General features: G+C 40.8%; 21 protein-coding genes and 8 long non-coding RNA genes across 63 annotated transcripts; 15 read left to right on the plus strand and 14 right to left on the minus strand.

Moving 5' to 3' along the window:
• Positions 1–16,887: 16,887 nt before the first annotated feature.
• On the plus strand, positions 16,888–19,874 carry LOC144093210 (uncharacterized). Of its 4 annotated transcripts, XR_013306231.1 has the most exons (7): positions 16,888–17,313; positions 17,508–17,593; positions 18,697–18,822; positions 18,882–18,905; positions 19,331–19,428; positions 19,491–19,608; positions 19,674–19,874. It is a non-coding gene; the product is annotated as an uncharacterized LOC144093210 (long non-coding RNA). The 4 variants fall into 4 exon arrangements; XR_013306230.1 differs by lacking the exon at positions 18,882–18,905 and having other exon boundaries at positions 16,889–17,313; positions 19,306–19,428; XR_013306233.1 differs by lacking the exon at positions 18,697–18,822 and having other exon boundaries at positions 16,899–17,313.
• LOC144092404 (uncharacterized) lies at positions 18,942–19,265 on the minus strand. Its single transcript, XR_013306015.1, has 3 exons — positions 19,207–19,265; positions 19,022–19,145; positions 18,942–18,959 (listed from the first exon to the last, which is right to left on the minus strand). It is a non-coding gene; the product is annotated as an uncharacterized LOC144092404 (long non-coding RNA).
• On the minus strand, positions 19,866–137,032 carry LOC144093212 (uncharacterized). 2 transcript variants are annotated; one of them, XR_013306235.1, is made up of 6 exons: positions 136,969–137,032; positions 129,389–129,607; positions 122,273–122,425; positions 21,022–21,095; positions 20,800–20,946; positions 19,866–19,966 (listed from the first exon to the last, which is right to left on the minus strand). It is a non-coding gene; the product is annotated as an uncharacterized LOC144093212 (long non-coding RNA). The 2 variants fall into 2 exon arrangements; XR_013306234.1 differs by lacking the exons at positions 122,273–122,425; positions 129,389–129,607; positions 136,969–137,032 and adding an exon at positions 22,453–22,598.
• LOC144093340 (carbohydrate sulfotransferase 3-like) lies at positions 25,078–30,849 on the minus strand. Its single transcript, XM_077626751.1, has 3 exons — positions 30,662–30,849; positions 28,141–28,362; positions 25,078–27,005 (listed from the first exon to the last, which is right to left on the minus strand). Exons 2-3 carry the CDS (start codon positions 28,218–28,220, stop codon positions 25,790–25,792), a joined length of 1,296 nt encoding a protein of 431 aa, XP_077482877.1. The 5' UTR covers positions 28,221–28,362; positions 30,662–30,849; the 3' UTR covers positions 25,078–25,789.
• dbf4b (DBF4B-CDC7 kinase regulatory subunit) lies at positions 31,416–36,691 on the plus strand. The gene is made up of 12 exons (XM_077625837.1): positions 31,416–31,540; positions 32,112–32,271; positions 32,350–32,526; positions 32,673–32,723; positions 32,795–32,864; positions 33,048–33,112; positions 33,289–33,328; positions 33,416–33,461; positions 34,308–34,436; positions 34,514–34,628; positions 34,701–34,834; positions 34,923–36,691. Exons 2-12 carry the CDS (start codon positions 32,119–32,121, stop codon positions 36,154–36,156), a joined length of 2,214 nt encoding a protein of 737 aa, XP_077481963.1. The 5' UTR covers positions 31,416–31,540; positions 32,112–32,118; the 3' UTR covers positions 36,157–36,691.
• LOC144092585 (disintegrin and metalloproteinase domain-containing protein 11-like) lies at positions 36,872–48,881 on the plus strand. Its single transcript, XM_077625523.1, has 26 exons — positions 36,872–37,265; positions 37,823–37,959; positions 38,146–38,222; positions 38,346–38,412; positions 40,395–40,477; positions 41,210–41,267; positions 41,716–41,773; positions 42,192–42,319; positions 42,448–42,522; positions 42,626–42,697; positions 43,270–43,436; positions 43,515–43,599; positions 43,669–43,759; positions 44,179–44,230; positions 44,301–44,400; positions 45,022–45,093; positions 45,163–45,255; positions 45,320–45,400; positions 45,528–45,578; positions 46,037–46,100; positions 46,169–46,274; positions 46,398–46,517; positions 46,986–47,154; positions 47,242–47,356; positions 47,473–47,563; positions 47,747–48,881. Exons 1-26 carry the CDS (start codon positions 37,208–37,210, stop codon positions 47,787–47,789), a joined length of 2,313 nt encoding a protein of 770 aa, XP_077481649.1. The 5' UTR covers positions 36,872–37,207; the 3' UTR covers positions 47,790–48,881.
• LOC144092720 (peptidyl-prolyl cis-trans isomerase FKBP10-like) lies at positions 49,272–53,504 on the plus strand. 3 transcript variants are annotated; one of them, XM_077625767.1, is made up of 11 exons: positions 49,272–49,348; positions 49,433–49,621; positions 49,788–49,933; positions 50,479–50,668; positions 50,853–50,998; positions 51,700–51,889; positions 52,021–52,166; positions 52,255–52,444; positions 52,509–52,651; positions 52,804–52,967; positions 53,033–53,504. In XM_077625767.1, exons 2-11 carry the CDS (start codon positions 49,437–49,439, stop codon positions 53,210–53,212), a joined length of 1,680 nt encoding a protein of 559 aa, XP_077481893.1. In that variant the 5' UTR covers positions 49,272–49,348; positions 49,433–49,436; the 3' UTR covers positions 53,213–53,504. The 3 variants fall into 3 exon arrangements, with proteins under 3 accessions (XP_077481893.1, XP_077481892.1, XP_077481894.1); XM_077625766.1 differs by having other exon boundaries at positions 49,294–49,621; XM_077625768.1 differs by lacking the exons at positions 49,272–49,348; positions 49,433–49,621; positions 49,788–49,933 and having other exon boundaries at positions 50,529–50,668; positions 50,801–50,998.
• On the plus strand, positions 53,760–71,175 carry ift140 (intraflagellar transport 140 homolog (Chlamydomonas)). Of its 2 annotated transcripts, XM_077626064.1 has the most exons (31): positions 53,760–54,086; positions 54,924–55,083; positions 55,154–55,375; positions 55,441–55,562; positions 55,641–55,771; positions 56,335–56,510; positions 56,580–56,671; positions 57,223–57,329; positions 57,406–57,548; positions 57,617–57,820; positions 58,078–58,150; positions 58,285–58,376; positions 58,459–58,586; positions 58,654–58,771; positions 58,870–58,991; positions 59,058–59,193; positions 59,277–59,408; positions 59,557–59,592; positions 60,207–60,421; positions 67,699–67,876; positions 67,961–68,151; positions 68,244–68,339; positions 68,433–68,565; positions 68,820–68,963; positions 69,044–69,172; positions 69,266–69,448; positions 69,527–69,730; positions 69,803–70,012; positions 70,138–70,301; positions 70,491–70,638; positions 70,718–71,175. In XM_077626064.1, the coding sequence occupies exons 2-31, from the start codon at positions 54,937–54,939 to the stop codon at positions 70,895–70,897; spliced, it is 4,356 nt and encodes a 1,451-aa protein (XP_077482190.1). In that variant the 5' UTR covers positions 53,760–54,086; positions 54,924–54,936; the 3' UTR covers positions 70,898–71,175. The 2 variants fall into 2 exon arrangements, with proteins under 2 accessions (XP_077482190.1, XP_077482191.1); XM_077626065.1 differs by lacking the exon at positions 59,557–59,592 and having other exon boundaries at positions 70,718–71,174.
• tmem204 (transmembrane protein 204) lies at positions 60,860–68,189 on the minus strand. The gene is made up of 3 exons (XM_077626069.1): positions 66,122–68,189; positions 65,251–65,406; positions 60,860–62,054 (listed from the first exon to the last, which is right to left on the minus strand). The coding sequence occupies exons 1-3, from the start codon at positions 66,369–66,371 to the stop codon at positions 61,810–61,812; spliced, it is 651 nt and encodes a 216-aa protein (XP_077482195.1). The 5' UTR covers positions 66,372–68,189; the 3' UTR covers positions 60,860–61,809.
• Positions 71,247–76,620, plus strand: ccdc78 (coiled-coil domain containing 78). 2 transcript variants are annotated; one of them, XM_077626066.1, is made up of 14 exons: positions 71,247–71,395; positions 71,469–71,594; positions 71,662–71,748; positions 71,827–72,162; positions 72,241–72,291; positions 72,869–72,957; positions 73,136–73,199; positions 73,481–73,606; positions 73,675–73,871; positions 73,981–74,116; positions 74,222–74,268; positions 74,343–74,424; positions 74,553–74,653; positions 74,725–76,620. In XM_077626066.1, exons 1-14 carry the CDS (start codon positions 71,333–71,335, stop codon positions 74,795–74,797), a joined length of 1,578 nt encoding a protein of 525 aa, XP_077482192.1. In that variant the 5' UTR covers positions 71,247–71,332; the 3' UTR covers positions 74,798–76,620. The 2 variants fall into 2 exon arrangements, with proteins under 2 accessions (XP_077482192.1, XP_077482194.1); XM_077626068.1 differs by having other exon boundaries at positions 73,678–73,871.
• metrn (meteorin, glial cell differentiation regulator) lies at positions 82,563–88,751 on the minus strand. 2 transcript variants are annotated; one of them, XM_077626445.1, is made up of 4 exons: positions 87,510–88,751; positions 85,447–85,883; positions 84,323–84,382; positions 82,563–84,017 (listed from the first exon to the last, which is right to left on the minus strand). In XM_077626445.1, exons 1-4 carry the CDS (start codon positions 87,578–87,580, stop codon positions 83,704–83,706), a joined length of 882 nt encoding a protein of 293 aa, XP_077482571.1. In that variant the 5' UTR covers positions 87,581–88,751; the 3' UTR covers positions 82,563–83,703. The 2 variants fall into 2 exon arrangements, with proteins under 2 accessions (XP_077482571.1, XP_077482570.1); XM_077626444.1 differs by lacking the exon at positions 87,510–88,751 and adding an exon at positions 86,786–87,224.
• On the plus strand, positions 95,313–99,496 carry LOC144093039 (uncharacterized). Its single transcript, XM_077626296.1, has 4 exons — positions 95,313–95,388; positions 97,206–97,331; positions 97,501–97,622; positions 99,014–99,496. The coding sequence occupies exons 1-4, from the start codon at positions 95,342–95,344 to the stop codon at positions 99,262–99,264; spliced, it is 546 nt and encodes a 181-aa protein (XP_077482422.1). The 5' UTR covers positions 95,313–95,341; the 3' UTR covers positions 99,265–99,496.
• On the plus strand, positions 100,323–105,390 carry stub1 (STIP1 homology and U-Box containing protein 1). The gene is made up of 8 exons (XM_077625456.1): positions 100,323–100,446; positions 100,992–101,223; positions 102,616–102,814; positions 102,885–103,050; positions 103,118–103,193; positions 103,262–103,318; positions 103,646–103,762; positions 104,002–105,390. The coding sequence occupies exons 2-8, from the start codon at positions 101,110–101,112 to the stop codon at positions 104,125–104,127; spliced, it is 855 nt and encodes a 284-aa protein (XP_077481582.1). The 5' UTR covers positions 100,323–100,446; positions 100,992–101,109; the 3' UTR covers positions 104,128–105,390.
• Positions 106,515–110,513, plus strand: LOC144092563 (C-reactive protein-like). 3 transcript variants are annotated; one of them, XM_077625458.1, is made up of 3 exons: positions 106,515–107,286; positions 107,387–107,402; positions 107,718–108,410. In XM_077625458.1, exons 1-3 carry the CDS (start codon positions 107,284–107,286, stop codon positions 108,326–108,328), a joined length of 630 nt encoding a protein of 209 aa, XP_077481584.1. In that variant the 5' UTR covers positions 106,515–107,283; the 3' UTR covers positions 108,329–108,410. The 3 variants fall into 3 exon arrangements, with proteins under 3 accessions (XP_077481584.1, XP_077481585.1, XP_077481583.1); XM_077625459.1 differs by adding an exon at positions 109,640–110,513 and having other exon boundaries at positions 107,267–107,402; positions 107,718–108,296; XM_077625457.1 differs by lacking the exons at positions 106,515–107,286; positions 107,387–107,402; positions 107,718–108,410 and adding exons at positions 108,841–108,930; positions 109,000–109,066; positions 109,640–110,513.
• LOC144093209 (uncharacterized) lies at positions 117,185–119,581 on the plus strand. Of its 2 annotated transcripts, none has more exons than XR_013306228.1 (4): positions 117,185–117,353; positions 117,548–117,633; positions 118,751–118,868; positions 119,385–119,581. It is a non-coding gene; the product is annotated as an uncharacterized LOC144093209 (long non-coding RNA). The 2 variants fall into 2 exon arrangements; XR_013306229.1 differs by lacking the exon at positions 119,385–119,581 and adding an exon at positions 118,930–118,946.
• Positions 119,590–122,265, minus strand: LOC144093213 (uncharacterized). The gene is made up of 3 exons (XR_013306236.1): positions 120,856–122,265; positions 120,618–120,764; positions 119,590–119,679 (listed from the first exon to the last, which is right to left on the minus strand). It is a non-coding gene; the product is annotated as an uncharacterized LOC144093213 (long non-coding RNA).
• prr35 (proline rich 35) lies at positions 132,594–139,054 on the plus strand. Its single transcript, XM_077626547.1, has 4 exons — positions 132,594–132,741; positions 133,644–133,699; positions 135,127–136,609; positions 137,395–139,054. The coding sequence occupies exons 3-4, from the start codon at positions 135,189–135,191 to the stop codon at positions 138,182–138,184; spliced, it is 2,211 nt and encodes a 736-aa protein (XP_077482673.1). The 5' UTR covers positions 132,594–132,741; positions 133,644–133,699; positions 135,127–135,188; the 3' UTR covers positions 138,185–139,054.
• Positions 137,073–174,125, minus strand: LOC144093206 (uncharacterized). 11 transcript variants are annotated; one of them, XR_013306226.1, is made up of 27 exons: positions 173,443–174,125; positions 170,498–170,575; positions 168,006–168,071; positions 159,266–159,417; positions 158,906–158,990; positions 158,226–158,279; positions 157,465–157,777; positions 156,446–156,968; positions 155,479–155,620; positions 155,282–155,401; positions 153,972–154,028; positions 153,806–153,874; positions 153,648–153,737; positions 151,628–151,737; positions 151,434–151,472; positions 149,881–150,619; positions 149,500–149,616; positions 144,777–148,475; positions 144,308–144,455; positions 144,091–144,196; positions 143,837–143,996; positions 143,664–143,771; positions 143,500–143,586; positions 143,262–143,424; positions 143,095–143,180; positions 140,705–140,785; positions 137,073–137,135 (listed from the first exon to the last, which is right to left on the minus strand). XR_013306226.1 is itself a non-coding variant. In XM_077626544.1 (27 exons), the coding sequence occupies exons 1-27, from the start codon at positions 173,560–173,562 to the stop codon at positions 142,427–142,429; spliced, it is 7,413 nt and encodes a 2,470-aa protein (XP_077482670.1). In that variant the 5' UTR covers positions 173,563–174,125; the 3' UTR covers positions 141,263–142,426. The 11 variants fall into 11 exon arrangements, 7 of the variants coding, with proteins under 7 accessions (XP_077482670.1, XP_077482669.1, XP_077482666.1 ...); XR_013306225.1 differs by lacking the exon at positions 137,073–137,135 and adding an exon at positions 139,819–140,372; XR_013306224.1 differs by lacking the exons at positions 137,073–137,135; positions 140,705–140,785 and adding exons at positions 141,263–142,492; positions 142,902–142,970.
• Positions 174,126–175,662: 1,537 nt separating this feature from the next.
• LOC144092465 (actin-binding LIM protein 1-like) lies at positions 175,663–188,269 on the minus strand. 7 transcript variants are annotated; one of them, XM_077625278.1, is made up of 20 exons: positions 187,900–188,269; positions 184,097–184,222; positions 182,550–182,733; positions 182,305–182,414; positions 181,747–181,873; positions 181,559–181,652; positions 181,406–181,493; positions 181,270–181,328; positions 180,394–180,471; positions 179,523–179,693; positions 179,372–179,401; positions 179,184–179,304; positions 178,972–179,043; positions 178,063–178,110; positions 177,620–177,678; positions 177,299–177,344; positions 177,218–177,225; positions 176,956–177,030; positions 176,579–176,659; positions 175,663–176,370 (listed from the first exon to the last, which is right to left on the minus strand). In XM_077625278.1, exons 1-20 carry the CDS (start codon positions 188,201–188,203, stop codon positions 176,257–176,259), a joined length of 1,995 nt encoding a protein of 664 aa, XP_077481404.1. In that variant the 5' UTR covers positions 188,204–188,269; the 3' UTR covers positions 175,663–176,256. The 7 variants fall into 7 exon arrangements, 1 of the variants encoding a protein (XP_077481404.1); XR_013306035.1 differs by adding an exon at positions 181,127–181,183 and having other exon boundaries at positions 176,294–176,370; positions 176,579–177,225; XR_013306040.1 differs by lacking the exon at positions 187,900–188,269 and adding exons at positions 181,127–181,183; positions 186,650–186,800 and having other exon boundaries at positions 176,294–176,370; positions 176,579–177,225.
• A 546-nt stretch (positions 188,270–188,815) lies between these two features.
• mfsd1l (major facilitator superfamily domain containing 1-like) lies at positions 188,816–192,995 on the minus strand. The gene is made up of 13 exons (XM_077625279.1): positions 192,726–192,995; positions 192,187–192,287; positions 191,986–192,095; positions 191,791–191,846; positions 191,077–191,220; positions 190,859–191,017; positions 190,671–190,786; positions 190,368–190,468; positions 190,184–190,295; positions 189,983–190,120; positions 189,600–189,739; positions 189,412–189,523; positions 188,816–189,322 (listed from the first exon to the last, which is right to left on the minus strand). The coding sequence occupies exons 1-13, from the start codon at positions 192,745–192,747 to the stop codon at positions 189,182–189,184; spliced, it is 1,452 nt and encodes a 483-aa protein (XP_077481405.1). The 5' UTR covers positions 192,748–192,995; the 3' UTR covers positions 188,816–189,181.
• A 20-nt stretch (positions 192,996–193,015) lies between these two features.
• On the plus strand, positions 193,016–195,294 carry eme2 (essential meiotic structure-specific endonuclease subunit 2). The gene is made up of 8 exons (XM_077625280.1): positions 193,016–193,588; positions 193,683–193,804; positions 193,921–194,016; positions 194,182–194,273; positions 194,359–194,428; positions 194,498–194,613; positions 194,681–194,870; positions 195,026–195,294. Exons 1-8 carry the CDS (start codon positions 193,216–193,218, stop codon positions 195,179–195,181), a joined length of 1,215 nt encoding a protein of 404 aa, XP_077481406.1. The 5' UTR covers positions 193,016–193,215; the 3' UTR covers positions 195,182–195,294.
• Positions 194,129–199,176, minus strand: spsb3b (splA/ryanodine receptor domain and SOCS box containing 3b). 2 transcript variants are annotated; one of them, XM_077625281.1, is made up of 9 exons: positions 199,006–199,174; positions 198,051–198,114; positions 197,773–197,920; positions 197,107–197,296; positions 196,802–196,989; positions 196,430–196,532; positions 196,215–196,340; positions 195,582–196,018; positions 194,129–194,882 (listed from the first exon to the last, which is right to left on the minus strand). In XM_077625281.1, exons 3-8 carry the CDS (start codon positions 197,911–197,913, stop codon positions 195,588–195,590), a joined length of 1,179 nt encoding a protein of 392 aa, XP_077481407.1. In that variant the 5' UTR covers positions 197,914–197,920; positions 198,051–198,114; positions 199,006–199,174; the 3' UTR covers positions 194,129–194,882; positions 195,582–195,587. The 2 variants fall into 2 exon arrangements, with proteins under 2 accessions (XP_077481407.1, XP_077481409.1); XM_077625283.1 differs by lacking the exon at positions 194,129–194,882 and having other exon boundaries at positions 195,297–196,018; positions 199,006–199,176.
• A 336-nt stretch (positions 199,177–199,512) lies between these two features.
• nubp2 (nucleotide binding protein 2 (MinD homolog, E. coli)) lies at positions 199,513–201,429 on the plus strand. Its single transcript, XM_077625892.1, has 7 exons — positions 199,513–199,660; positions 200,100–200,218; positions 200,332–200,530; positions 200,606–200,763; positions 200,850–200,960; positions 201,023–201,092; positions 201,183–201,429. Exons 1-7 carry the CDS (start codon positions 199,642–199,644, stop codon positions 201,338–201,340), a joined length of 834 nt encoding a protein of 277 aa, XP_077482018.1. The 5' UTR covers positions 199,513–199,641; the 3' UTR covers positions 201,341–201,429.
• Positions 201,430–201,510: 81 nt separating this feature from the next.
• Positions 201,511–206,400, minus strand: atp6v0cb (ATPase H+ transporting V0 subunit cb). Its single transcript, XM_077625893.1, has 3 exons — positions 206,100–206,400; positions 203,294–203,477; positions 201,511–203,009 (listed from the first exon to the last, which is right to left on the minus strand). Exons 1-3 carry the CDS (start codon positions 206,170–206,172, stop codon positions 202,805–202,807), a joined length of 462 nt encoding a protein of 153 aa, XP_077482019.1. The 5' UTR covers positions 206,173–206,400; the 3' UTR covers positions 201,511–202,804.
• A 2,294-nt stretch (positions 206,401–208,694) lies between these two features.
• tbc1d24 (TBC1 domain family, member 24) lies at positions 208,695–214,475 on the minus strand. Of its 2 annotated transcripts, none has more exons than XM_077626589.1 (7): positions 214,366–214,475; positions 211,998–213,080; positions 211,412–211,570; positions 211,257–211,320; positions 211,066–211,161; positions 210,114–210,360; positions 208,695–209,979 (listed from the first exon to the last, which is right to left on the minus strand). In XM_077626589.1, exons 2-7 carry the CDS (start codon positions 212,981–212,983, stop codon positions 209,825–209,827), a joined length of 1,707 nt encoding a protein of 568 aa, XP_077482715.1. In that variant the 5' UTR covers positions 212,984–213,080; positions 214,366–214,475; the 3' UTR covers positions 208,695–209,824. The 2 variants fall into 2 exon arrangements, with proteins under 2 accessions (XP_077482715.1, XP_077482718.1); XM_077626592.1 differs by lacking the exon at positions 214,366–214,475 and adding an exon at positions 214,198–214,357.
• A 2,224-nt stretch (positions 214,476–216,699) lies between these two features.
• LOC144093139 (alpha-1,6-mannosylglycoprotein 6-beta-N-acetylglucosaminyltransferase B-like) lies at positions 216,700–223,492 on the plus strand. The gene is made up of 17 exons (XM_077626456.1): positions 216,700–216,725; positions 217,198–217,316; positions 217,397–217,523; positions 217,598–217,737; positions 219,305–219,369; positions 219,496–219,669; positions 219,754–219,921; positions 220,026–220,195; positions 220,278–220,409; positions 220,724–220,857; positions 221,559–221,677; positions 221,766–221,921; positions 221,988–222,134; positions 222,202–222,318; positions 222,514–222,588; positions 222,904–223,064; positions 223,285–223,492. Exons 1-17 carry the CDS (start codon positions 216,700–216,702, stop codon positions 223,490–223,492), a joined length of 2,238 nt encoding a protein of 745 aa, XP_077482582.1.
• Positions 223,493–225,133: 1,641 nt separating this feature from the next.
• LOC144092830 (uncharacterized) lies at positions 225,134–228,184 on the plus strand. The gene is made up of 4 exons (XR_013306156.1): positions 225,134–225,179; positions 226,521–226,594; positions 226,691–226,837; positions 228,082–228,184. It is a non-coding gene; the product is annotated as an uncharacterized LOC144092830 (long non-coding RNA).
• Positions 228,180–230,705, minus strand: LOC144092829 (uncharacterized). 5 transcript variants are annotated; one of them, XR_013306152.1, is made up of 5 exons: positions 230,541–230,705; positions 230,261–230,346; positions 228,620–228,745; positions 228,440–228,557; positions 228,180–228,376 (listed from the first exon to the last, which is right to left on the minus strand). It is a non-coding gene; the product is annotated as an uncharacterized LOC144092829 (long non-coding RNA). The 5 variants fall into 5 exon arrangements; XR_013306153.1 differs by lacking the exon at positions 228,440–228,557; XR_013306154.1 differs by lacking the exons at positions 228,440–228,557; positions 228,620–228,745.
• A 2,309-nt stretch (positions 230,706–233,014) lies between these two features.
• Positions 233,015–238,688, minus strand: LOC144093198 (uncharacterized). The gene is made up of 3 exons (XR_013306222.1): positions 238,551–238,688; positions 238,390–238,464; positions 233,015–233,748 (listed from the first exon to the last, which is right to left on the minus strand). It is a non-coding gene; the product is annotated as an uncharacterized LOC144093198 (long non-coding RNA).
• Between the last annotated feature and the right edge of the window lie 12,020 nt (positions 238,689–250,708).

The following is a 250,708-nucleotide window of genomic DNA, read 5'->3' on the forward strand; positions in this document are numbered from 1 at the left end:
CTCATTTGCGCCACTTATTACCTGCTGTCGTAACGCCAGCCCGGATGCGGCGCAAAGATCCAGACTTGTCGTAAAAAGGTGGAGGATGGTGCCACTGAGAGGTCTTGTGTGCCTGTGTGAGTGTGTTTTTGTGCACGTTGCCTCGTATTTGTGTGTATGTGTGTGTGTGCAGACCGCTAATGGCATTTGCTCCCTTTAAACTTTAATCTTTCCTATTAATTCGCTGCAACTGGAGAATGTACGAGAGTTAATGTCCCATGAACGTGTTTCTCACTCCGCAATCTCTTCAAGCTAATTACCTTCAGGTGCTAAATGGTGGGAAATTGCCATCCATTTGGATGAGAAAAAATTTCAACCCCTGCTCCCTAGCGAAACATTTTTTCTTGCCGGGCACATTAAGGAGAAAGAAGTGCTAGACAGGGCAGACCTCCACCAAGGTAAACAGTCCTCGTAAAAGTAACTATTCCTGGGCTTTTTGTGGTGGGTCAGGGGGGTGTACTTTTCAGTTTACACACATTGGCCACCGGTGGAGGTCAGTCGGAGGTCGGCAGGTGCACCTCTTGATAAAGAACGCTGCAGAACAGATGTTTGATTGGCATGAATCATCTAAACAACCCATTAGGAAGTTATGATGTGAAAGGATGCCGCCCGCTACTGTGTGCCCAGGACACTTTTTCATTCTTGTGACTTGTGTGGCGATTAAACTCGCAAACTTTGCTGAAGTCTGACTTGAAAACTTTTAAAAAAATATCTCATTAGCTGACATTGAAGGCCATAGACTTCTCATCTGTTTGGATTGACGACAATCATTGGCTGCCAACCTTTCCTGTTGGTAAAAAAAATGAGTTTAAAGTAGCTGGTAGCCATGAAAATACTCCGGAGGGCCTTCACAAAAAGTATACCCTTTCGACTGATGTAATATGTTATGAAGCTTAACTTCACTTTTAAAGTTTTTCTCAAAAGGGTACACTATATTCACAACATTTTGGCATAAGATATTTTGATCTGAATATATACGTTTTAACCAGTAGGAGTGTAAACCACAATCAATCGATCGATGTGTATCATTATACACCTACTAATTAAGCTTTTTCTTGGATGAAGTGGAAATATGAAGTAATGCCATTATAAAAAAATAAAAATAATCTTGATCAGGTATAATGTTCCCTCTCGCCGATTTAATTTGATTTTTTAAATCTTTTTTTTTAATATAACTAACTACTTTTCTCTGAAAATTAAATCTAAACTAATCTATCGTGACTTGTTTACGTCTTCACGGTTCATTCGTGATTAGTTTGTTCCTTCTTTGATTGGATGTGTTGCTTAAATGCTATATGTAACACATTTGTTGAATGGCTTTTTCAGCTCTCTTTTTTTATAACAAATGTGATATTTTTCCCCTGAAATTCTTTCTGTGTACAATTAGAAACATGCATTGCACCTGTAATTTAAGGAAATCAGATTATTGTGACCAAACTATATGAAAAGCTACAGTATATTATTTCTTGTCTGTTCGTTCCAAGGGACTAATGATAACTAGAAAACAGCTAGAAAACATTGGATTTTTTTCCTCAGGGATTCTAACATTTTTAAATGAAGGAACTGTTTTAGAAAGTCGAGGAAAATTTTGAGAAAACATAAAACCTCCTTGTAGATCTCTTCCTACTAACATTCAAATCGTAATTGTCCCAATTGATGTCATAGGTCAAAGGTGAACGTATATTTGGCCCTTACATTGGGGCAGAGCATTTGTAAAAGCGTGTGTCACTCTGTAAAACAACTTTAAAAAAACTTTATTCCATTTTCCATCCAGTAATTTTCTACACCTCTTCTCATTGACCCGCAAGTCAAACGGATTGTGTCTCCATTCTTAAGAGTCTACATAAAATTAGTAGTAGTCATTTTAAGTTCGATTACCATAAACGCGGTCAAGTTGTTTGCTACTTTGGAGCTCCGGAGTCGCGGAAAGATGCATCATGGGAGGGGAGTAAAAAGGCCAGCTGGGATGGGTGGGCCGTGTTGTGATCACTCACCTTCATCCCTGATTTGTAGTCATTATAGCGACCAACGTTTGAAGATCAAAAACAAGGACAGGGAGAGTGATTGGGGATAGCGTGCAAGAGAGACAGAATGTTTAGGGGGCTGGGGAGGGACAAAGGGGGGCAAGAGGGGGGTGTCCCAGTCGCGGTAGGTGGCGGGTGGGCGAGTGGGTGGGGTCGGGAGGAGGGTGGATGAGGGTGATAGCGCCCTAAAACCAACCAAGCTGCAAAAGCAATGAATATTAAATCCCAGCCAGCCTAAATAGCTGCAGCGTCTACGTGAGGCATTACTGTATTATAATTTCAGATTTTGTCAACAGGGCGCGTCCGAGCGATAAAGTGATAATCCTGTCGTCAATGATGGGAGAGACCAAAATACGCCTTTTGCAATTGGACAAATGCAAATAAGTGTGTCTTTTATGGTGATAAGACGGTCCAAATGTAGAGTGTAAATGTTTGGAGGCCTAGCATAAATTAGTTGAAACCCTCACTGTGCCCAAATTCAACCCCGACTGTTTCGCTCCCCCCTTCTTCTTTTTTTTCTTTTTTTTAGATTTAATTATCTTTAGTTGTTCTTTTTATCTACCTTCAAGGATTGTCCTCGGTGGGGGGTTAAAGGAATGGGAAGTGGAAAAGGCGAGGGGGTGTCTTTGTTTTGGGTTTTTTTCCGAGTCCAACGCTAGCGACGACACAGCGGGAACTTTGATTCTGAAATGAATAGCGAGTGTTTAAATAAATAATGAAAAGCGGTAAAGGGTGGAAAAAAAACAACACTGGCGCCGTTCCAAATGAAGTGAAAGTCTTTAACGGCCCCGTTGAGAGAAAACGTCTCTTTAGTTCAGCTTAGTTGAGGTCGTTTTGGCTTCATTTAAACGCCCGTGTTTGATGATTTCTAATAAAATCCTCATTTCGAACCAGTTAGCCCGCAAATGTATGCAGACTCCAAGCGCCGTTGTTAAAACCAACACCGCCAAGACTTTTTAGCTTTGTTGCTGAGGGGGGAAACTACTTTGGAATAACACGAAATAACGACTTGAGGGGGCATTATGACGCTGCGCTCAATAAACTCAAGACTCCTTTGATTAACAGACTCCTACATTAAAAATACGGTGCTGTCTTGAGATGAGATTTGAAGCCATTCTATGATCATAACTTAAGGGGTCGTTTACACAACAACGGTAACGAGGGTGAAAACACAAACTTTTCTGGAGCACCCTATCGCATACCGTGTGCGGTCGATTGGTCGCCGGTCTTTTGGTCGCCCGGACCCAAACAACGGGCGACCAAAAGACCGGCGACCAAACGACCGAGTACCATCGCATACCTGTCAACTTAGACATTTTTCCCCATATTTTATACGTTTATTTGATCATTTCGAATTGTATACGTTCAAATTGTATAATAATAATAATAATAATCGGACATAGGCTTTGTCATCATCATTGACTCAACAAACAACAACAAAAGCCTAATTATCATCATACCCAGAAACTGCATATGACGAAGTTGGTAATCCTGGCGACTGTAGAATAACGAACGACACCAAACTGGAGAGCATAGAGCCACTGCGTCCGTGCGCGCCGCCATCTTGCAATTCGGGGCATAATTATAGATACTTAAGTTCATTAAAATTCCATGAACACCATACAAATCTTGCCAAAAAAGCCGCGTTGCCGTTTAATATACACGGTATATATACGGGTATATTAAACGGCAAGGGTATATTAAATGGCGCACAAACGGGAGGCTCAAAAAAACTAAGATCATTTAATATACATGGGTATATTAAACAGCATAATATGGTAGTTAGGTACAGGTGCGCCCAACTTTTGTACATGATTTTTTTAAGTAAGTTTTTTGTAAAACCGATCTTGTTTTACCCATTTCGGCTCTAATCCGGATTCTCACTGGTAGCAGATGAAAACGTCATCATCAAATGCTAATATTGTCATGCTTTAAACATGATACTCACTATATAAATATAGCGTGTCAGCAAGCAATGTACCCAGACAGTTAAGCTGTCAGCGTCAAATTTTAGACTTTCACGTGCACCCTATGTGAGTAAATATGTGCCGTGTTGTATTTGTACATTTTTTTTATCGCTTAGTAAGTGGAATTGGAATCATTAATAAGAGGAGCAATTGGCCAAGGTTGACAGTTATGCTATCATTTACAAGCTCGGTAAAAACTAATGTTTTTACTTTACCAATTTCTATAGTGCAGTTGTTATGTGAAAGCAACTAGTTGTCCCATTTTAAAGCACTAAGGCACCCCTAAAAAAAATCAAAAAGTTTTTGGAAAGAAAAGTGAACGTTTAAACACCACCAAAACTCGGCTGGCCGCGCTGCCAAACTCGTCACCATTTAAGCGCCGATAACGACGGCGGTAATTGCGTTTCCGGGAGAGCGGAAGCAGATGAAACATGCGGTGGGCAGATACCGCCACACGCTGCTCCCTTCTCTTGGAAAATTTCATTTTTCCACAAGGAAGCCATGAATGCTAAAACTGAATCCAAATCCCGTTTTTTTTCCCTTTTTCACTCTCTCCCCTTTGCACTTTATCAGTGTGTGGCCCACCAAGTGGGGAGATGGAGGTAATTCATTCAGCTGAGACTCACCACCCTAATCCAATTTCCAGCCTCCCCCAGCAAGAGATAATTACAAGTATTAAAGCTGTTAGGACTAGAGGGGGGCTTCGCTGGAACTCTGCTGCAGGCCTTGCGAGTATCCACAAGAAAAAAAAGGGAAACTAAGTGGTGGTTCAGATGGGAGACGCCAAGCTAAGGTATTGTTCAAAACTAAGAAAGTGTGTTAACTAATGAGGCAAAGGGGCTCTCGAGGTATGAAAGGACACCCGTAGCCTCATGTCATAACACACCGCAGGAACTCTTCTTCTTAAGCCTGCGCGGACAATCGCTCATTTCATGTGTAAAGACAAGCGGGCCTTCTTGCGCGCCCGCCATGCATATAAGAGTCTATGGAATGTCCAACTTGAACAAAGTAGGAACCTCCGCAGATGTGCTGCGCTTATAAAATATGCTAAACAGGGTCATTACAGGCCTTGATGCTTCGAAATCGAGGGATGTTTAGGAGATGTTTAATGTGGGTTGGAGATGGGAAAATGTTTTGCTGGTCACCACAGAAATTGAAAAAGCAGCAGTAGTGTTGTAACTGTCTGTGATAAAATTATTTAAAAAATGTCATTGTCTCATGATTTACATGAAAAAGCTGCTTGTAAACTGATTTTATTTTTTTAATAGGAAATATCTTCCCCAGAGCAAAACTATTTTTCCTGTATTTTTCCACAAAATTGACAGTGCGTCATAGTCTGAAAAATACGTTAAAAGGTAAACATGCACAGTTAACTGAGTGACCTGTAAGGGTAAATAAAAAACAATCTCATAATTCATTCATGTTGACTAAACTCCCCTGGCACGTAAAAGGAAGTCCAAAACATTCAAAAAGTCGTTATCCAGCATGCTTGATTCATAGGCAGCCATTGAGGGCGATAGATGTCCAATCTATTTGAAATGGGGGGGCTGACAGTAAGTGTTTCTCTTTGCAATCCTCCAACTTTGCCTTGTGTAGCTGAAATCCGCTGTAATTAACGGAAGCAGACGTGACTCCTGTTGATCCCCCATTCAGCACTTTCACAATAGGACGTACGGTCAAGCAGAACCGGGAACGGCAATATGGAAGGAATGAATGGAAAAAGGCACCCTAGTAAATAACTGTCTCTGCCTATTCATCCTTAACCAGAAAATGTTGGGGGGTTAAATAACATGCAAAAAGTTTAGGATCCTCTCAAACAAACAGTTTGGTAGGATTTAAAAGGAGCCACAATTAAGACAAAGTATATATTGAGGGTACTCTTTATTTATTCATGTTTAAAAATGAAATTTGATGGGAAAATGGCTGAATTCCAGTCATGTAAATAGAGTGCAAAATGACACATTTGCAATGAGAATAATTGTACAATGACATAAAAAGGAAAACAATTCTATACTTGAATTTGACATTAAAAAAAATGTCTAAGGAAACCATGTTATAATTTAAATGACATAAGTTGATGCTGACGAATGTTCTCCAAGAGTGAAAATAATCCATAAGGAAACAAAAAATAGTCCATATTTTTGTATACATAACCCCAAGGTTTTGGTGTCAACATATGTTCTTTGACCACTAAACGTAGTCCACCAAAAACAATAAGAGGGTGATTGCCTTGCGCCTTATTTTGTACTTCCATTACATCAAGGATAATGTTTCTCTATTATTCAGCCTAAAATGAAATAACCACATCAGCTTTACTGATTTTGCCATCAAGAATATCAAAATATCCCGACAAATGTCCCCCCTAAGCAGCAACTTTGAAGGGTCACATCTTCCGTTCAGCTTCATATATCTCTTTTTCCTTTCTCTCTCTCTCTTTTAGAGACTCTGCATCTACTTTTTATCCCCAAAACGGGCAGTTTCTCGCATGGCGGAAGGACGCTTCAATCCAAAAAGACCACGGTAAGCTCGTTTCAAAAACAATACAGAATTGACCAACTGTTACATGCGTTTACAATGGATTTTTGAAGGACCAAAAGTCCAGTGAGTGCTTGCGGTAGTATGGAAGGCAGGTGTAATATATCTTTTTCCGAAGGGAATTTACAATGTGGCCAACAACAGGAACTCTGCAATGATGTGCAGTCAATATATGAGTGGCGCCCTCCCCATAAAGGCCTCGGCCTTCTTTTCGCCTCCTGATTTATCGTGGAAGCTCAGCGGTCGTCCTCGTCAAGCCCTGGACGGTCCGATCCTGCCTTAGCGTTGCTATTAATGGTACTCGGTGTCCTTCTCGGCTTTAAGGTGTCTCAATTTTGTTTTAAAGATACACCTGTAATCTGTTCTTATAAAAAAAAATAACTTAAAGTAATGCAAAACTTTTTTTGTGTTACTTCTAGTTCAATTTATTTTATTTTTGTTTATTTCCCCAAATACCCTAGACTGATATTCTCTTTCGCTCAAATATAAGCAGTCAGAGGTTTGAATTGTCATCATAATGTGTAGCATAATAACTGCTAAATATCCTGCAAAAATGTTGTCAAAATTAGAGGATTTTTGGTCTTTGTTTGATTTCTTACTGCCCTAAAATCGTCCAATTGGCATGAAGCTTGGCTAGAAATAAGAATATTTCATGAACCTTTTAAGGGTAAATGGTAGTTTTTATTGCCGCCGTATAGGTGAAATGCTGGCTTTTTTTGCAACTTCAATCCATTTGACTTTTTCAGTGTGGCGTTAAATTTTGCGTGGGAAAGGAGGCCTGGCTGGACCGTCATTAAAATGTGCTGACAGCCATGGGAGGACTATGTAACTCCCCCCTCCATTTTCTTTTAAAGTAATGATGACAGAACAAAGCTCAGACCTCGCGTCATCCCGCTCGCCCACTTGAACGTTCATTCACCTTTGACGACGGTCTCTGGAGGATCCAAATTAATTAATTTTCACACAGAAAAAAACTAAATTCTTATGACTAAACTTTTGTAGAGGTTTTTTACAAATATAAATGTGTAATGTCACAGACAAAAAAAATCTGAACAAATTCAGAAGTACCTATCTTTTTTAATGTTATCAATTGTTACCAATCTCATCTCATTTTCTGAACCGCTTTATCCTCTTTAGGGTCGTGGGGGGGTGCTGGAGCCTATCCCAGCTGACTCCGGGCCAGAGGCGGGGGACACCCTGAATCGCTGTCCAGCCAATTGCAGGGCACAAGGAGACGGACAACCATGCACACTCACACCCATACCTAGGGGCAATTTAGAGTGTCCAATCAGCCTACCATGCATGTTTATGGAACATGGGAGGAAACCGGAGTACCCGGATGAAACTCACACAGGCAAGGGGGAGGGAGAATATGCAAACTCCACACAGGGGTACGAAACCTGGATTTGAACCCAGGACCCCAGAGCTGTGAGGCCGACGCGCTAACCACTAGCCCCACCGGGCCGCTGACTCTATTATATGTGGTAATTTTCAGCAGCCTTGGCCACCAATCCGTCTCTACTAGTCCTCTGCTGCACTCTCGCGTTTCATATTAGATTGCAAGAAGCACTGGCAGAGTCTCGAGTCTAGACTCTAAATTTCAGACTTTAGAGTCTCAAGTCTGACAATATTAAATCTAAAATGTAGAGCCTTCAATACTGAATTTGAGCAGCACATCTTGTCAGGTTGAGTATAGTAAAATTAGTTCCATTTGTGTTGTCCATATATATATATATATATATATATATATACATATATAGATATAGATGTATATAGATAGATAGATATAGATAGATATATATATATATATAGATATAGATAGATAGATAGATATAGATAGATAGATATAGATATATATAGATATATATATATATATAGATATATATATAGATATATATATAGATATATAGATATATATATATAGATATATATATATATATATATATATATATATATATATATATATATGTATATATGTATATGTATATATGTATATGTATATATATGTGTATATATGTGTATACATGTATATATGTGTATATATATGTATATAAATGTGTATGTATATGTATATAAATGTGTATGTGTATATATATGTATATGTATATATATGTGTATATATGTGTGTACATATACACATTTATACACATATATATACATATACACATATATACACATATACACATATATACACATATATACATATATATACACATACACATTTATATACATATACACATATATACAAATAGGATATATATATAATATGTATTTTGGCGAATTTGAATTAAATATTTGATTGCGTGTGCAAAAATAGTTTTTTTTTTATAAATTCACAAATTATCTTTTTCCTCAAATTTGACTCCATAGTCCTCTCATTGTAGAAACAGATTGTCAGTGATTTATTTGAGATGTGATCATTGCAACAGAAGAAGCATACTGAAAAAAAAACCTCGCTAACATTTGTTTCCTTTGTGTTACACAAGCTATTGCGCGCTCGCACGGACACGTGCACAAGTGCCCTCCAAGAGACACTTTCGCAGCGGCACTTGTCTACATTTTGTACTTGCTGCAGGAAAATAATTGCCTTATCTGCAACTGTCAAAATGATAAATGCCCCGGAGAGTGGCGGGAATTGACTGATGGAATTGGGGGAAGGTAGAAACAAGTGATGATGGGGGGAGGTCTAATCTCTGATCTGAACACTTTGTATAATACATGAAGTCCCCCTCCAGTGCATTTACGGGGGACTTGGGAAATGATTTGCGGAGAGGATCAATAAGCATGAGCCAGTCAAAAGGACATATTTGTTTTATGAGTTGAGTGAATGGCTAGTGATATTTCTACTGTATGAGAAGCCTGGTTGGGGGGAAAAATATGTAAATACCATTAGGGAACACTGAAGTAATGAAACCAGTACAACTTTTTGATTTCAAGATCCAATTCCATGCTTCTAATATTTCATGCAAATCGTTTTGAATTGAGTTGAATAGATTTTTTTAACTTAAGGTTTCCATTTGCCTAAATATTGTAATGAAATGAAAAGGAACTGTTCTGAAAAAAATATGAAGGAAATGTAGTATAGCCAAAAATTACTAAAAAAATACTGACTTGAGTACAATATCTTGTCAAACATTCAAGTAAATGTATTACAGCTTCTATAACAACAATTTATTCCAAAGTTCTCAATGTTATTATGGGAATAATGTTACCAAGTAAATGCCATATCAGTCCTATATTTTATAAGGTATTATCATTCCAAATATGTCATAAAATCCCATAAATTAATCAAATGTTTTATTTTTTGAATCAATATATTTAAAATGATTAGCGAAAACACCTGCATCAGGTAAATGACCTCCCATTTTCCGCATCATTTCACTATCATCAGAGACGCTGACTGCATCTAAATTATGAATTTAGTGATTAAAATTTAAGTATTTTGGCCTTCTCTGGGATCATTTTATTTAGCATAACAGTTTACATTAAAAGCAGTGTGGATAAAAACGACATAACTAACCAGACTAAGCCGTCGTTTGAAAAGTAATCTGTTTTGTTTTTGAAGAACTTTCTTAAGAACGGCAAATATTTGATAAATACACATGCCGCAGAGCCACAAGGATTTTGACCTTGGCTGACACTTGAATAATAAATCGTTCCAATAATTTGTTTACTCCAAATGAAAGCAGCTATTGGGGAGGAGAGCAGCATCAGCTCAACACCTGCGAATCAACAATTCATATTTATTCGCCCTCATTGGTAGAGTATCTAAATGTAAATGCTTGTATTTTGTTAAAGTGACATTTTTTATAAAAATAATTACTGTATTTAATATGAGTTTGGCACATGGACATTGCAATTTTATTTTAAGCCATTTTGTTGTACAACAGAGGGCGCTGATCACTCTTATAAACATTCTCTGGAAAACCTTTAAAAACAGTAATTTACCAGGTATTCAAATCATATTCTTTGTATGTGTTCTATATCTAAATTCTATTATGAGAAAATACACCAGGATAAAATTCGAAAAACAATATTAAACATAATGATTTTAAAAATAGGAAAAAGGAAAAAATAAAGGCAGAGTATAAAATATCAGTTATTCACTTTATGGTTATTTTAGTTAGGCTGTGTGTAAAAATAATAATAAAACCAAAATAAAAATAAAGACAACAATACAGATGAAAAGCTATCTGAACCCCCTTTAAGATGTTTGCTTGTTTTGGTTGTTCTGTTGTTGTTGTTTTTTACTTTGACTTATCTTTTTTTAATTGACTGCAATTGAACCATTGACTGGCATTGACAGCAATAGACCAATACAGTGGTACCTCAAGATACGAGCTTAATTCGTTCCGGGACTGAGCTCGTATGTCGATATTCTCGTAACTCGAACGAACATTTCCCATTGAAATGTACTAAAAACAAATTAATTCGTTCCAACCCTCTGAAAAAACACCAAAAACAGGATAGTAGATATCTGTTATACACGAAAGAGATGCGGCAAAAAAGACAGTGCGCTACAATGATAAACAGCCTTTCATGTCTTGGCCACCTGGCTTTCTCGTATCTCGAAATTTTTCTCGTATCTATAGATAATTATTTGCTCGAAATTATACTCATATCTCGAAATGCTCGTATGTCGGGGTGCTCATATGTCAAGGTACCACTGTACATCGCTGCCATCCTCCCCAGTCAAAAAGCATTGGACTGACAGGGGTCAAAGGTGAACTCCTATTACCTGGGACAAAAACGCCTCACACTGTAAAACAACATTTAAAAACTCTACTCCATTTTCCATCCAGTAATTTCCTATAGTTCTCATCCTCAATAACCAGCCGACTGCAAAAGTAAAAAATGTATATATGTATATATAGTTAACCGCCTAAACTTGTCCCACCAACAATCTCGTTTCCAAGCATGTGCATTCCGTGTCGAAAACACTAACGTGTTCTCCTAATTCAAGCAATGTTCTCTCCGCCCACTCTGTCAGCACCACAGGACGCATGTGCACTTCCTTTGAACATTCCAGCTGGGCACAAAGGCGTCTCCGAATCCTAATTGCCAGTGAAGGAAAAGGAAGGACGGGGGGGCGCCAAGAGTCCAGAAGAGTCACGGGTGCGCTCTCCCGCTACCGTCTGGCCCATCCGCCAGCATCCTTGCGAGTGTGTGTGTGAATGTGTGTGTGTGTGTGTGTGTGTGATTGCTTCCTTGAACGTCCAAAGCGAGGAATGAGGCCTTCAAAGAGACCCACTGGTGGTAATCCGCACTTAATGGCCCCGAAGAGCCACCTAAGAAAGCCCCCACCCACCCCCCACGACTCACATCCGGAAGGGGGCCCTCCCTTTGCAATGATAAAATATGCACACACACTTACAAATAAGGAGATTAGTGTTTCGTTTGGTTTTTTTGTCTTTGCAGATGAGTAAGAACAGAGCAGTCCCTTGTTTTGCAAGACTAGCTTGAGTCCAAAAATGGGGCCTCGTGGTAAAGTTACAAGGTGGTTGAAAAAAAGAAAAAAAAGTGTTGGTGGGTGTTTTTTACCCCCAGCTAAAGATCTGAGCATCCACATAGCTAAATGTATTGCATTGAAAAAACTATACAGTAATCCCTCGATTATCACGGTTAATGTAGACCAGACATGGCCGCGATAAATGTATTTGTTATTTATTGATTATTTATTTGTCTGTTTGTTGTTGTTATTTGTGCACTATGTGGTGAACGTTTTAGATCTCATTATACTTGTATAATGACAACAAAAGCATTCAATTCAAATACAAAAAGACTGAATGCAATTTTTTTTTTATGCTGCACTCTTCGAATAACAAACAAAAACTATTACTTAAACTAATAAAAACGCAACTTAAACTATCAATTTCAAGAAAGATGCTCACTTAAGAAAAAAAACTAAATCCTATCCTATGCTATTACAACTTTGGTCTAACAGCATTTTAAGTGGTTAAACTTTGGGAAATTAATAGATAAATAAACAACAACTGCAATTTTGGAATCCGAATGTCAATTTTAAGCTTTACAGATCTTGTTTGTCCCTCTGTGATATTCAGTCCTATCAGATGTATTTAACTTTTAATTTAGTTTGAAGTCAGTCACTTTGTAAATGCAGGTATCCCTTTAGTTATTTTTTTCAAGTGTTCTTTACGGTAAGCAGTAATTTCATCTCCCCTGAAATGCCAAGAATGCCTATACAGTACACGTTAAGTGCAGCGTACGCCTTACAGAACGTCTTTGACGCTCTACTTAATCATACACTGGAACGACTTTTGGGGGGGGCTTTTACTTAATCATACACTGGAACGACTCTTGGGGGGCGGGGTTAGATGAGAAGAAATGTTCACTTGTACACATTACATTAGCCATTCTATCACTTAAGCAGGAAAGGACAAATGTGGTGGATTGACAATTCTGGATTTTTCAGTTTTGCCTTGCAAACACAAGCTTCTGGACTCTGATGGGACAGGGGCCCCCACATACAGCTTCTGATTCCCCCTCAGGCAATTGCGTAAAAAAATTTTGGTGGATAGACTTCACCATCCAGTTCTCCTACGTGGTTATGAGTGTTGTAGTAGGCGTTGGCTTGCCTGTGTGTTTAGCTCGTGTGTATTTGTGTGTGCGTGCCAGATAGAGAACGTCTTTGTGTCAAGTCCAGAAGTATCAACATGTTCCCTTGCCTGAGCACCCCACCTTCATCTGGGGAGGAGGGAACACTGGGATGTAGTGTAAGTGATGAAGGAGAAACGGTATGAAAGGAGGACAGGGAAAGGGAATGAAAAGAGAAGGAAATATACATTTTTAATGGTGTCAAATGGTAGAAGAACAATCCATTTGGACTGGGAGCCCAAATGGATTGTACGTCAATGGGTGTATTTTAATATAAATTTTACTAACTACCACGACATATACTTTGTAAGTACTATACATCCTATCTGGGTTTGGCAGTGAATGAGTTTACCAACCAATCCTCTTCAAAATCACTTTACATGAGACAAATCTGGCGGTGAATTGATAGAAATGTTACTTTACTTATTACCATTAGATTATTACTTTAACACTGTCACTTCGTAAAGCATTTTTTAGTAACAAGAACTCTAACAAGTTGCAATTTTGAAACCAGTACTATGATTTGTTTCAGGCATTACTGACTGTTAATAAGAACTGAACTATACATCTAAAGCAGCAAATACAAAAAACAGACGTATTCATAAACATAGACAACTCAGACAACAGTCGAAGTTATAGATTTGCATACTTAAAATAGAAATGTCGCCACGATAATTATTCGAGTCAGCCTAAAAGCGCAAGTGGCAAAATGCTAAAGTTACTGTAAAAATATTATAATGACATTAAGTATTTAAAACAACTACCGTATTTTCTCGCATATTAGCCGCCTCCACGTATAAGCCGCACCCTTAAAATTGCCTTTAAAATCATTGAATTTTACAATTTCCCTCATATAAGACGCCCCCTTATTCACAATTTTCCACTCCATATTCATAGTTTTAATAGGGAGTACAAATGTGTTACTTTGAAGGGAAAGTTAAGAAAAATTATTGCACGTTTTTCTGAGATTCTGTATGAATCGAAAGGATCGTCTGCTGCATTGCACATTCCGAAAGGTTGTTGCCTCCACGTAGACAAATTCAAAATGGAAGTCATGTGAGCGGTACAACCAGCAAGTGTGTCCGCAGTGGTCTAATTTGTCATCCCCAGGTAAGATGGCACAAGTAATAAGTGGGCTTTTCACATTTATGACAATTTTCTTCCTTGAATTTCATTCATAGACGTCAAAATAAAGTTTGCTTAGCATTTTTTTCTGTTAATATTTTCTCTAGTTCGAAATAAATGGCGTTTCATCTGCCTTACAGTTGCGTGCATATCAAGCCTAATTTTTTTGCGACATACGGCGTACATATGCAAGAAAATACGGTAGATTACAACAGCAGTCACGACTTAAATGAGTAATTCATAATCACATCACTATATAAAAGTAACTGCGGCAAAACTGGTGTGTGTGTTGAGGCCCAGTGTATGTTATTTTAGCTGACACACACCACTAATACAACACTGCTCCTCTATTTTTACTCAGCCCTGTGATATAGATACAAAATTCCGTAACCACATGTGTCTAATGTAATCTCAATGACAAGTTCAAACCAGAAGCTGCCACAGCCATTCATTACTTTTCGTATTAAAATAAGCGCTGTCCCACCTTTGTTGAGAGCACTTTCTCACAGCAGAGCAATGAGAAAGGGCGGAATGGTCGCCGCACCATTGTTGTTTTTAGTGCTAATGTGTCGTCCAAGTGCCTCTTTGACATTCCACTTGGCGAACAGCCAGTACGGGACAAATGGCAAGCATCCATTCAGTGCGTCTAAATGTGTTTTTTTAGAATTCTTTTTGTCAGCACGCGCACAAAAGGGGGTATTGATGTGACTAAAGACTGAAGGTTTTTTTGTGCTCCTCCGCTGCATGAGAAATCCTCAAAATTAGCTTTTATGACTATTTTCGGCTCATTGTATTCGATGAAAATATAAAAAAAAAAAATCATGATGATTGAATTTATTTATTCCACAAGTTAGGTCAATAGTTGTTTGCTACTTCATCACGTTTTGTTTTGTTTTGTTTTTTACAACGCAACAATTTCATGTTATATTCTTGAATTTATAGTATAAAATGTGCAGTTTTTAATATTGATAAATACTAATCAAAAGAGTAATGGTGTCATCTACGCTGAATTTACTTCAATAATATACTGAGTATTTTTTGCTTTTTGTTTTGTTTTATGGCTTTTACAAAGTTTCTAATTTATGCGTTTGTGTTTCTATCTGGGGAGAAAAAAACAGTCTCTTTACACACTCAATCCCATCATTGTTTGTTTAAGCAGGGGAACTCCCACTCTTGGAGGTTATCTCAAGTGAATGAGGGCATATTCAATGAGTTCATAATCACCGTGATAAACATAAAAACGCTGATAAAAGGAGCCAGGATGACCAAACAGTAAAAATATTAGTGTGTGCTTTGTTTAAAGCCTTCTGGTAAAGGTCATGTGTCAGACACAGAATCTTAACATTTCTTTCCATTTTAAAGCCACTTCTGTGCGTAATGTAAGTGTGACGGCAGAAACAGGAAACAGTACAATCTTTGACATCTGTATGCAAACTCAGTGGTTTTCCGTGAATTTCCCAGCGACGCCTTCAGCTGTCGGAATCAAACCAACCCTCAAAAACTATTTTATGGCTATAAAACCTCTACTGCAGCTACAGCTGCGACACGTAAAAAATCATCAATAATAACTTCATACAATTGAAATATTATTTAAGAATATAGCCATATTTTACTCACCCCCCAATCCATCTTCCTTCTTTTCATGTGTCATTTTCCTGTGTCATTTTCCTGTCATTTTCCTGTGGCCAATTTGTGGCGTAGCGGTTCGTTCACCTGACTGTCATGTGGGAGGCTGTGGTTCGAATCCCAGTTGGGAAAAAATTTCCCTTAGTTGTTTTTATATATTTGTAGTCAAGACCTTCCAATAATGACAAAGTAGAGTGTGGCCAATTCGTGGCGTAGAGGTTCGTTCACCTAACTGCCATGTGGGCAACTGGGGTTCGAATCCTGCTCTCGTTTGACTGATCACTACACTATGTAGTTCACTAAATGGGTAATCCTTTTTTCATTAAAATAAAGACTTAGTCATTTTTTTCAGCAAAACAATTTATTTCCGGTCAGCTAAAGGCTGACTGGCGACACCAGGACGTGAACCCTCGCCTCCCACATGGCAGGCAGGTGACTGACCCACTACACTAGAGGTCTTCAAACTGGTCATGGAGGGCCGCTGTGGGTGCAGGTTTTTGTTCCAACCGATCCAACACAAACAGTTTAACCAATGAGGTTTTCTGCTGAAAAAAGAAGCACCTGACTGCAATCCACTGATTGCACTTCTAGGATACCAGATTGGTGGAAAGGTTTCCTCTTACTGGTTGGAACGAAAACCTGCACCCACTGCGGCCCTTTCTGGAATAGTTTGGGGACCACTGCACTACACCATGAGGTGGCCCACCTATACATGGTCATTTGGTGCTTTTATTTAAGGAAAGACTGAATGACTTAGTCAATTTTAATGGCAAAATGGTTCCTCATCCACCGAGATTCGAACCCTGCCTGCCCACACAGCAGTCAGGTGAACGAACCTCTGCGCCACAAATTGGCCACACTTTACCTTGTCATTATTGGAATTCTACAAATAAAAAACAAACACTAAAGTGCATGTCATCACAATGTTCATAATGTGCAATATTGTATTATATATTTACAATATTTACAGCTCCCCCCACTAACTAATGCACGTTATGATGAAAACAATGTGTTTTTTTAAAGTATGAATGCCCAATCAACACGTATTTACAGCCCCGCCCCCGCCCCACCCACTGATTAATGCATGTTATTATGAAAACAATGTATTTTTTTTAAGAATTAAAGTCCAACCAAAAAGCATTTACAGCCCTCCCCCCCACACACACTAATGCACGTTATTATGAAAACAATTGATATTATTTGTGTGTCTATTTTTAATGGGCGTGGCCGAGGTCAGAGTTCAAATAGTCGACGTCAAACGCCAAAATGGCTAATGCCAGGAGGCAGGAGGCAGGACGGGCGTGCACTGCAGAGCAGCTCAACAGTGACGATTTGCCGAAGAAAGCCTGACAAACTTCTCACAGGACGATGCAGCACATTCGGTACGTTGTCATTTGGGGATTTCGAAGCCCCGGTTCTCGTCTTAAGAGTGATAAGAGCATGATTCGTTGACGTGATGTAGCCCCATGTGTGTGCAGACAGCAAAATGTTTGCAAACAAATTGGCTACATTGCGTTACCGATCGCTCTTTGATCGCTCTCTGTTTAAAAGGAAATCATTCCATTGTGTGTTTCAGTCCCTCAACGAGCACAGACTGCTGGGAAACATCAAGAATGTGGACAAAACGACCAGAAAGGGGCATCTTGTCGACGCCATAACAAAGTGAGTCATTTTTAAATAGTTCTGATTTTCTCTATCCGTGTAATATTTAAACGTCAGCGTTCAGTATTCAAGGCTTTGCGCAATTGGCTCGTGTTTCATCATGATACATTAGACTTTTGAATGAAAATACCAACTAGCTTGGTGTTTTTTAATAGCAAAAACCTGTGGATAAGTCACCCACACAAATGCCATTAGTGGACGTGTAAGGAATAAACAGTAATCCCTCGATTATCGTGGTTAATGTAGACCAGACATGGCTGCGATAAATGAAAAACTGTAAAGTAGGGTCATCCTTATTGAATTTAAGTGGCAAGTGTAGGAGTAGCTTCCGCTTGTGAGTTTCACATCTTTCTGAACTTACATATAATAATCGAACATAGGCTTTCATCATCATTGACTTGACAAAAGCCTAATTGTCATCATACCCAGATAACTGTATGATGAAATTGGTAATTGGTACAAAAAATTCTGCCATGTAGTGGAACTGTGCACTCAAATAGATTATATACCTTTACCCCGTTAACTTTCTTAAAGACCTCAGGGCTTGGACCATTTCATTTTTAGTTTTAACAAAACCTAAGACATTTATTCAACAATAGTGCAGGTGTCATTTTTGACTCATTTAAACATTTTTTTCCTTGGCATAAGAAGAGAAAAACAGAAGCTTTTTGGATATTTATTTTTTTAAGAATGAATGGATTTGAAATAATTGACTGAAAAACTCAAGGCAGAAGTAGGATTTATTTTATTTATTATTTTCATGTAATTTGTACCTTGTGGGCCCCTGTCCAGTGTTTTCTATATTTCCCACCACATCAAGATCCTGATTATTTGTTTGTGGTGGAAAACATGAAAAATTGACTGGATAGGGGTGTTTAAAGACAGATCATTTTTTTAGTCTTTCTGCAGCAGACAAAAAGAAAACAGACCATCAGGAGTATGTCTGATATTGCCTGAATAATGGGTACCCTTTTATTGTTTTATAGAAAAAAAAGCTAAATGTAGGAGTTTTTTTTAGTTAAATTTGACTTAATTAGGCCCTAGTCTGTATTTCTTTTTTTGTAACTTAATCTATTGTGCCTTGACCCCATTTTGTTTTCCAGAGTTCCACCTGAGGGGGACAAGGTTTCCTGCCGATGTACAGAGGGGCTGAGCCCCCCCCCCCCCCCCTTCATTTCTCGGTGCTGGGTGTTATGTGAGAACCAGTCTGAGTTTTTTCAAAATAAAAGGTAAGACCTTGTGAATGTTTTTTACTTAACTTGATGTATTGACCCCTTTTGTTTTCCAGAATTCCACCCAAGGGGGGGACAAGGTTTCCTGCCTATGTACATAAGCAGGAAACCTTGTCCCCCCCTTGGGTGGAATTCTGGAAAACAAAAAAGGGGTCAATACATAAAGTTAAGTAGAAAACCATTCACAAGGTCTTACCTTTTATTTTGAAAAACGCATAGATTGGTTCTCGCATAACACCCAGCACCGAGAAATGAAGGGGGGTGCCTCAGCCTATCTGTACATAGGCAGGAAACCTTGTCCCCCCCCCTTGGGTGGAATTCTGGAAAACAAAAAAGGGGTCAATACATAAAGTTAAGTAAAAAACATTCGCAAGGTCTTACCTTTTATTTTGAAAAACGCATAGATTGGTTCTCGCATAACGCCTCAGCCTATGCGTTTTTCACTTAACTTTATGTATTGACCCCTTTTTTGTTTTCCAGAATTCCACCCAAGGGGGGGGACAAGGTTTCCTGCCTATGTACAGATAGGCTGAGGCACCCCCCTTCATTTCTCGGTGCTGGGTGTTATGCGAGAACCAATCTATGCGTTTTTCAAAATAAAAGGTAAGACCTTGTGAATGGTTTTCTACTTAACTTTATGTATTGACCCCTTTTTTGTTTTCCAGAATTCCACCCAAGGGGGGACAAGGTTTCCTGCCTATGTACAGATAGGCTGAGGCACCCTCATTTTTCGGTGCTGGGTGTCACGCGAGAACCAATCTATGCATTTTTTCAAAATAAAAGGTAAGACCTTGCGAATGGTTTTTTACTTAACTTTGTGTATTGACCCCCTTTTTTTTTATTTTCAGAAATTCACCTGGTGCGCAGGGGAGTGTCTTCGTCCATTTGAAAATGGATGAAGGCAAAACTGCATTTTTCAAAATGCTGGACGGCCTGCGCGAACCTATCAGTGGGTTTTTTCAAAATAAAAGAACTTGCAAAGTATATGGGTGTTTTGCCAGAACCTATCTCCAAACCCTTTCAAAATAAAAGATCTTGCAAAGTATACATGTCTTTTTATTAACAGTCAAACATTTTAACTCTTGCTCTTGAGTTGCCATCATATGGAAGTGTTGATTGGTTTGGCCAGTCTTTTCTCCACCTGCAGATGAAGACAACATGGTTATAGATTAAGAAAACATTTAGAAAAAATGGGGAGTAAACACTTAGAAGAAATTATTGGAAATAAAATTGGGGGGAATAAACACTTAGAAATAAAATTAGAAGAATAAACACTTAGGAAACAAAATTGGGGGAATAAACACTTGGAAAATAAAATTAGAAAGAAAGATTTGGGGGAAGAAAAAAATGGGGGAATAAACACTTAGAAATAAAAATTACATCTGGGGGAATAAACACTTATGAAATAAAATCTGGGGGAACAGACACAGAAAAAAAATGGGACATTTAGAAAATAAAAAATGGGGAATAAACACTTAGAAAATAATATTAGGAAAAAATGGGGTATATACACTTAGAACATAAAATTAGAAGAAAAAAATAAAAAATGGGGAATAAACACTTAGAAAAAAAGCTGGGGGTATATACACTTAGAAAATAATATTAGGAAAAAATGGGGTATAAACACTTAGAAAATATTAGGAAAAAATGGGGTATATACACTTAGAACATAAAATTAGAAGAAAAAAATAAAAAATGGGGAATAAACACTTAGAAAAAAAGCTGGGGAAATAAACACTTAGAAGAAAAAAAATAAAAACTGGTAGAAAATAAAATTGGGGTAAACACAGGGTATATACACTTGGAAAATAAAATTGGGGAAGAAAATAAAATTAGAAAAAACACGGGGTATATACACTTAGAAAATAAAATTTAAAAAAAATGGGGAATAAACAGAAAATAAAATTAGAAAAAAAAACTGGGCGAATAGATACTTAGAATTCCTGCTCTAACATTAACTGAGATCCTTCTTACCTTAAAGATTTAGCCAAAGAGCTGTGGAAATGAATGGCCAGTGAAACATCACCATGATGATTTAGGCTTTTATTTAATTTGGATTTTCAGAAGTACAGACACACCATATGATTCAAGTGGGCAACTTGCGAGGAAGATCTGTCAGGCCTGTTGCATGCAAAAAATAGCAAAAGTTAGAATATATAGAATAAAGATTCAACTTTTGGGGCGGTGTAGTTTTACCTTGATCTGACCCAGGCTCCTCTTCTATAACCTCAAGAGTGCTCTAGGCATGCTAGAAGAGCTGCATCTTGGTGCTAAACAGGGAAAATTTGCACACACAAAAAAGCATAAGTTAGCATATATAGAGCCTGGAGATTCAACAGATAGGCTTAGTTGTTTTTTTGGGGAAGTAGTTTTATCTTGATGCTATACAGGGAAAACTTGATTTAACCAAGGTATTTGGGGGTTGCCAAACAATTACGGGATAGAGAAATCTTACAAGAAATTTAATAAACGATCAAGATAAAGAATGAAAATTAGTTAGCGAGTGCCAAGTGCTATTTTTCCTTTTCCAGACAAGGCAATTAAATATACAGACTGACGTTAACAGCTAGGACAAGGGTGTCAAACTCGGGTTGGTTCGCGGATCGCAATAACGTCAACTCGATTTCACGTGGGCCGGACCCTTTTAGAAATAATATTTTGATATTTTTTTCTATTTAAATTGGATTTAAAAAAAAAAAAACTATCAAAAGCCCTAAATATTCAGTTTTTATAGATCTAAAAAAATGTTTGTTTGAGCTTTTTTTTTTTCTTCTTCATGAGGGATAATATCTTATAATAATTTGTTTTTCATTTCAAAAGGAAACAAAATATTTTTGGGAATATGTTCAATATTAGAATGGAAAACAGAATTTTTTAAATATATATATTTTTAGATTTTACTAAATGCTTTTTGAACAAAAAACACAAAAAGGAAACAAATGGATTAAAAACTACAATTATTGATTTAAAAAGGGGGAAATGAGGAAATATAATATACATGTATAATCTTCATTTGAATTTGATCCTAACAGAAAGTCGGCACTCGTGATTTACTTTCTCGGGCCGCACAAAATGACGCGGCGGGCCAGATTTGGCCCCCGGGCCGCCAATTTGACACCAGTGAGCTAGGAGAAAGTTGGCTTAGTAGTTTTGTATACGGTGATTAAATATACAGACTGACGGTAACAGCTATGAGAAAGTTGACAACAGTTTTGTATAAGTGATTTCTTTTGTAAAAACAGAACAATTACAAATCGGCAACGGGTGTTTAGCACTCGTAATGAAAACTATCATTACATCCAACAAACAGCAGGAACTAACACGTGCCTTTGGATGTCATTCTAGAGTGAGCATTTACCCAGCAAACTGTCGGTTGATGACTCGGCGTTGATTGATTAAATTTAAAGTCTTGCCACACGACTCAATAATGGAGAGAAAACGGACAACATACTTTTTAAGTCAAATCGTGACACTAACGCTAAGCGCAAACTTAAATTGTCGACGGTGTGCTAAACCTGGCATTAAACTAAGATATTTGTTGGCGTTTTGGGCTCAATTGATTGCTGAAAAATCTCCCGATAGCTTGATAAAAACGCATTTAGGCCAGTGAATTGTTGCTCTACTTACCTCGTTGGCGTGCTAGCCGACCGGCAGCGTGGGAGAAGTCTTCCAAACGGAAGTGGTTACTGCGCATGCGCTTAATAAACTCTGCTACGTCGACAATGGGCGTAACCACGCCCATATTGTAGAATAGCCGTGAGTTTTGTGGTCTTGATGCTAAAAAAAAACAGTACGTATTAGACCAGGGGTGGGGAACCTGTGGCTCGGGAGCCATATGTGGCTCTTTCCATGGGTGCACATTGCTCTCCACTAACCTGTGATATAAAATATGGAAATCACTGGTGAGATAGCTGAATCCTGAACGCACTAATAGGAATGTCATGTCATGTTGACACTACCTCTACCACCACTTTAATCATAATTTTGTTTGATATCATTGATACTGATTCATTAGAAACAGCATAACAATGTTGTCAAAATAATTCAGAGACTTTTTGTACTTTAAAAGTGGTGAAATGACAAAAAAACACATTTTCATGTATTTTTACCTTTCAATTCTGAAAATGGCTCTCAAGAAATAATATTAGAAAATATGAATTGTTTATGGCTCTCTCAGTCAAAAAGGTTCCCGACCCCTGTATTAGACTAATACGTACTGTTTTTTTAGCAGTTTGCAGCAAACTACAGATTGCAGTTTTGGTCACGGGCATGAGAAAGGGGACTTTAAAATGAATTAACTAAGTTAAATTTGAATGTAAACATCTGACTTTTAATCAAGTGTAAATAAGGTCCTTAGGAATATATTGGTATGATAGAAGTTTGAGTTTAAAATGTACCTTTTGAAAGATACGCAACATTAATAATTGGATTAAGATTATTTATTCAAAGCCGTTTTGTGGTGTAGAGGTTCACTCGCCTGACTTTGGTGTGGGTAGGCGCGGGCTCGATTCCGTGTGCCCTGCAACTGACAGGCGGCCAGTCTAGGGTGTAGTCTGCCTTTCGCCCCAAGACAGCTGGCTTACGCTCCAGCAACCCCCGCAACCCTTTCGAGGATGGGCGGTATGGAAGATGAATGAATGAATATTATTTATTCCTTCATCTTCTGTACCGTGCATCAAGCAGACTACGCCCAGACGACCATTTGCACTCACAATCATACTGCCACCAGTGGGAATCGAGCCCGCGGCTGCCCGCACTGAAGTCAGGCGGATGAACCACAACATCATCCGTTGGCCTGGATACACAACAACTGTTTTACTTTTACCATAGCCATGTAAAAGACAGTTATTCAAATGAATGATACAAATCTTTTAGCCTTTTTATATGGGCGAAAATAATGTTTAAACACTGCTTACAAGTGCAGACATTTTTTTTACCCCGCACATAGGCTCATTGACACTCAGACAGGTGCATAAGACAATAAATGGATAAAATAGTACCACATTCAGTGATACCGTCTCTTATTTAGGTTTTGTCTACTGTCACTCCACCCTCTATGTTCTCATGGAACCCTTTACCTTTGTACATTTATATTTTGTACAAGTAGCCTTTTCATCAGTTTAAAAAAACTCCTCATGCCTCATTGGCTTCATACAGCCTCCCCACAATGACTGTACCGTACAGTCACAGTGTTTTTGGTCGAACAGTCACGGTGGTTGATGTGGCAATGAGAAAGGAGCATTGGGTGAAACTAGTTAATGGTTTTATTTTAGATTTGTACAATCATATACAGTAAAGTGACACCTCCCTCACAGGTCTGTGTTCCAAATCTGTCGTTTCTCTACCATAGAAATACAATTTCACTTAATTTACACAGTGTTTAAAAAGAGGAACCAGAGAGTGATAGTTGAACTTTTGAAACAGCAGATGAAAGAACGAATAAAGGGCGTGAATAGAGTTGAAAAGGATAGTGAGCATGCGACAGGGTGGGTCAAAACGACTCCAGCCGACCACATGATATGTCAAGTTAGACTAATTGCAACCTTGAGTAACTGAAATAGCCGAGGTCTCGGCGGTAAACACACAGTGCGCCTCCAAAGCGTCCCTCGCTTGGCCGCACAAAGCACTCGGTGTGCAAAAAGAGACCACAGAATTTTTTGCAGATGGCGTAGGTTGGGTTTTCGACATGTGCGGCGGAAGGGTAGACCTACACAGGATGCTGTTTATTTCAGTAGACGAAGGAAGTTTTTAGTCAATTCTGGAACTCCACATTCCGGATGAGGGCAACAAGGATGGCACCGCCCTTCATCTTCTGCAAGAAGTCGTGTATCATCCAAGCAAATGATTACTGACATAACAAGAGATTGGTCTCGTCAGCTCTGATATCGACTTGTAACGTATATTTGATTGCTCTAACATTGCTGAAACAAGTGGGTGGTTTTTTTTTAAATCTTCGGCGTGTCTGGGTTTTGGTTTGACGGGCTTGCGAGGCTCCAAAGTAGAGAAGTTTTCATTTGAAGGGTTTGAGCACTCACTTCTTCGACTTTTCAAACAATTTCAACTTCAACTGAGGGTTCTCCTAAACATGCATCTGCATTTTTTTAAAGTGCTTGCTTATGCACTTCCTTTTACAACTTCACTATCCAATGATCACTGAAAGAGGTAAGCGTAACTGTTCCAAACAAGGACATAAACATACACAACAATGCGGTAGTAGTCAGTCTCGCTCAACACTGTAAGACGACTCACAAGTGGGTGTCAAAGCATGTTTATTGCCAATAAAAAGTATAAAGCAATCATCTGAATGGTTAGGTCATACTAAACACGGTATAAAGGCTTCCTTCCCACTTCAAGTTTATCAACGGCCAAGTTAGGTTGTGTCTGCAAACGTGAGACTCGCAAACAAATGTCGCACCAATCTGCAAACCAGCTGCAGGGTCCGGAATGTTTGAGTTTGGGCAGTCATGTAAACATCTGGTTTCACCAAATTGGTCCTTACAGTTGCTACCATAACTTCAAACAGATATGCGTGAACAACCTCTTGTAAAAGAGGACTGAACGGAATACTGATAAAAAATGTTTTTATGCTCTTTCAACAAAAATAAACTACCACTTCATTTGGAGTTTCTTTGGTTGCTGTAAACTGTTAGTGGAGGTTCCCAGAGCCAGCTTGTTATTGTTTGCTTCCTTCCATTAACTTTCTCTTCTAGGAATGCGTCTAATTGCTCAGAAATTTAACTCGCATGACAAGCCAGTTTGTGTTGGGAGCGGCAAAATGCTCCTGAGTGCAAATAGCGAGTTTTTCACAAGGCGTTTCTTGTTTAAAAATAAGCAATTTGTGTTCAACACTAAATTCCTATGGCTATTTTAAATAGTAAAACAATGTAAAAACCTGTTAAATATCGTAATTTCCAAAAAGTCTGTTTATGATCAATGGGGCTAATAAATAGATACTTGGGGGGGTCTACAAAACATCTTCAATCAAACTGATCGACTTGTCGGTTAGCATCTCTTCACTGGTCACAAATTTGTACCCAAAGAGTTTCAGTGTGGGCCCGCATACCTTCTGGACCACCTGGACTATCTTGAAGGGCAAACTGAAGCGCCACTTCTCCACATGCTTGGCAGAGTCCTTCCGCGTGGAGTAAACGCCGCCGGTCTCGTTGGAGGCCTGCGTGCTTTTCAAGATCCACGCTTGGACCTGCGGCGTGAACGGGATGCCGGCGAACTGATACATTTCGGCTGCTTTCCTCATGGGAAAGCGGGCCACGTCCTCGTAACGCACTAGCATATACCGCCCACTCAACCACGCGGGGCGCCTCAGGCCCATCTCCGCTGACATCCTGATGTTGTTGCAGTTGACCTTCAGCTTCTTCACCTCCTCGTCGTCCATGGGCACGTCGCTATTCACGGCCCACTTCTTCCAGTTGTTGTATTTAGGGGCGAAGGCAACCATGCGGGAGGCTAGTACCGCACGAGGATCCCGAACCAGCTGGATGAATTTCACGTCCAGTTGGGGGTCCTCGGCCAGGGGACGGAGGGTTTCCAGCTGGCGCACCCTTACCGACTTAATGGCTCTGTGTTCCTTCTGCAGGCAGGACTCGGATGCAGCGGTAAGGTTGAGGGGTCCACAGCGCCTGCTCCTGCAGTGGTAGCGCTCAAAGACCCCTTTGACAAAGGGGCTACAGATGGACTCTTCGCACAGGGAGCTGCTGGATTCCCTACGGAAGAGCGATGCGGTGATGTGGTCCACGGGGCGAGGCTCGATGAAGCTCTCCAACAGGGAAAAGTCGCACAGAAAAAGCTGCCGGAGCACGTCGCGGTACGCTTTGGCGGCGGCTGTGGCGTTGGTGCCACCCGACTCCAGCGTCAGTATCTTCTCCACGTGCCATAGCGGCTCAAAGAGGTAGAACATGTTGTCGCCCTGCTGGTTGAAAAACTCCCCCACAAAGGACGAGCCAGTCCTGGTCGTGGCCAGAAGAAGAATGTCTTTCCTGCCATTCACCGCCCCTTGCCGGTAGTCGCTGTAGTTCTCCAGACGCCGCTTCATCAGCATGAAGGGTGAGCTCAACTTGCCGGTAAGGATGAGAGAAACATTTGGCTTCGGCAGCACGTCTGCAAATCCACTAGGTTGTAACGGGGTCTGGGCGGTCTGTCTTGAGGCCAGTTTATCCGACACTCTAAAGCAGAATAGAATCACAGCAATATAGTTTCAGTTCTAAGTTCACCAGATTCTACGAAAGGGGTCAATCTGGGAGGGGAGTTCATGTTCCTGAGATGGAAATTTACTCAGAGCAGTTGTTTGTGACTTCATCGTCGAATACTCCGCCTCAATTTCCCAAAATCTTGTTGTGTCATTAGGCCAAGAACTGAACCCCTTATAGATAATACGCCTTTGCATGAATCGCTTATCTCCTCCCTTTGTGCTTAGGAAGTTTGATGTACAGTCATCCCTCGCCATTTTGCTATTCAATTTTTGCGGGTTCACTACATCGGATTATTTTTTCTGGGGAATCTTTTTTTTCTAAGTTCATAAAAATATGAAAATCCACGCTGAAACTATTTTTTTTAATAAAATAGGAGTGACCCGTGACACGTCATGGACATGTCCGGTCCACAGTAACCATGATATTCGAGGGATTACTGCAGACCTGGGCAATTAATTCCACAAAGGGCAGCAGTGGGTGCAGGTTTTCGTTCCAACCCACCAATCTGGTATCTTAGAAATGCAATCAGTGGATTGCAGTCAGGTGCTTTTTGTTTCAGCAGAAACCTTATTATAGTTAAACTGTCACTGCTGGATCGGTTGGAACAAAAACTTGCACCCACAGCAGCCCTCGAGGACCGGATTGCCCAGGTCTGGATTACTGTACCCAGACATGCCTTGACTGACTCTGTGTTCTTAAAACTCTCCTCTCTCTTTTATGCAATTAAATTCTGAATAAACTACAGAAAGAGTTTGTTTGTTGTTGTTTTTTTTTTTACTCTTTTGCTAAACTTTAGCCCAAAATATAAACATTCTCCTCATCTTGGCATGTTTTAAATTCAAGCTACCCCAGCCTTCTCCTACATTCCAAAATTCAAACTGTGCTCTTTGGTTTAGTTTGTTTCCATTTTTGTATGTGTTTTACAGTAAACTTGAAAACGGAATGACACTCATTTGGACTAATGTGCAAGTGAGGGTTCTTTCCATTTCCTGAAAGTAATGTCATACAATAGCCTAACAGCATTTCCTGACATTAAGTAAGTAACCAAGTAATATATAACCTTACAAGTTATTGGGAAATGCCAATTAAAGGGGTTTTCAGGACTCACCTTGAGATAATGTTGTTCTCCTTCTCGATGATAAGGAGCGCCACAAAGAAGACGATGGGTATGGTGTATTTAAACCTCATTCTCTTGGATGTGGCAATGCTTGGGTCTGCAACTTAATGGATTCTGCCAATCTCCAAATCCTCACTGCCAGGAATGCCTTAAAGAACCTGGTGGTTATCCGTATTCCCCTCACTTGCAGACTCATTCTTGCCATTTTTCAACCTGTGGATGAAACCAACATTAGTCTACCGGTTGCACGTTTGGCACATTTCACTTTTGCTTTCGCAATATAAACATTGAGGAAGTTGTTATGCAATGTCAGGGCCTGAAGAGGATGATAAGGCAATCTACCAAGATAAAAATAGAAAAACTAGATGTGGGTCTTGTCCACTTCCTTTTCTCTGTAAGTGTCTGTTATCTCGAGTGCAGCCGTGCATCTCAAAAAGTGCTCAGCCACCATGCCAGTCTGCTCCTAAACTGCAAACAGGAGTATGTGGGCACTTGTTAGCTTTGTGTGATAGACCACAATCCAACATGTAACTCTTCTCATGGAAGTAGTACTCGGAAACTGGCCATTTCCTTGCCCAAGGTCATGACCATCTTGACATGAGCTGTTGCTCCTTGTCAACCCCGGCAGATCTTTTCAACACGAGCTACTGATCCATACCTAGACCGTCTACTATGGTCCCGATGACTGTCCACGATTCTCTAAGAATCTGCTTTTATTCTTCAACAAGAGAGTTGTGGCTTGTCCAAATGGTACATTTGTGAGTCGTTGATGTTATACCTTTAAAAGTCTTTTTCCATCCTTTTCACCATATAAATAGAGCGCGCCAGCAAGCAATGTACCCAGACAGTCAAGCTGTCAGCGAGATACAGCGATATCTACAGAATCTTGAATTAAGTGCGTAAAAAAGGCGCAGTGACTGATTAGGCATGCCGTCCACTTAGGGGAAAATTTTAGACTTTTAAGTGCGCCCTATGTGACTAAATATGTGCCGCGTTGCATTTGTACAGTATTATCGCTTAATAAGGGGAATTGCAATCATTAATAAGGAGAGCAATTGGCTGAGGTTGACCCCCCTCATCCAAATAGCTGTTAAATAACCAATTAGTATCACATTGTTTGACCCTGCTTTGACTTTTTATTTTTAGAGGTCCAGTTGTTACCGCCTACATCATAGCAGCGTTTGTGTATGTGTGTATATGTGTGTGTGTGTGTGTTTAATGACTGCACACAGTCTAAGCACTCCGGATTTTTGGATACTGCTTGTGAAATTCTCCGGGAAATTGCAAGTCATTTAAATGGAAAGGTGCGTCATGAAAATTGCAGTGTAGATGAGTTTTTCCCCAACCTTTATTGAGTCAGAGCCCATGTTTTACATACAGTCTTCCCACAAACCAGTAAAAGAAAGATGGATACACAGATTATTTATGTACTGTACCTTCTGCCATCTAAGGGAAGAAATGTCTGGTGTAAACATTTGGTGGGGGTTATGTTTTAAGGTCCGTTTTGCACCACCCTGTCGGATGCCGGGACTACAAAGGGTCTCTTGACGCGGGAGTGACCCCGCATAACGTTGAACTCCGCGAGGTCACTCGCACGTCAAGACGCAACGAGACAGCAGACACACAAGAAGCCCCCGACATTCACTTCTGTCTTACATAGACAGCAAACACATCAGTGTCATTGGTTCGGTTTTGTCATTTTTAAACATTACATTCAAGCGCTATATCTTTTTTTTAAACTCATTGGCTGCCAATGGACGTCAATGCCATTGAAACATGAGTTTTAACAGCCAGTTTAAATAACTTGGACATCTGAGATTATCAATGGCAGGCAATGGGTTTATGAAGCCGACTCACTTTATTCGGTCAGTGATTATTCTTCCTATTGATTTTGATTTATAATTATCACAAACCAAATAAAATGCATTTTCTATTCAAAAAAATTTTTTTTTACATATTTTATAAGATACTATACTGTAACGAGTGCAACATTTTTTTTCACTCAGTTAATAGGAATATACATTTTCAATCATGGGATATTTTTAGGATAATATATTTTGAATCTAATGTTAAGTATAATACTTATACATGGTAAAGGCAATATATGTTTTGGAATGTCGTAAGCAATCAAGAAAATATGAATTGTATTTGTTTGATTTTACATTTTTAAGAAGCTTTCAAGGCAACGCACCTGTTTTACTCTATATAAATTTAAGACAATGTTGTACATTAGCGTTCTGGTAGTTAAACATATCTTTAGGATTTAAAAAAGTACTATTATACATATAGTACTAACTATTCTGCCGCACTTCACTATAGAAACAGGTAATGGATTAATAGTGATATTGCTGTAACAAAGACAAGGAAATTTGGTGTTCATGCTATCTCTAATAATGTTTGTTAAATTATAATTTACTTGATCTAAAAAAATGAGTTTTGCTTTTAGTGATACCGTTTTACGCACGTTGGCAATTAATGAAATCAAGTGTCTGTTAGTTTGTCGCGTACCCACCATGTGTCCACGCCGTTATATTGAGACCGTCCAGATAGGATTATTAATTCCATGATTTTCTCCCAATGAACAAAAAACAAAAAAAACAAAAAAATTAAAGATGAGTGCAAAAATCCACCTTGTGAGCGGCATTCAGACTGCGCGTTCAACAAAATGAAAAAGTTTGGTGGACTGCATCAACTCGTTGCTTTAGGATGGATGACGTCAAAGGTGAACTCCGCCCATCGAAATATGAATGATCTTCAAAAAATTAATAAACTGTACATTTGCATCCACCTAAGTGTCTGAAATGCAAATTGGAATAGCGTGATAGTTTTACGTACAATTGTTGTTTTATACCAGTTTAGTTGAGATTGTCACAACATAAAGAGATTGGTTCCCTCTAGTGGAAAAAAAAAGATGCAAAAATATATAACTACTATACTAACCAGTTTGATGTCATTTGTCAATGATTGTGGATGTTGTGATCTAATGCAGTATATAACATATTTGTAGTAAATTGGAGAAAGAATAATAAAGAGTCATTGCTGCTTGACATGTTGATCAGAGCTATTTGTAAAATAAAATAATAGGTTTAGGAGTTATAATTTCTTTCACAGTCTGAACATACATCCACAATATTTTTTTATTTCATTGTTTTAGCTTTAGTTTAGTTGTTTTAGTTTTAAGACGTTGTAATTAAGAATTATACCAGTTAGTGGCGGTAATGCGTCCCAAAAATGTCAACAAGAAGAAGAAGAAGCGAAGGAGGGAAGGAACATTGCACCGGAAGTCAGCCTTCCTCTGTCAGTGTTTTTAAAAATTCGGCGGTTGCTTGCCTGTCGCCTCCCATATAAGTCATTGTTAAGCTGGAACTCTTTAAACGAAAGCTTCAGGAACGTAAGTCACGCAGATTTAATTTATCATCGCGAAGGAACAAAAATAACTGGGTTACAAGCCAATGCATGCCACCGATGTAACAAGACAAGGCTCGATTAGTTGTAGGGCAGCTAATAGCATCATAGCCGCACGGTGAAGTGGCTTTCTGTGTCGCGTGTTATTGTTGTATTCTAGTTTTGGAATGTTAGATGAAAATCTAATGAAATATAATTGCATACACAGTTATTAGATCCCCTCGCACATTATAGTAATAACCAACGCACTAATATGCATCCAAAACTTACTACGATTATTTTAAATCTTTAATAGTAACATAAAATGTTTATCCGGCTTCACAAAAAATATTATCATTAAATCTGAATAATTATGCAATAATTAAGTGTACGATTTTTGTTTAGTTTGACATCATACTGCCTTTTTTACTCTTTTGTTATGCATGTTCTTCTGGCTTTGTCTCCCCCTTGTGGCTAACGAATGTAAACACGGCTGAGAAAACCATCCTCGACTTAGGTATCTCTTTATTTAAAGAAAGAATAGCACTCCTAACATTTCAATCTTATTCCTGCAACAGTAATATCATGCTGCAGCATCGGCAATGTGAAGAGCAGCCAGAACTTTTGGGAAAACTTTCTCCTGGAGAGAAGAAACTTGAGGGCAAGACCTTTTATCTGGACAATTTGAAGAAACGTCCTACAACCCTGCTTTTGGAAGCCATAGCTCTTCTTGGAGGAGTAAGTCAAAAGTCTTATTTTTTTAATTTTGCACATGGAAGGACTATTTATAAACTAAATTGCTTCTTTTTCAAAAAGGGGATCGAGAGCTTCCTCCACAGAGATGTAAGCTTTGTAGTTACGGGAAGTCACGAGAAACTGGAGGAAAAAAGGTTTGCAGGAAGTAAGCGCAGCGATGAGCTCCAGCGGCCTGTGAAAGGGCAAGAAAGTCTTCTTGACAGCTGCAAACCGCGACCAGGAACTTCTGGGCCAGTGGTACGTCACAGATCATTTATTAATGCCTTAAAAATAAATCAATAGGTTAGTGGTTCCTTCACGCTCTTTTTACTGTGCTGTATAGATTTTTCTAAATGCAAAATGATGTGAATTTCATCTAATTTTTCGTCGACTGTCTTCTCCAGGCATGCGGCAGCAGAGGAAAAGCGCTCCTTGAAAAAGCCATACGCAACAATGTAAATTGCCGAGCTGCAAACTTTAACACCTTTGCTGTAGTCCTCAAGTCAAATATTGTTTTATTTTGTAGGAGCGGCTGCAGGCGAGCAACGTGCTGTTCAATGCCCGTTCATGGGGAGTCCGCATTGTTCATGTGGATGGTATCCTTTTTTGGTTTAGTAAAAAAATATATATATATTTTAAGAGTTCCTGTTGTAGTGAATCTTTGCACACAGCAGATGGCGACTCTCGAGTTCTAATGCATGGGCACGCTACAGATTGATGCCTAAAAGTAGATTATTTATTCCAAATGGTTTACTGTTTGTTACTTAGCGCTGCCACAGATGTTCTTTGTTACTTGAAGAAACTGAACAGTGAACGTGTCATTGGGAAACCCAGCAGAGCTGAGGTAAGAGAAGGAAATCCTAACGTTAAGACTGTCACTCATGGCGATATATGTCCAATTCATTTTGACCGAGAGGGCTGGCAGAGATCATTCACTGTTTGCCTCTCCCAGTGAAAACGGTTTGGACATCTATTGTTGTCAGTGGATGGCCAGTGTGTTAAGATGTGTGTCTATTTCAGAGGACATCCACCAAGCAAAAGTCAAGCCATGTCGTCAAAGGTCAGTGAATACAAAGATGAAAATACTGCAACTGTAATGCTTTTGCATCTGGACTGGGTTAATATTTTGTCCTTTATATTTTTGCAGCCGTACCTCTAAGATCTCCTTACCTCAAAATTGAAGACTGTTGCAGGTGAGGGGGTGGTTTGTAGTGGACATAAAATGTTCATGCAGCACAGTTCTAATGACATTTTTTGAAATTTGCATATATAAAAGAGAGACAAATGTATTGCCAAATCAATATGGAAGCTTCTACCAACATGAATGGGACTTAGGCTCAGAAAGTGGAGGTTAATGTAAACCAGCAAAAAGTGCGCTCTTGTATTGCAAATTAATATCTGTCTGAAAATGTCCATCAATGCGTCAAAGCTTTTTATGTGATATTTGAGTTTACACGTGTTTCATTTCGAAATAGGTGTGTGGCTAATACTAAGGGTAATGGAAAGACAGCTACTGAAACCTGTGAAAGTTTACCTCGCACGGCTTTAGTTGAAAGGTTTCAACTTTCCTAATCACACCTTTTTTTAAAATGGCACCATGTAACATGACGAGCTTGCGGACCCCCTGGTGTCCACAACTACAACGGATAGCGTTTCTAGTTGTGCCCCTGCAGGGGATGTGAACACTAACTCCTCTTTTCATTTCTCCTCTCATTTGGCCTAATTGAATTGCTCTAAACAAAAGCATGGACATAACAGCAAATGAACTGAGACTATGGAAATTGTCAAACGTCTCAGCTGGTGTTGCTTTAATACTAGAGAAATAAATACAATTTGTAATACTAAATAATCTGTAATAAATGTGGGCAGATATTTTGCATTTATTTTAATTGACCAAGTCAGTATAACATAACAGGGTGGTCATTTTGGTGGGTTGCACTTTTAGTAGTTTAAATGCACTTCATTTGATGAGTCTTTTATTCTTGTTTGAATGGCAAATGGTCTCAAATATTAACGTTTTTATTTTTCTTTGTATCCAGGAAGTACAAACCTTTGCACATGCAGTCAATGAGCTTCCCTTCGCTTTATTATTCGGGTCGATTCAGTCCCTTTGAGTGTCCACCTCCTCCTCGTTTTGAGAAGACGGCACAAGAAGGAAAAAAATCAAGGTTGGTTCAAAGAATTCGGTCTCCTGCTTGGTGAATGGCACTTTTTCACTTTTGTTGTTGTTGTTCAAACCAAATAGCAAAGTCAAAAGCGGCAGTAAGGAAAAATCTCCAAGCCGGTCCCCATGGCAACCACACAAAAAGGGCAACTCTTACTGTGAATGTTGCCTTCAGCCCTTTACTAACCTGGAAGAGGTGAGATTCTTTTCATCTCCTGTGGCTTCTTCTGACCTGACTGTTTAATTTGTCTTCCTTTATCTTTTGCAGCACTTGCAGTCAGAACAGCATCGCTCCTTTGTGCTAGAAAGCTCCAATTTTAGCACCTTGGATTGTCTGATTGTTCAAATGCTGCCCGTTTTTGACCTAAATCCCTTTGAACAATCCGAAGGAGCCCTGAATAGGTCAGCTATAATTATTTTAATTAATTAATTTAGTCGGGACACATTTTCAGTCATCAATCATTGCTTTTAAACTTCTCTTTTTTTGTAGACTACAAGATTCTCTGGCAAACTCATTCAACTGTGAATTGGAGCCTTTGACCGATGCAGAAACTGAACAGGAAGTTCAGGCCTTCAAAAGACAGCCCTTCACCCGTCTACCAACTGAGGATTCTCCTCTTCAGACTGGAAACCCACCAGAAGAACAGATGCCTGTCCCGAATCCAGTCATAATATCTGGCATCCAGGAATCTGACAGCTTTGCCCAGCCTTCAGATGGGTCCATGCCAATATTGGACTTGGTGCCACAAGTCCATTTTTCTGCCACCCCCCAGCCTCATCCTCATCCCCTCTTGCCCTATCTTGCCACTGAAGATCTCTCATTTGACCCAAACTCCCTTCCTCCAGTCCTCAGCCCGCAAATCTTCACTTCCGATGATATTGAGCCCTGTTGTCTATACTCCGAACCTCCTGTCCTCAGTCCACAGACTTACTCCAACGAGGTTAATGAATGTGAAATGGAGATAACGGCAAGTGTGTCTGAATCTTTTCCCATCTCCATCGTCACCATTTCCTCTGTAGACCTTCCCAATACAAAAAAAAACAAGGGCTCACAACCAAAGGACATTTTAAAAGAGCCTTTGTCTCTTTTGAAGCAATCTCGCCCGGCAACAACAAACCTCAAAAAACGCCGTCGGAATTCCAGCTGCGTGCACGAGCGCAAGAAAAGGACGAAGACAGAGGACCTCACACGATCAGAAAGTCACATCATTACGGCGGATGAGTCATTTTGTATTTCGAGGGCAACTGTTGAAAAAGTACAGTCGGGAGCAAATGACTCTATTATCAGCAGAATTTACCCTCTCGAGGGAGCCGGACTACATTCTCCCCCCAACTTTTCAGGTCAAAACATTCACACAAGATGGTTGTCCGCTTCACAGATGACTTCACATCAACCCTGCCGAGACTCGCCACAGTCCACGGCGGTGTGCATCGACCCGGATCTCATCCCAGACGTAGCCTGGCTTAATCCGTCCTCGTCCGATTCGGACTGGGACTGCGAGCTGCTGTCTCGCTTGGACTCTACGCGCAACAGGCCACCGCCGGGTCGATGTGAACCCACACCAGACAAGATGGACCAAGACTTTCTCCACAGACCGTGTGCTTGGATGCGCGACACGAGCTACGAGTCACGGTTGCACACCGCCCTGCAACCGTCCACCCCTGCGGTAGAGCCCTCGACTTTCTCCAGAACTGTGGTTCAGATTGTTGAGGTTCTTCACTGACTGTCCTTGTGAGGAATTCCACAACCCCAAATTATTGTCCCTTAAAAGACAATGGAGTTATTTATACACTCACAATATGTAAGTATGAAGTGCTCCGAACCACTATAAACCACCTACAAGACATTCCTTTTTTGTTGACAAAATTTAAGCGTTTATGCCTGGCAGTGTTATTTAAAAGGGTTTGTTGGGAATTTTATTTTCCTTTTAAGGTTGTCTTATTCTGGACTTTGAACGCAAGCAGGATACAGAGTTTCAAGAAATTCTAATTTCACCGTTTTATCCCTTTTTGAAACATCAACCCAATTTTATTTTCAATATTGTGTCCCAACTTAAAAATGATCCATTAATTGCATAATTGATCAGCTTGTGCCACAATAATTTGTTTTGGGGAGGGTACAGCTGTATATTTGATTTAATATTTTGAAAGTGAGTATACATAACACTTTTTTTGGTTATTTGCAAAATTCCTGCCAGTGTTGTCATGCTTCAAAAACCTAGGTTGCAATCAATAAACAAAGGGACCTAAATGTTCTGAATTGCTACGTTCTTTATTTGTTTTAAATAAAAGTTTGTAAAATACTCTGCTTGGTACATAAATGAGTAATTCGACAAACAGGAAATATCAAGTGAGCATGTACGCGTCAAATGACACTAGATTGAACCAGGGCATACTCAAAACCGCCCCCCGCGAGGTCGCAGTGTAGAGACACCGTTCTCCTGCTTTCAGTGGGGTAAAGGGAAATTCCAGGGCTGCCGCGACCCCACGTCAGTCCCATCCATGTAACTTCCTCTGCTCACGTCCCCCCTCCTAAAAGCCACCAATCGCCACGTATGTAAAAACTAGACCAATAACCATTCGGATTTTCTTCCATGGACTCCACTTGAGCGTCGACGCGCAAGGATTTAAGAAGCGCTCCGAACGGTGTCCACTGGAGACCGCGTCACGGGGGACCGCGTTCATTCTGGCTTTTTCTCCGTCTGCTACGCTCCAGCTTGCCGATTCCAGCTCGCTCGCTCTCCAGGCGGACGCCAACGGGACTATGTGAGCACCATGCCGGCTGTGAGATGCCTGTTGTTCGCCGCGATTTTCCTATGGTGCTACGTGACGGGTGAGCGTGATTTTTAAATTGCCTTGGATTGGAATTATTAGGCGATTTGGCATTAGTTTCGAACCGGATCATTTCATTGAAAGCCGTGTGGTCCTTTTACCCAATTCTAAATTTATCTTATTAATAATGAAGTAAAATCCCAAACGACAAGGACACAATAAGAGTCCTGTCACCTTGATTTTACAATTTGACGCACGACACTTATTATTGGACTTTTTAAAACATTTTTGTAATTTTGAGGTGAAAGGATTGAAAACAAAACAATTGTTTTTTCCCCTATTAACGTTTCCTTTTCCCAAGTCATGACCATTAACTAACTGCGCGCCATTGATTAATGGATTGGTTTGGACGTCTAGCGCCATCAATGGCAGCAAATGCCTTGAAACCTGAGTAATTACTGCTTACCCTCCCAGCCAAAAAGGATTGGACATCTGGTGTCCTCAATGACAGTCTGAGTTAAAACAAACTCAAAGTGGACAGGTTTTTTTCACACCACAGGTTTGAATTCTCCATTTATTAAAATGTATTATTTTAAAAAAAATCCTACACACTTGCAGGTCTAAGGGAGGGCTGGCATCCCCCCATAAAAGACATTGTGCAGCCCAAGAGGCTCCTGCAGCAGATCCACTCCCAGGATGAAGTGCTCCACAGCCACCTGGACACCCGCGTCCAAAATTCCTCGACGGGGGCCAAGGTGGGTGCATTTAAAATTCTCCTGGCACAGCACATGAAAACTTATCATGTGTCTCACCTTGCACGTGCAACACTGTGACCGTCCTCTGTCAGAACCATCACTTCATTGACATTTAGAGATCAATACAAGGAGATACAAGCACTATAATAGAATTGCTCTTTCCCATTTCCATCCTACTCCCAACAGTCCGTCCATTTGGCCCACAGCAGCTTCCTGGTGGAGGCCTTTGGGCATTCATTTATCCTCGATCTGGAACTTAACCAGTAAGTAAATTCTGCAGTGTGTCCTTGTTGTGCAGTCATTGTAACGTATTGATGCTATTTGACATTAATGTGTGTTAAATTAAGAGACATCGACTCGTATTTTCATCTTTCTCTCAATTTCAGTCATCTCCTGTCGACAGACTACATTGAGAGACATTTCCAAGAGGATGGGCAACCATCGCAAATCAAGGTAACAAAGGATTTTAATCCCGAGGCTGCATTGACAGCGATAGACGTCCAATCTATTTGAACTGGGAGATGCAAGCGAACCTATTCTTAGTTGTATGAGAGAGCAGAGATAAACAATAGCTCGGTCATCTCATTATCTCTGCATTCGTGTTTCTCTGCCACTGTGCACCTGACCAATCCGTGGACGGTTGTCATGGTAATCGGCAGCAGCAAGCAACAGTGGGTGTACTTTGTGGCTGTGTGAGGGGAATTCAAATGGGCACTATTTTTTTCTAAACCATATGTTTCAGCACCTCGGCGCTTCGGTTGAAATTGGTGTAATGATAAAAGACGTTTATAATAAATAATAGCTGCCTGATGGTGTAGTTGTTCACTCGACTGACTCCGGTGCTTGAGCTCGATTCGTGCTTGTGGCGGTATGATTGTGTGTCGAAATGGTCGTCTGTCTCTCTGCGTGCCCTACGGCTGACTGGCGGTTAGTCTAGGGCACATGTGTCAAAGTGGCGGCCCGGGGGCCAAATCTGGCCCGCCGCATCATGTTGTGTGGCCCGGGAAAGTAAATCATGAGTGCCGACTTTCTGTTTTAGGATCAAATTATAATGAAGAGTATAGATGTATATTAAATTTCCTGATTTTCCCCCTTTTAAATCAATAATTGTAATTTTTGAATATTTTTTTCTGTCTTTTTAGTTCAAAAATCATTTTGTAAAATCTAAAAATATATTAAGAAAAAGCTAAAATAAACATTGATTTAGATCTATAAAAACTGAATATTCAGGGCTTTTAATCCAGTTCTTTTAATCCATTTATATAAAAAAATCTAAATATTATATCTAAAATGGTCCGGCCCACATGAAATCGAGTTGACGTTAACGCAGCCCGTTAGTCTGACACTCCTGGTCTAGGGTGTAGTCTGACTTCTCCCCAAAGTCAGCTGAGATAGGCTCCGGCACCCCCTGTGAGTGAGATAAATCAAAACAAAATTGATTTATTTTTTTTGAACAGGGTTTTCTTTAGGCCTTAAATTCACTGACCTGGATAGTCTCTTTAAAAAATTCTACCATGACTAAAATTTAAAATTGTGCTATATTGCATGTATTTTTGCCAGCTCACATTTCATAAATGAATACCACAGTATACAACACAACAACACGCAAACTCACTGACATTTCCAGGAACATTAAGTAAGACAGCTTTTGTCTTTCCTGCCATCACCCCATGATTTACCTCTGCTTAACCGACCTGCCAATAGAATTCCTCTTGGGTTTGCTTCCCCGCTTTTTCTTTATTGATCGCCAGCGACTTCCACTTTTCAAGCCCTCGCTTTCCCATTGACACACAAGTCCAGGGAATTGAATTAGAATTGATACACTGTCATGGGATAATGGAAACCACTTCCTTAAATGTGGTAAAGGCAGGTGGAATACCCTTTAATATATGAAAACAATGAAGGACATAGCATGTATACCTGATTTTTTTGCTCCTTGGACTGTGTACAGTTTATATACACAAGCCATCCATCCATTTACTACTCTCCAGCTTTTCCTCATTAACTTCTAATAAATGTCCTCTCCGCTGACAATGTGTTCTGACAGATTTATGAGAGCTTACTGTGCATCACAATGTAATGTATTTCTACCCTTGCCAGTGTCCATTATATGAAGTACATGCATCGCCTCCTTCACGTTCAGTGAGGAATGCTGTGTCAGGCAATTGGACGGCCGCCTTTTAGGCCATGTAATCCCACCACTTTATTTATTAGCTCTTCTTGGCTAAGTGCTTCAGCTCACCCCCCATTTGCAATTTGGGTGATGAAAATATTTTTGGGCTTCGATCAACAGAACTGGTGTGGAATTTGAATGAGAAATGATTTGCGTTAAGTGTTTTGTTGACCTTTTTCTTGCTGATTTCAGTTAAAAAGAAAAGTAGAGACTCTGTTTAGCTCAGTGACTGTTGTTTGTTTGTTTGTTTGTTTGTTTATAGGGAGGAGAGCATTGTTACTACCACGGACGTGTGCGAGGGATCCCACAATCTTGGGTGGCTGTGTCCACCTGCCACGGTCTTTGGTGAGAACACCGTCATTTATTTTTCTTTATTTGGCAAATACATTTTTATATACCTATAAAGATGAAAAAATGATTATTTAGGGTTTTCCCCATCTATACCTTTTTACTCTTTCACAATTTATTTCTCATTGTAAAAATGTGAATTAAAAAAACCCAAATATCTACTGTTTTTCCTTTAATTCCTTAACTCTACAATGGTAACCCTCTATTTCAGGGGTTACCTTTCACGCTTCTGAAATAGAGGGTTACCATGGTTACTGGGGCAAAAATGGGTACCCTTCATTGCACCGTCTTGCTTAGGACCCATTTTCCCCCCAATAACCATGGTAACCCTCTATTTCAGAAGGGTGAAAAGTGATCCCTGAAAAAGAGGGTTACCATTCTAGGGTTAAATAAAACTAGAAAAGATTAAAAAGAGAGATCTAATGTTTTTTTGTTTTCCCCCCAAAAATGTAAATGAATTACAAAACACAAGAAGAATATCCTAGTAAGAGACTAAAAAAGAGGATATGGATAAAGTTTAATATTAATGTCGACTATTAGAAAAACCATCAATACATTAGTTATTAATTATTGCAGACATAATAGCCCTGCCGAATAAAAGCTTAGCTACAACATGGCTCGGAATGTAAATGACTTTTTGTTACCCTTGCCTCAGCACATAAGCAACAAAATAATACACAAAATTATCACTTGAAGGGGACATCATAACAACTTTTTCCGTTATTCCAGGGGAATGTTCTCCGATGGCAACGTCTCATACGGGATCGAACCTATGGATAGCGCCGAAGTGAGTCTTAATTCAAAGTTTTTCCCAAACCCTTAGAATTGGAAATGCAGGTGTGGATTTTTAAAGAAATTTCCAGTACTTTGGCAAAATACCCGTGTGAAAAGTGAAGGAAAATAGCAGGAGAGGGTTGAAGAGCTCATTTTCCATTAGTAACGAAGCTCAATTACCCAGACGAGGAAGACAGATCAATAGCAGCCCTTCTTCGCAATCAGCCCCAACCTATTAGTTGTGTCCTTGGCTTTATATGTCAGATTTTCATAAAGTATTCATCCTTAGCTCCTGTGTTGCAAGTATTATGTGCCATTATGACCGCCTGCTGAGTGATTGATTGATTAATTATGTATTAGCTGAGCTCCCCTCACAGAAAAAAAAGCTTTTGAAAGACTCCTTTATAAGAGCCTTCAGACTGAATTTTATAGTTTTTCTTATGTTGTATTTTGCTGAGCAGGTGGACCATGTTGTGTATCGCATGCCGATCGTCGATATACTCTCGCCTCGGTGTCCAGGTAGGAAAACAATGCCTATTCCGATTGTAAAAAAAAAAAAAAATCCACTGAATTAACATGTTCTTAACACATTTACTGCCAATGACAACAATAGACGTCCAATCCATTTAGACTTGGATTGCTCAGCAGCCATTGTTCGTAAACGGCAGACAATAAGTAACAATTTATCAATAATTATACTTCTTTATGAATTTCCATTTTACAGTATTTTCTACGCTGCAATGACACGTCCGGTCTTCAGTTTCTACCTCATCCGGAAATGTCCTCATATTTCCATCCTTTCAATCCCCCTTCATTTATCTTTTCCATAGTCGTTGGACTATTGATTTCTCTCATAGACGAGCACCAAAAATACACGACTGATGACTAAGCCCTCTCTCTTTTCATTGTCTCCCGCCGTCTCGTTTGTATTTCCCAGCATGCAGCTTGAACGCTAGCAGGCCCGCAAGGCAGACGGGCAGCAGAGGAGATGAGACGAGGCGGCACGGAGACGACTGGTCTGCATTTGCGGCGAAGGAGACCATCTTGAGGCGATCAAAAAGACACGTCAGTTAGTCATTAATATCTATGGCTTATCAGTCATATCCAGAATTCCTTTTGAGGGCAGAGCAGCAAATACAAATTTCACACATGTAGTCATCTAAACAATTTATAGCGTGTCTTTTTCTTTGCAGGTGCGTCGGGGTCATCGGACAGTGCAGACTGAGACCAAATACATTGAACTGATGGTTGTAAATGACCATGAACTGGTGAGATGTAAAGATTCTCCAAAGAAAATGACTCCTTTTTCTTTCAAAAACAAAATTCAAATACATTGTCCAGTACCTTGAATGCATTTTTTCCTTTCTCTAGTTTGTCCAACAGCGTCGGATGACCTCTAAGGCGAAGAACTTTGCCAAAGCTGTGGTCAACATGGCAGACGCGGTGAGTTGTTTTGCATAATTGTTTCAAAAACGACACCAAATGTCAAACATTTAATATCCCTAACATTTTTAATGTTCTTTGCATAAAGCACAAAATTATTATTGAGTAGTAAAAATTGTATCGACTGTTTCAGATCCCATCCATTTTAAGCCTCCCAGCCAAAATGGGTATTAGTAGCCCAAAAATATTTGGAAATATGTCATCACCAATCAATGTCACAAGATTGCCCAAGAAAAAGGCCTCATCTGTTAGGGATTGGTTTTGTTATGATTTTGTTTCCCCCCGTGTGACCCGACAAACACACGGGGTTTAAATAGACAGACATGGGTTAATGAGACTATCAGAAAAAAACTGAATCACGAGAGGTATATAAACCAGGGGCGGGTAGACGACAGGTGAACTCATTGGGCAATCACATGTACAGGTCACACACAGGGGAAAAAAACATAACAAAAACAATCTCTAACATCATCTCACTTTAACATACTACTTCCTTGACAGCCGAATTTCTTTGCTTTGAGCTGAAAACAAAAGAACTAACGTAAATAACGACAGGCCATAATGACTCCCAGATCTTCAAGGAGCAGCTCAACACGCGCATTGTCCTGGTCGCCATAGAAACCTGGTCAGTGGACAACCGCGTCGCGGTGGGTGACGACGCCTTGCTCACCCTGCGCGATTTCATGAAATACCGGAAGGAGAGCATCCGCGAACGCTGCGACGCCGTCCACCTCCTCTCGTGGGTTCGCTACCCCCCGTCACCTCCTCCCTAACCCACTTCCCCCCCTCAATAATGTCTCCCTATGTCTCTTCGCAGCGGGAGGACGTTCTTGAGCAGCCGCAGCGAGGCCGCCTACGTCGGTGGCGTCTGCTCGCTCACCAGGGGTGGCGGAATCAACGAGGTGAGGGACCCTCACCAGCCAGAACTTTTTTCACACTCGTTCCTCAGCTAAGTTGTTTCCCGTGTTTAGTATGGTGCAGTGGGCTCCGTGGCCATCACTTTGTGCCAAACCCTGGGCCAGAACATCGGAATGTTGCGGAAAAAGGACCGACCTGCCGCAGGTAAGCTAAATCATTTTAGATGTATTTTTTGTCCAAATGGTAGCATGATTATACAGTAGCACAAAACAAAACAAAAAAACATTGTAGCCAAGTTTTTTTTTTGACAAGTTAATTACGTGTTACTACATGCACTCAAATATAATTACTAAACCAAATTCTTTTGTAAAAGCATAATCGTGTTACATAAAAATTGCAATCATACATGTTTTTTCATTGCATGTCAATATTTGAATAAAATATATATGTTAAGTGCAGTATTTTAGTTTACTAGAAGTACACCCAAACCCTAACAAAACAAAGTGAGATCAGTCTTTAATTCAGCACTCAAAATTTAGTTGAAAAAAAAAAACAGTTATCACACATTATACGAAAAAATGGGGTTCCTCAATGTTATATTCATTTGTAAATTTTAATGACAGCAGGCTGCATGTGTCCAGACCCGTGGTTGGGGTGTATCATGGAAGATACTGGGTAAGTACAAAAAAATAAGCATTATTTTGTTCATATAGTGAGCAATTTTAACAGTGATTTTATTTTTCAGCTACTATATGCCTAGGAAGTTCTCTCGCTGCAGTATCGATGAATATCTTCGCTTTCTGTTGCAAGGTGGTGGCAGCTGCTTGTTCAACAAACCCACTAAGGTAAAGGAGACCTTTGTTAAAAAAAGAATCTGATCCAATTACATTCCAATCCTGGAGATGAGGACAATATCATTGCAATGTCAAGTGATTTTGACCGCAAGATGACAGAGGTGCCACATTGTATTTTTTTTTACTGCAGCTTCAGTTATGTGTGATATTAAAAATATAATATTATATAAAGTCCTCTGGGATAAGCTCCAGCAACCCCCGCAACCTTTACCAGGATGCGCGGTAGATGAATGAATGAAATGTGTATACATTTTCATGTTTTAACAAAAAAAGAAATAGATTTGATATACGTATTAAACTGTCATTTTTTAAAATGTGACTATTTTCACATTAACACAATCTAAATTTCCCATTCTAAAATGATGAATGTATCATTTCATCACTTTAAGTGACAAATTCCACGGTTTACCTTGATATTCATATCTTCATTAAGAATTTCACATTACGTGTAATTATCCTATCAAGATTAAATAAAGGCATCAACAATGTAAGGCTAAAACAGCACTTTTATACTCGACATGACATTAACATGCCAAAAGAACCACCAGAATAAACCATTGAGATTTATTACCCCTGAAAAAAAATCTGTCCTGGCAAATTTAAATGTTGTAGCTTCTGGACGCGCCAGAGTGCGGCAACGGATACGTGGAAACGGGAGAGGAATGCGACTGCGGCACACTCGTGGTAACTACTCATCCATTGGACAGATTTGGCCACAAACCAATGGTAAAGTTCCCTCTCCGACCCTGATAGGACTGCACCCGCAGCGGCGGCGACTGTTGCAAGAAGTGCACGCTTACCCACAATGCAATGTGCAGCAACGGCCTTTGCTGCAGGGACTGCAAGGTGAGTCGCTTGCGTGAACGTAGTTTTAGGTCATTGTCAATTATTTATTTATTTTTATCCACAGTACGAGCTGAGAGGCGCCACGTGTCGTGAGGCTGTTAACGACTGTGATATCCCTGAATCTTGCTCGGGCGACTCCAGCCAGGTAATGACAACGAGTGATTGCTGCCACCCCTCCCGGTCAAAATGGATTAGACATTGACCCCAATCTATACTAAACAGTGAATGAATAATGGGCATTTTTTCCCTTTTAAATTCATTCTGTATTGCAGTGTCCTCACAATGTGCATAAACTGGATGGCTACACCTGCGAGACCGGCCAGGTAAGGCCCCCCTCCCTTCGATACTTGGTCGTTTGGTCGCCCGGAAGGTTATTGATAATTACCATTTAAATCGTTGCTCAAATTCCCTAAATACAAACTGTGAATTATTATGTCGTCATACTTAATGCCCTTGTAATTATTAGGCTAAAGAAAAGCTCCAAATTTCCCGTACTTTTATTGTGTTTTGTTGGAGAACTTGTTAAGACCCTGACTGACGTCCCTTCCTAAGGGGACAACTCATGTACATACAAACTCTTATACACTCACACGTCCGCTCAGTGAAACTGCTCAGGGCCATTGTTGGCTTTTATTGATGCGTAGACCGTGTTGTTTTACCTTGTTTTGTCGCCGGTCTTTTGGTCGCCCGTTGTTTGGGTCCGGGCGACCAAACGACCGCACACGCCTCCCTTCAATCCACCGCTTCTCTCCAGTTTGACCCTTGACCTCTGACTCCTTAGGGTCGCTGCTATGGCGGTCGCTGTAAGACTAGAGACCGCCAGTGCAGGAGCTTATGGGGCTTCAGTAAGGATTTTACAGGAATTCCATGACACTCAGGAGCCCTTTTTCATAACGCCCTTTTTTTCCTTTAGACGCCGCTGACAGGTTCTGCTACGAAAAGCTCAATTCCGAGGGCACGGAGAAAGGGAACTGCGGGCCCGAGCCTGGCGGTCAGGGATGGATGCATTGCAACAAGCAGTGAGTGAGCGTTTTCTATTTAATCGTTTTTTTGCTCTGTAAGATGACAAAATGTGGGAAATGTGAAGAACTGTCCTTTTCTTTCAGTTTATCTGTGACTTTTGTTGTTGTTGCTTTATTCAGGGACGTTCTGTGCGGTCTGCTGCTTTGCACCAACGTGACCGAAAAGCCCAGCTTTGGCGAATTACAAGGCAAACTCACGGGTTTGACTATTCATCATCAAAATAGATACTTGGACTGCAGGTGAGCATAATGGTCAGATATATGGGTACTTTCTATTGAGAAGGAATCCATTTTTAATCTAAAAACAGGATCTTATTTCCTGGTTTTGTTGCCAGGCAGATGTTGTGATGCCACTTATAACTCTTATTTCTTGTAAATTCAACTTAAAAGTAAAATGAAAAATCGACAATGGAGCTTAATTAAAATATACGTATAGTAAATGCATAATTATTTGACCAGACATACTGTACAGTGGCTGAATTTCATTTTGGTGAAATACACGAATACAGTTATTACTTTTTATCACCCAAAAAAGGATTTTCCCAAATTCTTGACACTTATACAATATATTTTTATCATTTTAAGTACTGTTGCATGATTTGCAGAAGGATCTGTAATAGTGGTGTGTCATTTCGCAGATTATTACTACAAACTAGAAGTTAAAATGAAAATTAAAAGGTATTTATTTCCTTTTTTCTTTAAAAAAAGGGGTGGTCATGCGGTTTTGGATGATGGCTCAGACCTGGGCTACGTGGAAGACGGAACACCTTGCGGGCCCAACATGATGTGTTTGGAACGTCGCTGCCTCCCAGTCAACACCTTCAACCTCACCATGTGTCCCGGCTCGCCCATTTCGCGCATCTGCTCCCATCATGGCGTGAGTGCGACGCACCCTCATTTCTAAGATTTTTCTTTGTCCTATTCGATGCCTAAATATGACTATATTTCACCTTTGAACTCCCAGACTTGCAGCAATGAGGTTAAATGCATCTGTGACCGGGACTACACCGGAAAGGACTGCAGCGTGTTTGACCCCATTCCAATTCCCACACCACCTGAAGGCCCGGAAAAGTATAAAGGTAACTTTTTTAAGACAATAATAGGCTGTCAATGATGGTTATATATGTCCAGTTCATTTAGACTGGAAGGTGCTGACAGAATGTGTAATAGTAGTGTGTATTGCCCAATTGTGCAGGTCCGAGTGGTACGAATATTATCATAGGCTCAGTGGCTGGGGCCATTTTGCTGGGGGCCATCGTCCTGGGCGGGACTGGATGGGGATTCAAGTAAGTATGTCTTCATTTGTTGTAATCTTAACACATGTATAATGTTTTTTTCAGAAAGGGGAGAAAAGCAGGGATTTTTGGGGGGTGAATAATGGAGGAAAGGCTTTAAAATGATCTAAAAAAAATCTTGACGTTGTCTTCTTTGTGTCCCCCACCCTGTTTCTTTCCTCATCGCGGTTCCAGAAACATTAGGAGAGGAAGGTACGACCCTGCATTTGAGTCCTAAAATGTCACGTGAACCTCACACGACCGCCATTTTTGCATGAGAGAAACATTGATAATAAAGTACAATTTTTCCAGTTTTCATTATCCTCTTTCCTCTTCTCTCCTTCCACTCTTTCTCTCTCTCTTCTTCATTTCTTCAGATCTTCTGGCGTTTGATCCTCATTCACAACCAATTTGTGCTGTGGAAGCCCTGTTCTGTCAAAATCGTTTCCCCTGTGGTACTTTTTTCTTCTTCCTTCCCATCTTTCAAGAGATGATGTCACTGGCATAAGGGACATGGCACAATTGCTGCGCCCATGCACATTTAATGGCAATATAAATATCTGCAAGAAGCGACCTGCTCTTATACGTACATTTGCATCCATGCCGAATGTATCTTTGGGTGTGGATCATCTGTATCTGCAGTCGTCACTCTGTAATCCATATAACGTACAATCACAAATTGAAAAAAAATGTTTAGAAGTGGGTGTTCATCTAATATTGTTTTTTCTTGTTTGCCCTTTTTTTGTTACTTTCACAAGGTGCATTTTCCAACTGCATGTTTAAATCCTCCCTTACAAAAAGACACGTTTAGAACATTCCATATTGCATAGATTCTTTTCCTTAAAAGAATATATAGTATATATATATGTAATTTCTTTGACCTCTTAAATATTTAAAAAATATATTAATTGGTAGTTTTTAAGAAGCTTTTGTCATCCAATAAAGGTTTTGTAAGGGCAGATGTGTATGAGTCTGTCCTAAAGAAGTGGAAATATTCACAAAGTGCATATAGAGCAGGCCCAGATTTCACAAGGCTTTTCATAGAAGTATGTACACCTGATTATGTGACATTAGTTGATTTCTCAGGTATTTTTAAACTTAGTTTTTCCATTGGATTTTATGATGACCTTTAACCTTTAATCTCTATATATTTTTTAGAGTATTTGTACTTTTTTGCTTCTTTCTCTGTTCAAACTAACCGCCACCCTCCAACTCTTTTGGTTGATTTTATGGCATCGTATTATAACAGCAATGATTTAGAGAAGCGTGATATATTTGCCACCTAATTAAAAAAGGGAAAATCATTGCTTGCTAGTTCTTGGTTTCAAAAAATAAAATGCGGTATTATTGTCATTTTACTTCTGTGTAAGAGAACTATGCAAATGAATAAATGGAACTATTTATGGTCAAAATGAGTTTTGTGTACCCTGAAATAGGTATTTTTTTCATTCTTTTATGTATCATCCTTAGCTCATCCTTCTCAAGTGTCTTTAAATATTTGTCTTTTTTAGCTGTCCAATATGTTTCAACTTGGAGGGATGGCAGCAAATAACTATTCGTTTTTTAAACCCCCCTGTTCAAATGAATTGGACGGCTATAGGTGTTAATGGCAGTCAATAAGTTCTTTACATTTTCTAGAACTTTATTTTGACGCCGGATGTTTTATTTTTATTAACCAGAAGCGTGTTTCTTCCTTCTTTATCGTCGCCTTGACTAAATTGGCTTTACCCACACCCCTAAATCCGACATTCCTCCCACCAAAAAGGCTGCCTGCAGGCTTCAGACAGTCCTCTAAAGGTCGTCCACGTCTGCAGCCCACTTTTAAATCCTAAAAAAAAGTTATTCTCCCTGTTTTGATTTTTCAGCTTTGTTTTTTTTAAGGACCATGTTTTCCTATTGCATCGTTTTCGTGTTGGTGTGCTCGGTGGGCTGCAACCCAAACCCACTCGGAGATGTAGTCGTGGACAGACACTTTATCCCCGCAACTTGTACGCGGCAAGCCCAAGACGGAGATCAGGTCCGGTATCACTACAACGCCACTTTTCTTGAAGGAAAAACGTTCGATTCCAGGTGAGATCCGCCTTATTTAGGCCTACGAGTAGATGATTTGATTTGATCGCGAATAGTAAGTTTGTCTTGACTATAACTTTGTACGCTAGAGGGCGCCGGTGCTGCAGGTTTCTCTTTGCAAAGACTTGACACGTAGGATGTTTGCATTTTTTTCTTTCCTTTTCAGTTACCAGCGAGGGGCAGCCAAGGTGGGCCTCCTCGGGGAGGGTCGTCTGATCGCAGGGATTGAGAAAGGCCTTTTGGGGATGTGCGTCAACGAGCATAGGACTATCACTGTACCCCCACATCTGGCCTATGGTAGTACCGGAGCAGGTAAGAACCAAAAGTTACCACAAAAACACGTTTTTTTTTGCAAATGAATGAAAGAAGAGATGGTATGATGGACAAGAAAAGTTTATTTATTGCAGGAATTTTCAAATTCTTGAGTTATTTTATCAGGCTCTACTCAGTAGATTTATAATTATTTTGTATTTTGGATACAGATGTAAAGTTTTTTTTGTTTAAGAGGTGAAAGAGTATGTTGGAATCAAGAAATTAACCAGGAAATATTCCACAAAGATTATTTCCTATTTTTTTTATTTTTTCCCCCATAAACAATTTTTTGGCCACCATTATTTTAATGATTGTGATTTATTACCTTTTTTTTATTACATATTATTGTGTTTAAATATTCGCCATTGATAAGGATAGAAGTTCAATTTCATTTAAACCTGTAATATTGATTGAGAGTTCACATCTTTCAATGTGACTCTTTGCCGCCATCCCTCCCAGGCAAAATGGATTGGACATCTAGTCCTGGTAATGGCAGCCAAAGTACTACAGTAGCTTTAAAAATAGATTTTCTCCCTTGATGGCAGGCGACATGATCCCTCCAGACACGACGTTAGTCTTCCACGTTCTTCTGTTGGATTTGTGGAACAAAGGCGACCTAGTGGTGACCAAAACCATCAGCACCCCCAAAGACTGCAAGCGCTCAGTGATGCGCAGCGACTTTGTGCGCTACCACTACAACGGCACTCTGCTGGACGGCACCACCTTCGACTCCAGGTGAAGTCGGGCCCGAACGGGCGGATTTGAGGTTGAGGGCTGGCACGACGCCCTCGGCTTGACTGGGGAATGGCGTTTCCTTTCCGGTCCAAATGACTCTTTTGTTTCTGCTGTCTGTACTCTGTCACACAGGGGTGTTGTCTGTTCTGTGTTTGACTTTTTGGCCCTTATGAGCCCCACGCAGCTACGTGCGAAAGCAGACCCGCGACTCCTTGGTTGGTGAGGGATGGTTGGTCAAAGGCATGGATGAGGGCTTGCTTGGCATGTGCGTGGGCGAGATCCGCCATATCGTCATCCCGCCTTTCAAAGGCTATGGAGAAAAAGGCGCAGGTAAATCAAGATCCGGGACTGTATTGTTCATTCATCAAGTTTATGCGAAATACAGTATGTATACATGGAATAGTGCGTTATTTTAGAAAGGTGTTGAAATTATCATAAGAGAGCGTTTTGTTTATTAAATAAAACAATACATTGTGAACAACCTTACGAGTTGTTTCCTGTAATATGTGTTGGGAAACTTCTAAAGGTTGATTCATGGTAAATCAGTCATGATGTCATTGGATTAGTATTCCATATGTATGAAATAAATGAACATATTTTAAAATTAGAATAAAAAAAGGCTGTTCACGTTATTGTTTATTGTTCAGAGTATCAATATGGAAGACAGAGATTATATTTGTTTGCAAAAGTATCGGTATTGACCCGATTTAGTTGCCTCTGCTTTGTTTGTTTGTTTGTTTTAATTGGTGGCATTTGTTTTGTCCATTATTTGTTTTTGTACTAAGGTCCCCAGATATTTGTTGTCTAAGGGAAATGACTATCAATATCAGGTTGAAAGTTTTAGTATCATGACAATACTACATTCAAACTAATATCACTGTTATTATTTGGATATATTTATTTTCTATTATTCATGCAGTTTTTACATTTTAAAATGGTAAAGTCCATTAAAAAGGCACTGAATTTTGTCAGGTAGATGTTAAATTCCAGTCATGAATTCCTTCTGCTTCATTTCTTTGGTCACCCACTAGGAGTGGAGATCCCTCCCCACGCCACTCTAGTCTTTGACATCCTGTTGGTGGACATCCACAATCCCAAAGACAACATCACCGTGGAGGAGCAGACAGTGCCGGAGTCGTGCGATCGCCGGTCCGTGTCTGGGGATTACATCCGCTACCACTACAATGGAACTTTCCTGAACGGCGTCACCTTCGACACCAGGTCAGCCAAGTTGCAAATTTGAAGTCATTCACTGCCATTGACGGCAATAGAAGCCCTAGTGCCAAAAAGTATCATGACTAAGTTCGTGACTCCATTTTCTTCCTGTTGATTTTTTTTTAACGTGCATGCAGCTACCAGAGGAACAGCACATACAACACGTACATTGGAATGGGTTACGTGATCGCAGGTATGGACCAAGCCCTGTTGGGGGTCTGCATGGGGGAGCGGAGGAGGGCTATCATCCCCCCGCATCTGGCCTATGGAGAAGGCGGAGCGGGTACGTTTCACGTTCAAAAATTGTGATCGTAAACATTTAACTTTGATAGCTTAGCCAGCTCGAGTTTATTGTTCCCCTTTTTTTACAGGTGACGTGATCCCACCGTCCGCCGTGCTGGTCTTTGACATCCATGTCATTGACTTTCACAACCCGAGCGACAAAGTGAACGTGCAGGTCCTCCACAAACCCACGGAGTGCAACCAGACCACCGAGGTGGACGACCTGGTCCACTACCACTACAACTGCACCTTAGTGGACGGCACACGCCTTTTCTCTTCGTGAGTCACGCCACATAGATGACCAAATAAATCAAGTTAAATTAATTCCTATCACTTTTCACAGACACGATAATGAAAACCTCCAAGACGCCGTCTTGGGCTCAGACAAGGTGATCGACGGGCTGGAACAGGCCTTGCGAGGCATGTGCGAGGGAGAGAAGCGTATAGTCACCGTGCCCCCTCATTTGGGCCACGGAGAAAAAGGAGGCAAGCTTCACTCATTGGCTGCCATTGACGGCGATGGACGTCTAATCCAGTCAAAATGGATTTGATGCCTGCTGCTGTTATTTTTTTTGTTATATTTTCCTAAATACCACAGCAAATACTTAGTAAGAACATAATTATGTCATGATTTTCAGCCCTAGGAGTGCCTGGCAGCGCCGTGCTTATGTTCGACATCGAGATGGTGCGCGTGCAGAAAGGCGTGCCACCGGGTTACCTGTTCGTGTGGCTTCACGACACCCCCGAGGACCTCTTCCAGGCCATGGACGTAAACAAGGACGGCGTCGTGCCCCAAGAAGAGGTGACAAAATCGACGACATGACTTTTTGGAGTTTTTATTAATATTCTTTATTTGGGTTTTTTCAGTTTGCAGACTTTATCAAGCTGCAGGTATCACAAGGCAAAGGTCGGCTGAAGCCCGGGGCGGCCGCCGATCAGGTGATCGTCGACATGTTCGCCAACCAGGACCGCGACAAAAATGGCCGCATCACGGCCGAGGAGCTCAAGCTGAAGGTGGATGAGGACAGGGAGCACGACGAGCTGTGATCGCTGACGTCGCAGACTTTCCTCTTGTTGTCTCAGGGACAATTGTCAACACTTTAAGGACACACGGAGTCAAAGTTATTTTTATGTTTGTCGACTTCTGTCCTGAAAACTTCAAACTTCAAATTTTAGAATTGGTACACAAGTTCAAATGTTAATTTTTATGTAGTAGTATTAAGAACAATAGGGTTGCACTGACCAAAAAAATGTATTTGCTTTCTTGTTAAAAAAATGACAACTTTTGTATTTGCAAATTTTGAGATACATATTTTGACATTACAAATGTGAGATTACAAGATGCCTTAATACTCATTGTTTTCTGTCTTTTTTCAGCCACACTTCAAATTTTAGCCTGATAAAATTGCACTGACCAAGAAAAATATTTTTGCGTGCTATTTTTATTTTTAATAAAACCTTACACATTGTGTAGATATGTAATCTAGGCATTTAGAATGTCCTGTCAATAAATTAACGCAGAAAGTCTCCGAACGTCACACTTCGGCCATGTTCGGTAATTTCCGTAACTCCCCGAGCGTGTTGTCAGGGGCAACTGTCAGAGACGCAGTCGTCGCAAAACAGGCGAAAACAATTCTTCAAGATCGACTGGAAATTTAACCGAAGATATTTAAAGGGCCAGGGCAAATCTTTCAAAAGTAATTTGACGTTCTCTTCACCTATTTTTTTTAAAAAAAGAAGCCAGTGAGGGCTTAGATTATGTTTAGATAATGTATCCTAGCGAGGATAGCCTAGTGAGGAAATCCAAAATGGATGCCACCGGGAGAGGACTTGTTACGCTAGCTTTCTCGATGTAGACCTCCTAAAAAAACGATCAAAGTCCACTTGGAAACACCGTCGAGGAGGAGAAACGCTTTTGACGGTACGTTTGTTGCTCATCTGTGCAAAACACTTACAGGAGTCGTATTTAGCGGACTGATCACTGAGTTGACAACTCTTGAAATGCTTGTCCAAATGACACGATGTGCAGAAAATCCGGTTAAAACATCTTTAGTTGTTCAGCAACTATGCAATTGAACATTTTTGGGGTTTACTTTTGATTTCAGATGATCTCTTTTTGTATAAAGTTTTTATACGGAGAGAGTGGTTTTAGATTTTAAATGTGCAATATAATTGATACACGATCGCAATATTGCGATCGTGTATCGATGATTATGAAATTTGCATAAATACCGTTAGGCATCGATTCATTATGTTGACGATGACTTATTTATTGATTGTTGATTTATTTATTGTTTATTGACTATCTGTTTGTTTGTTGTTATTTGTGCACTTCCCTACTTATCTATGTTGTTGACTACTTATTTATTTAGTAAATATTTATTAATTATTTATTTGTCTGCTTGTTTGTCTGTTGTTATGTATGCACTTCGTTTTGAAGCTTTAAATCTCATTATACTTGATAATGACTATAAGCATTCAATTCAATGCAAAGTCTGCGGGTCGTTATGTCAATCCATTAAGTCAAAAAATGATTATTCAAAATTAGCTTGAAACTAAAAATGATTGAGACCTTGATTATTGGCTGTGACTTTCTTGTTTTTAAGAGCCCTGGTCTCCTGGCTGCTTGTGTTATTCTGCAATTGTAATTTAAAACAATATCCAATTTTCCACGGTTTTAGAAGCAGCAACAGAAATTTTGTGGAAAAAAATCCCACTTTTAATGTTGATAATCAGTCCCTTTTTCCCATACATTTAGGTACACAGAAGACATGGCAGTGTATTTTGACCACCGTGTCGAGACTCCTGAGAATTGCAAGGAGCCCTCTCAGTTGAAGTGGCACCCAGTTCTGTCATTACTGGCTGTTGCTTCACGAAATTCCACCACTGGGGGAAATGTAAACATCTACTTGCAGCAGGTTAGCAGGAGGATACTTAAGAGAATGTTTTATTATCTTGACTTCTAATCAAATTCCTACTAAAATGCAGGGAGAGAATGTGGAGAATTGCCGCGTGGAGCGTGCCCACCGGGCCACGGTGCTTTGTTGGCATCCTATAAAGCCTGTATTAGCTCTGGGGTGGGAGAATGGTGAGGTGTTGCTTCTGTCACACTCTTCTGGGGATCAAAATGCTCTGCCAAGCACGCACACGGTACACGTCACACTGCTGGAGTGGAGTAGCTCGGGAAGCCGTTTGGTCACCGGAGATCGGGTGAGTGTCAATGACAGTTAAGGAGTTTGAAAATGCCTAATAAAAACAGTTTTATTTCACAACAGAGTGGCGCTTTAGCTGTTTGGAAGGTGGACGCCAGAGGGAGACTTCAAGGATACTACCTAGTTAAGCATACATACAACTCCCCCATCACTTACTGCATATTCAAACCTGCATCACCTGGAGAGTGAGTAAACAGTATGAATGAAAAGAAAATTTTCTCATTTTATGATTTTATGTGGTCATTTTTCGTTTTATTTTACAGTGACGTTAATATGCTGGCCCGTGCGTCAGTGAGTGGAGATGAGAATGCTTTGGACATGTTCAGCTGGAAGGGGGCGCCACTCAAGATGGGGCCACAAGAAGGCCTTGCATTTTACGTCAGCACAGCCGATGGTAAGAACAAGGCTATTTTTTATTAAAGAAGTAAATGGTTTGCTATATAAGTGAAAGTACGCTAGTCTCCAGACGCAAGTACAGTGGTACCTCGACATACGATCGTAATCCGTTCCGAGACTGAGATCGTATGTCGAGCTTTTCGTAACTCGGGCGAATGTTTCCCATTGAAATGAATTGAAAGCAAATTAATTCGTTCCAACCCTCTGAAAAAAACACCAAAAACAGGATATTGGATTGGAAAAAATGTTTTATTTCTTCTAATTCGCCATATATTGACAAAGTAATTAATAACGAGTGGTTTAATAGTAATAAAATGTGTTTAATAGATGTAAAATTAGACACATTTCGCGTAGGGGAGAGACAACGACACACACGGAGGCGGAGGGGGGGGCTGTTCGGCGTCGAGCATGTCGTACCACGAGGTACCACTGTATTGACTTTTTAAAAATGTTACGACGTGATGATTTCCTACAAAGTATTCTATTAACCCCAAGCTACACTCCAGAGTTCCTTGGACCCCTTTTTGAGAACCATTGAGCTGAAGCCTTTCGGTTTTACAGGCAAGGTGCACAGTGTAGACGAGCATGGCAAAACAGACATGCTCCTCAGTATGGATGGCGCTATCAAGAAAATGTTCTATGCGGAGACCAAAGCATTACTGACTGTGATTACTGAGACGATGATGTTGTCACAGTACACAGTGGGACCAGAGGGGGAGGCTCAGGAATTCCAAAAGGTGAGTTCAACTGACTCTTAAAATAATTTGATTTCACCTATTCTTATTTGGTACAAAACACTTTTCAAGGTGAAGCTGAGCAGTAGAAGCGGACAAGGCGTCGACGTCGTCTGGGCGCAGAATAGTCTCGTCGTCACAGCGACGGGGGAGCAACAAATCAGGTCCGTGGACTGTCCACTCGTGACATCCGTGTGCGGTCGTTTGGTCGCCGGTCTTTTGGTCGCCGGTCTTTTGGTCGCCAGACTTTTGGTCGCGGTCTTTTGGTCGCTCGGACCCAAACAACGGGCGACCAAAAGACCGGCGACAAAACAAGGTAAAACAACACGGTCTACGCATCAATAAAAGCCAACAATGGCCCTGAGCAGTTTCACTGAGCGGACGTGTGAGTGTATAAGAGTTTGTATGTACATGAGTTGTCCCCTTAGGAAGGGACGTCAGTCAAGGTCTTAAAAAGTTCTCCAACAAAACACAATACAAGTACGGGAAATTCTGAGCTTTTCTTTAGCCTAATAATTAATAGGGCATTAAGTATGACTAAATAATAATTCACAGTTTGTATTTAGGGAATTTGAGCAACGATTTAAATGGTAATTATCAATAACCTTCCGGGTGACCAAAAGGCCGGCGACCAAATGACCGAGTACCGTGAAATCATCCAATTGGAGGCCATTTACCTTCTTTCCTGAGTTTAATTTTTAATTTTATTTCTTAGGCTTTGGGATCTGGAGCGAAATGAGAACTACACCTTGTCTCTTGATGAGACTTCGGGCTTTGAGCGCGGCGAGATGGTCAACTGTGTTTCCTACTGTTTAGGGAAAGGTACTTTAACTATTGATCTTGATGTTTGACATCGTAAGAGTACAAACTTACCATGTTTACTATAATACTTCCCTAGAAATGCTAGCTGCTGGCACCAGTCACGGTCGGATTGCCATGTGGAAGATGGCACTGCATGCGGAAAGCAGCAGAATTGACACAAAAGCCCAGTGGAAACTACAGACACCCACGGAAATAGAAGGGAATGTCATTCAACTGCAGGTACTGTTGAAACACTCGCTTATCTTGTGGTTTGTTGATAAATATCTCTACACATGTTTGCATTTCAGTGGGGCTCCAGTCTGAATCTGCTGGCGGCCAACAATTCCAACACGGTGGTGATCCTGCACGAGCACGTCATGTCCGCTCACTGTAGCCAACAGGTGGCAGCAGTGCAGTTGACGCCGACCCAACTCAGTATCACCCAATTTCACACAGGACTGCACCTGGCCCTGCAGTCCGAAATGCACATTAAAGGGGTCTGTGTGACCAAGGTAAGCAGCATGTGATGTCGCTGTGAATTTTACGTCAGTGAAAATATATGACAGTCATTAAGAAAGGAAAATCAAGGAAGTCATCAGTCAATTTGACTTTCTTCACACTACTGATGACCTAAAAAATAATATGGTCATATGATTGCTAATTACTTAGATGTTGATTTCTTCTTTTAAAAAAAAACAATAATTTACCAGGTCCTAAAACTCAACTGGGTATGCTTTTCAAAAACTTATGCTAGAACATTTTTTGGCAGGATTCTGCAACAGTTTGGAGTGGCAAACAGGTCACTGTGTTTGAAATGACGGGGGCAGCGCTACACAATAAAGGTATGTCGCTGTATTTGGCCACTTACATTTTCTGAACGACAAAAAAGACAACTCATTGTGCACCCATACCTTATTTTTGCTGATATAAATTCCTACATTCAGTTTAATTTTTTTTCCCACAATCTATTTTCTAGGATCATTCCCTTGTGATTCCCATGTCGTAGATGTGCATGGTGAAAACCTGTACATGGTGGAACCTAACAGAGTACAGATCCGCACACCACAGGTTTGGAGAGCCTTTTTACGAAGCTGCCATTCAGTCATTTCTAATTAAATGAAACCTGAACCTTCTAATTTCTCACGTTTAGGGTACAGTAAAACAGCTGCTGACCTTCTCCAAATCAGAGGGGAACCCAATTCTCCTTAGTGTTTGTCAGTCCTACCTGGTAGTTGGTACAGACACATCACATATCAGAGTCTATGACCTCGCACGAAGGTTTGTCAAAGCTGTTAGTTAAAATACATCTTTGCTGAAAAGTGTACAATAATCTGACTGTTTGTAGAGATGCCAAAGCTCACTGCAACGCCAAGAACCTGGCTGACCAGATTCCCAATCTGGGAGCCCTTCGTTCGGTTAAGTGTAATGCCAATGGCAGCCAAGTCAGCATCTTGATCACCCAGGTGAATAAACAGCAGCACTTCTCATTTAATCTAAATTCTTTTCCATACATGTTCTTAACGTTGTCTCAAGTAAATTTTTTCATGCACTTTCCTGTTAGGTGAATGGCAGACCTGACCAGAAAGTGTACTTCTATGATATTGAAATGGACACTGTTACACACTTTGACTTTTTTACTGGCAGACCATCTAGTGGTATCACACAACCTGAAGACAGTGAAAGGTGAGTAAAGGATTTGATCTTTTTTTTTGTTTCATCTGCATTGGTAAACTTTCCACACGTTTTCAGACAGCAGTTTCAGTTGAGCGAGCTCAGCGGCCGATGCCCTGTATCTCACTTCTGGGATGAGAGTGAACCTCGACTATTTGTGTGTGAGACCGTACCAATCAGCTCTGAAACCTCATCCGCGGGTTACTGGGACACGGTAAAAACAGAATTCTTCTACCTTTATAAAGCATTATGAATCCGATTTTTCTGCACAGTGTTCATGTCCTTTTATTCTTCCAGGTGGACGTGTCGGTGGTTACCCTCTTCTGTACTCAGGAACATGGCCTCCTTTTGCAGGACTGTTATCCCAAACCAGCAGGCCTCCAAGCCCTCCTTGCTCTTGATGTGCCTTATTATTATTTTAGCTGCAAGGTAAGGCTGGAAAATTTGCAAGTGTCTTTCCTATTTGCTTCTTCCTGACATTTTTTATTTTTGGAAAAGCTTTGTTAAACCTACCTTTTCCTTTTCGCCCACCACTACTACTTAAATGTGCAATGTGTGTTTGGGTTACACACACCAGCTATTATTTCGGAGGGGCGGTGTCGTTCAATCGGAAGTAAGTGCAAGTCCGCCCTCCCTTCGGAAAACTAAATATTTGTGAATCCCAGCAGGGCAAATGAATCCCTGTGTGCTGAATAGCTTTGGCTTTTAATCTGCTATCCATGCTTTGTAGTTTGCTGCCTCCAGAAAGCATTTCTAGGACTATAGTTTTTCCACAATTATTGTCATATCTTCGTTTTAAATACAAATATTGTGATTTTTAAAAAAAAAAAAATTTCTTTCTGAAATATGAAAGTCCCCTATCTTTCAAATCAAACCCAGAATAAGCATCTCAAGCCTTGACAAAATGTTCTGTTCTTTGTCAACCAACATATCAGACTTGTACAATGGCAATAAAGGTTTCAATTTCAATTAAATTCAATTAATTTTATTTCCCTAACTGAATGAGTGCCTTTGATGATAATAAACGTCCAATCTATTTGGACTGAATGGGCTAGAAGTGATCATTGGGCATCAATTCAAACGGATTTGTCTATTGCTGTTAATGACAGCAAATGAGTTGAATTTTTTAAAACGAATTTCGAAGGAAAACAACTTTACAATTGCAGTATTTATTTATTTTTGCCTGATTTTGTCTGATTCTCACATGATTTTTGCTTGTTCTAAAAGGAAGTGTCTGCCACGTCAGCGCCAGCAAATCAGAGCCAACCATCACGGGGGTCCGTGGCCCTCTTCCCCCAAATGGTTTCGAGGCGAGCGCTCAGAGACTTCGAAGGCCTGGAGAACTGCGACAAGTCCACGCGCGACGCCATGCTCAACTTCAGCTTCTACCTCACTGTCGGACACATGGACGAAGCTTTCAAGTCCATCAAACTCATCAAAAGGTAAGAAACACATCACACTCCTTTACGTCAGTGGCATCTTTTAGCAGAGGCTACAGTTCTTACAGCCAGAAACTAAGTTGGCCTTTTCAAAAATGTACATATACAATGTGTTAGAAAACATTGGGGCTTAATGTCATTGTTGAAATAATTGATCGACTTCCTCGGAATGATGCAGCAATATCTGGTATGGGCTGGAATGTCTGTCTCCAGACTTTAAGCTATTTCCTCTGATTCATGTCGTCCTTGACCTGCAACGGGTGTCGCCATCATGTCTAAATTAATTCTTCAGAGTTACACTAGGGGAAATGGCCTTGTAAATAGGTTATATTACATTAATTACAATTAATTAATTATTCTTATTGAAAAAATAAACAGGTTAAAAATAACTTTACTCTGAATAAAATACATTCAATTTCTGTATTCCCACGCAGTATACTATTTAGTTTATTTATCTTGTAAAACTCTTTGTGCTGAAAAATAGCTTTTGGGGAAATATAATTGCTATGCGATAAAATTATGATTACCGTACATTGAGTCCCACCCCAAATTTTAACACAGATACTATGAACAAATATGTCAAAATCAAAAATACAATTACAAAAGATGTTTAATCAACAAGACGACCCCCCTTGAATGACTTTCAATTGAATTAATTCGATATATTATTTGTATTTACCCCCTATGTTTAAAAGCGTAAGAGAAACGCAGGAATTTAATAATAATCCCAAATATTGCAATAATCCAACCCTGCCAACGAGTTAATGATAGCATTATGTTTTAATACAGCTCACTAATATTTTATTAGAATTCAAATGAACCACAAACAAGCAGACATCTAAATGGATTACATGGATTGCTAAAAGTACTATTTTAGCTGTTCCCTGTTTTTATGTAGCAGTGCATGCAGTCATAAAGCAAAGAATAACCATCATTTGCTTTAATCTTACTTGTATAACGCAAGTTTTTATAATGAAATATTGCATTGACCCCTTAAAAACATGTATGTTTTCATCTAGGACAAAAATACAATTAGGTATGTTTCAAAGTAATGGGGTAAAAAACGAGGTATTCTGTTATGGTTTACTTTGTATAACCATACTTTCACCACTCCAATTCATAGCAGTAATGCAAGAAAAGTTCGGAATAAGTGCACATATGACAATCAAGGTCCAGCTTGATCTTCTGCTTGGCAGGATGTTACATTTCCCAGAGTGTTCTAATCCAAAGTTAGTGGTATAGACCTTTTTTTTTACCACCCGACATCTCAAAGGGAATATTTGCCTGATGACATGACTTGCATGTGTAGTAGATTATGATCTTAAACACATGCAGGCAGATATAAAGTCGTTGAACTATCAAAAACCAGATTAAGAAATGTAGCAGTGTTGTCAACACGGTGAATCCACATAATCGTTGTCCAATCGTGGGCGGAAAGGAGACGTCAGCGAGCGACTGATGATGATGACTCGTGGTGATAGACAGTCATCACGGCGGTGTAAAATGTTCCAGATGAGCATGGCTGCCGCCGTGGTAGCCAGCAGGCATGCGGCTATGTCCATGTAACAGGAGTAGGCGAGACGCGTGTTAGGCCCGATCCTGTAAAAGGTCACGAGTCCAATCACCAGCACAAAACCTGCACAGGAGGGAAGAGACAAAAGCTCACAAATGAATAAACCCCATGATAACATTTGAACAATTACGAACATTCCACTGGCTAAATATTTTGGTGATTGTTGTACATGGTTACTCATTGATGGTTATTTTTATTGTGGCATTGTTTTGAGTCCCAAAATCCTCCACCCATGTAATTCCCCACTGTTTGTTGATGGAATTCCATTTTTGTTCTTTAAATTGTTGTTTTCACCTATGAAGGCCAACCTTGTGCTGATTTGGGGGGGGGGGGGGGGGGGGGGGGGGGGCAGGGGATATTTCATGAAAAACACAAGTAGGTAAAGTAGATAAACATATTTCTAGCCAGTCATAAAATAAATAAAAAGTCACCCTCTTAAGATTTTTCTGGAAAAGCAAGTGAAATACTTTGCTGCAAAAACTGCCAGGTTACAAGAAAAAAAAACATGCATACTTGGGTGAGTACATTTAAGCCAAAGTCTCATAGCAGCCTCATTGCATGCAAGGAAGTTTTTCTTCCTCAACTCTTAAGTCACTCAAAAGGCTTTGCAAATAGACAAGATCTAAAAACATCAGGGAATAATACACCTAAAAATGCTTAGAATGTTTGTTTTCCTAAAACCTTTCATTCTTCTGAGAACCCATGATCTAAGAAACTTTGGCGCCCTGGGTCTTGTTTCATGCTGATCCTTTGAACTGCATCAGCATTCTTGTTTAACAAAATACCTTTCCTACAATTTTGCTATTAAAAGATTGTTCCAGTTAGTCGTATTACCAGCGCTGCACACCGCCTTCACAATTTCAATGTCCCAGTTCTAAAAATCTCCCCCAAAATAATCACCGGAAATGTAAATACTCGATATGAATCAATGCGTTTCCTGGATCAAAGTATACTGAGTTCATTTATAGTTTTCCTGCTTTACCTCTGCCCTAAGATGGCTGGCATTGTTTGAACTGAGGATGTGAATAATAGTCTGCATGTCAGTGTATGTATGTCAACTACTCTGTTTGCTTAGTGGCTCGGTGTTTAACCTACCTGGCTCCTCTTTCTAGAAAATGTATAATGTCTTGTTCAGGTTGCAATCAGGGTGGGCTGTGTGAACTTCTGGTTTTTGGCACACACTTATCTCGTTAATTTCCTTCCCCCCTCATACTCTTTCCATCCTTCCTTCCCAACCACTCCGCACCCGGGCCTTGGAGGCGCGTGCATTTACTGGAAGTTTGATGTTATCGGTCACAGAGAATCTTGAAATCTTGTTTTTATCATACAACAAAATGAAAGTGTATGAAAATAGTGTTTTATTTCATCCACACCGAAAAAATAAAACACGGTTTCAGCTTCTTTTGAGGTCAGAGGCAACTAAAATGTGATCTGGCCGGGGTCCTATTCTACGTTCTTGTCCATCCCAATGGTCCTACTAAAAACTTTTCCCGCGTGAGTTGGAAGCACAACATTTTCAGCTTTCCTGAAATGAATATGCATTCTTTGCTTCACTTGCAATGTCAACCTCAGACAGCTTTGCTAACCATATATGGTCAGATAGTCACTTGGAAGGTACTATTTTTTTTCAGGAAGCCTTTCTAAATTTAGAAAGGAAATAGGTGTGTGCCAGTCCAACTGTATTGTCATCTAGCACGAAGATGCTCTCATTGGCCTTTCTTGACAATGATCAGTAAACCACATTCAAATCTAGATAGGGAATGCTGGGTATCTTTTACCTAGATCTAATTGAAATGCACTTTTGCAATTTATAGTATAGTTAGTGCTGTCAACTTTCCAATCACTGTCTGTCAGTTATAACAATCTTAGAAAAAAATATGTTCAGTTGGGGAGTTCATTTAGAGAACATATAAACAACAAACAATCATAAAGATGCAATGTCTTCAGTCATTGGACAGACAAACACATGCAACTTAGAAACATGGTCCCTGCAAAAGTGTCTTTCCCGTGCATTCCCCCTCTCGGCTTTTTCCTTCTTCATCTCGAGGGTTTGCATAACAGGTAGTCACAGACATTTCCTCGTCCTGAGCAGGGATATCCTGGCGCCCACCAGTCGCTCCCTGGCTCGCTGTAGCTCTGGCTCATGGGTTCTGGGCGAAGACTAAATATAGATCCAGAGCAGACCTTAGACTGATACACCGCCAAATGACGGAGTGGCCCTATTCTATGATTTTAGGGAAATTAGATTCTTAATTCTTAATTTAACAGTCAAGAGTTGTTGAAACTTGTCATGTTTTTTCAACTTTTAGGACAATTCTATGCTTTGGACTTTGTGGGAAATTTGGGGAATGCCAGTCCCATGGCTGTGCTAAGGTTACAAGGTTCATAACGTCACACTTGAGGAGTTTGATGTGGAAGAAGTGGAAGTTCTTATGGGTTCAAAGGGGATACAACGTCATATTTTCCATTTTTAGTTCCTGCGAATGTCCCAAGACTCCCATTCATTTTCTGACACTTAATTTTCAAGGGTCGGTGGAGTATGGGGACAATCCCAACTGGCTTTGTGGCTATGTTCGGGGTCACTTATGACGTCAGTGTTTTTCATTACCTCTGCCAGTAGGTGAAACCTACAAAAGGCAGATCACAAACTAAGCAGCATGTACTGTGTCTGTTTTTTTGTACGTGTTCAATTAACTCAAAAATGAACAAAGGGATTACTATTGTCAATTTCTAAAGGTAAATTTCCAATATGAATTGAAAGAGGCTGTTACATTTTCGGGTCAAGTCTTAAGTTACAGAGGTCAGAAATGCACTTTTGCGATAACCTGATTTACGGATTAGCTTAATTCAAGTTTGCATTGCAGAGTACAGGATAAGAAAAGAAATGGTCAATGTTGACAGGACTGTAGTGATGCTTTGAATTTGGCTGCTTAGTTTGTGATCTGCTTTCTTAGTCCTTTAGTTTAGTCACAGTTATGAGATTGAGCGTTCAATCCACAGTGGATAAACATTATAGTAAATTCAAAAAAAAAATCTGAAAACCTGTTTTATCGATAATGGTTCACTGGAAGATAGTTTAGGACATATAAAAGGATTCGATGAACTGCAAAGGCAAATACGTTTAATTATTCTTGTTGCTGGCTCTATTTCTTTTGAGTACATTTCTGCAATCTATCCCTTATTGTACTTAAGGCTACTACAGTATATTATCCCTTAAGATTTTAATTTGTAGATGATGATAACATAACATCGTACTTACTGGCTAGCTGAAAGAGTGCTGCAATAGCCTCCTCCCACCATTGAGATTCCCGCGTGATGAAGGGCAACTCCATAAATCCGAGCAAGAAGATTAGTTGCCCGGCCGTCAAGGCGACGGTCGCCATCAGGTTGCACGCTCGCATCATGTCGAATTGCACTTGAGGGACCAGAGGGAGCAAAATGTTATACCTCCAAACAACCATTGACTTTGAAGTAAAAGAGTCATATTGCTTTTTTGTTGAACTGAAATATTGCCCACTCCTCGGGTCTTTACTTGGCCAACAAAAAAAAACTGCTTTCAGAGAAGAATTGATCATAGTTTTAAACTGTAAGCATGTATGACTTGATCTGCTGCACCGCATTGTAACAGTATTCGTTTTATCACACTGTGGCTACTACTGCTCATTGTACGTAGTTGGCAGTGGACATGTAGTTTCCCAAACTTGTTCCTGAATGGACTTTTGTGAATGATGCTTAATTGGCTGAAATACATGAATGGCGCCCTCTGTGAGGAAGCTGCTAAGATCCCAATGAAGTTAATCGTGTCTGTTGCAAATAAGTTCGCTGTGAAAATAAACTGTTTAAGTAGTTTTATGAAATCTACTTTGAGGTTAAATTAGCAATCAATCCTATTTCAAGACAGCTTGTCCTCTTATGATCATATGTCACATGGAGCCTAACCCATTGCATTTTGGGCAAGTGACGGGACGCTCCGGAGTTTTCAATACAATGCAGACACAAATTCACATTTATATAATTGTACAGTTTAACCATTCAGTGAACCTCACATATCCAGGTTGGAGTATTAAAAAAAGCATAACATGGCACAACAAAACAGAGCAGTTCTGCTATTCTATTTGTCTAGCACTTACATTTTACGGAGCTGCGGGATTCTTTATAGCCAGCATACTCTGAGCCCCATCCCAGAGCTTCACATTGCCTCTGTGCCACCTGAGCCCTCTCCCCTCCCGTGGGACACATCTTCCACAATCCGACGCTCCTCTTCCGCCCGTCTTCCAGGGCTTGCAGGACCCAGCTCGGGGTAAATGCCGCCACATTGTTAAGCACCAGAGAAAGCAGGGCGACCGCCACTGCTGCAGCCACGAGCCTCTGCACGGCCATGTGACACCCGGTGCCTGCCAGTCCTCCTCACCCGCTCCCCGAGCCCCGTGGTTCCTCTGAGCTACCACTATCGCCTCCTCCGAGAGAGTCACTTGCAAAGTAGAGAAACGGAGAATAGGCCAGGGCGTCGTCTCGGTGTCTAGCTAAAGAACATCTCCGTTCATCCTCATTCACTCGCCGATAATTCTTCAGCCTTCCTCTTCTGACAGCACTGTCAGAAGTATGTTTGGATCAATCCAGTAGACACCGAGGTCCATTCCACTGGCTTCAGATGGCTGCAGCTTGACTTGTAGATGTTCTTTATCAGATCCCTTGCAAATATTCTCCACTTGCATGTGCAGAGTACACAAAGGGATAGATTTGCTGCACTGCTGCTAAGAGTTTCTCCACTGCTTCCAAACAGAATCAAATCACCTCCCTCCACTTCTGTCTACGAAGCCCCTCTCGACGTCCCTCACGGCAAATCCTGTTAGATCAGAGTTGATTTGTCGGAGTGCACCAATGTACATTAGCAGCAAGTCATAACCAACCGCTCAGCTCCCTCCTTCACGGTCACCTCAAATGTGCATGCCTTCCAAGGTTCTGGTGTGACTCAAATGTCCAGAAAGACCCCCCTCTTGGACGTCACTTTTGGGTATTCCTTTGTCTCCAACATGGGAGGAGAAGGGGGGAGTTCACTTGAAGTCCTCTCTTGTGTGCAACAAACACATTGGCCACCACAGTCGGCCAGCAACAGGATGTGTTTCCTGAGAGGAAAAGAGGCTGGGAAGAGGGGCCAAATGTAGACCTGTTCCTTCTCTTGTCTTTCCTTTTCTGGCTCCTCAACATTTTAAAGCCTCTCTCATTGCTATTGGGCATCCATGCCAAGCCTATTCATTTGTAACAATCTTCTCACGTCACTGTATATTTTACTTGTACTCCTTACCCCCTTACATGCCATGGGCTCCTACAGATTTGGGGTATTTCCTGTTGCCTGACTTTAATAAACAGCACACATCTGTATCTGCTAAAGCCATGAGGAGGGTGCAGGGGAGGCCAAATAAGGAACAGATGGCTAAGGAATTTTGAATATTAACTTAAAGCGATCAGGAAAATGGGTTCAGACTCGAGATTAGACACCAGAAATTTTGGAAAAAACAAGGAAGGATACTAATGTAGGTAATTCTGCACAGGGGAAAAAGTGCAGTGCAGTTCTTCCACATTGCAAAACAACAGACAACTTCTTTGAACTTGACATTTTTCCCTTACGCATGCATTCCAAATTAATGAACAAATATGTGTAAATGATTTAACAATATTTCGTTTTGGTCTTTTTTTTCCTCCACAGCAAAGTAGTATGGGAAAACATGGCGCGCATGTGTGTGAAAACCCGCCGACTTGATGTGGCCCGAGTATGTCTTGGCAACATGGGAAATGCCAGAGCGGCAAAAGCTCTGAAGGAGGCTGAAGCAGAGCCCGAGCCAGAAGCCCACATAGCGGCGCTGGCCATTCAGCTCGGCATGCTGGTAAAATTCGGACAAATTGAATCTAGTATTTAATTTGCACATGGAACATCTGGATGTTGTCTTTCCCTTCCTGCGCTCCGATAGGAGGATGCTGAAAAGTTGTACAAGAGCTGTCAACGCTACGACCTTCTCAACAATCTCTATCAGGCAGCTGGCCAATGCGAGAAGGCTCTAGAAATCGCCGAGAATCATGATCGCATTCACCTCCGCACCACTTATTATAATTATGCCCGCTATCTGGAATCCATGGGGGACAAGAGCTTGGCTCTGGCTAAGTAGGTTTTTTTGTTTGTTTGTTTGTTTTTGCGCAGAATTTTCACCTCATCTTGTTTTTGGCTTCACTTCCTTTGTCGAATAATCCTTCCAGTTATGAAAAATCCGAAACCCACCGAGTGGATGTGCCCAGAATGCTTCAGGATGATCCAATGTCTTTGGAGATCTACGTTAACAGGATGAAAGACAAGTAAGTACATCCACATAGGGTTTACATAATACACATATTTCTCCTTCATACAGTATACAGTGTATTTTACTCAAGTAAAATATATCAACACAGGAACCTTTACAAGTGGTGGGCTCAGTATTTGGAGAGCCAGTCAGACATGGATTCAGCTCTGGACTGCTACGAGTCAGCCCAGGATTACCTCTCCCTGGTTCGAGTTTACTGCTATATGGGGAACATTCAGAAGGTACAGTAGCGTAAGTAGGTTGACAATTGTATGTTAACGGCAAAATTGTATATGATCCCATTCAAATACATTAAATGCAATGGCTGCCATTGACGGCAAAAGGATATTCAATACATTTCAGATGAAATTGATGTGCCGGTGTACTCTATAGTCCTGTATGAGTAATGTTATACTTGATGTTGTCTGTCGCAAAGTCGAAATGTTGGTATATTTTGTTGTAGTTTTCACCCTCTTTAAATATATTTCTTCGACAGGCATGTGAAATAGCCATCGACACAGGCGACAGGGCCGCGTCCTACCACCTTGCCAGGCACTATGAAAGTCATGATGACACCAAGCAAGCTGTTCACTTTTACACGCGAGCACAGGCCTATAACAATGCCATCCGACTTTGTAAGGTGAGTTCATCATACTGTCATTTCTCAGCGTTGTATTGTTGTTTTACAGAATTCTTAACTCTTATCCTCTTGCTGAACAGGAGAACGGACTTGATGACCAACTGATGAACCTGGCTCTGCTTAGTAACCCTGAGGATATGATGGAAGCTGCCTGTTACTACGAGGAGAAAGGCGTCCACATGGACCGTGCCGTTTCGCTCTACCACAAAGTATGAGTGTCATTTTTTAACTCGGCTGATTTGCTTTCTTGCCACGACTACCCACATGAGGGCGATGTTCAAGTCTTTTGTTTAAATCCTTAGGCCGGTTATGTTTCCAAAGCCCTGGAAGTGGCCTTTGCCACAGAGCAGTTTGCAGCTCTTCAGATGGTTGCCGAGGATCTGAATGAAAGCTCGGATCCTGCCCTCCTGGCGCGCTGTTCTGAGTTCTTCATCCAGCATTCTCAGTATAAAAGAGCAGTAGAGCTGCTAATTGCAGCCAAGAAGGTACCAGTTCTTACATATACAATACACCCGTTAGTGTCTTCGTACACTAAAATTTTTGCACCGTGCTGTTGTTCTCAGTACCCTCAGGCTCTGGAATTGTGTGTAAATGAGAACCTCACCATCACAGAGGAGTTTGCTGAGAAAATGACTGCAACGGATTCGAAAGATTTGTCTGAAGAATCTCACAAGGAGCTGCTGGAAAAGATTGCCGAGTGTTGCGTGCGTCAGGGAAACTACCACTTGGCCTCCAAGAAATTCACCCAGGCCGGAAACAAACACAAGGCAAGACACACGAGTGTTTGGATATACGAGTCTGGTGGCGGAATGAAATGAATTTGTCCTTCTTCCAAACAGGCAATGAGAGCACTCCTCAAATCAGGCGACACGGAGAGGATCATACTTTTTGCCAATGTTTGTCGCCAGAGGGAGCTTTTCATCATGGCCGCCAACTACCTCCAGTCTGTCGACTGGAAAAATCCAGAGATAGTAAAGACCATTGTTGCTTTTTATACAAAAGGCAGAGCACCACACCTGCTTGCTGGCTTCTATGAAACCCGAGCACAGGTAGCGCAGTCTTATATTTTTACTTTTTAGAAAAAATAATGAAAAAATACAACCATTTTTAATGATCTAAAAAAATCACAACTTCCCCCCCCCCCCTTTTTTATAATTAAATAACCATATTGAAGGTGGAAATTGATGACTATCAGAGCTATGACAAGGCGTTGGATGCTTTGAGTGATGCGGTCAAATGCCTTGCCAAAGTCAAAAGCTCAGATGGTCAACAGGAAGCCAAATTGGCTGAACTACAACGTAAAATCACCCTCATTAAAAAGTTCTCCCACGCACGCAGGTAAATACTCATTTTTTATATTTAACCTATTAGCTGCCATTGGCCAATAGACGTCCAGTCCATTTAACAAAAGGAGAGGCTTAAAGCGAGGGATCTGGCAACCCTCCCAGTTCGAATGAATTGGACATCTCTGGCTATTAAAGGCAGAAAATGCATTTTAATTTCACTACTACTTGACTTCATGTGCAGGTTAAAAACAAATGGCGAAAATTGTGACGAAGCACTGACTATATGTGAAAACCTATTGGAGGAGCCCGAACTGGACGCTGCTGTCAGGGTCGGAGACGTGATTGGTTTTGTGATCGACCATCATTGCCAGCAAGGCAACTTCAAAGCTGTAATTAAAAACCATAATCATTTGAGGGGTCTTTCAAGGTGAGGTTTGTTCATCTCATTTCCCTTTCTGATTTCAACAGGCATTCACCAAGATGAAAGAGCTCCTAAACATGATACCCTCACAAAATATCAAATACTACGTCAAGCAGGCTAGTTTGGATGCCCTGCAAAAACACATGGGTTTCACTATGAATTCTGGGGACCATAAACACAACGACAAGGAAGAGGATGAAGTAGAAGAGGACTTGAATATTCCCTAAAATCTTGCTCAAGACCTCAAATTTAGCAAAGATTTCTTTAGTCATTGTTTTCACTGGGTGGCGCTATTGTCTACCTAAAAGCCATCCAAGCAAGACAGTGCATTACTAAAATATAACAGCTAGAAAATACTATACAAAATGTATGAAACCAAAAGAAAGTTGATTTTTTTTCACTCACTTGATGTTATCACGTTTTGACTGGGTGTTCTTAGTGTATAAAAATCTTTTTTTACACATTTTATATGAAAAATGAGTCCACTATTACCCAAGTGATATATGCTTTATGTAAATAAAATGTTTTAATGTTTTTTCTACAAACAAAAGGGGTGGTTTTGTAGTGAAAGGTCGTGTTGCACTAAACCATGGCAACATTCCGCTCGAGCATACTGAGTGCATATCAAATACTCTACACAACTTACTGAATGAATCGTAAAAATGCACTCTCAGGAGTCTTGTTTGACTTTAAATGAAGCAAAAGATCAAGATCCAGGGGAACCTGTAAGTACAGTATTTCATATATTTCATTTTACAAAGTCCATAAACTTGAACTTGCATAATTTTCACTTTCCAGCACCAAAACAGAAGTGAGCACCTTTCAATCAAAGTAGACTATTTGGAGAACAAAGTAAGTCATTTGTCCACAACCAACACAGACCTGTCCAACAGGCTGGTCCGTAGCGAAGAGGAAAAACTGAAGGTATAGTGTTCATTTTCATTTTCACTCTAAATGTATTAGATACAGTGCATTTTCCTTCCATGATCAGATTTCAAAGGAGCTTGTCGAGGAAAAGCTTCAAATAAACGAGTTGAAAAACAAGTTTGAGGAGGAGATGTTTGAATTGAAAAATAAGGTAGGGTTTTCCCTTTCTTCGACCAGTATAAGCTCAAAGTGGTCTGGTGTAAAAATGTACTTTGTTGCCTCTTTTTAGTTATTAAACCAAAAAGATGAGATAACAGAACTAGTGACCGTGCGAGACAAATTAGTTTCTGAGCTCCAATCAGTGGAGACTCATCTGAAGAGCGAGCAAGAAGAGCATGCTTCGCTCAAGAGGAACTACCTCACCCTGGCTGAGGCCCATTACAAAGAACTGGCTCAAAGCAAGGAACTGAGCGCAGAGTTGCTGGCGTCGGCCCAAGCCCAGGACACTTTGCGTGGGCAGCTAGCCAAGAAGGATGAAAAGGCTCAGGAAAGCTCGACAGATCTTCAGGGGGAGCTAAACCGAGTCAGGGCCCTCATTGGCCGCCTCCTGCAGAACAGAGTCAAGGTGACGCATTGGCTTTGCTGTGTACTATCATTCAGGATATTTGAGAAATGACTCACTTGGCCACTTGCATTTTCACAGAAACAAGACTTTGCAGTATTGAGCCAAGAACATAAAGAGATTGAAAAAACGGTACGTATGTAACATACATTGGTTTTAAATACTTAAAATACAGATTATTATTATTTTTTAATTCACATTACCCAGAATTCAGCAGTCCCAAATAGATGGACATGTGAATATGTTCTTTCCCAATTTCTCTACAGACCTTCCACAAAAAAAGACCATGTTAAATAAGACAAATTCAGGCTAAAAAAAATTGTTTTCCTATAATTCCAGTTTTGCAACACATTCCAAATTTACTAAAGATTTAACATTTATTTCAAATGAGTCACATTGCTCAGAAGATTCAATCAATTAAACCTTACAAATATTCACAAATTGGGCATTTTCGGCTCATATTCTGTAAAATCCAAACGTTATACGTATCTTCCATTATCCCCCATTCCCACCTCCGTACAGATTTCCCACAAATCCAGACTTTCCTCAAGAAAAAAATGTCCAACCCAATGAGACATTTGTCCCCTCAAAATGACTTTTATGCTTCTACAGACGACTCACTTGAATTGAATTGAATTAAATGCTTTTATTGTCATTATACAAGTAGAATGAGATTTATCTATTTACTTATTGTCATTCATCTGTGCAGCTCCTAGGAAACCAAGAAGAAATGAAACACATGCTGGAGGAATTGAAGAGCAGCTATGAGCAAGAGCAAAAGAACCTCAAGGAGAAGATGTGAGGAATGTTTTGGATTATCCTTCTAAAAACAGAACAAGCTTGTGAAGATGGTGGTGTTCATCCCACATGCGCATCTGCTCTTTGATTTGATTTTCTGCTGTGGTCTCTTGACTTCCTCTTGTGATGTGGTTTTCGGTTTCTTCTCTTGTGGTTGTAACCCATATTTTGCCATCAGCGGGGAGATGGGAAAGGAGCAGCAGATCCCAAACAGACTGCAGAAACCATCTGAACTGAGTATGGTGAGGCTGAAATGTTTAGGTCACATAGAAAACCATTCTTCCTAAATGATTTTTTTTAAGTCCTGCACAAAACAGTTTTTCTGTCATTTTTGCAGAAGTATTTTGTTTAATAATCCATTAGTCTCTGCCACGATGCTGATAATTTCGCTCCATTGCATCCATTGATTGTCATTGTGATGTTTCTATAGCTTATCTTCTCCATTGTACTATTTGTTTTTAAGAACCATACCATTTTAGTATAGAGTATCATGGTTGGTTTTGTTATGTTTCTGTGATTGAAGCAATGCTGGTGCTGTCAAAGTCAATTGAAAGAGGCCAAAGAGGAAAGCTCAAGGCTGCAGCTGCAGGTCAAAGAGCTTCACCAGCAATATCGTGCAAATCTGCTGTGCTATTTAAAGGACATAACTGTGAGTAAATTCACAAACACACAGATGGCTCGCCAAAATATCGCAGTTGCTTTTTATCGTGCCTTCAGGAGTACGTAGATAGTGTCGGGGGAGGCAAAGCGCTGGTCCAGAGAAGCAAGTTGACAAGTTTTGTGGACAACTTGCTTGGAGATGTCCGCGCTTCCTACAAGGCTCGTGAGGAGCAGCTTGGAAATGCTGCACGGGTGTACAAAAAGAAAGTGCAGAAGACCACAAAGATCCATCATGCCCTGATATGTACTTATAGGTTAATGTTTTCAGTTTTTAGATGGTTACATGTGAAGAAGTTTGCTAAACCAGGCTACTGTTGGTGATGTATTGATGACGAGATATGTAATTATCTACTGATTCTGTAGGTCTCAGAGAGAGCAGATTTTGGCCAAACCAGACATAGGTATTGAGCCTGGACCCCCAGATTATCATTTTAACCTGTTCGATACGTCAAGAGAAGAATTGGGTGAGATCCAGCAACTTGGACCAAAAGTGGCTCAGGTACTCAGAATTAGAGTTGTTGGCTTTTTTAAAAACATTCTCAATTGCGTACAAGGTTTGTCAGGCTACAAATTGAGCTCAAAGGCGATCATGTTTGATAAACAGGAAATGGTGGCAGGTGCCAAAACCTCAATTCATTCCATCAACCAGGAGTGAGTGTCGATTTTCCGCATTCTGATATGTGAGGAAAATCATCAACTGTTGATGAGAAATGAACCTTCGGCAGGATTTCGCAACCAGAACAGATATTTCAAGAATCCTGGTCGGTCATCAGGAAACAGCTGAAGGAGATAATGGACTCCACGCTGGTACGGGAAACTTTAGCAGCAGTGGCAATCCTCCATGCGAAAAGCTTTTACCATTTTATACCGTCTGACTCATATCGACACATAATCTTGCTTACAAAATGGATTCTCTCTTCCCCTGTTTATTACAGGAAGTCTATGAGAAGGAGCGCACACTTGGAATGACCAGAGCAAGAGTGGCGGAAGCACAAGTGTCAAAATTGCAGGACTATATAGACAAGCACCTTCACAGGTCAGAAGAGTTAATCATATTTTATTTGCGCTTCACTTTTACACATTTCCATTCACAAATTTCGTTTGCAGGTATAAACAGGAGATAGCACATCTCCGTCACCTGTGTAAAAAGGAGGCTGCGGGAACACAAAATAATCATTAGATTACTCGTTTTTCATCATTTAAAGTGATTCAGGTATTTCCTTCTCTCTAAAAACATAAAAAAATGTTTTCATGTCATATTCCATGCTACTAGAAAAAGGCAAATTCTCTTAACGCTTAGATATACAAATTATTTAGTAAAAAGATGTTTTTTTAATTAGAAAGGACAGGAAAGTTTTATTATTGTTTGTATTGTATATTTTTCACCGAAACGTAAATAACCTGCAGTTTTTTCCCCCAAATGATCCTTGTGAAGTGTAAAACCTTATAAAACAAATCTATCATATTCATTTTGCTATAGAATGTCAGATACTCCCTGAAAAAACTCATTTCTGGGAAAAAAAAGTTCACAAATAAGCTCTTTTTTTTTCAGAAAATAGCATATAAAGCATCCATATATCATTAGTTTGTATTTTTTGTTTCATTTTTCATAGAGTATTTTATTTTGGAAAAGATCTTTCATTAAATGCAGATAAACCCAACATACATTGAATTCCCATGGTACATTTTCAAATCTAAGATTCCTGGAAAGGTTTGGGAATGGCATCGCATTCCCCCGTTCTTTCACGTAATCACTAGGTGGTGTGTTTTCACCCTGCGCACTAAAATTCCCAGGAAGCACTTGGGCCTTGAGAAAAAAATGCCTGGAATGTTTGTAAAGCTTATGTCAATTTCACGAGCTTGGGAGAAGAAAGCGCGGCGACAATGACGGGTCACCCTGGTGAGAATAATGTCATTACACGTTACCCAGACGCGTACACGCCCGTCCGTGAACACTTTCCTCTTCAATGCTCTGATGTGAGCGGAGGCTTTTCTCCCCTACATATTTATTGCCTCACATTCCCTTTAAATCACTTTATACCTTCTCAGGGCAAGTTTATCTTCCAAAACTAAATGATCATTGGAAAACATTAAGTGTTTTTAGAACCATTATGATTGGGTTTGCAAAATTTGAGGTTTTCATTTAGTCAGGGAACTCACAAAATGTAAATCTTAATTCCTCATTTATAACTATTATACTGTATAAAAGTAGATCATACCCACCTTTACCACTACATTATTTACATATATGAACAGCGGATAGATAATGTAAACATACCCCTATTCTAACATCAGGTTCACAACATTTAGAAAATAAATCAATTTTAATCATTTGGTTTCAACCGATGCATGGACAAGATGCAAAGTAAAATAAGAATCTAAATAATGAGCTTGCACACCCTTTTATGATTTTCTATTTAAAATTCACTCGTCACATGACATTGCAATAATTTTGAGGACAATTCTGCCGACCCTCCCATTCAAAATAGTCGTCTATTTCCATCAATAGCAGCCCATCGCTTAACCCAAAATTAAATTTCTTCTAAAAGTTCTAGAGTAATACCCACTTGCTATATTATACACATGTATACCCACATAACATAACGAGATAGATAGCATAAATCATTACTATTCATTCATTCATTTTCCATACCGTTTATTGTAGGGGGCGCTGGAGCCTATCCCAGCCAACTATGGGCAGCCAATTGCAGATAAATCATTATACTTGACTACTAATCTAAATTGCATTAGTCACATGCCGAGGAATGTGGTATCAATTTCAGCGTATTCTCTAACTAAATGTGGTTACTATGAATGAAAATAAATGGCATCAACCCACCCCAAACAATTCTAGCTGGTATAACATCTCAAAGGAAATAGATAAATATCTACACATTGAACCTTTCTAGGGAATTATGGGAAAATTCTCCAAGTCATATAAATATGTCGCCCCAATCCCCTTTTGAGGGGGGACAGCTAACCCGAATCAGAGGAGGGGGTGTGAAAAGTTTGAGAGGAATGGGAAGTGGGATTTTGTTGGTAATGTATTATACTCCCAGGGCCCTGGGAAAGAGTGTATGTGTGGTTGGGCTGGTGGTGGGGGGGTGCAGCTTGGGTCTGTGCCAACATAGTCACTGTGCCAAAGAGCTTGTGGGAAAATCAAAAAAGCAGGTTGCTTCTTTGCTCATGTGCCGACAAAGATACTGTGTCGTAATGTGAGTGAAAGAATCTTCTGTGTATACTGTACGTGATAAAAAGGGGATTTTGTTCCGATTTTCAAATTGCAATATCAGTATTTTGCATGCGCTGGTTGGTGTGTGCAAAATTGAGCTAAATAATATTCTTGTAATACAGACTTATTAATATTCTGTAAAATTTGATGCTCTGATATTACATGTCAATTAAAAAAATGAAACCATTTTATCAGTTAAATTGAGCAACGTTAAAAACACTTTTTACTTGATTAAATTGAAATATGTGAGTGGTTCTTTTAGTGTCATAATCACATGACATAACAACTGCCATAATAGAATACCTATGAGAGAGCCCATTGTTACCTTTTATTTAGTTAATTGTTATTTACGTATCTATTTTTATGTCTATAATTAAATAGTGTTAAATTTGCACATTTTTTTTGCCAAAGGTGCCTGAGAGAATAGTAGGAAAAGAAATGTGGTACAGAAAACAGAAAATGATTCCCTGTCCTAGTCCAGTTTTTATTCATATTAAAATGGAATATGAGCCTATTAAAAGTTGTGTAAGCCAAGCCTAATCAACAATACGGTGCTTTTGAGTATCTCGTGCTAACTCTTAATTCCCCCCCGCACTGCTTGGTTGTTGACACTTAATGAAACAAACAGATTTGTTTTGTGGCCGGCACAGTGGGGAAAAAAAGCTCAAATGAATATGTCCTGTCCAGGATGGGAAGCCATGCAGAGGAAGTACCTCACATGGGCCGCTCGTCAAGAGGCCCTTTGTTTTACGAGGTTAATGCCTAATTGATACGGGCTTAATGAGATCGGGGCAAGCTGGCCCGCGGTGTGCGAGCCCGGGGGCTGGACGGGCCGGCCGTAATTGGAACGGACAAGCCTTGTGTGCCACGACACACGGGTAAAGTTCCATTGGAACGCAGGAAGAGAGTGGGAATGAGCAAGGAAAGGTGACAATGACAAGGGAGAATGTCGAGCCAGTGGGAATTTGGGAGCTTTGGATTGGGAATTCCATGAGAACTGAGTCGGGAACAATGGAAAGCCAGCACAAAGTGGGGGAAAAGACATGTAGATTCATTTTGGGGCTGTTTTTTGCTATTAAAAAACTCACCAGGAAACACCAATGTCATTCATATTCTTTATATTAGCGCTACAACTGGGTTAAATTAAACTTCAATTTTCTGTCTCTCCTTTTCCTACAAATTGTCTTTTTAGCCCCCTTTTTGAGTCAGACTATTCATGCAAGAGTCCCCAGCTCCTCTCCAGACAAGCTTTTAGCACCCAGGGAGGGAGGGGGTGGATAGTTAGAGGGCCTTTTTTAGGTTGGGTTGGGGGGGTCACATGCACTTCAGCAAACCTTGAAGAATCGGGAATGAAAGCTATAGAGATGGTGGGTGGCTATAATGAAGAAAGGAAAAGAAATAATGACAAGTAAAATTAAAAAAAGAGGGGTGCCTGGGTGCATATTAAAGGGACGAAAGGGGAGGTTTGGAAGGAAAAGGAATATAATTGGACGCAAGGCTTGACTCACATGAAAAGTGCCAGGGCGGGGGTAGAATTGAGGGTGAGAAAAGTAAGTTGGAGGTACAGTAAGGGTGAGAAAGACAGCCAGGGGAGGGATGGACTGCAGTGAGTGTAGTGAGTGAGAATGAGGCTGAGGGAAGGAAGGAGGAGAGAGGACCCCTCTGCTTTCCCACACTCGCGCCTGTTCCCACACTGGACCTAGCTAATCCCTGTCTTAATTGGGGGAGAATTCCAGCACACATGTTCGCCTGGGATGAGCCCAAGCTGGAAGACTGGCTGGATGCTTTCGTGTGCGCTATGGGGAAATTTCTTACAAAAATCTAAATTTACTTATCGTAAAAATAAAAAAATAAAAAAACTTTCTCAGGAAAGGTTTAAGTTTAACATTAATTGTTGAATTGTTATCCCAACAATAACAATTACCTCCATAATTACCACTGACTCCTTGAAATCTCTCATTTGACTCATTTGAAGTGTTTTTTTCATTGGAACAACACGGAAAAGTTCCCTGATTATTTCCACTATTTGTCCACAAGAATTTAAGGTTAAAAACAAAACAATTTCCATATTATAATACTAACAAGATGAGACAATCCCCCTCCACCCATTTTTCAAGCTTTATTTGCAGTCGGCCCGGTCCCCATCCACTAAACCTACAAATATAACCACTCTTCTTTTGCTAATGCCTATAACGTTTAAGTCTTGAAATGTATGACATTTTATCATTTTTAATAGCTTTGATCATAAAAACCTTCTCATATTTAACAGCCATTCTTACACACTTTACGCCATTCAGTATCAGTTGACACATTTTAGCCAGAGGCTCCAATATACAGGCGAGCGGGTGGTGGGGGGGGACAAGAAGATAGTAGTAACATAACAAAACACTTGTGAGTGGCAGTTTCGTTCCTTCCTACCTCTTTACTCACCAACAGCTCATACAATGGAAGCGTTCCTGAGGAGGTTACTTAAGTTTCGACAGCACAAACACTTGGGAGGCAGTGGAAAGGAACTAAAGTGATCCGTCAAGGAACATTCTCAGCTTTTAATCCAAAACCTTGCGGTTAATTGGACAGGTTGAGGATGAATAGAAACAGGTGCTGGGAAACAGGACATTGTAGATTATACATTTTCTTTAGTCTAATCCTGATGACTAATGATGGGGGGAAAAACACTCAAATCATTCGAGGACGAAATGCAATCACATCTGGTCAAACATACAAGCGCTGTATCGAATGTTTATCACAAAACTGGCACTTAAAAAAAAAAAACTTTTGATGATCCCTTCCACCTTCGGGCTTCTTTTCATCCCCCTGCTCAGTTTTTATCCAGTTCTTATTTTTTAGTGCTGTATTTTCTCCAATTGATGATGACTATACTCACTGTTTCTCCATATAAATTCTTCTCACATTCCATTGACTAATTACCTTAATCAATGAAAGTGTTAAATTTGATCTTCTTGATAAAGTTTTGTAAAAAGCTATAGAATGTCTTCTTATAGGTTTTTTAATCCATTTTATGTAGTGCTGCATGCCTGGAGGTTTGTATGAATTTTATATTATGTTATAGAAGTTTCCAATTTGTTTTTCTCTCTTAATTGAAATGTATTCAAAATTCTGGTATAAAGGCTCTTAAAAAAGTCATTACAAGTCTTCAAATTTGATGTAGGAACCACTGTTGTGGCATGTCTTATGAAATCATGGCTTGTGCTCTGGCTCCAAGAACGGGAGTGAATGTTTAGTTGAACTTTATTTGGGTTTTGAACCAAAACCTGCTATTAGTACAGGCCTGTGAAGACCTTTTCTAAGCACTTTGCTTGATGAATCCTTGTCCGTTTGCCACAACACTGACACAGTGCAAAGCACTAAGTGGCCTTATTAGCGCATAGTCCTCGTGTTGGGTGCTTTTTGTGCTGGTCCCCCCTGCGTGCTCATGTCGGACGTGGCGAGGAGGTGGCAGCTGTCTGGAGTTCAAACAGAAGGGTGGTGGTCCGTCATCATTCACTCCCTTTGCCTTTCACCAACTATTTTGGCGGGAAAACTCCCGAGGATGCATGGTTGAAGCTCCCTGAGAAAAGGGGTGGCCCACCTCCACTCTTGCGCACCATGTCCTCTCTCGTCTTGATTGATTTTCAGTGCACATTTTGGAAGGGATTACAGCCATCTGCGGACCCTTGACGAACAAAAGGGGCCTCCTCGCTCTCTTCCCTTGACTACTTCACAGGGATAACATGCTCACACTTGTTTTTTCATTCGGAATTCACCTCTCAACCCAACTTTAACCAAGGGCAACCTCTGATGTGGGAAATGGATCCTGCAGTACTGAAGATTGCCACTGGAGGCTCTCTTCAAAACAGGGACATTCACTTCCAATGAAGGCAATTACTGATAAGTGTAATTTGTCAGGATTCGTTTATGTCAGGGGTGCTCACACTTTTGAGATGGGTCATATCTCATCAACACCATGGGTGCCGTATTGAAGCATAATTGCGGCACGTTTGAAGTGTCCAAGATCAATGTATCACTTAACAAGCGGCTGTCTCAGCTCGCTTATATTATCAAATGTGAATCAAATCTTACTCTCAAGCGGTATACCAATAGTACCTCTGCGATCAATTGTTCTCTTTTGATTGACGCTGGCAGAGAAATAGCGCTTCAACGATATTGTCTTAGTGTAGAAGTCCAGATTAGACGGATGAACCAGATCGTCCATCATTGTCAGATTTCCCGTCGTTAGACGGTCGGAGATGATTGCGTGGCCTCTTTGGAGAATTCTCACCCCGCAGTTCCAGCTGTCTGGAGGGTGTAATGGGAATCCGGGATGCCAGCGTGCTCGTGGAAATGCCCGTGCTCAGCTGGTGGCGGCGGATCTGTGGCGGACACTCTAGACTTGTCCTGTTTGGTTGCCAAGGATACAGCTGCTTTTCCGTCACTATTAATCAAATACATGCTGAAACGAGACACGAGCCATTAAATTGCTTCCTGATGTACTGGGAAAGATTGACTTTCATGTGATCGTTTAAAGATTTTGTGGAATTTTAATGGAGAAAAATGGTTGGTCAGAGAAAGAAGCCCTCAGAAGTTTTACCTCATCGGCTGTTATTATTTAATAGACGATCAATCCCGGGAGGCCAAAACGATTGCACCGTGCCGATGCGTCAGCCACGCTTTTCCCAAGCAGCTGTGGAGGGTGTTGTGGGAAAGACTTGCCCCCCATTCCAGTTCCAAATATTTTAAAAAGAACGTTATGGTCAAATAATTGCACGGGAGGATGAGTCGGAATGTGTTTACCAACTAGTAGCTCACTGTTTTGGTATAGTCAGAATTTATTAACCCCAGGAAGAAAACTTGTCTTGTTTGTGTCCATGCTTGTCTTCAAAGCTTTTGAAGCATGTAGTATCCCTCAACCTTTCCTCTGGGGCATGTTTGGCGGAAGTCCTTGCACGCCTGTATGGCTCTCCAATCTCTTTCCTAAGGGCGTCACGCTTGGCCCTGTCGACACCTTAACCACACAAGACCAAAGGAAAAGGCAGGGCTTTAGTTTTGGGGGGCCTCAAGAACTGAGGGAAGCAGCAGCCTTGTTTCCGGACCAGTTAAGTGAAATTGGATCAGTTCCCACAACATTGTGGTTAGAAAATCAATGGCCAAGACAACAATAGGCATTCATTGTTATATATATATATGTATATATGTGTGCGTATTGTTCTAAAGGCATTGCTCTTTTTAATGGGGTTCAAGTGAAGGTCACAAAGACAACAATGAAGTTGTCATATTGTTGCTTGATAATTTGTGTCATCGGATTTCAGTGTTTATGAGATTTAATTCTGAATTATGACCCGAGCAGGCTTGCCTACTGCGTCACCTAGCACTTTAAAACAAAACAAGAAAAGGTTTGCTCACTCACACACGGCCAGAATAGAACGAGCGACTGTGAGGCACCTCGGCTGGCTTTATGGCAATTTATTGCTTCCTGGCTCGTGAAAATGGCAGCGCGACCACAACAGAATTCCAACCTGTGTGTTTTCTAACGCACACACACTCCTTAAATCTTGTTGGCCTTCTCGTTCAGGCTTTTAGCTCACAGTCATGGCTACTTCAAGTGACTTATGTGTGAGAAAGGTTTACCCTTGAGCTCAAACTGAACCGTAAGCAGGGTTTTTTTCATGGATCAATTCATGTTTTGTTAGTAATTAATCAAATACACACACCAAAAGAGTTTTTCCTTATAGTGTATTAAAGTGGCACAAACTGAAACAAAAACAATACTGATACATTTACATTTTTAAAATTTCTTATGCACATAATTACACGTTTGTTCTATTTACACATTTTTACACATAGCAGTGTTCTTAAGACTTGGGCACTTAAAAGTTGTTTGGTACAATCTCCTGAAATAGTGCACATAAGAAAACAGCATATTCTATACATATATATTCACATATTTTTTGCCTTCTCAATTAGAAAACATTTTGTCTTCACCTCCTTTATATAAGATTATTATGTTTCCAGAAGAGAGCAACTTGTCGACTGTACATACTTACAAAATCTGTATGCACATATATTAAATTCTCAGCTGCACCATAGTGCTACATATACTTGCTTTGTATTTATTTGGTTTTTAGTTTTTGCAGCATCACGATTCATTCCCTTTCTTCTTTCACGCAGTGCAATTTGCTTTGACTTTGAATCTCCTAATAACAGCAATTTTAATAATAACAACATTTTGTCTCCCCATGGGGTCCATTGCCATCAATTACCTGAGTTTTCATGACTCCCAAAGAGGAAGCCAAATTTATATATAGAATCCAATTTGTATGTAGAAGCTAGATTAGTTTTCTTTCCCCGACCAGCCTTCTTTGTCAGTAGTATTGGTTCAAGTAACTTCAACTAGCCATATGTGTGTGTTTTTTAACCAATCCGAGTTTTTTTGGCCTCATGGGACGAGGTATACTGAAGCTGCCATACAATAATGTCAACATTTTTCTGCTCACATTCATTCAGTTATTCATGACCATCTCTGGTGGATGTGTTCACTTTTTGTTTCTTCGTCATATTTTAGATCAAATCTAGTACAGCATGATTGATGGTCCCATTGAAGGCCCAGGTACCAAATATACAGCTTGTCACTGGTTCAACATTTTCTAAAAGCTTCTGTTCTCCGCGCCAACCAGAAGGCTGATGTCCCAGCACCAAAACAAGTGGCGCCGGTATTGCACTGAACTGGGTTTTGGGGGAAAGTCCATTTCTCGCCTTTAATGGCCACGCGTGGCTTCTCCCTCAACTCAGATCGGGCCCAACGGCGTGTTCCGCGTCAGGTTTTGCATCGTAGACAAACTGCGACACCGTTTCGAAGCTCAGTCTACGGGAAGTTCGCACGGAATCTGCTGAGCTGCTTTTGCCGTGGTGTAAGCCTGCAAAAAGTCCTTGTAGCGAGGGGCGCAGCCCAACCAGGCCTCGCCGAAGTGGACCCGACCGGTGAAAAGGAAGCTGCCGGGTCCCGGTTTGACACCGCAATCCAGCAGGGTCCGGATGTCCCCCCGGGCGGCCACGCGGCTATTGCTGGTGAAGAGGGCGTACTTTTGGCGAAAGACCCGCGTGGCGCTGACCTTGATGATTGCCGCTCGGAGGTTGCCGTCCTCCTCTACGGACCTGATGTTGCCTCGCACCACTGTTGGGAAACAAGACACACAGGTGAGATGTTGAATTTACTTTACAACATTTTGGACTAAAAAGTCATATTTTCTCTATATATATTATTTCTAGGAATGTACCATATTTTCCGAACTATAAGTTACACTTTTTTCAGAGTTTGGCTGGGGGGGTCATTCCACCTTTGCACCACCAGGGTAAATTTTAAGCTCTCTCCTTATAGCTACTTGCAGAAATTGCTTTCTTTATATAATCTTTTCATGGTCCACTTTCCATATGTTCATTTTGGGGCCGAAATTCCTAAGTCGGAAGTGTGCGACTTACCAAAGTCACTGGTGCACACGGCCATGAGGATCTCTGTGTCGTTGCAGGGTCTGCACGCTTCTGAGGAGAAAATGGAGGGAGAATCGGTTAACGTGCCCATATAAATCTTCTTTCCCCCAAAAAAACAAGAAGAAAAGCACACATGTGCACGAATGCGTGCCACAAAGGAAGGAAGGACCAACCACTAACAGACAGCTGCTACTTTACAGTTGAGGCTCTAAAGGTGCACGCTTCTCTGCACTGCACATTTACAGGCTAAAATGCCCCCTGTACACCCCGTTAAAGCCTTCATGGGTGTCTGCAGTCACACCTCTACAAAGCCTCAGGAACTAAAAGAGGGAGCGGGCTGGACATCAAAGATATCGCACCATAATCTTGGTTGTAAAAAAAGGGAGAAAAAACGTCCTGACCATCTATTGAAGTCTAACTTCCTAAGACTCAAAATCAAAAAGAAAAATGAACCAACCCGTAAGTTAACCCTGCTTTCTAGTTTGGCAAAAAGGATTTTAATAGTTCTTGAGGTTGACAGGAGGCCCCTGTCCCACTCTGCACATTCCCCATAGTAAAAGCCGCTTGATAAATGAGATTCCTTCCTCGCCAGCCCTAAAGCAAATTTAATGTGGATGTCTAAGGGGGGAAGGGGTGGGCTGGCGGTCCCAGGCTTCAGACAAGTCTACCCACAGAGAGGCAGTTCAACAAAAGAGGGGCGCATCTCAGCTGGGGAGAGGCCTCTGTTGCCAAGGAGACGGCAGTAATCCCAGAATGCTCCAGCGGCACGCATTCAAAGAGCTGTGGAGTCTAGAGAGAGCACCCGCATACTGTGCTTTTGTAGCCCCCCCTATCCCGATGCCCCGCCACACTCCCCCTTTCTGCTCCAAACCAACATGCCGCTAGTCTCAGGAAAGTTTGCCCACTTCCTCATGGAAAAGTTTATAGTAACCAGCAATCAGGGGCTTAGCAATTTTTGGGGTACTGCATTTCAAGCGTCACACTGCATCTTTAGATTGGGTCCTTTTAATACCTCACCAAAATTAATTACTCTTCGCAGGGTGATAAAGAATACATGACTGAGTATTTTTTAGATGATCTATTTTATTGAGTATAAAACTGATTCAACAACTCACCAACAGTACTGAAGTGGTTGGAGTCAAGCGACAGGTGCGCCGTCCAGTCCCCCCTCAGCTCATAGCGGAAGGATGCGATGCGCCGGCTAATGTCTTGATGCGGCGTCGCTTGCATGAAGAGAGCCACTTTCTCTCCCGGCAGTCGGCTGAAGCAGCGCACCCTAGGCGGACGGGGCGACTCGGGTCGGTCCCCCACCAGGAGCTCCAAGACGCCGTCCCTTTCCAGGTAGAGCTGGGCACCGCGGAAGTGCTCCGAAGGCTTGACGCAAGCCGTGATGAGCCCTGAGCTGCCGCCGCCCCCCGGGCCCACCGCCAGGGAGGGCAAGCGGGGGCTGAGGGTGAGATGCAAGGCTCCTTTGGGGTACAGCCAGTGCAAGGTGCCCTCGGAGCAGTGGAGGGAGATCTGCTCAACGCTGCCTTGCTGCTGGGATAAACCACTGAAAGGAAGAATGAAGATAGTTGGTATCTATAGTAGAATTCACGGTCAGAATTTCAATACATCTATTTGTCAGCAATCAAATCATGACATGTATTGGTATTGTTGGCTCAAAATTGGACCATCTGAGACAAGACCACAAAAAACTATTACAAAACAACACAATTTACATGTATATATTTTTAAATCAAGTTCTCTAATAATAATAATCACATTAAAGAAGTCAAAGTGCTAGTCTTGACCAAAAAATCCCAAATGCACCCTTATAACCAGTCTAAGACAAGAACAAGACAGGTCAAAGACCCCCAAAATGTGGTCTAGAGACTCCCTAAAATTTAAAACAACACATCTCACAAACACTCATTCACATCCACACCTATGGATAATTTTGAGTCTTCAATGAAGTTCAAATGCATTTTTATTAATATGTGTGAGAAATTCATATGCCACCAGACATTCATATCCAGAAACCTCAAAACTCTGAGACACCATTATAATATTCAAAAAATGATATCCACCTAATAATTTAAAACGACATCCCTATCAATGCCCCTGAAACATCTGTCCCTCAACATTGACTGTAGTATAATGCAAAAATATTATGACCAACACCCCCCTCCCCTCCCCAAATACCCAATGTACAAAAGTTATTCCAATTCCTGCCATGCATGCAAATTGCGTGTTCCCCATTAATCCCCTCAGTCTCCTGTGTGTCTGGACTCTGACGCCCTCCTATAGTCAAGCCCCTCCACCAACATTTTGATTGCCCCCAATGGCCAGCAAGTCTCAACACGCTGTGGTCAGACAAGCACTGTCCTGCAGCTTGTGCACCCTCATACCAACCACCTGTGGGCCCCTATTCAATTCATATTTTTTTCCCAAATCCATTTTTGTAATACTTGCCTTCCTCTCCAGCTGCATTGATCTTCAGAATAGTTGCTTAGTGCTGCATGGAATAAAATCCAAATGGTGTAAATCCCCAAAACATGCATCTTCAAATATAACAAATGTAAAGTTTTAAAAAAAGTACATAAAATAACTATGCTATAAAACCAATCTGTTGCCTGAGTTGACAGCCATAGTGTTGCATCCTCTTCCGATAAGAGAATGTGTCCGCTAACTGGCTGTCTGTCTTCTCCACACTGAGTCAAGCTCTAAAAGTTTATTCCCCTAAAGAAACTTCAACGTCCAATCAGCTACCGAGGTAGGAAACTTTAAACCACTCTCACAAGTGGGAGGAAGAGGGCGGAGTTTTTTTCCGGGTGGGGGGGTGTTCTTGGGAGTCGGGCAAAGGGGGGTGGGTTGTTGTGTGTGACCTGAAGAAAGAGTGACAGTGCACAAGTATGTTACAATTCTCCATTGTGTTGGCTCCCACCATGCATACTATACAGCAAAGTAAGTGAGACAATGTGAGCAGTTTGTCTAGTCGCCCTCCTCCATCCCCCACTCTATGTAAATGTGCTTTTCCCATTTGCAATCACCTCCATCAAATGTTGTACGGATGCAAAACATGTTCATAGAATTCAAATAATTGTCCCTCATTTAAAAAATATCTGATTTAGGCCTATTTATTCATTTTTTTTCATGTCAGTGCGTTTTTTTCTCCTCTTGATTGTCATCAACTGACCTTGGAATGCAAAGTTTGTTCTCCCCGTACTTGCGTAGGTTGTTTGCAGGTGCCTCAGCTTCTTCTGTCATACCAGAAACTTAGTTATGGTTTTCTTTTTCCGTCTAATTGGTTGGACACCATTCCCATCATCCGTCAGTTTGTATAGAAAATGGAGAGTTCATTAAGCCATTGATATGTAAAATAAGAAAAAAGTTTGTTCATGTAAAATTGTTTAGTTCTTAATGAGTTGATTTTTACTTGTAAGGTTTTCTAAAAAAGAGACCCAGTTATAAAGTACAACATATGGTCTGTTGCCACACATTTCCACATGTATATCATATATAAAAACTCATTTGAAAGCCTAATATGGATAAAAGTTGGTAAAAAAAATACTATCATATATTTGTAAGTCTTGGTTTCCCAGATTTTCAGCTCAAAAATCGAATTTCTCATTTTGCCACTTCATGTTTTTTTCCACAAATCAATACTAAATGTGAGTTGTTGTTTCATTCCAAATTAATTACAAAGTCTTTACTATTACAACCAACAAAAAAATATATTAAAAAATCACTTTCCTAAGAAATTGTGTGCATCGGTCATCTTCAAATCTCAGTTTAAAAATCCAATAACCAAACAAAGACCCATCTAACAGTTCAATAATACTAATCAAATTTTCAGATCAATATGATGTCCTTGGTGACTGGCCCTCTTCTAGTCTGCTGACCCCAAGTCCCCCACTGTGCTTTGCCTTCACGCCGCGGTATTTAGAAGCAAATGAAATATTCTTTTGTGCAAACACCTCCATCCATTTCTTCAAATCACCGGCTCTTAATCCTTGAAGTATGCCATGAAAGTCAACGCCCGCTGATGGAGTTATGACAAGGCCGCTGCGCCCACACAAAGGCACATGTGCAGAAATCCAGCAGCTTTATTGTCTCCGGCAAGGCGGAGCTTTTTGCTCCTGGGGGTCATTTCAAAGAAGGACTGCAAAAATGAATTCATTAATGTCAAAGCTTACTGATGGAACGACAAGTGTGCGGATTACTAATATGATCCGCAGTACGTCAGGTTCCCCGCAGGTTTGTTTTAATGCCGTTTCTGCTTAGGATCTTGAACAATATGACTCACTGCGTCCAATTCCCGCCATGGTCCACTTGGTTAGCATGCCATCTCACCTGCCCGTCAATGAGAACGTCATCAAACGACCTCGTTGTACGTCTACGAGAGTTGGCATGCACTTGTGTGTGTTTGTTCTGGATTCCATCAGTGTGAGTGTGAGCTCAAATATGGGGAGGATGTACTAACAGTGTGGTGTCAACTGTGTTTACGGGACCTTGGTGTCTGTGACTTTCCCTCAGTGTTGCGTTTCGCTAAGATATTCCCAAAGAGTTGTTGTGGGAAGTTTCACTGTTTAGTGTGTAGGTGGGAAAAAGGTGGCCCTTTATTTTGATCAATGAATGTATAATACTTAGTGATGAAGTGTAAAAAATGTAGGAAAATAAAAAGTACTTTTCTAGATTTTTTGTATAATTATATTGCATAAATAGTTGGATTTTTCGTATACATAATGCTTCTAAATATGAAATTAAACTGTATTTTTAGTAATTGGGTTATTAGCTGAATACAAAAAGTATTCTTTCAGTAGAAAGTATTATTACATAAATTGCATGGTCAGTAGGTAGGGTACAACCTGATTTGGTTGCCAGCCAATCACAGGGCACAATGAGACAAACAACCATTCATGCTCACACTTCTAGCTACGGACAATTTAGAGCACGTGTCAAAGTGGCGGCCCGGGGGCGAAATCTGGCCCGCCGCATCATTTTGTGTGGCCCGGGAAAGTAAATCATGAGTGCCGACTTTCTGTTTTAGGATCAAATTAAAATGAACAGTATAGATTTATATTAAATTTCCTGATTTCCCCCTTTTAAATCAATAATTGTCATTTTTTAATCAATTTTTTCTGTGTTTTAGTTCAAAAATCATTTTGTAAAATCTAAAAATATATATAAAAAGCTAAAATAAACATTGTTTTAGATCTATAAAAAAAACTGAATATTCAGGGCTTTAAATCCAGTTCTTTTAATCCATTTATAAAAAAAATCTAAATATTATATCTAAAATGGTCCGGCCCACATGAAATCGAGTTGACGTTAACACGGCCCTCGAACCAACCCGAGTCTGACACCCCTGATTTAGAGTGTTCAACCAGCCTACCATGCACGTTTTCGAGATGTGGAATGAAACCGATGTACCCAGAGATAACCCACACAGGCAATAGGAGAACATGCAACCCTGCATGATTATTTAATACAAACAATTTTGATTCCATTTACGTAATTTTCCTTGTTATATTGATATTTCTCATACAAAGGACGATATTACACTTGACTCTATATATTTATTGCCAAAAAGTGGTTGTATGAACCTGCATCAATTGGAGGAAAAAAAAGGATTTCCCATGACTGTTTCGTAACTTCCCATGGCACCTCAGTGCTAATCGGTCTGATCTTCCATGGCCGCTGTTTGTTTTCCAGCACTGAGTCATCTATCTATCTGCTGGTAATGAGATCTTGTCACAGTGCCCCTGATAATCAGCATTCCTGCACAATGGCAGAAAACCTCCACCGCTTGTGTTGCGTCTTTTTGTTTGGCCTGCTCGCTTTTGGTCATGGGAAAGCCAGTGACCATTTTACACATCCATTTGATTGTTGTTGTTTTTTGTTGCGCTGCATTCTTTCCATGACGTGTCATTAGAAATAGCCGCTAAATATCTATTTACATCAACTTAAATAACCTTTTCCATCGCACCTCATAGTTTTAGGTTCAAACAGTTCCCTTGAAAGATAGACTGATTTTCTGTGTCCCGCTCCATCATGCGTAGATGAAAAGACTAAATCATTTCATTTGTGGTTTTTGCGGATGCTGTCTTCAACCCACTGGAACTTTTTTGTTGTTGACTCAGTGCAATGTTTTCCCACAGCTGTGCGCAGGTTAAGCGGCGCCCTGAGTCGCACGGAGGCCAGAGGCTGTGAGAAGAGTCGGAGGCCCCGAGGTAGGCGAAGCGGGTCAGATGACCCGATTTTAGCACCAGCAAAAATTTATCAAGCCGATTTAAGGCTTCACGTTGATATTTTTTATTAAACCTCAAAAACATGGCAGAAGCGAATTGATACGTCGTTTTGACAAATCATAAATTAGGACTGCTAAAAACTTGAAATTTTCCTCTGTTTGTACCTTTTTATTTCCTCGTCGATCCCCCCGACACCCCCCGTCGCCAGGGTGACATGTGAAAAGTGACAATTACTTTCTCATTGCGCTTTCTCAGGATCCTAATGCGCGTGTTTGTTTGTTTGACAGTAATTTTTTTCCTTCTGCCTCCTCTCAGCTCGTGTGAGCGTGCGTGGGGGGGCTTTTGCGTGAAGCCTAGCAGGAAAGTGAATACGAGGCAGCAGATAAACAGAAAGGCTGGATAGCAAACGCAGCTGGAAACACGTAAACGCCATGAGAATGATCCCTAAATGCTTTTCCAAACATGTAATAGATCACTTAGCTGCACTGTCACAATACTCTTGAGTACTTTTATCTTTTCCATTTGGGATCTTTTGTCAGTAAATTTAAAAAAAAAAGCTAAATATTCATTTCAATATTTTCAATTTCCAGCTTGGACCGCCATCCTTTTCTGCACACTACCCTATTTATTGATGAACATGTCAATTCATCTCACATTTACCATGCAATCTTCCATTCCCCAGTTGTTTCTCATTCATCATTGTGAATTTCAGTCTCTTTAAAACCACTTTTCTACTTGTGGCATTCCTGCCGTAGCCTGCACTCATCTACCCTTTGACTTCTTTTCCTCACTTTATGCATCCGTCAGCTCTATATATAACCTAATTATAGCGTCCGGGTTCAGAGGTCACAGCTGTGCGCCCCCCGGGATGGTCCATTTGCAGAATGAAGGCACAGGGTGCAGGTGTCCAAAATAGACTTCTGATCTGGGAAGTTATTGAAACAGAAGCCTCTTTTTTAATGCCTAATACCATTTTTTTAGCATATATTTAAAATGTATAGCATTTTTTAATGTACTGGCTTTTACAGTTTTCACTTTAAACAGCTAGAATTCAAGATGAGTTAGGCTTCAGAGCAATTTTGACGTCCTGACAATGTTATGGCTAAAACCTATCAGACAATTCAATGAAAACCATTCTATTAAACAAATGCACATCTGAAAAATGGACATCTTCATTACTGTTTAAACAGATTTAGCGTCTATCAACAAAAAAAAAGACATCAAAATCTACGTACAAAGCAAGCACGCCTGTTTGATCCCCCGACATTCCTCCCCATCCAAAACACACGGGAGCAGTTAAGCTAAAAAATAAACAGAAGCCAAGCTTTTAAGCAGTTCTTGGTCACCACCAAACAAGTCCACATTCTTTTATTATTTGACAGTCAGATTGGGAATAACTGAAGAGCGAGAAAAACATGTGCAAACACCATAGACTGCACAGGAAATTTCTCCGGAGGTTTCCGAGCTCATCAAAGAAGTTAATTGCTGCCAGATTGATATGTGGATTACTGCACGTCCACACAAGCGAAACGCTCTCTAAAAACACACACACACACACACACACACACACACACACACACGACTAGCTGGCCACGACAGTGTTGTTCTTTCTTTGCATTATTTTGGAGGGAAAATCATCTCGCATTGTGCAAGGCCTCTCCTTTCACTTCGCCTTTACGGCGGCCATTAAAGAAGGAGACTCCTGGTCCGGAGTTTTGTAATCCAGCGGAGTGCATTGTTATCTGCAGTCCTGCCTCAGGCTTGGCGGGGGCCCCTGACGGAGGCTGTTGTTTGAGCCTAGCTGGGCGTGTGGGGGGCGGGGGGTCAGACAGAGGTTCGCCGCTGTCTGTGTAGTTTTAGCTTTTTAATGCCGTCCTGCCCCCACCGCTGCTTCTAATTGGCCAGATCAATTTGGAGGGAAACCGAATTTAAGAGGCAGAATCCCTCCAAAAATGGACAATGGACGGTCCGAGTGTTTTACATATGTCCACGGAGAAGACAGATGTTGGCGTTGACGACCACGTCCACATTTGAATAGGCCTTATTGGATTACAATGGATGGGAATACAAAGGCTTGGCGTTTTGGCGGCCTGGCCAGATGCATCTTTCTGGCGGGCAAAAAGGGACTCAGGTCCTAAAATTGGTCTCTTAAGTACTTGATTGTTGGAAAGTTGTAAGGCAACTCAGCAATTTTCCAATTAGCCTAAAACATAGTAACGATTCATTGAGGGGTCAATTAACCATTCAGGTTAGACGTGAAAACAAATCTAAAACAGGATGCTTATTTATTTGTTTTGCCATACCTGAAATTGTCTTGTATTTTTTTTCTTCGTTATATATTCTATGAGATTGATTCAAAGCCCTTAAATGGAATTGAATCTAATATCGTACCATTGTCCAAAGAATTGATATTGTCTTACGTATATGGTCATAAAAAACGTGATTCACACCCCCAGTAATTAAAGTTATTCAAAGTAAATCTAAATAAGATAGGAATTCCATGGGGTAATGCGTCAAAGTCATATGTAATTGTGGTTTTAGTCATTCCGTTATCTTATCTACTCATTGCCTATCTTTATTATTTCAGTCACTTCACAGTGCAGTCATTGTAAAATGAGACCTGATTTATCTGATTAGAACAGACCAACATCTTATCTAAAGACATCTATTCCCTCTCCGCCAATAAATCACGCAATTATGAGGTAATGTCTCTTTAAAAACGAATCGAGTGAAATATGCAAAAGCACTTTTCCGCACATGTTTCGGCTGACATAAGTGGATACAAATCTCACCCTTGTGCACTCAAAGTGCAACAAACTGCAAAATCCCAAAAGAATGCAGGCTCAGTTTTGGCTTCTTTTGTTGCTTGACTATTCTTCATCTCCTCCTTCAACCCCTCCTCCTCGCAATTGAATGCCCTCATTGAAGATCATCCCGGACCATGCACAATGTAATCTGCCTTCCTGTTCACATACCCATACACACACACACACACATAAAATAGATTTGAAACTAAATTAGGAACCCCTCGTCCTATGGCCATGCCTATGTGTGCTGATTTATATAAAAGAACATGAAGGAGACATTTTCTGAGATGAATAGTGTCATGCTAGATTGTTTGAAGGGCTCATCAGTGCATCACTAATGTTTCACACAAAAGATAAAGAATTTATGATTGTAAGTATTGTCTACTATAGTTTGAAAGTTAACGGTAAAATGATTCAACAACACATACAGATTACATTTCACCCAGTAGAAATTGACAAAAAGCTAAACAGCTGTTCCCCTTTTCAGCCGAGAATGCGGACGTCGGTCAATGTGACGCCCGCCATCCTCCCCGTGGGTTAAATTTCAGCTCAGAGACTTCATAAAATTATATGACTTTGATGCTGTGAAGTTTGTAACCAAAGATGGAGCGCAGTGTTATCCTCATAAAATACTCAGTTTATCATGCACTGACTAGGATTGAAAGTACCTAATAACAATTTACTAGTAGCTATGTAACAACATATTGATAACATAATGAACCTTGAGGATAGTATGAAATACTACAGGTGACTGTAAAATGATAGCAGACCATATTTTGAACACAAATCCATTTAAAAAGGACAGAAAAAGGTTTAACATTTAAATTAGATCATTTAGTCTTCCTTTCTAGTTGTAACATCACAACCAGGTTTTCTCTGATCATTTTTTTTTAGATGGAATAACTACAAAATGGTTCAAAAGTAGCCAGATTTGAACATTTAAAATACATTTTTAAGGTCATTCCCATTTTTTTACATAGTTACTATTTCATAGCACCTTTAACTTTCTAAATTGAGTGAGAGGATTTGTGGCAAATAAGAGGATTATGTTGTGACATAATAATACTCAAGATGATAATTCACATGTTTGAATGGTAGCTGACTGTGAGTGTAATTGCACACCAAAGATGAATGTGAAGCCTCCTTTTTATCTGGCGTTATCTTTCAACAGTGCCATTCAGAGACTTGATCAGCATCCCTCAAAGCCCTCACACATACACACAAGCCCACCGTAGTGTCTTCCCTTATCACCACCTGCATTTCAAAACAAAACAAAACACCCCCGGCTCATCTTTGTACCTTGTCGTTTTTAGAAATGCGCTGCCAGTGAGGAGCCCTTTGTTAGGAGTAACTGGGGAACCCTGGAGGGTGCTGCCAAAATTGGGTAACTCCCTGGCTCCATCAGTCAGTAAAACCCCCTCTGGCAACCTAGCCCCCACCTGTATGCTGCATACACACTTTCTTCAGAGGTATCAGTTCACCTGTCCCTCAGGGTGCGTTGGTGTTAGGCGGCAACGTTCTCATGCAAGCAGGTGGATTGGAAACTATTCAACAGGTGCGGATGAGCAGCATAAAGATAGAAAAACTGTTGTATTACAAAAGAGAAAGGTTTTTACGAGAGCAAATACAAACACCAAAATGCGATTTTCATGTTAATCACTACATTTTTCAGATTTTCAGAATGAATTTTGTCTAGCCTGGCAGCCGAAATAGGAGCGAGACACGGTGGAACCAAATGAACGGAAGCAAAGATGCAAGGCAGAGAAGCAGGTGGGCACTAAATATATACTGTTCATAAAAAATTTAAATTTATATCTAAAAATGGTAAGAAAACAATACACACTGGCAAACCGTGAAGACTAGGGATATTTCTGTCACTGCCAGGTCTCCCAGTCCTAAGAAAAAGGTGCTCTCTTTCTTTCTGCACTCAACTGTAGAGAGAAGCAAAGACGGAAAAACGGGAGCAAGAGATGCTTGAAAAATTCGAGCATGGAGCGACACATTCGTGCACTCAAAGGTACGTATGCTTGAGCGCACTGGCTTCCCCTTGCAAACGCACACTGACACATACTTTCGTGCATATTTCAACCTGGAGGATTTTGGGCCGATCTGCACATGTATGCGGGCTAATCAGGGCCTCTTGACGCAAAGAAAGCAAAGGGTCACACGGGGTGAGAGGTTTGTGATGGAAATTTGGACGGCAGGCGTAGGAAAACAAAGCTCGTAGACGGGACGGCCCACAGGCGACATACTTTACACATGACATAACACGGCTTGGATTTGGGGGGGAAAAGACGTTCTTAGATCAGGAATGCATATTTGTTGACGTTATTGATCAGGTTTTACATTGCATTCTTAATATTGAGGCATTTTAAAGTTTGAGAATTGTGTAAAATAGTGGAATTTAAATAGTCCAATAAATATATAGATTTTTTTTTTACTCTGTTCTGGATTCATTGACTTTACCATGCATGGGCAATCCAGTGTCAAGTCTATGGTGAGCACCGCACACAGACGAGTGAATGAACTGGAACCTCCATGCTACAAGGAGGAATAACAGAAGCAAACTTTTTAATGGTTCTTCGATTGAACGACCCTGAAAAGTCCACCTTTGACCCACCAGCCTTGCCCCCGTCCCCCAAATCCCTCAACCAGTGCAACTCCTCCTCCCAGCCAGAGTTCTCTACTTGTTGTTGGTCATTAGTCAAACCCCTTGAACTGATCTGATTACCCTCCAATTTGGAATCTGCCGACAACTCGCTTTCAGGACGAAGAGGGGCCACATTCAGCAACTTTTTGGCACAACACATAGGGTGATTGTTGAGTCAGAGAATTCCAATTTGTTGACTTTGCGCAAAACCGAATCATTGGCTTGACCTCAGACGGATACCGCTTGGGCAGTTGTGGTTAACTTCACTAGTTCTAAACACAAAAACTGAGTATTTTCCCCCCCTACACAACTCATAATCAACTATGACTATCTCCTCAAACAGATCAAGTAAAAATTACGCCCAACACACATACACACACACACACACACACACAATTACCCCCCAAGCCCATTATAAAAGTCTTTCGCTCGGGGGGGTTGGTGATCCCAGAGCATGACCTAAGGGGACGTTCAGGGAGTTAAGGGGGAAGGGGCACAGTGCGGTGGTCCCTAGGAGGGGGGAAAGTAACTTGTTGGTGCCCCTGCTGGTTGTATTCAGCCCTCATTGATTGTGAAAAAGTTGGGGCAAAGTGACTGAAGTAGACGCGTTGATTGAATGAACTCCAACGTGGTAAAATGCATTTGCCTTTATTATGTTACGAGCCTGCAAAAACAAAGCACATTGGAATGATAACGAGCTCTTTTGTTTTTCGGGGTACACAATTACAGGCGGTATGTAAACAAATATTGTCCCCATCTGGATTCCCAGTGTTGCCAGTTGATTTTACGATTAGATAACGAACGTGTCATGACGTGCCAAACTAAAAATAGTAAAAAAATAAACAAAAAAATATATTACACAACTTTGCTTTCCTAACTGAACTGTCATTGACGGCGATAGACGTCTAATCCATTTAAACGGGGAGAATATTCGTCTCATCCAGTAGTTAGACAATATAACAATATTTGCAAGCATATTTTCTTTATCCTATGCAAAAAAAATGACCAAAAATATGATACTTTAGTAGTGGTGAAAGTTTTCTTTTTTAGTTTCTCTAACAAATGTTGACAAACTTAGTGTATTGCGTCATTTTAACCATTAATCTTTTTCATTTTTGTTTTTTTTACTTAGCGTTTATCGTTTTGCTAGGAATGTGATGATGGAATTCCCTCTTTATCGTAAGCCGAAGTCACAAACTCATGAGAAGGTTTGATTTCCCTCCAAAAGTGGTCCTCCATTGTCAAAACGTCCCCCTCCTCCATGGCTTGCCACTCAAGTCACAACAGCAGCCGCCATACATCAATCCACGGTGTGTGGGTGTATGTTTTGGGAAGGTTGTGTATGTGTGTGTGTGTGTGTTGACACCCCCCACGTCCCCCAGGGGCGTTGAGGACTTTTGTCAAAACAAAGCCGTTTCTCTAAACAAACTTTGTTTTTTGTGTGTGTTTTTAAATGGAAGTCTTTGTGTGTTTTTACAGATTCAATATGATGGAGTCTGTCAACTATCTGCAACATTTCTGCTCTTTTGGCAGGAAGCTTAATCAGACCCACAGAGGTGTGAAGATAAACTTTGACCTGGCAGATATGCGGGGTTTTTCATGTAAGCTTTGGTGTCAGGATATCACTCGTTTAGTTCTTAACCTTGGCGATCGGCTCCCAGCTACTGCTGGCTCGGGGTTAATACAGGGTTCATGTTCACAGGCTTATTAGACCGCACAAAAACTTTAGAAACATGAAACGCAAGATACAGGAAGCCAAAAGTGAGTATATGAGTAGCTGGAAAGCAAATTTGATCACATGAAGACTTTATCCAACATATTCCCTGATGAGGGTCTCTAGTCATCAGTTTTAAATAATAGTTTCAAGTGAGGATTATGTTTTAAAGTTGAGATTTATATTTAGGCCAATACAGATGGTAAAAAGTTGCCTGCCTGGGCTTTAAATGAAATCCTTAAAATGACTGAAGGAGGTCACAGATGATGTCATGTGAAGAGCAATCACAACATCTGCAGCTCTTAGTCTCTCATCGCTTCCATCTATGTTTAACTTCCTGTGCACTCTACCAGCTTCTGCATGTCAAATATCTCACATGCAACCTGCCGAAACATGACAAGTAGGTGAACATTAGCGATTTGAGCTCAACATGTAGTACGGAACTTATGTTACTACTACTAAATGTGTTGTATTTTTTTTTTTTTAAGGCAAGATTTGATAAAATTGAATAAAACGTGTCTTTCCTTCAGGTTGATTATTTTTGGCAGTCTATGACAGGGGCGTCCAAACTACGACCTGCTGCCCAGGTTTAATTTCTTGCAGCAAATTATGAAAAAATAGCATTGAATGTAGCCCACAAAAGAAGTTTAAATTCAGCCTACATTGAGTTGCATTTCTATCCTCCTGTATGTTTAGTATAAGGGTGCTCATTACGTAGATCGCACGGCAGTAACATTTGGATCCTTCCCCTTTGTCGATTGCCTTAGCTAAGCTCTTAATGGCAGCCAATGACTTAACACTTGAAAACGACTAATACATTTTTAAAAAGATCCTTCTTACCTGATACCAATTCTCTGTTTAACAAAATGAAAGTGTTCGAATGTCCTCTCACCACGTAAAGACCGTTGCAATGTGTGTGAGCAGGTGTTGAATATTTGCATTTTTGGACACATTATCTGATAGGTAAACAGACGAGTCGATGTTGTGCGGCCCATTTGTGGGTAAAACAATGCAAGTTAATTTGCTAAAGGCTGCACGCAATCAAAAGCAACAACTAACTGTTTCCTCAACTTCCATCATTATTTGACGTAGGCGTGCATCGTCCATTCAAGTGCTTTTGCAAAGAGTCCATGAGCCTTTTCCTCTGTCAAAGTGAGCAAACCCACCCGACAAAGGACCGCCAATATGGTTGAATGCTGCTTTTGTTTTGCCTATTTAAACCTGAGCTTTTCCCTTTTAATTCTAAGAAGGCCGCGTTCACCCTTTTTGCCTTTTCAGGCTCTTTTCTGGCGCCGATAGCAAAAGGGAAAGGGACCGTGGTGCGGCTGGAGAGAATCAATCAGGAAGTGGCTGTCTTTCAGCTGTGCCAGAGGAGCCGGGCAACTTCCTCATCCTGTTGCCAAGGTGACGGGAAGCTCAGCCAGCTGGTGCAGCGGGCAGCGGCTTTGAAAGGAATGGACGGTTGGGATGGGAGAAACAATGACAGCCAGTTTAAATGTAAACACTTGAAACTTGGATTCATAGGGTGAGGGAACAAAATGCCAAATCTGTGTGGGCTTTTTTTGTAGAGCTTATTTAGGTTTCAGAATCACATGATGGAAGTGAAAATGTAGACGCAAAAAAAAAAACTTTTGGGGCATATTTGGACTGTGTCAAGCATCCTCATGCCAGTTCTGAATGTTTCCTGGCCCCCAACATTTTTGGAACCATTTTTAAAAATTTTAAACGATTATATTAAAAAAATTAAAACGATTATATTAAGATTTCATTGATTGTTCATTTTTTTCCTTCGAATTCCAGCTCGATGCTGCGATCTATCCCTGCTGTGTTTGCCTTGTAACCAAACATTTAGCATCCCGGTGTCGGTGGCCCTCGCTTGGGTGGGTGTTGTACGGGTAAACACAGCTGGGGACATGCACAGCCATGGTACAGCCCCCTGCTCCCCCATCTACTACAGCCCTTATTCCACTGGTTTATTTATCAGTGTGTTTGCTTTAGGGATGTGCACTAATCTTCACGCCAGCCTTTGCAGAGGCTTCACAATCTGGGATGAAAGTGGCCGTCACCGGCTCCCTAATTCACCCACGGCTAAATCACAGTGTTCTATGTATTATAAAGGCCCAAAGAGGGCACGGGGGTCATCTATGGATTTGTCTGGGTGGGCTTCATTTTGTCTGTGGGTGGGAAGCTTATAGGAAAAACCATGCAAATGAGATTTGACTGCATTTAAATTTGATTCTACTTCAATATCAATGCATAGTAGAATCCATCAATACTCTTTCGTATAAGGAAACACTGGGAGAGCATGCAAATTCAACACAGGAAATCCAGAATATGATTTCAAGAAATTCCTCAAATTGAAGATTATTTGGACATAAGAAAATTAATACAGAGCGCCCTCTTCTGGTATTATTTAGTATTGTCCTGTCTGGAGTATAGTTTGATCTTCTGTTTGATTAATTTGAAATGCCGCTTTCGTTCAATGTAGCATTTTCAAAAATACACAAAAAACGCTTTTCAAAAAGGAAAACTAGATTTTTATTTTGATAGACATAAATACAGTAATAAAAAGAGCATGTCGGCTTCCGTCCACGCATGACGTCGGCATAACAACAACCTGTAATGATTGCTCACGAGAGAAGAATTTAATCCAGCAACCTTTTGGAACAGATCTAATATAAACAGTGTGGATGTGAAGCGTGTTTTGAAAGGTGAGCACTCAAACTACCTCAAATTAATAACACAATTCTAACGATAACCATTGTCGCGATGATCCCCCTTAAAAAGCCAATAACCCATCGAGCAGACGAGCTAATTTAGCGTCATCTGACAAATAAACAGCAAACATCAAACTGCTCCCCCGCTCTCTGCGGGCCGATCTGATCTAAATCCCAATTTCCGATGGCCTTGGCAAAATAACAATTCATATTTCGCCGTATCAAAGTCCCTCCAATCGTATTGTCATGATGTTGTACGTCAGTGTGCTAGGTGGCTAACAAGCTAACGTCAATTACTCAGCGTAAAAGTCCACTCTTTGACAAACGCACGCCAATGGCAACCTTTCCTCTCTTCATGCGTGTGTTGACTTGTCCTCTGTCCGTAATGACCGCTTAGCGTTTTTCAGTAAGATCGCTTTATTTCTGACAGCCATCAAGAGTGAACCGCCCTCGAAAATCCGCTTGATGTTTGCACGTAAAAGGCGAAGCATTTGCAGGTGCATTGCTGGGGCCTAACTCGCATCGTTTTTCCACGTCAGTGTTGGAGATCCAGGCGAGGACGGGGCCTTCTCGAGCCTGTCGCTTGAGCCAGCCGGAGAGACGGGGAACAGGATCGGGAAGCAGGGCGAGGCGGGCCCCGCGGAGCCGGTGGAGAAGATGGCCGGCAGCCCAGAGAAGAGTTCCAACGCGCAGGAGCTGAAGGAGCAGGGGAACCGCCTGTTCCTCTGCCGCAAGTACCAGGAGGCTGCGACCTGCTACAGTAAAGCCATTGTGAGTAAATCCCGTTAAATTGGTCAGGCCTGGCTATCTTCTCGGAGCGAGCTGATCTGAAGCCCGTGGTGAAATCTAGTTCAAATAAGATGAATGGATTTATGGATGTTGGGAAATGTTGTCGCTTCATTGGACCTTCATTTCTTTTTCTTTCTCAGATTTGGTACGCATTTTATTTCTTTGAGTCATGAGGCTTGGGTGGGGATTTTTTGTTGTACGTGCTGGTCAGACGTTACTTGCCTGAATTTCTTTTTTTTATGGGTACTAACTTTTGTGAAAATCAGAATCTAAATGTTTAACGAGGAGGGAATGTGAACGTGAACATAAGCGGCAATTTCCACTGTCTCTTACTGGCGATGCATGTTAATGAAGCATGAGTTCCAGTAGATGGCAGTGACGTGCTATTTTGGATTGGATTGGATAACTTTATTCATCCCGTATTCGGGAAATTTCATTGTGCCAGTAGCAAGAAAAGGCATAGTTATAAGTTAGACAGTACAACAAAGCAAAGCACAAAGTACAAAGCAAATCAAAGTAAATGGGATCATTAAGAATCACCAAATCATTAAGACAGAAAAGCAGCAAAAACACAAAATGAGCAAGAGTGGACGGAGCTACTACCACCGGCTGCCACTTGAACGGCGCCATTTTGGTTGCGGTAGCAAAAACGGATACAGACTCAAAAGACGCAAGTAAAGTTGGACAAAAACTGGAACCACACACAGGAAGTCTTCCACAAGATGGTGAACTTCTGCAGACTGTGACCGAGGTAGAGAATATGCAGAGTCACTCTTCCAAGCTTATCTGCACAGTTCCTCAGTAGTCTGGAGCTGAAGACAACAGTAGCAGAGTAGAGCCCCTCGACTCCGTTGCTGGTAAGCGCTGACAACTCTTCCATCTTATCCTACGATGGAATGGTTGGTCAGAAGCGTTGTCTCTTCTCCCGGCACTTTTGTCCAGCTCCGAATCCCCGGTGGCACCGAGGTGTTGCTCCTTCCGCTGCATATTGTAACAGCTAGTCCCATGTGTGTGACAGCGTAGGCATGGCTGAATGGTTCCAGAAAAGAAGCCGAAAGAAGCCAGGCTAACAGAACAAGGAAAGTTGTAAAAGCATTAAAGTATAAAGTACAAAGTAAAGTAAAAAGGAATGTATTAAGAAATATTAAAATGTAATTAAAAAAAGATAGGGCTGTAAAACACGGAAAACATAAGTGTACAGAGCTACTGCCACTGGCTCCCGCGTGAACAGCGCCATCTTGGATCGAGATCTAGGATCAGTCCAATTTTGACTTATAGCAGGCGATCAAAAGAAAAGGGAAGCACTCGCATACAGGAAACTGATCTACAGATGTTTGTCTATCTGTGATGTGGTTGTGATCCGTTTCCTTCCAGAACCGCAACCCGTCCGTGGCCGTGTACTACACCAACCGAGCCCTGTGCCACGTGAAGCTGCAGCAGCACGACAAAGCTCTGTCCGACTGCAAGCACGCTTTGGAGTTGGACACCCAGTCCGTCAAGGCCCACTTTTTCCTGGGTCAGTGTCATCTGGAACTGGAGAACTACGACGAAGCCATCGGAAACCTGCAGAAAGGTCAGAGCAAAAATCTTAAAAGCGGAAGATATGAAAGGCTAAATTGTCCGTTTTTGGTCGTTTTCTGCAGCGTACAATCTGGCAAAAGAACAGAGGCTGAATTTTGGCGACGACATCCCCGGGGCTCTGCGTATTGCGAAGAAGAAGCGTTGGAACAGCATTGAGGAGAAGCGCATCAACCAGGAGAATGAACTGCACGCCTACCTGAGCAAACTCATTCTGGCAGAAAAGGAGCGGTAAAGTGATCATCGGTTTTCTTTTGGAAAAAACGAACCGGTGACTTCATTTGACATTTTATCTCAGACAACTTGAAGACTACAAAGAAAAGCAAGACGACGATCACATCAGTGGAGACGTGGCCAAGATTGCTTCCAAACACGTATGTTAATCCTTATTGGGGACGTTTGTTACTTTTTAAATAATCGTTCACAAATGTGACCCAATCAGGACAAGTACTTGATGGACATGGATGAGCTCTTCTCTCAAGTGGACGAGAAAAGAAAAGTGAGTGGCAGTAGTGTAACCAAAATGTTGTTTTGTGGATTGACATAATCATAAAACTGTATGTAGAACCTCCAAACCTGATTCAAGCTGAAAAAAACTGACAATAAAAGCCGTAGTTCTTTCCATTTTTACATATTCTTTATTCAAAGTTTTTGTTTATTTTGGGAAATATTTGCATGATCCTTTCCAAGCTCCTTCAAATAATAAGTGTCAAATTTCTGAGCCTTTAAGTTCCCAGATATTTTTAGCCATTTGACATTGTTTTTTTTCATATATACGCATCATTTAAGTTCCAATTTTAAACTCAGTTTATATCTGTCCCGATAGAAACGTGAAATTCCAGACTATCTCTGCGGCAAGATTAGCTTTGAGCTAATGAGGGAGCCGTGCATCACACCCAGTGGGATCACCTACGACCGCAAAGACATCGAAGAGCACCTCCAGGTACGAATTTTTCACTCTTAACTTTGGCTCCTATGGACGTCCAATACGTTTTGACTGCGCCTTTGTGGTCACAATGGATTGGGCATCCATCATCGTCAATGCAACTAAAATATTTCGCGCAATTTCAAAACATCTACATGGATAGATTATTTAATGTAGACTTTAAAAAAGGCAACACTGGCCTAAAATAAAACACCAGTGTCCTGCCCCACTTTCAACATTCCCCTTTAACCCTTTAGCGAGTGGGCCATTTTGACCCAGTCACCAGAAGCCCCCTGACCCAGGACCAGTTGATCCCCAACCTGGCTATGAAGGAAGTGATCGATGCCTTTATCCAGGAGAACGGATGGGTGGAGGACTACTAAGTGGAGATGTTTGGCTTTGCCTGGGTAACTCTGGCTATGAACCCGCACGTGGTGGCTGATTTAGTTCTCCAAACTTGCCTCGTTCCCTTTGCATCCCCAACTTCTGAGGCTATCTTTGTGGCCTGTTACTCCCTTTAACACCCCCATCTTCTACACTTTCCTTTTTATTTCATTTTATTTTTTTTAATGTGGAGCCGTTCTCTCAGGTCTCTCATCTACTTTTAACTTGAGTGCCACAATCCCAGGTAAGCGTCAATCATCAGTCCATCGAGTCATTGCCAAATGAAAGCAAATTAAAAGTCTTCATTTTGAAATGAAATAGTAATCATGCCAAAACAAACAGAAAACCGTTTTGATCACACGTCACCACTTTGTATGCAAGTTTACACCATACAAACAGAAAAAAGTATCTATCTGTTTGCAGTTGTCACTTCCACCTATAGGCGACGTCACATTCGCTCTCCTGAAGCGATAGCATAGTTTTTGACACTGAATAAACATGTTGTACGCATTTATTAATGGGGAATTTAAAAGGTGAAACGCCGAAACAGCTTTAGTCAAAATCTTATATTAAATACATGGACATTAAGTCAGGTATTCAGGATTTTGAACATGCGAGTATAGACAACTGAGATGCGAAGAATGTATTTTATTCTGAGCATTAAATGTGTTGGAAACAAACTTGTGTTTGGTAGACTTATCCTTGAAATAAATGTCTTTACAAAATACCATGCAAAAAAATAACGCTGTTTACCCGAACCCGTGATTCTTCATGCTGTTAATTTGGGATGTTTTCTTGCTGTTTTGCAAAAACAATCATCAGCGGAGAAAATGATGAGTGGAAAAAAGCTCACTATGTCCTTGTTACGCTTGTTTAAAATGCTGGAAGAACATCTATCATACCTACCTGTTTTCTCAGCATTCCTTTAACGCAAAAAAGCACTTTCAGTTGATTGATCTTTTAGATGTCAAGGTTAAGAAAGTGTAAATAATTAGCTCGTCTTATTTTTGGACACAATTTGTTTCTTTTTTTTCTTGGATGGATGTCCCGCAGTTTGAGAAATTGTATTAAATGTAGATATGTTGATAACATTTAAGGCCCTGTTTCTGTTTTGTCTTTTCTTTTGAAGGGGTCGCCGCTTAAGTTTGTTGTATTGGATGCGGAAGTATCATTTTAGCCCTTCACCATGGTAACTTGCCAGCGAGTGGTGATGATAGCCATGTGACAAAGCAGATGACGTGAATAAATGCCTGCTATTTCAATTTTCTGTGCACGTAGCAGTTATTCTGAACAGGAAATATTTTTTTTATTAATTACTTTATATAATATCGTATAGCTTTACATTGAAACAAAAGAACACTCCGTTTTAATTTAAAAAAATAGTTTGGCATTAGACATGGGGAGTAAGTATTCTGGGGTTTTTAGATTTAAAAAAAATGTTTGACTTTTTTCATAGAAAGGGATACATTAAATATTTACTTTCCCCCACAAAATACACTATCTTGATTTCTATAAAAAAATATTTATTTGCTCAAGTATGTTAAAAAGACGGATTGTAATACATTTTTGCATACATTTTCTTGAGGATCATCGATCAGATTAAATATGTCCTATTTTTAAAAAAAAACAGTTGGGTCTGTAAAACAGCTTCAGGAGCAGGCACAGAAAGAGTGAGACCAATTTGAAGGAAATAGGTTTATTACCCGACTGCAGAATGGGGAGAGAGCTCCAACAGTTGTGAACGCACAGTTCACCGCACTGTTCCTTGCAACTCTCTCCAAACGAACAGTGGGTGCGTCTATATATATATGTGAACAACAGGGCAAAGTCTCTATGACAACGATGTAGGGCAGAGTTTATGCACACAAACCTTTTGGCTGATACGTTTAGACATTTGCAGGGCTAAGTTTGTGTAAACAATATATTTTTATAACTCACACAAACTGGCGCAATACGGACAAGCAATTGCAAAGGAGTTGGCCAGCTTATCTTACATGGCGCAATACGAACAAACAATTGCAAAGCAAGTTGGCCATCTAATCTTACATGGCGCAATCCGAACAAGCAATTGCAAAGCGAGTTGGCCAGCTTATCTTACATTGTGCAATGCAAACAAACAATTGCAAAGCAAGTTGGCCATCTTATTTTACATGGCGCAATCCGAACTAGCAATTGCAAAGCAAGCTGGACATCTTATCTTACATGGCGCAATCCGAACAAGCAATTGCAAAGCAAGCTGGCCATCTTATCTTACATGGCGCAATCCAAACAAGCAATTGCAAAGCGAGTTGGCCTGCCCATCCCACACCCATCATTTCCCCGCTTTCGTGCAAGGGTTGCTTTCTGACTAATTACAGCTCACAGCCAATGAATTAATGCTTCAAAACCAATACAGTTTTAAATACCCCATATAGAAAACCTAGGATTTTCTAGGCGGTCAGTCTGCCATCCAAGTACTAGCCAGGCCCGACCTTGCTTAGCTTCCAAAATCAGACAAGATTGGGTATTTTCAGGGTAGTATGCCGTATGCCCAACTAGGACTTGAGATCTGTTATTTTGAGTAGCACGTATAATTTTAGCAAAACTGCACCTTTACCTGTTTACTGCACATTTTTTCATTGTGTTTGGCTCGTAAATACAGTGTACCAAAATATTTCATCCCATTTCGTAGGTCAATAACTTTAAGATAGAAGAGACAGTGGAGCAGGTTCGTGAAGCCTTTCTGCCTTCCTGTTCTTAGGTGTTGAGTGTTACAAGAGCAAGTGTGGAAAGCCACTTTTCAGCTGTTTTCTTGAAATTTTTGGTGCCAAGTCCAAGCTTGTTTCGTAATTGGTGACTTCTTTGGAAACATTTGTGAAGAAGGCTTTGGTGACTGAGTCCGAGCATACTCTAACACGCAAAATGCCTTTTCTTTTGAAGTGAACAAGATTTCTTAACCTGAAAAGGTAGAAACTTGTTACATGGCGCAATGCGAACAAACAATTGCAAAGCAAGTAGGCCAGCCCATTCCACACAAACATTATTTGGAAATCAAAATATTGCAACCAAGCTTTAACATAAATATGTGGAGTGTGCGTATCGGTCCCTCACTGATGCTACAAGGAGGGCAGAGGACAGAATTACTTTGACAAGCAGCCAGCAGAACTCACATCAACATGGTAAGATGATTTTTCAACGCATTTTTTGTCTCTTGTTACCTATTAACTGACTTGTTTTTTTCTTTTCATGCATCTTTTTGGTCTGTTTGCTTTGGCTCAGTCTTCAGCTTGCAAAGGTAGGGTGCTTCATGTTCCTCTGCCACATGGTTTAATATTTTTCAGTTTTTTGTTTAAAAAACTTTTGATAGCCTTTCCACCATTTTGGTGCTAGGGTATAACACGTTCAATCCAAATATATCACCATTGACATTCTCAAAATGTATTTCGGCCCATTTCGGAAATATTTATTTTTATATCCTTGGTATATTGTACTGAAATGCTTCATACAATAGTAACGAGTGGATGTTTAATATCAAATTACACACACAGAACACAATTAGATTCTTTTAATTTCAATTTCCGGTGACAAATTGCCCCGTTTGCTCCATTAGGCCTCGCAGGCAAAGTCCTGCTCTTCCCACTTCAGACCAATTCCAGCTTCGTGACCCTGACGCCCCTCAATGAGATGCCCCGTAATGCCTTCACTCTCTGCTTTCGTGTGGCCACCGAATTGCCTAAAGAACGCGAAATCATTCTGTTCGCCTACCGTACGATCGACCATGATGAGCTCAACGTGTGGCGCGAGAAAGACGGACGCGTCTCTCTTTACCTGAGCGGTGCCGGCGTTTTCTCCTGCTTGCCGCCGCTGGGTACTTTCCGTACCAGCCTGTGCGTGACGTGGGATTCTGTGATCGGCCTTACCGCTTTTTGGATGAATGGGAAGCGTAGCACCTATCAGCTGTACAAACCGGGACACTGCATCCGTCCTGGGGGCATCTTCATTCTGGGGCAGGATCCTGATAAATGTATCGGGGATTTTGATCCCATGCAGAGCTTCGTGGGCGAGATAACCGATGTCAACATGTGGGATTACGTCCTCTCTAGTAGCCAGATTCAAGCGTGGTATCAGGGGGACAAGGTCCCAAAAGGCAATGTTTTTGACTGGGCTACTATTGATTGTAACGTTAATGGTGACGTCAAGATAATTGACGACGACTGTTGACGCTGTGGCGTAACCTGTCAGCGAGTGGTTATGATAGCCATGTGACAAAGCAGATGACATGAATAAATGCCTGCTATTTCAATTTTCTGTGCATGTAGCAGTTATTCTGAATGTTAAATATTTCTTATTAATTACTTTATATAATATAGTATTGCTTTACATTGAAACATAAAAGAACACTCAGTTTTAATTTAAAAAAATAGTTTGGCATTAGACATGGGGGGTAAGTATTCTGGGTTTTTAGATTTTAAAAAATGTTTGACTTTTTTCATAGAAAGGGATACATTAAATATTTACTTTCCCCCACAATATATTATCTTGATTTCTATTTTTTTTTTAAAGATTTATTTGCTCAAGTATGTTAAAAAGACAGATTGTAATACATTTTTGCATACTTTTTCTTGAGGATCATTGATCAGATTAATATTTACCAAAAAAAAAAAAAAAAAATTGGAATTCAAAACATTGCAACCAAGCTTTAACACATGGAGTGTGTGTATCGGTCCCTCACTGAGCCCATTGTGTTGACATCACAAATGGTACAAGGAGGGCAGAGGACAGAATTACTTTGACAAGCAGCCAGCAGACACCACATCAACATGGTAAGATGATTTTTCAACATTTTTTTTTGTCTCTTGTTACCTATGACCTTACTTGTATTTCCTTTCCAGACTATCTACATGTTAGCCGTGCATCTTTTTGGTCTGTTTGCTTTGGCTCAGTCTTCAACCAGGCAAGGTAGGGTGCTTCATGTTCCTCTATGCCACATGGTTTAATGTTTTTGTTTTTTGTTTAAAAACTTTTGATAGCGTTTCCACCATTTTGGTGCACTGGTATACAACTTTCAATCCAAATATATCACCGTTGACGTTCTCAAAATGCATTTCGGCCCATATCGGAAATATTTATTTTTATATCCTTGATCTATTGTACTGAAATTCTTCATACAATAGTAACGAGTGGATGTTTAGTATGAAATTAGATCATCAAATGTGGCTATTATATTATTAGCATGTTGTAACAAAGCACCTTTGTGAAACAACAAAATAGTATTTTGACTCGTTTACTGCCATTGATGGTGTTAGATGATCGCTGCCATGCTTCCCAATCCAAATGGATTGGACGTCTAGAGCCATAGCTGCTGCCAATTAGTTAAAAATAACACTTCAAAAATAGTAAATTATCTCGGTTGGATAGAACATAAACAATACAACTTCCCAAGGACGAGTAGTTGAAATAAGGACACACACACAACATAATGAGATGACTTTAATTTCAATTTTTGGTGACAAATTGTCCCGTTTGCTCCAGTGGGCCTCGCCAACAAAGTCCTGGTCTTCCCATATCAGACTGATTTCAGCTATGTGACTCTGATGCCCCTGAAGGAGATGGCCCTCAAGGCCTTCACTCTCTGCTTGCGTGTGGCCACCGAACTGCCTGAAGAACGCCAAATCATCCTGTTCGCCTACCGTACGTCCGACTATGATGAGCTCAACGTGTGGCGCGAGAAAGACGGACGCGTCGCTCTTTACATGAGCGGTGATGGCGTTTTCTTCTTCTTGCCGCCGCTGGGTACTTTCCGTACCAGCCTGTGCCTGACGTGGGAATCTGTGGGCGGCCTTAGCGCTTTTTGGGTGGATGGGAAGCGCAGCGCCTATCAGGTGTACAAACCGGGACACAGCATCCGTCCTGAGGGCACCGTCCTTCTGGGTCAGGATCCTGATAAACACCTGGGGGGGTTGGAGGCCCTGCAGAGCTTCGTGGGCGAGATGACCGATGTTAACATGTGGGATTACGTCCTCTCCAGGAGCCTGATTCAAGCCTGGCATTACGGGCACAAGGTCCCAAAAGGCAATATTTTCGACTGGGCTACTATTGATTATCAGCTTAATGGTAACGTCATACTAGTTGACGACGACTGACTCACTGTGGCGTCCCACGGAGGGAAGCGAGGCATCTCCGTTGGACCGTCTTTCGTGGCAGTCATCACCTTACTTGGTTTTGAATTTAACAACTGAAGATCTGATAGAATTCTGAGATTTTGTCACGTAAGTCTGAAAGCCCTGTGTGAATTTCTGTATTTTTCTTCCCAAGAACAAGACATTTTTAACATTTATTTTTTTATGTAACCTTATTAACAGTTTTGATTTCACTTGAAGTGTTTTTGTGTTTTATCATGATTTTTTCTGTTAATGTTAAATCCTAATGTTACTGTTACTCACACCCAAAATATTTTGTACCTAAAAAATGGCTGTGGTATTTTTAACTTCCTTTCTAACAATAAACCATTGCAATATGCTTGTGCAAAGTTTGTTGTGTCTGTACGTGTTGCTGCACCGTTTGTGTTCAATCATGAGTTGATTATGTTTATATAGTCACTGTCCTATGCTTAAAAACAAAACCTATACCGTAATTCTCTTTGTTTCGTATTTAGTTTAATATAGGAAAAAAATAGTTCAAAACAGGTACGTTTGGCTTCTTTTTCAAGAGATGTCTTCTTTCTGTCAAACAGAAGTCTCTTAAATCAAAGTTTTGCTTCAAAAAAAAAATTCACGGCGTCTGATTGTTTAACCTTGGCAATGTTCTTGGCTCTTAAGTGCCATTCTAGTTGGGATTTAAAACAGCAGTAGGCCCCAGAGCTACATATGGCCTGCTTCATCCTTTAATACGGCCCACTGAGTTACAAGATTCCTGTAGTATTACTTGCATTCATTTAGCTGTTCTTTCCCAAAACTAACTCCTTTTAAAAGTGCTACTTGCATTCTCTGAATTGTAAAAATGATACTTTACAGGTACATTAAATATAAACATTGTCCTTAAGAAATCAGGAAAAAAAATCTAAATACATGTTCTCTTCTAATTTACTATACATTATCATATATCAATCCAAATACTTTTTTACATTCACCATCGCACATTTGTATTTTTTCACTTACTTAATTTCCGTGATACTGTATAACAATATATTATTATTTCCACTCGAGTACAATGTCTAAACTGATCTTGAATTTTCCCCCCCAAGTAAAAAGAGTGAAATTCCTTGCTGCTTTTCTTCTTTTCACCAAAATTCGCTCAGCATTTCCTAACTTTCAAAGATGTTTCCATTGACTTGAGACCAGGTGTGCGCTCCAAAGAAGGATTTGTTACATGTGACTAGTAGAAAAAAAATCATACGTCGCCGCTTGTCTGGCAACGACTCAGCTCAGGGTCTGATGTTCTCCATCCGAGTGTAAGTTGCACTTTCTCCATTTGCGTCCCTGCACTCATTATCCCGGCCTGCACTTGGGCATCGTGACCTCCTTGTAGAGACCACGGAGAAGTTTCTGGCGCGTGGCCCGGGCTCCCCTTCAGGGTGGGAAAGTGCCGTGTTCCCAGTGTGTTTGTGCGTGCGCCGCTGCCGTCGGCGCTGTGGCTGCTGCTGTTGCTAAATAAGGAGAAGGCAGGGCCAATGAGTTGTGACTGCGGGTCAGCAGCCAAATGTTCCACCTTCCTGAATGTTGCAATGCATCAATCGCCATGCCCACTCACTGTGTGGTAACACCTTTGTCGACCATCTGCCGAAGCCAAGCTAGGATCTCGGCTCACGCACGCACGCTTTGGTGCCTTTCTGCCCCAAGACGAAGGCGGATTCCTCATAGTTGAAACTAAAACAACAAACAAAAGCTTATTGTAAGCTTCTAAGGGCTTGCGAATGAAATTTGCGACTCAATTTCTGTCTGTTTGTGAACCTAAAGGGTGCTTGAAAATTAAAGTGGTAGCTCTGCTTTTGAATTTATTCATATTTGAAATTTGGATGACGGACGAATAGTTCTCGGGTCGAAGGTTCGATCCCCCGGCTTGCAAAAACATGTAAATTGCCCCTAGCTATGATTGGTTGTCCATCTCCTTGTGCCCTGCAATTGGCTGGTCACCAATTCAGGGTGTCCCCTGCCTGGTGTCTGAAGTAAACTGAGATTGGCTCTAGCACCCCCCAAGGCCCTTCTGAGATAAGCGGTTAAGAAAATGAATGTAGCTGTCAGGCTCTTTAACAAAAAAATGGCCGAGTGTTAAGTGTGTGTATGTATAGGTGTATGTACATGTATGTCTATATATATATATATATATATATACTTCAGCAACATGCTTATTTATTTATTTATTCATGTATTTATTTATTAACTTACTTACTTACCTATCTATTTATGTCTAAAATGCCTTTCTGCATCCTCACCCTCTTGCTACTGTGACAACGAAATTTCCCCTACGGGATGAATAAAGTTATCCAATCCAATCCAATATTGGATTTGGATATTTTGTAATAGTTAAAACTTCCATTTTTTTTTGCATTCAAACTTAGTATATGACATTCATTCATTTTTCGATCCTGCTTATCCTCACAAGGGTCGTGTGGCGTACCTGACATGCCTACAGAAATCTTTTGGATAGCGCTTGCCCGAATTCAGCAAAGTTGGAGAGGTTTTAAGGTCATGTTACCACTTCAAGCCCAGATTTTGATACTCCGAAGCGTCAAAGTAATTTCTGTAAGGGTATACCAATGTTCATTTTCTGATCTTTTATCTTTTCCTTGTCTTTTCTTGATTGCAGGTAATCAGGCCTTTGTCGTCATCATGAATAAAAGTATACATGCACGAGGCTTTGTGTTAAGTAGCGGAGATGGTGGAAGTGATAAGTGGCTTTGTAATTATTCCCCACGCGTCCTTTGTGGCGTGTTTTATCGAAACAACCCCCCTACCCCCTGCCCGATCTGCATATTGGCCCCGTGGTGCTTTGAGGTGGCGCCGACCCGGGTGCGTGCGGAGCTGGTGAAATGTCTTCCACGCGAGAGGAGCTAGACGGCAAGCGGGAGAAACGTGCGCGAGACAGAAGGAGGGCCGTTCTGGATTCCTTCGAGCAACTCCAAATAGATTTCCAGGCAAAACATATTTGCATACGGCAAGACAGTGCTACGAGCTATCCCGGCGAGCTGAGTGAGGCATGTGTGCACTGAACAGATGGATAATGTTTTTAGAGCTTTCTTGCAGAAATTTCAGCCCATTAAATTGAGATCTTGGGCATAATTCAGCCGGCGTTTGTTCACGGAGATGACAAAGAGGCAGCCGCGTCAAGCTGCTCTCGTTAATCACACATCGTTCCCGATAGGCCCGCCTGCTCGCGTGCGTGCGTGACGGCCTGCCCTGAAAAGTTTTCAGCTCAAGGGCCACGTTTGATGGAGACAGATGGGCCAGGCCGGTCTGAGATAAGCTTCAAGACAAAATGTATACAGTGTAGCGTGTATGAATTAGAACGTTAGTTTTGCTTATGAGATAAGTCGGGCTTTTTGTTTAGAATTGATTCCATTGAAATTGTGTTTTTATCATTTTATTTCAAATAGATGGAATCGTACATGTATAGAGATCTTCTTTTTTACCTTCTACGTTTAACCGAACAATAATTTCATACAATGTTTTATTTTACATTAGATCAAAGATCAGTGTTTTCATTTTAGAAAATTGAATTGTAGGCTTGTTTTTGTAATGAAAAATCCACACTGAAATCAAAAAAGGATATTTTATTAACATTTTATACTAGGCCTTTATTTGGATGATTGAATACGTTATAATACATTTTGCATAATTTTTAATTAAAATGTAATTGTAATGTAAAAATCAAATTGTTCATAATAATCCATTATTAACTGGCAATTGTTTTCTTAAAAAACACCAATTTTTTTCCAGCTTTCATATCTTTCATTCAAAAAGTGATACACACTACAAATGCAAACATTAGTAGTATTTGTAATTATAGTTAAATACAAGCGTTATTTTATTTTCTAATGTATTAAATTGCTTATTTTAATTACAAAAACATTTTTTTTAAAAATTGAATTAAATTCAATTCACCTTTTAAGTGTTTTAGTATTTATTAAGTAATGCCAATGACTAGCTGGCCACCAGTTTAGGATGTACCCCGTGCGTGTGAGTAGAACCAGTATGGGTAACAGTTTGATGATAAGTTAGGTAATAACCATATACAGACCTTAATGTTAGTTTAGTCCTCCACTCCCTCCCTCCTTTCCTCCCTCCCTCTCTCTCCGAGAGGATGTAATGTACCAGTATGGCCCCTCTTCGTCCCCCCCTGGGCTGCATGAAAAATTCACCAGGCCTTCCCATTAGAGTCATTCCGAATCAGGGAGCGAGGCGTCGCGTTGGACCCATGCCGCTCTTTTGCCTCTTTGCGCTTAGCAACGCAAATTGCTCGCTTTATGAATCGCCAAAAAATCACAGCCACCCAGGTCAGGCCAATGTAAAAAAAACGTGTTTCTTAAAAAAATGTAGATTAATGATAACAACCATTCACGTGAACGTGCAGGAACACACGCACATAGAATCATCCTTAGTCGCGAACGGTTAAAACCAGATGGACAATACCCTTTTCAGTGGGCGCCTTTCACGCCGATGGTGCGAAGCGTGACCTTTACAGCGCTGAGGGTGACAACGCTTGGCTTCCACCGCTGCCATTCCTCCAGGCAAGACAGCCCCGCGCTCTAGTCAGTCGGCGTACAGGATTTTAAAGCGACAACGTGGGACCATGTGACCTTAGAGTCTAAGCTTCAAAGTCACCAAGATGGTCGTCCGCCTTGTGATAAGGTAAAAAAAATACACTCTGTTCTCACCTGGGCCATAATAATTGCCATTGGGCCTTCATTGTTTTGCTGCTAGTTAAACCGCTGCCTTATCATTCTGATATTACCTTTGTAGCATGTAGATTTATACAACCATTTTGTAGCCTCCAAAAGCTTTGATAGAGAAAAAAAAATGTTTATGTTGCATGGACTGACGTCGACCGCCGTCAAGTGCACTGAATTATGATTATTCACGCGCGTGGCCCTCGGTGGCCAATGGGCTCGCGGCCTCCTCCCAACATATGCTGCCGCCTCTCCGTGGCCTCTTGATTAAATATTTCAGCCCTCTAAATGGATGGAGATTAGCCTCTGTGGGAATGTTAGGGCTTAATTTACCCCCCGGCCAAAAGCCTCGTGTCTGTGTGTGTGTGTTTGTGTGTGTGTGTGAGTTGAGGGGAAAAAAGCAGGGAGGCGGGGTGTTCCGAATCAGCCAGGGTGTAAAATAAGTTATGGTTTCATGGGCTTATTCATGAGATTTTATAGTGTGGTGTATATTTTGCATGTCAAGATAAATAGATAAATACACTATAACTGTTGGAAAAGTGTAATTGAGGTCAAATCCACGTAAATAGAGATACCAGAGGGCTTTCATGGCATTTGCAAATGGCAGATTGGGAAAAACGTGTTCAAATATGCCAGTCATGGTAAGGAAAGTGTTGAATTCCCACTTGCTATTTAAATTTGTGGATGTTTTTACTGTTGTGTTATGCCATCTCAGCATTGGGCCATGAATTATTGATGTGTTGGTTTTGTAGTTCACCGCCTATAAAATGCTTTTAAGGACGTGAGTGCATGTTTTGAGGTCTTTGCATGAAATGCCTGAACTTTATTATTTATAGATACCAGTGGCGGTCCGTGAATTTCCCAGCGACGCCCTCAGCTGTCGGAATCAATCCAACCCTCAAAAACTATTTTATGGCTATAAAACCTCTACTGCAGCTACAGCTGCGACACATAAAAAAATCATCAATAATAACTTCATACAATTGAAATATTATTCAGGAATATAGCCATATTTTACTCACCAAAATCCATCCTCCTTCTTTTCATGTGTCATTTTCCTGTGGCCAATTCGTGGTGTAGTGGTTCACTCACCTGACTGCCATGTGGGCAGCTGGGGTTCGAATCCCGGTTGGGAAACATTTTCCCTTAGTTGTTTTTATATATTTGTAGTCAAGACCTTCCAATAATGACAAAGTGAATTGTGCCCAATTGGTGGCGTAGAGGTTCGTACACCTGACTGCCATGTGGGCAACTGGGGTTCGAATCCTGCTCTCGTTTGACTGATCACTACACTATGTAGTTCACTAAATGGGTAATCCTTTTTTCATTAAAATAAAGACTTAGTCATTTTTTTCAGCAAAACAATTTATTTCCGGTCACCCAAAGGCTGACTGGCGACACCAGGACGCGAACCCTCGCCTCCCACATGGCAGGCAGGTGACTAACCCACTACACTAGAGGTCTTCAAACCGGTCATGGAGGGCCGCTGTGGGTGCAGGTTTTTGTTCCAACCGATCCAACACAAACAGTTTAACCAATGAGGTTTTCTGCTGAAAAAAGAAGCACCTGACTTCTAGGATACCAGATTTGTGGAAAGGTATCCTCTTACCGGTTGGAACGAAAACCTGCACCCACTGCGGCCCTTTCTGGAATAATTTGGGGACCACTGCACTACACCATGAGGTGGCCCACCTAAACGTGGTCATTTGGTGCTTTTATTTAAGGAAAGACTGAATGACTTAGTCTTTTTTAATGGCAAAATGGTTCATCATCCACCGAGATTCGAACCCTGCCTGCCCGCACGGCAGTCAGGTGAACGAACCTCTACGCCACAAATTGGCCACACTTTACTTTGTCATTATTAGAATTTCTCCAAATAAAAAACAAACACTAAAGTGCATGTCATCACAATGTTCATAATGTGCAATATTGTATTATATATTTACAATATTTACAGCTCCCCCCACTAACTAATGCACGTTATGATGAAAACAATGTGTTTTTTTAAAGTATGAATGCCCAATCAACACGTATTTACAGCCCCGCCCCCGCCCCACCCACTGACTAATGCATGTTATTATTAAACCAATGTATTTTTTTAAGAATTAAAGTCCAACCAAAAAGCATTTACAGCCCTCCCCCACACACACACTAATGCACGTTATTATGAAAACAATTGATATTATTTGTGTGTCTATTTTTAATGGGCGTGGCCGAGGTCAGAGTTCAAATAGTCGACGTCAAACGCCAAAATGGCTAATGCCAGGAGGCAGGACGGGCGTGCACTGCAGAGCAGCTCAACAGTGACGATTTGCCGAAGAAAGCCTGACAAACTTCTCACAGGACGATGCAGCACATTCGGTACGTTGTCATTTGGGGATTTCGAAGCCCCAGTTCTCGTCTTAAGAGTGATAAGAGCATGATTCGTTGACGTGATGTAGCCCCATGTGTGTGCAGACAGCAAAATGTTTGCAAACAAATTGGCTACATTGCGTTACCGATCGCTCTTTGATCGCTCTCTGTTTAAAAGGAAATCATTCCATTGTGTGTTTCAGTCCCTCAACGAGCACAGACTGCTGGGAAACATCAAGAATGTGGACAAAACGACCAGAAAGGGGCATCTTGTCGACGCCATAACAAAGTGAGTCATTTTTAAATAGTTCTGATTTTCTCTAGCCGTGTAATATTTAAACGTCAGCGTTCAGTATTCAAGTCTTTGCGCAATTGGCTCGTTTTTCATCATGATACATTCAACTTTTGAATGAAAACACTAACTAACTTGGTGTTTTTTTAATAGCAAAAACCTGTGGATAAGTCACCCACACAAATGCCATTAGTGGACGTGTAAGGAATAAACAGTAATCCCCCGATTATCGCGGTTAATGTAGACCAGACATGGCTGCGATGAATGAAAAACTGTAAAGTAGGGTCATCCCTATTGAATTTAATTAAAAAATACTATAGTGGCAAGTGTAGGAGTGCCTTCCGCTTGTGAGTTTCACATCTTTCTGAACTTACATATAATAATCGAACATAGGCTTTCATCATCATTGACTTGACAAAAGCCTAATTGTCATCATACCCAGATAACTGCGTATGATGAAATTGGTAATTGGTACAAAAAATTCCGCCATGTAGTGGAACTGTGCACTCAAATAGATTATATACCTTTACCCCGTTAACTTTCTTAAAGACCTCAGGGCTTGGACCATTTCATTTTTAGTTTTAACAAAACCTAAGACATTTATTCAACAATAGTGCAGGTGTCATTTTTGACTCATTTAAACATTTTTTTCCTTGGCATAAGAGAAAAACAGAAGCTTTTTGGATATTTATTTTTTTAAGAATGAATGGATTTGAAATAATTGACTGAAAAACTCAAGGCAGAAGTAGGATTTATTTTATTTATTATTTTCATGTAATTTGTACCTTGTGGGCCCCTGTCCAGTGTTTTCTATATTTCCCACCACATCAAGATCCTGATTATTTGTTTGTGGAGGAAAACATGAAAAATAGACTGGATAGGGGTGTTTAAAGACAGATCCTTTTTTTAGTCTTTCTGCAGCAGACAAAAAGAAAACAGACCATCAGGAGTATGTCTGATATTGCCTGAATAATGGGTACCCTTTTATTGTTTTATAGAAAAAAAGCTAAATGTAGGAGTTTTTTTTAGTTAAATTTGACTTAATTAGGCCCTAGTCTGTATTTCTTTTTTTGTAACTTAATCTATTGTGCCTTGACCCCATTTTGTTTTCCAGAGTTCCACCTGAGGGGGACAAGGTTTCCTGCCGATGTACAGATGGGCTGAGCCCCCCCCTTCATTTCTCGGTGCTGGGTGTTATGTGAGAACCAGTCTGAGTTTTTTCAAAATAAAAGGTAAGACCTTGTGAATGTTTTTTTACTTAACTTGATGTATTGACCCCTTTTTGTTTTCCAGAATTCCACCCAAGGGGGGGACAAGGTTTCCTGCCTATGTACATAAGCAGGAAACCTTGTCCCCCCCTTGGGTGGAATTCTGGAAAACAAAAAAGTGGTCAATACATAAAGTTAAGTAAAAAACATTCGCAAGGTCTTACCTTTTATTTTGAAAAACGCATAGATTGGTTCTCGCATAACGCCTCAGCCTATGCGTTTTTCAAAATAAAAGGTAAGACCTTGTGAATGGTTTTCTACTTAACTTTATGTATTGACCCCTTTTTTGTTTTCCAGAATTCCACCCAAGGGGGGGACAAGGTTTCCTGCCTATGTACAGATAGGCTGAGGCACCCTCATTTTTCGGTGCTGGGTGTCACGCGAGAACCAATCTATGCATTTTTTCAAAATAAAAGGTAAGACCTTGCGAATGGTTTTTTACTTAACTTTGTGTATTGACCCCCTTTTTTTTATTTTCAGAAATTCACCTGGTGCCCAGGGGAGTGTCTTCGTCCATTTGAAAATGGATGAAGGCAAAACTGAATTTTTTAAAATGCTGGACGGCCTGCGCGAACCTATCAGTGGGTTTTTTCAAAATAAAAGAACTTGCAAAGTATATGGGTGTTTTGCCAGAACCTATCTCCAAACTCTTTCAAAATAAAAGATCTTGCAAAGTATATATGTCTTTTTATTAACAGTCAAACATTTTAACTCTTGCTCTTAAGAGTTGTCATCATATGGAAGTGTTGATTGGTTTGGCCAGTCTTTTCTCCACCTGCAGATGAAGACAACATGGTTATAGATTAACAAAAAAAACACTTAGAAGAAAAACTTAAGAAAAAAAACTGGGGGAGTAACCAGATTAGAAGAAAATGGGGAGTAAATACTTAGGAAAAAAAATCTGGTGGAATAAACACTTAGAAAATAAAATTGGGGGAAAAATGGGTATATACACTTAGAAAATAAAATTGGGGGAAAAAATGGGGGTATACACACTTAGAAAATAAAATTAGAAAAAAAGTGGGGGGAAATAAACAATTAGAAAATAAAATTGGGGGAAAAAACGGGTATACACACTTAGAAAATAAAATTAGAAAAAAAAAGCTGGGGGTATATACAATTGGAAAATAAAAAGGGTCTATACACTTAGAAAATAAAATTGGGGGAAAAAACGGGTCTATACACTTAGAAAATAAAATGGGGTATACACTTAGAAAATAAAATTGGGGGAAAAAATGGGGTATACACTTAGAAAATAAAATTGGGGGAAAAAACTGGGGTATACACACTTAGAAAATAAAATTAGAAAAAAAAAGCTGGGGGTATATACAATTGGAAAATAAAAAGGGTCTATACACTTGGAAAATAAAATTAAAATAAATTTGGGGGAAAAACGGGTATATACAATTGGAAAATAAAAGTGGGGGGAAATAAACAATTAGAAAATAAAACTGGGGTATACACACTTAGAAAATAAAATTAGAAAAAAAAAGCTGGGGGTATATACAATTGGAAAATAAAAATGTGGGTATATACACTTAGAAAATAAAATTGGGGAGAAAAAAATGGAGGTATATACACTTAGAAAATAAAATGGGGTATATACACTTAGAAAATAAAATGGGGAATAAACAGAAAATAAAATTAGAAAAAAATACTGGGGGAATAGATACTTAGAATTCCTGCTCTAACATTAACTGAGATCCTTCTTACCTTAAAGATTTAGTCAAAGAGCTGTGGAAATGAATGGCCAGTGAAACATCACCATGATGATTTAGGCTTTTATTTAATTTGGATTTTCAGGAGTACAGAGACACCATATGATTCAAGTGGGAAACTTGAGAGGAAGATCTGTCAGGCCTGTTGCATGCAAAAAAATAGCAAATGTTAGAATATGTAGAATGGAGATTCAACTTGGGGGGGGGGGGGGGGGGGGGGGGGGTAGTTTTACCTTGATCTGGCACAGGCTCCACTTCTATAACCTCAAGAGTGCTCTAGGGATGTTAAAAGAGCTGCATCTTGGTGCTAAATGGAAAATTTGCACACAAAAAAAGCATAAGTTAGCATATATAGAGCATGGAGATTCAACAGATAGGCTTAGTTGTTTTTTGGGGAAAGTAGTTTCATCTTGATGCTAAACAGGGAAAACTTGATTTAACCAAGGTATTTGGGGGTTGCCAAACAATTACGGGTTAGAGAAATCTTACAAGAAATTTAATAAACGATCAAGATAAAGAATGAAAATTAGTTAGCAAGTGCCAAGTGCTATTTTTCCTTTTCCAGACAAGGCGATTAAATATACAGACTGACGTTAACAGCTAGGACAAGGGTGTCAAACTCGGGTTGGCTCGCGGGTCGCAATAACGTCAACTCGATTTCACGTGGGCCGGACCATTTTTGAAATAATATTTTGATATTTTTTCTATTTATATTGGATTTTAAAAAACTGTATCAAAAGCCCTAAATATTCAGTGTTTATAGCTCTAAAAAAATGTTTGTTTGAGCTTTTTTTTTTCTTCATGAGGGAAAATATCTTATAATAATTTGTTTTTCATTTCAAAAGGAAACAAAATATTTTTGGGAATATGTACAATATTAGAGTGGAAAATAAAATATATTTATTTTTAGATTTTACTAAATGCTTTTTGAACAAAAAACACAAAAAGGAAAAAAATGGATTAAAAAACTACAATTATTGATTTAAAAAGGGGAAAATTAGGAAATATAATATACATGTATAATCTTCATTTGAATTTGATCCTAACAGAAAGTCGGCACTCATGATTTACTTTCTCGGGCCGCACAAAATGACGCGGCGGGCCAGATTTGGCCCCCGGCCCGCCGCTTTGACACCAGTGAGCTGGGAGAAAGTTGGCTTAGTAGTTTTGTATACGGCGATTAAATATTCAGACTGACGTTAACAGCTAGGAGAAAGTTGACTTAACAGTTTTGTATAAGTGATTTCTTTTGTAAAAACAGAACAATTATAAATCGGCAACGGGTGTTTAGCACTCGGAATGAAAACTATCATTACATCCAACAAACACAACAGGAACTAACTCGTGCCTTTGGATGTCATTCTAGAGTGAGCATTTACCCAGCAAACTGTCGGTTGATGACTCGGCGTTGTTTGATTAAATTTAAAGTCTTGCCACACGACTCAATAATAGAGAGAAACGGACAACATACTTTTTAAGTCAAATCGTGACACTAACGCTAAGCGCAAACTTAAATTGTTGACGGTGTGCTAAACCTGGCATTAAACTAAGATATTTGTTGGCATTTTGGGCTCAATTGATTGCTGAAAAATCTCCCGATGGCTTGATAAAAACGCATTTAGGCCAGTGAATTGTTGCTCTAGTCCTTACCTGGTTGGCTTGCTTGTGACCAGCAGCGTAGCAAAAGCCTTCCAAAAGGAAGTGGTTACTGCGCATGCGCTTAATAAACTCTGTTACGTCGACAATAGGCGTAACCACGCCCATATTGTAGAATACGTAGTCGTGAGTTTTGTGGTCTTGATGCTAAAAAACAGTATGTATTAGTAAACCAATTTCACCAAATATTGAGTAACATTTGACTATGTATTTTACATCAACTCTCCATTATTCCAAGCCATCTGACAACATTAAAAGTTTAAAATTTGACACGCAAAGAATGCTTCATTGTATTGTATACAATAACTCAGTGGTGGACCATCAGTACCTGCAAGGCCTTCTCTGTTGGTCTAAAATAGTATCTGAAACACAGACTAATGTTTATTATATTTTGTCCATGAATATTTATGATGACCATGTATAGTGAGGCTTTTTTCTTGCAAAAATGACCATGTCTAGTAAGGCTTTTTTGTTGCAAAAATGACCATGTATAGTAAGGCCTTTTTCTTGCAAAAATGACCATGTATAGTAAGGCTTTTTTTGCAAAAATGACCATATATAGTATGTTATGACCTATATAAGTAAGAGTTTGTTTGCCTCTGATTAGTGTGGACTTAATATCTTTATTGTGGAATGAGGTGTTTTAAGACATAAGTGGCAGTACAACAATGTGCATCCAACACTGGAAGGCCTTAATTCTCTCTTCATTTTCCTCTCACCATGGACAAACACATCCATCAACACACACACACGTTTTTGGAACTTCCACAGACAATAACCACACACACCAGCAGCCTGCGCCACTGGGCAGAGACTAGCCTGAAAGATTGAAAGCAATTAAAACTATCATCTGCAGTGGCTCTAGGCTGGCCCGTGGCTGCAAGGGGGGAGCTGCCACTGCGCATCAGCCTCTCGCTGTCGAGAACGCTGTGCGACTCGAGACCCTGAATGGCAGCGCACACACACACACACACACATCGAGGTACAGTGAACCCCAAATATTGTGCCCGTTATCCAAACTGGTCCTGTGTTCTGGAGAGACGGTATATAGTGTGAGTTTACGGTGTGAAAACACGTTAAAAAAATAGTTTTCATAGCAATGATGCAAATTGGGATGTGGGTTGCGCCACTATACAGAGTTTGTATGTCAAATTTATTCATAAACTCACATAGAAATAACTGACTGAAGGAAAACCTTAGAAAGTAGGCCAGTCGCATCTCTAGGCACAGTTGTATATTAGTTTACACTCCTTTTACCTTTGGTATATTTAGATCAGAGGACATACGTCAATTGTCTAGTAGATCTTAAAGATAGTGTCACAAAATCATGTATTTTTGGCGGGGTCAATAAGGTAATTTTTTAAGAATATAATGTATATAGGGAAAACTACATACACATATTTTATACTGTACAGTGTTGAGTGTTTTGGAATAGATAAGGCCTCTCCAACTTGATGATTTATGACTGCTATTGTCTCCAAACAATAACACTGACAAGAAAACTTTAAGGCAGCATGTGAAAAGTTTGAGCCTATTGCCTCCAGTGGGATGCCCATATTCATCTAAAAGTCCGAACATTTGAGCAACCCAACTCAAAGCTTACCTCCACCTACAGACAAATGGAGCTCCGCAGTCAGATATCATTAAATCGGAGCGGCGTAACTCCAAGCTGTTTGGGCCGGAACCCCGAGCGTCTTCCACGTGTTCGTCCCGTCTCGCCGCGTTTCGATTGGCCCTCAGCAAGTCTCCTCAGGACAATCGCACCGCCGCCATTACCGGCTACCGTTACCGAGCGCGGAGCTCTCCCTCGCTCTCCGATCAACTCTCGAGCTGTCACTCTCACTTAGCGTCGACATTAGCACCGGTGCTCCCCTCATCCTGTTCTTCCCTCGGTGCGTCTGAGTACATATCTCCCTACTTAATTTGACAGGCCCCTGTTTTGTCAGCGTGACAGGCCCACAGCGAGTCACTAATAGGGCACTGAGACCACCAGCAAAGGCACCAGCCAGGGAGGGCCCCGCGGTGCCACCCCGCATCACCCTCCACGTCTCTCGGGGCGATGCGGGCTGAAGCGAGAGGGGGTCAGGGCTGGACTGGTCAGGCGGCATCGCTGTCACACCAGACTGGATGGGGCCTCCGTGCTGACACCCGTCACTATACTGTAAGAAACCCCCTCGCCGCCACCGCTACCCAGACTAGAGGAGAGTAAAAAGAACAGCCAGTGGGGGTATCTACTGTAATGACTGCGCCTGCCAATCACGCGCAAAGATACAGTCTTCGCATAGCCAGGGAATTACCTCAATGTTGTGAACTATTCATTTTGTGGGTGTGTTGGACTGACTGACAGTGGCCCGTGAAGTTGTGATAAATTCGAATCGGTAGCTGGTGGCTTCTATTTGGTGACCTAAATTAGCTTCAGTTTTCGTACAGTAACCAAATTGACAAGTTAGAAGCAGGATTTGATGGTATTGGATTGACAGAATAAGAAGTTTGACAAAAGAGGTTTAGACTACAAGTCAATTAGGGCAGACAGGATTTGAAAATCTAAGGTATATATTTTTTTTATCTGTGAGACAAGGGTCAAGTTTGAAGGTGATGTTGGCCAGAGGTCTCTAAACCGGTGTTTTGGCAAAAAACCTGAAAAACATCCTACCAGTACACATGCGCATATTGGTTAAAAAGGGCAAGTACTAACTATTTTTGTTTTTTTAATTGTATTTTACCTTTTCATTGCTTCCAAATATTTATGCCGTGACTTTTCTTGTCATATCTTTTAAACCTTTTGTGTTTTCGGCTAGTAGCTTTAAAGCTGAATGTTGATCTCTTGACCACATTACTCACATAATCTAATTATACCACAATCGTTTAGTATTTCTACCTGTAACTATTTTCATTTATTTAAGGGATTTTTAGTCCATTCTTTCTATCTGCATCTAAACTGGGCGATTTTTATATTTGTAAACAAAAGGAACCTGGCTACTTCAAACCTGAATTGGAAGATTGACTATTTCTCCAGTGTTTTTTAATTTTTTTAAAACAAACACTATTTAATAAAAAGGCCAAATATTAAGCACATATGCCCTATAAGTTACTTTTCAATTTATTTTAATGTAAATATGTTTGAGTGTGTTAAATTTGTGGATCGGCAGGGCACCGTATTAAACAGCTATGAAAGCGGAAGACGCAGGGGTCTGCCAGAGGGACTCCCGGGGTCTTTGGTGTGGTGAATTATTAAGGTTTACTAATACTTCATAAATCCTCTCTTTGTCCTGTCCATTACCGGCCTGTCACATCCTCTCGCCACTGCTAGACTGACTCACTTGCTTCATCTGGATGACAGAAGTTAAACTGTGTTCCGGAGGAGGTGGGGGTGGGACCGGGGATGAGGGGTGGGGGGCGCGGCACTCTGCGAGTAGGCCCCAGGGCGGGTTGCTTTGGGAAGCCGGCCCGAGTATTTAGTGCGGCTTTCTTAAAAACAACAAAAAAAAGAGTCTGTGGTTACTGAAGGGATGGATAGTGAATGAAATGCATTGAATTGTTTACATATCATAAAAATTGGTGAAATAGATTTTTATTTCGCTATTTTTTGAGGGCTAAAAATAGTGCTTTTCATATCCGGTGTTTGTTTTAGAAGAGTGACTGGTATATATACTTTTAAGAGGTGTTAAATATGGAAAATAGATTCTAGTTTGGGGATGGAGTTTTGCAAATATGATATTTTGGGAAGGCCATGAATACTGTAGGTGTTGATTTGTCCTGGTTATGATGGGATTGCTCTGAATCAGTCGGAAAATGTGGAAGGAAGAGGGACAAATGCTAAATGTATTTGTCAATTTTGTAACAGAAAAATGGAGACTGTCAGATGTATTGTTCTATTGTATGTGTTGGTTTAAATGATTTGTGAGGAGAAGCGTTAATTGAATGCAGAAAATACTCATTCCTTTCAATAGAAATGACTTGAACAAAAAATGTGGCGTCATTGGAAATTTCCAAACTTTTTTCCTTAACAGTAAAATGAACAAATCAATTCTAAACCTATTTACCATACTTACATTCTTCCAAATTCTCAGCCCCTGGTATATTTCTTAAACACTCCAAATTTAGAAAGGGAGCTATTTACAATATTTCCCCAATGTTCCCATATAAATGTCAATAGAATTTACCAAGCCAACTCCCGGTGCATCTTCCTCATGAACTCCCCTCGCATCCACACCAGCAGCTCTCTCTTCCTCCTCTTCCTCCTATTCCTCCTCCTCCTCCTCCTCCTCCTCCTCCTCCTCCCAAAACATCAAACCTTGCCTTGCCTCAGTGCGTGCCTGGCGGACTCTCGACGGTCTCGACAGCCGAGCTGGTCATTGCCCCGAGCGCTGTGGAGCCGTCGCCTCTCGTTAGTGTCACCACGCCTGCCTGCTCCTTGATTAGCGAGCGAGGTGCGCAGAAGGAGTGCGCGTGTGTTTGTGTGTTTGCGCTGGAGCACGGGGGTCCGCGGTCACTGCTCCCCCCCCCCCCGTGCGCCTTGTGCCCACAGAGTTGCTTTTAAAGATCAGTGATTTGGTCAATTGGCCTGGCAAATCCAATCCCGCGTAAGGTCACTGATGACTCAATGGACCAGTCAGTCATGTCACTCCGTGGGTGTACGTAAACTCGCTTGACTCAATGTGGGAAGGATCTACAATCTTCCGTACTATATTTCAGGTTTTGAATTGATTGTTTTCATGGGTTTCGATGGAGTTTTGCGCCTTTCGTGTAATTCCGTAGTTTGCCAAAAATTGCGGGGCAATGTTGAGGTGTAGAAGATGTGCAGAAGAGCAGTTTATTTTGTGGAGGATATAAATTTTATAGTATTGTAACTCCGAAGACTCTAGCTATACTAAAAAAAATAAAAAACAATTTGTAAACAGTCTTTCTAAGAATGAAAACTTGCTGAAAATGCGAAACAAAGTGAAATCTAAATGGAATGAGAAATCCCAAAATATTATCATGTATTTATTGTGCGGTGGGCGAGTGGTTAGTATGTCTGCCTCACAGTTCTGAGATCGAGGGTTCAATCCGATGGGTTCTGACCTCCCTGTGTGGATTTTCTGTGGAGTTTGTTTGGCTATTCTACGGGTAGTCTGTTTTCCTCCAACATCCCCAAAACAAGCATTGGTAGGCTGGTTGAACACTCTAAATTGCACGTTCTTATGAACATGAGCCTGAATGGTTGTCTGTCCTCTTGTGCCCTGTAATTGGTTGGCAACCAGTTCAGGGTGTCCCCAACTTGCTGCCCATCTCTGGCTGTGATAGGCTCCAGCACCCCTTGCAGAAAATATATAAATGTAGTGTGAAACTGGCCGTAACAGTAGTAGTTTTTTGGGGGGGTGACCTTGCAACAAACTTTGTACTGATGTGGTAGTCCAGGTCAGTGAGTTGCTGCACCCTGAGGGCTTTAAAAGTGTTCTGTGTGCTTTCGTCCACTTCCTGAATGTTGGGCCCAAGGCACAGCTGTCCATTTGTGGACAATTTCTCTGCCCAAAGGGACCACTGACTGACTGACTGACTGACTCCCTCCATGGACATTGTATATACACACACACTGTGTCCATCTGTTTGGCTCCGTCTATCATTCACCCCTCTGGAAAACACAAGCCGACATCTTGATTCATTATGAATTTAAAGTACAGACCGGACAGCGGCATTTTATCTATGTGACCCGAGAGCCGCATCCGTTGGCGTCGATGGCAGCCACGAGTTTAGCACAAAAATAAATACCTACGTGATAACTTCACACCGCTGTTGAATTGAATGTGCAAACCGCTTAGCGACAGTGAAAAAGCACGAGGCTGACAGCCACTGAGAGGCGTACAAGGCTCCCCCCGAGCTACGGCTTCCTGACTTGTTTATTTGCTAACTGGCTGAGAGGGTCTGCGCTGCGCTAGGGGGCAGAGAGTGAACATATGGTTTGCTAAAATGCGGGCTTGTAGTCGCAAAGCCGAGGAGGCCCAAGGGATGGAGCCGCCGGCCCCTCGGTCCCTGTCTGCATAGATTCCTGCCGCATGGGCAGCCGGCGTCGCAGGGGCGTCCTCCAGGAGTCGGCGCTCTCTGCCCGCAAAGCCCCGGACCCGCCGAATGTGCGAGAGGGGGCCCGGTCGCAGCTGGGAGAGCGACTGACACCATGCTCCCCAGAGTATGTGGCCACTGCACGGCCTGGTCCCGGCACGAGGCCTCGCTGGTGCTCGGGTCCCAACGCATATGGACGTTTATCACGCCATCGTGTTGTGCGTTTGGAGGCGTTTGTTGGAAATGCATACTTGGCACTTGGGGAATTTGTTAGGAAGTGGTGCTTGGGTTGGATTGTGGCAACAACTGAGCAGTCACAAGTTTCTGTGGCAAAAAATCGGGCCAAAAATGTACACGTTATTATTTTTTCATATTTGTTTCATTAATTTGTATTTCATTTATCTATTTAATCATTAAAAATGTGTCATTGGATTAAAAAAAATATTATCATGGTAAAAAGAGCATACTACAATTGAGCACACTTTGGTGCCCAGTAAGTACGGTAGTCCAGAAAAATAGTGAATGGTTACTACCCACCTTCCCAGTTTAAATATCAATGATTTAAAATAACAAACAAAACAAACTTAATTTATTGTTTAAATACTTAACGTATGTCATTTCTGATGATTATTGTTCAATCTTATTTTATTCAATTAAGTCGGTCCACCACAGACTTGCTGTCATGATAGAGCAAAACTTCGGTAAAATACCAAACAAGTATATTAAATGACCACCGCCAACCCTTTCGCTTCAAAGAGATTGGTTTTCTACTGCCGTAACTGGAAGGCAACGGTTTAATACAGCCTAATGTAGTCTTAACAAAATATATCATAGGTGAACATCTTGAGTAGTTGAGGGTGCTACGTCTCACGGATATGACAGCTAACTTACACATATTTCTGCATTGACATGGAGACAAACTCGTACGTCGCCCCTCAAGCGCCAAGTGTTCTCTAATACACACACACACAAACCCCACAGTACAGTACACACATGGACTCATACACCCTACATTGACGAACAAACACATGCACTCCCTATGGGTCAATGACTTAATATGTACATACTTACACATTGTTGATAGGCACACACACACACCCTGAAGGTCAAGGCTGTGATGGACAGCAGTAGTGATGCACTGTGACACAATCAGCTGCTTCCCTTCATTTCTGCTTTCCTCTCCCCCCGTCAGGTGACACCCATGAAATAAATAAATCAAAATAAAAAGAGCCCACGTCCTCGGGGTGTTTTGGGGGTGCCGCGGGAGGGCAGCTGGTACGGAGAGGAAATCTGCGTCGGAGGAAAATGAGGGTGGTTAACATCTAGTCGGTCGTTCTCTGGTAAAGCCGGTTAATGTTTACCGTAATAGTCAAGTACACTCCATTTTGGGATGACAAAGAAGACAGGTTTTCTAAATGATTTTCCTCGAGTGTAGATATGTTACAGTTTAGTTTTAAAGGATATGTTACTTGGATACAAGTTGCAAGCAATAATAAGTGTAAATAAGTATATATATATATAATAAAAATGATAATATTAAGTTCCTTGAATTGATTCAGTACCTTGGACAGCGACGGGTGTCCTATCCGTTTCAACTGGGAACGATCATTCACAGTTGAAATGGAATTATCGACTTTCAACGTCAATGGTGGGCAATAATAAGTGTGAATAAGTATATATTTAATAAAAATGATAATATTAAGTTCCTTGAACTCATTCAACTTGGAACGATCATTCACAGTTGAAATGGAATTATCGACTTTCAACGTCAATGGTGGCCGATGATTTGAAAACATTTGAATTAATTACAGCACAGTTGTACGTTCCTATTTATTATTTTCTCCAAATTTGTTAGCAAAGCAGGTCGAGCCGAACTAAAGCGTATGCCGTGTTGGTGCGTGGATACTAAGGAGAAGGGCAAAAGTGTCTGCAGAGGAAATGAACCAACGACTCATAGGTCCTGTCATGGCTGAACCTTGATATCTGCCCTTTTCACATAGGAAGCCAGCTGACTTTGAAGGGCTGCCTTTTTACGGCTTGGACGCCGGCCAACGCTCGTCCGGCCCTCATCTGTAAAATCGCGTCGTGTGCTCACTTTAGTGTGAAAGTGAAAATGTCTCATTGTTTGCTCCCATCGGCGTTAACTGACATAATGCGAGGGCAGTTGGCCTCAGTCAAAGACACATATCCATCTTGGTATTTATTTAGTTAATTTTTAAAAATCTTTTGCAAAAGTAGACCGTTCAAAGACTTATTCTAGAAAAATTATTGTAACTTTTGGATTGCAATTAGAATACAATAGTTTTTTGTGAAGATAAAAAACAGCTATTAATTATTTTAGGGATGGTGTTTGTGTTTTGTAAATGATCAGACATTCCTTTTTTATGCGTTGATGCTATTTTACTCCGTATGGATGAAATTAAAAAATATGATAGTAATTAGGTTCATCTAAACACTATGGAATACTTTCAAAAAGTATTTTTCAATAGGTTCAAGTATGATTTAAATAGGTTCCATTTAAAGTGCATCATAGAAGTAAAACTATGCAGGTTTTGATGCTATTTATTGATTTAAAAAAATACACAGACAACAGAGAAGAACAAAACACCCTTATTTCTAAAATTTAGACTAACTATGATTCTGTGGTCCTCATCCCCCTGCCTATTGAACGGTCTCCAGCACCCCTCCAACCTTGTGAAAATTACCAGTACCCAAGAAAAATGAAATAAATGGGGGCAAGTCTAACTCCGTTTCAGCATGAAAGTACTACTTTCCATTTTAGCAAACGACCAAGAAGCTCATTCTTTTCAGCTTGCTTCCATCTAACTCTTCAGTGAAGCAGATGAGTGAACACCTTAACAGAAAAACAGGAAATAACTTTAGGGTATTGCTCTTCTTGGAGAAGGAAAAAGAGAAAAGGAGCTCGGGGGTGCTGCGGTGAATAATTGATATTAGCTGAGAGCGATATGAGTTTAACTAATGTGCCCAGCAGCGCACGCTCAAAGAAGAGCTGTTAGCCATTCCACCTCGGGCCTCAAACTCAGCGAGTGGAAGAAGAAAGAGAGAAACACTCATGACCACTTTGAGGAGTTTTCCATTTTAAACAAATAGTCCATCTTAGACGACACACTGCAAAATGTGTTTGGATGCAAGCGCGCAGCTGTCTCTGCCTGGTGGGCGTGTTGTCGGAGCCCCCCGGTTCCTTTCTCAGAGCAGTAATGGAGTGCCACTGTCAGCCTTGGCAGATGCCGCTCCATAAGGAGTCTCGGCTCATCTTGCTCGTTCAGAGCGTCATTGCGTTCAAACTCCAAGCCGCGTTTTAGTTACCCGCATCAGAAGGCCGGGTCGGGCTTCATTGTGGAGGAAAGAAATGGATAAATCTTAAAATGAAAAACACAGATGCAGACTTTTCCCTTTTAGTTTACATACGTATTTACTATAGAGTTTTACAATGGAAAGTAAAAGTAGCATTTTATAAAATCCCAATGTTAGCAGTCTAGGGTCTTCAGATTGAGGGGATCATTTGGGACTACAAGCCCATTGCTGAACTACAAATGTCATTTGGAATCAGAAATCTGAACTAGGCCAGTTTCTTTTTAAAAAATTGGAATATGCTCTTTACCTAGGAATATTTTCAGATAGTGATTTATAGGTTCCAATGTTTTCCCTCCCCGCAAGACAATTCAGGACAATCATCTTTATATTCTCTGACATCATCGTCGTTCTCAAAGACAGTATCAAACATCCAACGTCCACGCACCGTGCAAGTCAATCAGCTAGTCATCCAGTCGGGGACCCTTCACGAGGCATCGGGTGGGCTGTCGTGCCCACGCTGCCAAATGATGGCTGACAGGCCGCTACGTCGAGCTTAACCATCTGGAGCAAATGTGACAGTGAGGGGGGGTGGGGGATCACGACCATGTCTGCTCAATCATGGAGAATGGCAGCAGAGCTCAGTGACATGAAGGACCAAGAGGAGAAAGAACCACATGAGACTCTTTTTCTCCATTCGGAGCGCCAAGCGTGTTTCTCTTTCACTTCATGGGAAAAGTCACATCGAGACAGACGGGAGATTTAAAATATTTGCAGAAAGGAAAATAATAATGATGCTGGTGGTCGAATTAAGAGAGTCGTGTCAAGCATTAAAATGCCATCACTCACTGGACTAACCTTTAAGATGAGCTTGGCTGCAAGGTAGAGAGCACATTTGAGGATCTAAAGTGTAGGTGGTCGGGGGGTGTGTAGGGTGGGGTGACTGCTGTATTGTAGCGCCCGAGGGCGACGCTCCTAGTCAATATAAATGTGCGCGCTCGCTCCTGCCGTTTTCCCATTTGAGCGCAGGGACGGCGGAAGAGAGGCAGATAGACGGCACAGGGATACGACGACGCAACACACTTGGAGACACGTCACGCATCTTTTTGCAGGTAACCCATGACACCGCACAGTTTGTTTGATCCATTTTTGTCTATGTTCTCTTGTGTTTTGCTTAGAAAAATTGACTCTTGTTTGCTTTATGTTGAAGGTAATCTATTTCTTTGCACTTATCTTCAATCAGTTTATTGACACAAATGTTAAGTCCATTTTTGGGGGTTATTTGGTTTTTGTTTTATTGTAATTGGGCTTTAATAGTCAGCTAACTAGACGCAATTTCTAAAAATGTGGTTTATTTTTTTATCACAGAAATGAAGGGAGAGAAAAATCTAATTTGTACTTATTTATTTTTACTTAAATTGAGTTCCAATTTAAACTTATTACTTTGACAGCTATGTTGGGATTTATGGGATATAATTGCAATAAAATCAAAGTTATTGGGATCACAAATAAATATAATTATTGTATTAAAAATATCTTTTTGGCTGCTGTTGCCGTGAATCCATAAATGATAGAGGGGTATTTATGGAATATAATAATTTAAGCATACTATTTACAATTTATTCTAATCCTTTAAAGCCCAAATCATTAAATACATGACAACAAATTAAAATGTTTTAAACTCTGAGCCTTTGTTGGTCCCCCAGAAAAAAGATCTACAAAATTTCAAATCTAATTTGTCATGAATCTATATCATATTTATATGACACACCAATTTTCAGGAATTAAAAAATATCACATTGCTCAAAATTCATGTATCAAATATGTTAAAAGAATACCTTTGTTTGATATTGTTCCTGTCAAAAACATGGTTATTTTTGACAAGGCAAGTGTAAAGAAATCTAATTACTAATTGCTAAAGTAATACTTTTTTTCATTGTAATATTAATTGTGTTGTAATCATACATTATTTCAGATAAAACTGTTTTTCTTAATTTATTTTTCCCTGTACCAGGACGCTTCTCTTCTGGAAGGGAGACAACTCGAAAATCATCAGAACTCATAAACCAGGTAATTAAATAAATCCATAAACACGTCCATTGAAATATTTTTCTAGTTTTTCCCAGATGCCATTCCGTGAAACATCGATCAGTGATTGCTGATGCATGTCAAAGTGGTCCTAGTGTGGTTACTCTGTCCGTAATTGTAACAATAGATGTTCAAGTGGTTCAGCTTGTTGGATCATCAGCTCTAAAAGCCCCAAACAAGACCGCAGGGTTTGGATATGTTGGTAGAGGGAGGGGGTAAAGTGCACAATCCAGATATAGTGGCCAGCAGACGAGGAAATGTGTACTGTAAAAAATATATTTTTATTGATTTCCTGGTTACTGCAGCTGTTAGGCTCCATTATGAGCTCAAATGGGGGTGAGACCCCCCAGATCGATGAAGTGGTCACCGGGCTCCGATGGGACAGTCAAAATTGGGATTAGGCTTAAATGGCAGAGGTGGAAAAAGTACACTATCCTTTTTCTGTGCAGATTTATTATTATTTTTTAAAGCGTATTTTTACCAAATGATTAGAAAGTACAGATGGAAGGATTAAAAAAAAAATATCCGGAAAAATGAAAAGAAACATTAACACACGTATAGAATTTGAAATACACAACAGATTTCAAAACCACACCTAGATGGTAGATGCACTAACCACTAGCCCACTGTGTTCCTTCAAATTCTGTATTTTTGAGACATTTTAATAGAAGATAATTTATCTCCAACGTTGCTCTTTTATCTTTGAATGACCTGAGGAAAAAGAAGAAATAATAGCCTCCAAGCAAAGTGTTTTAAACTTGCATCCTCAATCCCTGTAGGGCCCCCCTCCTAGTGATAATACTTTCTTTTATTGTTCTTGACAAGAGGGATGTTAATTTAACTTTTTTAAATATCTAGTAAATGCAAGGGATAGAATTTGAGTGCTAAAGTTCTTCACGAGACCTAGTTCACGAGTACTTTTGAACTTATGTGCCGTTTCTTGACCCAGATCTTAGTCCTGCCCCTAATGATGCCCCCCAGGCATGACGCCAGGCCCTCATTAGTAACCAGCCCCCACCCACCACCGCCACTTTCTCTTCTAACCAAGCGCAACCCGCAGCTTGGCTTCATGGCGCCTGCCACTCGGCCTTCAAGGTTTCTTGTCCCGAAGACTAGCACCCCCCACCCTTCCTAACGCTGCACAGGTGCACAGCCCCCCTGTCATGACCCACTTGCCCTCCAGCTCCAACCCTCACTCGGGCCTGGTACTCTGCTGGAACTAATGAAGAGTGGCAGGAACAGTGAAAAGCTCAAGTCCGGTTAGTGGTGAGGTGACCTTTAGCTCAGGTAGACAACGCGTGCAGTCTTGAAGTATTTCGTTGTACCTCGCGGGCAGCCGTGGAGGGACACATTTGATTTCGATTCGAGTTAAATGCAGCATTCAAGAAACTCATCTTGTCTCTTCACAGGACCCAAGAAAATGCAGCTTCACGTTGGCAACCGTGTTGAAGGCTGAGGGGCCCACCTCCAAATGAGCAAACCCAGAGATCAAAACGCCTCAAGTCCCGCCACTACTCTTGTGAATGATTGTAAGCGGAACGCCATTGCGTTGAGTTGCCAAATATCACGAAAGATCATGTCCAAGGACGACGCTTGCAAAGTCACGCCCGCCTCGAAACACAAGGAACGCAAGCCCAAGAAGCCTCACTACATCCCTCGTCCATGGGGCAAGCCGTACAACTACAAATGTTTCCAGTGTCCTTTCACCTGCATGGAGAAGTCCCACCTCTACAACCACATGAAGTACAGCCTGTGCAAGAACTCCCTCTCCTTGCTCATCGAATCCGACTGGCCCTATAAAAAAGGCAACAATGTCCTTCACCCGGACCAGCTGCGACCTCCGCCGGCGGGAATTCGCGGCGCCGGGAAAGACTCCCAGGATACGGTGACTCGGATCGATGGGGGGCAGCAGCAGAGCGCGGTGGAGGAAGCCGAAGATCGGGAAAACCACGGACAGGAAGAGGAAGCAGAGGAGGCCTGTACATCGGCGAAAGGGAGGTCGGAAAGTGGAGATGCTGCAGAGTGTAAAGCAGATTCCGAGTTACTGATGGCGGACATGCTCTCTCTGGAAGACCAGTTGATACGGGCGCGTTCAGTGGAGGTGGAGGCCCAGTTGAAGCATTACAAGAGCCTATCCAAGACCTGCATGACAGCTCCAAGGTTACTCCCAGACCAGTGGCGCCTCGTCGCTTCTGGCAAAGCCAAAAGCGAAGCCACTCAGGCCCGGATGAACGGCTCCATCCCGTGCTATCCTCCCCCGCCCAACCTAGTGGACTATCAGGATCCCACCGGGCTTAACCTGTCGGTGCTTGGGGTGGGCTATCCCATTGGCCCAAGTCTTTTTTCATACATGAACTCTACTCTCCCCAGCACTCCAACCCATGCACAACTCGCTCAGCTTCCCTTTTTGGCGTCGGCCGCCCAGCTGATTCACCCGGCCTCGGGCAGTCATACGGACAGAACTTTCATCCCCCCGCGGCTCTATTACCCATTCGTGTGTGAACACAGCTACGGACCGGCTTCCGGTCAGAACGATGCCAGTAAAGGACACAAAACATCCACAAATACTGCCGATACGTTTTCGTTACCTGGTTTCCAGCCCAAAGTTAACCTGTGGAAAGTGCCTGCTTTAAGGCCCGGGGCAACCACGGTTTCCCCCGTGGGTCGGGTTTCACCTCTGGGAGTTTCTTCCGACGTGTCCTCTAGGTTGGGGGATAAAGTGAAAGCTTCACCCAAGGAAGGTAAAGCCAGTTGGGGTCTCAAGAGAACAGGCGGCCTTATGACAAACCATGAATCTCCAGTGGAAAAGAAGCCCACAACAGACTTCACTTTGGATCTTCTCAAAAACATCCAGACTAGTCCTACTCTAAATATGACAACAGACAAACTTTGGTAAGTACCATAAGTCACCCTTTTTTTTCCTCCGTACTTTGGCCACTTTTATCTGTCTTTTTTTTAAACTCTCACTCCCAACAGCTTATTTTATAAAAACTGTTAATATGGAACAATAACATGTGCTTGTTATGTTTCATGTTCCCTATTTTACTCTAACTTGAACGGATATTGTTTGTTCTTGGTTTCTGATCAGTAAAAAAAACGCCCCCAAAAATACAACTTATACTCCAGTGCGATTTCTATATTTTTTTCCCTTTCATTGCGCATTCTTTGGTCCGTGTGATTTATTGTCCAAAAAATACGGTATTAGATGATTAAATTTTTCCAGCCGCCTCGTGATGTAGAGGTTCACTCACCTGACTTTGATGCAGGCATGTGTGGCTTCGAATCCCGCTGGTGGTCGTATGACTGTGAGTGCAGATGGTTGTCTGTCTCTCTGTGTGTCCTACAATTGACTGGCGACCAGTCTAGGGTGTAGTCTGCCTTTCGCCCAATGACGACAGCTGGGTTAGGCTCCAGCAACCTTTTGGAGCATACGTGGTATGTGTCAAGAAAAGCAGTTTCTCTCAGTTAGATTGTCATGTCTTGATTCCAACATTGTTTGATTTGATCAAATTACGCTCCTAAGCTCAGACATACTCAACAGTTTAATCAGTCATTAGTTATTATTCGCTTAAAACATTTGGCAGTCGGATACTCTAATTTAAGATTGGTAGCATTCCTTTTTTTCAGGTTGTTTGTTTGTTGAACAGACTTAAACTCAGCCTTTCTCTACTTTTCAGCTCACAGAATTTGCACGCCAGGACTAAATCATCAGAAACCTTGTACACACAACATCTCACCAGTCCCAAAAGTGAAGCTTCCTCCTTCCCGGCTTCTATCGGCGGAAACAGCAGCCAAGAGCTTACTACCGCACGGGAGACGGGGGCCTCCGATTCAGTGACTGTTCTACTCAGCGACCTCTCGAAAGCTCTTCAGGAGTACCAGGAAGCTGAACGCAAAATTTCCCATCTGGAAAAGGAGGAACTTCCCGTCCAGCACCACCTTTGGGAGCACCTGAGCAAAATCCGAAACGAACTGTCGCACATCCACCAAGCGCTGGAGAGGACAGCCCGCCAAAGCGAGGGTCCGCTAGACCTTTCTTTTAAGAAAGACTCCACGGAGTCAAAGGAGTTGAACTTCAAGGACAATGTCGCCAAACAGACGGACGAGGAACAAGAGGAAGAGGACGACCGAGAGGAGGAGCAGAGGAAGGCCATGCGGGCGTCGCTGGAGAGTCGTAAGCAGTCGCTAGACACACTGATCAAGATGAGTAACAGCGGTGGGTCGTTGATGACCGCTGAAATCCTGGCTCCGGGAGCGCTGGCCATCAACCACAGCCCCGCCGAAGCCTTGTGGCCGGGCAGAACCACAAAGTGTGAAGCCGACTCCAGCGTGCTGCTCTGTCCTGACGGCAGATCAGTCATGTTTGCTGACATCGCGTCATCAGCTAAAGCGGCCAAAAGGCCTTGTTCGATACAGCGGGTGGAGGGGCAGTGCCCACAAAGCCCTTTAACGGCGATAGAAAATTAAAGATGGCTTGTATTTTGAGAATGTCCGTCAATCCGCACTTTGAATCGAGGCCAATCATTGTGGTTGTTGTAGACATTTCACAACTTGGTTCCCCCCCAAAAATGGTTTACTCATTGACGGCAATTCTGTGTGTATGTGGGTGTCAGTATTTGTCCAATCAGACTTCAGTCTTTGTGTGCCGTGGCAATTTCATCTGCGTTGGGCCTTCAGAATACTACAAATATTGAAGACCAAAGAGTTTTTTTTACATTAAATGTGAAATTTCTTCATTAATAAAGACGTCAGTTACTGTTGTTGACTTTTGCGGATGAATGGTTAGTTCCCACTAAAAACACATATGTGTCTTTCATTTTTTAGCCAACACTGTTTTGTTTAGCACCTTTTACTTGTACTGATTTGTAGCTACGAATTATTGAACACATATCTATACTATGGTCTTTGGGCCTGTACATTTCCTCAAAAGAGACGTGCCACTCATGCTCTATTAACTTGATGTTGTCAGCAGGTTGTCATTCGAAAAATCCTTACAATCAGTTTGACTGACAATCATTCCCAACACTTTGTAAATGTGAAAGAAAATGAAAATAATGTACACTGTTTTAAAGGTGAAATGGTTTTATAAAGATAATCTTTTGTCTGTTGTGTGTTTACTTACATATATAATTGTATTGCACGCATATTTCTTGAAAAAATAAAATATCGTTACAATGGCAAAAACAAGAAGTGAACGATATTAAAGAAGTGCATAGTGTAGTTCATGTACAGTAATTGTAACTATAATCAGATTTGCCATTTCCCAACTGATGGTGTCCAATTGAAGGTATATAGACACTAACTCTTAGGCCAAACGTGGTCTTAACATAAAGCGCTTCTACCAGCCAAATCACAGTTAAGAGGTCACCTGAGTTGGCTGCTCTAAAGGTCAATAAGCCCCAAGTTATGTCAGAACAGGTGAAAAAAGTGACTACAGAGGACAAGAGGGGTCAACAATGGGGAGGTTTACAACACGTGGCATCCTCAACCCCAAGCGAAAGGTCATCTGCCACATATGTAAATGCTTCCACAGATGTGAAACAAAAAGAATGCGTTACTATACAAGGTCATTTTTTAACAAAAATAAAAAAAACCTTAGTATACCTTGTCATTTTTGAAAGAAAAAACATTACTATAACATGGTCATCTTTTAATAATAATAATCGGACTTAGGCTCATCATTTACTCGACAAAAGCCTAATTGTCATCATACCCAGAAACTGCGTATGATGAAATTGATTACATTTTTTAAAGAGAAATAGCTTCAGGATACATGGCCAATTTTTTAAAACAGAAATAGCCTTACTATACATGATCTTTTTTTGCAAAGTAAAGAATGCTTACTAAACATGGTCATTTTATGATAAGAAAAAAACTAACTACAATGGTCTGTTTTTAACAAACAAAAAAGATTTACTATACATTGAAATTTTTTTTTGTGAAGGTAAAAAAGGCTTACTATACATGGTCATTCTTTAAAGAAAAAAGCCTTGCTATACATGGTCTTTTTTTTACGACATAGTATAGTAAGGCTTTTTTTTCGTAAATATATATATTAAATGGGGGTTATATTAAATGGGTAGTTAATATACCCCCCACATATATTACATGGGGCGGTATATTGTTCTGTTTTTACAAAAAAAATCACTTTATATATGTATAAAGCGACTGCGAAAAGGTTTGCCTCACCGATGCCAAAAAAGAATAAAATGGATCACTTACCTCCCACTGTCTTCTTACTTACCTTCAGTCAGCCAGCAGGAGGCAGATCACCGCCCAACGTCCTTCATGTTTCCTCACCCCGAAGTTGTTACACAGAGGGGATTGTGTGTCGTGCTACTGCAAATTCAGAGTCCTGATGGCTGTGGGAAAGAAGCTGTCCTTAAGCCTCCTTGTCCGTGCTTTGTGAGACCGGTAGCGCCTGCCAGAGGGAAGCAGCTGGAACAGGTTGTGACCAGGGTGGTCCGGGTCCCCAACAATGTTCCCGGCTCTGCTGAGGTAACGAGGGCTGGCAATATCTTCCAGTGAGGGCAGAGAGCAGCCGACGATCTTCTGGGCAGTGTTAATCACTCTCTGCATGGCCTTTTTGTCTGCTGCCGTGCTTCCAGCGTACCACACTGTGATGCCGTATGCCAGGATGCTCTCCACAGTGGCTCTATAGAAAGTTACCAGAAGCTTAGTGTCCAAGTTGTTCCTGGACACTAAGCTTCTGGTAACTTTCTATAGAATAGCATAGTAAGGCTTTTTTCGCAAAATACGACATAGTATAGTAAGGCTTGTTTTCGCAATAAACGACATAGTATAGTGAGGCTTTTTTTTGCAAAAATTGACATAGTATAGTAAGGCTTTTTTTCACAAAAAAAACGACATAGTATAGTAAGGCTTTTTTCTTAAAAAAACGACATAGTATAGTGAGGCTTTTTCTCTTAAAAAATGACATAATATATAAATTGCCCCTAGGTATGGGTGTGAGTGTCCATGGTTTACCATCTCCTTGTGCCCTGCGATCGCGGGCCACCGATTCAGGTCCGGAGACAGCTGGGATTGGCTTCAGCACCCCCCGCGACCCTGAGGATAAAGCAGTTCAGAAAATGAGATATCAATCTTACTTAACATGATCATTTTTTTTAATGAAAACTCACCATACATGTTTTTTGGAAAAAAGGCCTTACTAACATTGTCATTTTTTTCAAGAAAAAACCTCATTAAACATGGTCATTTTTTTCAAGAAAAAAAGCCTTACTATACATGGTCTTTTTTTTCAAGAAGGCTATATTTGTTTAAAAAAAAATCTCCATCTATAGGCATGTTTATTTCTTAAAAAACGACCATGTCTACTGTACATGATCATTTTTAAGAAATAAAAAGGCCTTACTAATTTACAAATGCATTTAATTGAGAATGCACGTCAACACTGCTCTCATGTGGACAAAAGAGTTCATGCAAAAACAAGGCACTATTTGAAATTACTGTTCATCCCTCTTTCCAATTATTTTAAGTGGTCAAGTAATTTTTCCTCCAAGTCATTTAAGAAAGCAGTGAAAATTGTTTTTACAAACTGTCAGATATTCCTTTAATTTCATTTTATACATTCAAATAAAAAATATTCATGGAGCTAATAAGCAAAGTTTAAAACAAGAGCACAAGTATTCCATGTGGCACATATATAATATATATGTATATGTATATATGTACATTTCCAAAAGGGTTTGAAAACTACAGTGTGTTTCCATAGCTGCACAGGTTAGATAAAATTGAAATTCTCATAAGTGGTTTGTGTTCTTCACCGAGTTGCGGTGCAACGAGTACAAAAGCGAGAGGTCAGGGGTCAAGTGCTTTGGGGGAACTTCAACTCACAGAATAGGTGAAGAAACAGGCTGCGTATATAGGCCCGTTTAAAATAGCAAGAAAAAAAGCAAAATTTGCACAAGACAACATAATCGTGCCATGTTTTAAAGTGTCCTCGTCACAACAAAATGTCGGAAATAAAGACGAATGCTAGATTGAAGTATCAGCCAATGTTTGGTTGCACTGCAATAATCAAAAATCAAGACATCAATTGGAGACAATAAAAGGTTCCTCAAGTAGTCAAGTTACAAGTGCAATCCCCAACCTTTCCCTCCATGATTTAAAAAAATATCAAAAAAAAAATTTATACATAAGCATTACAAATTCCATTATCAGTCAAACTTGAGTTTATAGTACAGCAGATGCCCCAACACTCAATAACAAACCATGCACTTACATGATACTATATGTCCAGTAGTTATGTACACTAAACATCATTAACATTCCGATATAGAAATTGTAACAATAGTAAAATACAGCAGACAAATAAGTAATAAGGAAAAACATATATATTATTTAAACTGTGTGTGTGTTATCCAGTCTGGCATTTGGGAAGATAATTCAAATCGCTGTCATGTATCCCCTCACAGCTTATTTTACACATCCCCAACTTTAACAACACATTAAATAGGATTTCCCTCTGCCCATAAAACCTCAACCCTCACCCTCGTAAATCAATTTCCATCCAGTAAAATTTGCAAAATTTGCAAAAATTTGCGTTCCAAGGTCTTGTTGAGAGCATTTGCTCAAAGCTGTCATACAAGTGTGTCAGTATGGCAAAAAAAGTATGGTTAAAAACACAATTAGGGTGAAAAGGGCAAGTGAGGAGAAGAGATACTGGAGGGATGTTGACATTCAGATCTATTTGGAATCTTTTGCCTCAAACAGCTTCATGCGCTCTTGCACGGTCAGTCCCTCTTTCAGACTCTGCCAAGAAAAACACAGAACCACAATAACATCTGAGGAAAGAAGTGAAGACTTAGAAAAAGGGGAGGGGCCTAAGAATAACGGCGTTTCATGTCACGTGTGCGCGTTCATTACAAGAGATTTGGATGGGGAAGCATAAAACGTTATGCAAAATAAACACACGAAGGAAAAAAAAACACGTCTTAGTACTCTAAGGCATCGCAGTAAAATAGAGAATTTACTACATATAGTATAACATCGACAACAAAAAGTGATGACAATTTCAACAAGGTAAATGTTAAAATGTACCGAAGCGCTTCCGAAAATGAATGAATGAAAATTAGCCAGTGAACACATGAAGGTGGAAAGGAAGTAAGTTCATGCAAGAGATGCTTTACTCGACATCATGCTTATACTGTTATATACGTACAGCAAATCTCAGGTGGGTTTTGGGGAGGGCTTATGAGCCACAAGGGGAGTGTCAGCTATCCCATGAGACCTGTTCGACGACAGACTGTTGGACAAACTACATACAAAACTAATGTGTTGTCACCAAGTTTGACAACGAGAAAAAATGTGCGTGGAAACAAAGCAACAAGCAAAATCGATCGATTGATACTTGCCTTTGATCTGAGACCTCGGGGGGGCTTGGAGGTTCCAGACTGTTCCGTTTTTGTGAAGTCGGGGTTACTTTTGGATTTCATGATGTCTTACAAAGACAAAAGAGAGCATCAAGTGTTGTTATTCATTGAAAATCAATGCAGAATAGAAAAAAAAATGCAATATTTACCATATCCAGACTTAACCGTCCCATCGACGGAACTCTTGCCTGACGATTCGGTGGCAATGAGCAGCTTCTCCTTCAGTTTGCCAATGTCGCAGTCGGCCTTCGCTTTCACGATGCTCAGCTCGGTGTAAATGTCTTTGTATTTGTCCGTGGTGTACTTCTTGTCCTGTTGGCATCATCCGAGAATTTTTTTCAACGTCTCATACTTGAAAATGAAAACGGTGCTGCAGGATTTACAAACCCGAAGAGCGGACTGCAACTCATCCTTCAAAGAGTGGATTTCCTGTTTAAGATATTGAATCTCAGACTCCTTGATTCGAAGTAGAACCTTCAAAGAAGAGAAAGAAGGAAGAGAAATGTTCAGATGAAGTAACCCGTGCATTGGTTTGATAGTCTCCTACATACCTCCAGTTCATAAACATCTTTGCCTTGCGTAACGGGCGATAGCGCCGACTCCTTACTGAAACAGGAGCGCATCCGGGTGATCTCGGCACTCAGACGGTTATTTAATTCCTGTTGTAGCCAAACCGATGTTAAAAGGGAGAAAAAACCCAACGCTCTCACGTGGTGATTCTCACCTGGTTGTGAGTATTGAGCTCCTGGTTTTCTCGCTGACACTGTCTGAGGGCCTGCCGCTCGGCCTCCAGGGCTTGAGCCAGGTGGGCGTTCTCCAGGCATTTCTGCGAATACTGCTCGGACAAAACCTCTAGTTCCCTCTGGATGGACTGCAGCTCTTCGCTGGAAAGTTGAGTTGCAGAGTTGAAGCAACGTACTTATCAAGACCATGGACTGGACTTGAATGACATAACCGAGGGAGAGTCTGGAAACGTACTCATATTGTAATCGGAGTTCATCAATGTCAGAGTTGAGTCCGCTGAGCTGGGGGCGCTGATTCTTCTCAAGTTCCTCCTTGTGTGCATTCTTCATAGCTTCAATAGCTACGCATCAGAAGAAAAATATTGCTATTATAATGCTGACATATAATCAAAGAAAGTCGCACGGTGGTCCCACGACATTCACATGCAAAGGAGAGGAATTTGTTTCTATACCAGCAATAGTAGCAGCAGTCTCCTCAGCAAGGAGCCTCTCTCGCTCCTCCATTAGTTTGGAAATCTCTCTCTGATGCTGCCTCTGGAGGTCTTCAACCACCTTGTGGTGGGTTTCTTCCATAGCGGCAAAGCCACGCTCACATGTGGCCTGGCGGAAGAAGAAAAAAAAGCCAATTAAGCTTGCAAGCACTTTATTTTTGGTTGCTACGTACTATTTTGGCATTTCAACATCACGAGGCTAAAAGCAGTCATGCAAGAGCAGTGGTAGTAGAAAACAAACACTGCAAGCCCAAGTATGTCTAGTTGAAGAGAGTTGCAATTAGCTTGGAGTAAGTGAGCGGAGACGGTAGATGCTAATATAAAAAAGGGATATACATAAAATGTGTGTATCAGGGTCATATAATAAATAGTCAATTGTTTCTATCTGTAAAGATGTGAAATTTCTAGAGTAAAAGTGAAAAAGATAAACCTTGAGATTTTCAAAGTCTCTCTGGTATTTCTCCCTCAGGCTGGCCACATCTCCTTCTAGGTGCTTGCTCTCCAGTTCGTCCCTCATGCTGTTCATCTGAGTCTCCAGTTCCTGGATCCTGTCCTTCAGAAGCACCATAGTGTCCCCGTCAGACATGATCGGTGGAACCCCCTCCTCATCTTGCTCTTCATCTTCCATCGGTGCCGAAACCGCCTCGTCGTCTCTCTCGTTTGCTCGTCGCTCTCGGGTGAGGTGAACGGTTTCCTCGCGCTGGGAATGCAATTTGACAATCTCATCCTCGTAGACGCACTGAAGCTGAGCGATTCTTTGCTCAAATTCTTCCTCCAATTTTCTAATGCGGCTCGCGTGTTGCTCCTTCATGGTGCCCACGTCTGCCCGCAAATCCGCCAGCTGACGCTGGCTGTTGGTCGCCTTCTCCACGAGCGTCTGTTCTGCAGAGGAATGGGCTTTCTCAGCGAGGAGCAGCTCTTGCTGGTGCTTCTGCTTCAGCTCCTTAATTTGCAAATGGAAATGCTCCTCCAAGAGAACCGCTTGTTCTTGCTGTTGGGAGAGTTGTTTAGAGCGTTGGCTGATTTCGCTCTTCAGAGTTATGTTCTCCTTCTGGAGATTCTGGAGCGTTTGCTTGAAATTTTGACGCTCTTCCTGAAAAGAGATTTCATACTTCTCTTGGATGGCTCTCACGCTGGAAGTGTGCTGCTGCACGAGAGCGTCCATATTGCGGTGCATCTGTTTGCACAAACCCATTTTTTTTTCATGCGTGACTCTTAATCTGCACGCCACGTAAACCACCTGAGCCTGGATGAGGGCTTCCCGCAAACAAAAAGATGTACTCGTGAACATTTCCGATGTCCGGGGCCCTAAAAGCGCAATGACCATTTGAGCCAGTTCTGGGTGGTTTCCTGTGTTTTCAAGTTCTTGAGCATACTTGTGCAGTTTTGCTGCCTGCTGTTGAAGCTCAGTAGCCAGACTGTAATGAGCACTTTGAAACGAATCACTAGAATCTGTGCCACAACTCGGGATTTTATCCGCCAAATGCTGCTCGATCATTTTTTCAGCCAGATCTTGGGCTTCTTGCAGTTCGATCTGCTCTTTGTACGGAGCGAGTTCTGGTGGGCAGATATCAGCTAATGTTTGTTTGGTAAAGCTAAAGTTGCTTTTGACTTCTTTGATCACACTTTTTAAGTCAGACCTCTTGGATGCCTCAATAATTGACTTCAAGGCCCTTTCCCTTTGATAAAGGTTTTGGTGTGCTTCTGCCAACTCGCCTTTCAGTTGCCTGAATTTCTCTTCATAGTTCGATTTAAGGTTTTGAATCGAGTGGGAGAGTTCTGCTTTGATTAAGGTACTAAATATTGGTAATGAATTTATTTCTGCATCAGCTACAACACTGGCCTCTTGCAATTTAGCAATGCTTGAACTGTCGCAGGGTGTTTCGTTTTCCAGGTCTTTCCAGAATGTATTCTCTAACATTAGCTTTCTGGTTAAGACATCTGCATACACTACCGCTAAACAATCTTTGTCACCACTTTTCATGTTTTCTATATCTTCCCATATTGCAGTAAGTGATTGGAGGAGGTCAGGCTCTGGGCTCTGTATCAGCAAAGCCATTTTATTCAAAACAAGGGCCTCAAAAGAAAGGGTTTTTGCAAAGTGATGAATCACTTCTTTATCGGGAGATTCTGACGTTTGCGTTTGAGGATGATACGGTGATTGTTCCACCAAGGTCTTTTGTCCATGGCGGATATACACCGATGCACTGACCAGCTCATATTCAACCTCTGACAGGGAGTGAAGCTGCACACAAGTGTTATCAGAAAATCCAGACAGAATAGCCTTGACTTTCTCTCGACTCGTTTCCACACAAAGGAGGGCCTTGGCGTACGGATTGTTTGCATCACTTATCTGGGGCCCACTGTCACAAGCTAGCGGCTTGTTTTCGACCACCTTTAGATCTTTCTTCGACGCCTCTTCGGCATGGGCGGAACGCTGCTCCTGTAGATTCCGAGTGAGGTTTTTTAGTTTTTCCTCGGTGGCAAGCAGTTTAGTTTCTAGGGAATGTACAATGGTGATAAACTTCTCAGAGTCACTGAGTTGTGGGATCACATAATCATGGGGAGGATGTGCTTCGGCGAGATTAAGGTCTTTCTGGTTAACATCTTGTCTTGCGTCATCAAAGGTATTATGGCACTCACCGAGGCCATCTGGGTTCAAATATGTTTGGCACTGAATACCGGAAAAACGGATTCTTGGTCTCTTAGCATGGGACTCCTTATCATCAGTGCAGTCCTCAGAGTTGTTGAATAATGGTGGGGACTCAACGTTTGAAATAAAAGTAGCTACAGGTTTAACGCACTCCTGCCTGTTCTGTTCTTTAGCTTGTTTCCTTCTTAAATGCAGATCGGCATATCCCAGCTGCAGAGCATTTAGGTGCTGCTCAAGCTCCACAATGCGGTTCTCTGCGACCACAAGTTTGATTTTTAGTTTTTGTTCAGCGCTGCCGGGCTCAACTTGATGTGACCAACTTTGACTCATCTGAGATAGAAGGCCCTCCTTAGCTTGTAACTTGTGTTCGGTTTCCTCCAAGCTATTGCCAAGTACCGTCATTTTAACAAGAGCCTCTTTCAAGTCCTCCTCCTTACGCAGCATCAGTCTTTCGTACATTTCCTTAGTGTGACGAATCTCATCCTCTTTCTCTCTGAGGAACTGGCTCATTCTCTCAAACTCTTGGGTTGCCCTCTCATATGAGTTTTCCAGGGCGGAATAATCGGCCTCTTCCGTTTCAAGGCGGTTGCGAAGCTTGTGGACCTCTCGGTCGGCCTCTGAAATCTGGTTTAGGAGTTCTTGACAACGGCACGTGAGCAAAGCTCTCTCTTCTTCAAGCCGCCGGACACTTTCTTTCAGTGACTCCAACATGTTGGTCTTCTGTACAAGATCCTCTTTCAAGTTCAGCAATTCCTCACCGTGTTCTATTCCTGCTGAGGTCTGCCTCCCTCGTAACAGGGCCTCCACCTGCTGTTGGGTCTTTAGGAGTCTTTCCTCCATTTCCTTGTTTGCAGTCTCGGCTTCGGCTATTCTTCTGCACAGATTTTGTCTTTCCCTTTCATGACTCTCTTGATTGCTGCGCTTCTCCTTTCTCAGTCGTTCCTCCTTCAGTGCCTGACCTTCTTCTGTAGCGACCAGTCGTGCGGTCACTTCTTGCAGTCTTTCCTGTAACCTCTGGGTCTCTCGGAGATGGTCTCGCTGAAGGGCCTGCTGGTGCTCCAGGTGCCTAAGGGCCTGGTTTCTTTCTAAGAGGCTAGCCTCAACTTCACTCAGTCTAGTTTCACTGTCCTTTAGCTGTGCGCGTAAAGTGGCCTCACTACATCCGTATTCCTCCTCTTGCTCCTTTGAACGTGCTTGCTCCAGTTTCAGTTCATTGCGCATACGGGCCACAGCTTGTTCACTTGCTAAGATTTCAGCCAGTGCAGAGGCCAGCTTTGACTGAAGGGCTTGGATGTCAGCTTCGTGGCGATCCACTACATTTTGGGCTTCGGCGTAGCTTCTTTTTAGTGATAGGATCTTCTGTTGGGCGACATTTTGCTTGCGCTTTTGGGACTCTAGTTCACAATGCAAGTCTTTGTTCATCTTGTGCAGGTGTTGCCAGGGAACTCTACGTGGTGAGGAGGGGTGTGTTGCACTCTTGAAAAAGATTGATGAAACAAATTTGATTATTTGATGCATCGTCTCACTTTCCCTTTCTGATACGGAGCCACAGACTCCTGGTACAAATCTTGTGTTTATTTTTCTGCAGGGGCTTCCACTGTGCTTTTTCAAGGTGAATACACACATACATATGTATATACATATATACATATATAAATATATACATACATATATACATATATATACATATATATATATACACATATATACACATATATATATATATATATATATATACACATATATACACATATATATATATATATATATATATATATATATATATATATATATATATATATATATATATACATATATATATATATAGTGTATATTTTCTTAACCCTTTAAAGAAAAAGGATGAATGATGTATTGAACAAAACTATGAAATGTAGTGACACTATTATTTTTTTGAATGCTAGCCAAACAAAAACTTCAAACAATGGTGTTTAACATGCATGGGAAAGAAGCCATTAGTTCCCCAAAAGCCACAAGGTGAAGAACGCACTGCATAAGAGCAGCAGAATAACATGCAAAATATGCCTCGAAAAGGACACACAGAAACATGATGACAACCAAGAAAAAGCACAGCGCAAGGCCCTTTGATAGGTTTATCACCTCAAGCATATCAGTTAATATTGATTATTGTCCCAGGAGATGTGAAACTCTGTAACAAAACATTAGTCAAATACATGCCAAACACCCCAACCATGCATAAGAGTTCCAGAGAAGAGTCCTCTCACCAGTTAGTCTCATACATGTTACGCTAGAAACACAATCATTCGTTGCAATTGATGACAACTGACATTCAAAGCATTTTGATTACAAGGGTCTGGGAACGAATGATCGCTGCCAGCCCTCTAAATAAAAAAGGATTGAGTGTTCATTGCCATCAATGGCACTGGAATATAAACATTCACGTGCAACAAAAGATCCCAACATTTCCATCCACTTCCCAACTTTGACCAGTGTTACTATTTTACATCAAATAATGTTCTACCTGCAGTATATAACCTTCCCTGGCACTTTGTTCTCTTCCCAGTGCGTCTTCCAGCTGCTCCTTTAACATGCTGTTTTGTCTTTGAAGTTGGTCCAGCTCCTTTTGCTTCTGTCCCAACTAAAAACCAAAATGGAGAATACCCATGAGACTTCTGTATAGATAAATCATAACATTTCAGAACACAAGTATAATGCACAAGAACAATAATCTCATTTTTGCAATGCTTTGACTTGCCCCCAAATCAACAGCGAGTGACTTGAAATCAACCAGAAAAGACCCAGAATGACCCCAAAACCAACAGAAAGTCAGACAAATTTGCTAAAAAATTCAATAAAAAGTGACACCGATCATGTATAAAGCGAGCAGATTCCCAACTCCTACCTCTTTGTCTAGCAGCGCAGCGAGCTCATGTGCAGGCAATCTTTCGGTGTTGGAGCTCTCTGTAGCTGAATTGATGGGCACTTGTTTCTCTTCCCTAAGCGGTGTCGTTTCCACCTGATGCCACCGCTGCTCAATCTCCTCCTTCACGCCGGACGTTAAGGGGAACTTCTCTTCCTCGACATTGCGCGAAGCCGAAGGGTGATCTACTTCCATCCTTCCTTGCTCTTGACGTTCTCGTAAGGACGGCTGCGCGGGAGATATCGTGTTCAGGGTGGAAGTGACGAGAACGGCATTTGGCAAGTGGCCCAGGGTGCTCCCCCTAACGTTATCGTCGACGGTCGAGGCGTTTCGATTATCTGACACGATGGGGGTTTGCAGGGGCAAGGTAGAAACGGGAGAGGACAACGATGTGGAAGTAGAGGAGGAAACAGGGCAGCAGGATGCTGTGGTGCTAGGCGAAGAAGAGTCCAGTTCAACGGTGTCTGCTCGCTCCTTCCCCGGTTTGTTCGTTTTTTCAGTTTTGAACTCCGACCAGTCGAACGTCTTTGAGCGGCCTTCCCGCCTGCGCTCGCGAACTCTGCTTTTACGGGATTCCGATAAAGGGAGGGGTGGGCCGTTGCTGTTCGAATGCTTGTGCCCATCTGACTTGAGGGTCTCACATGACAGGCTTGGCTCAGGTTTGGCCTGTTGACATGGCTCGAGCAGGACCTGCGTTTTTATCTTCTCCTCTGCGACAAAGCTGGAATGAGACAAAAACAAAATACACAAGGTTTTCTCCATGAATTTCTTTTATATGCAAGAGGAAACATAGCCAATTGTAGGTGTAAAAAAACAAGACACAGACACATGAAAAGCACTTGTAATGTGAAATACAATTTGTCTGAAAGCAGCTTTAATGTTTACACACATGAACTAAAATAAGCCCGACGGCAGACGCCTTCCTCCAGTGGCTATTTTAATTCATACAGCGTCTGAGAAAGAATGCATTAGCAGTAAAAGTGGAGTATTTGCCATGTTTAGAATTGACAGGCAGGACAATTTTTAAAACTGACACAAGAGTCTAATATATAAATCAAGCACGTCACATTAAATTGGATCAGAGAGGCAAACCGCGGTGGAACAACGCTAAAAAAATAGCGAGAAAGAAGTATCCCGAGAGGAATGCGTGTCTCTGGAGAAATGCCCATACCACAGTTTGAAGGGTTAAATTTGGGAGACGCGCTGCCAGGCTGCCGTTTATGTGAGGTGGAGCGTTTCAATTAACACGTAATCTGATATTACATTGGCATGCTCACCATGCATAGGTTTACATTTTCACTCCCTAAATTAGTTACTCTTTGACAAGGTGAGTACGCTGGGTTATTTAAGTTTGTCGACTTGATTGCTGTTTGGCTAAACAGTGTCCCCAAAGCCGAGGAGACGTGACTCAACGTCAAACGACAGAGGGTGGGACAACAAACAGGCCAGGGCAGACATTGCGGTGCAATGACATCACTTTTTGAGGAAAAAAACAAAAGGGGGGGTTGCGATATTCAACACACAAGTTTTCCAACCTGGGCTTCAAAACGGATAGTTTCAGTGAGATGTTTTTCCTGGAAGCAGGTTGTAAACAAACACCGGTTGAGGAATAGGGCGAAGGAGGAGGAAACAGAGGGTAAGAAGGAGAGAGGGATTAAGTTCAAGTAGGTGAGAAAAGCAGCGTTTGGATCTGCCGGGAGGAGAGAGTTCATTCTTTACGTGTTATTACCGGGTGACATCCGGGGGGATGGTGGGCCGGGAATTCTTCATGATGGCCTGGATCCAGTTCCGGCGGATACCGGAGGTCATGGCTGACAGGGTGCACACGCCGTCTTTACACTGAAACCACAGAGCAGACATGGTTTAAAAATGAGTGACAAGGGAGAATGTAATTGCGACCATAATTCAACACCATTTAGTCTAATGCACATTTACATGTAATACAGTATATAATGGAAACTATTACCACATAGCGCCCTGTGTAAACTAGATTATAGAATCTCAAACTTTTTTAATTCGACGTCCTTCAAAAGGAGGAATTTTTGTTTAAGGCCCTTCTTATACGACGAAGCGCAATAAACATACTTTAAATATTATGTGTACATCCTGAATGCTATCGGAATTATTTTTAGTTTCAACTTACATATATAAATGTCAGCACTTAAACAGGGTTCTGTTTCACGCCAACTGGACTTGTTAATTTATTATTGTTGGTGGTGGAAGCTATGAAGTTATCATATTATAAAAAGCCCCAAATTAAGGTGTTTTAAATTACAAACAAAATTCATTAATTCTTTTTCTGATCCCCTTAACCTCACAAGGGTCACGGGGACTAACTATATTCCCTGAATTGGTTGCTAGCCAGTTGCAGGTTTCAACCGCACTTATACAAACAAAATGATAATCCACAATTCATTTCAAATGCTATCCATAAACTATAGCTCAAGAAGAACTTTTGCAGCGTTTTTAAGAGCAGTCAATTTCCCACAACAAACATTTGAATAGTAAACACAGAACATGCAAACTCAACAAAAAACAGTTCAAGATTCAAACCCATAAACTCTCCAGTGTGTTCAACCCTTTTTTTGACACTTCCTCATCTACTCCATTGGCCCTCATGTCACAATTCTCCTAATAATAATTCCTTATTGTTCTACATGGCAGAAATGAACATCACAATATGAGGAACAACTGTTATAGTCACCAACATATGACACATTTCTTTTGGTTCCATAACTCTGAATATGACTCTAAGGAATATTATCAAGGCAATCAACAATCTTAACAGCACCCAACAGCCTTTTGTCCAAATATAAACCATTTGTATTTCCAGTCAGCTATTTATAGCGGTACTAAATCGTAATAATTTTAATAGTCAGAATTAAAATGCTTTACTGACTACAGTATGAATATATGCTTTGTTTAATTCATATAGGAGTGCTGATTCTGAGAATTGGATTTCCGAGGGGTGCTCATACAGTAGGAATGAATACCTGGAGGAATCAATCAATAGTTTACACATCTTATTAGTTACCATTAACTTGCTGCAAGCCTTCCAAGTTCAAACGGATTAGACGTCTTTTGCTGTCAAAAGCACGTAGATGTCATTATGAATTCTACAGTGTCGCCTCTTTCAGGCCGACTGTGGTGAGAAGGAATGACAGATATAAATACTGGCGTTATTCATTTCTTGACATCAAACCCAAGCTGTTCTGCGCCAAAGACATGGGGATCCCTTTGGCTACTACTATTTCTGACATCCGCCAAAAAATAGCCGGGGATGATACTCAGTGGAAATGTAAACAAAAGGTTATTGGCATGAATTATACGTTTGAAGCAAAATATATCTAACATTAGCATTGTGAAGGAATGTAATATGATATGTGATACGTGTCCAAAAAGGTGAAAATGTTCAATAGCCAGAAAGAGACGATCCTAAGGTCGGCATGCTAAACTGTGTACAGCTTATGTAGGATGAGCGCAGTATGAGCGTTCGCAGAGTGGTAACGACCGAGTCCGATTTAGACTGCGCTGTCATCGAGAGATGACAAGTCAGGTGACATCCTTCATGACAGACAAAGAATCATTTCAAAAAGAGAAACAGCAAAACCTGATACCTTAAGTTGCACCACATGGCGTCTAAAGCTGTTTATAGACTGCCATCAGACAGCGGGCGGCACTATCGCACTTTTCAATCTTTACTGTTGATGAATGACGTAACACAATTGAATTGGAGAATCGACACTGACCAGGATTTGGAAGCCATAATTCCTCTGGACTGGGAACTCTTTGACGTCATAACAAGCGGAAAGATCAATCTCACCATCCAGTTCTGCCGCCTAGAAAAAGGGCAGCGTGATTTCAACAACGTTTCAACACATTGATGCATATTTCAAAATGCTCTTACCTCCTCAGCTATTAAGTCCTTGTAGTAACGCAGACACTGATCCGTGAGAACAAACCAGTGTTTCTTCCACTAGAGGCAAGCAGAAAGACTGTGACTTCAGTAGCCAACTATGCATAGAAATAACACAGCACATGGGGCAAAGGAGTCAGGACGCAAAGACTATTACCATTCCGTCATCATACAACTTGGTCATCCATCCTTTTTTGAAGTTCAGCAGATCGGGCTGCAGAAAAGAGGACAAGATATACAATACATATCAGTTGGTTTCAATCCTGATTAGACATTCATTTTGTTGAAGTTAAGGTTAGTGCAACAAGTCCTGCTGTTTGGGTGACGCTGGCTAATTCAATTGACTTAACACTAAATTGCCCAATGTATGTGCAACATTCAGTCCACCACCTTGGCCAAGTCAAACCGATAAACAGACTGCACAAGCACTAACCCCAAAGCCGAGCTAAAATGTCAACAACCCATCCAAACGAGCTCCCACGTGCACTCGACAGTACCTTGTTTTTGTTTATCTTCTTCAGGTGGGGAGTCACCGTCTGGCAGAGAGTCATTGTGACACCTAACTGCCTTTACTTCATGTGTTGACAATCCACTCCTCTCCCTCAAACGCGGGGTGGGGGGTGCTTAAAGCTCGACTGAGACTGCCTCCGCATCGGCTATTTATAAATTGGCAGCAGCGGCGGTGCTGTCAGTGTATGGGTGGGTAAGTGGGTGGGGTTCCTGGCAACTGCAGACCGATCGCGGAAAGACCAACCACAGCGATTACGCGCAAGTCTCCGAGGAGATCTGAGGTCAGTACGTGACGTGAGAGAGTCGGACCTGGGGAGGACACATTTGCGGCCCTAAGCAGCTTGGCGTTCGGGACTTTAATCCCACTTGTAGGAGCAAAGGATACTTTTACACGTGTTTGGGATGGGTCAGCAGTGAGTAATGTGTGAACGAGAGAAATCAGGTTACATAAGTATACAGTAAAAAACCTTTTTGGGTCCTGGTACTGCATTTCAGGAGAGATTTTTTTTCTCTGTCTCCCAGGGAGAACATGCAAACCACACAAGAGGACTGACCTGGATTTGAACCCAGGACCCCAGAACTGTGAGGCTAATGTGCTAACCACTCATTCGCCTTTGAAAAAAAAATGTTACCGTGTATTTTCGTCTTTAAAAAGTCATCCCAATCACCTCGTCCTTCTCCCTTGGCACGCTTCCAGAGATTAACAAAATATTGGGAGAGGGCCATTGAACAGGGTTGAATCTATTTTTCATTCTAGTCATTTGTCACTGCCGTAAATCTAAACAAATTTCACCCCTCAAACCAGGGTGCAGAGTGGAAGATAAGCAAGATGAACGTCAAGCCACATTCCCATGCAGTGGTGGATCTGAATGACCTGGGTCAAGTACAATTCATGCTCAATTCTTTTACATCAAACACTGTTTAAAAGTATACTTGAGAAAAACGACAAAAACTCACAGCCATTGCAGACTCAGTGACTCTGCGGTCAAGTGATTTGGCTCGTCTTAAATTTGCAATAGTGGAGCCGGACATATTTGGAACTGAACGATCCTTTCCAGCATCCAATGACGACATGTCCTACAACAACAAAAGAGTTCCCAAATGATCCGTCTGTGTGTCACAAGACGTAGGAGTAAACAAGACATCTTGCATACATTTTTCTCAGCCAGATAGCGTCTCTCGCTGCGGCCTTGTCGCTGCACATTGTTGACCTTTGAGGACGGTTCGCCGGGGATGCTCGTGTCCATGCGCTCCACATTGGGATTGTCTTCAAATCGGCCGATAACTTGTGAACGCCTGAGACAGAGAAGACAATTTTTCTGATAAGGAAAGAAGACATACAATTATTTGAAATAGTTTTCAAGTCCTTTCTAGATCTCAGCTTGACAAATGCATTGACTACCATGCTGACTGTATATGACAGAAAAACAAATTAAGTGATTTCAACCACCCCCACTTTTTTTTTTTAATTTTATGTTGTGGTCTCTCCAAGAGAAGAACCTGACGATTGATTGATGGTATCTTTCATGGTGGTTGAATTTAAGAGAGAATGAAATGTCTAAAACTGCAATATTGATCAATCAATTTGCAGAAGTAGCAGCAATGACAGGTAGCGGCGATATTACCTCCAAGCACTGATAATTAGTTAATGCATTGGAAGAAAAGGAATAAATCAATGTACAATGAAAAAAAGGTGTGTTTGCATTAACACAAGCATTTATATGAAAAGTGAGGGTGCTTGTGTGTGCTCCCAGGCAGAGAAGAGATGAAATGAAAGAAAGCAGGAATCAGCGGTGACCAGCAGGAAACAGCATTGGGACAGAGGTGGAGGGGTGGCTTGAGCATTAACTCAGTTCAGAAGCCCCTGGAAAAGATCAAAACAAGAAAATCATCTAGCAAAGATAGCAAGAGTGACAGGCCCGCAGCCCAAATCAATAAAAAAGACACGAGAATACAACCTTAGGGATGAAAAATTAAAATGCTGTCATGCAAATTTAAGTCAGTGATTAGCAACTTCTGTGCCCACTACACCGAAATGTGACACAACAAATTTTAAAATGTGTTATTATTGTTGTTCTATATTTGTGGGGCAAAATGGCAGGCTATCCTTTCTGCTCTCACCTGCGCTCCTCCCCAAACAGCCGTGCCACCTCCTCCCGCCCGGGGCTCCGTGTGCGCTCTCGAAGTTCTTGTCGCTTTTTCTCCGTACGAAAGGCTTCTCGGTAGCTCATCCTGCGGGCTCGCGGCACGTCCGAAAGCGCCTTGTACTGCCTGCCTGAACGACTTGCGCTATTCACACTAGTGCTCCCTCCACCACCGCCATGGCCCTCCCAGTTGGCAGTAGCAGTGCTGCTGGGTTCGGAGTCCAGTGAGCTCTGGGAGGAGCTGATGGTGGAGTAGCTAGGAGATGCAAGCGTTCCCGGAGAGGGGGGACGGGGGTAAACCAATGGTTCGGCCTCAGAACTGTACCTGGGGATAGACGCTCCTAAGGAACAGGTCGACGTGGACTGGGGGAGATGCTGGGGCTGCTGCAGAGGTTGGGAATTCTGGGTGGGTTTTGGAGAGGGCTCAGACTTGGTCTTCTCCAGGGAAAAGTAACCACTTTCAACTCGTACTTTGCGTCCAGTGCTCATCGTGCCACCGTCTGCAAGTTCAATGAAAATACTTTGTGTTTTTCCTCAAATGTCAAGACAACGGCTATCAGTGTGCATACAGAAGAACATAAATGTGTTTGTGTTTTAGATGTGAAAATATGTTCCAAACTAACATGACATAGGATTTAGTTTCCTATTTTTGAGGGAAAAAGTTGTAATGGTAGAGTAAGCTAATAGTTTTTTAGATTATATATATATATATATATATATATATATATATATATATATATATATATATATATATATATATATATATATATATATATATATATATAATCATTAAATGCTGCTAGGAAGTGGATTTTACCCCATTTTTGTGTATTGATTTATTGATTATTTTTTATGTGTCGGAGCTGTAGCTGCAGTAGAGGTTTTATAGCCATAAAATAGTTTTTGCTGAAGGCGTCACTAGGAAATGCACGGACCGCCACTGATATAAAAGTTATTATGAATTAGACGCTAAAGCTTCTTAACCACGGTCCTAACCATCGTGAGTAGTAACGCTGGACTCCGGCTGGCTCTGGCCCAGTTGGCTGAGACAAGAAGCGCTGCGACTACAGGGGATGGCGGTTCGACTCCAGCGGTTTTCCTCCTGCCACAAAGTGGTACGGCTCATGGGGACGCACTCGGCGTTAGCGATGCTGCTGGGCAGGCACGGGATGCTGCCTCCACTGCTGCAGCCGCCACCCCCGCTGGTCACTGTCACCTTAGCGGGCCCCGGTTCCTGGATAGGAGTTTGGGACGGAAGGAGTGGGAGGGAGGATGAGAGGACATAATGGGAGGCAAGGTCACAACGATGCTAGGGGAAAAAGGAAAAAGAAAGTCCAGTGAGCTACAAATAGATGCCATGTACCAAGAAAAACAAAGCAGCTGTACAAAATTTGAAGAACTCCTTTCGCAACTGTTCGCAAGCTTTTAAAGTGAGAATTTTTATGGAAGTCCAACTACAAACATGAATGATTGGCTGATTAGAGATGGTGGCCCCAAAAGTACAGTAACGCATTCAAATTGTGGCAAACAAAGCTTTGATGTTACATGTAAATGATTGTAGAAGTCCATTCAATAATTTAGAAGACAAGACAGGATTGAATCATTTACAGCCCCGTTTTCAATCACTACCAACATGCAATCGTGTTTCCGTGTTAAAGAGGGGGAAATAGTTCATTCTCCTTTATCTTGATTGAGTGTGCAGTAAAAATCTATAATCTGCTTTTTCAATTTTAGTGGTGAAACAGGGTTGAACTCACAGGGTGTCCATTCATGTCCTTAGTGCAAAAACACTGGATTGTAGTTATCTCTCCCTGCCAACCAAAAAAAGCTTTTATTGTCAAATATAAAGTAGATAGTGCGGAATAAAATGATACTCATTTTCAGGTCTTGTTTTTTTCCTATTGTGTATAAGTGGAAAGAGTATAATGGATTAACTGTGGTTGAAAAATATTTGATAAATTGTGTAGCGTAATCCCTAAATCCCACAGGACACTGGGGAGGTCATCACAGTCTGTCCACAATAAATTTGATATTTCACTCTTGCGTAATTCTCTCAAATCTGACCAATCCCCGTAAATTATGCTTAACCACAACTCTCCTAAGGATTGGAACTTGTTGTGATTTTCCCAGAGTTTCATCGTTTATGTTTGTCTGTTTTGCCACACTCCTACGTCCTCATTTCCTTGTTTACAAATGCTGAGGGGATAACTCCCACAGTGATATAAATCACTGTGTTGAGATGTGGTCATCTTGAGCCTTTTAGAGAAGTCATTAAAAAATATTTTATTTTTTTTCCTCCAACGTTTTTAAAGAGGTTCGGGGGAGCCAAATAATCCATAAAACAGCCTGTGAAAATCTGGAGGACTGCACAACGTCAAAGCGTTCTTCTGCAAATGAGTTATGTAACGTCAGTAAACTCAATTTTAATATGTATTACCTGCTGACTTGGTGGATCGACTTTGCGCTTCTTCTTCTGATTCTGCTTATTCGTTCTGGGGTAGACGGTCAGAGCTTCATGCCATCTGTTAAGATTGACAAAAGTATGTTTTTCTTGTTCCTGTGATATTATACGGTCTTAAAATACAACATTACTAAAGTTAAACAGTATTGAGTTTGTGTCACCAAGGAGAAGCAGTCTAAACAAGCCAGCAGAGGGCACAATCGTTTCAATAGCACACATTGGTCTCCGCTATTTAAACTTGGCCCATTACACTGAACCACACTGCTCACCTGACCCAGTTCTCTCAAACACATCTACCGTCGAGTCTAAAAAAATATTCGTCAAAATCCCATTTACCCGTTAATAATTTCTTTGCACTCGGCCCGAATGAAGTGCTCGTTTTCAGGAGTGAGGATGCACAAGGAGTTCTTCTGACCCGTCCTGGACTCTCCATCAATGACATCAGCGCACTGGTTCATATTGATTGTCCCTTGGGGAAGAGTACTAGGCTGCAAGACATAACAAAAGTACATGTAGGAAGTGTGGAAAAGCGAGCGAACGCAATTAAATAGACAAACTGGCACATCCTTCCCAAATGACTTTCTTGCCTAATCTGCAAAAACATCAACAGGGTAGCAGAATTTGCACAGCAGATGTCAACAGTCCATGTGGAGGAGCGTGCGCCTGCAAAACTTTGATAACTTCATGATGTCCAAAAGAGCACATTAACCTCTTTGCTGCCTTTGTCTATTGTCATCAATGACAGCCAATCGCTACAACTTAAATCTATTTCAGGAACAGAATAAAGCAAGCTTTGAGCTTTTTTCCCCCTCATTCAATTTTGAACATTTTACAGTTGCCGAATAAAGACATGAGTAATGCGAAGCAGAACAAGTGTCCTTTGAACAACATTCGGGTCCTTCCTTCACATACGGGAAAAATTACGGCATGTAACCGCTGTGGTGTCTTGGTGTCTATAAGTACCAGCCACAAATGATAAATTACAGCCCTCTGTGCATCGGCGTATAGGACCGAGACAAGATTAAAAGGCATCACACTCAACTTGGCCGATGACCCAATAAATCGTATTCAGGAAAGTGATTTCCACGGCATTACCGTGCCGTCAGAGTACCAAAGCAGTGAAATCCCACGGATGCACTCTGATGTGGATGGAGAAGTTGATGGTAATCCCACCCTAAGGCGGGTGATGAGCTGGTTTGACCGAGCTGGATTGAGGAGACAGGATGGAGTTCTTTTAAAGTCAAAAGGTAGAAGCAATGGCATGCTAGATATAAAGATTGTCTATGTTGTGTTGAAAAATTGAGGATTCTGTGACACAGTTGGGGTAACTACTTGTGCCCACGGATTAAACAACGAAGGACCCTCAACGGGGCGAGAGGTCGGCTCGGCAGCTGTGCTTGACAGGTAGACTGACAAACAGACCCCGAGAGAGCTGGGCGAGGGCCTGTTAGGCCTGCTTCAAATTGCAAAGGAGAGACTGGCGTCAGCTTGACCTGAGAGCCCTGTCACTCTCAGACTAGGCGAAAAAAGGTAGCGTTGGAGACAAAAAAGGAAAGTGGCAATGCGGATTAAGGATCATTAGCTGGGATGCTGGGAAACCATTGCTTTAGTGGACTGACTGTTGACTTCTGCTAGTGCCCATGCAAGTCTAGTCTTTGACCGAGTCAAGGCCGGGTATTAAAGTCTTAATTCTGAGAACAGAAAAAAAAAATGTCTTATGCAATGTTGAATTCACAACACAATCACAAAGAAATCAAAAAGTGGTTACGATTCAATCCATTTGAAGAATAAGGCTGCTGCATTAATAAACTGTCTGGGTGGCAGTACTGTTGATATGTGTAAGAAGCACGAGACTCCACTCACACATGTGGACTCTCCTTGGACTGGACTTGGGTCAGCTGACCAACACACACACACTATATCTGTGAAGCCTGGGACACAGTTGCCCCCAGACCAGGGCCCCCTTTACCCCATACCTCTATCACTTATCCCAGACCCTGTCCCCTCTCTCCGGGCCATGTCCGACCACAATGAGCCCTTTGTGTGGCAGCACCAGATCACACAATGTGGGATTGTCCACCACCACAGTCCATATAAGCACTCCTCCCGTTAGCCCTCAAACAAGGAAATAATGAAGAGACAACAGATTTGGGCAAAATTAGGACGACAACACTCATATTTCCAAACCACAAGTCAAGAGATTGGAATGTGACCTGTGATTGAGTCACAGACATCACATCGTTTTCCACGACATTCTTTCTAAATCAGACCCACGCTTCTCATTCCGAAAAAAAAAAAATCCTCACTGCCCGATTTATTTAGTTACAAACACCTGTAAGACGATTGCAAACAGCTGTCTGGTTTCAAGTGTCCACTGTCTGCCAACTTTGAACTTGCCAAATTAAAATGGCTACGCCCTCAGTCTTTATTACTCTTTTTCACGACATGTAACAACAAGAACACACAAACGGCTTCCAAGGTCATCACCCGGCACCCGCAGTCACTCGTCTTTGTTCTCAAAGACATAAAATGTGAAGGAACACCGATGAGCTGGCACTGCATCATCCTGACTCACGAATATGGCAGGCATTCGGGTCCAACATCCTGCTCATTACCGATAACAGAAATCGTGCAATGAAAAACTTTCCTTAGCAACCTGGGATAATAGACGTAAACATATTTTGGGTTGCAAGTGAACCCACAAGCTTGTCCTCGGGTGCCAGACGAATGGAGTCACCTTGAAAGTTGTGTCGTAATAGTCACGCATCCAAACAGATGCAAAAAGCTACTTGAATTGGGAACCTTCAGTTGAACGACCGTGAACGAGGTTATTATAATGCATTTAACTTGACAGCCGCATTACGGCAACTTTAAACATGTCTTTACTCTAATCTGCATGGCAACCAAGCACAGTGGAGAAAACAGACTCTCACAGTGGATTTGGGAGTTAGAGAACTCCAGTGCCGTGACTTCAAGGCACTCTGTGTCTCAGTATCTGTTCGTGCAATGACACAAAATGGACAGCTGCAAACTCACTCAACACATTTCCAAGCAGGTATGTCAGAGAACGTGGGCCGCTAGTGTTGCTCCTTATTCGGTGAGAGGAACGTGGGTGGTTTCACATGGCTGGCCTCGTCAGAGATGGGGATGCAGAGGAGGAGGATGAGGAGGAGAGAAGTGTTGGAGGCATTGCTATTTCCAAAAAGACTGTTATGAAACTTGGTCAAATGGCTATATGGGTGTAAGTCAAACACCCCTATTTAAAGCACTTGAATGGTCAATGGTGAATCATCAATTGTGAGAAGTCATTTTAGATGATGACAGATTGGCTGGGAAGTGGAGCAAAACAGGTGCTATCACCAGGTGTGTGTGTGGGGGGGGTTCCTTTGCCTGATAAGATTTCTCTTGTGCGATGCAGCTATTATTAGTACAACAATTGCATCTTTCTTTTTGCAGCCTTGCTTATAAGGCCTCCCTTTCTTACAAGTTCTGTGTGTCCGGAATTATTTACTGGTAATGGTGCAAAAAGTCAATGATTTGTTTTTGGAAAGCTTGTATACATACGGTGTGCATATTCTTATTGCCTTCTGTATTACATAATTTAATCTTTACTGTTCTCTTAAACTTCATGGGGGAAATGAGCAGTTGACACAAACATGATATATCTTGTCCATTTTCACTTTCCAAGGTAGTCTATTCCAGTTTTCTCTCAAAGCACTATGACTCATAGGACAGTAAATATTCACAATGTAGCCCTGAAGAGAACTCCAGAAATATCATCGGAACAACCCCCAACTAGGACCAACACAACCACCCACGGGATCGCACATTTCTCTGTGACACTTATAAACCGTCCAAGGTTATAAATAAGCAATTTTATGTAACAGCGAATTATTTCTGAATCTGTTATCGTCCTCACTATTGCTACTTGTATCATTTTTCCATTTTAAAAATCTGGAACCAAACCCAGAAGGCCATTTCCTTCTGATAATATCATGGCCGCAGGCCTCTGCTCTGAACAGATGGTTGGAATGGTTGAGGTGAAGGGTTAAAGGTCACGCTATGCACCTGTCACAACGTGAAGACACATTTTGCTACAGCTGCCGTGCCTGCAGTATCAGGCTGGGTTACAAATGGACTTCATCCCACCAGGACATCTTACAGTGAGAAACAGTAGAGTCCAATGCAATCATTCCTTGCTTGTGTCAATACATGGTTCAAAGCCATAAACCACATGAAAACAATTTCACATAGAATCATAGTAATGCAAATGTTTTCTCATTCTTAGCAAGTTTTCCAAATTCTTGGTGTCCCAATAACGCCCCTTCCTTAACATACACACACACACACCTCCCCATCTAAATCACTGTTTTACAAGTCCTTTTCTCGGCATTGACCAACCTCTCACCCGAACACTTCAAATACACTTTTTTTTTAACCCAAGTGAGCAAAGCAGGCGGAGGGAGGCTGTAGAGAAAAGGAGATGGAGAAGTTGCACAACAGGGCTGGCTGCTTTCTCCAGCCCCAATGATTTATGGGCCCAAGCAAAATGGAGTGAAAGACGGGTGTACAAGAGGTTGGCAGTGAGAGAGAGAGCAGACAACGATGGGAAAGTGAAGCAGAGAGAGTAATGGGATAAGCAAAGGTGACGGACGGCTATGTCAGCTAGAGTCGTGGTCGCTGGCTTTAGCCAAAGCTTTTTGGAGCATGTCCTTCAGTGAAAGATGAATGGTTTGGGGGGGAAAAGACAAAAAAAATGGAAAAAAACCCCACTATCTGGAAAACTCTAAAATCAACTTTCTAAATAATGAGCTTAAGAAAATTAACAAGGGAAATGGCAACATATTTTCCAAATTTGTCTGTGATATGTAAACATTTGGTAGTTTGCTGAAATGTTGAATTCATTCCATGATGAGGCTGTGACATAGTGAATTTGGATTTCAAAGAATGGTGGATGTGTGGACTCGAGTAATGGGAATGATTTTGGCTCAGCTTGGCCAGTTAGTCTGCAAGTGTTCAATTTCAATATTTTTTTTCCTCATGTACCCTTGTAACTCAAACATTTTAGGACTAAGTTAAGGTTTCAGTAGAAGTAAAACATATTGACTGATACGAAAAATGGAGTAAGAGCTGAAGCACGGTTGAATTCTGCTCATTAAAATGACTTTGTTTTAACTTCATGAAAACAAGAGAACCACATCAATCTAGAAATGATATATTAGCTGTATTTGCACATACTACTCGTTGCAAAGTACAGCTTCCCCACATCTTATTGTGACTGGTTAGTTGGGACCATTTGTATCTTGGGCCTGTCATTAGCTTGAATGGCAGTTCCGCACAGCCTGATGATTACAAGCTGGCCTGCAGACTATTCCCATGCTTTTGTGGCCTTGCGTGATGCGAACAGTGACCCTACTGTAATCCATGGTTGTTTACATTCCAACAGATCGGTTACTACTGGATTCACAAGGAAGGAAGGGCAAGGGTTAAAAAAAAAAATTCACCGTCCCCTTTGCAACATCAGCAGATGCTTCACCCACAAAAAAACACAAGCACACAAGTCAATCCAACAATAACCTTGCAATCTACTCAAAGCAACTCCCTACTTAACTTCCACACTTGACTCTCGTAGCCATTGTTTGCAATGAGAAAAAAAACTGAAGTCTTGCCTTTTAGTGTCCCTAATTCGAAGGGTGCTGGTGGTCGGTCTCCACTATTTCCCGGCACAGAAAGCCTGCAGGCAACTGCACACATCCTTCCAACTCATTCATCTCCCAAAATGCCCCCGTCAGTCCCAGTTGAACGTAAGACAAAAGCCCATCAAAAGAACGCACAATTTTAAACTCCTCAGGGTACAGAGGGAAGAGGCTCTATGCAATGTTTAAGCATACCAAAGAGCTTACAATTGTGAATGTAAACACTAGTTAGTGCTGCATAGGCGTGCATCCTTCAGGATTGGTGGAGAAAGCAGAATGGTGTGTGTCAAATTAACAAAGAATGCACAAAATGGGAATAGGAAGTTTCTCAAAACTCTTGGACAGTGCTAGAGGGCAGAGGTCCATGATTTTGAATTCCAGTAAACACAGGAAATTAATTGAGCTGACATGAAATGAGACGGACTTCAAGGGATAAAAACGTCATGAGAACATCATGTTCTTGTGAGGAATAATGAGGGATGTGGTAGACACTGAGCAATCACTTCAGTTTTCAATCATTTTGAATGCACATTCAGTGAACTGCCTTTGAGATCGAGCCTTTTCAATTACAGGCATAATGTTTGGATTAGGGGATGAATAACTATTCTATTTTGTAGTCAAATATATTATGCTTAATGGACAATTGAAGTTTTTTTTTTCAGTTTATGTCAACTCATTGGTTATCAAACAGGTTCAATTGTATTGGACATTCATCTCTGTTATTGGCCCAAATAAATTAGTCAATTGACCAATTTACAGAAATTTAGACACGTGTTTGACGGTAGCACCCAACTGAACTATTTTTAAACGAACATTTGTAAACCATTACAAATTAAACACGTGTTTGTACACAATCCAGCCCGCAACAAGAAAAGTCAATACTGTATTGTACAGCAAAGTTCAAATGAGATGAAAGCACTGTCAGTGCAGATAAGTGTCGCATTATTAGCAATTTAGAGCGGTTATTATAATGTGGGCGTTAATCATTTACAGTCCTCTTGGTGCGAGTGAAGGAGCACCGTAGGGTTCTTAACCTGACAAATCCTGAGCACCTACTAACCGATGACAGCTTCTATTTATCATGTAACTTAAAGGGTTTGAACTGTTTAATTCTTAAACTATGCTGGCAAAATACATGTAAATGTCGGAAAAAAATATCTAGAACCACAAAATACTCTATTATTTCTGCGATGTGTTACTGATTAGTTGTAAACAAGCAACTTCCAAATTCTGACAGGTATCGAAGACATACCATTATCATTAATGTGATTAATTTCCTCAGCTAATCAAGTAATTGAGGGATCTCGCAGATGCTTCCTATTCAATTCTTCCTGACACGGCCTCGGTTGTAAACTCGTAGAATGGCGACAAGATGTCCAAATTATTGCGACAGGAAATGGTGGCAGCGAACGATGGCTGAAAACATGAACATTTACTGCCAGCCCTTGCTTTGGGCATTTGTTACTGGAATAAGTGACAAAACATGTTGCCCTTGGCAACACAAGAGTCTCCCCGAAATAACTGCCAGTTGCCCTGGGAAACCAGCTTTTATAGTCTAGTACAGGAGACTTCCAATTGTTCACACTTGCTCCCTCCAACTGAATGTATTTTATGACCATGTGTACTAAAACATCAACAAATTACATGAAAACGCTTGACCTTTCCAAAGCCAAAATACAAGTTGTTGTCCCCTACGCTGCAATTTATTTTATAACAGAATGCATTTTCTTTTCTACAAAAAGCCATCAATTTTTTACTACGGGCTCCTTGCGCAAAGAGGAACCGTGGTTGTGCGTCACAAGGGGGTGTTCACCACAGGTGGGCGACTCCAAGTTAATGGCTGAAAGTATTGCGATATCCCAGGCCTTTGCTTCAGCCGGGCCACATCCTGCAGGTTGGGACCGCAGCCCATCTGGCTTTGGTTAAAAGATACAAAAGCCATTAAAGTGGCCCAGGAGGAAAACAGAGGGGCACCACCTCATCTACAAGGCTAACATTCTCTCGGTTAGGTTGCAATGTGGTTTGGAAAAGTGCGATAGATAGCGGTCATTAACTCATTTTCTGGTAGCCAGACGGTTAAATTGGACCTGACTTAGACCACAAAACAACATTTTAAAAAGGTACACTACTCAAACAGTGAGCAAAGCAATATCAAATATTATCTGAGCTGCAAAAGTTAAAAGGCATGTGCTGACACCATAAAGATCGATGGACATAAAGTTGGGCAACCGGCCAACAAACGGAGTACAAATGATTACTGTCAGGCTCTACTTTTAGCGTCACTTGATATTTCCCGTTTCTGATCCTTTCCATCCTCCTTCCCTTTTGATCCTGAATTCAGTAAGGAGATTAAACGAGAGTGATTGACAACCAGCGAACAATAAAGAGTGGATTTTTTTCCCCCACATTACGAATCATACTTCCATCACTCTCCATTCACTGGCCCTTAATTGTCAAAAATACTTTTTGATTTTTCCCACAATGCAATGATGTAGCACCTTGCTGCATTAAAATACACAACACACACAAGCCCTCCGTGTACGACTCAATCTGTGGGGGAAAAAAATGCAATTTCCCTTCCAGGTTTCAATTCAAATCCTTTCCATCCGTATTATATAAACACTCCGCATCTCTTGTGCCAGAAAATGCCACATGTAGAAAGAAAAGGTCAAATAAAAAGGATGTGCTGATGCTTCAACCATAATACAGCATGCTTTGAAAAGCGCCTGCTTCTGGGTCAGTCACAGCTCAACCACATGACACAGTGCAACTAGAACCAAACAAGAACAGGTGACTTACAAAAACACACGCTATTCGATACTGAACTTCTGGCACTGTAAAACAACATCCATCTTCCTGGCACCGAGGTGGTTTTTCCAGTTTTTCTTCCCAAACCCAAAGGAATCATGAAGATCTTGCTCAATATTTGAACAAGCCACAAACTAAACAGACAGCGCTCGGCACATGACGCTCTTCATCAACACCATGTGTGGTGTAACTTCATTCCTCCTGACATCACTATGCTAGTTTGGACGTTAAACATGCTGACAAAATAGTCCTGGGCATGTCTCAACTCATTGTTCATCCTTGTTTTATCAGGAATGAAGGGAAAAATAGAGTTAAAGCAAGTCAATGAAGAAAATTTGCAATCATAACAAGTTTTTAAAAAGTGTATTTTCCTAACAGTCCGTGACTGAAATTTCACTAAAAGGCCAAATTTGGGCTTCATTTTCAAACTGTCCTTTTTGAGAAATCTCAAAAGCCACAGTCAGTTCCTTCCATAGTATGATATGATAAAGATTTTTGTTACCAGCACATCTATTGCTGTCAATCACAACCCTAGATAAACAGGTCATACAAAAAAAAGAATTTTTACTTACCATTTCATCCAGGGCATAGCGAAGTAAGCCATGTTCATAAAGGATGAAAAACCTCCTTTGCCATTTCTGCATATGAAAAAAAGATAAAATAACGATTAACAATGACAGACAATACACGATTACAATTTTTTAAATTTAACAGCACAAGTGACTTTATTGTGTAATTCAAAATATGGCAAACTTATCCAATTCTTCAAAAAACAAAAAAGATAACACAATGAACCAAGTCAGAATTTTGATTAATATTTACAGAATCTCATCACCAAGGGTCAGGTTGACCTTCAATAGAAATACAAAAAAAAAAGACTGGAAATCGAGTCAGTGTTGCCAGATTCTAAAACCTTTGGAACCAACAAGTGTGAAAGTTATTTGGCTGCACAAGAAAATGTGTCACTCCCCACCCTACTAGCCACAATTTGGCTCCCCATGGCTTGCTTGTCGCTAAACGACATACAAATCAAGGTCTCTTTTGGACATAGTAGAGGAATGTGAGCCACAAAAGGAGAAAAAAAAAACATCAGTAACATTTCTTGTGTCAGAAATTCTGAGCAATGTCACTCCAAGAAGGGGCATCCCAGTTGAAATAGATGACAGCATGATTAAAGATGCTTTTAAAAATCTATTAGACAATATGATTCCATCCATCAATCCGTTTGGAGCCTATCCCTGCCAATTTTGGACGAGAGGCGGGGTAAACCCTGATCTCACCACGACATGGACAATTTACAATCTTCACTGAATCGAACATGGAAGCCATTGACCACCAACGCAAGCGAGGGGACAACGTTCAAACAACAAAATTGAACTCCGGACCTAAGGACTGTGAGTCAGACATTCTAACCACTATTTCACCGTCCCGTCCTGCAATGAAATTCCGAGTTTAGACGGAAAAAAAATTGGATCAATGCACTCTAGGGCACACACATGCAAAGAGTAAATATACACAAGCCAACCTTAGGTAAACATTTACCATGTGTTGGCAAGTGAATTCTTGGAAACTTTCAAGCACTGACTACACGTTTTGAAACAAGTGGAGCATCAGTTTATACCCTTGCATTACTATATACAGTAGTATACAAGTTTTGTTTAACATATGTAGATATGGAAACATGCCTTCAGGTGGAGAAAAATGGATTAACAAATGTTTCACAGATAACAGAAAGCAAAATGGTAAATGATTGACAGGAAATAATCTTACCATGAGTGTGCTTTTTTGTTGTTGTTTTTTAAAGAGCAGTGTATTGACATTTTTCATTGTAAAATAAATAAATGTCTCAAAAAAGGTCAACAAACACTGATCTTGTAAAACTCCAAAAATGGTGAACATTTTCTTTTGTCCGTTTTTCTCGTTATCTCATAGCATTCTTTTCTCGAACCCCCCACCTATCTTTAACGGCCACTTTGCTTCAGACCGTGTTGCATTACTATTGCTTGGCTCGAATTCCAACATAATCCATGAAATATTGAACAACGCTTTAGAAGGTCCCCCCACATGTGTCACCTGCTCCTGCAGTTGAGAGTTCTTATCACCTGCAAATAGAATCAACTTCTTCTAGGAAGTATTTTTAAGACTACAATGCTGAAGCGTCTCACTTCAGCACAATCAGACTTGGTCAAACATATCAGCGTTGTCAGTGCAAGCAGAAGGCTGTTGACAACAGAAGGGGTGAACAATCCGGAGGTGCTTCAGAACCCCCCCCAAAGAAAACATATGGAAGCCATCAGAGCGGCTGTGAGAACTGGGACTTTTCCATCACCTCCCCCACATTCTCCCAGGTCCACTTTTTGGGATGCACCACCGCCACAGTTTGTATCTGGGGGTCGATAAATAAGGCAGTGCAACCGTGCGAGGCTCAGATTACGAGATGCCAAGCATGCAGAGTTCAAGGAATCCTGTGAATATCAAGCTCATTAATGCCTGGGAACCACCGTTCTCATCATTATGGGCAAAATTCCCACCGGAAGCCTTAGTCCGTTTTTTTCCCATAAAGTGTGAGTGTACTGCAGATATCAAATTGAAAACATTTCCACTACGTTGTTTATCCTAGAATTTATTTTAGAGATGTCCCACATCTGACCATTGGATTGGGTGAAAAAAGATGGGGTTTTAAGATGTAGTATTTATTTTTTGGGGGTGGGATGGCAGCGATGATCTGATAAATGCTACCCTTGAATTGATGTCAAGGGAAAAACAGAGAGCTCAAATTAAAATATTAGACTAATTTTTTCATGCAAGTTTGTTTATGAGAACCAAATATTTAAAGATCACTTTTTCGCAACTGCATTTGCAAAGAAAACGAATTGTTTTTTATAAAAATCATCTTATATTAGTTAACGTTGCATAGCTTTGTTCAAATTGTGCAAAAAAAGACCCTTGGATGTGCCATATTTTCAAAGTATCGGTTCAGAACACAATCCAATGGCTCTTGACTCGACTCGCATGCAAAAATGTATTTATTTACATAAAGTTGATCAGAATCGATGCCACTTACCCGAGATCTGTGCAAAGGATTGTCAAAATTGGTCCCCTCCGGTGCAAGGAGCAACCATCCTCCATAAATTGGTTTAGCCTGTTAGTGAGAAAACATAATTATCAAGACCAACCACGAAAACAGAAAACTTAAGAGTATAATTATGCTTTTATTGGAATGGAAGATGATTAGATTAGTAGACAGCTCATTCACAGCGACCACATCATTAAACCAAGCCCACAGTTCAGATCGCTGGCATTGGTAGTCAAATTTGCTGACTTGAGTTGACTGCGAGCTACTTTTTCCCGCTGGCCTTATTCCAGTGCACCATGCTGCTCTTCGGTGGGGGGGCAGGAAAAGGCAACACACAAGATTTTCCTCCTGATCCTCCAAAAAAAAAAGTGTACTCGCGGGCAAAGTGGCTGCCGGGCAAGAAAAACAACGCAGACATTGGGGGTGTTGGCGGCCACAAATTTGCAATTTCAATTTAAGAAATGTGAGTTGGCCTGGCATGCTTTCTGAAATAGTTGCTGCCACATACTTGAACGGCTGCCACTTGAGTAGTCAGCAGTTATTTTGAGTCAAACGTGCCCTGCCTGACCACAGCTGGCTTTACATGCGAACGGCAAGAAATGTCGCGAGATGTTTGCGCTCAGATAAGCTGTAAATCCTCTGCAAAGTCAATGAAAATCCATAAAACGGTGAGCTAGAAATCAACTTGAACAGCATTGACATTTATAGCCGCGTGGTTCCTCCGTCAGGGGTTTTGATTACAGTCATGACTTCATCCCCCCATAAAGCCACCTATAATCCACCTTAAAATCTGCCTTTGTTTTGATTGCGAGAGGTACGAATCATTTCTAAGCGTGGCGACCGGATAAACAAAATGACGTAACAGCAATGTTCAATCTTCACTCCCCAACGCAACCGTCTCTGATTGGCGGTGCTTTGCGGGCCAACTATCTGATAAGCGGTCTGCCTGCAGGACTGAATCACACTAGCACCGGCTGCGTTTAAGCCTGTAAAAATATGCCTGAAACCCAAGGAGATTGTGCAGAGTTCAGGAAGGGAAAAAAAATAGGAGATCTTGTCTTTCCTCACATGACCTGACAGCAGCCCTGTTTGAAAAATGCACTCTGATAATTCCAGGTCGAGTTTTCCCCTTGAGTGGTTTAGTGGTTAAACTGCGTGTGTTGCAACAGCTCCTGGCCTCGTCGTTTCTCCGACTGTAACGCAACCGAGAGTCTGCATATTAAGGCCAATAGAAGATCTACAAGAATGAAACAAATGGGCCTCCAAGCATTCTTGGCTTTGCATCTCAGGAATGACTGGCTCAAGTCGGAGTTTGACAGCCGTGGTTTGTCCAAAAAGAGGGATCGTTTCGTTGCTAGCCCTCCCATTAAAACAGGATTCAAGTCTCTTGCAGTCCCTAGCAGCCAATGAGTGAAAATTTCAACAGATTATTTCACAAGCAATTGTTTTGCTCATGAGAGCGATTATTTGGAAAATGTCATCCAGCTTCCTGCAGCGGATGTGCCCGACCTTAGAGATTCAGCCCGGGCTTCAAAACATGAACCGAATGACACCCGCCAAGCACTTTAGCGTAGGAAAACTTTACAACTAAGACGTGACCGTCTAGGTTGGAGGTTGACAGCCGGTGGTCCGTAGGGAAAGGAGAGCTATTTATTTTCCATCATAGTTTTTTTTGGTTTTTGAGTTAAGGGAGGAAAGTGTGCTACTTTTCCAGAGATGCCACTCTGACCAGCTGGGAAATATTGTTGGAATAATAGCATTTGTGATTAATCAACTAATGGAACACACCGTAATGCGCTTTGCGGATAGCCTAACCTGAGGGGAATCCCAAAATGATGATTGTTTTTGCATGTTTTTTTTAACATAATCAATCAGCGGGCGGCCTGGTATCTGAAATTTTCCACCAACAAACTTTTCAAAAGTCTCTAAATTGATTTGTATTGTTTTATTTCTTCAGGGAAAATCTGAGTGATTGTTTTTTTATATTAAATCAATTAAAGACCCTTGACTCAAATCAAACTGTAATAGTTGAATGTTATTTTTCAAAGAATTGCTTTCGTATTGTCTTCTAAATGGTGATTTACACCCCCAATCCTGACGGTTTTTGGCATGTATTTTGACCCAGTTAATCAGAAAAAGCAGTAGATAGTGGCAAGTGGACTGGAAAGCTTGGGCAGAGGCCTAGTTTGGCATGAAATTAAGGTCAATAAGAGCCCCTGGCCGGAAGACTAATTGAGTTCAATGAAACAAACCTTTGCACTTTTAGTCTGTCTACCCGTACAGCCGAAACACGCCCACCACATGGCCATTCATTCCATTGAGTTCATGTTCATTAATATCACACAACACAGTTTGACAGCGGTGCCCACCCACTGCTTCAAATGTGCTCCGCCATCCGTGTCCATCTAAAACCTCCACATTTCAGATGACAAAAACTGGTCTGCGTTTGCAAGTGTAACACGCGTGTGCAACAAAAGCAGTCAACCAGAATTACAATTGCAAATTATCTGACCCAGTCAGATCCACCTGCCAATGTTCAATATATATCCAAATAATGTTGATTAGACCTTATTTTGGATGAGCTTTTTGCAACCTTTCACGTGTGCAAACAAAGAAATTTAAGATCATTTATCGTGTCTTAATTTGCCTGTTTGTTGAGAGGTCTGCAAGAATTGGACGTCAATGGACGTCAATGGCAGCCAGAAAGTTTTTTTCTCCTATAAATAAATACCACTAAGATGTTTCGAGCGAATTTTAAAGTACTTCTAAATAAATTAATAAATTAATTCCTTTTACTCGTGTAGTTTTAGACCTACTCCGCCCACCTTTGATGAAAAAGACGCTGTCAATGTTTGCTTTTGCAGTTTTTGGACTTGTCTATTTTTTTTAGAGATTTACTGTTTCTTGCAATAAAAAGACATAAAGCTACTCACCTGGCCGAGGTCTTCGTCGTTGAGCAGGTGAGATTCTCGAGGTTTAAAACAATTCTGACATTTGCTCTTGTTAAAAATGTTTGCTTGGAATTTCCGACAGGAGTTCTCTTTGCATGACATGGTGATCAGAGAAGGACGTTATGTACTCTTTATTTTAAAAAAAAAAGACAACTTTTGTTTTTTTTAAAACGATGTAGAACTTTCGAGATCGAACTCCAGGTTAGAGGTTACCCGAACTTGCACTTTTAGGTCACGTCTACGCCAGTCATGGTGCCCCGAGTTGGACTTAACGTTCACCCGTTAAATTGTCTTTCGTTTCGACGCCGATCGACAAGTTGTGGACGTCGTCACCCAGCACCAATAGATTTGTCCTATTTCTCCTCCTTAATTGCGTCGATCAACGAGGCGACGGCGTCTGGTGGTGGACAACACTGCGGTGGTCCAGGCGGGTCCCGTCAGCAGCAGCCTCCATCGCGGGGGCAGCGACGCCAGTTTACCGTAAGGGAGTCCGATCCGGTCCGCCTCCTCCTCCTCACGAGTGACAGTGCGTGCATACGTGTTCGGCTTCCGGTCTGTGCATGATATACGTTTAAAACGACGCCATCGACGCAGCTGTTGGCTTCATTTGCGCTGCCGAGTTGGATGTTTTCGTCAAAATACCCCCTTTGGCAGGACATCCAGTCGGTGCGGAGTAAGGCGGGGCCAACTCGGAGATTAGCGGAGTCACTGCAATATCACCCAATCACACGCCCGCGTTTTAGGACGCTTGGGAAATGGACCAATCAGGTGTGATCAGGTTCGAGCTGTCAAACTGTGGGTTTTAAATGGATCTCCAACCACCGGGCCGCGGGCCAGGACAAGTCCATGAGACATTTGGTAGTGGACGGGTGGGAAATGCTCTTAAAATTATAATAAATACGCTTAGGGAGGGAAATTGGTCAAATATAATTGCTGATTAAATTAATTCACTTAAATGCAAGTACAGATTCAAAATACCACTCATATAAAAGGATTTCACACCAATCTTCAGATGTCAGATTATAATAATGACAATAAGGAGACCAATATCCTTGAAAACTTTTGCCATTATTATTATGATCTATAACTTCGACAAATCATTTGAAAATGAGGACACCAATGAAGGTGGTAGGGTCAATTTTAAAAATGTTTGAAAAGGCCTGCTAGAACATCTGAACTATTTATGATTAATCTGCGGCATTATAATTAATTGGAATGTGATTAGTCAGTTTTTAACAAAAGCACAGCCATTTTAGGGTTGTGCATTTCCCACCAATGATTCCAGGCTGCACAGATTCCCTAAAAAAACAACCACAAATTTGTATTTTGTGTTGCAATTTATCAATGCCTGTAAACCAAAATGTTACTTTATATCATACTACACCCACTGCTTTAAAGTCCCCATGATAGCAAGATTTCCTATAAAATAAAACTCCACATCAACCTGAGACAATACTTTTTCATTCTTTCTGTTCTCCGTTTGTTCGTCTTATTCTCTATCAGTCAGGCTTTGTTTTTTTAGCCAATAATTTCTTTTGTTGTCTGCTGTGTAAATCTTTGAAAGTCCACAATAACAGGACAAGGAGATACAGGAAAGGTGAGAGTGTGTCCAAACATTTACAAAATGTTGGCAGCTTCATTTTACAGTCCAGTCAAAACGTATGACTCAACATAGGGATGAGACAGCCGCAATTATTTCATTTTATACAGCTTCAGCATAATGACCGATGCATCTAAAAAGAAAATCCAAAATTAAAACAAAAATGAAGGAAATCAACAGCTATTAATAGTCTACAAGTCTAAAAGTAGACTTGTGAGTGAGCGTGAGGACACAGATGGACTCTTTCAAACATTTTATCTCAAAAGAAGCGTGTTCTCCCAACTCTAACGAAATAATAGGATAGCGCCACTATTTGAATTCCATCTTATAGAGAGTCAAGTTGCCTTTTCTAGTGGTTTCTTACACTGACTGTAATTGAAAAATTCTCAAATAATCTGCAGACAGGATAATGGCCACAAAGGTACCTCTCATGGTGCAGCACAGATAAGAAGATCAAGTCATCATCTGTCATCATAAACAGGGTCTTTGAGGTCCACATGAAAGTAAAAAAAAGACATATTTTTCATTTCAGGACCTCCCTGAGGACGCATGCCAAAAATACTACTCTAAACTGCATAGAAACACAAACACAGACATAAATATCCACTTCAACTCATTTTATTTTACAGTGCTTAATGATGTGAGGGAAAATTTATGTGATAAATAATTCATTTTTTCCCCTTTAAAAGCCCTTATTGGTGAAAATTCAGAGACAGATTGAGAACACCCTACTAATGCAGTAATACTTCTTATGTCATGATTTGTTATGTCTGCAAATGTAATTGATTTTCAAGCATGAAGAACAACCAGATGTTTTAAAAAAACAACATAGAAAAAAAATCACCTCAATATTCTCATGTCTTCATTTCTATCATTTTCAAGGCAAGTAGAAAGTGAGGCATTAGTGAGCATGTCGCAGTTGTATAATGTAAGATTAACATTGGAAGCTCATCTTTGAGCTTTTCCAGATTGCTTTACCATAACATTCCATGCAAAAACATTCCTATGATTCAGCTTTTAGCTCAGATAATTTAGTCCTCGGAATCCTTCAATATATTCTATGTGCACAGAGGGAAAAATACTTTGTGCAGCTTTAGTGCCCCCACCAGTATGCTGCAATTATAGCAGTATTTCCAGCACTTTTAGAACAGACTGCCCAATTTTTGAGCAATATTACAATAAATTAAAAGATGCTTTTAGAAGAGATTTGCTCCTTTCTTCATGTCGTTTTGTTTCCACAGTGGGAGACAGTCAAATTCTTTAATCGACATCCCGAAGACCTCAAAAAAGGAATCTGGGGACAGGTGACGCTGAAAGGAAAGAATACAAAAACAATCATAAAAATAAAAATGCATTAAAACAACAACAACAACCTTGACTTATATTATCAACATAAATTGCAATGTATGAACTCGTTAGCTGTAGGGCTGTAAATTGCCAATTTCATGTTTAACCATCAATTTCAGTGAATAAATTAATTCATAATGAATGGATTTTTCTGTCCAAATAATGCATTACCTCTAATCTTGTTCTGTCAATTTCTCTGGGAAGCTTCATACGTCCCCTATTGGCAACCGTCAGCATTTCATACGGGTAGGCCTTGACACAAAAACTGGATTAAAGCCCAAACCTCAACTGTTTTTGCACATAAATAACTAGCAAACATATTCCCACTCAGTACTGAAGTACAAATTCAGATACAATCTTTTTTTTGCAGTAAAACTACCATTCATTTGATAAAAGTTTAAGAAAAGTAGCCTGAAATCCACATAGGGACAGTAACAAAGTGTAAATAGTTGGTTATTTATCACCTCTAAGATAGATGAGCTGTTAGTATTTGCCAAGAAACCAATAAAGCACACAAATGAGAACTAAAACATGGATGCAATACTTGCTTTTGGCTCCAGCAAATTAGGCATTGACACTCCTCTGTCCATTCGTGCAAATGGATGCAGGCTGTCATGGAAGAACTACAGACACAAGCAAACTTGCAGTATTTAGAGATGGCAATAAAGGTTAATCAAGCCCACAATTATGACAAGCTACATTGAGATTTCTAGTTGAGGATGTTTGGTTAATAAAGATGCAATCGTATCGCCGGGATATAAAGAACTCCAAAAAGTATGAACTCGGGACCAGCCAAATTCTTTCAATTACCTTGAAATCTGAAAAAAATAAAAAAAATAGTATTAGGGTGAGAGTGATGAAGAAAAAGGAATGGTGGATTGCTAAATATACCTCTTAATGTGTCCCCGCAGCTTTGGGGGAATTCAACAGACTGAGGCTGAAAAAAGACAGAAAAATGAGATTGTGTGAGTAGGTGGTCCTCAAACTGGGGTCACTGGGCCATTGGATTTCATGAGAAACAACTCGGTTGTTCAACAATATGTTTTCAATAAATTATGTCATGTTATTTTTCAAAGTAAAAGATATGTTATTGTCATTTTATAACAGCCATGGTTATTTATTTACTTGAAATTGAAACAATTAGGGTTTTTTCCACCAAAACGCCCTTAGTGTGAATGTGAACATGAACATAGTGACCTAAAATTGACATACCGGATTCAGGCCGTTGCAACCATAACCTGGCAAAGAAGAAGTTTGACTGGAGTTTGGATCTATGTCAGAGTCAAAGAGCAGATAGATTATTTCAGTTTGACTTTGTGCCTCAGTCAGCCAACAATCAACATTGAACTACTTTTCTATTTTTCTCCGTTTGTTGTTTCTATAACCATTTTTTCCCACTAAAGGTGTTGTCTTTTCTTTGAAACAGTTTTCAGCGAGAGCCAAAGTCCAACATATGTGTAAACGTCTCTATTGTGAAAAGCAAGGAAGGCGTTGTAAAGCTTTACTCGACTGCTTAAGTGTCAGCACAATAGAGTTTAAAGGTCATGATGATTCAGTGGAGATGGTGACGCTAGTTCATGAATACGTAGGAGATCCGACATGTCAAACGGTCTGTTCTATTGCTGTTTTAGGAAAATACACAACATGACAAATACCTTGTTGCTTGAAAATGGGAGGTTTTCTGTACATGTTGAAGCCTTGATCTAGAAATAGACAACAATATGGGTTAACATGGATGAATTATATTTTAATAAAAAAATCGGTAACATCAATAACAACATCTACAGTATTACATAAAACAAAAAACATTATTTGATCAATATTTCAGTGCAATGACTAGAAGATATACAGACAAAATATTTTGAGCTAAAGTTGACAGTCATAATTTTGGTCACTAGGTGGCTCTGTATTTCTGTGTCTCATAATTTAAAACTGCTTTTGTATATGTATGAAGAGGATAAAAAAATAAACACTAAAGGTGAAATAAAGCCATGAATTGCAAAGATAAGAAGAGAAAGATGTTTTAACTTGTGCAGTGGCCATAAAAAGTCAACACACTCAAATGTAATGTGATGTAACAAAATTAGACCAGAATGCATAATATCAAAACTTTCCCAGGACTGTTTGACATAAAATCTTTAAACTAAAAGTATTACGGTTAAAATAAACCAAATTTGGATTTTTCGCCTGTATTTCCAAAAAGGTATGTTGTTCTGCCACGGGGGTGTTCAAACTTTTTCTCTGTGGGCCATTGAAGAAAATCAAAGCATGCAATTGCCAACTTGAAATCGGATGTGAAACAGGTTGAATTCAAGAATCTTGTGCGATCCATATTTAGTGATATTTTCCGCATTTTTGCATGCCAATAAAAACTGCCCAATGGGCCGAATTTGGCCCTTAGGCCTTAGTATACATATAATACCTGTATTTTATTTTGCCTCCATGCCGAAGTCTATTATGGCCTTTTTTCTTTAATCAAAAATAAAAAAGTGAATAAATTTAGGTACAGCCAAAGCAGAAAGATTTGAAAAAGCGGGTGCAAGCACAGGCTGCTGTGATCTTACCTGTGCTGTCAAGGGCTAAGCGGTGATAGGAAGAAGGAGTGAGCAAGGTGCCGTTGGTAGAAAATATAGAGCCTAATTGTTTTGCCAGAAGAAGCGAGGAAGTGGAGAATGAAAAAGAAAAGTGGAAAAGTAGATGGTCAGGTGACCAGGTGGAGAAAATATTAGATACTGACAGATTCTTGAGTGGAGTTCAAGAATCTGGTGAGTTTTACCCGGCCGGTGGAAGTGCTGTGGGGATCGAGTGGGCGTGTAGCTGTGACGACTGTACGACTGAACGCCGAAAGATCCATGGCTCGCTGATTTGGGAATGCATTTCCGTAACTCGTAACTTTCCTAAGGAGCAAGATCAGGAGAGATGTCACATAGCACATTTTAACAGGCGAAAAAGTACAATATTTACCTCTGTGGTTTCAGATACATTTGCCAGAGACTAGAAAAAAGATGGACAGTTTTAGTCACATGATCTTAACTTTGATGCAAAATGGAATATTCAACTATAAAAAAAAATAGGAGCACTTTTCCAATTTATTTAAAATGTTTGCTGACATTACCTCTGCAAACTTTTGTCTTTCCTGTGTGTTGCCTCTGCTTTCCAAAGCAGCAGAGGCGATGTTTTCACTCTTATAGGACATCATATCCGGATGCTCTATGTCATAAATAGCCTTGACCTTGGGAATGGCTGCTAAATCTCGGTAATCAATGATCTCATCATCTACTTTGGCCTGGGTGAGGGACAGGGAGAGTAGGAATGAGGGGTCGGGGAAGGACACGGAGGGTTGAAAAGGGAGCAAACGGTGAGGGTGAATCAGGTGAAAGTTGTACATTGGCGGGGGTGAAACTTTAATCCCACAACACCGTGATGCTGGTGTGATTCAAAGCGAGAGGTTCGTTTTGAAATGTAAGTGTTTAGTGGGCTTAAAGTTCATTCAATAACAGAACTACAACATCGAGGAGACGGACAGCAACCACAAATGATCTCATACTTCAGTGACTGGGATATGTGTCCCTAACTTTGGGATATAGAACCTGTTTGATCCATCTATTTAAGCCCCCCTTCCCCTAAACCCTGACTCATTGACAGATTGTGCACAATGTGGCCATGAAAGACTTTCTAGCAATTTTCTATTAACTTCCATAAACCCCTGTCTGCCCTTGACCATGTGTTTTTTTTATACAACTAGTCAATGACCTGCTATCTGTCTATGGATAACGGACATTCCACGATATGCCCCCCAACACCTTTCCAATCTTCAAAGACTTTATCTGGACTTAAAGTAAACTGCTATATATCTGGACTTTGACGTTCTTTTCATTGCTTCATGTGTCATCCAACTAAAGAAGTGCAGACGCCAAATGTACAGTGGCTACTGTTCAAGTACGTGTTTTAACAAAGCAAGCTTGTAGGACTTAACTGGGACTTACACAAATTGAGCGACTAGGGCTTCCAGGTGTACACGAGCCAGGTCTGGAGCAGGAGCTTTCAGAAGACGTCAAAGTCGACTAATGAATAGAAAGCCACATTAGTTTAATGAAATAATCCAACAGACAGACAACATTATTAATGCACACATGAAGCAATCTGCTCAGTTCGTGTAGAAACTAATTCACTGCTCCTAACGACGATAAATGTCCAATCCATTTTGACTTGGAGGGTCTGGCAGCAATCATTCCTTGCCAAACCCCCCAGTCAAAATGGATTGAATGACTATCACGGTTAATGAATGAGTGGGAAAAACACTCATTGAAACACTAATGCAATAATGGACATATTTATAGCTTTTCATTTCCCAAGACACCAATTTTATATTTGGGAAAAATCTCCTAGCAAAGCACATAAATACAATAAAACTATCCCTTATTAAATCAGAGTTCACCTCTTTCAAAAGTACCATATGATGCATAAAACACACTCATGCGGGATCCAAAATGTAAACCTTTGGATCTGTCCTATTACAAAAACAACACACTGCAAATGTAAAGATTTGAGCACCGTTTTGTACTTTTCAGGTGCGGAACGTAGGCAGCAAACAGTTAACGTTGCATGGCAAACAAAGCAGCTCTGCTTCATCTCAAACAAGGAGATTACACACAGACAGGACAATCCACAGGAGAGAAAAAAAGGCATCAAACTGAAAAAGCTACTTATGATATTAACCTTCAGTTCACCCGGTGGGTAAAAGAAATCAAGGCAAGGCGTTTTGGATGGTCGGACCTATGAAGAAGTAGATCCCGCTCTCTAAAAAGTGCATTGCTTCAATCATTACAAGAAAAGTTGTTCGTTAAAATGAAGTTTCTTACCCGGTTGCTGTCATGATTTCGGATTTTTTCTCTGCAGTCCGGGTGCCAGATGGCTGAACCTGTTGATAGAAATCCATTTACTCACCACCACTTTTGCACTTCCCTTCTTACTTAATTTATTTGTTTTTTAACTGACCTTGCAAATACATTTCCTCGCCCTCTGTGAACATTTTGTCACATCGGCTACATTTTGCACATTCAGGGTGATAGTGTTTTTCTCCTGCCTTTTGGAAATGAGGAAAATAATGGCTTATATTCATATAGGAACACCTCACAAGTTATGACTCACCTCAAGAACTTTCCCCGATATGAACTTCTGACATGATTCACACTGAACCCCAAATTGAAGCTGGTAGTCTTTTTCACAATAAGGAACACCATCCCTGTAAGGTATATATGACATATTGTTACCATGACATAAAATATATTTTCCCTATGGTTCAGCACTAGTATACGATAATGAAAAGATGTAATTACTTGCTAATGTACTCTCCACTCAGAATTATTTTGCAGATGTTGCACTTGAAGCAGCCGATGTGCCACTGGCTTCCCAACGCTAACAAAGCTTGACCGTTCTTGATGACACGACCACAGCTGTTGCAGTCTACAATCACACCAAAAGACACAACGTGATTAGTTATTTGCACGTATTATCGGGACAAATAGACGTTGTACTGTCTTCACCAAACTACATACTAAGCTTATTCCTGAAGTGAAACGGGTATAAAAAATAAACGTTTCTCGCCCCATTGTATGATGCACAATTGTCCTTTTAATCCCGAGACTTGGCTTGATCTTGGCTGTGTATGTACAGTTCCAAATGAGACAAAGTCAAGCTCAGGTCAAAATGTGCTGCGTCATTGTTTTGACACACTCCCAAGAGGACAGCTGTGTGTGGAAATCCATGTTGTGGGGAGCCTAAAGAATGTTATCTATGTATCTAAATACCAGCTCTGTTCATGGAACCATATTTAAAAATAGGCTTTTGAAATACACTTGACAACATCCTCTGAAATGACACAAAGATGGACCTACTGTTGGAGTATCTGATGCCAGTTGGTGGAGGTGTCAGTGGGCTCACACATCGCTGACAGATGCACTCTTTTCCACTAAAGGTGACGCAATCACCAGCAGGAAAAGGTTGTCTGAATAGAATTTAAAAAAAACAATGTTTGATCGTGTTCATGATGGCAATAGACGTCCAATCCATTGGAAATGGGAGCGTTCCAATAAATTGAACATCTATCGCTGTCAACGGAGAGCTCTATTTTTAATATTACTTGCAAATGGTGCACACAAAGCAGGCCGGGTGGTAAGTCTTGCCCAAAACGGCGACAACATCCCCTTCCACAAATCCCCCGCAGCTGTTGCAGACAGTGCCATGAAGCCTCTGGTAGTCTAGTGGACAGAGGCAGTCTCCGTTTTTCATGAAGAAGCCCGACCGGGTCAAGTCACAGCCGCAAACTGCAGACACAAAACACATATTTTCTTAAAAAAAAAAAAAAAATAAGTGAGAAAAAGAAAACAATCAGAGTTAAACACAATAACAATTTGAATGAAACTGAGCCTGGAACAGTTGCACCTCCACAAAATGCATTCAGATGCCAAAGGCTGTCTATTTTTGTCAAGGAAGTCACCTTGTACATGAACATTGTTTGCTATAATAAAAACATGCTTCTGCATCTAATGTGTTACTGGAAAGCAATCATGGATTCTGGTTTTGATTGCTTTTATTGGCCAAATTTGAGTTTGGATTTGTTAAAGTAAATAATTTTTAAAGCTTTCATTCCAGGGGCAGTGTCACACCATAATTTCTGGACTATAAGTCGCACTTTTTTCATACTTTATCCTCAATTGCGACTTATATATACTATGTCTTGTTTTCACTCTAACCTCCAATAGCTTATGTTTTTTTTAGACTATAGTTATTCAACATACTGTTAATATGCTACATTAACTGGTGATTAGTTTGTCTGTTGTTCCTTATTTGACAATTACTTTAAAGCAAATTGCTTCTTCGTTTCTACTAAATTAAAAAGCTGACCCGCAAAAATGCAACTTATACTTCAGTGTTCATATTCTTATTCTCCTATCATCGATTTATAGTCTGAAAAATACAGTGATTTGTTTAGCTAGTTCTGCTCTTTACCCATTACCTTTACCTTTTACATTTTGAGTTAAATATTTTAGACAATTACACTAAACCTTTTATTCTTTGTTTAAAAAAAAACTTTCCTAGAACCAAAAATTAATTTGTATAAATTCCAATTAAATTACTTAATTACACTAATCCCAATTTAATCAAACCAGATCCAAACATTTTACTCCATTTCTCATTTACAAGCAAACTGCTTACTACCTAATGATTGTTCAAGAAAATTCTGCTCGCTTCCCTTTTCTATTGTTTTTTTCCCCCTCCCCAGGCGAGATAAACAGCAAAAAAACACAACAAGGACACTAACACGAGAATCCTGTCAGGGTCAATTAGGTGAAGACAATGACCTGCTGGTTAAACATGAGTCCCATGAAGCAGGAACTCATGTGTGCGGTTGTCTGGCAACCACAAGAACCTATTGAAGTGGGAATATTGTGCAATAAATTAGTTTGAATAATGCATCTGCAGCCATGACGAATGCTTTCATCAAAACTGCAATTTGAGTCTTGAGACTTTAAAATACGAATGAGCATTTTTTTCAGTGCTGTGGACGTTGAATGGCCAATTGGGAAAACCACTTGGTTAAAATGGATCGCACGTCATAGGCAGCTAATTAGTGACGCACTTTTTGTCTTGGGCCATTTGGCCGCTTAAAAGGAATGCTATACCGACCCTTGCAGGTGAAGCACTTGATGTGGAAGTGATCAAACTGGACTCGCAGCACTTCCCCTTTGCAGACCTCCCCGCATTTGACGCATCTGATGACCTGCTTGACCGCAGGAGGGTGAGTGTGTACCACTGTGTAGAGGAGAGCAGAAAGGGAAGATTTGAATCATTTGTCATCAGCATCATGCCACATCAAAATGTGCCTTAGAAGCACTAGGTGGTAAACACAAGTGATTTTCTCCCCAATGGATTTCAGGACTATTCGGTGACAGTTGTTGTTGGTGTGTAAACACAGCAGGCCAGAAGATATTCACGCAGTTAATGTGTTTTCCCCGCAGAGACTTAGCGGCTTGCTCCAGGTCAAAAGCTGCCTGGAGTGGAGTTATGTCACAGTGCTGTATTCTTCTTCTTCCTCTTCTTTCTATCTATCCCTGTTTTAAACAGTGGCAGCCAGAAAGAGAGGGTAGGTGCCAGTACAATCTAATCACAGGCCACTAGAAAGGCCCCAACTGTGATTGGCAGGGGAAAGAATGTAATGCATTGACAGTGTTTTTAATCTCAGATTTTGGAAGTTTTTGATCTTTTTCTTAACGTTAATGTTGTTGGAAAAGAAGGCGATGATTTAGTATCGCAGTTGGAGACAAAAAGTAAAGTGACTGCAGGACGCAGCCTCGTGAAAGATAATGAAATTGAGACGTCGGCATGTGGCTTCAGACCTGCCCCGCGGCAGGGGAGATTTGTCGCCATGGTAACAGGCATGTACGCTGCAACAAACAAGATTATAAGATCGTGCTTTCCAAAGGTTGACATCAACTGATTAAGACTTGTCATTTTTTTGAATTATTGCCTCATCTTTTCAGGGACAGACTGAAAACTTGTTCAATTTGGCTGCAGTTGCAGACTAATTCTTACTGATGCCAACACATCTGGATTATTTTCATTTTATTTTCTGTATCACATGCAAGAGAAAATGTGAGCAAAACGCCATGAGTTTTGATGAACTTTCCAAGTAACCTAAGATTACAATTATGTCACCTCTCATTACACTTTACATTAAACACTCCCTTTTCCCACTCAATATCTGCAATATTCAACATTTTTTTTCACTTTTTTTCCCCATGTGTATCCATTCTTCAGAAAGCCAGTCTGTAAAAACACAAGTCTACATGGAATGGTCACCCTAAACTAAGTACAGTGCGGTTTTTAAAAACAGATGACGGGTTATATAAATTTAGCGGGTTTTGCGTCGGGAAAATCAGAAATAGAACATCTGATCAAAAACACATTTGAACTGGGGTTAAAAAAAAAGTCTAACTTCATTTTCTTGTTGAGCATTTCATTCATCTGCTACTCATGGAACCCTTTCTCCTATTGGCTGACAATTTTACTTAAAAATACTCACCAATAATCTCAGGTCTATAAAATTTGACTTAAATAAATGTTTAAAAGTAAGAAGGTTTGTCAAGATTTTACTATGTCACTGATACTCATCATTTACATGATTCACTGCTGCCATCCCTCCCTGTGAAATGAATTGGACATCTGTCGCCGTCCATGGCAGTCAATGAGCAAAGAATATTAGACGGCTACACCCATTCCACATTAGAAGCATTTCTGAATGCGAAGCTGATCTCGTGTCAGGTATTAGCAAACGGTGTATTTAGAAAGACAGCAAATGGTGAGAAACTCGATACATGCAAGCATTTAATCGAGTTGTGCAGCCAAGCTGGAAAATCTATTTAAAGTATCACCATTCATTTTTACGTCAAAGAAGGGAAGTGTGTACTTATTTAACAATGCTGCATATATTTTTTTTTTTACAAAGAAGGGCGTCTGTTCGCCTATGAGTCACATTTCAACAAAACGATGATCTGGTAATTGTGAGGTAAGATGGGAGTCAGCTCATGAGATTCTGGTGGAATGTGTAAGGGAGACATGTGCCGGGAATGGACAGTTTGTTTTTCTATTTTCCCACTTATCACTGCAAGGGAAAGTCGCCTCCTGACGAAGCAGATAAGTCACAAAGAGCACTTATGTGTGTTCCCGGTCTAAGAAAGAAAATAAAACAGTTGGTGAAAGGACTCTTTTTTTGTCCCAAAGGGTCATGCAAAATTCACATGTCGCTCTTTGTTTAGCTGCAACAGCTGAGTTGGCGGTTCATATCCCTTCATTTAGTTGGAGTCATTTCCTGAATATTTTTGTCTTCAAATATTTTGGGAAGGATACACGGATGCTGATACATTTCAGAGCATAAGATGAGTGGCAAGTTTGGGCTTCTTGAAACTTTTTGGGAGAACAAAAACACATTTTGAAGATCCAAAGATGCACTTTTACAAGACATTAACATAAAACACAAGTCTTCCCTAGGGTAAATAAATACTGCATCAAATAGTTCTAAAGAGTTAGACACACATGCTAAAACTGAACTCCAAATTCCTCAGTAAGCTTTTATCATAATACAGCACACCAAGAGGGAAACTAGCAGCTTAAACTATATTAAACAACAAAATTGAAGACACATGGCCTAATTTTTACTCTTATCGGATGCGTACACACTACCTTTCTCTTTCATGGCGGTGACCCCGGAGAGGAAAGCTCTGAGTGAGTGAGAATGGAACAAGCTGGACTATTGCTTCATCCAAGAGGGGAGAGGGGCGGTCCAATGGGCCGAGAGCTGGAGCATGCATGTGTCACAATGTGTGCGTGTGTGTGGGAGTGTGTGTGTGTGGGAATGTGTGGGTTCTAATTGAAGGCTATGGGTGTAAATGTGCTTCTGAGCATGACATCATCTACTCACTGCTAGGAACGTGTGTTTTTTTTTCTTTCCCTTCAGCCTGCACGTACTCTAAATACATTCCATGACACTCAACAGGTCCAGCCCGCCTTCAAAAACACTTTGGACGCCACAGATGCCGAAGTGTAGAATGTGAGGATAGCAAGTCCAAGCGGATGAAAGTAAGACCACTATGTAAAGGGACAAACAGTGGCTAGTGTCCAATTAAATCTTTTAGCATTTGCAAATGTCTGCACATGTCAAGCAGCCACTTCCTGAAAATACTGGCTTTTATTTCTTTCTACACTTTTACACATCGGATAAATTAAATTGTGGGCTTTTCCAATTCATTTTTCAAGATTCTTTCTACTTGGATGCACATAATACTGTACAGGTGTTAATTATCCCTATAGAGGGCACATTTGTTTTGATAATTATAATGACAACAAAATGAGGCCGTGAGACTTCAAAAGCCTTTTTTTGCAATTTTGCAGGGGTTTGTTGATAGAAGAATCACCATTTTAATCTTACAACACTGCTTCTTTGGACAGAGATATTTATATATATATATATATATATATATATATATATATATATATATATATATATATATATATATATATATATATATATATATATATATATATATATATATATATTTATTCATGTATTTATTTATTTATCTATTAACTTACTTATTACCTATCTATTTATGTCTAAAATGCCTTACCTATTCTCACCCTTTTGCTACTGTGACAAAGAAATTTCCCGAATACGGAATGAATAAAGTTATCCAATCCAATCCAATGTAAGTATTTTTCGATGTTATGGCTTCCATGTTTTGATACGCACGCATACTCTTATCTTGAATGGAGCACATTATATAGGGAAAAATAAGGGAAAAAACACCTTAGCATCAACAACAGCACAATACTATAACAAAACTAATGCACTTGGAACAAAAAAAATGGTCCTTCCACCATAAGCAACCATGACCACCAAATTTTAAGACGAGCAAGTCACAATGTGTGCATACCTGAGACATCCGCCGGTATGCCCGCCAGTTTTTCACACAGAACGTAGTCATTGGGGTTCAGAAAAGGCAGCTGCTCCATCATGCATTGCTTGGGGATCAAGTAGAGCACTTCGGCTATCTGTCCGTCCTCGATGATGGACATGCGCCTGACCGAGTTCTTCCTCTTGACCCGGTCCAGGACCACCATATCGTTGCTTTGGCCAAGTCCGCAGATCCTGCCCAGGCTGCTCAGGCTGAGGCGTTTGGACGAGCTCATTTTGTCCAGACAGTCCAGGCTGCACAGCCCCTCCAAAAGAGAAACCATAGGAGCGGATGGACCCTGGATGTAGATGATGGCAGGAATTAGATTGCTCTTAAGGATCACTCTGCATGTTTGTGTGTCGTGCATCTAGCAGCACAGGACCAGTAAGCAGATTAAGGCAGGTGTATTTTTAGTGTTTATCTTCACGGTGAACAGAGGCTTTTTACAAGTCTCGCAGGTAATGTTCTTCCATGCCAGTTACCGTAGGAGACAATCTATGATCAGAGTTGACGAAAGAGATAATTAACAGTGCACGGTGGTGAAATTTTACACATATACTGTCTGCACTCAGGGAATCGTCGCTCTAATTTAATCAGTTTGTAAGCTTTTTTTTTTTTGCTCCTTGATCAGATTAAAATAAACATGGACCCCAAAGAACATTGCCCCCGGTCCTACTAATCCACACTGTCAGTTACAAGCAACTCTTGTTCATCTTTTGAAACATGGACTGCTAAGAGGCCCCCTGGTCACCAGCCTCAATTTGGATGGATTTACAGTAATCCTTTTGCAGGAGCAAATTATAATAATAAATGATTTGCATTGTAGTGAGTTCAGTAGCAATTCAGTTATTGTCCAATGAAGATAAACTTTTATTTTAAAAATGCGTCTTTGCAATGGTGTGCAAAAACAACTGCAGGTTTTTATTGTAGTGTACATTTTTCCAAGCTATTACAATTTTAAAAAAGTGTAATGGCTTGATCTCATTCCCTTTTTACAGAACACATAACCGAACTAATTTGCTGTAAATGACAATGTCTATGGCAATGAGGAAGTTAAAATAATGTAAAAGCATAAAAAGTGTAACAGCCAAGTTTTTTTTATGAATACAATGTCATTCATATAGTTAAATTATTTGAAAATCATGCAATACATTGTGTTAAAAAATCACCTTCATTCATCTTGTAATTTTCCCTAAAAATTAAAAAAGTCTCTCAAAAGAGGTTGAGGAAAAATGTCCAAATTTCAGGTCAATTGAAAAGGTCACGAGTTGACAGAGTGGGATGGCGTTTGTACGTTCCTCTCATCATCACTGTCCACTTCCTCTCCATGGGCGAGAGGCTCCGTGTCGGGGTCCCTCTCGACCAGCGCCGATCTTTTGGTTAACTTGTTCAGGGTCCCGCCCTAAATATAAAAAAAACATGTTTAGTCCCAAAGAGATGAGACAGGATAGCCCAATTCAGTTAGATGTCATTTAAAAAGAGATGTTTCACCTGTCTATGATCAACAATGTTGAGCAATACGGAGGTTATGATGCATGCGATGGTGTTGGCCAACATGAAGATCATCATCCTCTGCCACCGCCACAGCGGAATTTTCGTGTCACTGAGCGCAAAGGAAAACCGTGACAGTCACGACCTCCCCAACAATGAGCGTGGACGCACGGATTGAGATTTCTGACCCAGATTTGGTGCCCAAAATCTGTCCGACAACCAGATTCGAGATACCTATCCCGATCATCTGCACGGAGGTGGCGAGGCCCATGGCCGTGCCGATGGTTGCTTGAGGGACCACGAGGGGAATGGATGGCCACATGCTTGCCTGCAACATAGTGTGAACAAATAAAAAGTAGCGTAGGAAAGAGCGCCATCTACAGGCAAACTATTTGAACAAAATTTAAAAAAAAATCACAACTCTGTCATTGTTTCAACTCATTAGCTATTTAACATTGTTTGCATTAAACAAACAGGCTTCTTACAGGTTACATAAAGTGAATTTTAAGACCTTTTGAAAACCACAAAATTGAAAAATTCTATGACAAATGTCATGACCAAGCAAACTCACCGCAGCAAAGGAGTAGGTGACTCCCAGCCAGATAGTGGAGACCAGAGGCGCCACAAAGGTGAAGGCCAGCAGCCCGAACACGGGCAGTGTGAACACAGCACAGGACAGCGCAAAAATTCCCCGAAGACCCACGTAATCCTGAAAAGGACGCATTGGCATTATTTAGCATCCAAGTTAAAGATGTAAGAATACCAAACTTACTATGAGAATTCCCACACTGGCAGAGAGGACCAGTGAGCTATCATAAACGGCCCCAGCGATGTAGGACGCCTCCTTCTGGGTGTAGTCGTTGTACTTATCCTGAATGAATTTACTGGAGAGGATATCGCAATGTTCCTGTTTAAAGCATTCACCTTGATTTTTTTTCCTTGATGTTTTCTAATACCTGGCATCAGCAATGAAGGGAAAGATTCCATTATAAAAGAACATGATTGTGAGAACTAGCAGCCAGTATCTCAGGGAGAGCAGCTTCACATCTTGGATTCTCTGCAGAAAAATAAGATGAGAACAAATGAATAAACCTTTCATGCGCACATTACATACAATGTGGCAAAGAAAATGTGTATTTCAAAGATACAAATTGGTACTTTGTGCAGATCTACACCACAAATTCCTTTTTCTGCTTTTGATGCAAAAGAACTAAAAGTGAAGATTGGTAAAAAAAATTCAATTGGAACAATGTTGGTACCACTTTGCGAGACTCCTCTTGGATCAGACCATCAAGACCGAGCTGTCTCATTCCCACCTTGTCCAGGGAGCTCACAGCGATGGCAGATATAAATCCCAGCACACACAGAAAAGCACCTAAAAAACCCAAAAATCCACTTTATCATAAAGGAGAAAGCTAAAGACAGGTGACAGTCCCTTTACACGTACCACCCCAGAGGGTCCACTGCATGCCAAACCTTTCTTCAAAATGCTGCGTGAGGAAAAAGTTGAGGACGGAGCCCAGACGAGAGAATGCCAAAGTGAGCCCAAAGGCTAAGGCCAGTTCCTTCCCCTTGAACCAGAAGGCCGTGATGCGGTTCTGGACAACTGAAGTAGAAGATTTTTAGTGGCGCAAACTGAAATCAGTCATTATTCGCAACGCTTACTGGTGAGAGACCCATTGCCTGATCCGAACAGGAGACGTCCTGTGAGCATGAGTGGCAGCAGGTAAGGTGTTCCTTTAAAGTGGGACCCCAGCGCAAACAGGGAGGAGCCCAAAACACACAAGAAGGAGAAAAGAAACACTCCAACTGTAGAGAGAAATAATTTTTTTTAAAGAAATTGTATTTATTTATGTGTCAGGATTAGAAATGTCCCCGATGTGAAATTGGGCACGCCATATTCAGAGAGCAATACAATCATAAATAAGAATGGGTTTTTAAATTCTATTTATTTAAGTATTAACTCATTGGCTTTAATAATTGATATCTTTGTTCATATTGAGGGGGAAAAACCATTTGGATGCACTATATTTCCCTTCTTAATAGATTTCCAAGGTATTGGATGAGGTGACTCAGACTTGACTGCCATGCAAAAATATGCGATCGGGAAGTCCCTAATCAATAAAAAGATTTGTTTATTCATCCCTAATCACAACAAGGGAAGCACTAAATTGCATGCAAGTCTTCCCCTTGAAGTGTTAACATCAGATCGGTGGTGATGAAATTACCACAATAGGATAGAGTGCTTCCTTCGTAAGTGTTGTAATCAATTTTAAATGCAATCAAGATTGCTTTTAGATGCATTACAAAGCAGTACACACCTTAAGATCCCAATGCATTAAAATAAAGTCGTGTAAAGTGAGATTAATATGTTCTTACATCGGTTTCCCAGTTTGTCAATCAAAAAGCCAGCCAATATCACCACAACTGCATTCCTGCAGACAAAAAAAGAGGGATCATTCCTCTATGTTATATTTGTTTAAAAAGCATGGGATGTTTGTCTTAAAACACAGTCGTTCTAAAACGGGGTTGCCAGTTGTATCTTGATTCCTGTTTATAGTTTAGATAACTTACGTCCACGCATAGATAGCATAAAGAAGATTGTACTCCTGAGGGGTCATTCCCAAGCCCTCCACACAGTCCACTGTCCCATTGATCACCGTCACGTTGGGACATGTCAGGTTCTGAGAGAGAGACACAGCAAAGATGGAGGTTATCATATGACAGGAAGGGCCAATTGGAAGCCACAATTATTTTTAACCAGACTTGAGGTACCCCTTGAAACTGGTTTTGCAAAACGCTGGGCATGTCAAAGCAGAAGTATGAGCCGAAGGTCAGCAGGCAGTTGAAGAACAGCACCACAAAGCGATAGTAATCTGTGAAAAAAGCAGGTTTAATCCATGTAATTTTTTTAGGAAAATTATGTAATTCCAAGAACGGAGCAAACACTGCAAATTTGTTTTGATGAACACTATTTTCATTAGATTTTTCTATGGAAGAATGGGGGGAAATTATATTTTGTACTGAACTCCAATAAATAAGTAGTGATGTAAGGTTTTTTTCCTGACCTAGTTTTATCCGATGCTGTTTGAAATCAAACTTCACACGCGCATTCAATTCCAAAGCAGCCACATCATTATCAGAGAACATTGGTACATTTAAAATGATTTGATCACATTCACATGACTTTTGCTTTTGCATCCAAACATGCTGAGTTGGCCAGTTTGTCGGTCCGGATGCACAAGACAAGACAGAAATCTGACCCAGCAATTTACTAGAACTGCATCAGAATTGTATATATCAGTCAAACGTACCTTTCTCTGCCGGCTGTGCCATCTTGACAAGAGACGCTGCTTGAAAAGTGGGCAAAATCCAATTTACAGGAGTTTTGTTGACATCGACATTAGCAAGCGGCCGAGAAAAACAAATCTGACAACAATGTTTATTGCTTCAGTGAACTGTCTTTTATGGAGCTCGTGTTTTCAACTCAGTGGACAATGTACGCATGCGCAAACTTCCGACGCACTCTCGTGATTCAACAATAAAACCTTATTTAAAAGTGCATTCAAGCCTTTTGATTGAAAAGAAATATATTTAAATCAGTTTAATAATATTTGTTTGGAAGGTTCGGCAAGGGATCATACAATGTTCAACGTTAGAATTCAAATAAAAGCGCGTTTTCCTAAATTTGACCCTAAACGAACACTACCAGGAACCACCGTACATGATAAACAGCTCACACTGTCGAAGGCAGAATGTAAACAATCATTATTTTAACCGATCGGCGAGGGAAAAAAAGTAATAATGTCCACGGTGGCTAAGCCTACCATATGGGAAATATCCGATTCGGATACCGAAGTTGAAGAAGATCGAGGCGATTTACAACTTGAGGAAATATCTAACACTGTTGCTGATGGAAACGTTTTACTTCCACCGCCATCGTATGACTATGAACTGCCATCCCCACCGAAAAAACGCCGTTCCAAGGAGGAGATCGAAGCGGACAAGGACAAAGTCCGGCTACGGAGAGAAGCTCGAGAGAAGATCCGAGCTGTGAAGGAGCGAGAGAAGCAGGAGAAGAAAAAGGAGACACAGAGAAGGAAAGAAGCTGCACAACATCTCAACAATCTCAAGCCTGAGAACTATCTTAAATGCTTGACCCTCTGCATAGATCCAGGTAGGTATCCCATGAAATTCTCATTAGTGAGCAGATGCTGTACTAAATATTGCATTTTACTAATGTTCTCCACTGCAATGTTCTTGCTTTCAAGCTCTCCTTCAACAGCAAGGTTCTGACATCCTGCTGGGCACATTGTCTTCTTTTGAATGGCAGTATAGCATCAAAAAACAATCTCTTCCCAACAGCATCACATGGACCAGAGATTTAACTCAGGTGCCTATGATTGTTTTTTTTTTAAATGTCTGGAACTGAGTGAACCTCCTTGATTATTATTATTATTTTGTAATATACCTTGACCACTGTTACTTATTATTTTTTTATGTCTCCAGCTGGCTGAAGATGTTGAAGCAACGGATGTAGAAGATCAGCTAGTGCAGGTCCTCGGACCTTCTGAATTCTTAGACATGGTCATCTCTGTGAAAAGAGTAAGTGTGCATTCCTATGTTTTTTGAGCCCATTGTTTTCCAACCTTTATTTAGCCAAGGCAAATATTTTACAATAGAATAGTCCCACAGCAGCCAATCACATTATTATATTATTTTTAATTAATAATAACATTGGGTTTGTTGAAATTGTTGTTACTACTACAGGTGATTGACAGCAAAGAGGAGGAACCTGTTTTGGATTTTTCTACTGTGAAGAAGGTCACTGTCTTAGTAACAGAGTCCCAGACACATTGCAGGTGCCACTAAAATAAAGTCACTTATAACTTCTTTACATGAATAGTATGCCAAAAATCGACAAAAAAACCTGTTTTTGACTGACAGAAAACGGGGTCATGCGTCAGGTGACACGATCCAATCTAAATATGGTGGAAAAGATCTGGATGTCGAGGAGGTGCGTCGTATCACAGCTACTGTTGTTCAAAATCACAAAAATCTAAGGTGTCCTTAAAACTTCCTCCAGGTTCTTGTGTACCTGCAGCTGTATAAAAACACCTCTGTTGTCTTCCTGGAGGGCTGGCAGGAAGTTACGGATCATGTGTGCGCCGTCACCAAGGCCTTGTCCAAACGCCCTTTTAAGTAGGTTTGTCCAATAGGTAGGAACTATCGCTAACTCCAAACATTCAACTCGCTTCTGACCTGGCAGGCTGCTTACGGAGCAAGCGGAGCTGCCTTTCTGCGTGGACGGCTCGTGGGCCAGCGGGGCGCGGGTAGAGAAGGATGGCTCTGGCCTCAAGCAGGTGTGGACCAGGCAGATCCAGCAGCTCAACAGAGTTAGTCAGGTTATCGCCTCCTGTGTGACAGCGGCCTATCCGTCACCTCAACTGCTCCTGCGGGTATGTCTCAATCTGGAAATAAGAGGCATATTTATATTTGTAAAATGAGATATGGAGACGTGAGGAATGGTTATTTTAGGACTGGATCCTCTTTGATTTTGCTGAATATTTAAATGGCAATTTCAGATCATATATTTGCATTTTTTGTCCTTTAGGCATATGAAGCCTTGAGTTCGGAGGAAGACAAAAAGAAGCTGCTGGCCGATCTGGTGGTAAAAGGTGAAGGCAAAGACAGGCGTGTCGGACCGGAGATTTCAACCAGAATTTACCGTTGCCTTACCACTCATAACCCTGAACTGGTTCTAGACTAACTCAAAATGGCTTTACTTGTTATTACAAGTTCAAAACTTGGAAAATTGTATCACGTGACATGAGTAGATTTCATGGGTGAATTATCATTCTTTCCTAAATAATGTACAGTCAAGCTGGTGTCTTGGTTTTTATTTTCGATGATTGTCCAAGTAAGAAAGTGAAAGTTTACAAAGAAGTATTTTTTTAAGATTTGTTACAAAGTATCAAAAAGTATTTGCCTTCCTTCTGTCTAATTGTCATTCCTGCCCACACATTTTTGGAGAGGTCTACCGGTTGTTGTCTCTGACATTGACTACAAAGAGAGCAACTTATGAAGCTCTCTGCTAAACATGACATCATGACTGTCACATTATTTGAGTTCAGCGTTTCGCCGCAGTTGAATATTTGCCACAGACTTACGGTTGATCATGTCAAGCGACATCTTTTACTCTGATGACCTTCTGGCCCGAGGTTGTCCTTGTTGTCGTCGCTGCTGCTGCTGGAGGGTGTTGGACTGTGTGGGAGGGAGGGCAAGGGCTCAAAACAAGCTTTTGGGACCGGACTCGGGCAGGCACTGAGGACAGGTTCAGACGGAGGGCCGGAGTTCCCCTCAGTTGGCGTGATGGAGAACACCCAGCCGAACCGGCGGTGCAGGAGAGAGCGCAGGCCCGGTGGCAGCTCCAGGACCGTCGGTATATCGGCGGAAGTGGGGAGGATTTTGCGGAGGCGCGTGCTGCAGAGGTACTGCAGGGAGGTGGGCGTGTAACAGGCCCGGATCACTTTCATGCTGCTCTTGGCTGCAGTGGAGCACAACATGGGGTAGAGTTTCTTGTTCTGCAGCCGGGTGGCAGCCACGCCTGTACACAGAGAAATGGAAATGTACGATTTTATTGTTTTGATTATTCTATGAATGTGTTTTTTTTCATTGTACATACGTGTATTCATTTGTATTGTTTTAGCATGAACAACTTGCAAATAAAATTGAACATTTTCACATATATTAATTTCTCTGGCTATTGTAGTGGTCGTAAAAAATCTCATTTGAGCACATACCTACGCAGCGTCGATTCTTGTAGACTGTCAAGGTACCGTGCCACGTGTCCAAATGTAGCCCAATAATAGAGCCTTGACCAAATCGTGAGGAGAAGTCCACTTTCTCGCCTTTATGTTGGAGGAGACCTTTTTGAGGATGTTGAAAAAAAGCTTTGCGTCAGAAAAAAAAATGTATTGCTGACGTCAACTCAACATAGACACCTCCGACTCCAAACCTGTGTAGGAGAGCCCCCAGCTGTTCTCGTCGTGACCCAACAGGCTGCCAAAGTTATACTTGAACTTCTCCAGGTTCACCTCAGCTGTTCCAATTCCAACCATCTGGAGAAGAAAGCCAATACTAAAAGTTGTGCCTCATTTAAAAGTATCATTATAATTCACAATAATCGTTATGTTGCGCAAAATTAGAAGAACAACCCCCCCTAAAAATATTAAGAAAATGCTATCAGGCCAAACCCCTTGATTTGATTACAGCCATAAAACTTTAAATCACTTTCCTGCAAAATGACCAAATAAAGAGTTAGTACAAAGTGACTACGGGTTTCATATACATACAGAATGATTATATTTGCATTGACTACTGCCCATACCATGTCGGTTCCATATACTGGCGAGGTCATCTTGATTTCCCAGAAGTGTTGCCCCTCGGTGAGCTCTCGGGTGCCACGGATGGCGGCGGTACCGCAGCTGTAGTCCGAGTGAAAGCTCACCTTGCGGTCTTCGCAGCTGAGGAAGGCGCCGGACGACTTCACGTGCTCGTCCCACACCCAGTCAAAATCTGTCAGCGCCAGCCAGCAATGGTGCAATTGTATATTTTTAAGGGCCGTGTCTAATTTTTAAGTCCAGGTTAAGCTACAGAACAAGGAGTCATCAAAATAATTATAGCTGGATTCACCGTCATCGTCTTCCCCACAGAGGCACTCAGTGCTGATACCAAAGCTCGCGTTCGGGTCGTCTCCGCAAGCACACTGGCAGAAAGACTCCCCAAGCACAGGAGCAAGGGTGGACGGGGCCGCCGCTTCCGTCAGCTCAGAGGTGACCTGGGAGGTCACCTGGTGATCCACCTCAGACTCAACGTCACTCATCTGCATGACGCAAACGGCACTATTACAGTATCTGGAAGGTCTACAAATGTGATTCGGAAAGCAAAAAAAACACAAATCTAACCAGTGGCTGTGTGCCATTAGGTTTCTTGTTATCAACCTTTTTTTAGGAATAAGCATTTCACACCTGTTAAAAGGAAAAAATGGTCTCTATTATAACTTTTTAGTTGTACAGGCAGTCCTCTCCAGAAAATCTGCACATGGCTCTTATTGGTCAGAGCAGTCATGTTACTCAAGTAAATATAGACCCCTTCCAAAAATACTAGCACTGCCATCTTTGCCTTTGAGGTCCTAAACATGTTTGCTAGTGAACTTACTTTAATGATAACATGGATGGAGCTAAAGAAATATTGTAGGGTGTCTTAGAGTTGGAGAAAGGACTAAAAAGTGCATCGGGACTGTGGCTTTGCTTTCCCATGATTGCTTGAAAATATGCCTTATAGTGGGGAACACTCTACCAGTGTTGTTGTCTGGCTTTCCCATTCTTCTGTTTCAGCTGCAATCGACATCACCGAATCCATCATCTGGGAATCTATCGCATGCCGTGTTTCACTGCAGGCTGAAGGCCGAGGCCGCCCGCTACGTCCCCTTCTCAGCATGGACAATCTGCAAATGGCGTAAGATGCTCAACATGCTCACTGATCTTAGGTTTCACGAAAATCACAATTATAGTTTGCAGTCTGAATTCTTTTTGCCTTTTAATTCCCATTTTTCAAGGTGTAAGGCAAATACTTACCCTTGAAATAGCTTCTATTGGAATAGCAGCACTTGCAGAACGAAGCAGAACTTTAGGATGGGCTCTGAAATAAAAAAAGAGCTACCGTGAATGAAATCCCACCCCACATTTGTATTCATTTCAGGTTCCAAGTTCCTGGTAGTCGGCACGTCCGAGGTGAACAGCTTATGTTCTAGCGTGCCTATTTTCTCCCTCTACCATATGCCGCAATTGGCATGCGCGTTCGTGTGTATCTGTTCGACGTTTAAAGCCAACCTTCTGCTCGGATATAGTGCCGAGATGTCTGCCATAGCAAGGCTCATGCATTGGAATACAAATGAGGTCACATGCCATTCACCTTATCACTCCATCAACATCCTTTCCACACACCCATAAACCAGAAAAGCAGTTTTGCATACGACATTCTAGGACAAACACCATGGGAAATCATACCATTGTATCAATAAAAATATCATTAACAATTCACCTAAATGTCAAGTACTCAAGGAGTCAGGGCAACAATATCACACATTATTAATTGTGAAAATACAATATCGATGATAGTAGTTAGAGCAACATGTAAAACATAGGCTCACTTCATCAGTGGCCATAGCAGCTGGTCACTGCTTTTCCAACCAGGTGTACCAGCAATTTAGATCAGTTAGTCTGGAGAGCCGAGTTCTCTTTAAGTGGGCTTTGGCCTAAATACAGTAAATGCATGAAGCAGCCCGCGCTGGTGTGTACAGTTAAAATAACTTACTTTGGGGAACAATCGGGATACTGTTCTACAAATAATGAGCCAGGCAACGTTTGGGAAATCAATTGAAATCAATCAAACTAATTCTAGCATAGACAGGAGATGAAATTGGCCAGTTTTTGCATCTTACCGTTCATGACATTGCATTGCAGATGTCCAGCATCGTTGTACGATTTCTTACCAATGTGTGTCGCGTTAAAAGTAGTTTTTTGCTCTTACCTGACTGAAATCTTCGGGTGTTCTGCCTTGCTGCAAAGAATCATTTGACGGTCAGCATGCCACTGTATCCGACTGTGTGACAGCTGCACTCTACACTGTGGCCCACTTTTCTACACTCCCACAATGCCAGACGTAAACATGACCCGACCACGCCCCCTCCGTCACTTGGTTGGATGCCTTGTGAAGGGTATTTTATTTTTTTCGTTTATCACTGTATAAAGCAAGGATCCATTAGTTGAGGGGTCAAAAACTGTCAACATGACCATCGGCGGACATATATATAGCATACTGTAGATTTCTTTTTCTGTTGTGTTGAGTAAAAACAAGGATTTTTCGGAAAGCTGGTATTGCGTCATCATGCATGACGGCAATTGACGGCTTGGTAGCTGCTAATAAGTGAATACTAAAATACTTTTTAAAACCCAATCTTTTTAGTATTTTTGTGTCACATCAGTTTGAATAAAAGACAGTAAAGTATTAGAAATCCGATCGTGTGTGTAGTACGCCTTTTGCCATTGGACACTATGAGTTGTAGGGAACATATGATTGGCTGAGACTTTTATCATGTGGCCATTCCCGGAAGTGCATTCCGCACTTATAGTGCGCGGATGCTGCGTAGGTTGACTAGTAACAATAATGGAACAGAAAGTAAACGGTAAGCTTTGGTTTCCTTCATTATGTTTAGTTGTCGTCCTATGATTTTTGTTATTTTCTGGTGGGAGCGGGATTAGGGTTTTGCAACGCAAGGACTGGCTACATTTAGAACTAGATGAGAGAAAATACTTTTAGAGTGGAGAATTCAGTGTACTACTGTAATGACGAATTTATAACAGATGACATTAGTATCATCAGCTAGTTGCCACACGTTTAGAAAAGGCATCAAAATGACCTCTTACTTAATTAAACGGAGTCAGGTGAAAAAAATATGTACTACTTAACCTCCTAGTCCTAAAAAATGTAAACACTTAAAAACAAGGATGTATAGTGTTGAAAAAGGCCCAGTTTTTGTGGTGATTAAAATGTCAACATCTACTTGCATTGTACCCTCTTACTCCAATCACTTAACAGAAGGGATGTTCTTCCTTTCTTCATAGATGGCGGCAGCCTGTCCCAAGTAGAGCATGTTCTCTTGGTTCTGTCTGGAAAAGGAGGTGTGGGAAAGAGTACAATCACTGCTGAACTTGCTCTGGCACTAAGGCATGCTGGGAAAAAGGCTGGTTTTACTTCCTTTACGCATTCAACAATTTACATCATCAAGTCATAACATTTTAAATTGCCTACATTTTACCCATACTTGTACAGTATATTAATTTCATTTTCCATCAGGTTGGTATCCTGGATGTAGACCTCTGTGGGCCAAGCATCCCGCGAATGCTAAAAGTGGCTGATGCAAACGTGCATCAGTGTGACTCGGGTTGGGTGCCCGTCTACGCTGACGCCGAGAAGAGCCTCGCGCTCATGTCCATCGGCTTTCTACTGGACAACCCAGATGAAGCAGTGGTGTGGAGGGGGCCCAAGAAAACAGGTGGCGCACATCAACAAGGATTCCATTCCAAATGTATTTTCCCCACTTGATCCTGTTGGGTTTTCTTCCTCTTAGCTATGATTGGTCAGTTTGTGTCGGATGTAGCATGGGGTGAGCTGGACGTACTGCTGGTGGACACACCGCCAGGGACATCTGATGAGCATTTGGCCATATTGGAGAACCTCAAGAAGCAAAAAAAAGTGGACGGGGCTGTTTTGGTCACCACACCGCAGGTTCAAGAATATACGCTTTTTTACGCTTCTCATTTGTGAAGAAATGTTCAAACTCTAATTAATTTTAAAAAATTGTTGTTTTGGAGGCGGTCTCCACGGGTGATGTCAGGAGAGAAGCAACGTTCTGCAAGAAAACTGGCATCCGTATCGTTGGAATCATTGAAAACATGAGTGGCTTCGTTTGCCCGCATTGCTCAGTGAGTGCAATTTCTTCCCTTCATCAAGCCCCCCCATGTATATTGACTATTTTTTTTTCCAGGAATGCAGCAATATATTTTCTAAAGGTGGTGGTGAGGAGTTAGCCAAACTTATAGGCTCAACTTTCCTTGGTAAGTTTTAAGGAAAAAGATGTTGGTAATAGGAATAGACCAATTAGAAAACTTAGCATTCATTATAAGTGACTGATGTTTCCCATGCAGGTTCTGTGCCCTTGGATCCACAGTTGAGTGCCAGTGTTGAAGAGGGTAAAGACTTCCTCCAGTCATTCCCAGACAGCGCCACCTTCAGTTCCATTAGCAGCATTACCAAGACTATCCTCACCAGCCTTCAAAACCCCTTGAATGATGGGGAAATGTAAAAAATATAGTTCTCGAAATGAGGATATATTATGTAGACGCATCCATGTTGGTATTCTTAGAACTACAAATTAAATGTATTGGTTACTAAGTTGTCTCTGTATTTGTTTTGTAAAACTTAAGACACTAGAATATGGGCTGGGTGATTGCAGTTGTCGGAAAGCCACTCAAATCTAAGTTGGAATCTTTAATTTACTTGCGGAAACATTCACGTCGACACATGATAATAGCAATGGTAATACAAGCCTGTGCGATTAACGCATCAGTAAACGCATTGGAAGTAGATTCAGAAAACATACTCCAGGCCAAATTTTTCAAGAATTAGATGTAAAATCAATTGCACTTTTATTCTTCGGATTCCTTTCAGTCTACTTTAGACAATTACACCACTGAGTTCTAGTTTGCTAACTCAATTTTTAAGGAAAAGGTCAAAATCAAGACTCCTTTCCAATTTCGCTTTAAGGGTTCTATCAGACACCAGCGATAATGTAAATATCAAAATCTGAGTCAATGTGTAAACCTCTAGCAACTGTAAGGATTGACACAAATGGCAATAGCCCTCTGTATTTTTCAACGGTTCATTTGTGATGAACAGCCAAACGGGTTTGGGCTGGAATACATCTTTTGAAACCCTTTAGTTTCATACCTGACAACACTTAAAAACCCATGCGGGATTTAAACAGGTGGAATGTGAGGAAAAAAATAGGTAGGGCCACAGATGAGGGGGCGACAAAGAGTAGATGGGAGCGTTTTGGAGACCCGACACTGGGCATACGCGCACACCTTTAATGCAAACAGCAGTACTACAGGAAAACATTGAGAATGTTTGCTGTCATGATTCGAATACAGCGACGCACGAGAACTCGCATCTCAAAAGATGACGCCAACAATTACATCCATTAGAATTCCAACCACTTAGCACAATTAACCCTATCTACAGATATGTATATGTGTAAATATATACTGTATATCCGGGGAAGTTTAAAGTCTTGAAGTGTTTCAAGAGTTTTATGGAAAATTTTCTTATAAATAAACTCAGTGGAGAGGAAAAGAAAAGGTCCATTTTACAAATAGATCCTCAAGATGAACGCATTCCCACAGGAAGAGGCAAAAAAAAAAAAAAACAGATGCGCTGCCCCTTTGCTCAACTCTTCAAAGATCATACCATTGTTTTGAAACACATGTGCGCACACACACACATACACACAAGACGGACGAATCACTACATTGCGCATTTACAAGTAAACTATTAGATTTGTACACACTTTAAGACGGGACCCTATCGTGGAGCAATTTTCATTCTTTATATATCTTCCACTTTGTGTTTCAGAAATTTTACAAATCCCCCTTCCCCAAGTGCACATGGGTGGGTGCACGCACGCACACACACAATCACACAATTTACACTCCTTCTGCATCGACACGAAGGACAGATCTTGTAGTGGCGATGTGCTGCGGCTCTCGGTTTATTTCGTCGACAGAATGAGGGCGACGATGAGCCCGTAGAGACCCAAGACCTCGGCGAAAATCAAGATGAGGATCATGCCCACGAAAAGCCGCGGCTGCTGAGCCGTGCCCCTCACGCCCGCGTCGCCCACTATGCCGATGGCGAAGCCGGCAGCCAGCCCGCTCAGGCCCACACTCAGACCGGCTCCCAGGTGGAGGAAGCTCCTTTAAAACGGAGGGGGGAGGAAAAAAAAAGTCATGATGTGCAAATCGGGAGTCAAAAGTCTACCTTATGTTTTCAAAATCTTACATCAATGTGGCTGAAAATAACATAAAACCTAACTAGGGGTGGAGCCAGCATTTTTTTTTAACTATATCGATTGTTTTGCTTTACTAAACAATAACAAGAAGGGTTGCACAAAGCTTGGAACATGCCATTAGTTTCTATTAAGTGAAGAACTGAAAAACGCACTGAGTATGAAAAGTGAGTGTGTCGGATATAAACTTACTTGTAGAGGCTGAGCCTCTCTGTAATGTTGTTGGCAATCAGCACTGCTACAACGAGGCCGTAGATGGCGATGATACCCGCCATGACCACGGGGATGATGGACTTCATGATGAGCTCCGGCCTCATCACCGACATGGCGGCGATGCCCGTGCCGCTCTTGGCCGTGCCGTAGGCCGCCCCCAAAGCTGGTGAAAGAGAACACAAAATCACATTGGTTAGTTTTGCTAAAACTCTGAATCCAGATGCCACATTGGGAGGTGATTTTTTTTTTTTAAAATGGCTTTCGGATCCTCATAAAAATGCTGACTTGAGGGGAAATTCTGCATTGATTCAAAACGAAACATTGCTGTAACTTTCAGTCTACGACTCCTTCCCTCACATTGTTTCATTCCTCATCCTTTCAAATGATTGAACTATCTACAGAAACCAATGTGATAAGACAGCAAGGATAACCAAGGCCGGAGAGTCTTAGCTATACCTGAACTGTTGTTTCCTTGACCTGTGATGAGAAAACCTGCAATTTCTTCTCTGAATTCTTAACCACATTTAAAAGGCCCCAAGAGACACCTTTGGGATGCTCACGTTTTACTTTCTTACAGCAGTGTGTTGAAAGCTTATGTGAGGTGGGTGCTGTGCCGCGTAATGAGGCTTTCTGGGAAATGGAAGTAGACATTGGCCAATCACTTAAATGTGCACACTGTGGCCAACCACAGGCAGCAGCAGGCTAGATGACTGATGTGATTGATACAAGGTTAAATCTTTGTTAAAAAGCAAAACAAGCAGTGGAAGTAGAAGAAAAATGCCTGATAAATACAATGTTGATGTTCCTGTCAATTTCAAATAGTGTTTTGAAGGTTGTTCACTAGAGCCTTATAATACAAGTTGGTTGGAATCGATTAATTAGTATCACTCAAATGTCACGTGCATCATCCTCAGCTGCACACTGCAGGTTAAACTATGAAACGTGTCATGTGTGGCAGGTCCTACATCTGGTGCGCTATGTAGCTGCACCCACTAGATTTTAATCCTAATCCCCACAGATTTAAGACTCGAGTTTTTAAAAAAAATTCTGTCTATGTTTGCTTAATGGGAACCTCCCGTGACGTCTTGTCAGAGCATCGGAAGTACCTGGAGCAATGCTCACGTGTAGTAATTACTCTCTTCCGGGGAGGATGATCTAATATGAGGATCACTAGAAAATGTCTTCTGCCTTTTTAATATAACAATAACCAGGAAGCACAGTGATGACAGTGCAACATTTACATTGTGAGTCACATTGTACGCTAAAAGAACAAACCAGTCTGAAGCAAATCCACATGCAGAGGAAAATATTGTCTATGACAAAAACATTTTTTCTCATATTCGAACCATATTGTACATTGTAGCTCCAGAAATTGATCCAGTGACATCTGCTAGGAAAACAGTAAGATGTACAACTGGAAAGAACACAAATACCCATTGCTATAGATGCCTAGAAACAGTAACCTTTGCGCAAGAATCATGACAGGAGCTAATGCCAACATAGGATCATCCAAGAAAGGTTGACTTCTTAAAAACACCCACGCTGACATTAACGCTCCCCACTTCTTCCTCCAAGGGAGCTTGAAACTACCACACCACGACTCCAGGAGGCTAATTCACCAGCTGTCACTCCCCCGTTGCTGAAGTTACTTCTCGGTTTAATCATTTTTCCTAAACCTAAGCACAATGAATCCTTGTGTTAAATCTATATCTACACATGAAAAAAATGGAGGGGCTGAAATGTCTAAAACAACATAAAATATATTGCCATACAACTCCAGGTCCATTAAGTCCTAATACTAATCAAAAATGTTCATTTTAGTCATTAAGTGCAATTTATAAAAATCAAACTGATGTAGCGCCATGGTATGCCTTTAAGTCGACATTTCACAAGACCAGTCAGATGGTCAGTGCTAGTCAGAAAAACTCATGTGATTGTCATGTGACTTAGTGTCTTTGGTTAAGCAATAAGGAAGTTACCCTTTCAAACTCACTTCCCAAGTGTTTGTAAAGGAAATGTCTGCTCTTAGAGTATATACACAGCAGTTATTTTCCAGATTTGTTGAGGGAATATGCTCAGATAGGCTCCTGAAAGACAGAACACTAAGCCTCTATGGCTAGATTGCATTTAAAAGTTTAGTAATTGATCACTAATTCTAATAAACATCAACTCGATTATCTGAACTGAACACGTCATCAACTACACTACAATTCTGCATGTTTAACCTAAAACTATGCAGCAAATATGCAATGCTGAGCCCAAAGTACAGTCGATGCTCAAATCACCCTTTTTCTTTGGTACGAGGAACAAGCAATTAGTTTTACAATAATAGAAATGTCAGCAATTAATGACTAGACCATTATAATCTAACACGTGAAATTGTAGCCAGTCTGTATGGCGATCATCTTGAGCAGATGCAATGTAGCATATACTGCATTTGTAATGAGTTTTTAATTATATTACTGTACTGTCGATCTGTCTGGCAAGCGTTGACTAACTTAGGTGGACGTCGTTGGTTAGCTTTAGCATTCTTAGCTCGTATGCCTGTCGTGTTGGAGCATGTAATAATGTGATTAGAAGCGATCAGACCATGGCGGAAAGCAAGGACGTTTTTATAAGTAAGGAACCAGCAATGCTCTTTGGGAGCTAGCTTCAATGTAAGGATTGTCATTGCCACAGAACTTGATCGTGGCTGTCACCGTAAATGACATCAAATCAGAGACGCGTCGCCATTTTGTTTATATAAAAATAATAAAAATCAACATTATAAAAGAATGGTATTTACCGCTAAAGACCATCGCTGCGGAGGCTCCCATCACAGCGAAGAACGGGGAGTATTCTGGAGCTTCGGCCGACATTTTTCTACACGATTTCTATTTATTTATTTAAAAAAAAAAATCCAACTACAAAATGAGGAGGCGACGACGTCGACTGGAAAAAGGGAAACCCAGAAAAAGGCCTACAAGCTTGGGTTGAAGGAGGCGGATGACGAAGGGGGAAGTTGCGACTACCTAAACTCGCAGTCAGTAGTGTAAGCGACTCAGTCACGACTCTTGTGATAAATACCCGGCGCAGAGGCACAAAATGGCGAAGCGGAAAATATCACCTGACCAGCCCAGAATCTATCAAGTCGCGATTTTACGTTCACGTTTCGGAAACATTTCACAAAAATATATTTCAGTCCATTAAAACGACTAAACAACTTTGAAGAATTAGCTAAATCAAAGCTCAATTTTACTATAAGTGTAATGTCACTTCATTCTTGAAGGTCACCCCTATGTGGGGTTCGATTTGGTACAGTCCGCTGCAGGCTTCCTTTTGACGTACATTGACGTCTCGGGAAGTGTCAGGATTTTTTTTTTTTTTTTTGGCCATGAACTAAATATGAAAATCCCTATATTATTTTTTGCAGTGTTTTTAAGCACATAATAACAATAATGACAGTACTTAAAGAAAACATTCCAAATGAAGTATGTTCTTCAGGATTCAATGAATACATTGATTTGCATATCCCTGAAAACCAGTATATATGCAAGACCAGTAAAAAACACTAAAGAACTCCAGCAAAGTTCTGCTGAAATTTTTACATTTTGCAATCAGTACTGTTTTTGCTAGTAGAGAAACCAGCCTAATGCTGGGTTTCTGAGCAGGAATAATTTCACACCCTAAACTGATCATCAATAAATCAAATTTAACATAGAGAAAAACAGACATCCTTTTACACAAAGACAGACATCCTCTTACACATCCACAGTAGGAACAGAACCTGTCTTCTCTTTGTGAAATACAGTTATACAAAGTATAATTAGTTAAGTGACTATCCTTGCATCTCAAATCATCTTTTGTCACATGAATGCAAATACCAAGTGCTTGCATTTTAAAAACCTGCAAATAGGGTCCCTCTCATCTCAAAGCACAATTGTAAAAAACAGTTTGTAGAAAGCTCTGCTCAGTTTGAGACTAACCGCATCACTACTACTTGCATGTGTTCACACATCCCTGCGTTTTGCACCATGCCTCCACAGGGCAGCAGCGGGTGCTTTGCGGCGAGCTGTGACATGCTACAACACGAACGTGGGTATGGGATTGAGAATTTGAGGCAGGGGATGGAATAAGAGGGGGTGGCTGCGAAGAATTCCCCTCTCCTCCAGGCACAAAGTGGGGATGGGGAGCTAATGTTTGCGTCAGACACGGCTTGTGCATTCCCTATGTGCCTCCTCCATCCTTCCTCCTCTGCAGCCTAGTCAGCACGAAAGAAGCACCCCCACCCCATGCCGTCAGAGTAAAGCCCCCTTACACGTGATGCCATTTCTACACCACCACAATAGGTCTTTTTTTTATAAAGGGGAATCTTCAGCCACTATCAATATCACATTATGGTCACAATAGCAAGCTATGAACTGATAAGCTGACATTTCTAGTACTAGTGTCCTTGTTGAGAGTTACTGTAAAGGGGAAATGTGACAAATTCTCACAAGGGCATGATGAGGTCGCAGTGCTACTCAAAATGCTGCAAGGTTTTTTTTCCCTCTGCTCATGTGACAGGAGGATCTTGAGATGGCCTCCAGTAGTCTGTTTCTTAAGAGAAGTCTGTCTGTAGTATAGGGTTAAGACATAAGCATCTTATTGCAGGGGCTTGGAAGCATGGTTTTCAAGAGATGCGCTAGACCCACACCCAAGGCAGCAGACTAAAAATAGACGGGCACGTGTGATTAACAGAATCCTCAATGAACAGTGCAGCTTTGGCAGGCAGGAGTCAACAGCACTTATCGTAAAGAGGGAATTACAATGCCACTTTGCCATCACAAGTGTTACATCTCACGGGATGCATTACATTACTACATCCACTGCAATGAATTGGCTTTTGAATAATGATTTACAATATGGATGTTCTATCACCCGATTGGATAAATTGTCTTATGAAATATGGGTTACGTTGACGTTAAACCGACTTTTCAAAATGTAGAGACGGATGCTCAAAATGTAATTCCAATCGCAGGACACACACACACACACAAAAGAAAAAAAATGACTCTAACTGTATATTCCAAATAGCTCTGATGTCTGTGTAAATATTTCCAGTCATGTTGTTCCACCAGAAACTTCCTTAAAGACAAAAATGGTATACGTATGAGTAATTTCTTTCCCTCTATTACAATAAATACAATTCCGATGAAGTTACATAGTAATTTATCCAAATACAACAACAACAAAAAAGAGAACCTGTAATAGATAAAGGATTTTTAATAGCGGTTGAATTGTTAGTGGAAGGAGGAACAAAAACACTAAATGGGATTAGAGGGTTAGATTTAAGGTCAGATGACAGAAAGGCTTCTGCCATGCTAGCGTGGGTAAAAAAAAGACAAAAGACGGTTATAAATAAATTACAACACTGTATTATGAATTGTGTTACACCTTTGAATTTATAATAGACATTTGATCATAAAGCAGGAACAATATGCAGACACTACACAATTCTGGACTTTTGTTACTATTGCTATAGAACAGGAAAAAAACAAATGGTAAGCATTAAATAGTCACAACTACTTAATTCATTCCCCTATTTTTTTCACATTGAAAAAGAAAAAAGTGGCTTATTTAGTGATCAGTCATTTGGCAGCTTTGGCATAGCAACAGTGCAAACATGGCAATACTGAAAAAATAAACAGACTCAAACACAAGTCACATTAATTCAGTTAGAGCTCCAACACGACCCAAAAATTACGAGGATGAACAAATTCACTCATTAATACACATGAATCCTGCTTGATCAACATTAAAACGCTGCTTTGCTTCACATATTTCAGAAAAAAAATCACAATCAAATCTGGTTGCCGATATTTTTTAGGACTGCACTTTTTTTTTCTGTAAATTTGGCATATTAGGGATAAACAGCTACAAAATCACGTTAACATTTGAATGAATTTACTTATTTAATTCCTCCAATTAAACGTTCATTTCAATCCACCATAATACATGACATGAAAATGTACATATTTTCAAGATGGTTACACACACACACTTTATAAAACAGACACACAAAACAGAAAAATATAATTTTTTAACATGATGAAAAGAGGTTGATAATTACAATCATGGATTATATGAAAGGACGGCTTCAGTTACATTTTTTTTCTGAAGTAAAACTTGAACTTTTCTAAACTTATACTATTTTTTTTGCCATTCTGAGACTCTTTCAGTCAAGCTTTTGTTGCAACCCCCGGATAACACTAAACTCAGCGGCCACTGCCCATCCCCATAGTGAAATATCAATTTTAATTCAACAAGGTTTTGTACCAGCACCAGTTTTGAATTTGCCATAAAGATGTGCAAAATCTGTTAAAAAAATCAACAATTGGACGTGCGTTCATTAAATTAAGTCAACTAAGTTAACCTGTGAAGGTAATAGTGCCTTTACACTTCATCCTGAAACTTCCCTCACAAGCCAAAAACACATTTTGTGAAGTGGATCTCAGAATAAGTGCTACACGCTGTGGGTTGTTTATGGCGTTATTTAGCCATGGCATCCTGAAAGCCCCAGGATTCTAGCAGGGCCACTTGAAAGCTCTCAGCGCATAGTGGCGGGTTGTCGAATGTTGCGCAGCAGCCAGTGCGCCCGTGGTTGAGCTCTGAGTCAATGTACAGTGCATTGCCTTCACCACCACCTGATTGGGGAACACAGACTTGTGAGACAAGTATTTTTAAGAGAAATCCCCCCATTGCATGCGCCTCAGAGCAGGGTTTCCCAAGCTTAAATGAAGCAAACACTGCATGAAAATGTCTTGCTTCGGACACTCACCGACAATAATGGAGTCGAAGTTCCCAGCCATGAACATAGAAGTGTTCCTTGAATTGAGGTTGAAGTGGCGGGTGGAGAGGAAGGGAGACAGCTCCCCAGCGGCTTTCTCTGGCTGTGGCAAACTATTGCTGTCGGAGTTTTGGCCCTCGGAGGGCTCGTTGTCCTCGTGCCCCTGACTCTTGACGGCGGAAGCTAATTCAGGGTGACGGATCACCACCCACTCATAGCGTTCCATCTCAGGTTTCAGCTGGAAGCAAACAATTAGGATTTACCAGACATTTTTTTTAACACCTGTGATATCATCCCAGATGCCAATCTGGATTTAAATATAATTTTGGGAAATACATTGCAAATGGTATCACGTCATCCCAAGGCTGCCAATTTCCGACTTTACAACAAACACTCCACTATGGTGTTGGGTGGCACCCTGGTGAAATCTGACCGGATCGGCTTACAACAGTTCCAAATCTGCCATGCCTGAACTCGCGTGCGTAAAATGAGTCATTTTTTTTGGTGCTCTGGCAAACTCAGACAACACTATGTTGTGGCAAGTAAATCATTCAAGCAAAAAGCACTTCTGCAAATGATATTATTTCTAATAATAAAGCAGTACAGCATTCATTGCACTATGCAGACTGTTATTTTTTTCTCTTCACATCACAACATTTTAAATTGGTTCCAAAAACAGGGCTTGCATGAAGCAAAGTATAAATTAAATGATGTGGACCTCAAGAGCATGGGAAGCAAAAGGGGATAGCACCCTCCGCTGGATACAATGAGATAATGCAAAGACTTCAGTTTGCAAGCATGGGAATGATATAAACCAATAAATAACATTTTTAAGGCATGTAATAACCATTTTTTACGAAATATTTGTATACAAAGTAAAAAAAAATGGCGGATCCAAAAAGTGCATTGTTTTTTGTATTTATGAAAATAAAAATGAACTAACCCTGAAGACAAAGCATTCTCCCGTGCCAAAGAAGCTCAGCTTATTGCCTCCCCTCTTGCGTTCTTCCCAGTCAGTAGACAGAAAGGCTCCACATACCTGAGCACAAAATTACATTGGCATGATTCTGCATATTTAAGCATCTTTGTCATTTATAACCATATTTGACGGTTGTTTTTAAATTTACTGCTTACGTCTCCATCCGTGGTTCGGAGTAGGAGCAGCGTGGGCTCGTAGCCTTCACAATGCTCATAGAATCTGGATGGAGTATTTTGAGTTAATTTACTAAGTGGAAAGTATTGTTCCATCATTTGAAAAAAAATAAGACAAAAAAAACTGTAAGGTGTACCTGTTGAGGCTGCAGCCATGTGTGGAGGTGGTGAAGAGGAGCTGAGGTTGGCACAAGGCAAAACGCTCAGGGATCCATGACCAGATGTCTCGCATCTCCTTAGTACTGACAATTTCTGAAGAGAAGGTTTCTGGGTTAAGGGCCAGCTGCACGTTCCTTCTAGAGATGGCACAGGATGAAAAAACATGAAAGGATCGGTTAATCGCCCACTTCTAATGCCGGAAATGACTTCTAAACACTATCACAAGCTCCTAAATGTATAATCAATAAGCCTTGGCAATACTTTTCACTAAAAATCTCAAATTCGTATATGAAAAATAACATAGAATGAAGGAAAATAAGTGAGAAAGGAAAACAAGAAAAGGCAAGAACCCACCTCAAGCTGGATGAAATGTGGAAGGGAGTGAAGATGTGGCAAAAACAAAAAGTGATAAATAGAATGTGAGACAAAGTCTTAAGTGAAACAATTGAAAGGAAAGACAAAGCTAAACAAAATCATCAAATCATTGGGGGGGACGGCGCTCAAGCATCACCCGTCCATATCAAAGTCTTAGTTGTTGAATGAATAAAGTTTTATTGAATCTACCTCTTCTGCTTGACAGTGATGCCTTTTTGTTGCAGGGACCTCTCATTTGTGAGCTGCAAGAGGGTGATCTCCTTGCGGCTCAACAAGCGGATGGAGAAGGCCTTCTCCAACAGTTTATCGGGGGTGACCACCGAAGCGATTCCTTTGACGAAAGCCTGAATGTCTGACCTGACTTTGGCGGAATCCTGCTGCTGGACAGCCTGTCCAGCCCCGGCTGCCGCCTTATGCTTACGGAAGAACTTGAGTAACGCTATGGCCACGCGGTACAGAATCTTGTAGCCCTCCACCAGGTAGACATCTAGGACACGGACCATATGGCTGAAGGGTAAGTCGCCCAGAACCCACCGCTGCCAGTCTGAGTAGACTTCCAGGACATCTTGGGCCGTGGCCACGATCAGTTTATGAGCTGGGGCGCAGTATTTGATGGCCAAGTCCCCGAACGTCATGCAGCCCGACTCATAGGCCAGGAAGGTCTGGTCCATGAGGCGTTTTCCTGGTTCGTTGCAAGCGAGGATACGGCTCACGTGCTCGAAACACTGCGCCTCGTCGGCGCTAAAATGCAGGAGCAAAGAAGTGACGGCCGGAAGGGACGGGCAGTGAGAAATGTCGGGAAATTGTCCAGCCAGGCAGTTGATTATGCGATGGGCGGAGCCGACGGCATCGGACTTTAGGCAGTAGGGAGGCACGGGGTTCCCATCGACAAAGTCGGGCAGGGCGATGTTGGTCGACGGTTTCTTAGAGGCCGCACTTCCCATGATGTCACGATAGACTTCGGCATCAGGTGTCACAGTGCGACAGGGGATGTTTTTGATCAACTGCTGGTACACCTGCGCCCGAAGTTTATGATTCTTTGCCCAGTAACCCTGACGAGCCATCTGCTTGAATTCTCTCAGGTCCTTGCAATCTACCGCGGTGGGCCCGCTGCTCTTCGCCAGATCGCCCATCTGGTTGGAGTCCACAAAGGTGGCATAGTCCTCTTCAGCCATTTTGGGAAAGTGAGAAAAGCTCTCCAAGGGTATAAGCGTGCTCTTCCTCTACACGGGTGATCACTGATCTATTCCACGGAGCGGCTCATGACTGTCACTGCAAAGGAAATGCGAAAAGGGGAGAAATTAGCATATATTTAAGGAAACATTAGGCATAGATGCAGTATTTTTGTCAGCAATGTATAATCACAGCCAGTATGATCTGCTCTTACACTTCATCAAACCGATTATGTTAGACTTCTCAGCACTGACTGGACTCGGAATTTTATCTTAACAGCGTTATCCAATCCATCAACTGCTCGGAGTAAAAAACATCTGAAAACTAGATCAGTAAATGTGTGACGTTATAGGAATGTTGGGATTTTCTGGTCCTCAAAATATCGTAATTGACAAAGTTGTTTTTAAAGCAAAGCATCTTGCGAGCGTGAATGAAATAAAGCGGCATGACTGCAGAAGATCCTTCAACACAGGTTAAATTGCTGTCACGTGAAATGATAAAGAGCACGTCCAAAGATCAATTACAATTGCGTTTTATAGTGCTAAAAAAAAATCACGGTACTTACAATTGCAAGCATTTTGCCAGCTTTTGCTTATAAAAAGAGACATTTCACTTGGCAAATTTAGTCTAAAGTTAGATAAGGGAGAATTGGCTAATATGAACTAACCATGCAGTCATGAGGGTCAACAAATCAGATAGTAATCTAATAAACGGAAAGTGCATCTTAAACGATGGGAAATGGCTGAATTCATGCAAAAATCTAGCAGTTGATACAAGGGATAAAATAATAGATGATGGCTCCCATACTTAAATAACTGATCGCTTTAATATTTAGATTTGTAGAACAATCACTTCATTGACAGGATACAACTAACAATAAAGGTTGCACCACCATGTAACCATCCCTGCAAATGCAATGAGTAAAAAATGTTATTAATCCGTAAAATACAAACGTGATCTTCACATTAGGGAAAGGTCTAGTCTTAAGGCGCATCGCCTGGAAACCAGCATCAACCTCTCCCATTTATTCTTGCCAATTTAGCATTGTTAGCATGAGCTAACCCGCAGCAGCCTGTGTAATCCCAATACAATCTACCAAAAGCTGATGGGTAGAGCTACTTATAACACAAAAACACACTGTTAAAGGACAGAAACAAATTGAAATAACTTCGTGAAAACGTGTCGATCCACGATTGCAAGAATAAACGCCACCTACTTTCATAACAATATGGACAGTCGTCTTTGCAGTGCGATCTGGCAAAAAAATAACGAGTGATCTTAACGTATGTGTCAAATCGAAGATATGTGAGCGACAGTGTGTCTGTCTTGTTGCAAAAAATGACGATGTCGCTCTTGTTGCAAAAAATGACGATGTCGCTCCTACCTGGATGCAGGAGATGCGAATCTTCTTGAGACGTCAAGCGGCATTGAATGGGAAGTCGCCTCGCGCATGCGCATTTCGCTCTCTTGTGCAGGCTCAATTTGCAGTTGCAGAATCAACTGAAGCGCTCAAATGCAATGCTTTATTGTCCATGCATTTTAAGATTATATACTCCCTTGAAGTATTCCTCACACTTGCATTGCATTTACTTATTTTCTATCACACAAAATGTCAAAATGGGTGATAGTGGGCCAGGAAGTACCCAAACCAGGCAACAAAACCTTTCTTTGTGCGGCAGTCAAAGCCACCACCAAGACACAACCGGGCAACACATGACACTTATTACTGAAAATTAAATTGTGGGGAACCACGTTGGCTTTCGTGACCACTAATTTGTTTTTAGTCCATTTGTCTCCGAGATGCACACATTTTATGCCATGCATTTTCTAAAGGTTTAAGCTGATCTAACATAGGACGGGTGGTGGGCTGAGATAACACGATTCTACATGCCATGGGGCGTCATAATCATAAAATATTTTCTTCTGGATCAAAGTAAGACTTGTGCAGCAGAGCCAGGCTATAGCATTGCATCGGAATATGTACACGCAGTGGAGTTTGCTTGTGATTGCAAGGCGTTTGTGGTGAAATGTCATGACTGTGCATGTGTACGTGTGTGAGGTAGAGCCAGAGACAGATGGGTCTAAAGCCAGTAAGCCTTCAGGGCCTAGCTTATTGAGATTTATGCTCATCAAATCTTTCCGCTACCACACATGGCGTGTCATCATTGCAAGGGCAGCTTTATGTTGGAACGCAAAAACAAACAAACAGTCGAAAAATACGAATAGTACTTAACATTTTGTTGATCATTTTAAGTGATGACAATGCATTGATCTCTTTCCTAACATAGTTTTTTCTTCTTCAGTGTTTCCTCTTTTACCCAAAGCTTCCCCTCAATTGACTTAGAGTTGTTGATCTTAACCAATCAGTGTTCAGTATATCTACTCAATTCCAAGAAGGGAAGGTATAACATAAGGTTAAGAAGTTATCTTCAATTGGTAGTCATGATACACTACTGTAACATTTTCTATTTGTGGCACTGCTTAACTGGAATGTCCTGTTTGATTTATTGCTTTGTTGAAATGGACTGTAACTTCCATATCATGCCGTCTCATACAGAGGAGGTCTTATAAAATTGAAACAGTTTTCTATTCAAAGACTAAATTTAATGCCACTTTCATACTATATGTACATGGTAAAAAGTTCCTAACTAGAGCGTGTAGCTTTTATTTTTGTATTTTCCTTATTAATTCCACAGTTGTGAGATAATTTCTTCCATAGTCACGCTGTAAGAGAAAAAGAACTTGAATCTAAAGTCGTCTTTCCCGATTAAAAGGAATGTAAATTCTATAAATACATATACAGGCACATTACAGAATAAGAATCCCCTTTCTGTTACACAACAAGTTGCCGAATTAAATTGGAGCTTGTCCCTATCAGGACGCAGAATACTAAATAATGTGCAAAAACTAAAATACTATTTATAAGGATCTTCAAGAGGATTATCAAACATTACTTTTACTGCCTTAATACTGGTCAATATATATTTTTTAATACACTGTGTATGGGAGCAATGCACTAATAGTGCAATTTAAAAAAGCTCCGTGGGTAACAATTCATAGCCCAGACTCAAGTGCGCCTGGTAGCCCTAAAAGAATCGCTGTCACCCTACAGCGTGGGTTCTATTGTATCTGTGAATGGCCTTAGTGCCACAGTGGGTATTGTTTTCCTCAAAAAGGGGAGTCGGGTTACCCTGGCAACCATGGGATGTCCACCCATGGATCGTGAGACTGAGAAAGGGCGCAGCCAAAGAAGGATGCAAAGAGAGCGAACGCAGACAAAAAAGGGAGTTTTTAGCCTAAACTTCATTTCTTCTTAGTACTTTTTTTTCAAAGACTGTTTTGTTTTGCAAACAGACTTGATGGAAGTCTGGCAGCGGGTAAGAAGATCTCAGGAGGTGAGGAGTGTACATGTGCCTTGTCTATTGTGACAAAACTGTTGACATCTATATAATGTGCATCCCACAATGGTGGCACCACAATGGCTTTAGCATTATATTAATTTACTGGAGCTTATGCAAAGACAAAAGACCACTGTTTTGTCCATCCGTGGTGTTTTTTTCTGCCTTATATGAATATATGATTCCGTTCCAATTTGAGATGATTTTTTTTTTTTTTTTAAAGTTTGTAATGATTGCCCATCATGTTTTACTGTTGGATTCAATCTTGTTTTTGACAGTGACAGCTGACAGTTGCAGCAGCGTAAAAAAAAAAAGAAGTCATGCGTGTTGCACTGAGACCTCGCAGGTAAAATCATCAGATTAATTGTCACAGATTTTCAAAGCAACAGATTTAGCTTTATTCCTCTTGTGTAGGTTAATGACTATTATGGTTATTTGACCTGATTCATTTCAAACTATACCCTAATCCTTTCATTGTTGTCATTTCTCAATTTTTTTTCACAATCTAAATTATAGCCATTAACAGTTAGAACTGTTTTGGGATATTTGAATAGAAATGGTGCAGCAACAAAAGTAGACATATAGCAAATCACATACGTTCTCTGTAAAAAAGTTTTGAGATCGAGGGTTCAATCTGTGATGGGTCTTACTACCATGTAATTTCACTCACAAAACATTGATATTTTTTAAGGGCTTGAATGAAATAATTCTATTTCTATTCATTGCAATGGGGAAATACGATTTGAAATATGAGTGGTGTACGAGAACTAGGCCAAAAGATTTAAATTGTCTATTTCTCTGTCTTTTGCATCCTCTAGTGGTTGCCTGGTGATCTGCCTGGGTCTGTCTGCTTGTACACTGCTGCTGCAAAGTCTTTGGGTGCCATTGGAAATGTCCATGGATGACAATGCTGGTGGATCTCGGGCTGAAGATGCGGGTACAAATGTGTGATGAGTGTGTGACGATCACAGTTATGTGACACTCTACTGCACATGTGATGGGATGTGTGATTTTCAGGTCAGCCAAGTCTGGGTTTTCGTAGGCTGACCCTTCGTCTAGAAGCTCTTAGTGCTCAGGTGCAGCAACTGAGCAGAGAGCGTGAAGATAAGATGACCTCAGAGTACCTCAATTCACTTCTTCAGAGGTATGCCACTGAGATTATTATTTAATGGACTAATATTACTGATTTGTGCTCTTATACATATGTTGCTTTCCCAGCTTTCGACAGGATCAGCAAAGCTTGGCCCACTTGGTGGAGAGGGAGCTGAAACGGGTTACCCAGAAGCTAGACCAATTTAATCATTATCATTACCTGCCTCACACCCCGTCAACACATGACAATCATGGAAAAATAACAGGTATTGGATAAAAAGATTGGCCATTTGATAACTCATAAAAGAACTTTGGTAGGCTTCCAGATACCAATACAGTTAGACAATTCTATTTAAATGCCAGCCAATGAGTTAAAATGTTGAAATTATTTATTTCAAAGGGCGTATATGGATATTCCCCCGACTGTAAAACAGGTTGCTGACATAAAGGTCATGCTTAATTAAGCTGTGTTTACCACCATTTGACCTCCTAAATGCAACTCCAGCTAAAACCAGAGGTTCTGGTTTGTAGTCATAATTGACTAATTGGAAAACTACAAGCACCTCTGTGGTTGCCCTGCAGTATGTCACTTTTAGCCAAATGCTCAGTTCAAAGCGAGTGAGGTTAACCGCAGGGACAAATTAACAAGCTATGATAATGGATGTGAATGGAAGGGGATTCTGGTTGAAGGGCAATGCGTGTAGGTGCTTATGGGGAATGGCGTCCTTTGAATAGACCTTTAACAAGATCCACGACCCACCGGAGAGGTGTCAGGTTAGAATTAGGTTACGCACGCTAGAGCTGGCATGCTTTATGTATACGTTGGATAAAGGGGTATTCGGGGGCAATCTGTTATTTGAACAATTCAGGAAAGCAAGGCCACACGCACACTTGACAAGTCTGCCACCCCTACAAAAACACACACTTCCTCTGCTCCACTAAGTCTGACTTAGAAGCCTTTTCATAAAACTTGTCTACACACACTTTTGAATTTTGAGAACTTTGTTCACCTTTACTTCAATCCTCTTGCTGTTTTTTGTGCATGCTATTCCCGTTGTTTTTCTTATTCCCTTTTTCGTTTTATAGGGTTGTTTTGCAGAGTATAGGTGTGCTTATTTTGGCATTGTAAAAAGAGACTGGTTGGAGGCAGGTGGGTCAAGTATGTATGTGGGTGGGATGGACATTGGGGGGCCTTATTATGTATGTATAAGTTTGCACAGTGCCTCTAGTCCAAGGGTGTCAGACTCGGGTTGGTTTGCAGGTCCCTTTAACGTCAACTTGATGTCACGTGGGCCGGACCATTTTAGATATAATATTTAGATTTTTTTAAATAAATGGATTAAAAGAACTGGATTAAAATCCCTGAATATTCAGTTTTATATAGATCTAAAACGATGTTTATTTTAGCTTTTTTTATATTTTTAGATTTTACAAAATGATTTTTGAACTAAAAACAGAAAAAAATGATTACAAAATTACAATTATTGATTTAAAAGGGGGAAAATCAGGAAATGTAATATACATCTATACTCTTCATTTTAATTTGATCCTAAAACAGAAAGTCAGCACTCATAATTTACTTTCCCGGGCCACACAAAATGATGCGGCGGGCCAGATTTGGCCCCCGGGCCGCCACTTTGACACATGTGCTCTAGTCTAACGTTTTTATGTTGCATTTTACATGCCAAATTCCCATTTTAGATTGTGCAGGTGTACCCAAGGAAAGGCCAATGTCCAGAAATTAAGTTGAATCAATCAATAAATCATATTCTTTGCCTTTTGGCCTTTGAAATACAAATTATTTTATTTTTTCTTCTTCTGATATGTAATCAGGGCTAAAGGAGAGCTGTACGGTGCCTGTGGATGTTGCATATCCAGTGTGTGCAGAGAAAGTAGAGGTTAGGCACCTCATACAATACACATTATGTTTAGCTGGTGATTTTTTACCGTAAAACTGCTTTATTATGATTTGATTCATTCATAGATGTACGGTCACATGGATTTATCATTCGTTTATTTTAAAGTTCCTGCAGGCGAAATGGAAGTCTGACCCCTGCTATGCCTTTTATGGTGTGGATGGTACAGTTTGTTCCATTCTGACTTACCTCAGCCAAATAGAGAATTTCTGCCCGCCTCAACCTGGCCGGAATTACTCTACTCCTCCTTGGCATCAGAGGGATCAGCCCTACATGAAGAAGGTACATGTCAAATCCCAACATAATAGAGAGTTGGGAGATTTCAGTCACTTGCATACTTTCATCAATTTGTTACATTTCACACAGGCAGAGATACGTACCACCACGAGTTCACTTTACGAAGTCATCAACAACAGCAGTGGACCGGCAGTCAAATTTATGCGCTCCAGAGTTAAAATGATGTCCGAGTGCTGGTTAAAAGCTGCTCTCATAATGAGGCAGCAAAAGAACAAAACACATTCATCAATAATAAGGGTTACAACTCGCTTCTTGTTACTTTATTTCAATATTATTCCTCTGCCTATTTGAGAGTATTTTGTGGTTTTCGACGAATTTGACACATTATATCTTCTGAACAGGTTTTACTTTACCCTGGTGCTTTTGCTGGAGATGCAGGCCAACATTTTGAAGCTACGGTGGAAAAAGGGGGTCCTCTTGGAGAACTGGTTCAGTGGACAGACCTTAGTGCCTGTTTGACCATACTGGGGCACAATGTGATCCTTACTACCTCACAGCATCAGCTCCACAGGTGGGGAAAAAACACATTTTAGTGTAGATACCCCAATGTGAAATTTGAAAATAATTCTAAATAGTTGACATGAATGGTCCAGACTGATCAGTGCTGCTCCGGGACAAGGGAGCTGTCCGATCAAGGCGCCCTTGACCTTTGACCTCATCTATACTGACTATCATGGGCTTGCTCATCTACAAGGGGCCATGGGACTTGCTTTCCATCATTACAAGTGAGACTAAATCGATGTTGATGTAATTGGTAACATTATCATTGCAAATGAATGTTATCCAAATTTAAGATTGCATCAATTTGTCTAAACAATAAGTACTGCATTTAAACATTTTATTGTATTTTAATAATTTGAAGTATGGTGTACACACGCCCAACAACAACAAAACAAACCTTAATTAAAATTTCAACTGACTGGTTGCCTCTAGAAAAATCACTGGGATGTAAATGTACAAAGACTATATGTAGTAGTAGGTTTATCATCACAACCGTCTATCATTTTTATTTTTTTATTTTAACATACATTTCCGACAGGTGTCGCTTCCGAATCCTGGACTCTTTTGGCACCGAACCAGCCTTTAATTTGGCCAGTTATGCACACACTCATGGTTTTAAAACACTATGGGGCAGCTGGGGACTCCAACCTCTGCAGTACATGACCATGTTCCGTAAGTGTGTTTTGTTTGATAAGTACTTTTCAGTCATTTCCATCCAAAGACTTGGAATAACAGAGGCCTAGAAAAATAAATACCCCATAACGTTCCATTTTAGAAACATGACTTGTATAATGATTCCTCACATACTCTGAAGTATTCTCATGGTGAAGATTAATAGTCAAGGTTAAACTAAGTTGCAGTCTAGACAGACCTTTCATCCCAACACCTCTCCTTGTCACCTTTGCCGTCCTGCTGAAGGATGGAGAAGAGCTGGATGCGTCGAGATGAGAAACGATGGTCATCCCTCAGCGTGGAACGTGTTTATTTGTCCTGTTGGGGGAAGGAAATAGTGAGAAGTGGCTTGATGGGGAAGGGGGGATTTTTAAACTAGAATGTCACCTAGGCTTATGTTGACAGATTCCTGCATTTGTTGGGTAAATAATCATCTCTCACACTGTTGGAGGGGGACAGGCGAGCCTTCTCAATTGTTCTGCTGTTTTCTCTTTTAAAATGATTGTATTTGTTCATGTTAACTGCGATTGGCTGGCCACTTATTCAGACTCCAGCACCCCCCGCAACCCTTGTGAGGATAAGCAGTTGAATGAAAGAATGTTCATGTCAAATGAATTCAAGTTGTTGAGTTATTTGGAAATCTTACTGTTATTTTAGTGTAATCATTGAAAAAAATACAGTATGTGTGTTATTGTATGTAGCGCATACACCTGATAACTCCTTCCTGGGGTTTGTAAGTGAGGATGCAGTAAGGCCAAAAGATATCAACACAAAGGAGAATATTGCCGTCATCTATGGGAAGCAGGAGTACATGTGGCAGGTAATGTTATCAATATTAACATAGAAACGGTGTTTTATTTCTACTTTTGTACTCAAGGAAATGACTTTTACCCTGATCAATATTTTAGGGACTTTTAAATTATATAAAGGTGATCAGTGAAGTGATGGAAACCCACGCCACAGTCTACCAGCCCCCGGGACACGCCTCCACCTTACCCAACTTTGTAAGAAACCACGGCCTGCTCTCTCAGCCGCACTTTCTGAGACTCCTACGCAAAGCCAAGGTCAGAGACCACTTATCCATAAACCACTTATCTTAATGTAAAATCTGTAAATTGACTTACATACAGATTTTTGTCGGTCTTGGTTTCCCCTACGAGGGTCCTGCCCCTATGGAGGCCATAGCACTGGGCTGCGTCTTTCTCCAACCGCGGTTCAACCCGCCTCACTCCTCAGAAAAGAACGACTTCTACAAAGGCAAACCCACAACGAGAAAGGTACACAGAGTAGTACACAGTGCAAATTGTTTTTGGTTTCATAATAAAGACTTCCATTGGATCCCAGATTTCCTCTCAGCACCCGTACGCGGAGCAATTCATTGGCAGACCTCATGTGTGGACTGTGGATGCCACCAATGAGACAGAAGTTCGGCAAGCAGTCCGAGAGATTCTTCGTAGCCAGGTTATGTTGAATGCACTGGCGTACACTTGAGTGGGATCTTATGAAAAATGAGACATGAGATAGTATGCATCAATAGTAATCAGTGGAACCAATATATTGAAATTCATCCAAAAGATGCAGCACAGCGCATGAGAAGTAGAACTTGCAATTTAGTGGCCAAAAAAGTACTGAAATATTATTGTTGTTTTTGTGAAGGTGAAGCCTCTAACTCCTCAAGAATTCTCTTGTGAAGGAATGCTGCAACGGGTCCATCATTATATCACACATCAGGTAAATACTACTCCCATGCTCCCCTTTCTACACTTCTGTAGTTAATTTCTACTTAGGGAGTGAAGCAGTACTTTTGCACAATTATTATTCTTTCTATAAACAAATTTCTGCTCTTCAACTTACCTGAAGTAGGCCATGTGAAAACCTAAGTCATTTCAATCAAAACACACTGGTAAGGTTTGACTCAGTCAACAGATCAGTCCAATTCTCCTCAATTAACCGATTTCCTGCATTCACACAAAAAAACAAATTTCATCTGAATGTTTACATACCATTAATAACCCAATGTGATCTTTGCAAACCTGCTCCCTCCAGAGTTTCTGCACTCCGTCAATCACCACGTGGTTGCCAGAACGTGCGCTCAGGGTTCACTTGGGTCCTCTCGGTCAGTCGTGCGTAAGTGTGTGTGCACGAGCCTCACTGGTGTGCGAACCCTCGCAGTTTCAAGGCCTCAATGACCCTGACGTGTTCGCCAGGTGAGATGTGAAACCCGCGTGAACATGTACCGTTGTTAAATCAGTTTCCCTAGATGGAAAAGGGGAAAAAAGAGGGTAGACAAGGGGAAAATATCATTTGTCTTAATGAATTTCAATACACAGACTCATTTTTAAAGCATAAAATCATAGAAACTCGAGCATTCATCCATTTTCCAATCCGCTTATCCTCCAATCAGCTCTATTCTTTTCAACCTTGCAGGTTTGGAATTGGCTGCTCCAACATGGCCCAGGGAGTCAACCACATCTTCCCCGCTTACACTCCGTGGGGTCGACATTGTCGCCTGCAGGAGGAACCGTTACTCTTCAGCTGTGCCGGTTCGGACCCTTCTTATCGTCGTCTTTGCCCGTGCAGAACTTATCAACCTGGACAGCTGGCGCTCATTCCTGATTACATTTCAGACTTGTAGGCCAGCCTTGTAGGCTATTAAATGATGCAATGCAAATACAAAAATAATAGTAAATATATTTTGATGGCATTTACACTGAAATTTGAATCTAATTTTTGGGGCTTCGAGAACCCGCACGAGAAGGAATCGATCATACAGGCCACATTTTTACAGTTCCCTGATTCCTGGTGGGCTGCAAATGATGGGGCGACTGGGCCTCTCAGGAGATACCGTGACAGCATAAGTGATGAGGCTCATTATCGCAGTGAATCACGAATAACCTCTGGGTGCCTTTGGGTGGTCACTGCCATATGAGTGTGATTATATTGTCATATAAAGCGCCACTTCCTGACTGTCTTATCTTTGTTTAAGCTGACCCACAGAATATTTGCTATATCCATTTTTTAAAATAGGTTTTTACATTATTTGATTTTCCGCCCAAAATGGGTTGAATAAAATGTACTGATATTGTATTTTACAACTTGAGTTTGATTACACATACCATTGGGTGAGAAATTAGTATTAAAAGAAAATTCAAGATTTAACATTCTAGTTTTTTTCCGAGGGTTCTTAATAGAGTTAAAGTATTTCTCTAATAAATAAATACTCATTTCTTCATGAAATAGTTTGATAGAATGTAAAAAATAGGGATTTTTTTTCAAACATTTACCGCAAACAATGTTCTCCTTTTACTTGAATGGAGGGCACTCATAGCAATGCTTGTATTCCAAGTACCTGCTTGAATGGAGGCCACTTCTTCTGTGTTAAAATAACCATTAGACGCTGTGAAAACAAGAGATGATTGATGGAGCGACCCGAAAAGGAAACACCAACTGGGGTCACAAGCTGACGCCGCGGAATTTTCACGTTCCGCTCGTGGTTCAAGAATACAGATTTTACATAAGAGAGGAAATCTTGAAGTGTTGCCTTTACCTCCAGCAACTGGAATGTGGTGGCAAAGTTACCACACGGCCAAGAAAAATGAAGAACCTGCAATTAGAACTGCAACATCATTTTTTTATTGAGCTGACTGACAAGTACATTATTACATCACTAAAAGAATAAAATATACTAAAGCCACTATGGACTCTCATCTAACCATACACATAAGATCAAAACACTTGTTTCTGTTACACTAAGGCTTTTAAATATTTTCACATTCCATGCTTTTATTAAAGATTTTATTAAGCAATAAGGTTTTCAATTTTGTTTTAATTTATCTATTGACTTTTTTTTATTTAATAGAATGTTTACACTATGGTATTCTAAATTATTTTCAATTTTATTTTTGGATTTTAAACAATTCTTCCCCTAACACTTTTACTGATTTGTGAGATTTTTGTTCTTTTGGAATTCCTACTGATGTTTGGCTTTTGCTTTAAATTTTGGGGGTTATTATGATTTTATCTTTTCCTTTTGACTTAATCTTCTACTTTCCTAATTATTCATCATAATGATTTCCTCGTTTTAATTCAACATAGTAATTCAAAGGTAAACCAGAAAGGATAGGCTCCAAAATGCATAGAAAAAACAAACAAATACGTACTGTTTTTTTAGCATCAAGACCACAAAACTCACGACTATATTCTACAACGTGGGCGTGGTTACGCCTATTGTCGACGTAACAGAGTTATTTAAGCGCATGCGCAGTAACCCTTCCTGTTGGAAGGCTTTTGCCACGCTGCCGTTCGACAAGCACGCCAACCAGGTGAGGAATAGAGCAACAATTCACTGGCCTAAATGCGTTTTTATCAAGCAATCGGGAGATTTTTCAGCAATCAATTGAGCCCAAAACGCCAAGAAATATCTTAGCTTTATACCAGGTTTAGCACACCGTCGACAATTTAAGTTTGCGCTTAGCGTTAGTGTCACGATTTGACTTAAAAAGTATGTTGTCCGTTTTCTCTCCATTATTGAGTCGTGTGGCAAGACTTTAAATTTAATCAAACAACGCCGAGTCATCAACCGACAGTTTGCTGGGTAAATGCTCACTCTAGAATGACATCCAAAGGCACGAGTTAGTTCCTGTAGTGTTTGTTGGATGTAATGATAGTTTTCATTACGAGTGCTAAACACCCGTTGCCGATTTGTAATTGTTCTGTTTTTACAAAAGAAATCACTTATACAAAACTGTTAAGTCAACTTTATCCTAGCTGTTAACGTCAGTCTGAATATTTAATCGCCGTATACAAAACTACTAAGCCAACTTTCTCCCAGCTCACTGGTGTCAAAGCGGCGGCCCGGGGGCCAAATCTGGCCCGCCGCGTCATTTTGTGCGGCCCGAGAAAGTAAATCATGAGTGCCGACTTTCTGTTAGGATCAAATTCAAATGAAGATTATACATGTATATTATATTTCCTCATTTTCCCCTTTTTAAATCAATAATTGTAGTTTTTAATCCATTTTTTTCCTTTTTTGTGTTTTTTGTTCAAAAAGCATTTAGTAAAATCTAAAAATAAATATATTTTATTTTCCACTCTAATATTGTACATATTCCCAAAAATATTTTGTTTCCTTTTGAAATGAAAAACAAATTATTATAAGATATTTTCCCTCATGAAGAAAAAAAAAGCTCAAACAAACATTTTTTTAGAGCTATAAACACTGAATATTTAGGGCTTTTGATAGTTTTTTTAAATCCAATATAAATAGAAAAAATATCAAAATATTATTTCAAAAATGGTCCGGCCCACGTGAAATCGAGTTGACGTTATTGCGACCCGCGAGCCAACCCGAGTTTGACACCCTTGTCCTAGCTGTTAACGTCAGTCTGTATATTTAATCGCCTTGTCTGGAAAAGGAAAAATAGCACTTGGCATTTGCGAACTAATTTTCATTCTTTATCTTGATCGTTTATTAAATTTCTTGTAAGATTTCTCTAACCCGTAATTGTTTGGCAACCCCCAAATACCTTGGTTAAATCAAGTTTTCCCTGTTTAGCATCAAGATGAAACTACTTTCCCCAAAAAACAACTAAGCCTATCTGTTGAATCTCCATGCTCTATATATGCTAACTTATGCTTTTTTTGTGTGCAAATTTTCCATTTAGCACCAAGATGCAGCTCTTTTAGCATGCCTAGAGCACTCTTGAGGTTATAGAAGTGGAGCCTGTGCCAGATCAAGGTAAAACTACCCCCTAACCCCCCCCCCCCCCCCGCCCCCCAAGTTGAATCTCCATTCTATATATTCTAACATTTGCTTTTTTTTTGCATGCAACAGGCCTGACAGATCTTCCTCTCAAGTTGGCCACTTGAATCATATGGTGTCTCTGTACTCCTGAAAATCCAAATTAAATAAAAGCCTAAATCATCATGGTGATGTTTCACTGGCCATTCATTTCCACAGCTCTTTGACTAAATCTTTAAGGTAAGAAGGATCTCAGTTAATGTTAGAGCAGGAATTTTAAGTATCTATTCCCCCAGTATTTTTTTCTAATTTTATTTTCTGTTTATTCCTTAATTTTATTTTCTGAGTGTTTATTCCCCATTTTATTTTCTAAGTGTATATACCCCCATTTTTTTCTCCCCAATTTTATTTTCTAAGTGTATATACCCCCATTTTTATTTTCCAATTGTATATACCCCCAGCTTTTTTTTTCTAATTTTATTTTCTAAGTGTATATACCCCAGTTTTTTCCCCCAATTTTATTTTCTAATTGTTTATTTCCCCCCACTTTTTTTCTAATTTTATTTTCCGGTGTATATACCCCCATTTCCCCCCCCAATTTTATTTTCCAATTGTATATACCCGTTTTCCCCCAAATTTATTTTAATTTCATTTTCCAAGTGTATAGACCCTTTTTTTCTCCCCAATTTTATTTTCTAAGTGTATATACCCCCAGCTTTTTTTTCTAATTTTATTTTCTAAGTGTGTATACCCCAGTTTTTTCCCCCAATTTTATTTTCTAATTGTTTATTTCCCCCCATTTTTCCCCTAATTTTATTTTGAGTGTATATACCCCCATTTCCCCCCCCCCAATTTTATTTTCTAATTTTATATACCCGTTTTTCCCCCAAATTTATTTTCTAATTTTATTTTCCAAGTGTATATACCCCCAGCTTTTTTTTTCTAATTTTATTTTCTAAGTGTATATACCCCCAGCTTTTTTTTTCTAATTTTATTTTCTAAGTGTATATACCCCCAGCTTTTTTTTTCTAATTTTATTTTCTAAGTGTATATACCCCCAGCTTTTTTTTTCTAATTTTATTTTCCAAGTGTATATACCCCCAGCTTTTTTTTTCTAATTTTATTTTCCAAGTGTATATACCCCCAGCTTTTTTTTTCTAATTTTATTTTCTAAGTGTATATACCCCCAGCTTTTTTTTTCTAATTTTATTTTCCAAGTGTATATACCCCCAGCTTTTTTTTTCTAATTTTATTTTCTAAGTGTATATACCCCCAGCTTTTTTTTCCTAATTTTATTTTCTAAGTGTATAGACCCATTTTTTCCCCCAATTTTATTTTCTAAGTGTTTATTCCACCAGATTTTTTTTCCTAAGTATTTACTCCCCATTTTCTTCTAATCTGTTTACTCCCCCAGTTTTTTTTCTTAAGTTTTTCTTCTAAGTGTTTTTTTTGTTAATCTATAACCATGTTGTCTTCATCTGCAGGTGGAGAAAAGACTGGCCAAACCAATCAACACTTCCATATGATGGCAACTCTTAAGAGCAAGAGTTAAAATGTTTGACTGTTAATAAAAAGACATATATACTTTGCAAGATCTTTTATTTTGAAAGAGTTTGGAGATAGGTTCTGGCAAAACACCCATATACTTTGCAAGTTCTTTTATTTTGAAAAAACCCACTGATAGGTTCGCGCAGGCCATCCAGCATTTTAAAAAATTCAGTTTTGCCTTCATCCATTTTCAAATGGACGAAGACACTCCCCTGGGCACCAGGTGAATTTCTGAAAATAAAAAAAGGGGGTCAATACACAAAGTTAAGTAAAAAACCATTCGCAAGGTCTTACCTTTTATTTTGAAAAAACGCATAGATTGGTTCTCACGTGACACCCAGCACCGAAAAATGAGGGTGCCTCAGCCTATCTGTACATAGGCAGGAAACCTGGTCCACCCTTGGGTGGAATTCTGGAAAACAAAAAAGGGGTCAATACATAAAGTTAAGTAGAAAACCATTCACAAGGTCTTACCTTTTATTTTGAAAAACGCATAGATTGGTTCTCGCATAACACCCAGCACCGAGAAATGAAGGGGGGTGCCTCAGCCTATCTGTACATAGGCAGGAAACCTTGTCCCCCCCCCCCTTGGGTGGAATTCTGGAAAACAAAAAAGGGGTCAATACATAAAGTTAAGTAAAAAACATTCGCAAGGTCTTACCTTTTATTTTGGCATAGGCTGAGGCGTTACGCGAGAACCAATCTATGCGTTTTTCAAAATAAAAGGTAAGACCTTGCGAATGTTTTTTACTTAACTTTATGTATTGACCCCTTTTTTGTTTTCCAGAATTCCACCCAAGGGGGGGACAAGGTTTCCTGCTTATGTACATAGGCAGGAAACCTTGTCCCCCCCTTGGGTGGAATTCTGGAAAACAAAAGGGGTCAATACATCAAGTTAAGTAAAAAAACATTCACAAGGTCTTACCTTTTATTTTGAAAAAACTCAGACTGGTTCTCACATAACGCCCATCTGTACATCGGCAGGAAACCTTGTCCCCCTCAGGTGGAACTCTGGAAAACAAAATGGGGTCAAGGCACAATAGATTAAGTTACAAAAAAAGAAATACAGACTAGGGCCTAATTAAGTCAAATTTAACTAAAAAAAACTCCTACATTTATTGTTTTATAGAAAAAAAGCTAAAAGGGTACCCATTATTCAGGCAATATCAGACATACTCTTGATGGTCTGTTTTCTTTTTGTCTGCTGCAGAAAGACTAAAAAAAGGATCTGTCTTTAAACACCCCTATCCAGTCTATTTTTCATGTTTTCCTCCACAAACAAATAATCAGGATCTTGATGTGGTGGGAAATATAGAAAACACTGGACAGGGGCCCACAAGGTACAAATTACATGAAAATAATAAATAAAATAAATCCTACTTCTGCCTTGAGTTTTTCAGTCAATTATTTCAAATCCATTCATTCTTAAAAAAATAAATATCCAAAAAGCTTCTGTTTTTCTCTTCTTATGCCAAGGAAAAAATGCTTAAATGAGTCAAAAATGACACCTGCACTATTGTTGAATAAATGTCTTAGGTTTTGTTAAAACTAAAAATGAAATGGTCCAAGCCCTGAGGTCTTTAAGAAAGTTAACGGGGTAAAGGTATATAATCTATTTGAGTGCACAGTTCCACTACATGGCAGAATTTTTTGTACCAATTACCAATTTCATCATACACAGTTATCTGGGTATGATGACAATTAGGCTTTTGTCAAGTCAATGATGATGAAAGCCTATGTTCGATTATTATATGTAAGTTCAGAAAGATGTGAAACTCACAAGCGGAAGCTACTCCTACACTTGCCACTTAAATTCAATAAGGATGACCCTACTTTACATTTTTTCATTTATCGCAGCCATGTCTGGTCTACATTAACCACGATAATCGAGGGATTACTGTTTATTCCTTACACGTCCACTAATGGCATTTGTGTGGGTGACTTATCCACAGGTTTTTGCTATTAAAAAAACACCAAGCTAGTTAGTATTTTCATTCAAAAGTCTAATGTATCATGATGAAACACGAGCCAATTGCGCAAAGCCTTGAATACTGAACGCTGACGTTTAAATATTACACGGATAGAGAAAATCAGAACTATTTAAAAATGACTCACTTTGTTATGGCGTCGACAAGATGCCCCTTTCTGGTCGTTTTGTCCACATTCTTGATGTTTCCCAGCAGTCTGTGCTCGTTGAGGGACTGAAACACACAATGGAATGATTTCCTTTTAAACAGAGAGCGATCAAAGAGCGATCGGTAACGCAATGTAGCCAATTTGTTTGCAAACATTTTGCTGTCTGCACACACATGGGGCTACATCACGTCAACGAATCATGCTCTTATCACTCTTAAGACGAGAACTGGGGCTTCGAAATCCCCAAATGACAACGTACCGAATGTGCTGCATCGTCCTGTGAGAAGTTTGTCAGGCTTTCTTCGGCAAATCGTCACTGTTGAGCTGCTCTGCAGTGCACGCCCGTCCTGCCTCCTGCCTCCTGGCATTAGCCATTTTGGCGTTTGACGTCGACTATTTGAACTCTGACCTCGGCCACGCCCATTAAAAATAGACACACAAATAATATCAATTGTTTTCATAATAACGTGCATTAGTGTGTGTGTGGGGGAGGGCTGTAAATGCTTTTTGGTTGGACTTTAATTCTTAAAAAAAATACATTGTTTTCATAATAACATGCATTAATCAGTGGGTGGGGCGGGGGCGGGGCTGTAAATACGTGTTGATTGGGCATTCATACTTAAAAAAAACACATTGTTTTCATCATAACGTGCATTAGTTAGTGGGGGGAGCTGTAAATAGTGTAAATATATAATACAATATTGCACATTATGAACATTGTGATGACATGCACTTTAGTGTTTGTTTTTTATTTGGAGACATTCTAATAATGACAAAGTAAAGTGTGGCCAATTTGTGGTGTAGAGGTTCGTTCACCTGACTGCCGTGCGGGCAGGCAGAGTTCGAATCTCGGTGGATGATGAACCATTTTGCCATTAAAAAAGACTAAGTCATTCAGTCTTTCCTTAAATAAAAGCACCAAATGACCATGTATAGGTGGGCCACCTCATGATGTAGTGCAATGGTCCCCAAACTATTCCAGAAAGGGCCGCAGTGGGTGCAGGTTTTCGTTCCAACCGGTAAGAGGAAACCTTTCCACCAAACTGGTATTCTAGAAGTGCAATTAGTGGATTGCAGTCAGGTGCTTCATTTTTCAGCAGAAAACCTCATTGGTTAAACTGTTTGTGTTGGATCGGTTGGAACAAAAACCTGCACCCACAGCGGACCTTCATGACCAGTTTGAAGACCTCTAGTGTAGTGGGTCAGTCACCTGCCTGCCATGTGGGAGGCGAGGGTTCACGTCCTGGTGTCGCCAGTTAGCCTTTGGCTGACCGGAAATAAATTGTTTTGCTGAAAAAAATGACTAAGTCTTTATTTTAATGAAAAAAGGATTACCCATTTAGTGAACTACATAGTGTAGTGATCAGTCAAACGAGAGCAGGATTTGAACTCCAGTTGCCCACATGACAGTCAGGTGAACAAACATCTACGCCACGAATCGGCCACACTTTACTTTGTCATTATTGGAAGGTCTTGACTACAAATATATAGAAACAACTAAAGGAAAATGTTTCCCAACTGGGATTCGAACCCCAGCCTCCCACATGGCAGTCCAGTGAACAAACCTCTAGGCCACAAATTGGCCACAGGAAAATGACACAGGAAAATGACACAGGAAAATGACACAGGAAAATGACACAGGAAAATGACACAGGAAAATGACACATGAAAAGAAGGAGGATGGATTGGGGGGGTGAGTAAAATATGGCTATATTCCTAAATAATATTTCAATTGTATGAAGTTGTTATTGATGATTTTTTATATGTCGCAGCTGTAGCTGCAGTAGAGGTTTTATAGCCATAAAATAGTTTTTGAGGGTTGGATTGATACGTTGAAGGCGCTACGAGAAAATGCACGGACCCCCACTGCAAAAAGGTCTTATTTATCATATATGGCTCGACTGGGGCTGAGTACATAAAGGCAAAAAGAAGTTCAAATGGTCCTGCAGTGAATATTTGAAGCACTAGAGGACGTTATTGCAACAGCTAGTGTACTAGTGCCAGAAAATAAATGGGTGGAAGAAAGAAGGGTTCCTTCTTTGATACATTTGATTTGTGGTTTGGCAAAAATGAATGCAAAGAAAGTTAACAATTTGCAAATTAAGGACAGATATTTAAAATGTCACCCGGGAGAAAGAAAAAGGGTTAGAATCAATGCAAGAGATTACCCCAAACAGAAATGAGTAAAGACATTAAATTATAAACATCAAACTGTCCTCTAGAAATGAACATGAATTTGACACCAGTAATTTAGACTAGTAATGGATTATTTTTAACTTAACTATCTTATCATTTATGGGTACTTGTTTAGAAAAAAATGTTTGTTCCACTACAAAAGCAAACTGTAAAAAAGTTAACAGATCTGTGGTAGCAATATGATATGATATGCAAATTGTGCAACAAAATATTGCCATATATTGCAGAATTGATTTTTAAAACACCTTGATTATTTCATGTATATTGAGAAACACTTTCAAAATAACTGATATTTCCCTTTGAATATATAATAATATTGGTACAAAAATGTGGAATCATCATATATCATATCTGGGGATAAGCGTTACTTAAAATGAACGAATGAATGCATATTTTGGAAACATATTCCATGCTGAAATATTATATATATATATATATATATATATATATATATATATATATATATATATATATATATATATATATATATATATATAAAATAGTGCGTCCCAGGGTCTCCTACTTTTGACCCCACTGACCTCTAAACTGATGTTGTGAGGAAACCCAGCTAGCAAGTTTCCAAGTCACCTCCCCCAAAAAGCTTTTGTCATTTTTCATCCCACACCTCTAAACTGCCTTCATTTTCTGCAGGCCCATAAATCCACTCTTATTGTCCCATAAATAGCTCCGTTTGGGGCGGGATTTAAAGTGAGGAGTGCCAATGGGGAGGCGGTGGGGTGCCGCGGCTGCAAAAAGCCCACCTTTTGATGTCACATCTATTCAAGAGGTGCCGCCGCCGCGCCGGCACATATGCCATACCGTGCCTGTGTGCAACACACACACACAGATGTATTCAAAGATATGAAACTGTTTTTAAGCGCCACCACATCCTCTGATGTCATTAAATGCGCCCGTGCAGGGGTCTTTAAAAGTCTTGTGCCCCCCCCTGTGCCCGATGTCGACCTTAAAAAAAATAGAGAATGAGGTCTTTTTTGTGGTATTAAGACAGAATAACACAGCCCCGTGTTTTCATCTGGGTGGTCACAAGCGTTTTTCTTCATGTGGATTTTATTACACGCGCACGGAGACGCACGCAATGTATTTCATTAGCCGAGCAATTAACAGCAATGTCACTTTGACATGCTGTGAAAGCCCCTCAGAGTTGGATGACAAACTGAAGGAAAAAGTTGTTGCTCGGAAGGTGGTCCGCCACATAACTTCTGACGCCGTCTTTGATTTGGATTTCAAGGCCTTCTGGACACGTGCTTCCGCTCCAAAAGGGAAGGTTGAAATGAAAGAAGAAAACAAACAGCAAGACATTAAGTTGAGCTACTATTTAATGTTTAACATTTGACATTTTTGCCCAGGCTCAAAAAAGGCGGTCACAAAACTCTCTTCCTGTTTTTTTTCTTTCTCTTATTCCAACTTAATTTTCATTCCTACTCCCTATGTGCATACCTTCCCTTGTGGCTTTCTTTTTACATATCTTCTTTCTTTCCTTTTTTTGTTTCCAACCAGCCTTTCTTCCTTCTCTTTTTTCATTCTTCCTTCCCTTCTTTCCTTCCTGCTATCAATCTTTCTCCCTTCTTTAAAAAATATATCATTATTTCCTTCCTTTTCTTCTTCCTTTCTATCATCTTTACATTAACGCTTCCACCCTACTTTCCTTCCTTCATTCCTTCCTTTGTTTCAACTTTGTTCCCTTCCTTTTTTTCCTTGTCAATAAACACATCCCCACAACACACAAAAAAATCACTAGAGCTTCTCGGCCTCTTCATTCCTTTGTTCCTTTCAAGCAAATCAAAATCCAGACTGCTTGTATACGGTAAACTCTGGAAAATCTGTGCAGTTGAGTGACGTGCAAAAATTCCACAGTTCAACTTAACAGATGAAATATTTGCCCATCCAATTCGCCAATATTTGTCACTAGACAAAATATTAACGTGGAAGACGACGAGTCAGACGCTTGCCAAAAACACGGACAGCTGTCGGACGGTTGCCACGACGTTGATGACAGCTGGTGTTCCAGGTGCGGTGCGGGCAGCTGGAAAGCCAAAGAATGTGTGTGTGTGTGTGTGAGAGAGATGTTTGTGATGCTGGTATCTCTGCAGAAAGATATGAGGGAGCTGCCATTGAAGGCACAGGTGCGTCGAGAATGAAGAGGGCGTGGGAGAAGGTCCCAGAAGAGCGGAAGGGGAGATCCACGTCCACGATAAGGATGGGCTAAAAAAAAAAGTCTTGTGTCTCATTTGAGCCATGAAGTGACATCATAGGGATATGACTTCACTATCGAATTCTTGTTTCACCTCAAATTTCATGCGCAACTTCACAATGTTCATCCCGTTCTGAACATTTGGGGAAATATTTATCCCATTGCACCTGCGGTGAGACCATTGGTTCCCTTTCTTTTCTTCCCTGTTGCCTTCTCACGCATTCTCACCTGGGAACATTCCGAGCCCGTCCGACCTAAAACCACCGCCCCCCCACACCATCACTCACCACTTGGTGATTACCAACAAAGCCGGCCGCCGAGGCCACGAGAACGCAGCGCCGCTAAGTAAGGAGAAGAGGAAAGGTGCCCCCCCCCCCTGCCTCTCTTTCTCCATTCCCAATAGTCCTCCATCATTCCCGCCTCCACAGACGATGAAAAGCCTTGTCAGTGCGGCTTAAGCACGAGCGGCAGGAATCACCTGGAGCAACGACAGCGACAGAAGCTGTGCTGTGCCTATCTTGCTCTCAGCTTGTGTCACTTGAGGGCAATTTGGGGATTTGAAATCAAATAAGATTGAACGAGCACACTTCTCGATGAGCTTCTGTCGACAACTAATAATGACAAAACATCTGTTTTATGACTTTGTGGGCACCCTTTGAGGCCCTAACTGAATTTGGAGCATTTTTCACTGTCAGCCACTCCTAATTGATTGGATTGGACGTCTAGCGACGTCAATGGAAGCGAAACATGATCATTCACTAGGCAATCCAATCTGTTAACCCCATTTGCAATCCTCAATCCATCATATGGAAAGCATCAAAGCTCATTCCCTCCCTGATTCTAATTTACAATGACGGTTCTCGTGCTTTTCCGCAACTTTGTCAAATCTGGAAAATTCTTCTTCGGCCGCTAAGAATCTGGAATCTGTCATCTAGACTTTTATGACATCCCACTTTAACGACTCGCCGTCCCCCTCAATAGAACCTTTCTGAGACTTCAACGAGTTAATCAGTTCCCACAGACGCCAACGGGTGCTTCGGAAAAGAGCGTCGCCACTTTAGGTACACGTGCGATTTTAATTTGAATGGTTGCCGATTACATCATTGACTAGGCTCGGGATGTTTGGACGTAGGACTTCTAGTAATCCCCAGGTAGGGTCAAGGTTAAAAGCAAGAGACAGGCTTTTGGACAGAGTTTGACGAAGACAGAAAACATTTCCACGCCGACCCATACAAACATACAAACACGGGGTTTAGATACACAGACAGGAGTTCATGACAATAACGGACACCTGTGTCACGCAAGGCAAGGAGAGCCAGAAAGGACACAGCAGATGAAACTCATATACAATCACGTGGACAGAACACACAAGGAAAAAACACCCAGCCACCAAACCCCAACAAAACATGACAAGTGGGCCTCATAAAACATCAGAGAGGAACCATATCTGTTCCATGGGATTTGTATTTGTCAAAGACTTCATCAAAGAGACTGTGACAATAAAATGCATGACTTACTGAATGATCAATTAAGTAGTAAAATTAAAATAATCTTCGATTGATTTAATATCGAAAGTGGGAGCCATTTGGAACAGTATGACAAAGAAGGAAAAGATGACTCAAATACAGCACTGAAGGATTATGGGACAGAAGGCTGAGAGGTTGGAGGTGCAGGGCAAATCCAAACATGGCAAAAAAAACAGTCTTGCTCTCTGCTTGGAGAAAAGGGACCTGAAATCGATTTCATGGAGTAGCGGGACGGATACAGAAGAACAAAATGGAGGGGGTGGAGGGTGGGTGGTGGGGTGCTATTTGTGTAGAGATTTAAATCATGGGTATCCAAACTATGGACACTATGGCCAACTATGACCCACTACACAGTATTTTTTTTCGGGGCCCGCATAAAATGATAAAAATAGCATTGAATAAGGCCTACACAAGAATTAAGCCAATAGCAACTCTACATTAGCTGAGGGGTCAGAACGTGACAACATGTAAAAAAAAAAAAATAGAAAACTGTGTAGAATGTTTTCAGGAGTGTAAATATGAGTATGTATATTTGGCATTATCTTTATATTAAGTTATAGAAATCAAATCAATTTCAACTTTGAAAACTGCTATTAAGTCATCATGTCTAATTGCCACTGACGGCAATATACGTCCATTCCATTTTGAACAGGAGTGTTTGGCCCTGTGATACTTTGATTTTTTTTAAAGTGACTCTCGGAGAAAAGGTTTCGACACCCCAAAGAGTTAACACTTCATATGGTGTTCCACATTTCCCCTTCACAATATGAACTAATAAAAACAAATTCAACCACACACTCGCCCATTTCTTACTAATTGAAACACCACATCAAGGTTTTACTATCTAACCATGGCTAATTATCATACCAGTCTACCATTACAAATGGGCACTACCTGGGGAGTACGCACCACATCAGGAGAATACAATGTAAACTTTTGATCTTGTTAGTTGAGACATTTTTGGCCTAAGTAATTAGAAAAAATAGCATCAAAGAAAGAATGACTGACTGCACATTAAAGGTCAAATGAATGGTTTAGATGCCTTAACCACTAAAAGTACTTTGATCTACTGTATGTCTGTTGTTTTCAAAGCATGTGATGACTTACTATAGTTTCATATTTAATATAATAATATGTATTCATTTCACATTGAACTGATCGTATATAGCAAATATGGAGTCCAGGCAAAAAGACAAAATATGGCGGATTCTGCCTCCCATCACATTCAAGGACTTTCCCTGCTGTAAAATCCTAACTTTCCTTTCTTTCCCTCCTTCCTTCCATGCTTCCTTCTTGTCTCCCACTCTCCCTTTCCTTAGTTGTTTCCCCATCTTGGCATGAGCCGCAGCATCTCTTTTAAGGCGCGCGTCAAGGGAGCTGTCTGCCTCTTTCAAAGGCCTTTGTGTCCGGCCTTTCTTCCCCTTAATTTGCTTTCCCCAAAACACTTTCCCATAGCACGGTTGTCTCGTCCCCCCCTTGGCCCTCGATCCCCCAGCTAACTCTCCGTCCATGGGTTGGAAATCAGAAACAGTTGCAAAATGTAATATTTCAGAACCCCTATTTTTTGGGAGTCATTGATTTGAAAAGTAATTCTGTCCAGTCAGATGTGAACCCTAAAATAGGATGATATTTTTCTACCATTACAAGATGAGCCATAAAATGCTGTTAGACTAGCGTTGGCGAACAACGTGTAGAAACAAGCGTGCGGCGTGTGGTCCTGGTGGGGGCCAAGTGACGGCATTTGTTCCTCGCATGTGTTGCGGTGGTGTCCTCACCTCCGGCGAGCCCATGTGCTTTTAATCCACCCTGCATGGATGCACTCCTTGGCTCCATCTGCATCCCTTTTTCCCCGTCTCTTGTGTCTCCTCGCCAATCCCAAGGCACCATTCCTTCTTTTTTGACACCACCATTCCATTTTGTTCTCCCCAATCATTTTCAGGAAGTAACAGAGGATGAAACAAATAAAAATGGTCTGGACTGGAATAGAAAATCGATTCGGAAGTGGCACAGAGAAATTCCAAGATAATAGTTGAAAAAGTCTAAATTAAAAGTTCAAATTCTCATTCGACATTCCATAAATAACTTTTTTTAGGGATTGCAAAGTGTTTTCAAAATTACACAATATAGACTAATGTAAGCGCATTTCTTTACTACTTTAATAAGTATCCACTAACCTTTTCTGGCACAGTGCATTGTGGAATATTAAGAGTATGGTCAGAAAACATGGTGTGTTGCAAACACAGGCTTTTCTATGGATTCAAAAACAAAAAACAAAGAATTAATTATTTGAAAGGGGACAGAAGTTGGTGAGAGTCTGAATCAGCTGTCGGCTTACAATCTGAATGTTTCTGCAAATGGATGGCAGTGGACTGGCGACCAAAAGTCCGCGACCAAACGTCTGGCGACCAAACGTCCGGGCACGGGACTGAACAGGCTTCCACATACTTTTGTGACGATAATGGACACGTAGGCAGCGACTGGGAAGAATTTGAGAATGAGGAAATCAGGCGCTCTCATTTTAAATAAATCAGATGTCTATCACAAACTATGGTAGACAATTCGTTAAAAGGCATTCAAATGCACTTTTTAACTGAGCCCCCCCCCCCCTACTCATCTGGTTGTCTATCCTCAAACTCTCGGCTTTCACACATCTGAGGGAAAAAAATCCATCCTTACGTTTCTCTATCCTGAAAAAGTGGTTTTCATTAGGACCACCCGTCTACTTCTGGGCCGTTTTTGAAAACCAAGAGCGGGTCACAGCAGACTAGGTCGCTCATTGTCAACAATAGGATATCATTACAGGGACAATAGTGGGATGGGATGCTCCTTTTAAGGCTTGTATTACTTTTTCAGATGGATGATGGTTATTAAGGTTGATGTGTTCTGGGTCACGTCAAGTGTTCTGCAGAGACCAGCGTCACAGTGGGATGACATTTGCTTCTCATTGACCTCCACCCTCCCCGTATCAGGCCTCGCTTGCACCGACCACATCGCCAGATCTCCGTGTGGCAATTTGGCTCGCACTTAGTCCCCCACTTTCCTCACACATATGCAGCCTTGCACCTTTGGCCTAAGTTTTTTTTTTTTTAAACATAAGAACTTAACCGACCATCAAAGCGCCCACAGCTGGGACCCAGAACCATGACCTGGGACCACAACTCTAAGGAGACTTCCTCTCCAGAGCCGCATTAGAAGCCTCGTCTAAAGCTGTGGGCTGTAAATCTGACAGGTACAACTTTCAATCTATGGAGAATTGCCCTTGTCAATTGAACCTGATTCATTTTAAATTTTGGAAACACTGTAAACATGAATGATCAATTACTAGCTAAAAGAAATGGAACTTTCCTGTCTAACATAGTAGTGTTTTTTTTAGCCAAATACTTACAACTGTGAGGTACATGTGTAAACACCACCATTATTTTGGATTTGTTTTGTTTTGCTTGGAAGCTATGAGCAATTTGTTAACTGAAAAGGTGAGAGAAGTATATTATAAACTTAACACAAAAATGGAAATTACCTGGAATTACTACAGTGGATAATATAATGTTTTAAAGGGGAATTATTGGGTTTTAAACAAAAAATCCCTATTGTCTATCATCGTCAAACTCAAAATTCGACTTCTGGATTCACAGTATGAAGAAAGACACTGGGAAAGCCTTTTGTACATTTGGACATCACTGCTAACGGGAAAAAGAAGCAGAAATCACGCTCCATTTTCCACAATCAGTTAAACTTGTTGTCAAACAACTCTGTGAAATTGTCCATTTATTTGGTTTCCAAATGAGACAGGCCACTACTTCAAAGAGATTGATTACCTCAGCCAAGCATGCATGAAATCACGAGACATAGTTTCAGTCGCAGTGGAATTACGGTGAGCGCCGCCTTTTCGTCGGGGCGACCTTTCGAGGCAGTTCAAGAACAAGGCCATGGGTAGACACATGCACATTGCATAGCTCAGACGGCCCCCCCTTCCCCCTTCTTTTACTTGTACTGTTTGTATAAGGGAAGACTCAAAGCGGAGAGAAGGAATGAGAATGGAATTGTGTGTGATTGGAGAATCCGAGGAAGAGAGAAGCAGTTGACAGCGCTCTGATGGCCGTAGGCTGGAAACAATTTGAAGGAGGTGGGGGGGGGGATTTGAGGGAGGGATGAATTTGATACACATTCTTCCCTGGATGATTTTTGACGATTACAAAATTCGAAATGCGTTTAATCGCATGCAAGCTTTGCGATTAATCTCGGTGTACTGCAAACAATCCAATAATATATACAAAAGTTGTATATAGGACATTTATTCTAAATGTACTGCTATGTAAATCAACGTTATTACCTTACCTTATTACTGACTTGCGACCTGTCCAGGGTGTAGTCCACTCGGATAGGTTCCAGCACCCCCGTGACCCTGACAATGATGACTGCTGTTGTCGCACCGGCCAAAGAATACACAATGAAGAAGGAAATATATATTAGTCGCACTGACATTATTCAATCTAGATATATTGAGAAATATTATGATTATCAAAGAATATATTAACACCAAAAGAATAACAAGTAATGATAATTTACTCATGTCATCTGACTCAACAGCTGTGGTCGGAGCTAATGACAGATTGTCATGGTCAAATTCTCCTCTTGGCGTATACTACCGTGTTTTTAACAAATATCCTTTTCCAAAAAGAAAAAAAAAGTCTCCACATAGTCAATCATCTTCAGTTTAAAGTGACATATGATGGAGCCCGCCGGAGGAATCTGGATTTACATTTGCTTGGAGGACTTTGTCACTTTCCATCTTGCGATGTATTCTTTTCAAAAAATGATTAGCACCTTCAAAAAAGGCTTTTAACTGATCATGTGACAAACTGATTTCAATTTTTGCAAAAATGTGACCAATGACATCAAACGTAAATCTTGATCAGAGGATTTTTTTTTACCCATCAGTCAAAGAATCAATGTTGTTATGTTCTAAATTCTAACCTGTCTAATGTAAAACTGTTGTTCATTGAATCAGTTAATAACAATTCCTCACCTTAAGCAATCACTATTACCATGTGTGAATGTGACTGACATTCTTGTGTATAAATGTGCTTCTATCCTGCAGTTGAGTTTCGTCCAAGAGGCATCTGTAGTCACTATTGCTGCGGATCTGCAGGTGTCCACGCAGCCAGACCAGTGCCTTTTTCCCCCAAGAAAATGCTTTCAAGGGGGCTAGGATTACCGCAAAGCCGCATGGACATCTGAGAGATGCCAGGAATGCCCCTTTGAATCAAAGGGGCAACATTTTGACATATATTATATCTGCAATTAAACAATTGGGAGGGAGTGGGGTGTGAGATTAAGGAGTGAGAAGGAATGTCGGCACCTGTTTTAAATCATTCATTGCCATGGACAGGGATAGAGGTCCAATCCATTTTACAAGACAGCCCAAGACAGGCTGGGTTGATGTGGCGTAATTGGCAAAGATGCACCTAATGGATTTTTCCTTTTTCATACACCCATTAATTAAAGTTCAGAAACAACTCGCTACTCTCTATTTGTGTTTTGGGGACTTTTTGCACAGAATGTATTGGTGGAAGCAGTGGGGCCATTGGAACGTGGTACAAAGTGGTTTAATGTGTATTTTTTTTCTTTGGGTGCACCTGTTGTTGTGGGTGGAAGTCAGTCTACAAACACAACTAATGGGCTAAAATGCTTAACCATCTGGCCAATGTCGCGTAAAGCAAGGGTGTCAGAGTCGGCTTGGTTCGCGGGCCGCTTTAACGTCAACTTGATTTCACGTGGGCCGGACCATTTTAGATATAATATTTAGATTTTTTTTTAATAAATGGATTAAAAGAACTGGATTAAAAGCTCTGAATATTCCGTTTTTTTTATAGATCTAAAACAATGTTTATTTTAGCTTTTTTTATATATTTTAAGATTTTACAAAATGATTTTTGAACTAAAAACACAGAAAAAAATGATTAAAAAAATTAATTATTGATTTAAAAGGGGGAAAATCAGGAAATTTAATATACATCAATACTCCTTGTTTTAATTTGATCCTAAAACAGAAAGTCGGCACTCATGATTTACATTCCCGGGCCACACAAAATGATGTGGAGGGCCAGATTTGGCCGCCGGGCCGCCATTTTGACATGTGGCATAAAGTAAGGCGGCTTACAGTTTTTGTCTGTTCTTTGCTACAATTACATTGCAAATCAGGAACAAGAATGATTTAAAAAAGGATGTCCTTAAAATATCTTCACAATTAAATATTCTTTTCATAAAAAGGCATAGTGTGATGGCAAAAGTTATATATTTGTATAACTCAGTATGTCACAAAACACCAATGGACCTAGTACGAGTGTCCTGATGTGACCCAGCAGAGGGGGCTTTTTTTGCCAGGGGTCAAGAAGCAGGAAGCGCCTTTTGACTCTATAAAGCTCGCTCATATAAAAAGGTAATCCCTAGATAATTACAGGTGAGTTGCTCTTATTGCAAGACTAAATGGGAGGTTTAGGAGGGTGGCAGTTGGGGTCTTAGTATAGCGTCAGTTCAACATACTGTGATTAACTTTCGGGCTGTAACGGCTAATTAATTATTAAATTAATCGACAACTAGTATTTTAATGGTTGAAAGAAAGACTAAATTACAGCGGCTTTCCAATTTGAAGAGATGTTATATACCAACATTTAACTGGTAAAGCACACATACAAGCTGCAAAGTATCTACTTAGTTGAAGGAAAAATATGATTGGTTCTTTATATGATATGATATTTGGTGCGCTCAATAAAGTATGTTTTTATTAATTAAAATATCAGTATCCAATTACTTGTTTAAGAATAGAGTCTGAGACAAGATCAAGACTTTACAAAAAGTGGTCTCAAACCACCGCAAACATAGTCGACTATACAATTGCCACCAATTAAGGCAGCTCCTCTCATTCTCTTTAAATGTGACACACAGACATGATGCTATTCACGACCGGAGTAAGATTGACAAGCTCTACTCTCACCTTTTCTTGGCTAGATGACACGTGATACGTTTTCAGGGCATGTTGTGGTTCAATTCTGAGGTCAGTGAGTATTCCAGAAAACAAATAAACTCTAATGTGCTACAAGAATACCTGAGACATGGAGCACTCTGCACAGAATTCAAGGGGTGCAGTTGTGGGAGTATTCCCTAAAAACACTGGAGGCCAAGTGAAATTGAGCCTAATTCCCAGGAATGCCGCTTCCGTCTGGACATGTCGATAAAAATAAAGCTTATTGTGATAACGTGGGTTCAGCCTGCAGGTAGAGTAATGAAAAGAAAACTGGCCCGACTCCCATTGGGGAAAACATATAACCTTTCACCCTGCTAACAATAAGCCATATAGATTGGTACCTACAAAAAATATACAATGCTTCAAATGTTACCTGGCTAACATATCGCTTACCTTTCTGTAAGATTTCCAACTGGACGTGAGAACGCTCATGCAATGTTTATTCCATTGGATTATTCTGCAAAATGTAAGCATATTGGAATTAACATCATAATAAACGAAATGTGTTTTTTTATGAGAGAACTTCCATACCTTTTTTTTTACTTTAGAGTCCAGCAGTCCTTCCTGAATCAAAGCATTGTTGTTATTTTAAATGAACAACAAGCATTGCTATTTAGTTTAATATTAAGTTTGAAACTAAACTTAAACTGAGACTGGCGATAAAAAGCTTTTAAAAAATGATTACAATTATTATCATTATTCAATATGGCAAATTCCTTCTTTTCTTAAAGAACTCCGATATTACTCTGTTAACTCAATTCCATTTCCATTGTTGGAAATAGACGTCCAAATCTTTTTCAACTGGGAGAGTTGCAAGCATAATATTGTTTTCCTGTCGATCTTGAAACCAATGACCCTATAAGGTACAGCTCTTATTCGACGGGAGGTGGGGAAAAAGTGTAAAAAGGTGTCAAGAAAAACAAGCGAAAAGTGCGAGCCACAGGAATCTTCACGCCGACGAGGAGATGGACGTGAGAATGTGTCTGTCAGGGATACCGAAGGCTTGGCATACATACATGTGACAAAAACAGATATGGAGCACTTTGGGAGCTGACAGGAAACCATCACATCCTGACTCAGGGGTCCTCGCAACATCTCACCTCTAAATGTTGGTGTTACACAGTGAACACAGCTGTAAGATGTATTCACATACTCCATGCACAATTTAACCAGATACAGCAAAATCATACTAATCCATGCCAATTCAAGACACTGACCGCCATGCTGATTGGAAGATTGGTGTTAGCTGTGTTGGAGGTCAACACCTCTCGATGGAATGTGTCATTCTGTCCCACTTGCGAATGACAAATCAACATGTGGGAAAGAAGAGTGAAAAAAAAAAAAGAAAAATGGATGAAGACCCTTCCAAATTAAGAGATGAACATTATGAATAAAAATGTCATAACATTATCAAGCACAGCCTTGTTTTTGCTCAAAATCTGTATCATGCGTGTGTACCGAGACCACCGAGTTGTTAACAATTGCCATTTAGAAACAACTTGTGTGCACTCTTTACGAGGATACTGGGATTCATCAACGCCAGGCAGCAAATATGCGAGTGACGTAAACACCATTAATCAGACAAAAGAGCCCTTTTGGTTGTTTGACCTCTCTGGAGGAAAAAGTGAAAGAATGGCGGCGACAGAGAGCTGCATTGCACGTGAATTGTGGTTTGAGTGCCATCAAGTTTGCACTAGATAAAAAAGAAAATTGGGAAACGAAAAGCATGTAATGTTAAACAAACACCATTTTGGATAGCCACAGGCGGACTTAAAGAATTCTCTGCTGGGTGTCTTTTAACTGTGGAAAATAAAGATTCACCATATGTACTTCTAAAAAGCACTTCGAAAAGGCTTCAACTGAACATTATGATGTATATAAAACATTCAAGGCCGTACAGTCAAACTATCCAGATGTACTGTGTATGAGGTATAAAAGGTTTCAGGTCAAGTTTTTCGGCAGCAATGTACAACAATGAGTTAAATACTTCAGTAAGTTAATTATTTAAATAAAAAAGTAGCTTTAAAAGGGACAAATACATTCAATTTTAAACATGTTTTTCTTTTTACTGCAACCAGTTCAAATGGATTGGCAATGGCAATAAAATAAGCTTATTCAGTGCAAACCCACCAAGTCATTGGTTGCAAATGAGTTCATCTGTTCCAGCCTCGGCCCAAAAAAGTCACTTTGTCATTTCAAATATCAGCTAAACCCTTTCAACATAGCAAATGAGTCTCACAACATCCACATGTAACTCACCCCACTGTGGTTATGGTGCCAGTAAATATGTTGCGCCAGTTCACATGCTGCCAGTGGTTGTGCCGCGTGGGCGCGACTTTCAGACCTTTCTGCTCAGGAAACAGAAGCAAAGGGCAGGAAGTCAGGTTTCCGCAGAGTTTACCGCTCGGTTGCCGTACTGAACGATTACATACCTGCTTTGGAATGTCCTATTAAAAATGACTGGTCCCCGACATTTATTGCTCAGTAGTCGTGCCATGTGGAGCAGTCACTTGGCGCCGTTCAACCAGTTGGCACGGACCAGCAACGCCACACATAAGGTGCCTCTATATGTTGAAAAAAAGAAGCGTGCCAGAGAGGTGTTTTAGCGGTCGACGGGTTCGGGTCGCCGAGTGGCACCTGTCATCGGAGTGTGGCGTCGCCCGACTCCTAGGTGAGTTTATTTGGGTTGATACGTGAATACGCCGCCCATATTTTCACAGGTGCGGCTGTTGTTGAAACAAGAAGCCTCGAGTTGGACACAAGGACTCGCTTGTCCAAAACTTACCTTGGAGGAAGGCACGGGGGGAAAGTGGCCTTTGGCTCCCTTAGGAAGTGTTCTGTTCTCTTAATGTCGCACCACACCCTTTACTAGAAGTCACATTTGCGTATAGGCAGGAAATGCGGAGGCAAGTTAGGCTGGAAATGGACGAATTAAAGTATGAAGAATGACATGGAGCCATAATGCAAGTCAGGTCATTATTAGGGTAAAGCAAGTCAGAAGTCAAATTGATTTTAACTAGGAAAGGCTGGTTCAATGATTAAATTTTCAGAGAATGGACGTCTATTCCAGACTGGCGGAAATGTGAATGTTTCCGAGGTCAGAGTTTATTCAATATCTCATATAGAATGTAGATTGTGAACACGAAAACAAAAGAAAACGCACCGAAGATACAGAAAAAAATATGTTCGTTAATAACACCCCAATGCTGTCTGTGCTCCTAAGCATATACGACAACTCTGAATTAAAACAAAATATTGATTTTAACCTAACGATTGGCTACATACAAAGGTGGGCACTGCCAATATCGAAAAGGCAAATAAGATGGAATTTTTAGAGACATTTTAACACACGTCATTGCTAAAAATATTTTGGTTGACACTTAAAACAATATATTTTACACAGTGGTTTAGTCTTTCTTTAAGACATGATACTGGCATTTTCTTGGTCTAGAACTAAAATAAGCTCAACCATAAAGCACTTGTGGAGACATCAATCACAAAATCATGGTTAAACTTATAGTGTTAAGTTGTAAATTTAGTCAATCATATCTAGTATTTAGTTGGTTATCACCACGTGTCATTGGAGAAGCACCAAAAACCAAAGCATGATGTCACTTAGCATTGAGAACATCAACCCCACAATTTCCCCCTTTTGGCGTGAAGAAACCTTTCTGGTGTTTCCCTAGAGTAGACAACTGGAAGAGAAATTGGGGATATCTTTTGTTAAATATGAAGCGTAACCGGGAAGGTCTTGGTGGACAAGTGGAGCCAGATGACGTCCCGGTGGAAGGAAAAACTCTGGGCCGTTTTAAAAACCATCAAAAGCACTAAGTGACTTTTTCCACTCATGTCCATCCTGTCATGTGGTCTCCATTTGTCACTTGTTCACTTTCTCATGGCTTTTCATTTGCCCCCACCTTAACCCCTATCACCCTCGCCGGTGCTGACCTCTCGACCTGTCCGTCTGAACAGATAAGTAGACATCACCTCACCTTTCACACAGCATCACATGGTAGCAATCAGAGCGGGCTTCGGCAGACAAATTAGGGTGGTTAATGCCGACCGGAGATCAGCGCAAAGGTGGGGAAGCTGCCGCTAAATGCCAACAGATGGGATTTGGGGGGGGTGGGTTTACTGGGTGGTGTGATACAGTATGACGTGAGGTGAGAGGTCAATAATGCAAAAAAAATTAAAAAATATGTGTATGGACGATCACTGTTGGAGGCTTTTACAAGGTTTGAGTCATTGTGGCAAATAACTTTGACTGAAACATTTACTTTTTAATTGCTTTTATAATGTGTGGTAGTTTTGGAGAAGAGTTCATAAATGGAAACAAAGAGTGGAGAACAAATACACAATTTTCTCGTTCAAGTCGGTTCTGGTTGAAAGCCAACCTTTTGGTTTGTACACATTGACAAATCTCATTTGCAGCCAAGGGAGTATTTGGTTGTATTGAAAATATTAACTCTGGAAGGAAAAGTCAAATGTTTGGGTTGAGTTGTGCCGCAGCATGTGCACTGAATTGAAAGGACCCCCGCAAAGCTTAAATTAAGAATTCAAATGTCATTTTATGAGGCCTCCACTTTGTCAATGACCTCAAGGACACATCCGTGATTCGATTTGTTCATGTCGTCTTAAAAAAAAATGGAACCACGCATACACTCACGTGTAGCTCTAACGTTACACGCTTTCAAGAGACTTATCCCCATTTTCAACAGAAGCCAATCAAATTGAAAGCTGCAGAATGGATTAAGAGCTGAATTGTTGCTATCGAGAACTGCTCTGGTTTTAAATTGCACCATCTTTATATTACACTTATTTTCAATCACCCCTTGGCCATACAAAATGTTTTCAATCACAAAATCTGACCTACATTTCGAAGCCAATTTCTAACATTGTTCACAATAAAATTGTTTTCATTCTTATGGTGTTTAATTCATTAGTATTTCCCAGATTTCCAGCTTTGTCTGTTGCTGTCTAATATTCTACAGGCCTTCAAAATCAAAGAACTTGACCGCCTACCATTGATGGCGATAAAATCCAACATTTTTCAAAGTAGGATCTTATTTTTTCATTTGCCTTTCATTCACATGCATCAAATTGACAACTGAAAATATCAGATAACACCGGTTCAAGGGAAAAAACATGGTTGTCACTATCATACATTCCCCAATGAGGTGGGTCACTTTCATTACACCATGAGATGGAACCATGACAGCTGTGTAAGCAGGGGCGTGACCATTGTCGTTTACGTCCGTGTGGGTCTCCCTGCACGACAGCTGCTTTCACTCATGGCAAAGACGAGCGTCCCGAAAAGAGAGATCCAGATCAGAACTTTAGCACTGAATATTTATGATGCAGCGCAACAAGGATTTCTCGCCACATTTCTTTGCGGTTTTGTATGGGGAGGGCTTGGGGGTTCTATGTTGTTAACTACATACACATACGCTTGTGGAGGTAGAGTCACACATGTAGACCACTCTCTTTGGGGAAAACACCCAGAGAATGAAGAAATGAACCAAGGGAAATCTAAAAAAAAAAAAGTTACAGTGCACAGTCTTCCCACACACACACACACACACATTGAATAAAGACTGCTGAAAAATGCTGTTGAACTTAAGTGGTAATGAGGCTTCAATGAAGCTGCGTTGGCAGCTTATGAAAGCTAGTTTGGTGAGTGCTGGAAGAAGAATGTGGAGAAGAATGGAGCGTCTTTGGATAATTTTCCAAACCCTCAAAATAGTTTGAAGCTTTCCCAAAAAACTGCTTTTGCCACACCGTGTCACCATCAAAGAAACACGCCAACAGCCGCCGCTTCCTGTGCTTTCATATAGTAAATCACTGGGCCCATTTTACCAATATGTTTCATGTTAGACGCACCATTTAACTCACTCACTGCCATTGACAGTGACAGAAATCAAACCCATTTCAACTGGAAGGGCTGGCATTCATTGAATGGTCATGTTTCACTGTCGTTGACGGAGATAGACGTCCAATCAAACTGCCAGCTCGCCAGTTAAATTGGATTGGTTTTCTTTGACGGTCAAACAATGAGTTAACTATTGTGCCGTAATAAAAATGTTTCCAAGGATCTCCCATTTCTAAAGGATTGGATGTTTATCGCCATCAATAGCTACTAAAAACATTTTCAGTTTTCAACGGGAAATTCCTTTTCCCAAATATAAGCAACAGATTGAAGCATTGTTAGGTAATTTTACTTACACAGTCATGTATTCTTAATCCAAAGCAAATAATCATTATTGTTAGAATTTTAGGATACAATTGGCACAAGAAAGAGCAGCAAACTGGCCATTGAATTGATAGAATGCGAGCAAAATTATTTGAATGATGCCATTAGTGTGCGATTCTATAAAATTCAATATTATAATGCGTTTCTTTTTACCATTAAAACAGACATTTAGTGGAAGGCTGGAACAGATTAAAGTTATTTCAAGTAAGTACATTTGTGAGTAAATTGAGATGAGGTCATTATGATTTCTGTATTTTTAACTTTTTCTGACATTTTTATTTGGTGTGCAGCCAGGATTCATTTGCCTTTCAGAAAGAACCTGCCAATGTGCGGCATTGCTGGCAGGAACGCCGCCAGGAATTTGGGGCCCCGTGAAAAAAAAATGGCACTTCAATGCCGCAAATTTAAAATAGTATTTTCAAGGGCCCTTGGAATTTCCATCACGATACAGCTCCCCCGCTGAAAAGTATGCAATCAAAGAGCCGTTACCATTTTGCACATTCGGATAATTAGTTCTAAGGCAAAATCAACACTGGCCAAGTTTCATTTCATTTTCTGAACCGCTTTATACTCACAAGGGTTGTGGGGGTTGCTGGAGCCTATCCCAGCTGACTTTGTGCACAAGGTGGAGGAAACCCTGAACCGGTGGCCAGCCAATCACAGGGCACAAGGAGACAAAACTTATCAAATTTGCAAAAACAAAAAACAACAACAACAAAAATGGACTAAAATAACCAATCCATGTGCATTCAGCATACATCTAGCATTTCAAGTGGAAAACTTTATTTTAACTTTTGTGAACAGTTTTGCTAACATCAATCTAACTCTTGTCATTCTTGAATACCTCTTTAGTGTCAAATTTAGAACATTTATTAATAGCAGGAGTCTAATTGACAGATTTCCAGGACCAAATTAAAAACTGGGCTCATCTTCAGCGCTTCTACTTATGTCATTTTTTTCTTACCATGTAGTATTCCCTTTTTTTCATTTAATCTTTTGCAAGTTTTAAAGAAAAAAAACAACGAGTGGAATTTTATTGCAATCACCACAAGTCTCATGGTGGGAAATCTTGTCCCTAAGCAGCCATAACACTGAACGTACCTATCTGGCCAATCTCTAACAATCTATTCCTGTCACCGACTCCCCAATTGGACCATAAAGCGCTGTCCATCAAGTTTAAACGTTGTCCGGTAAAAGAAGCTGGCACAACAAGCAAAGG

Source organism: Stigmatopora argus, chromosome 18 (assembly GCF_051989625.1).
Source record: "Stigmatopora argus isolate UIUO_Sarg chromosome 18, RoL_Sarg_1.0, whole genome shotgun sequence".
NCBI lineage: Eukaryota > Metazoa > Chordata > Actinopteri > Syngnathiformes > Syngnathidae > Stigmatopora > Stigmatopora argus.

Excerpts from the sequence above, each read along its gene's own strand:
- LOC144093340 (XM_077626751.1), bottom strand. The coding sequence starts at position 28,220 with ATGAGGTTTAAATACACCATACCCATCGTCTTCTTTGTGGCGCTCCTT. Across the intron at positions 27,006-28,140 it reads GAGAACAACATTATCTCAAG|AGTGTCGGATAAACTGGCCT; the intron begins GTGAGTCCTGAA and ends ATTCTGCTTTAG.
- dbf4b (XM_077625837.1), top strand. The coding sequence starts at position 32,119 with ATGCTGCAGCATCGGCAATGTGAAGAGCAGCCAGAACTTTTGGGAAAA. Across the intron at positions 32,272-32,349 it reads CCATAGCTCTTCTTGGAGGA|GGGATCGAGAGCTTCCTCCA; the intron begins GTAAGTCAAAAG and ends TTTTTCAAAAAG. Across the intron at positions 33,462-34,307 it reads AAAATTGAAGACTGTTGCAG|GAAGTACAAACCTTTGCACA; the intron begins GTGAGGGGGTGG and ends CTTTGTATCCAG.
- LOC144092585 (XM_077625523.1), top strand. The coding sequence starts at position 37,208 with ATGCCGGCTGTGAGATGCCTGTTGTTCGCCGCGATTTTCCTATGGTGC. Across the intron at positions 45,256-45,319 it reads TTTGCTGCAGGGACTGCAAG|TACGAGCTGAGAGGCGCCAC; the intron begins GTGAGTCGCTTG and ends TTTTATCCACAG. Across the intron at positions 46,101-46,168 it reads CAGGAGCTTATGGGGCTTCA|ACGCCGCTGACAGGTTCTGC; the intron begins GTAAGGATTTTA and ends TTTTTCCTTTAG.
- LOC144092720 (XM_077625767.1), top strand. The coding sequence starts at position 49,437 with ATGTTTTCCTATTGCATCGTTTTCGTGTTGGTGTGCTCGGTGGGCTGC. Across the intron at positions 50,999-51,699 it reads CTATGGAGAAAAAGGCGCAG|GAGTGGAGATCCCTCCCCAC; the intron begins GTAAATCAAGAT and ends GTCACCCACTAG. Across the intron at positions 52,652-52,803 it reads GGGCCACGGAGAAAAAGGAG|CCCTAGGAGTGCCTGGCAGC; the intron begins GCAAGCTTCACT and ends CATGATTTTCAG.
- ift140 (XM_077626064.1), top strand. The coding sequence starts at position 54,937 with ATGGCAGTGTATTTTGACCACCGTGTCGAGACTCCTGAGAATTGCAAG. Across the intron at positions 56,511-56,579 it reads AGGCTCAGGAATTCCAAAAG|GTGAAGCTGAGCAGTAGAAG; the intron begins GTGAGTTCAACT and ends ACACTTTTCAAG. Across the intron at positions 58,992-59,057 it reads CAACCTGAAGACAGTGAAAG|ACAGCAGTTTCAGTTGAGCG; the intron begins GTGAGTAAAGGA and ends ACACGTTTTCAG.
- tmem204 (XM_077626069.1), bottom strand. The coding sequence starts at position 66,371 with ATGGCCGTGCAGAGGCTCGTGGCTGCAGCAGTGGCGGTCGCCCTGCTT. Across the intron at positions 65,407-66,121 it reads ATCCCGCAGCTCCGTAAAAT|TGCAATTCGACATGATGCGA; the intron begins GTAAGTGCTAGA and ends TGGTCCCTCAAG. Across the intron at positions 62,055-65,250 it reads AGCACTCTTTCAGCTAGCCA|GTTTTGTGCTGGTGATTGGA; the intron begins GTAAGTACGATG and ends CCTCCTGTGCAG.
- ccdc78 (XM_077626066.1), top strand. The coding sequence starts at position 71,333 with ATGCACTCTCAGGAGTCTTGTTTGACTTTAAATGAAGCAAAAGATCAA. Across the intron at positions 72,292-72,868 it reads ATAAAGAGATTGAAAAAACG|CTCCTAGGAAACCAAGAAGA; the intron begins GTACGTATGTAA and ends TCATCTGTGCAG. Across the intron at positions 74,654-74,724 it reads ATAGACAAGCACCTTCACAG|GTATAAACAGGAGATAGCAC; the intron begins GTCAGAAGAGTT and ends TTTCGTTTGCAG.
- metrn (XM_077626444.1), bottom strand. The coding sequence starts at position 86,874 with ATGCATGTTTTGGGGATTTACACCATTTGGATTTTATTCCATGCAGCA. Across the intron at positions 84,383-85,446 it reads CAACCACTTCAGTACTGTTG|AAGCGTGCAGACCCTGCAAC; the intron begins GTGAGTTGTTGA and ends TTTTCTCCTCAG. Across the intron at positions 84,018-84,322 it reads CGTGTGCACCAGTGACTTTG|TGGTGCGAGGCAACATCAGG; the intron begins GTAAGTCGCACA and ends GTTTCCCAACAG.
- LOC144093039 (XM_077626296.1), top strand. The coding sequence starts at position 95,342 with ATGCTTGAAAAATTCGAGCATGGAGCGACACATTCGTGCACTCAAAG. Across the intron at positions 95,389-97,205 it reads ACACATTCGTGCACTCAAAG|CCGAAGTCACAAACTCATGA; the intron begins GTACGTATGCTT and ends CTTTATCGTAAG. Across the intron at positions 97,623-99,013 it reads AGATATGCGGGGTTTTTCAT|GCTCTTTTCTGGCGCCGATA; the intron begins GTAAGCTTTGGT and ends TTGCCTTTTCAG.
- stub1 (XM_077625456.1), top strand. The coding sequence starts at position 101,110 with ATGGCCGGCAGCCCAGAGAAGAGTTCCAACGCGCAGGAGCTGAAGGAG. Across the intron at positions 103,194-103,261 it reads CCAAGATTGCTTCCAAACAC|GACAAGTACTTGATGGACAT; the intron begins GTATGTTAATCC and ends TGACCCAATCAG. Across the intron at positions 103,319-103,645 it reads AAGTGGACGAGAAAAGAAAA|AAACGTGAAATTCCAGACTA; the intron begins GTGAGTGGCAGT and ends CTGTCCCGATAG.
- LOC144092563 (XM_077625459.1), top strand. The coding sequence starts at position 107,354 with ATGCATCTTTTTGGTCTGTTTGCTTTGGCTCAGTCTTCAGCTTGCAAA. Across the intron at positions 107,403-107,717 it reads TCAGTCTTCAGCTTGCAAAG|GCCTCGCAGGCAAAGTCCTG; the intron begins GTAGGGTGCTTC and ends TTGCTCCATTAG. Across the intron at positions 108,297-109,639 it reads TATTGATTGTAACGTTAATG|TGGGCCTCGCCAACAAAGTC; the intron begins GTGACGTCAAGA and ends CGTTTGCTCCAG.
- prr35 (XM_077626547.1), top strand. The coding sequence starts at position 135,189 with ATGAGCAAACCCAGAGATCAAAACGCCTCAAGTCCCGCCACTACTCTT. Across the intron at positions 136,610-137,394 it reads ATGACAACAGACAAACTTTG|CTCACAGAATTTGCACGCCA; the intron begins GTAAGTACCATA and ends TCTACTTTTCAG.
- LOC144093206 (XM_077626540.1), bottom strand. The coding sequence starts at position 173,562 with ATGTCATGCAAAGAGAACTCCTGTCGGAAATTCCAAGCAAACATTTTT. Across the intron at positions 151,473-151,627 it reads ATCCCCCCGGATGTCACCCG|GAAAAACATCTCACTGAAAC; the intron begins GTAATAACACGT and ends ACCTGCTTCCAG. Across the intron at positions 143,425-143,499 it reads AGTTGCAGTCCGCTCTTCGG|GACAAGAAGTACACCACGGA; the intron begins GTTTGTAAATCC and ends TGATGCCAACAG.
- LOC144092465 (XM_077625278.1), bottom strand. The coding sequence starts at position 188,203 with ATGGTTTCTCTTTTGGAGGGGCTGTGCAGCCTGGACTGTCTGGACAAA. Across the intron at positions 181,494-181,558 it reads TATCGGGGAAAGTTCTTGAG|GCAGGAGAAAAACACTATCA; the intron begins GTGAGTCATAAC and ends CATTTCCAAAAG. Across the intron at positions 177,679-178,062 it reads TCCCATTTTCAAGCAACAAG|ATCCAAACTCCAGTCAAACT; the intron begins GTATTTGTCATG and ends ACTCTGACATAG.
- mfsd1l (XM_077625279.1), bottom strand. The coding sequence starts at position 192,747 with ATGGCACAGCCGGCAGAGAAAG. Across the intron at positions 192,096-192,186 it reads TGCAAAACCAGTTTCAAGGG|AACCTGACATGTCCCAACGT; the intron begins GTACCTCAAGTC and ends TCTCTCTCTCAG. Across the intron at positions 190,121-190,183 it reads CCAGTGTGGGAATTCTCATA|GATTACGTGGGTCTTCGGGG; the intron begins GTAAGTTTGGTA and ends CGTCCTTTTCAG.
- eme2 (XM_077625280.1), top strand. The coding sequence starts at position 193,216 with ATGTCCACGGTGGCTAAGCCTACCATATGGGAAATATCCGATTCGGAT. Across the intron at positions 193,589-193,682 it reads GACCCTCTGCATAGATCCAG|CTCTCCTTCAACAGCAAGGT; the intron begins GTAGGTATCCCA and ends CTTGCTTTCAAG. Across the intron at positions 194,614-194,680 it reads TTGTCCAAACGCCCTTTTAA|GCTGCTTACGGAGCAAGCGG; the intron begins GTAGGTTTGTCC and ends CTGACCTGGCAG.
- spsb3b (XM_077625281.1), bottom strand. The coding sequence starts at position 197,913 with ATGCTGAGAAGGGGACGTAGCGGGCGGCCTCGGCCTTCAGCCTGCAGT. Across the intron at positions 196,533-196,801 it reads CAGTATATGGAACCGACATG|ATGGTTGGAATTGGAACAGC; the intron begins GTATGGGCAGTA and ends TTTCTTCTCCAG. Across the intron at positions 196,341-196,429 it reads CTGGGGGCTCTCCTACACAG|GTCTCCTCCAACATAAAGGC; the intron begins GTTTGGAGTCGG and ends ATCCTCAAAAAG.
- nubp2 (XM_077625892.1), top strand. Across the intron at positions 200,219-200,331 it reads TAAGGCATGCTGGGAAAAAG|GTTGGTATCCTGGATGTAGA; the intron begins GCTGGTTTTACT and ends ATTTTCCATCAG. Across the intron at positions 200,764-200,849 it reads TTTTGGTCACCACACCGCAG|GCGGTCTCCACGGGTGATGT; the intron begins GTTCAAGAATAT and ends GTTGTTTTGGAG.
- atp6v0cb (XM_077625893.1), bottom strand. The coding sequence starts at position 206,172 with ATGTCGGCCGAAGCTCCAGAATACTCCCCGTTCTTCGCTGTGATGGGA. Across the intron at positions 203,478-206,099 it reads CGCAGCGATGGTCTTTAGCG|CTTTGGGGGCGGCCTACGGC; the intron begins GTAAATACCATT and ends CTCTTTCACCAG. Across the intron at positions 203,010-203,293 it reads GAGAGGCTCAGCCTCTACAA|GAGCTTCCTCCACCTGGGAG; the intron begins GTAAGTTTATAT and ends TCCGTTTTAAAG.
- tbc1d24 (XM_077626589.1), bottom strand. The coding sequence starts at position 212,983 with ATGGCTGAAGAGGACTATGCCACCTTTGTGGACTCCAACCAGATGGGC. Across the intron at positions 210,361-211,065 it reads GAGAATGCTTTGTCTTCAGG|CTGAAACCTGAGATGGAACG; the intron begins GTTAGTTCATTT and ends GTTTGCTTCCAG. Across the intron at positions 209,980-210,113 it reads CTTCGACTCCATTATTGTCG|GTGGTGGTGAAGGCAATGCA; the intron begins GTGAGTGTCCGA and ends TTCCCCAATCAG.
- LOC144093139 (XM_077626456.1), top strand. The coding sequence starts at position 216,700 with ATGCGTGTTGCACTGAGACCTCGCAG. Across the intron at positions 217,317-217,396 it reads ATCTCGGGCTGAAGATGCGG|GTCAGCCAAGTCTGGGTTTT; the intron begins GTACAAATGTGT and ends TGTGATTTTCAG. Across the intron at positions 223,065-223,284 it reads GACCCTGACGTGTTCGCCAG|GTTTGGAATTGGCTGCTCCA; the intron begins GTGAGATGTGAA and ends TCAACCTTGCAG.